At 42.4% G+C, this 202,159-nt stretch overlaps 4 protein-coding genes and 1 pseudogene across 11 annotated transcripts; 3 read left to right on the forward strand and 2 right to left on the reverse strand.

Annotated features, from left to right (window-relative positions):
- Positions 1-48,033: 48,033 nt before the first annotated feature.
- Positions 48,034-158,531, reverse strand: LOC117441803 (protein NLRC3-like). Of its 5 annotated transcripts, none has more exons than XM_071202276.1 (20): positions 158,482-158,531; positions 88,595-88,744; positions 81,218-81,279; positions 79,278-81,069; positions 77,695-77,868; positions 74,175-74,348; positions 73,038-73,211; positions 72,042-72,215; positions 67,032-67,205; positions 66,446-66,619; positions 60,046-60,219; positions 59,471-59,644; positions 57,515-57,555; positions 57,343-57,383; positions 57,218-57,264; positions 56,606-56,823; positions 55,398-55,657; positions 50,408-50,521; positions 50,170-50,311; positions 48,034-49,681 (listed from the first exon to the last, which is right to left on the reverse strand). In XM_071202276.1, the coding sequence occupies exons 1-20, from the start codon at positions 158,526-158,528 to the stop codon at positions 49,293-49,295; spliced, it is 4,695 nt and encodes a 1,564-aa protein (XP_071058377.1). In that variant the 5' UTR covers positions 158,529-158,531; the 3' UTR covers positions 48,034-49,292. The 5 variants fall into 5 exon arrangements, with proteins under 5 accessions (XP_071058377.1, XP_071058376.1, XP_033933705.1 ...); XM_071202275.1 differs by having other exon boundaries at positions 79,278-81,072; XM_034077814.2 differs by lacking the exon at positions 158,482-158,531 and adding an exon at positions 92,823-92,857 and having other exon boundaries at positions 79,278-81,072.
- LOC117441804 (cytochrome c oxidase subunit 5A, mitochondrial-like) lies at positions 99,813-101,644 on the forward strand. The gene is given in 3 exon segments (XM_034077816.2): positions 99,813-99,874; positions 99,876-99,927; positions 101,489-101,644. Coding segments are annotated over 3 exon segments (228 nt in total). The 3' UTR covers positions 101,603-101,644.
- LOC139433322 (protein NLRC3-like) lies at positions 104,445-144,832 on the reverse strand. Of its 4 annotated transcripts, XM_071202282.1 has the most exons (16): positions 144,704-144,832; positions 144,182-144,286; positions 142,204-142,308; positions 139,839-139,943; positions 137,480-137,584; positions 135,701-135,762; positions 133,762-135,559; positions 133,040-133,213; positions 130,907-131,080; positions 128,173-128,346; positions 127,588-127,761; positions 126,596-126,769; positions 122,260-122,433; positions 121,675-121,848; positions 114,094-114,134; positions 107,834-107,924 (listed from the first exon to the last, which is right to left on the reverse strand). In XM_071202282.1, exons 2-16 carry the CDS (start codon positions 144,217-144,219, stop codon positions 107,917-107,919), a joined length of 3,480 nt encoding a protein of 1,159 aa, XP_071058383.1. In that variant the 5' UTR covers positions 144,220-144,286; positions 144,704-144,832; the 3' UTR covers positions 107,834-107,916. The 4 variants fall into 4 exon arrangements, with proteins under 4 accessions (XP_071058381.1, XP_071058380.1, XP_071058382.1 ...); XM_071202280.1 differs by lacking the exon at positions 114,094-114,134 and having other exon boundaries at positions 104,445-107,924; positions 133,762-135,556; XM_071202279.1 differs by lacking the exon at positions 114,094-114,134 and having other exon boundaries at positions 104,445-107,924.
- A 1,832-nt stretch (positions 158,532-160,363) lies between the features above and the next one.
- On the forward strand, positions 160,364-167,714 carry LOC117441801 (protein FAM219B-like; annotated as a pseudogene).
- A 12,426-nt stretch (positions 167,715-180,140) lies between these two features.
- Positions 180,141-200,089, forward strand: fam219b (family with sequence similarity 219 member B). The gene is made up of 6 exons (XM_034077817.2): positions 180,141-180,301; positions 183,725-183,833; positions 185,972-186,065; positions 187,395-187,472; positions 196,488-196,539; positions 197,769-200,089. The coding sequence occupies exons 1-6, from the start codon at positions 180,239-180,241 to the stop codon at positions 197,919-197,921; spliced, it is 549 nt and encodes a 182-aa protein (XP_033933708.1). The 5' UTR covers positions 180,141-180,238; the 3' UTR covers positions 197,922-200,089.
- The last annotated feature ends 2,070 nt before the right edge of the window (positions 200,090-202,159 follow it).

The following is a 202,159-nucleotide window of genomic DNA, read 5'->3' on the forward strand; positions in this document are numbered from 1 at the left end:
CAGAGACGTTGATGCTGTCAGTGAGGAGGATCTGTTCTCAGCTGTGTGCGTCACTCTCTAGTGTCCCCTGGTCTGTTCAAAGCTGTGTGCGTCACTCTCTAGTGTCCCCTGGTCTGTTCTCAGCTGTGTGCGTCACTCTCTAGTGTCCCCTGGTCTGTTCTCAGCTGTGTGCGTCACTCTCTAGTGTCCCCTGGTCTGTTCTCAGCTGTGTGCGTCACTCTTTAGTGTCCCCTGGTCTGTTCTCAGCTGTGTGCGTCACTCTTTAGTGTCCCCTGGTCTGTTCTCAGCTGTGTGCGTCACTCTTTAGTGTCCCCTGGTCTGTTCTCAGCTGTGTGCGTCACTCTTTAGTGTCCCCTGGTCTCCCAGCTGTGTGCGTCACTCTTTAGTGTCCCCTGGTCTGTTCTCAGCTGTGTGCGTCACTCTCTAGTGTCCCCTGGTCTGTTCTCAGCTGTGTGCGTCACTCTTTAGTGTCCCCTGGTCTGTTCTGAGCTGTGTGCGTCACTCTTTAGTGTCCCCTGGTCTGTTCTCAGCTGTGTGCGTCACTCTTTAGTGTCCCCTGGTCTGTTCTCAGCTGTGTGCATCACTCTCTAGTGTCCCCTGGTCTGTTCTCAGCTGTGTGCGTCACTCTTTAGTGTCCCCTGGTCTGTTCTCAGCTGTGTGCATCACTCTCTAGTGTCCCCTGGTCTGTTCTCAGCTGTGTGCGTCACTCTTTAGTGTCCCCTGGTCTGTTCTCAGCTGTGTGCGTCACTCTTTAGTGTCCCCTGGTCTGTTCTCAGCTGTGTGCGTCACTCTTTAGTGTCCCCTGGTCTCCCAGCTGTGTGCGTCACTCTTTAGTGTCCCCTGGTCTCCCAGCTGTGTGCGTCACTCTTTAGTGTCCCCTGGTCTGTTCTCAGCTGTGTGCGTCACTCTTTAGTGTCCCCTGGTCTCCCAGCTGTGTGCGTCACTCTTTAGTGTCCCCTGGTCTCCCAGCTGTGTGCGTCACTCTTTAGTGTCCCCTGGTCTGTACTCAGCTGTGTGCGTCACTCTTTAGTGTCCCCTGGTGTGTTCTCAGCTGTGTGCGTCACTCTTTAGTGTCCCCTGGTCTGTTCTCAGCTGTGTGCGTCACTCTTTAGTGTCCCCTGGTCTGTTCTCAGCTGTGTGCATCACTCTCTAGTGTCCCCTGGTCTGTTCTCAGCTGTGTGCGTCACTCTCTAGTGTCCCCTGGTCTGTTCTCAGCTGTGTGCGTCACTCTCTAGTGTCCCCTGGTCTGTTCAAAGCTGTGTGCGTCACTCTTTAGTGTCCCCTGGTCTGTTCTCAGCTGTGTGCGTCACTCTCTAGTGTCCCCTGGTCTGTTCTCAGCTGTGTGCGTCACTCTTTAGTGTCCCCTGGTCTGTTCTCAGCTGTGTGCGTCACTCTTTAGTGTCCCCCTGGTCTGTTCTCAGCTGTGTGCGTCACTCTTTAGTGTCCCCCTGGTCTCCCAGCTGTGTGCGTCACTCTTTAGTGTCCCCTGGTCTCCCAGCTGTGTGCGTCACTCTTTAGTGTCCCCTGGTCTGTTCTCAGCTGTGTGCGTCACTCTTTAGTGTCCCCTGGTCTCCCAGCTGTGTGCGTCACTCTTTAGTGTCCCCTGGTCTGTACTCAGCTGTGTGCGTCACTCTTTAGTGTCCCCTGGTCTGTTCTCAGCTGTGTGCGTCACTCTTTAGTGTCCCCTGGTCTGTTCTCAGCTGTGTGCGTCACTCTTTAGTGTCCCCTGGTCTGTTCTCAGCTGTGTGCGTCACTCTTTAGTGTCCCCTGGTCTGTTCTCAGCTGTGTGCGTCACTCTTTAGTGTCCCCTGGTCTGTACTCAGCTGTGTGCGTCACTCTCTAGTGTCCCCTGGTCTGTTCTCAGCTGTGTGCGTCACTCTCTAGTGTCCCCTGGTCTGTTCTCAGCTGTGTGCGTCACTCTTTAGTGTCCCCTGGTCTGTACTCAGCTGTGTGCGTCACTCTTTAGTGTCCCCTGGTCTGTTCTCAGCTGTGTGCGTCACTCTTTAGTGTCCCCTGGTCTGTTCTCAGCTGTGTGCGTCACTCTCTAGTGTCCCCTGGTCTGTTCTCAGCTGTGTGCGTCACTCTCTAGTGTCCCCTGGTCTGTTCTCAGCTGTGTGCGTCACTCTTTAGTGTCCCCTGGTCTGTTCTCAGCTGTGTGCGTCACTCTTTAGTGTCCCCTGGTCTGTTCTCAGCTGTGTGCGTCACTCTCTAGTGTCCCCTGGTCTGTTCTCAGCTGTGTGCGTCACTCTCTAGTGTCCCCTGGTCTGTTCTCAGCTGTGTGCGTCACTCTTTAGTGTCCCCTGGTCTGTTCTCAGCTGTGTGCGTCACTCTTTAGTGTCCCCTGGTCTGTTCTCAGCTGTGTGCGTCACTCTCTAGTGTCCCCTGGTCTGTTCTCAGCTGTGTGCGTCACTCTCTAGTGTCCCCTGAGAGGCTTCTCAATACTCAAATTTCCCCTCCTCGACTCCTCGACTCCTCGGTCCTCCGGTAGTGACCCGGAAATGAATTTCAGCGCGCCATGTTGAAGGACATCTCATTTCTCTAAATGCACACCGAGGACCGAGCATCGAGCGTCGAGGAGGCTCTCTGGAGGAGCTCTAACCGAGGAGACACTGATGGTTCCTCCACGGCTCCTCCGCGGATGCATTTCCGGGAACGGTGGAGGCGTGACGCACGGCCGGACTTATCTCAGCCAATGACAGCTCTGCATGCATCCCCTGGATATTATTTTAGAACCTGCTCTCATCGCAACGCGATGTTTACAGTGAGAACAGCTGTGAGGTCCTGCAGAAAGCAGAGCAGTGTGTAAAATATATCACTCAGTATAACAGGCCTACATTATTCTCTTTATTTGCTTTAGTTTAGTAGATATATACAAACAAAGAGTCGATATTTTTCTAAAACCATTTAGTGCTTCGCATAATAAAATACACAACGGCTGTAGCCTGATTATGCTTTAGGAGCTGTAGGTGTGTGTGGTACAGTGTGTAGGTGTGTGTGTGGTACAGTGTGTAGGTGTGTGTTGTACAGTGCGCAGATGCGGAGGACAGACAGGTCTTAGTTGGTTTGGTGTCCTCTGCTTACTTTTAATACAACTTTTGGCCCGTCATTTCAATTCCCCATTTCAGCGACCAGAGAGAGTGGGGGGGGGGATATATCCAGTCTCTGACTGTGTTACGTTATTATGAGAGTGCTCTCATACTTTAAATTGCATATATTTATATAAATATATTGTGTGTGTGTGTCCGCATCTGTAGCCTGTTATTGTCTCATTATACCGCACTCTCAATGAATTCAAGGTAAATATGTGGGGGAACAATGTTCAGATGATCTAACAGAGATTATAAAATATGACAAAACACTCGACAGCTGATGCAGCTGTTGCCACGTAATAATGAACGGACCTCGCTTTAATATGACCGCTCAGAGGAGAGGAGTTCTCATTTCTTTAAACGTCTGCTGCTTCCCCTCCTCTCTCCTCGGTTCCCCTCCTCGGTCCTCCGCTCGCATCTCCTGTGGGCGGGACTAAGTCTCGAGGAGGGGAGTCGAGGAGGGGAGTCGAGGAGGGGAAATTTGAGTATTGAGAAGCCTCTCTGGTCTGTTCTCAGCTGTGTGCGTCACTCTTTAGTGTCCCCTGGTCTGTTCTCAGCTGTGTGCGTCACTCTCTAGTGTCCCCTGGTCTGTTCTCAGCTGTGTGCGTCACTCTTTAGTGTCCCCTGAGAGGCTTCTCAATACTCAAATTTCCCCTCCTCGACTCCCCTCCTCGACTCCCCTCCTCGAGACTTAGTCCCGCCCACAGGAGATGCGGGCGGAGGACCGAGGAGGGGAACCGGGGAAAGAGGAGGGGAAGCAGCAGACGTTTAAAGAAATGAGAACTCCTCTCCTCTGAGCGGTCATATTAAAGCGACGTCCGTTCATTATTACGTGGCAACAGCTGCATCAGCTGTCGAGTGTTTTGTCATATTTTATAATCTCTGTTAGATCAGCTGAACATTGTTCCCCCACATATTTACTTTGAATTCATTGAGAGTGCGGTATAATGAGACAATAACAGGCTACAGATGCATGCGGTCACACACACACAAATATATTTATATAAATATATGCAATTTAAAGTATGAGAGCACTCTCATAATAACGTAACACAATCAGAGACTGGATATATCCCCCCCCCCCCCCCCCTCTCTCTCTGGTCGCTGAAATGGGGAATTGAAATTACGGGCCAAAAGTTGTATTTGCAAGTATTAAAAGTAAGCAGAGGACACCAAACCAACTGAGACCTGTCTGTCCGCCGCATCTGCGCACACACTGTACCACACACACACCTACACACTGTACAGGACATACCTACACACTGTACCACACACACACACACACACACACACACACACACACACACACACACACACACACCACACACACACACACACACACACACACACACACACACACACACACACACACACACACACACACACACACACACACACACACACACACACACACACACACACACACACACACACACACACACACACACACACACACACACCTACACACTGTACCATACACACCTAAGCTCCTAAAGCATAATCAGGCTACAGCCGTTGTGTATTTTATTATGTGAAGCACTAAATGTTCTTAGAAAAATATCGACTCTTTGTAGATATCTACTAAACTAAAGCAAAGAAAGAGAGTAGGCCTGTTATACTGAGTGATATATATTTTACACACTGCTCTGCTTTCTGCAGGACCTCACAGCTGTTCTCACTGTAAACATCGCGTTGCGATGAGAGCAGTTTCTAAAATAATATCCAGGGGATGCATGCAGAGCTGTCATTGGCTGAGATAAGTCCGGCCGTGCGTCACGCCTCCACCGTTCCCGGAAATGCATCCGCGGAGGAGCCGTGGAGGAACCATCAGTGTATCCTCGGTTATAGCTCCTCCAGAGAGCCTCCTCGACGCTCGATCCTCGGTCCTCGGTGTGCATTTAGAGAAATGAGACGTCCTTCAAAATGGCGCGCTGAAATTCATTTCCGGGTCACTACCGGAGGACCGAGGAGTCGAGGAGTCGAGGAGGGGAAATTTGAGTATTGAGAAGCCTCTCTGGTCTGTTCTCAGCTGTGTGCGTCACTCTCTAGTGTCCCCTGGTCTGTTCTCAGCTGTGTGCGTCACTCTCTAGTGTCCCCTGGTCTGTTCTCAGCTGTGTGCGTCACTCTTTAGTGTCCCCTGGTCTGTTCTCAGCTGTGTGCGTCACTCTCTAGTGTCCCCTGAGAGGCTTCTCAATACTCAAATTTCCCCTCCTCGACTCCCCTCCTCGACTCCCCTCCTCGAGACTTAGTCCCGCCCACAGGAGATGCGAGCGGAGGACCGAGGAGGGGAACCGGGGAGAGAGGAGGGGAAGCAGCAGACGTTTAAAGAAATGAGAACTCCTCTCCTCTGAGCGGTCATATTAAAGCGAGGTCCGTTCATTATTACGTGACAACAGCTGCATCAGCTGTCGAGTGTTTTGTCATATTTTATAATCTCTGTTAGATCAGCTGAACATTGTTCCCCCACATATTTACCTTGAATTCATTGAGAGTGCGGTATAATGAGACAATAACAGGCTACAGATGCGGACACACACACACAAATAGATGTATATAAATCTATGCAATTTAAAGTATGAGAGCACTCTCATAATAGCGTAACACAATCAGAGACTGGATATATCCCCCCCCCCCCTCTCTCTCTCTGGTCGCTGAAATGGGGAATTGAAATTACGGGCCAAAAGTTGTATTTGCAAGTATTAAAAGTAAGCAGAGGACACCAAACCAACTGAGACCTGTCTGTCCGCCGCATCTGCGCACTGTACAACACACACCTACACACTGTACAGGACACACCTACACACTGTACCACACACATCTACGCACTGTACAACACACACCTACACACTGTACCACACACACCTACAGCTCCTAAAGCATAATCAGGCTACAGCCGTTGTGTATTTTATTATGCGAAGCACTAAATGGTTTTAGAAAAATATCGACTCTTTGTTTGTAGATATCTACTAAACTAAAGCAAAGAAAGAGAGTAGGCCTGTTATACTGAGTGATATATTTTACACACTGCTCTGCTTTCTGCAGGACCTCACAGCTGTTCTCACTGTAAACATCGCGTTGCGATGAGAGCAGGTTCTAAAATAATATCCAGGGGATGCATGCAGAGCTGTCATTGGCTGAGATAAGTCCGGCCGTGCGTCACGCCTCCACCGTTCCCGGAAATGCATCCGCGGAGGAGCCGTGGAGGAACCATCAGTGTATCCTCGGTTATAGCTCCTCCAGAGAGCCTCCTCGACGCTCGATGCTCGGTCCTCGATGTGCATTTAGAGAAATGAGACGTCCTTCAAAATGGCACGCTGAAATTCATTTCCGGGTCACTACCGGAGGACCGAGGAGTCGAGGAGTCGAGGAGTCGAGGAGGGGAAATTTGAGTATTGAGAAGCCTCTCTTGTCTGTTCTCAGCTGTGTGCGTCACTCTCTAGTGTCCCCTGGTCTGTTCTCAGCTGTGTGCGTCACTCTTTAGTGTCCCCTGGTCTGTTCTCAGCTGTGTGCGTCACTCTCTAGTGTCCCCTGGTCTGTTCTCAGCTGTGTGCGTCACTCTTTAGCAGAGGTGGGACCAAGTCATTGTTTTGCAAGTCCGAGTCAAGTCTCAAGTCAGGATGGGCAAGTTCAAGTCAAGTCCAAGTCCTAAACGTTGACAAAACAAGTCTTAAACAAGTCATTATGTGCTTTTCATCAAATGTAATGACATCGATCAACAGAATAATACTTAATAATCAAACTGCTCTTTATTAGTCACATTCATAATTTAATAATTAATTTTCTCTCTGCTGGTAAAGCAACGTGTGTTTTTCTAATTTAAGAGGGATCAGTAAGGTAAGGCTACCGTGGCGGTTTGATTCAGAAGGAGTTTAAGTTTAAGAGCCCTGATGTTGAGGTGACAGAATGTTTATTTCCACTGTGTACAACATGTTATAAGGGACCCACAATCTCTCTTTATGCCAGGGATATGCAGCGAGGCGTCTCTTTGGAGAACACCTGCATCTAGATCCCTCTGCAGGTGGTACTTTAACTATGTTTTGATGCTAATACTTTTCTACTTTTACTTGTAACATTTTGAATGCAGGACTTTTTATTGTACAGGGTTCCTGCAGGTTTCGCCAACTCAAATGTAAGACTTTTTAACACTTTTTTAAGACCACTTTGAATAGAATTTAAGACCTATTTCACGGCAATAAAGTATGAAGGAAAATGTATATGAAAAAGAAACAAAGTAAATGTATTCATGTTCAACATAAGAACAGTGACTGAACATAACAGCATAACAGTACAGAACTGTGTTAGCTTGTTAGACAAAACGTGTGTGTGTGTGTGTGTGTGTGTGTGTGTGTGTGTGTGTGTGTGTGTGTGTGTGTGTGTGTGTGTGTGTGTGTGTGTGTGTGTGTGTGTGTGTGTGTGTGTGTGTGTGTGTGTGTGTGTGTGTGTGTGTGTGTGTGTGTGTGGGCTGTGCAATTAATCATATTTTAATCGCAATTACGATGTTGGCCTGCCACAATTACGAAAACAACAGGTTGTGACAGTGCACTACAACATATTTGATCTAATTAATTGTTTAGTAATGTATCATTTATGTAATTAATTTTTGTATTGGTTTTTCAGTTGAATTATACGTTCAGGGTAATCAACAAAGATACTGTTCAAATTATTATTTGTTTTAAAGTTCAATAAATGGATGTTTTTCTCATTTAATAATCATGATATTAATTATTGACCAACATAATCTTGATTATTGCCATAATCGAGCAGCTCTAGTGTGTGTGTGTGTGTGTGTGTGTGTTGTGTGTGTGTGTGTGTGTGTGTGTGTGTGTGTGTGTGTGTGTGTGTGTGTGTGTGTGTGTGTGTGTGTGTGTGTGTGTGTGTGTGTGTGTGTGTGTGTGTGTGTGTGTGTGTGAGAGAGAGTGACAAGAGCTATATTCAGAGCTCTGCTGCCTTGGCTACACTATTTCATCGTTGCTGTTGTATGATTGGTGTTTAGCTACGGTATTTAGCCTCTACAGCACCTCCGCTTTTAGGGTTGACGTAGACCCAAACTTCGCCCGGAGGTCCCCCGGTGTTGTTGCGGGAGCTCCCGCCATGGGAGCCTGCCTGCAGACCTCCACTCTCAGGACAGTTCCGGTGCAGACCTCCACTCTCAGGACACCTCCACTGTAGAGATGGGCGAGTCATGATTCATCCGGATCATTAACCCGGATCCTAGTAATGAGCCGGTGTTCCGGTTTAACTGGTTCCCCGATCAACTGGTTGACAGATGTGGAGGCGTGGCCTTCGACTGAAATACACATTTCGATCGCTTCTTCTGTCGTTTACATACATCTTTTGGTATATTTGGCTGGATAGGAACACTTTGATGCACATTCAGTACCAGTGTGTGAGGTTGTGGTTACGATGGCGATATCCGGACGCGAACAGCGAGGACTACAAAAAGAAAAACGAGTTGACATGGGCATGTCTGTTCAAAACATTGCGAGCTCCAATAAATCATTTAAACCAGCTATTGTTGTCAGACTTATTACTGAATATCGTTCTTAATGTGATACCAAGTCCATCTGAGACCTGTGTACACCTTCAGACAGCCTCCCAGTGAAGCACACGTTGTTTACTCACAGTTTGAAAGCAGCGTGGAGAAGTCTTCAGCTGTGTTAAGCTGTGATCCGCTCGAATAAATCCTTAAAACCAGCTATTGTTGCCCGAATTATCACTGAATATCGTTCCTAATGTGATACCAAGTCCATCTGAGACATGTGTACACCTTCAGACAGCCTCCCAGTGAAGCGTACGTTGTTTACTCAGAGTTTGAAAGCAGCGTGGAGAAGTGTTCAGCTGTGTTAAACTGTGACCCTCTCAGGTAAACTGTGATTCGCTCAGGGGAAATGGGATCCGCCCAGATTAAACTGTGTTACATCTTCTGTGGCTATCTACCAGCGATCATGTTTAATATGAAAGACACACACATACATCCCTTATAAAAACGGCATTCTGCAGCACTCATCCAGATAAGATGTGACTGTTAACTCGTTTTGCAAAGATAGCAGCAGAAATGTCATTGCTGCGTGTGCAGGGATATTTAGACTTGAAAATGCTGATGGGTCATTAATCTTGGTCTCGGCAAACAATATTAGGAATCTTCTATTCCAACTACATAATATTCAGTGTCCATCGACATGAAAATAACAAAAAGGTTCATGCTGGACTCAAACCCGAGTCCCAACAGCGAAAGTCACTCCAGCCCTGCACGTTATGAGTGCGCCACAGATCAACACGATACTTCCCAGAGAATCAAAAATAAAATAACAGTGTTCAAAACACTCACGTCAATTACATTACATGACATTGCATTTACCTGACACGTTTATCTAAAGCGACTTACAATAAGTGCATAAGACCAAGAAGATACAAACTTGAAGAAAACATAATCATAAAGTACATCAGGTTTCATAGAGCCAAAACATTTAAAGTGCTACTCAACTGGCTTTAGATAAGCCATTCCGTTATTAGTATATAAGTGCTTTGTTAATAATTCTAACGTCAATAAATCCTTTACAAACTATTCTTGTTGTCAGTCTTACATTTGTATCATATATCGTTATTAATATGATGTCGAGTCGATTTGATACCCGTATAAACAAGGATATCTGATCTCGGTGGGTCTTAATGAGGCTTGATACAGACCTCAGTCAGTATACTATATTATAATATGTATATTATGGCTTAAAGTGTACATACATTCGCTCACATTATAAATGATGGTCGGGTTGCATTTTTCTGTAACTTTTTAACAAGGTTAATCTAAAATGTTGTAGTGTGGTGGTTCGATATGTCGTGTTGATCCGTGGCGCACTCATAACGTGCAGGGCTGGAGTGACTTTCGCTGTTGGGACTCGGTTTGAGTCCAGCATGAACTTTTTTGTTATTTTCATGTCGATGGACAATGAATATTATGTAGTTGGAATAGAAGATTCCTAATATTGTTTGCCGACCCATCAGCATTTTCAAGTCTAAATATTTCTGCCGCTATCTTTGCAAAACGAGTTAACAGTCACATGTTATCTGGATGAGTGCTGCAGAATGCCGTTTTTATAAGGGATGTATGTGTGTGTCTTTCATATTAAACATGATCGCTGGTAGATAGCCACAGAAGATGTAACACAGTTTAATCTGGGCGGATCCCATTTCCCTGGGCGAATCACAGTTTACCTGAGAGGGTCACAGTTTAACACAGCTGAAGACTTCTCCACGCTGCTTTCAAACTCTGAGTAAACAACGTGTGCTTCACTGGGAGGCTGTCTGAAGGTGTACACAGGTCTCAGATGGACTTGGTATCACATTAAGAACGATATTCAGTAATAAGTCTGACAACAATAGCTGGTTTAAATGATTTATTGGAGCTCGCAATGTTTTGAACAGACATGCCCATGTCAACTCGTTTTTCTTTTTGTAGTCCTCGCTGTTCGCGTCCGGATATCGCCATCGTAACCACAACCTCACACACTGGTACTGAATGTGCATCAAAGTGTTCCTATCCAGCCAAATATACCAAAAGATGTATGTAAACGACAGAAGAAGCGATCGAAATGTGTATTTCAGTCGAAGGCCACGCCTCCACATCTGTCAACCAGTTGATCGGGGAACCAGTTAAACCGGAACACCGGTCGTGACGAGTCTCCCTCTCGATTAACCCGAGTCCTTTGAGTCCTACACCTGATGTGACGTAACAATTAAAACTATAAATTGCGTCACTCTTTACTCTCTTTATAACGTGTACAATCACATTACAACGTTGTTGTATCCAGAGATCCAGCAGACTCGTCGCCATGCACGAATCAACAGCAAATTCAGCCCCTCCTCCGGCTCCCGCGAGAGTCCCGTGAGCCGTGAGTGAGCCGTGAGTGAGCCGTGAGCCGTGAGTCCGCAAATCTCTGAGTCTGCTGCGACTCGTCGAGGGAGCCGTGGGATTCGCGGGAGCCGTGGGACTCGCGGGAGACGTGGGACTCGGAGGAGGGGCTGAGTCTGCTGTAGATTCGTGCATGGGGACGAGTCTGCTGGATCTCTGGATCTGCTGCCTGCTATATGTTACGGCTCTGAGTCCTCGTAGGCTACTGGTCTCTCTCGATCATTGACCTGGATTCACGGATCCCGCGATTTTTCCGGCTCTAAATTAAGTTTCAGTGTAGACTTCTAACAAAATGGTCATGTTGTGCAACAGTCTCCTGTAATAATATCTGCATTTCCAATAAGGATCTTACTTGGAAACTCGTTTATTTTGAACATGGCACACAAAAAGAAACAAATGATAGAAAATTGCAAAACAGTTAGAATATATAAAATGTAATTATACAATTTATTATATTATTATTATTATTAAATGAAAACACAATTGTGCAAAATTAGCTTAAGTACAGGAACATATTAAAATAACTATATACATATAATGCAAAACACTTATTTTTTAAAATGCACACACACACATGTTTTATTAAAGCAAAAGACACTGTGTAGCGGAGGTTAATGTAACGTTAGTTTAATATGCTGGTTAAATGCAACAACTTTTCGGTTTCACCGGTAGGATTTCTACGGTCTTGGTCATGCTGACTCATATGACTCAAATGACTCAAATGACTCGTATGATCCGGATCTCTTCAATGATTGACTCAGAAGACTCCGAGTCCATAAAATGATCCGGATTTGCCATCTCTACTCCACTGTCAGTACAGGAAGTGCATGTTAAGAATTCCAAAATAAAATCACCACTATCAGTACAGTGCCACTTTCCAAACAGGAATGCACGCAAATACAAAATAAAATCGGATCGTGACACTTATTATATACATAGGCCTATATATATATATATATATATATAGACACCTTGTATTGTAGTTACTATCAGTAAAGCCGCAGCGCCACTTTCCGAACAGGAAATGCACGCAAATACAAAATAAAATCGTACTGACACTTATTATATACATAAAGTATATAGATATATATAAAAATAGGGACACCTTGTATTGTTTACTCTCAGTACAGCACCACTTTCCGAACAGGAAATGCACGCTAATACAACATAAAATAGCACTGACACTTATTATCTATATATATATATATATATATATATATTTATTTATATATATAAATACGACATCTTGTATTTTAGTTACACCCGCTAGACAACAGTGGAAGGTTCGAGAAACAACCGTGTTTGCCGGGTGCACCGCGGCGGAGCTGGGGAGGTTCCAGCTGGGAACCTCCACCCCGCTGTGGGACCCGTGGGACCCCTGGACGGTGCGTCTTGGTCACGCTTCATATCGGCCGGCGCGGAGGCCCTCCGACAGTGGGTCGCGTTGGCCATTCGATCAGTGAGAGGAGAAAAATGCAACAAAAATTGTCAAAATCCGTTAATATATGGATGAGTGTGGGGGGGGGGGGGCTGGACACAGGCCGTGGGGGGACACCCGAGACCGGGCAATGTCCCCGGTAGAAACCGGGTGAAATAGCCAAAAAAATAATAAAACCGGGGAAAAGTGAAAAAAAGTGTCCGAAAATAGGCGGGCAGAGTCCCCTGTCAACTCCCGTTACATTCCTCCATGGTGTCATTTGAGCGAAAAACTTTTACGAGAACCAGGCTGGGGGGGTCAAAAGGGCTTGACCAAGGCTGACCCAAAGTGCACGGTGGTCGGACTCATCACCTCCGTGATGAGTCTCCATTGTGATTTGAAAACTTCCATCAAACGAGTCCTTCGGTGGGCGGGACAAAATCGTCACTTCCTGTACTGACAGTGGAGGTGTCCTGGGAGTGGAGGTCTGCACCGGAACTGTCCTGAGAGTGGAGATCTGCAGGCAGGCTCCCATGGCGGGAGCTGCTGTACTAGCTAACGCTACATTAGCTGCTGCTGCACTAGCTAACGCTACATTAGCAAAACAAACGCTAATTTATTTTTGCAAAAGGTGCAGCGGGCTTCAAACACGTTCCCTCCACTGGTTTCAACCAACCACTAAATTAGATGTTTTCCAACCAAATACGGTTGAACTTACACTTCCCCATATTTATGTGTAAGTAGATTCGAAGATAGGCTACATGAGCTGAAGCTTGGTTGCTAGGTTATTAGCTGGGTGTTCTCCAATAAGGGGCCGGGGAAAACAAAGTTAGTGATTACTGGTTCCATGTTGATTTAATTCAATACAAATTGTTGGGGGGAACTGAAAGGCTATTACCGTACTGGTTACTTTGCAGCCCGGACATTTCCTCCAAAACACATTTAGACGCTATCGCAACACAGAAGTACCTTTCAAATCCGATAATTTTTAAGACCTTCTAAATCATATTTAAGACCTTTTTAAGGCCTTAAATTCAGATGATCAAATGTAAGACTTTTTAAGACTTGTTAAGACCCCACGGGAACCCTGATTGTAACCTTTTTTAATTGTCTGAACTTCTCCCACCTCTGACAATAAATCCTGAGTGGTTACCAAAAAAAACTCCTGCTCTGAAGGTTATTTTCATTTTACAAATCCTGCACTCAGCTTTCTCCAATATCACTGAAAAGCAGCCAGATGCTGCTTCTTTTTTCGGTTTTCGCTCATTTCTTGACTTTTTCCGACGCGCTTGCATTTAAATCCGTCTCCCCGTCGCTCTGTGAAGCTGGCCTGTACCACTACACATGCTGTGCCCCCCACCCTTCTTTCACATAATGGTATGATCCTAGTGTGTCCTCGCATATGATTGTCCGCATGGTGGCCCAGCTAAATAAAGACCTGCCCCTGCCTGCAAGGATTCTCAGCAAGAGTAGGAGCGGCTGAAGATTCTGCTCTCCCCGACGGGAGTCTGCTCTTCTAACGGCAGCTCGCGATCGGCGTGCTGGAGACCTCTGAATTAAAGTATCAAGTCACCTCAAATCAGAAGGCTCAAGTCCAAGTCAAGTCCCGAGTCCTTGGTGTTCAAGTCCAAGTCGAGTCGCAAGTGTTTTGTGATGTTGTCAAGTCGGGTCTCAAGTCATCAAATTTGTGACTCGAGTCTGACTCGAGTCCAAGTCATGTGACTCGAGTCCACACCTCTGCTCTTTAGTGTCCCCTGGTCTGTTCTCAGCTATGTGCGTCACTCTTTAGTGTCCCCTGGTCTGCTCTCAGCTGTCAGAGGGCAGCAGGGAGCGGCTGGGGGTTAATCTTTAACTACAATATAAAGTCATATAGAGTTTGAAGTGAGAGCTGCAGCGTCACACTGCTTCGTCAGAGAGCTGGACGCAGAGGACGGATGAAGAAGCAGAGGAGGCACTCCTGATGGAACACACGGTCAGCAACCCTGTCTCCTAAAAATTACGTTCCCACAGAACTAAACTGCATTCTCAATTACGTTTAGCTAGAAACGTATTTACTCCCACGTTACGTTTGTTATGAACGTATCTCAAATACGTTTATTTTCTACATATCTTTGCCATTTATTGTCTTGCTTATAATGATGATAATAGTCATTTATAAATATCATTTTAGAGCACACATTTGAAATCGACAATCGGGCTCGATATATGGTTAAATTAAAATCAGTAGGCGAGGCTGTAATTTCGCCAGCTGTTCCTCTCATGAGCGAGGCAGAACATAATAGTTTTAACATGCCAAAAAGCTGCTGTGTCGTTCATTGCACCTCAAACATTAAAACAAATCCAGAGTTACGTGTTTCTGTACTTCCTCTAAGAAGAAAGGACAGTAACAGAAGAGCTCTGTGGCTTCAGGCTTGATCGCCGTTCAAATGACAGCGTTGGTTTCCCCAAAAGTGGGCGGGGCTGTAAAGTGAAGTAGATTTGACTGTCATCTATTATTCAAAACCATTCTATTTATTCTAACGTATTACATGCCAGTGTTTTATCTTTTTATTTATTTGTTTTTATTTTAAATCGTATAATGTCGGACTTGTTTTGTCGTCTTTGAGGAAAAGAAATGGGGTTTAGAGATTCAAAATACTGAAATCTGTATTTTTTAAAATCTCTTCCTTCTAATTTGTTATTCTTTTCTAAATAACACACTGTTATTTACTCAACAATAGCACACAATTATCCTTGTTTTTATTTATTCGTTTAATTCTATAATCTTGGGCATTTTAGCATGCTTTTTAGCCGTAAATAAAGTCACCAGAAACAGACGGGACATTTCGAGATTTAGGATGGCCCAAGACACTACACTACCCATAATCCCCAGCTATCGTTTGGGACTACAGTCCCGTTGACAAACCCCGTGATGTTGCGCCGAGGTTACGCCGAGCGTCAAGCTCTTTGAAATGGAACGAAACCACGGCAGACTATTCAAAACTGGGCTGCAGTCGGATAGTTTAAAAATCAGCTCCTAAATTCTAACCCTATCGTCTATTCCTTGACCTCTGAGTGAAACGTCACGGGGTTAAGGGATAGTGGATAGGAGAATTCAAAAGGACTTAGGAGAAGAGACTGCGGTACTTTAGAAAATCCGAATGCACTTTCACTATCCGACGTGTTTATGATGCGCCAGCGGACGTCATTGTGTGCGTCTGCTGCTGTGGGGAAACCATGGAAACCACAGTTTTCTATACAGCGGACTACAACATGGATGTTTAATAAGAACGAGGGACTACTGTGAGCTCATCTAGAGACTCTGCACCGTGCTCTGATGCTGCTGCTTTGCTTTATGAACGTGGACAACAGAGAAACATATTCTTCAGGACCAAAGCTGGAATTGAAATAAAAAAGGAAAGTGAAACTTCTGCTCGTTCCCCTCTCCCTCCGGTCCACATTAATACCCATGATCCCAATAGGCCTACGTATGATTGTATGAACTAAAGATCTTAAAATCAATACAGATGTATTTATTATAAACCATCCATCCATCCATCCATCTTCTCCCGCTTATCCGTGGTCGGGTCGCGGGGGTAGCAGTTCCAGCAGAGAGCCCCAAACTTTCTTTTCCCTGGCGACATCAACCAGCTCTGACTGGGGGATCCCAAGGCGCTCCCAGGCCAGCGAAGAGATATAATCCCTCCACCTGGTCCTAGGTCTACCCCTTGGTCTCTTCCCAGCTGGACGTGCCTGGAACACCTCCCTAGGGAGGCGCCCAGGTGGCATCCTAACTAGGTGCCCGAACCACCTCAACTGGCTTCTTTCGACGCGAAGGAGGAGCGGCTCAACTCCGAGTCCCTCCCTGATGACCGAACTTCTCACCTTATCTCTAAGGGAGACACCAGCCACCCGGCGGAGGAAACCCATCTCGGCCGCTTGTATCCGCGATCTCGTTCTTTCGGTCATGACCCATCCTTCATGACCATAGGTGAGGGTAGGAACGAAAATGGCCCGGTAGACAGAGAGCTTTGCCTTCTGACTCAGCTCCCTTTTCGTCACAACGGTGCGGTAAAGCGACTGCAATACCGCTCCCGCTGCTCCGATTCTCCGGCCCATCTCACGCTCCATTGTTCCCTCACTCGAGAACAAGACCCCGAGATACTTGAACTCCTTCACTTGGGGTAAGGACTCATTCCCTACTTGGAGTGGACAGTCCATCGGTTTCCTGCTGAGAACCATGGCCTCAGATTTGGAGGTGCTGATCCTCATCCCAGCCGCTTCACACTCGGTTGCGAACCGATCCAGTGAGTGCTGAAGGTCGCAGACCGATGAAGCCATCAGAACCACATCATCTGCAAAAAGCAGCGGTGCAATCCTTACTCCACCGAACTGCAGACCCCCCCCCCCACGACTACGCCCCGAAATCCGATCCATGTATATTACAAACAGGATTGGTGACAAAGCGCAGCCCTGGCGGAGGCCAACCCTCACCGGAAATGGGTCCGACTTACTGCCGAGGACCCGGACACAGCTCTCGCTTTGGGAGTACAGAGATTGGATGGCCCTGAGTAGAGACCCCCTCACCCCATACTCCCGCAGCACCTCCCACAGTAACTCCCTGGGAACCCGGTCATACGCCTTCTCCAAGTCTACAAAACACATGTAGACCGGATAAGCGTACTCCCAGGCCCCCTCCAGGATCCTTGCGAGAGTAAAAAGCTGATCCGTCGTTCCACGACCAGGACGGAATCCGCATTGTTCCTCCTCAATCTGAGGTTCGACAATCGGCCTGACCCTCCTTTCAAGTACCTTGGAGTAAACTTTCCCGGGGAGGCTGAGTAGTGTGATGCCTCTGTAATTGGCACACACCCTCTGATCCCCCTTTTTGAAAAGGGGGACCACCACCCCGGTCTGCCACTCCTTCGGCACTGTTTCCGACTTCCACGCAACGTTGATGAGACGTGTCAACCATGACAGTCCCTCAACACCCAGAGCCTTCAGCATTTCCGGGCGGATCTCATCCACCCCCGGGGCTTTGCCACTGTGGAGTTGTTTAACGACCTCAGTGACCTCCCACCGGGAGATTGGTGTTGATCCCCCGTCATACTCCAGCTCTGCCTCTAACATAGAGGGCGGAGTTGTCGGGTTCAGGAGTTCCTCAAAGTGTTCCTTCCAACGCCCCAACACTCCATCAGTTGAGGTCAACAACGTCCCATCCTTACTGTACACAGCTTGGATGGTCCCCTGCTTCCCCCTCCTGAGGTGTCGGACAGTTTTCCAGAACAACTTTGGTGCCGCCCGAAAGTCCTTCTCCATGTCTTCTCCGAACTTCTCCCACACCCGCTGCTTTGCCTCGGCCACGGATGAGGCTGCTGCCCTTCGGGCCTGTCGGTACCTTGCAACTGCCTCGGGAGTCCCCCGGGATAACAAATCCCTGAAGGCCTCCTTCTTCAGTCGGACGGCTTCCCTGACCACCGGTGTCCACCAGGAGGTTCGAGGGTTACCGCCCCTTGAGGCACCTAAGACCTTGAGACCACAGCTCCCCACCGCGGCTTCGGCAATAGAGGCTTTGAACACCGACCACTCTGGTTCAATGTCCCCAACCTCCACAGGAATGCCCGAAAAGCTCCGCCGGAGGTGTGAGTTGAAGGCCTCCTGAACTTGGGCCTCCTCCAGACGTTCCCAGTTCACCCGAACTACACGTTTGGGCTTACCAGGTCTATCCAGAGGCTTCCCCCGCCACTCGACCCAACTCACCACCAGATGGTGATCAGTTGACAACTCCGCCCCTCTCTTTACCCGAGTGTCCAAAACATACGGCCTCAGGTCCGATGATACGATAACGAAATCGATCATGGACCTTCTGCCTAGGGTGCTCTGGTACCACGTACACTTATGAGCATCCTTATGTTCGAACATGGTGTTTGTTATGGCCAATCCATGACTAGCACAGAAGTCCAGTAACAAACCACCACTCCGGTTCAGATCAGGGGGGCCGTTCCTCCCAATCACGCCCCTCCAAGTGTCTCCATCATTGCCCACATGTGCGTTGAAGTCTCCCAGCAAGACTAAGGAGTCCCCTTCAGGAGCCCCATACAGGACTCTTTCCAGGGTCTCCAAGAAGGCCGAATACTCTGAACTGCTGTTGGGTGCATAAGCACACACAACAGTCAGAGTTTTCCCCCCCATAACCCGCAGGCGTAGGGAGGCGACCCTCTCGTCCACTGGGGTAAACTCCAACAACGAAGCACCTAACCGGGGGACTTGTGAGTATCCCCACACCCGCCCGGCGCCTCACACCTTGAGCAACTCCGGAGAAGAATAGAGTCCAACCCCTATCCAGAAGTAAGGTTCCAGAGCCGACGCTGTGCGTAGAGGTGAGCCCAACCAGATCCAACTGGTACCGCTCCACCTCCCGCACAAGCTCCGGCTCCTTCCCCCCCAGAGAGGTGACGTTCCACGTCCCCAAAGCCAGCTTCTGCCTCCCGGGTCTGGTCCGTCGAGACCCTCCGCTTTCACTGCCACCCTTCTGGCAGCGCACCCGACCCCATCGATGTTTCCCGTAGGTGGTGGGCCCGCGGGACGGAGAAGCGGAGGTGTTGCCCACGTTGCCTTTTCGGGCTGGGCCCGGCCGGGCTCCGTGGCAAGCCCGGCCACCAGACGCTCGCCGACGAGTCCTCCTTCTGGGCCTGGCTCCAGAAGGGGACCCCGGGCTTCCTCCGGGCCGGGTATCCTCACTTCTTGTTGTTTCTTTCATGAGGTCTTTTGAACCAATCTTAGTCTGGCCCCTTGCCTGAGACCAATTTGCCATGGGAGACCCTACCAGGAACACAAGGTTCCAGACAACACAGCCCCCAGGTTCATCAGGGCACACAAACCTCTCTACCACGGTAAGGTGCTGGTTCTTCAGAGAGGTTTATTATAGGTTTTATTATAAACGTTAGTCCTTAACATCTATCACTGTGTATATCACCATTCAAACATCTTTTAAAAGTTGAACAAACCCCACACAGCTCAGTAAAGACTGTGAAATGTTGACTTTATTTGATAATTTCAGTGAAAACTAACGTTCATATTTCTCTTTTTGATTATAATACTGATGAACGTTCAAAACAAAGCACTTTGGCAACTTACCACCTACGTTTTAAAAAGCTTAATACGCACCGTAACTTTCATGATATCATTTCTCGGTCATAATCGGTTGTTTCCGTGAACGGCCGACTGTTGAGTGACGGCAAATGCTGCGGCTGCAAGGCATTGTGGGGCAGCATTTTCTCCTCTCCTTTCGGTTAGGGAGGTCCAGTGGTTCCTAAGCTAAAGGAGGTTATAAAGGAAGTTTGAAACCTCCTTTCCTATCATTCTCATCATTCTAGAGAATTCGAACAGCACTTATCATGGCTGCCACTGAGGGACTTCCGGGTAATTTCACTCCTTTAGGAAGGTTCCTAAGCTAAATGGACTATTCGACTTCAGCCCTGGACTCGAACGCCCCCCCCAGAACTACACATGCTGGCTATTGTGTTTCGCAACATGTTCTCTATGGCACGTCTCTACTGGGAATTGTAGTTTTAAAAGACGTTTTTCCCAAATGTAGAAGTTGACAGTATTAAACTGTGTACAGCCCTGGAGGTGTAGGCGATAGGAAACACATTGGTGTGTACACATTTAAAACATGTAATTACTAAATGGGTGAAAATCGCTTGTATCCATAATGGGCAGCATTAATATATACCCACACGACAGCTCATTGTTACTTTGTTATTCTACTCCACTACAATTCAGAGGTTAACCTGGTATTTTTACTCCACTACATTTAGTTTAGTTACTTTGCAGATTCTGATTAATGATGTGGAATATAAACAACCCTTAAAGCAGACTTTAGTTACACCTGAATACAATTCAGGGAAGATGATTGTCAAGTGCCAACAATCAGGAGAGATATTTGATAGTTGGTGCTTGAGAAGACTAAACATTTATCTGCAGATCTTTATAAAGTATATTCATTACTCGTTATTCTCTACTAATAGTTCATTAAAAACTGTATAATGGCTATTTTGCATATCCCTTTCAAGATTTCAAGGTTTTCTAAGGTTTATTGATCTTATACACAACTTGGGTCGCAGGTTCCTCAACAGACATCTATCAATATGTGTGTACTGTATACCTCCACCATTAAACTGTCATATTCTGCACATTTATTATTCTATCTACATACATAAGAGTATAATTAATGTGTATAATATCATTTAAAATAAGTGTTTCAACATAGTTAACATTGCAGGAAAGCAATATGTTAGACGTTAAGTACTTTGTCAGGCTTAATATTCATCTGTAGATAGATACCCCCAGAGCTTTTTTCTTGTTTAAAAGAAGACCTTAACCTAAAGTATTTTTTAATGTGTTAATAAAGGTTAATTCGTTTTTCTGTTTTGCACATCCTCCTATTAATATCTTTGTACATCCAGCACTAAACTGTTTTATTGTAGAGATCACTTAGTATCTTCTTGACTTTTTATATTCTATATTTCTATCATTGACCTTCTACTTTCCCCCTATGAAAGTATGTACTCTTAATATTGTTTTGATCAAATAAGATTATGTAACAAAAATAATTCAATAACATGCTTTAACCACTAGGCGGTGCACACAAGGTACACACAGCATACTAATAATAACTTTGTATTATTAGTGTAGACACTTATGTATAACATCTGAAGATGTGTAGTTTTATTCATGTTTTTACATAATTTTACAGGATATTGCTGTACTATTTCTCTTGTTTTACTTCTACACATTAATATCTGATTTGTAAAACATCACAGACAGAAAGGCATAGGCTATCCGTCATTTAATAGTAAGCTATTGAAATTGTGATTCCATAGATGTGTCTCCCATCACCCAAATCCCCTGACTATTCTCTCAACTCAGTATTTAGATTCTTATATTCAAAGAAAATCAGTAATATCTTTAAAAACTACAAGTCCTTTTTATCAGCTGTGCACCGTTATGGTGTAAATATAACCAATATACCAATTGGATCAAATATAAAAGTCAGCCGAATTACTATTGATACTGCAAGGAGACGTATTTTGTGAAAAGAAATTGAAGATGTTGTTTAATTGTTGATATATTTATGATCCACGTCAAGTATTCAGTTTTGGCAGCAGTTCTCCTGTTTGTCTCTCTCTATAAATAAAGAATTACGGCAGATGTGTAATATGTAATGCAGCCGAACCGTGTATTACAATGCCGTTATGTGATGACTTCCAAAGAGAAAAGCAAGCACACTCTGAATTAGGTATTATTTTATTTTTCGTTGTCGGATATCATATCTCCATATCATATCAACACCATATCCCAGCGTGCATTGCGGCTAAAACATCCAATCAACAAGCTTCAAGCTGAGGATCTTGGGTAATCAGTTTAGTGGGTTTGTGGTGTGTATCGCTCAAAATGTCCCGTCTGTTTCCGGTGACTTTATTTACGGCTAAAATGCCCAAGATTATAGAATTAAATGAATAAATAAAAACAAGGATAATTGTGTGTTATTGTTGAGTAAATAACAGTGTGTTATTTAGAAAAGAATAATAAATTAGAAGGAAAAGATTTTAAAAAATACAGATTTCAGTATTTTGAGGCTCTGAGCCCCATTTCTTTTCCTCACAGACGGAAAAAAAGTCCGACATTATACGATTTAAAATAAAAACAAATAAATAAAAGATAAAACACTGGCATGTAATTTACGTTAGAATAAATAGAATGGTTTTGAATAATAGATGAGAGTAAATCTACTTCACTTTACAGCCCCGCCCACTTTTGGGGAAACCAGCGCTGTCATTTGAACGGCGATCAAGCCTGAAGTCACAGAGCTCTTCTGTTACTGTCCTTTCTTCTTAGAGGAAGTACAGAAACACGTAACTCTGGATTTGTTTTAATGTTTGAGGTGCAATAAACGACACAGCAGCTTTTTGGCATGTTAAAACTATTATGTTCTGCCTCGCACATGAGAGCAACAGCTGGCGAAATTACAGCCTCGCCTACTGATTTTAATTTAACCATATATCGAGCCCGATTGTCGATTTCAAAGGTGTGCTCTAAAATGATATTTATAAATAACTAATTATCATTATTATAAGCAAGACAATAAATGGCAAAGATATGTAGAAAATAAACGTATTTAAGTTACATTCATAACTAACGTAACGTGGAAGAAAATATGCTTCGAGAAGATATGTAGAAAATAAACGTATTTGAGATACGTTCATAACTAACGTAACGTGGGAGAAAATACGTTTCTAGCTAAACGTAATTGAGAATGCAGTTTAGTTCTGTGGGAACGTAATTTTTAGGAGACAGGGTTGCGGTCAGAGCAGCAGGAACCTCTTCTTCCACACAGACCTGGTCCTCACAGCTGATGGAGTTCATGAGAAGAAACTGAGTGAGTGGGACTTTGATTCATTCAGTGTCTGATGTGTCAAACAGCTGCTCTGTGTGGGTTCACGTGTTCACCTCCTGTCTTTAGAACGACAGCACTCAGTTTATCTGACAGCTGATGTTAGAAACTACAGCTCACTGTCTTTAAAGTCTGCATGTAGTCTTCTTCTTCTCTCAGTTTTTTGGCGTATTGCAAACAACTTTAAGGTGCATACTGCCACCACCGCCGCAGCAAAAATAAGATTCATCCTAATTTTATAGAAGCGCCGCTTCTGGGACGCGTCTGAGCCGTAACGCGAGGCGTGTGGTGGAATAGCACCCATTGACTAAAGTGGCCGCGATCCTTACGACCGCCGCGGCGCAGCCGTAACCGCGGTGCAGCCGTAACCGTGGTGCAGCCGGACCCGGTGGAAACTGGGGGTTATCCGGGAGTTTATTATACAGATCACAGGTTACTGTTGGCCATAACCACGCCAAAACAATCCACCCTGTCGTATTCTCACTCTCCGTCACGTCTCCCGCTAGCTCTCTCCTAGCTTCCCGCGTCTCTCTCCCCAGGAACCTCCCTCTTCCAGCCCCAACCAACCAGACAACACTCTCCCACCCGAACCCACAGCTACAGGTCACAAGAACCGTCCATCAAAACAGTGGCACGTTCACTGACACTCTGTAAAATGCAAACAAACTCTGAACAACAAACACATTAAGGGAAGGGAAAAAAGTCCAGGTTGTGGGGAACCAGGCAAGGTCCGCGGGTCGTGAGAGGAGGGTTGGGAAGAAGAAAGAACAGTGTCCCCAGCCCCCTGTCTCTCACCACCTGATCCTAGTGGTGTCGCTGTACCCCGATAGGGTGCCAACCTGTCCCGGTGAAGAGCAACTATTCTCCCTCTCCCCTGCAGTTGGACCCTGTAGACGACCTCACTCAGTCTCTCCAGAACCCTGCAGGGCCCTTCGCAGTTGCTGTCCAGCTTTGGGCAGCTGCCCTTATTCCTCTGTGGGTTATACACCCAGACCAACTCGCTTGCACTGAAATGCCGTCCTGTAGCATGCACGTCGTAGTTCCTCTTCTGCCTCGCCCCGGCACTCTGTAGCTGGCGCCTGGCAAAGTCGTGAGCAGTCTTCCTGGCATATTCGAACCCTGGGGGGTCCACAGGAGCGTCGGAGGGCAAGCCCATCTCGCCCGGCGTGCGCATCTCCCTTCCTAACATGAGGAGGGCAGGGGAGCAGGCAGTGGAATCTTGGGTCGCCGACCGGTACGCCATCAGCACGAGGGGGACATGGGCGTCCCGGTCTCTTTGGTGTTTTGCCGTCACTATGGCAAGCTGTTGAGCCAGTGTGCGGTTGAACCTTTCTACGAGGCCATCGCTCTGTGGGTGAAGGGGTGTGGTGCGGGTCTTATGGGATCCCAGTTTTTCGCACATAGCTTTAAACACTCGGGACTCAAAGTTCCGGCCCTAGTCTGTGTGTATGACTTCAGGCGCCCCAAACCTGCTAAACATTCCCTCCACCAAAGCGTCCATAATTGTCTTTGCCTCTTGATCTGGTAGGCTGTATGCCTCAGGCCACTTATGGCGCATTTCCACTGCAGCGGGGTAGACCCGTTTAAGTGTCCCTAAGCGTCCTCGCTCAGGCCTCGGGCTGCCTCGCTGGCCGTCCGAGGCCGTGGCGCATTTCCATTATAGTTTAGGACCTGGGGTAGCAACGCAGTGTAGGCGGGGCGTCGGCTTTTTGGGCGGAGCGACGCTGGGTAAAACTGCAGTGGCGTCATTTTCAATGCGACACAACTCACAAAACCAACAAGTCCTCCAACTCATACGACCAAATGGGTCGATTGTTTAAGCACCAGATTACGACCCATAGCCACGTTTTAAAGTGTAGCACCTCTAGTGGTCGTGTAAGAAACAACATGCTCCCGTTTATTTACAAATAACCCTCTCTGGAAAATCCTAAATTGTAGGATAGTTTGGCCATTAAAACGCTTTATGATTAGATTTCTAGCGAGAAGTATATATTGTACTTTTAGAATCCACGTCCAGTCGATATGTAGGATCTATAGTTTGATAGATATTACGAAGATGATTTGAGATTTCGTCAGGAGAACGTGTGCAAGCTTCCATGTAAAGTTACGGGTTGAAAACAGTATTTCCGGTCTCGCCGTTTTCATAATAAAACCAATGATCAAATGATTTAACAGTGATATCTGCACTACTCATCCACTAAAAAAACATCAGTTTATCCTAGTTAATTATACGACATTAATTGGTTTAAATTGTGTACAATGCTTTTGTGTTTTTCCCATAGGTTTTTCTCTTTCAATTCTGAGAGACACATTTCTTTTTTCAGAGGTTTTGATAGGCTAAAATCACGCCGCAATGCACGTCGGGATATGGTGTTTATGTGATATGAAATCGGAAAACATTAAAAATAATAATAATAATACTTTATTCCGAGTGTTCTTGCTTTTCTCTTTGAAGGTCATCACATAACGGCATTGTAATACACGGTTCGGCTGCATTACATATTACATACCTGCCCTAGATATGTATTTATAGAGCCCTGATCAGAAGACCTTTTGACAAACTGGAAGAGATGCCGCCAAAACTGAATACGTGACGTGAACCATAAATATATCAACAATTAAACAACATCTTCCATTTCTTTTCACACAATACGTCTCCTTGCAGTATCAACACTAATTCGGCTGACTTTTATATTTGATCCAATTAGTAGATAATCTGTATTTACACCATAACGGTGCACAGCTTTTTAAAGATATTACTGATTTTCTGAACTACCTTTCCAACTCCTCATGCAGTTGACTGTTACAGGTCTATACAGGTTCATGGTACAATGCATAAGCTTCACATCGAGAGACTGAAACTGTATTTTCCTTTACCGTTCTGTTTTAAACTCACAATAAAGTGAATAATCATATTATGTACGATATTATTATGTTTTATTAACTAGACCACTGGTCTAAACCGCACCTCCTAGTGGTTAAAGCACGTTATTGAATGTAGTTGTTGAATAAGTTATATTTATTTAGTTATTGATGAAAACATTTAAATATTAAGAGTAGCCTACATACAAAATAGGGGTCAATGATAGAAATATAGAATGGAAAATATCTAGAAGATACTGTAGTGATCTCTACAATAAAACAGTTTAGTGCAGGACGTCCAAAGATATTAACAGGAGGATGTGCAAAACAGACAAACTGATAAGGCTGAATTTTACTCAGGTGTAACTAAAGTCTGATTTAAGGGTTGTTTATATTTCACATCATTAATCAGAATCTGCAAAGTAACAAAAATAAATGTAGTAGAGTAAAAATACCAGGTTAACCTCTGAATTGTAGTGGAGTAGAACAAAGTAGTACATGCTGCTGTAACAAAAACATTTCCCAACTTGGGATCAATAAAGTATATCTTATCTTATCTTAAGATGATCGATGGCTACTGCCATATTTGCAAAATTTGCCTCTGAACCTTGACAAGTGCATGTTTCCGGCTTATCAATGAACAACAGGAGGGGTAGACATAAAACCATCTGTTAAATAAAGCTCTTCTGACCTTAGGTGTCATGTGGGTATATTATTTCACCATTTATTAATTATATGTTTTACAATTGATAACACCACTGTGTTTCGTATCCCCTAAACCTCCAGGGTGTACACGTTTAATACTGCCAACTTCTAATTGTGGGAAATACGAAAACGTCTTATAAAGAGACGTGCCATATATTGCGAAACACACAATAGCCAGCATGTGTAGTTCTGGGGGGGGGGGGGGGGGAAGCTGGAGCCGGGGGCTGGACCCGTCCAATTCCAGTTTTGGAAAGTCTGCCGTGGTTCCATTCCATTTCAAAGAGCTGTTTGACAGCGTAACCTTGTCGCACTGCCACTCCAACATCCAATCACAGGACTTGATGACTAATCACGGGGTTTGTAACGCAAGGCGGATGTTGTAGTCCCAAACGATAGCTGGGGATTCTGGGTAGTGTAGTGTCTTCGGAAACTGTAGTGTCTAAACTCCTAAAAAACTATTTGTTTCTCTGACTCGAAGGTTAAAAACACAAAAGCATTGTACACCATTTAAACCAATCAATATTGTGTAATTAACAAGGATAAACTGATGTTTTTTAGTGGATGAGTAATGCAGATATCACTGTGTAATCATTTGACAGTGAGGGGAATATATCCGGTTTTATTATGAAAACTTCGAGACCGGAAATACTGTTTTCACCCACGCTAACTTTACATGGAAGCTGCCGCATATACACGTTATCCTGGCGAGACCTCAAATCATCTTCGTAATATCTATCAAACTATAGATCCTACACTTCCACTGGACGTGGATTATAAAAGTACAATATACACTTCTCGCTAGAAATCTAATCAAAAAGCATTTTAATGGCCAAACTGTTCTACAATTTAGGATTTTCCAGAGAGGGTTATTTGTAAATAAACGGGAGCATGTTGTTTCTTACACGACCACTAGAGGTGCTACACTTTAAAACGTGGCTATGGGTCGTAATCTGGTGCTTAAACAATCGACCTATTTGGTCGTTTTTTGTAGGAGGACAGGCTGCACAAAACACACACACCAATGGAGGATGTGGAAGCGATCGTTTTCTTGTTTATTGTGAAATCCATGGTGCTGACATGCTGTGCTCTGCATAACGTCTGCGAGAGTCATGGAGAGGACTATGATGATGGGTGGAATGCACCAGCAGCAGAGCCTGGGGTAGCAGTGTCTCAAGGTGTCTTTGATGCGCTACCTGAATACCTACATATGTATTGCATTCCTTGTATTGAACATAAATACATCTTTTTTTTTTCATAGACATGTGTTTGTCAAATTTTTTAAACAAATGTTATCTGAATTGAATATTTAGTAAATATTTGAATTTCAAGCACCAGTAAGTACTGCCCCATAAATAATAATAACATTTGAGGAAATATCAGATCATGAAAAGAAAATCTTTCTGATAAATTAAGCGAATATCAAAGCTAACTATAAACATAAATACTAAAGTGTAAAACACAGCAAAACTATATTCATAAATGCAAGTGTAAAATAGTGTGGACAATTGTAAACTTGGATGGAGACTAAAGTATCCACAACATAAAATAATATATTAAATATAACCTCAATCTTTCTTCTAGACATGTTAAAAGCTTGCTTGAATGGGTTATAGGTTTATTTTGTTCTCTCGTCTTTGAAATATATAAGGAATGTGTTGTTTGAGTCTAGTAGAACGAGGGTATTACAATTGAGCAATTTCTACATGTATGATGTATTTATCATGTATTCTTAATACCATTACAAAATAAACATGTAATAATGTTTTAGAGGAGGACCTCAAGCTAGCAAACTCAATTTCTTGCTTTAAATCTCTTAAAAGTAAGGGGCTTTTTCCTAACTGATGGTGTTTGTTATTGCTTTATAAATTCATGTATGTTTATGATTTTTTTCTGTTGGGTGCCATTCATTATCAACAAGAGATAAGATAAGTCAAAGAAGTACTTTATTGATGGCAGTATAAAAATACAAATGTTGTATCAAAAAGGCATGCCATTAAACAATACAAATAAAACATGTAAAACTGTATTGCAGCCAGCATAAATATACATGGGATTGTAAATATAAAATGAACATTTTAAAGAAAATAAATAAACAAGGAAGTACAAATGTTGCATTTAAAAATTAACTAGATAAAAAATATATAATATGTACAATAACTATTAAGGTTTTTTGAAGTATCAGGGAGGAGACGGGCCAGTCGGCTGCCCAGTCATGGTGCCGTTCCTGCTGGGCCCGATCCTCTCCTCCTCGTTTCCTCTTGCCTGGGTGACAATAAGATAATAATTAGCAATAAGGAAAACACACAGGACAGGTACAGGTCACACAAGGATATAAGAATAACATGTATAAACAGAACAACAGTAAGGTGAACTAAAGAAAGTTCTGGCCCTAGATGTTTACAATGATTGTGAAAGTGAATTACATTATGTCCAGCCTGTTGATAATGAATATAAATATATGTATATGATAGGATGTCACACTCAACTGTACTAGCTGCTTACTAGCTAAGACTTTACTTGCAACGGAGCATTTCCACACAGTGGTATAGCTTATTTTAATTACTGACGATGGATGATCCACGGTTTAAAAAAACAAAACACAATTCCAGTCGTTTTGCCATTTCTATTTCTTACCTAGAACCACACGCTGCGGTGTCGTGATGGCACTCGGTGTTGGTGGTTGAGTCGGTGTCGATTCTTCGGCTGGGGTCCGTTCTGGATTCGATGTGGACGGAACACTGCCATCAACCGTTGTTCGGGAATGTTCCTCCTCACGAGTCCCAATGTAATCATCTAGAACAGCAAAATGACTTGTTAATTCCACAAACTACTGCAGCACAATACTAAATAGCAACAACAACTATAGAAAAGAAAAACTGAACGTAAACAATGGCACATATGGTGTTAGCAAACAACAGCTCTAGCTAAGGCTATCTGCCTAGGCTATCTGCCTTAGCTAGCTATGTAGCTCTTCGGGGCTCCATAAAAGCACGGGTTGTCGAACATTAATGTAAGGATAAAATAGACTTCTTTGTTAGAAGTGAGCGTACCTTGCAGGGACTCCAGTAAAGCCGTTGCCGTTTTCCCTACATCGCAGGAAAGTCCTCGAACATCTGCGTTCGGACATCTGTGCAGAGACATCCTGGAACACTTTCACATTTCGCGTTGTTCCGTCGAGCTCCCGCTGGATTTTATCATCCCCAATGAGATGTAGGAACGTCGTCACCTCCTCGGTCGACCACGGTGTGCTTTTCTTCGACGTTGCCATTTTTGTAGCTCCTCCGTTTACAAAATGCTGCCATCTTGCTTCTTGATATATGTGACGCGAGGGATGATCTCACGCGCGATATTGTGACGATTCTCTCTGACCAATCAGCAGTCGAGTGTTGACGTCACAGCCCTGGCCTGGTCTGATAGAACCACGATTTTATGGGGCCGGAAAAAGAGGGAAAAAGTACCCGCTAGCCGGTACTAGGCTATATGGAAATGCCACCAAAAACTGGCCTGGCCGCTTGAGGACGGTCCAGGACGCTTAAACGGGGCTACCTGCTGCAGTGGAAATGCGCCATTAGTGAAGTAGTCCATGGCTGTGAGGATGTAGCGGTTCCCTTTTTCTGTGCGGGGAAACGGCCCAAGAACGTCGATCCCGATCCTCTCCATTGTGCACCCTACCGGAAACTGCTGGAGCTGGGCATGAGATCTGTCGGTAGGGCCCTTATGTGCAGTGCAGCTGTCACAGCGGCGACAGTAATCTTCCACATCTCGTCTGTGTTGGTCCCAGTAGAATCTCTGTCGCAGGCGGCGGAGAGTCTTAGAGACCCCAAAGTGACCTGGAGTTCCATGCACTGACCGAAGTACCGTCTCCCGCAGGGTCCTCTGCACCACCACCTGCCACCGTGTCTCTCCTGTCCTGCAGCCGGTTCCTTCCACCCCCTCTGCAGCACTCCATCACACAGGCGCAGGGCTTCAAGCATTGACCATAGCCCTTCAGTGGCACGAGAAAACTCAGAGATCTGTTCCCACCGGGGTTTGTGTTGTGCAGCCACCCAACGGTTACTGGCCTGATGTCGACATCCCGCTCCTGATTCTTCCTCCAGTCGGCAGCATCTACAGCTAAAACTCCATGGTCAGTTGATGCCCCCACTGGTCCCACCGCTGCACATATCACCTCCGCCTGTAGACATTCCCTCTCCTGTGTCTCTCTCTTCACGCAGTAGCGGCAGTCATCACTGTAGCGGCGGAAGAGTGCATCAGCGTTGCCGTGCTGCACGCCAGGTCTGTGAATTATAGTGAAGTCATATGCTTGTAACTCTTCAATCGAGTGTGCCAGCTGGCCTTCTGGTTCTTTGAAGGACATGAGCCACTGTAAGGCAGAGTGATCAGTCCGGACTGTGAAGTGGAGGCCCCCTAGGTAGTACTTGAAGTGCCGGATGGCGCTGACCACAGCAAGCAGTTCCCGTCTGGTGACACAGTAGCAGCGTTTAGCTTTGTTAAATGTTCTGCTATAGTAGGCCACTCAGCACGGCTCCTGCTCCACTGTTGCTGGCATCGGTGTCGAGGATGAAGGGAAGGGTGGGGTCAGGGGGGAAGAGGATCGGTGCCCCCACTAGGGCTTCCTGTAGTAAAGCAAATGCTGCCTGACACTCCACTGTCCATGAAAACACCTCTCCTTTCTGTAACAGGCGGAACAGCGGCGCAGCTATGCAGGAGAACCCTTTCACAAACCTCCTGTGGTAGGAGGACATGCCCAGGAAGCTCTTCAGGTCCTGCACAGAGCTGGGGGTGGGCCAGTCCTTCACAGCCTGCACCTTCTCTCCCATGGTGCCGAGCATCTCTGTACATATACACACATATATATATATTACATTACATTACATTTAGCTGACGCTTTTATCCAAAGCGACTTACAATAAGTGCGTTCGACCAACACAATACAAACATGAAGAAAACAGAATCATAAAGTACATCAGGCTTCATAGAGCCAAACATTTCAAGTGCTACTCAACTGGCTTTAGGTAAGCCAGTCCTTTGTTAGTATATAAGTGCTTTGTTAATAGTTCTATCCTCGAAGTGGAGTCGAAAGAGATGAGTTTTCAGTCTGTGCCGGAAGGTGTGTGAGCTTTCTGCTGTCCTGATGTCAATGGGAGCTCATTCCACCATCTTGGAGCCAGGATAGCAAACCCACGTGTTTTTGATGATGGGAACTTGGGTCCCCCTCGCAGCGAGGGTGCAGCGAGTCGTTTGGCTGATGCAGAGCGGAGTGCACGTGCTGGGGTGCACGGTTTAACCATGTCCTGGATGTAGGAAGGGCCAGATCCATTCGCAGCATGGTACGCAAGCACCAGGGTCTTGAAGTGGATTCTAGCAGGTACCGGAAGCCAGTGGAGGGAGCGGAGGAGCGGAGTGGTGTGGGAACATTCAGGAAGGTTGAAGACCAGACGAGCCGCTGTATTCTGGATGAGCTGCAGAGGTCGGAGGGCACATGCAGGTAGACCAGCCAGGAGGGAGTGGCAGTAGTCTAGGCGTGAGGTGACGAGAGCCTGGACCAGAACCTGCGTGGCTTTCTGGGTCAGCTGGGGACGCATCCTCCTGATGTTGTAGAGCGTGTATCTGCAGCAGCGGGTTGTAGCAGCGATATTTGCAGTGAAGGACAGGTTGTTATCTAGGGTCACACCCAGATTCCTTGCAGTCTGAGTCGGGGAAACAACAGAGGGGCCGATGTTGATTGTCAGGTCAAGAGTGGGGCAATCTTTTCCCGGAAGGAAAATCAGTTCAGGTTTGTCAAGGTTGAGCTTGAGGTGATGAGCGGACATCCACTGAGAGATGTCAGCTAGACAAGCAGAGATGCGTGCGACTGTCACTACCCGATCCGTCACCCTGCCCGATCGGTACTGCGCATGTGCGAGATGGTCCGGAAGTCCGGACGGCAACTCAAGATGGACACTTGACACAGTGGCTTTTAGCAAAGCTCAAAAAGAAAACTCGAGAGAGAGAGAGATGAGTTATTGTTAATACAACGTGACTTCACTATTATTTAACAACTCTTTTTATTGGGTTCTTTTATTTGGGGTTCAGTACATTGTCAGAATAAGTGATACATGGATTGAACTTCTGTTAGACAGCTATCATACTGAATACATATTTACTGTGAATGTGTGCAAACATGTATGGCATATGGCTGTCTAACAGAAGTTAAATTCATTTCTCATTTATTCTGACAATGTACTTAACCCCAAATAAAAGAACCCAATAAAAAGAGTTGTTAAATAATAGTGAAGTCACGTTGTAATAAAAATAACTCATCTCTCTCGGTTTTTCTTTTTGAGCTTCACTGTGTCAAGTGTCCATCGTGGGTTGCCGTCCGGAGTTGTCCAATATGGCGGACCATCTCGCAAATGCGCAGTACCGATCGGGCAGGGTGACGGATCGGGTAGTGACAGCGACGACCTGGGTCTCTGAGCGGGGAAAGGACAGAATTAATTGGGTGTCATCAGCGTAGCAGTGGTATGAAAAACCATGCGGGCTAATGACTGATCCAAGCGAGTTTGTGTACAAGGAGATATGTATAAATATATATATTAGTGCTGTCAAAATTATCGCGTTAACGGCGGTAATTAATCTTTTGAATTAATTGCGTTAAAATATTTAACGCATTTAACGCATGTGCAGAATGGCCCGCCCCATACGTGCCACCAGTGACAGCGCCAGGGTATGGCTGGGGTAGGCTACACCCATACCAATAAATGGCTTAGCCCCACCATGAGACATGATGTTAAAGTAAGCAAAATAAAGTCTGCCAACTCGCGCGGAGTAAATTGCACAGACAGCAGTTAGTAAGATTGATTTCAGTAGCCACGGTTTTGAAAACTTTTGTCACGTAGTGATCGTCTTCTCAATAGAACATCTTTGATAACGGCGTGGTGTTGTTGCAGGAAGTCCCGACGCAGAATACTCTTGCTGTAGAACAGGGCAGAGCCATATAATAGTAATAATATGGCTGTAGTACAGGGGTGCACATAACTGGTACGCAGGTTATGTGCGTCATCTGAAATGCGTACCGTCACTTGTGTCACAAAGCGCATTTGCGTACCGACGTACTTGTGAAGCTTTTCCAGAAGGCGGTTAGATCACCGGACGACAGAGTCGGTCTCCGTGTGCACAGACGGGGCTGCTGTTAACGTCGGTCTGTACAACGGAACTGTGCTAAAACTACGCCGACCGACTGCGGAGGGAGACTCCCCCCTTCACTGGAGAACTGCGCTAAAACAGCTGATCACAACGTTCACACTCTGTGGTCGAAGTACTCCACTAGCCCCCCCCCCTCTGTCGACTTTCCTGAAGTACTCCCCCGTTGATAGAAATCAACACGTAATGAATTAAGACCCCACGGTTTGATGATTGATAGGTGTGTGGGTTGTCTTTCATTTTGACATGCAGAAAAATGTTATAATAAACATACATACTGTGTTAAATGGATATATCCGCCTTCTTTCATTTATCTTTCCATTCCCAACAATATACATAAATAAATGGCATATTTTGGACATAGTTCGAATGGTGATTAATCATGATTAATTAATTTTTAAGCTGTGATTAATCTGATTACAAATTTTAATCGTTTGACAGCCCTAATATATATATATAAAAAAAAATATATATATACAGTGCAATAATTCTTTCATGCTAAATGAAGCTCTGTTGCTTGGATATCACTAGATCCTGTTACAGCGTAATATAAAAGCACATAACGATTGATGTGTAAATTAGCATAATGACTAGCTAGCTGCTAACTGCCGCCTCGTTAATATCAAATCCATCATAACAACAATCCATTACCAAGCTGTCATGAACGCACGGTGCTGTTACGTGTGCGCAAATTGACGTGCTTGATTTGAACGAGCATTTTGGGGGGCATGGTTAGAGTTGTGCATGCGCTTTGAGCGCATATACGGGTACCTCTCAGGCATGCCGGGTAATCTGTGACGTTTCGCTCTCCTTGGACCATTTTAGCATCATGCGCCAATGAGCAACTCTCATAGGAATGAATGAGGCCACGCCTCCCACGCTGTATCCAGTTCTTATTATACATCCATCTTTCAAGTCTGCGGGCGTCTTTGTCCCTCGAGATTTCAACGTCTCATGTCGACGAGCCTCCAGAGCAAGTCGGACAAAATGACTAACCATCATGCAACGCACTAGCAAGACGGCGATCGCAATTGCGCAGGTCTGTGTCGGTCTCGCTCGTCTCAAACAAGCCTTAAAACATTGATTAGCTATCTTGGTCAAAGTGTTGATGAACCAATTTGTACCTTTTTGGTTTGATGAGCTTCAGGTCACCTGAGGCCTGTACGACGAAGCAGGATTTTCTCTTAGCGGCTAACTTCAGGGAAAACTTGGGGTTTCCGGTCCTACGACGCTGGTTCTCTTTTTAGCGGGCTAGATCTCCATGGTAACTTATGCTGAGCGGCTAACCTGCTCCGGAGCAGGTTAGGTTGCAGGCTAAGAGATAAAGTCAGTGAAAGCACCGCCTGCTGACCAATCAGAGCTCAGTGTGCGGAGTTTAAAGCGATCAAGTCATATTACAGGAGAAAGGACATTTTAAACTGCTGTTGCATGAAAGACGGTTGAGAGGCTCGTTGCTGCTCACAGCTGCTGCGAGGAGCGAACAGTTTTCCGTGTCGGCGATACAGCGAGAACAAGCTAAACTCATCCTGAGCACACAAACACTCACAGCAGAAGTAAAAACAATAAGTGTGGCTTGATATTGAGTAAGAAAAAGGTTTATAACGCTGTGAGCATGGTTTCTGCGGAGAGCATTTCTCCACCATCCCAACGTAGTAGCCTGAAAAACGTTTACCCATTTAAACAGTTGTGGTAGATACCTTGTTTGTTTTAAACATCATAAATACACAAACAACAATGAATACTTGCAGGTTGTGTACCCGAATCTCCCGCTGGTCCAAACAAAGTAGGAACAGCATCGTTCTTTGAGTTTTTTTTTTTTACTCTGCAGACCGTTTACATGCATAAAAACCTTCATAACGCACAAGGGGACGGGTAATAACCGAAAAAGCATGACATGGGACCTTTAATATTGTTTGTTAGTTCCAGGTTTAATATGTACAATAAGTTCATTTCTATAAGTTTTGCAATAAACATTGAACCAGTCCGGCCCTCGGCTAGTACTGATTTTTAAAATGTTGGCCCACTGTGTATTTGAGTTTGACACCCCTGCTCTAGATGATAGGAAAGGAGATTTGAAACTTCCTTTATAACCTCCTTTAGCTTAGGAAACACTGGATCTTCCTTTACGAATAAATGCTTTAGCTTAGTGTGAGGGATTAATTTGGTCTTTACTCCTAAGTGTCAAAGAATAATTCTCCTTACTCCTAAGATATTTGACCTTTCGGCCAGTTGACGTTTTACGACCAAGCCGAAGTCTGTTATCTGTCTTAAGGAGTGGGAACGGTCAGCTGTGGGTGACCTTACCAGTTTTATGACCGTTCAACTCTCGGTCATAGGAGCCATAGAGTCAGATAAAGTGATTCAGTGCCCCCCAGGTGTTCACAGATGCTTTCCCCAATATGGGGGTTGACTCTGAGTGAAGCTAATTAAAGGTCTGCCAAGATGAGAAGAGATTTAGATTTGACATGGCAACCCACCCGGGCAGTCAGAACCTTTGACTGTGTGCCTTGTGATGTGAATTTCCCCGGCCGATGCTTGTAATAAACTACCAGTGTTTGACATCAGAACTCCTGCTCGTCCTGTGTCTCCTTCATGAGTCGGTGACTCCCAAAGCATTGCTACACAGAAGTTTCCTCCACGCTTAGGAAACACTGGATCTTCCTTTACGAAAGGAGAGGAGAAAATGCTGCCCCACAATGCCTTGCGGCCTGTAGTGGAAATTTGTATTATATCCTTATATGCTTAAACCAAATGCTTCTCATTTCCTGAGATGTGCTGTTTTCTTCTATCTACTCTACTGTGGGTTTATTCCCAAGCGCTTCAAGGCCACAGAGCTGATTTGGCTACTGGGTTGAGACTCACACAAAGTCACACAAGAACTTCCCTACTCTGGGAACCGTTATGCTATCTACAGCTCAAGGACAGGTGTCTAATAACAATATGTGACTGTGTGAAGACAGATTTCTGAACTTCCCACTCTTTCTTGTATATAAGCTTTGCTACCATATTGTATGGTGCACACTCACGCAGACTATTCTATGCTCTGTGAGACCTGTGTCTGTGAGAGAAACTTCTGCTCAGCAATGTTGATGGAAGAAATGGAGGCTGGAGTCCGCTTTATATCAAAACACTGAGTTTAATTGAGAGCCACGGCCGTGAGTGAGTCCAAGGCATTTCCACAACGTGCATTGAGAAATCCCGAGTCAACACTGAGAAATACACAGAAAACACAGGCAATTCTACCAGAGGATCCAGGAGGAGCCTCTGTTTGCGCCCTTTCTAATCATAATTAAATAAAGGATCTTCAGAGACAAAGAAAGTCTGTTTAGAGTCATCTGCCTAGTTGGCCACACTTCCCCCAACAGGAAGGCAGGACCTTTGACCTGTGCCCTGCTCTAAGTTGCAGGCAGACACATGTGAAACACTAAAATGCTCCCCTATACACAGACAACAGGAGAATATTCTCTAACAGATCCACGCTTTTATCAATTTATTGATAACCAATTAACATTAGTCTAAGAATATTTCAGTCACTACTTAAATCAAATAAAACGTCCTCAGAGCTGTGTGGATTTCTCATTACATTAATTACATCAAAAGCAGAATAAGATTGAAACAGTCAATCACAATGGTTGATACAGACAACCATAATAGAAAAATCATCTTTCTTCAGTGTTTGATTTCTTTTGTCAAAAAGGCACAATAATAATACATGCAATACAAAAGTATAATAGTAAAATATATGTTTCAAAAACAAGATCTTTTATCATTTATCACTCAGTTAATCTCATTCATCAAACACAAATTCAAATTCAGCTTACATCTTTAAAGATTTACTTCAAGGCAATTACTTATTAAAACACAATTAGAATGTAGGATTATAAGTAATCCAATTGAGGTATAAATCAGAATCATTAGGGATTCAGTTAAAATTCACAGTTAAGGTATAAATTCACAGCGATGAATCGATCAATCTGTAATCTGTAAAGGTACAGTGTCCTCAATCTTTAACATTACTTTACGTTTACTTCAATACACTTATTCAAGAGTAAGGCACTTTACTACATACATTTTATTCAAATACATTTGTTCTAAAATCTGAAAAGGAGAAGTCATACATTTTATTGTAAACAACCTGAGGAAGGAAAAGTCAAAAACATTTATTCTTTATTCTGAGTGTCAACTCGCTGAAAGGAGGTACCCAAGGTACAGGAACTGCCATGGAGACCCATGGGTCTGGAAGCTCGGCGTCGTACATCAACATTGTGTCATCTACAGTAGAGTACCCCACTAGTCTCTGTGGGGCCTGGAGGGTAGTCTTGGCAACCCTGCGTATGGCTAATTTAACTACAGTGATCAAACAGGTCACTAGGATTAGCACAACCAAGATAAACACTGCAACAGTAACAACAAATGTAACCAACCCCGCTCCCCAGGATCCAAGGGTTCCACTTAAATCCCCAAATGTAAACCCATGAGTTTCATGCAATTCCTTTATCCCATTAGCCGTGTCATGAACCATATCCGTAACTTCAGGTGTAGCGTCAGAGACAAAGGAACAGCACTCCGTACCAATTACTTTACATGCGCCCCCCTGGGCAGCCAAGAGGAGGTCCAGCGCCATGCGATTCTGTAGTGCTACCGTCCTAACTTCCTGCAGTTCTTTATGTTCCGCTAACATCGCCATACTTGATACATTTAGATGATGTTCCACTACTTTGGATAATGCCATGATTTCCTGCTGACTGACATACATGCCGTACCAGGGCAAAAATAGGCTCGCTACCTGTTGTCCTTTTGTAATGGACCTGCTGTTCCTGTGTAGAGAGGGAAGTATCGCTGCAATCTCATTAGCCTCTACCTTACGGATTAAAGGAATTAGGTAGGCTAGATAACAGGTGCCATAAAAAACGTCATATGGTACGCAGCCATAAGCCCGGTCGCCACAAACTAAGTAAACTCTCTGTGGGAGGGGAATTCTGGCTAATTGTACCCTCACTATGGTATTACAGTCGCTGTGTCCCACATCTGGAGAGGTGTGAGATCCTGCTTCATTCTGGAAACAGATGGACACATTCTTCCATTCGTGTACTACAATTGGGGGAACATATACTGAACAGTCACGTGTAGGGGGATTGCCTAGGGGTATTGGTTTCGTACAATCATGTATTTTAACCTCAACGGAGTCCACTGTTCTGGAGCCAAACCAGGGCACAACTGTTACCAAAGCTTCAACCAGCAAAGATGCCAGGTGTGGTTGTTTTGTGCATGTTGGACTTGTGGAATTAACCGAACAATTAGTTTGTACCAGAGCTAACTGGAATCTGTATTCAAAAGCTAGGTTAATGTATTTCTTCACATATATTAGTTTTAAAAACATAAATCGTTTGAAACCGTCAGGCAGGTAATTTTTATTTACTGTCTCAACAATGAGAGAGACCAGACCCTCGTACTGTAACGGTTTATCAGAGTCTGTTGGGTATGAAGGAGTGTAGCAGTCCTCAGCCTCATCGCTAATCCTAGAGTAAATGTCGTTCCAACTAATTAATTTATAGTCCGCTCTTGCAAAAGGAATTGGGCTAAACATAGGAGAATGCATGGATTCTGGCATATTTTGGCACAGCCAACAGTTGCTAATATTATGTTCATGCGCGTAGTCTAACATTAAACTTACTGCAGAATTAGTTTTAGTTCGTTTAAAAGGAGTGATTAAGGCCTTTTTTGAAAAATCTACATCACCTCCTGAGTGTTTAAGTGGAGTGGATAGAACATTTGTTTTTCTATCTGGTCCAGACAGTTTGCAAACAGCAGCACCTGGATTGGGAACCTGGTAATCTGGTTTCCTCACTCTACATGTTACTGTATCCCTTATCATTGCCTTAAACTGTTCTCTAGTGCTACACCACAGTTCTGGGGGCATGTCTTCAATGGTGTCGAGTGCCATTCTCACCCCCTCCGACGCCACTCCGTCCGCACGGTACCGGTCCATTGGATATATCTCCCACGTTGAGTAAACTAAGGAGACATAAGATACAATAATACAGTTAGATGAATCACATATTGAAGCTGGACAGTTAAAAGAAACAGTCTCTGATTTGTGATCAGGGAGGGAGACAATCCTCCTGATTCTTCCTCCTTTTCTTTCTCGTTGTGTCTCTCGCACCATAGTGAATGTCTGTGTGGTGATTGGATACAACCTGTCCTTGTCGCTAGGCACTGATTTGCCCGTTGGTGTAGTTTTGCCCTCAGGGTCTGGGCCCTGAGTGGTCAAGTCGTCTGCGCTCGTAGATAAGAGCACCTTATTTTCTTCCTCAGACGGGCGAGATCCCTCGCCACCTGTCGTTGGGATTTCCACAGCTCCATCTGGAGCCAAGGACACTGGGTGTCCTTGGCCAGGTACAGAAGACCCAGCATGACGATGATGATGACTGCCTTCACACGCCAACATCCGGTAGAGGGGAGAGATGACATCTTGTAGCGTGAATCCACTCCGGTCTCCCTTGTACCCTCAGCGCTGTTCTGGTCACTATTAACACCTGAAAAGGACCTTTCCACCTGGGAGACAGAGCATCTTTTTCAAGAGATTTGATTAGTACATTATCACCAATCTGAAAGGGGTGGGTGGGCTCCTCTCCCGGCTGGGGGAGCCTGTCAGCCACCTGCCTGTGAAACTTGCTCAACATGTCAGTTAGATATTTGACATAGTTAGTCATGTAATCCTCTGTCCACAAAAGAGTGAGTTTGTGGGGTGTTACTGGGGGGCTAGATCCTGCGAACATTACCCTTCCCATCAATACCTCGTGTGGGCTAAGCCCTGTCGTTGCATTTGGTGAACTTCTGATGGAGCACAGAACTAGCGGCAGCGCGTCTACCCATTTTAGTCCTGTGGTCAACATTGTTTTAGTGAGTTTCTCCTTTATAGTCAAGTTCATTCTCTCAACCTGGCCTGAGCTCTGTGGGTGATAGGGAACATGCAATTGCCATTTGAACCCTAACACTGTAGCTAGACTCTGGGTTATCTTAGAAATGAATGCTGGACCTCTGTCACTGTTAATTCCTGTGGGCACACCAAATCTAGGAATAACATCTTTGAGAAGACACTTTACAACTGTTCTAGCGTCTTCTTTTCTGGTAGGGTGGACTCAGCGTAAAGTGTACAACCTCGTCTTAGCTATAAATCTTTCTCCCTAACATCAGCGCGGGCTTTCATGTCCGCAACATCATTAAAGGAAGGCAAAGAAATGGGTTCTGTGGGTTATGTCGAGGGGCATTGGAGCACCATAGAAGAGGAGGAAACTGCTGCTTGTTTAGCCGCGGTGTCGGCTAACGCATTTCCACGCGAAATGGGTTCATCAGAATTTGTGTGAGCAGCACACTTAACCACTGCTAGCTGTGTAGGGAGCATGATAGCGTCTAATAGCTGTGCTACTAACGCATGATGTTGAATAGGCTTACCGGCCGATGTTAAGAAACCGCGCATTTTCCACAAGACACCAAAGTCATGGCACACACCAAATGCATACCTGGAGTCTGTGAAAATGGTTGCAACTCTATCTTTAGCCAAAATACACGCCCTCAGCAGAGCATACAACTCTGCAGCCTGAGCCGACGTGCCATTTGGCAAGGCCCGGCTTTCTAAAACCTCCCAGTCGTTCACAACAGCATAGCCTGCTAAGTGTACTGTGTCAGACGGCCTGCTCGCAGACCCGTCTGTGTATAGAATCATATCTGAATTAGGGATAGGAGTTTGCAACATATCAGTTCTGGGGGAAGAAGACATGTCAATCGTTGTGACACAGTCATGTGTGATTTCAAAATCTGGAATCGGTACCAGCGTAGCTGGGTTTAGAGGGGGAGAGCGTTTAAGTGTGATGTGTGGGCTTGAAATAATTATTGCTTCATAACCAGAGCGCCTTGCTGCTGTCATATGCTGAGTAGCAGAGGTGTTCAGAATATGCAAAACTGCATGTGGAGCATGTACTACACAGTCACTGGCCAGTACAATGGGAGAGGATTGTTTGATAACAATTGCAACTGCGGCTACTGCTCGCAGACATGAAGGCATACCAAGTACCACAGGGGAGAGTCGAGATGAGTAGTATGCAACAGGCCGGAAATTAGAGCCATGCTTCTGCACCAAGATGCCCGTCGCAAAGCCCCCCTTCTCATGGACGTGCAGGTGAAACGGCTGATGGTAATCAGGGAGCCCCAGGGCCGGAGCTGATGTCAGGGCTCGCTTTAAGTCCTGAAAAGCTGTGTGCATGTCCTCAGACCATTGAACAATGTTAGGAGCAGCCTGCAGAGTGGCAGCACGCAGGACAGAGTCCATAGCAGCGTACTCGTATATCCAGTGTCTGCAATAGTTAGCCATGCCCAAAAAAGACAGCATGTCTTTCTTTGTGCAGGCTGGTGCCACTTTGTTCAAAAGGCAAATCCTTGCTGGCGAGAGGAGTCGGTGTCCATCCCTCAGAATGTGACCCAGGTATGTGACCTCAGTCTGGCAGTACTGCAACTTAGCCAGGGATGCTCTGTGTCCGCATTCAGAAAGTCTTTTCATGAGCAGAATGGAGTCGATGCGACATGCGTCCATGTTGGGAGAAGCTAACAACAGGTCATCTGCGTACTGAAGCAAGGTACTACCTCCTATAAGGACCAAAGTGTCCAGATCTCTCTTAACCGCTGCTGCGTACACAGTAGGCGACTCGAAGTACCCCTGTGGGAGGCGCGTGTATGTGATTTGTTTACCTTTAAAAGTAAATGCAAACAGATACTGGCTGTCTGGATGCAGAGGAACAGAGAAAAATGCTGAACACAAATCGATTACTGTGTAACATTTCGAATCTGACGGTAATGATGCAAGAATTGAATTAGTGTCAGCTGTTGGAATGACAATAGCGTTAATAGCTTGCAAATCTTGGACAAAACGCCACTCATCAGGGCGATTGTGCTTGGGTATGGGCAAGATGGGCGTGTTACATGGACTATTTGTGTATCTTAACACGCCCTGATCGAGCAGAGATTGGATGACTCCTTCAATTCCCAAGATGGCTCTATGGGGTAAATTGTACTGTCTGATAGCTGGCAATCTGGCATTGGCTTTAAGTGTGACTCTGTGTGGAGGGGCTGAACAAACAAACCCCACATGATTTTTGTGTTTAGCCCATAATGTGGCAGGAACCTCAGAAAAATCTGAAGGGGGTCCATATTGTGTGGGTGCAGGTGGCTGTAAATGAAGAAATGTGCTTTGAGGGAGAGAAAGTTGCTCAGAGAGACACAGCATGTAATGTTCTTCAGGGTCACTTCCTGAAGTGACCGCTATTGCGAGGTGAGGAATCGTGTCTGCAGCATAAAGAGCCTGTTGTGTGCTTTTGAGCCTTAGGGGCAATGCGCACCCCTGGGGTCCTAAAAATAGAAATTGTTCACATTCCAACTGATCTGAGCTGTTGCCAAAACCTCTTACTGATAGTGCATAGTCATCTGATGGGTTAAAAGCAGCTGTGCAGTGACAATTCAATACAGGCCGCATAAGGGACATTAAAGAAGCACACACAGGGGAAATGCTAGCAATTTTCTGAATTCCTGTTGTTGAGAAAACAGAAATCATGTTGAACTCTGGAAATGACCAACAATAAAGGTTGTCCTGAGATGATTGAATGAATTGGACAGCTTGATATACTTTGCTGTCAGGAATAGTCAAAAACAATCCGTCTGGAGTGCAATGTATTGTTGCTTGTAATTTACAAAGCAAATCTCTGCATATTAGATTAATAGGACTTCCATCTGAAATAATGAAAGAGTGTTGCACATGTGATCCTTCAATTGAAATATTAGTTTTCTCTGAAACGGGCTCTGACATAGGAATGCCAGAAACTCCCATTGTTGTGACAAAATTATTGGTTGCTTCACACACTTTTTCCTTCGTGCGCACTGCTGATAATGTTGCTCCGCTGTCAATCAAAATGTCTACCGCTTTACCACTGAAATCAACGGGCATAATCGGATCTTCACGCGGGTTATTGGAAAGGCGAATTGTTGCTGCTTGAATGGGGAAATGCTGTGATTTTGACCCTATTTCTTCATCTTGGCACCTCTATCTTCTGTTAAATTGACTTTGCTGACCGTTTTGCCCCTGTTGAGCCTGCCTGTCGTATTGACTGTTCAGGGGCAGTAATGCAGGGTGTTGGCGGGGGGGCTGGGGAAGAGCAGGCAAAGGTTGTGCATCCTGCTGTGCTCCCCAGCGCCGTCCGCATTGTCCTGCCCAGTGGTCTGTTGCCCCACAGACGTGACACGGCGTCAACTTTCTGGGATTTTTATTCTGCTGCTGTCTGCCCTTGTCTTGGTAATTTTGTGATGTCCCCTGATTTTGATACTGCTGTGTGCGGTTTTGTCCCTGGAACTGCTGGGAGTTATCCGCACTCTGATAAGCCTGTGTATTTTGAGGCAACTTTTGCGCAATTCTGGGGGTCAGAAATATCTGATTTCTGTGTAACGCGCGTATTGTTGCGAGGGTTAATTTCCATGTTTTAATTTGCCAATCTGGGGTATTCATCATATACGCCTGAGCTGTCTCAGGGATTACATTATGCAACAAAGTCTGTATGGCGAACAAATCATTGCCCTCTCTTTTAATGCCCGCATTATTATCCCACACTGTCATGAAACGTTGAAGAAATTCTGGGACTGTTTCTGTTGGGTTCTGTACGCAAGCCGTCACCAGCGAAAAATCTGTGTGAGTTTTGGCGCATGCTTTGATTGCAATAGCAGCTACAGTCTGGATCCACATATCACGCGTCTGTGTCGGAGGCCAGTCACCCGCAGCCGTACAGGCAGGGAATTTGAATTCCTCTTTACACGTGGGCCAATCTGCCTTATATGTTAGGATTATCAGCTGTTTAACATCATGAACCAAACAGTTATAAACTGAGCAGACATTAGTCAACCACGACAGATACTCATCTGGGCTTTTAGTCGGACTTGGAGCGTGATTAGTGACATCCATCACCTCAGCGGGTGTCCAAGGCTTATAAACTGGAACATCTCCTATCAGTATTTTCGGTGCTGTCACAACTTCAGCAGAATTATTATCCTGAGATGTTTGCAGTCTTGTGATAATTCTATGAGGGACATAGTCCTTAAAACTGGTGCCGTACGGCGTGTTTGGAGTGTGTAACATTTTCGTTGCGGAGCCAGAGGCCGGCGTGTGTAATGAGCTGCTATCTGGCATTTCCTCTCCACTGTCCGCTGCACTGTGTTCCTGCTGCTCACTTTCTCTATACTGTCCTGCCTGATATGTCAACCTATTTTTATACATTAATAAATCATCATCGGAGTTTCTTGCCCCGGAATTTGAGAGTCCTATCGCGGGAATTATTTGTGTGCAGAGAGATACAGCTTGTTTTTCCTCCAGGAGTCCAGCGTCTGTTAAAATGGAAATTAGCTGAGCTGTGCTGGGAGATTTGCCTTGTCTTTTCAGCCAATCGTACATGACTGATTTCGCAATGGCTGCGATGTCCTTTCCGTGTCTTTCTTTAATTCTGGACATGTTTTCTGATTTAACATCAAAAGCAGCCTCTAGGCTAAGCAAATGACAACTAGCTGCGCATTTAGAAACTCCATCAATCAGAGCTTTGAGCTCAATGGAGCCTCGCTCGGTGCCAACTGACTTTTCATTTTTCCGCTCATTGTAACCTCTTTTTTCTGCAATAGTCATCCAAGCTTCAACGCAGTCCTTCATGTACGTTACATCCCAGGAGCAATTCGCCTCCTGTTCAATTAATTTGAATGCCTGCCACAACACGGCCATGTCAAAAGTGCCCGTTAACGGCAAATCAAACAGAATCTGTCCTTTCTGACTATTCTGTTGTGAGTGCTCACAAAGTAACGATGTGAACGGCATAACTTTGTTCCAATCCAAGCTTCTTCCGTCAATTCCTGACAGCATATTAGGGGAAAAAATGTGCGTGTAATGGCTGTCTGTAATAGGATTTTTTGTAAGTGTCTTGGTGCGTGAATCATTCTTCCTCTTACCAACGGACTCGTTTGTGGAGACAGTATTACCCATGTTTAACGGTTAGTACAATAAAACAAACACTGCAATTAGACAAACAAACATAAAAACTCTCAACAACTCAGTCTGACAAAAACTCTTCCAGCCTATTTTAATCCGAATTAGGGAGACTTTCAGAGGGGGTTTTAATTATGAGAGCCTTCTTTACTCATAATGTTGTGTTCAGCAAACACAGCTAAATTCAGCAATTCATATAACATTCTCATACCACGCATTGACCACTTTCTTTAGTTCAAAAATGGTAATAGTCGCGGAAATAATGCTGTATGTTCCTCTCTCTGCATGCTGCTCTCCACAGGGGGCGGAGAATCAGCACCTCCGCAGAAATGCTGTTGATTTAGGCTTTAATTATCCTCTGAAAACTCCTAAATTCGGCGATTCGTTTAAATACAAATCTTGCGACATTGCTTCTAATTCAGAAAATCCACTTTACTGGTGCACCCTTTAAAAGTTTCTCCGAATAATTGCTGTGTGTAATTGCCTGGTGATTTAATTCCAAGAATCACACACAGAGGAAATCGATGAAATTCGATATTCCGAGGTTATTTATTAGCCCCAAATATTCTCATAGTTTTCATCATGGGCCGTGATTGCTCTTAGACACATGTCCCAGCAACAACCACGGGGAAATTGGCCAGGACAACGTCCCCTTGACACCGATTCCCGAGGTTATGATTAGCCTCCAGATGTAAATGAGTAGAGAAACCCAAAAAAATTGCAGCAGCTCAGTTCTCTCAGGTAATTTTGATACACCGTTGATCCCAAACGCTGGTAAGACAATCTCAAAATAGAATTGTACTTACCAGCCTCTGAAGATCTTTTGGTGTCCTGTTCCGTGACGCCAATCTGTGAGAGAAACTTCTGCTCAGCAATGTTGATGGAAGAAATGGAGGCTGGAGTCCACTTTATATCAAAACACTGAGTTTAATTGAGAGCCACGGCCGTGAGTGAGTCCAAGGCATTTCCACAACGTGCATTGAGAAATCCCGAGTCAACACTGAGAAATACACAGAAAACACAGGCAATTCTACCAGAGGATCCAGGAGGAGCCTCTGTTTGCGCCCTTTCTAATCATAATTAAATAAAGGATCTTCAGAGACAAAGAAAGTCTGTTTAGAGTCATCTGCCTAGTTGGCCACACTTCCCCCAACAGGAAGGCAGGACCTTTGACCTGTGCCCTGCTCTAAGTTGCAGGCAGACACATGTGAAACACTAAAATGCTCCCCTATACACAGACAACAGGAGAATATTCTCTAACAGTGTCTATTTTTATTGTATCTTATGTATTTGAAGCTTCAAATAAATAACCAGAAAGACAACTCTGTCTGATTCACCATTTATTTGTTTTGAACACTTTGACTTGTACTCTCCACAGTGTTGAGTCTTAGATTTCCATAACAGGCCACAGCATTCACCGTCACACAACATTCAGCCGTTCACGGAAACAACCGATTATGACCGAGAAATGATATCATGAAAGTTACGGTGCTTATTAAGCATTTTAAAACATAGGTGGTAAGTTGCCAAAGTGCTTTGTTTTGAACGTTCATCAGTATTATAATCAAAGAGAGAAATATGAACGTTAGTTTTTACTGAAATGATCAAATAAAGTCAACATTTCAGTCTTTACTGAGCTGTGTGGGGTTTGTTCAACTTTTAAAAGATGTTTGAATGGTGATATACACAGTGATAGATGGTAAGGACTAACGTTTATAATAAATACATTTATATTTATTTTAAGATATTTTCATACAATTATTTGTATTAATGTGGACCGGAGGGAGAGGGTGACGAGCATACGTTTTCACTTTTCCAACCTCGTTCATGAAGAATATTTTTCTAGTGGTGGTCTCTTTATAGGGCTTTGCTTCAGTCATACTCATACAGGGCCAGGGGCTGTTACAAAGTCGAGGATGCTTCCTTCGTAGGACATGTCCTTCAGGTCCTTCTGAGGCTACGCAAGAATCCTTCCTAGCATTCGGAGAACGAAGAATGGAACAGGCTAGCAAGTGTGCAGGTGTGCGTCACATATGCAAGGCCCCGCTTTAAAAGGAGCGCGATTTGTTTGAAGTCTCATAACTGATTTGCGAAGATCGAAGATGTACTTGAGTAACTGTATTTTATAAAAGGATCATCTCTCCAGGACAGAACCACTACACTAACATAACACGTTCTCCTTCGGTTTGCAGCTTTGAAAAAGTCCTGGAGGATAAGCAGCCATAACAAAATCATAAAATCACCAATCAATAATAAAATGTGTATTCATATATCATACTTGATGTCTGCAAACCTTTGTTACACATCTTGGTGCACATTGTAGCATAAACCACAAATATAAAGAAAAGAGGCAAAGTCAAAACTAGATTCATTTTAATTATTTATTTTGAGGCTCTGAAGGATCCTTCCTCGACATTGAGAAGCAACCACAGTATAAAAAAGCAATTTAAAATAAGTTTAAAAATAGAACAGCATTTCCTTGTGTGTGTGGTTTAGGCAGGGATTTATAATCAGAACTGGAGACAGCGTGGGAGGCGGGCTCTCGTTCCTATGAGAGCTGCTCATTGGCGCAGGAAGACAAAATGGCCAAACTTTTGAGAGAGCGAAACGTCACAGATTACCCAGCATGCCTGGCTGTCAAAGCAGAAGAACCCGTATGTGCGCTCACAGAGCATGCGCCCCTTAAGCCCCGCCCCCCGAGCTCCCACTCTCGGCTCACTAGAATGAATTATTGCATTTTATTTTTATTTTTTTAAGGACCGAATTATTCTAATCAAGGCTATAAAATAGTTCATACTGGGTAGTTTATTTAGTTAAATAAAAAAAAATCCATCGATTTACAGACGTCTCTTTCTCGATGTTAGTCAATGGGAAAAAGTATTTTTGGGCCGGGTGACGTCACGGACTGATACGGAAGTTGCAGTACCACCGTTTGGACACAACACATTTTGGGCACAGAGTCCGGAGCACTTCCTGGGGGCTTGGGTTTAGGGAGGGCGGCGCCCTATCGCCCCCTATGGGCCAGCCGCCACAGGGTAGAAGTACAAAGTAGCAAAAATATTGAGATACTCAAGTAAAGTACAAGTACTTCAAAATTGTACTTAAGTACAGTACTTGAGTAAATGTACTTAGTTACTGAACACCACTGGGTTTAATTCACTCCCTAAGTATATTATATTTACATTCTCCAGCACAAACAGGTACAAGTTTTTACAGTTTGATAATATAAAACAAATACAACTCCAAATCGCATGCCTAGGTACCAAATGCCCCAAAATCCCAAATCTCACCCAGCAGTCAGTACCAATTGGTAAAATAAGAACAAGCCCTTATTTTTGTCATAACCCGGCTCCTATGCCTGACATAAATGTGAAAGGATGCAATGGATGCTGGTAAATTAAAGTATTGTATGCAATAAAGTAAACATGTACTTGAAAAAAACTCAGGATAACACCAAAGGAAGGCCGATACGGGTAGCTGCTCTCAGGAGGGAGTCCAGGAGAAGAGCGAGAAGGAAAGCGGCCTTCGCTCAGAATCTGTTACCTTCAAGGACAAGGGGAAAAATGTACAGGTGACAAAACAGAGGACTAGACTTCAACTGTCACTCACACTCCACAAGGTTTGCCTCAGCTCAAGTTGAGCTCTTCGTAAAGATACGGGTCCAGCTCACGGAGAGCATTGATCAGAACCCTGCTGGCTGCAGCTCCTTTTCTTCGCACCGCGTCCACCACCTCTCGTGCTCTTTCATTTTGGGGTTTGGCTCTGGACGACGTCATTTCAGATTCGGTGATCACTTCAGACTCAAAGAGTTTATCCAGAAGGTCGTTCAGGACAGTTAGAGTCACTCTTTGAATGAACTTTGTCCGAACTGAGCGCAGCCTCTGGTCTGCTGGGACTCGGCTCTCTGCTGGGACTCGGCTCTCTGCTGGGACTCGGCTCTCTGCTGGGACTCGGCTCTCTGCCGGGACTCTGCTCTCTGCTGGGACATTTCTCTGGGACAATTCATGCCTTGTATCTGGATGATAAACAGGAAATATACTTTTGTTAACGAACAATCACATTAAACAGATCTCTTAAAAATTACTCGACATTCCCTGAGGTGGATTTCTGTTCACTTAAAGTTATATTATGTAACATTTCCTCATTAAAATGTATAAAAACTCCTACACCTGTATTATTTATATTTTGTTGTGTACAAACATTATCACAAATGGTTCAGAGAGATGTGTGATTTTAATCAAGGTAGCAGTACGTTCATCACGGTCTCCTGTAATGGCGGCGTATCCACTTACTGTAAGCATGAGAAGCTGAAGACTACAACTCCCATAATGCCACGCTGTTTCACCACCGCACCACACTAGCTTTTATTATGGTTTTAGAATATAACAGGTTGTGTGTTTAATGTAGTAATGATGCCATGGAGCCTTAATGGAGAATGCTATGAGATGGAGCTTTAGAGTTATCCAGTCTATCACTGGGTCTGAGCTCAGGTGGAGTCTTTACCTTCCAGTGACACGTGACAATACCAGACTACGTGTCCACCCTGGTCCTTGACCTTCAACCCCAATCTCTCTGTGCTCGTCATCAGGGAAACTAGAAATGTCGGGTAGTAGTTTGGTCCAAACCTGGAATCAAATGTTTTACTCTGGAAACCAGAAGCAGAAGTTACATGTTTATCTGGATCTTTCCTGATCGTGAATCCACATGCAGATACATGTGTGTTAATGTATCAGTGACTCACCTCAGGCTGAATGAAGAAGCCCTCAGGTTCACAGTGCACACTGTAACTGTGATCAATGTTCAGCTCACAGTCGGAGGAGATTGGGATGTTCACAGCACATCTGTGTTTAACAACCTTCAGAAACAGGACATTTTGATCAATTTAAAACAACACGTTGACAGACCTGCTCTACAGAGATATTTGAATTACAATCAATTAAGAATAACAGATTGAGGACATATGTGAGTAGATTAATTAAAGTGTATAGGTTACATATCTGTTCTCCACAGTCAGTCACCTACTTCAGCCTCCTCAAACCCTCTCTCCAGATATCTCCATTGACCAATGTACTGACTTTCTGCAATTTTTTCACTCCAAAATTAACACCATTCACCTAGAGCTGGCCTCAGCATGCACCTCCTCAAGTGATCCACCCTGGATGTCTACCACTGGTCCATCACTCATCAGCTCCCTCTCCATCTTCACCCCAGCATCGGAATACACCATCTCAGAGCTCATCCGTAAAGCTAAAACCACCACCTGTCAGCTTGATCCTCTTCCCACCACCCTGGTCAAGGCTTGCCTACCAGCCATATCACCCATGATCACTGACATAATTAACTCCTCCCTCACCTCTGGAATTGTACCCACCTCCCTCAAACTGGCTGCAATCACTCCCATCCTCAAAAAACCCGGTACTGACCCAGCCGATCTAAACCACTACAGGCCCATCTCCAACCTACCCTTCATTTCCAAGACCCTTGAGAGGGTGGTTGCCGCACAGCTTCAGTCCCATCTTGACACAAACAACCTCCATGAACCCTTCCAATCTGGTTTCCGCCAAAAACACAGTACTGAAACAGCCCTGGTTAAAATCACCAACGACCTCCTCCGTGCAGCTGACTCCGGACTTCTCACCATCCTCATCCTCCTTGACCTCAGCGCTGCATTCGATACCATCTCTCACCCACTACTCCTGGACCGCCTGGCTGGCATTGGGATCACTGGTGTTGCACTATCCTGGTTCTCATCATACCTCACTGACAGACAACAGTTTGTACAACTCGGTAATCATAAGTCACAAGAAAGTGCTATTTCACTGGGTGTCCCCCAGGGGTCAGTACTGGGTCCACTCCTATTCATCATATATCTCCTCCCCCTGGGCAAAATCCTCCGTCACCATGAGGTTAATTTTCACTGCTACGCCGATGACACACAGGTCTACATTTCCTCCAAACCCACCACTGCCCTCCCCCCAACCTCCCTCACCACATGCCTTGAGGACATCAGGAGCTGGATGAACAGGAACCTCCTGAAGCTTAACAGTAGCAAAACTGAGGCCCTGCTCATCGGCTCCAAATCCACCCTCACCAATTCACATATCACCCCAGCATCAAACATCATCATCGACGGCTTCCCCATACCATTCTCTGCCCAAGTGAAAAGCCTCGGTGTCATTCTGGACGGCTCCCTCTCATTCGCACCACACATAAAAAACATCACCCGCACCGCTTTCTTTCATCTTCGGAACATCTCCAGACTCCGCTCATCTCTGTCCCAACCCAGCACTGAAATCCTGGTCCACTCATTCGTCACATCCCGGATTGATTACTGCAATGCACTTCTGACTGGCCTTCCCATCAAGCTCCTCAATAGACTGCAAATAATCCAGAACTCTGCTGCCCGGATCATCCCCCGCACCAACTCATCCGACCACATCACCCCCATTCTCACTCAGCTACACTGGCTTCCTGTACGCTACCGTATGGACTACAAAAACATTCTACTCCTATACAAAGCTGTCCATAACCTTGCCCCCATCTACATCTCTGACCTCCTTCAGGAGTACACCCCCCCCCGCACCCTCCGCTCTTCGTCCGTAGGACTTCTCACCGTCCCAAGCTATCGCCTCAAAACCATGGGTGCTCGAGCTTTCAGCTGCTCGGCTCCCAGACTCTGGAACACCCTGCCACGACGCATCCGACAGTCTGATTCCATAACGACATCCCAAACCCAACTCAAAACCCACCTGTTCAAACTGGCATTTTCCCTATAATCTGTACCCTGTGTCCTTCTGTGTCCTTTTGTGTCCTTTGTGTCCTTCTGTGTCCTTTTGTGTCCTTTTGTAGTCAACTTCCAGTTGTTTGTCTTGTCTTACCCTGGCTGATACTTCACTAAATCGACTGTTTTAATTTGTAAGGTATAATTGTAAATGTAAATTGTAAATCTGTAAGGTGTCCTTGGGTGTTTTGAAAGGCGCCCCCCAAAATAAATGTATTATTATTACCCTTTTAAGAGTGCGCTTAAGACCTTCCTTTTTGATAAAGCTTATAGTTAGGGCTGATTAGATTCAGCCCCTAGTTTTGCTGATATAGGCTTAGTTTGTCGGGGGACATCTTACTTCTTCCTTCTCTCTGTCTATACCTGTGTACTCTCATGTTCCGATTAACCCAGCTTCCCCAAATGTCTTTCTTTTTGGTGTCTATATACGCTGGGATCCGGAGTCATGGATGATCCTGCGGTCCTGTGTCCTGGATCGCGAGCGCTGGATCTTGAGTCGTGGCTGTGGTCCTGGATCATCGGTGCTGGATGGATATCCTCGTGGATTCATCTTCCTATTATACACACATGCATTTCCAAACATTTGGACTACCATGTTTCAATTTACACACGGCATCTATTGCACGTCTGTCCGTCCTGGGAGAGGGATCCCTCCTCTGTTGCTCTCCCTGAGGTTTCTCCCATTTTTCCCTTTAAACTGGGTTTTCTTTGGAAGTTTTTCCTTGTACGATGTGAGGGTCTAAGGACAGAGGGTGTTGTATTGTCATACTGATATTCTGTACACACTGTGAAGACCACTGAGACAAATGTAACATTTGTGATATTGGGCTATATAAATAAACATTGATTGATTGATTGATTCAATCTTTCAGTTGTTGAGTGTTTCAACTGTGCCTTTCAGTATTTGCTAACCATCTGATTTACTGTCGATGTTAATTATGTAACATGCCATTCATACATTCATCATCACATTATTGATATAATACTTGTGTTATTCTGTAGTTTATATATTCTTAGCAGTTCATGATTATTTCATTTATAAAGAACCATCCTATTTTGTGTGTGAAGTAAATCAGCCTATGTTCACAGATTAAATTCAGATTTTCAGATGATGAGACTAATCGTGTTATCATCTCTCTCAGTATGGAGCTTGGGGCCACAACTTCTTAACGTTTCTTTTTACGTATTTTAAAGTATTAAGGTAAACTTCGAGTTTGATAACCAGTAGAGTGTGGCACTCCACGTGTGTTGTGTCACGTTTTTAGTTTTGTGTGTCTGGTAGTGGGTGTTTTGCTTTTCTCCTTGTCATGTTTTCATCCCTGTGTATTGTCTGGTCTTTTCCCCTGTGTTTTCCTGGCTGTCGTTAGTTTCCCTGGTGTGTCTAAATTCCTGATTGTTTTAACCTGTCACTCCTTCTGTGTCTCCTGTGCTCTTCTGCGTCAGTCCCGCCCCTGATTGTTCCCACCTGTGTCTAGTTACCCTGTGTTTAAATTCCCCTGTCTCCCAGTGTTCAGTGTCAGTTTGTTTTTGTCTTTTGTCATGTTCAGGTCTATGCGTTTGGTCTATTGCCATGGTAAGGTCTTGTCTCTTGCCACAGTCAGGTCTATGCTATTTTTGTGCTATTGAAAAGTGTAGTTCCTCACCACGTGAGCGATTTTCATTTTGTTCTTATTTTTTTTGTCATCTCAACCTGAGATTCAATAGTGACTTTTTTGTTCATCTTGCCTGCTTTTGGACAAATAAAGTATCTTTCCAATACTTTACCTCTGTCTCCCGGGTCGTGCAATTGCCTTACCTCCTAAGTGTCTGAGTTCTTAACAGAACGAACTGACCATTATGGACCCAGCCGACCCAAGAACACTTCACGCCGCTCTGTCAGCACACGGCGTGAAAGTGTTTCACCATGAGGAACAGCTGGGTATGGCCACCCAGAGAATACAAGAGCTGAGAGGAAGCCAGGCAGAGATTCAGGAAGACATCTCTACACAGCTGCAACTGCTAGAATCCACTTCAAGACACTGGTGCTTGCGTACCATGCTGCGAATGGATCTGGCCCTTCCTACATCCAGGACATGGTTAAACCGTACACCCCAGCACGTGCACTCCGCTCTGCATCAACCAGACGACTCGCTGCACCCTCGCTGAGAGGGGGACCCAAGTTCTCATCAGCAGAAACACGTGGGTTTGCTATCCTGGCTCCAAGATGGTGGAATGAGCTCCCGATTGAAATCAGGACAGCAGAAAGCTTACACACCTTCCGGCGCAGACTGAAAACTCATCTCTTTCAACTCCACTTCGAGCGATAGAACTATTAACAGAGCACTTATATACTAATAAAGGACTGGCTTATCTAAAGCCAGTTGAGTAGCACTTGAAATGTTTGGCTCTACTTATATGATTCTGTTTTCTTCAAGGTTGTATCTTCCTGGTCGAATGTACGTATTGTAAGTCGCTTTGGATAAAAGCGTCAGCTAAATGCAATGTAATGTTTAGGCTATCTTCTCAAATATGTTGATTACTCTCTGTGAAACCAGATAAAAGGTCTAGCAAGAGAGAGGCGCTGCAGAATTGACGTGGCAACTCTCCCGTGAAGTCAGAACCTCCGGCTCTTGGACTTGTGATGTGAATTCTCCGGCCGAAGCTCCTAATAACTATCAGTGTTTGACATCAGAGCTCCAGCTCGCCCTGTGTCTCCTTCCTGAGTCGGTGACTCCCACTGCATTGCTACACAGAAGTTTCCCCCACACCTAGTACTAGACTTCTGGTACTAGGATGGGTAAAAAGCAGAGAACACATTTCACTGTCTGTGCATTTATGTGTGACCATTAAACAGGGTTTCATCCCTCCAATTATATTATATTCTATGCAGTAGGGAGCCTGGGGCCACAACTTCTCTGTGGAAACAGCTGTGGTTTAAAACAAGCGTTTAGGCTGATGGTGAGCACGTTACCTCCTCCTCAAGGACGTTGTTCTGCAGCAGAAATACATCCAGTATTTGTTCCTCTCGGCCCGGGGGTCGTAGGAACAGCAGAATTTTGCCCTTTATTCGCCACTTTAGAAGCCTTTTCAATGTATCGATGATAAGGCCAAAGGAAGAGAGGTGAAGCACCTTCACCACCACGTGAGTGTGTGTGACCTCCAGCGGCTCCAAGATGCTCAGGCCTTCATCAGTGATGTGGACGACAGACAACAGGCCGTCCAGGAGCAGCGCTGTGGAGCAAAGAGCTGGTCATCTGTTGCATTGCTGCTGAAACAGCTTCATCATCTTCAATGTCACACCGCTTTAGCTCAGAGCTAATGTTCATCTAATGTCATTCACTTTGGAGCCTCACTGGGATGTACCAGTTTATATCCTTCACCTTTTATTTGTAATGTTTAATTATTGTTCCGTCCCCCTGTGATCTTTCTGGATGTGAGCATGCGTAATTATTGTCTAATTTACAAGACTGCTGAAATGTTTGTAATGTGCAGCCAGAAGAGCTCAACTGTCTCATGTCTGAGTGGTTCTCTAGATGTGTGAAGAGTTTTCTAAAGCTTTTAGGGCGTAGAAAGTCCAACTTATAAATGTTGTTGTCTGTTGTTTTGTTTTGTACATGCTTCAGCCAGACTGACAATGTAAAGAGCAGAAAGAGCAAGAGATGGATAACAAAGTAATAATTAACTGCTAGCTGAGAGTGAGAGTTAGCGTTGAGTTAGCACTGTTGGCAGCTAAACATGCTGTGGACTGACAGGTCACGGTTGAAATGTCTTTAATATCCAGTGAGGAGACTGCAGAGGGCCCAGAGAAAATCCAACTCAGTATTTAGAGCTGCATTGCATCGTATGCTTCAATAATGATGTCAAGAAACACATCGACTAAATGGATGTTTTAATCATTCCATTCTTCTTCTTTTGGGGACTCAACTATTTTGAATGTAAAGAACAGATTTGGTGTCTGAATGATCTTATCAAGGTTCAAGGTTCTTTATTTAGGCAGCCAGATGAATATTAGGGATGTTGTTTCAACTGTCCAGGTGTTTAACAGATGTTGCTTCAACAGTTCTGGTGGTTAACAGTCTTATTGTCTTTGTTAAACTAGTTAACTTTTGAACAGTGGTGGATGGTATGAGGTGCTAAGCATTATATAAGTGTATTTGTTAACACTGCAGATGTCTTTACCATCCTCTGTCTCGCTGTGTGGCAGGTGGAGCTCGCAGACGGCAGCTTCATCAGAACTCTTCACGTCGAACAGTGGCCCTGCTGCCTGCTTGCCAGCTGATTGGAGGAGGCTCTCATCCCAACTGGCTGCCCTGTACAGAAGCTCCGCCTCCTGAGCCATGACGAACACCAGGCCAGTGGAAGCACACTGGAACACACCTGGACCAGGACACCTGAACCTGTAGACACACAAGAGACAAGTTACTACAACAAGCCTTCACTGGCCTGTGTTCTGACTGACAGGTGTTCATCCAGCTGGAGTCTGACCTGGAGGAGGGTTTGTTGGAAGATCTGAAACACCTGATGACTACAGGAACATCACTGAAGATGTGTCCACATGCATCAGGATGTGTGCAAACACATTTTCATTAAATTAACAAAATGTCTAGTCCAGCGAGGATCTAGACGGTACAAGAAAACAATCCTACACACAGAGGCATTATCTTATTTATGTCTGTTGGAAAGAGATTGGATGCAAAACCTCAAGGTGAAATACATGAAATTAAACACAATTAAATTAATATATATTTGCAATGTGTTAAAAAATAATATTTGGTCATGTTATAGGATTACCTGTATGAAGACTCAGTTGTGTGTTCAGGTGAGAAGGATTCAGGAGCCTGGAACAAACAAAGTTATTTATTTTACTAGAAAAAAAGTTAAGTTCGAGCTTCAACTCTCAACTGCTCCTCTCTCACCTTTCTGTCTGTCTTCACTTCCTGTTCCACATCGGAGTCACCTGATGGAGAGAAGAGGTGACAGAGAAAAATAATAATAAAACAATAATAATTATTGTACTATAAATACCTTTTAAGACCAGATTTATTGTACAATATCTGGATGAATGGAGGGTATGGGTTCAGTACTCACAGTTCTTCTGTATCTTGGCTCTGATTGTCTCTCTATTGATCCTGCAGGGATGAACACAATCCAACAGTTTTAGATCAAGTTAAAATAATAGTTAGTTCTTTGAGTTATTCAGCTTCAGAGTCCTGATTGATCCAATGCTTTACATCACATCATATCTTCTCTGCAAACACTACGACTGACTGCCCACAGCTCTCAGCTGCATTAGAGAATTCACTAGGCATTAGTCCAGGAACATAGAAAAACAAACAGATTACCTTTTTAACTGTAACATCTAGGGATGTAACGATAACAAAAACTCACGGTACGATAATATCGCGATAACAAGTCCACAGTACGGTATTTATCGCGATATTGAATAATAAAGGGTAGAAAAAAAATTCAAATTTTTTTTTCAATAAAAAGGTTTTTTACTCGGAAAATGTTTCTTTATTAAATAATAAATCTGATTTGTACAGCATTTTAGTAGGATAGCAGTATTTTAAAGTGTCGAAAACAAAGTGACAGTAACAGACTGGAACAAGAAAACCAGTGTTTTTGTACCTACTAGTACTACCAAACAAAGTAGGCATTTTCTTTGTGCCACTGCATCTCACAAATAAACAAGGACATTTAATAATCAGACCCTGCAATAAAATAAATCAAGTTTCACTTTAGTTTTTCAAGTAACTCAACTCAAACTCACGAGTCACTCACTCAGCATCATCAGACAGGTTTTTAGGAATATGAGAATGTCCACATTTCCAGGTATTTATAAGCTGGGATGTTTGGGCATTTACAATCCTCTGCTCTGGAAACAACTCTCGCGCTTGGTACCGATGTTGCTGGGACAGCAGTGGTCGCGTTAACCGAATATTTTATTTAACAATGAAGGAAAAATCTGAAAGCAGTCTGTCATTTTGACAGATTAGAACAAACTCGGAACAGCGCCAACGTTTCCCCGCAGCGAGGCTCTGGTGTTATGCCGTGCTATGCATGCCCTCCAAAAGGAAATGATATAGTTTCCAAACCGTACTTTGCCGTACAGATCAATACATGTCTGGGAGGTTTTGCTTTACGCTGTGCGCGCTCCCCCGAGGTGCATGCACACACGGCATAACACTGCCCCCCCCTGTTGACAGTTCACGAGCATGCTCTCTCTCTCTCTGTTCAGACCCGACGGGTAATAAGGGATTATGACGGACATTTTACGATCCTGTCTGTCAAAATGACGGACAGCGAAAAAGTCTAACGCCACCTCAGTGGGACGGAGAGATATGCTTTGGCCATGGGTGATAGCAGTGGGTCAAACTGTGCATTGTCTCTCCACCACTTAAAAAACAATACAGTTTTTGCCAAGAAGGTGAGGCTTATTGACAGAGATATAAATATACTGTTGGTACTTGTCAATGTCTCTAGGTATGTACATGTAGCCCTGTAAATACGATGTCCTTTTGTGTTCTGTTGTTTTATGTTCATGTTGTAACCTACTTGCTGCCATGTTGGACAGGTCTCTCTTGAAAAAGAGATCGATGATCTCAATGGGACCACCTGGTTGAATAAAGGTTTAAAACAAAAAAAAGTGTTTACAAAAAATAATATTTTTTTTAAAAATCGCGGTAGATTTTGTCAGTGTCACGACGGTATTGGGACGTTTATTTACCGCAATACCGCGATATTCAGTATATCGTTACATCCCTAGTAACATCCCATATGTCTGGTAACAAGTCGCACTGACTAACATGGGGCTTTAAATTGTCAGCTTGCATTATATTGTTCTTGGGAGAATGCAAGAAAATAAACATCAGATGAACAAAAGGAGAAACTGCAGACAAATGGTAACCTCCATGATTTGTTGTGCTAAGCTAGGCTACGCCTGGAAGGTGGAACTGGAGAGATTCCCCAGTGAGAGCAACACATCCACCTCCCTGTGTTTAATACAGTGCTGCTGAACCAGCAGAGAGTCGACCCCTTACTCACTTGAGAGTCTCCAGTCTGCAGTCTGGACTCTCCAGAAGATCTCTCAGCAGCTCCACTCCTGAATCCTGCAGATCGTTCTCACTCAGGTCCAGAACTCTCAGATGGGAGAGGTTGGAATTCAGAGCAGAGGCCAGGACAGAACAGCTGATCTCTGACAACCTGCAGCGCATCAGTCTGAATAAAGAACACATGATCACATGGTCAGTTTAAACTATTCAGTCAGTATAAGCATCTTTTAGCTTCATAACAATGTTGGAAGCAAATACTGAATATATGTTTTGTGTTTGATTGGAAATACTTGTACTCATGTGTCTTTTATATAATGTAGTAAAATAAAACTTTATGGAGGTTCAGTGTGAATTATGCAGAGTATAATTCTTATTGTAATATTTACATTTAAAGATGAACATTGCTCTGCCACAGTCAATTAACTAAACCACAGAAGAAGAAAACATACTTTAGCATCAAGATACTCAGTGAGGATCAGGATAATATCAGCCTGATGTCTGAAGCTCAGAGTCAACACAACTCTCACATATTAATCTCAGCACAGAAGTTAAAGATGGAGAACTGACCTGAGAGTCTCCAGTCTGCAGTCTGGACTCTCCAGAAGATCTCTCAGCAGCTCCACTCCTGAATCCTGCAGATCGTTCTCACTCAGGTCCAGAACTTTCAGGTGGGAGGGGTTGGACTTCAGAGCTGAGGCCAGAGCAGAACAGCTGATCTCTGACAACCTGCAGCTCCTCAGACTGAATAAAGAAAACATGATGTCACTTTTGAAAAACAAAGTTTCAGCTTAAAATATTCAAGGTTCAATAATCTGTGTATAGCTGGAGAAGTAGAGAATGTAGGAGTTTATAAAGTGGACATCCTGACAGGTTAAAAACTGTAAGATACAGAACGAGAAAAGAGCTCTCATTAATATGAAAGACAACGTGCTTCACCTTCAATAAAAAGTGGAGACTTCACATCTGAACCTCTGCTCCATCTACACTAACTCATGATGTGCAGCCAGACTAATAACAACCCACTGAAACTGATTCAACTCAAGATCACACAGTTTACAAATATGACAAATATGTCGGGATGAATTTAGAAGGGGTAAAGGGCTAAAGACATAATTTTTTCACAGGGGGCCTCTAAATAGGGCCCAGATCAGGAATCTGAAGTATGTAAACTGTAACCCACCCAGAACTTTTTTCAATAAAATGTCAAACTTTCTCACAAAATGCTGTCTGGAGCTTAGCATCTGACAGGCTTGTGTTGGCAGAGGGGAAGAAAATTAAAAAAATTGAAAAAATGTGGTTGGCGCTCCGAAACTTTGAGAGTGTGTTGTTGCACTTGTGTGGAACCCGCTTGCAACATTTGGGGACCCTGCGACCTCGGACAAGGTCAAAACCGAGGTCAGAGGTCACATTCGCAATGCCGACAGTACCCTCGACGGCGCAAAGGAAGGTCCGACCGCTTTGAGCTTGATGTCATTTTAACCGTCTCGGAGAGCAGATGCAGATGGATGCCTCTGGTGCGACTAAATGTCAAAGGTTACGGCTTAAAATGTAACAAAACCTTCCGTTAAGGCCTTTTGAGAAGCCGCAGTGCTCCATGAGTGTTTAAAGTACTTTGAAAAGGGCTAAAGAGATAATTGTTTCACAGGGGGCCTCTAGATAGGGCCCAGATCAGGAATATGAAATATGGGAAGCCTAGCCCACGCAGAACCTTTTTTCAATCAAATGCCATCATGCATTACTGCCATTGACGTCTGACTGCCCTAGCTCCGCCCCCTGATGTCCTAGAGACTCACGGAGGGTACCATTGGATGCGGGATACGTTCACATGGGGGCTAGCCACTGAGCCCGAACCGATCAGAGGTTGTTATCAAAAGATACGAATTAGTAGCACTTTTAGACAAATTAGCTTTTCATTGGAATAATATTGATATAAAATCAAGCATTTGAGTGACGCAATTGATATTCACAGCAAATGTTCCCCGCTATATGTAGTACACTGGTGTAGAATTTCAGGGATCCAGCTGCTACCGTTCGCTCCTATAAGATATTTGTAATTAAAAAAAACGTGAAATCCTAAAAGAGATATAAAGAGATAATTTTTTCACAGGGCCCAAAAAGGGCCTAAATAGGGCCCAGATCAGGGATCTGAAGTATGGGAACCCTAGAACACCCAGAACTTTTTTTCAATCAAATGGCAAACTTTCTCACAAAATCCTGATTTACTCGTAGAGTCAGACAGGGTTTTGCTGGAGAAGAATGAGCAAATTGAAAAAAATTCAAAAAATGTGCTTGGCGCTCCGAGCCTTTGAGAGTGTGTTGTGGCACTTGTGTGGAACCCGCTTGCAAAATGTGGGGACCCTGCGACCGTGTACACAGTACTAAGAGCCATTTCATTTTATTCCCCTCCCCCACCACCAAGGCTGTCAGATTCTAAGCAGTGCAGTTGTAAGGGGAGTTGTCAGGGACTCTACCCGCCTTACGGGACACTATTTTCGGATACTTTTTTCCATTTTCACCCCTTTTCTATGGATCTCAAAAAAAGTTAACTCAGACTTTATTAAATAATTTTTTTATATATGACTTATTTTTTAAATATAGTGGGGATAGTGGAATTAACTAGTACCCAGTACTGGGAGGGAACCAGGCTACCGTTATCTCTGCCATCTCCTCCCTGTGTGTGTGTGTGTGTGTGTGTGTGTGTGTGTTGCTGCATGTAGCAGCTGTGTGTGTGTATAAACTGCCCCTCGCCCTCGCAAGCAGGCTGGGGAGAGAGAGAAGAGGATTCTCAATACTCAAATTCTCCCTCCTCGACTCCTCGGTCCTCCGGTAGTGACTCGGAAATTAATTTCAGCGCGCCATTTTGAAGGACGTCTCATTTCTCTAAATGCACACCGAGGACCGAGGACCGAGGATCGAGCGTTGAGGAGGCTCTCTGGAGGAGCTATAACCGAGGATAAACTGATGGTTCCTCCACGGCTCCTCCGCGGATGCATTTCCGGGAACGGTGGAGGCGTGACGCACGGCCGGACTTATCTCAGCCAATGACAGCTCTGCATGCATCCCCTGGATATTATATTAGAAACTGCTTTCATCGTGACGCGATGTTTACAGTGAGAACAGCTGTGAGGTCCTGCAGAAAGCAGAGCAGTGTGTAAAATATATCACTCAGTATAACAGGCCTACATTATTCTCTTTATTTGCTTTAGTAGATATCTACAAACAAAGAGTCGATATTTTTCTAAAACCATTTAGTGCTTCACATAATAAAATACACAACGGCTGTAGCCTGATTATGCTTTAGGAGCTGTAGGTGTGTGTGGTACAGTGTGTAGGTGTGTGTTGTACAGTGTGTAGGTGTGTGTGGTGCAGTGTGTGCGCAGATGCGGCGGACAGACAGGTCTCAGTTGGTTTGGTGTCCTCTGCTTACTTTTAATACTTGCAAATACAACTTTTGGCCCATAATTTTAATTCCCCATTTCAGCGACCAGAGAGAGGGGGGGGGGGATATATCCAGTCTCTGATTGTGTTACGTTATTATGAGAGTGCTCTCATACTTTAAATTGCATATATTTATATAAATATATCTGTGTGTCCGCATCTGTAGCCTGTTATTGTCTCATTATACCGCACTCTCAATGAATTCAAAGTAAATATGTGGGGGAACAATGTTCAGATGATCTAACAGAGATTATAAAATATGACAAAACACTCGACAGCTGATGCAGCTGTTTCCACGTAATAATGAACGGACGTCACTTTAATATGACCGCTCAGAGGAGAGGAGTTCTCATTCCTTTAAACGTCTGCTGCTTCCCCTCCTCTCTCCTCGGTCCTCCGCTCGCATCTCCTGTGGGCGGGACTAAGTCTCGAGGAGGGGAGTCGAGGAGGAGAAATTTAAGAATTGAGAAGCCTCTAGAGAGACAGAGAGAGACAGACAGACAGACAGACAGACACACACACAGACATACACAGACTGACTTTGATTGCAGATATAGCAATATTTGAATTAAAAAAAAAGTGCACCACAATATATATATAGTATAACATATTATAATATATGATAATATCTATAATATATATTATTGTTGAATAATACATGTTATATTATATAATAATTATTCTATTTTGACTACCAGTTTCGGGTGGGTTACGAACCCGGACCTACCTACCGGACTCAATGCCCCACAAGTGGCGCTGAGAGCTTATGGAGAATAAGTGTGCTTTATAGATTCGTCAATAAAGTAACGAGACATTTAGCTTTGTTTTCCACCAGTAAAATGTACAAACGACACATCAATTCACATCTACAGATGATAACGAAGCGAATGGACGTACTGCCAGATTCATAGTGTGTATAAATCGAGACGTGAGATCTCTCTCCCCTGCTCTCTCCGTTTCTCAACAGTGACATCACTTTCAGCTTCACTTTAACAATTTCAATGAGCAAAATACATTTCCCTGTGTTTTCCACCATCAAAATTGACAAACGATGCCTCAAATGACATCTACAGATCAAGACGAAGCGAATGGAAGTACTCCATAGACTCCTAGCATGTTTAGTTTTTCTGTTTGAGCACTATTTACATTTCTGGTTAGCCCAGAAATGTGAGAGATCTCACGTCTCAATTTACACACACTAGGAGTCTGCGAGTAATTCCATTCGCTTCGTCTTCATCTGTAGATGTGATTTGATGTGTCGTTTGTACATTTTGATGGTGGAAAACACAGGTAAATGTGCCGTTCAGAATGTTTATAATAGACTATACAGCTATAAGCTTGAGGCGATCCAGGTCGCTACACGGGTGACACGGGTTCGAAACTCCTGTCAGACTCTCCATATTATATAGCAGAACAAATACATTTATACAAAAACATTTAAGAAACATTATACGAACAATCTTATAATTAATAAAAACATTATACACATTAATTTCATCATATTAATCATATATCACACAATGGTGTGATGTGAAAAGCCATTGCTACGTTTTAAAACTTGTAAACATGCGAGGAGTCTGAAAGTGGTTTCATTAGCTTCATATTGATTTGTAGATGTCATTTGATGTGTTTTGTCAATTTTGATCGCCAAAACAATAGAGAAATGTCTTTTTCCTTTATAGTGGAGTCTATATGTGATACTTTTGTTCAATACGCTTTTAGCGCCACTTGTGGGGCAATGGAATGAGACTCGCTCCTTGATGTGAGAGAGCTGGGTACGAATCCCGTATGGGTGCATATTTAATAGTTATAAAAACTATTATTATTATTATTATTATTTTGGAATTATTAATAATATTGAGAAGTGGGCTTCCATATTGAGATGTGGGAGTCCTGAAGTGGGAACCCCCCAGGCAAGTGGGCTTCCATATTGAGATGTGGGATCTACACAAGTTATAAAAACTATTATTATTATTTTGGAATTATTAATAATATTGAGAAGTGGGCTTCCATATTCTCAATAACTTATTGAGTGTACAGCAGGACCATATGCAAGCCCACTTACTGCATATACCAAAGCCAGTTCATGCTAAGTTATTGAGTGTACAGCAGGACCATATGCAAACCCACTTACTCCATATATCAAAGCCAGTTCATGCTAAGTTATTGAGTGTACAGCAGGACCATGTTGACCACCGAATGTTTGTGGAGAACCTGGTGCTAAATCACTTGCAGACGACCTGATTCTGGGTCGGGGTTTCGTACGTAGCAGAGCAGCTCCTTCGCTGCGATCTATTGAAAGTCAGCCCTTGATCCAAGCTTTTGTCGGCCGTGGGCCCCACCAACCCCGCACACACCTCAGGGTGCCTGGGGTAGCACACGCGCAGAGAGTCACCAGCAGAAGCACAGGTGTGCAGAAGCAGCAGCGGGAGCAGGGAGGCACTCTCTGTGGTGCTGAACCCCGGTTCAGCACCACGGAGAGCATGAGGCATGCTTAGTTATTGAGTGTACAGCAGGACCATATGCAAGCCCACTTACTCCATATATCAAAGCCAGTTCATGCTAAGTTAAGGAGTGTACAGCAGGACCATATGCAAGTCCGCTTACTCCATATATCAAAGCCAGTTCATGCTAAGTTAAGGAGTGTACAGCAGGACCATATGCAAGCCCACTTACTCCATATATCAAAGCCAGTTCATGCTAAGTTAAGGAGTGTACAGCAGGACCATATGCAAGTCCGCTTACTCCATATATCAAAGCCAGTTCATGCTAAGTTAAGGAGTGTACAGCAGGACCATATGCAAGCCCACTTACTCCATATATCAAAGCCAGTTCATGCTAAGTTATTGAGTGTACAGCAGGACCATATGCTAGCCCACTTACTCCATATATCGGACACGGAATTCAGAGACTGAGCGTTAGCTTTGTGGTTTTTTTGAAAAAAAAAAAAAAGATCAGTTAGCTGAGTTTCTTCCCGTTACATGGATATAAAACATTCATAGTTTATTGAATATTAAGATGCCCTCAGACGCTGTTTCCTGCAGATGACGCGTTTTGCCTCCCAGTATCGGGGGTGCGGTGTAGAACAGGTTAAACTGTTTATTATATAATTTATAAAATGAACCTAATAGAGAATATAAAATGAACTCCAGGTGTTTCAATGTTCAGAGTGAATTATGAAGTGTAGGATTTTCTTGTTATATTTTAATTTAAAGCTCAACATTAGTCTGCCACAGTCAACACATTTCCTGTAGAATCCCATATGTCTGGTAACAAGTTGCACTGACTAACATGTGGCTTTGCATTGTCAGCTTGAATTATATTGTTCTTGGGAGAATGAAAGAAAAGAAACATAAGATGAACAAAATGAGAAACTGCAGAAAAATTGTAACATCCATGATTTGTTGTGCTAAGCTCGGCTACGCCTGGAAGGTGGAACTGGAGAGATTCCCCAGTGAGAGGAACACCTCCATCTCCCTGTGTTTAAAACAATACTGCTGAACCAGCAGAGAGTCGACCCCTTACTGACCTGAGAGTCTCCAGTCTGCAGTCTGGACTCTCCAGAAGATCTCTCAGCAGCTCCACTCCTGAATCCTGCAGATCGTTCTCACTCAGGTTCAGAAGTCTCAGATGAGAAGGGTTTGACTTCAGAGCTGAGATCAGAGCAGAACAGCTGATCTCTGACAACCTGCAGCGCTTCAGACTGAATAAAGAACACATGATCACATGGTCAGTTTAAACTATTCAGTCAGTATAAGCATCTTTTAGCTTTATAAAAATGTTGGAAAAAGCAAATACTGAATATATTTGTTTGTGTTTGATTGGAAATACTTATTAATTGTACTCATGTGTCTTTTATATAATGTAGTAAAATAAAACTTTATGGAGGTTCAGTGTGAATTATGCAGAGTATAATTCTTATTGTAATATTTACATTTAAAGCTTAATATTACTCTGCCACTGTCAGGAAAAGAAACCACTGAAGAAGAAAACAGACTTCAGCATCAAGATACTCAGGGAGGATCAGGATAATATCAGCCTGATGTCTGCAGCTCAGAGTCAACACAACTCTCACATATTAATCTCAGCACAGAAGTTAAAGATGGAGAACTGACCTGAGAGTCTTCAGTCTGCAGTCTGGACTCTCCAGAAGATCTCTCAGCAGCTCCACTCCTGAATCCTGCAGATCGTTGTAACTCAGGTTCAGAACTCTCAGATGGGAGGGGGCGGACTTCAGAGCGGAGATCAGAGCAGAACAGCTGATCTCTGACAAACTGCAGTTCCTCAGTCTGAATAAAAAAAACATGATGTAAGTTTAGAAAAACTAAATTTCAGCTTAAAATATTCAAGGTTCAATAATCTGGTTATAGCTGGAGAAGTAGAGAATGTAGGAGTTTGTAACGTGGACATCCTGACAGGTTAAAAACTGTAAGATACAGAAAGAGAAAAGAGCTCTCATTAATATGAAAGACAACGTGCTTCACCTTCAATAAAAAGTGTATATATTTAGCACATGTTAACATATATGCTACCTTTAACCTTTGTGTGCTGTTTGGGTCTGTGGAACCTGTTTTCAGTGTTTACTAAAATAAAATGTATTCAATTTAATTACCCTCTAGGGGGGTCCGGGGGCATGCACCCCAGGAAGATTTTTTTTAAATGTTGAAGTTAATGCGAGACACCCCAGGTGAATAGGGTACTTTTTTTAACTTAAAGGTATAAGCTAGACATTTCTCCAGTTAATTACTTACAATAAGGCAATTGTCTTTTGTATTGCAAGTTTTCTGAAATAGCATGTTTAAATATGCAAATTAACCATTATCTCATTAAATATGCACATATTTTAACACATTTCAGGAATCTAAATCTGAACTTTGGATATAGCCAGATTCAAAATTCTTGTTTCATTTTGTAGTCATATTAGTATCTAAGGCTTTTACAGAAGGGATATTGATTTTTATCACTCCATAAATCAAAAAATACTGTCAACAGCCCTAAAATATCCATTTTCGCCATGTTTTTAGGTATACAATGTTGTATAATTCAGGCTATGAATGATATATGAACAAACCCTTCAGTAAAAGCCTTCATAATATTAATAGGAATATAACTGGAAGGTTTGGTGTCTCTACGTGCTACTGAAGTTGAAATTTCGAACTCAAGAGTAGGAGAGAAAACTCATTTTGAGAAAACGACCTTTACAGCTTGCGCATCGACGCACACCATTAAGGTATTTCATGTTCGGGGTAATTTTTTTTTGTATAACCTTGCTTCGTGCAAGTGACAATTGTTGTCGTCTTCTCTGTGAACGTTTTTTTCGCCGTTCTTTTGGCATTTTGAGATTTCAATTTCTAGCTGAAAGCTAACCAGGAAGTGTTTTAGCACACCACGTGACGCATCTGAACGAATCACGTTGTCAGAAATTGACACCAGCCAATGAGATTTCGTTTCTTGGTTTAAGACCCCTTTGTGCTTTCACGATTGGTTGCTGATACTAAGGAAATGACCATATTTGGATCCGATGAGATTGTGCAGGAGAGACACAGCTTTCCAGCGATACCTCTGTTGACATGGTGCACACAGCGGTCGCGATACTTTATGTTACGTTAGAATGCTAACTTTTGGTGAATTTAGGAGAAATCTACAGACGCAAATAGACAAACTATAGTAAAATAAACACTTAAATGTGTATGTTGTACGTTTTCCTTCCAAAAGCCTGAAAGAAAACATGTTATGGAATCAAAATAGCACAACATCTCAAAATTGACCAGTACTTGAAAAACGATGTTTTTGCCTGCCGTGTCTCGCCTTAAATGCATCAATCTGGTGCACTTTGAGCTAGGGCTGCGCAATTAATCGTATTTTAATCGCAATTACGATTTTGGCTTGAAACGATTATGAAAACAACATAATCGAAATAAAACGATTAAAACATTTTTAAATAGGTGTTTCAGTTGAATTATACTTAAAGTTCAGGGTAATCAACTGTTAAAGATATACTTTTCAAATTATTTTCTTCAATAAATTGATGTTTTCAAAGTTAATCGTTTTTAATAATCGTGATATCAATTATTGACCCAAATAATCGAGATTATGATTTTTGCCATAATCGAGCAACCCTACTTTGAGCACAACATGGATTTATGGATACAGCTCTCAACACTCAGATGAAAGGGAGCTGTATACTTTTCAATAATCCAAACATCTTTAGAATATGATCACAACAAATCATATAAACTTGTTTATTCTTATCTTATGTTACCTAGTTAGCATTCTTTATTTATGCATATGTGACTAATCCCTCCCCTTTTAAACCTTTTACTGTCCTATAGTACACATTGGAATGATTTCTTACTTTATTTTTTACAACTTTATTAAATAGATAAAGGTGTGCTCTCTCTCTTGCTCTCTCACTCTCTCTCTCTCTCTCTCTCTCGCTCCACATTGCTTTTCTTCAAGACTGCAACGCTGTTGTGTGTGTCTGTGAGAGCATTTCACGTGTGTATGAGAGATTTTTACCAGTGGCGAGCCTGTCGCTGAGGGCCTAAGATATTCTACAAAATAATATATAAAAACATTAAAACAAATTATATTTTTCTTTATATAATTTTTTTTAATATGTTTTTAGTAATATTTGTCATTAGTTTTACCAAAAATAACTCGATTTAATTGTATTTAAAATAACATTTCTAAAGAAATAAATCCTTTGAATCTGCCTATTCAGTTTCTGTTTGAATGTGAAGGGTTAAATGAAAGAAGCTCGTCTCTGCGAGGTGAAGACAGGAGCTGATTGGACGTCCAGCTATGAATTCACAGAGGGCCAGTGACTGAACGAGAGAGTAATGTCAAATGACAGTACAATTGACCAATCATATCTTCCCTCTAAATGGGTGGGCTTTATTATCGCGGACTTTATGACAAGTTCCGCCCGCTGTGAAACGTTTCTTGTTTCCATAGCAACAACAACTGTCATCAGCGTAAACTCGCCTTCAAAATAAAAGCATGCCAAATTACACTTAAGACATACAACTGCAACGAAAGTAACAAACACAATGCAATATCCTTTTACATTTCAAAGAACGCAAATTGGGTTATTTACAGGTGTAAATGTGTGGTAGAGGGTCGCTTTCATTGATGCGTTTTGCACCCCGGGCCATTGTTTTTATATTCCACAAGTGTGAAAAAAAAGAGAAAAAAAAATATTTTTTTTATTTTTAATTAAAAAAAATAAAATTATTATATATTATTATACCCACCTATCACATCTCTTTGAGAAACTCTGATCTACACTAACTCATGATGTGCAGCCAGACTAATAACCCACTGAAACGGATTCAACTCAAGATCACAGTTTACAAATATGACAAATATGTCGGGATGAATTTAGAAGAAATTTGATAAAGAATAAATAGAGAATATTTATTTTAAGAATAGTGGAGACATAGCTCAAAGCATCTTCAGTTTAAACTATTCAGTTAGTATGAGAATCATGTAGCTTCATACAAATGTGAGAAACAGCTAAAACTGAACATATTTGTTAGTGTTTGATAGTTTTAATATAAATATTTAATTACTGTATTCATGTTTTTATAATGTCATTTATTTAAATAAAAAAAAAAAACCTGATGGAGAATATAAGATACATTTGAGGTTTTTAGGAGGTTCAGAGTGAATTATGCAGAGTTTGATTCTTCCTTAAAGGGATAGTGGAAATCCGCAAATTTTGGGTTTAACTTATGTATTTTTATTAAAAATAAGCATAATAAACAATTTTTTTTTATTTCATGCGCCTAGTTTCATTTTATTTTCAATTTTACTGCTCCCGACCACGCCCTCTCAATGAAACGAAATACTTCGGGAATCTTCGGGTGATGACGAAAACAAAGGAAGACGGGCACAAACATTGGACGAGGCACGAATATTTTTATTATGTTTTCTGGCTGATTTAATGCATCATTAGCCTGTACCATTGTGTACAACGCCATTTATTGCCTGTCGATTAGGCGACCGGAGGCCTCGTCATCCGATAATCCGGTACACAGTGTCGAATGTGTACACTACAGTCATCATATAGACATGATAGACTAACAGTACTGTGAGTACAGCCTACACTTGACAGGCAGCCTGGCTAGCCTAGGATTAGGACCATACTACGTCAAAAGACCGATTGGCTCTAGCTGTATATCATGCTAGTATACAATTCATTTAAATGTATTCATGTAATTAATGCCCATAAGGCTGTTACATATACAATAATAAATGTGACAAGATAATTTATGTGAACCTGACCCTGGTATGTTATGAAATGTACCCAACATGCAGTCATCCTCGGGCATAGCCATAGGCCTACAGTGCATGCATGCCAACTTTTGCAATATATAATATAGCGCCTAGCGTGAGCTATGCTTGGGGACCTACCAGTCAAGATTATTTGTGCGTAGGGGTGCATCATCTGGCGCCTGGTCCTGGTCATCCTCGCCATTGCCCATGCCGTGAACTAACTCCATCTCCTCGGGCTCGAACAAATAAGGACGTAATGGTCCATCGTCTGGCTCAATATTCTCACCATCGTCGCTTACTGAACCGGATTTAGATTCAGTTCCTAAAACTACATTTTCGCAGGAAAGCCGAGAGGATGTTTCTGACTCGCTATCATCACTGGATACCTCGTACAATCCTTCTTCTTTGTCTGGTATATTTGCCCTTCCAGGTTCATTCTGCATAGACGCCATGGTTTGTTATCGTTTCGTCTTCCTCAGTTTTCCTCACTTCCGGTTTGGCTGAATCGATCATTTCGTTTCTAAAAAAGTTCGGGGAAGCTGCAATAAAGTGCTTCTAACATGCGTAAGGCAATTATTATATTTTTTTAATCAGGTGTGATTGTTTTGGTACGTAATTATGCTTGTATATAAGTTAAAACAAAACTATTTGTGGTTCAATTTCCACTATCCCTTTAATATTGCTCTGCCACTGTCAGGGAAAGTAACCACAGAAGAAGAAAACATACTTCAGCATCAAGATACTCAGTGAGGATCAGGATAATATCAGCCTGATGTCTGCAGCTCAGAGTCAACACAACTCTCACATATTAATCTCAGCACAGAAGTAAAAGATGGGGAACTGACTTGAGAGTCTCCAGTCTGCAGTCTGGACTCTCCAGAAAATCTCTCAGCAGCTCCACTCCTGAATCCTGCAGATCGTTCTGACCCAGGTCCAGATCTCTCAGATGGGAGGGGTTGTACTTCAGAGCTGAGATCAGAGCAGAACAGCTGATCTCTGACAAACTGCAGGCAATCAGTCTGAATAAAGAAAACATGATGTAAGTTTAGAAAAACAAAGTTTCATCTTAACATATTCAAGGTTCAATAATCTGTTTATAGCTGGAGAAGTAGAGAATGTAGGAGTTTATAACGTGGACATCCTGACAGGTTAAAAACTGTAAGATACAGAAAGAGAAAAGAGCTCTCATTAATATGAAAGACAACGTGCTTCACCTTCAATAAAAAGTGGAGACTTCACATCTGAACCTCTGCTCCATCTACACCAACTCATGATGTGCAGCCAGACTAATAACAACCCACTGAAACTGATTAAACTCAAGATCACACAGTTTACAAATATGACAAATATGTCGGGATGAATTTAGAAGAAATCTGATAAAGAATAAATAGAGAATATTTATTTTAAGAATAGTGGAGCCATACATCCAAAGCATCTTCAGTTTAAACTACTCAGTCAGTATGAGCATCATGTAGCTTCATACAAATGTGAGAAACAGCTAAAACTGAACATATTTGTTAGTGTTTGATAGTTTTAATATAAATATTTAAGTATTGTATTTATGTGTTTATAAAGTCATTTATTTAAAAAACAAACATGATGGAGAATATAAGATGAATTTGAGGTTTTTAGGAAGTTCAGAGTGAATTATGCAGAGTTTGATTGTCGCTTAACATTGCTCTGCCACTGTCAGGGAAAGAAACCACAGAAGAAGAAAACAGACTTTAGCATCAAGATACTCAGAGAGGATCAGGATAATATCAGCCTGATGTCTGAAGCTCAGAGTTAACACAACTCTCACATATTAATCTCAGCACAGAAGTTAAAGATGGAGAACTGACCTGAGTGCCTCCAGTTTGCAGTCTGGACTCTCCAGAAGATCTCTCAGCAGCTCCACTCCTGAATCCTGCAGAGCGTTGAGACTCAGGTCCAGATCTCTCAGATGGGAGGGGTTGGACTTCAGAGTTGAGACCAGAGCAGAACAGCTGATCTCTGACAAACTGCAGTCTCTCAGTCTGAATAAAGAAAACATGATGTAACTTTAGAAAAACAAAGTCTCTGCTTAAAATATTCAAGGTTCAATAATCTGGTTATAGCTGGAGAAGTAGAGAATGTAGGAGTTTATAAAGTGGACATCCTGACAGGTTAAAAACTGTAAGATACAGAAAGAGAAAATAGCTCTCATTAATATGAAAGACAACGTGCTTCACCTTCAATAAAAAGTGGAGACTTCACATCTGAACCTCTGCTCCATCTACACCAACTCATGATGTGCAGCCAGACTAATAAAAACCCACTGAAACTGATTCAACTCAAGATCACACAGTTTACAAATATGACAAATATGTCAGGATGAATTTAGAAGAAATCTGATAAAGAATAAATAGAGAATATTTATTTCAGAAATAGTGGAGCCATACATCCAAAGCATCTTCAGTTTAAACTACTCAGTCAGTATGAGCATCATGTAGCTTCATACAAATGTTTAAGAAAAAGCAAAACCTGAACATATTTGTTAGTGTTTGATAGTTTTGATAGAAATATGTATTAACTGTATTAAACTGTTTATTATATCATTTATAAAAGAAACCTGATAGAGAATATAAAATGAACTCCAGGTGTTTAAATGTTCAGAGTGAATTATGAAGTGTAGGATTTTCTTGTTATACTTTAATTTAAAGCCCAACATCAGTCTGCCACAGTCAACACATTTCCTGTAGAATCCCATATGTCTGGTAACATGTGGCTTTGCATTGTCAGCTTACATTATATTGTTCTTGGGAGAATGCAAGAAAAGAAACATAAGATGAACAAAAGGAGAAACTACAGACAAATGGTAACATCCATGATTTGTTGTGCTAAGCTAGGCTACGCCTGGAAGGTGTAACTGGAGAGATTCCCCAGTGAGAGGAACACATCCACCTCCCTGTGTTTAATACAGTACTGCTGAACCAGCAGAGAGTCGACCCCTTACTGACCCGAGAGTCTCCAGTCTGCAGTCTGGACTCTCCAGAAGATCTCTCAGCAGCTCCACTCCTGAATCCTGCAGCGTGTTGAGACTCAGGTCCAGATCTCTCAGATGGGAGGGGTTGGACTTCAGAGCTGAGATCAGAGCAGAACAGCTGATCTCTGACAACCCGCAGCGCTCCAGTCTGAATAAAGAAAACACGATGTAACTTTAGAAAGCAATGTTCCTAGAAAGGGCGCTAAAGTCATTTCTGGCCCCGCCTACTTTCATTAGAGCGAAGTGGAAAATAATAGTGTCTTCATGTCTTTAAGCTGCTGAGTCATATACTGCACCTCGAACAACAAATACATCCAGAGATACAGTTTCTCTACTTCCTCTACAGAAAAAAGGACAGTAAAGAAACTCAGAAATCTCAGTTTGAGTGTAAACCTGCTGCAGACCCACCGGACATCCATCCCATAATTATTCAGAGTAAAACCAAAGCTGTCTGTGCCGTCTGACGCTCTATTTGACACCATTTTCATATTTTTGGAGGAATTATACAGTTTTTGACGAACAGAAATATGGCTTTCTGGCATCACTTTAACAATTTACAGGGGAAATCAGCATGTTGGTATGCGGGCGCACGCTGACAGTAAGAGGGCGCAGCGCCCCTGTTACCCGGTTTAGACTAAACCCTGTTACCCTGGTAAGGTTTAATAATCGGTTCAGAGCTCAAAATGGTTTTGATGTCAGCAATGATGTGGAAAATCCCTCTCCCACTCCGACCTCCCTCTACCTGCTCCCTCCTCCTGCTCACCTGTGGCAAATCCTTTCCCCCATGAACAAAGAAGCTGGCTGGCCTCATGCAACTCCCGACAACCAATTGTTTGTCTGAGTAAATAATCAGTACGTGTTCCTTTCCTTTGTATTGTATGTTCATAGCAGCTCAAGTAGTTTACCTCCCTATTTTCTGTACCGTTTGGATTTGGTTGCTTTATTTCTACATAATGACATCCACTTAAACACAGACAGTGGCAAAACTTCAGTTTTAGTATTATTAGATCTCAGTGCTGCGTTTGACACTGTTGACCACAGCATATTACTAGACCGACTGGAAAACTGGGTGGGACTTTCGGAAACAGTTCTATATTGGTTTTAATCCTACTTAAAGGATAGAAACAACTTTGTTTCTATAAGTAAATACACATCTGAGTTGACAAATATGACATGTGGGGTTCCTCAAGGCTCCATCTTGGGGCCTCTTCTCTTTAACATCTACATGCTACCACTGGCTCAGATAATGAAGAACAACAAAATAAGTTACCATAGCTATGCAGATGACACACAAATGTACGTAACAATTTCACCAGGAGACTATGCTCCAATTCAAACACTGAGTAAGTGCATTGAACAAATCAATGACTGGATGTGTCAGAACTTTCTCCAATTAAACAAAGATAAAACTGAGGCAATGGTTTTTGGAGCCAAGGCAGAACGTATAAAAGTTAGCACTGAGCTTCAGCCTGCAATGTTCAAAACAACAGATAAAGCCAGAAATCTAGGTGTAGTCATGGACTCTGACCTGAGTTTCAACAGTCACATTAAAACAGTTACTAAATCAGCCTACTATCACCTAAAGAATATATCTAGGATTAAAAGACTAATGTCACAGCAGGATTTGGAAAAACGTGTCCATGCCTTTATCTTCAGTAGACTCGACTACTGCAATGGTGTCTTCACAGGTCTCACTAAAAAATCTATTAGAAAGCTGCAGCTGATTCAGAACGCCGCTGCTCGAGTCCTCACTAACACTAAGAAAGTGGATCACATCACTCCAGTTCTGAAGTCTTTACACTGGCTTCCTGTGTGTCAAAGAATAGATTTCAAAATATTGCTGCTGGTTTATAAAGCACTGAATGGTTTTGGCCCAAAATACATTTCTGACCTCCTGCTAAATTATGAACCATCCAGATCTCTCAGGTCTTCAGAGACTGAAGTCTCTGTCCCCAGAGTCAGAACTAAACATGGTAAAGCAGTGTTCAGCTATTATGCTCCAAATATCTGGAACAAACTCCCAGAAACCTGCAGGTCCGCTGCAACTCTGACTACTTTTAAATCCAGGCTGAAGACTTTTCTTTTTGTCGCTGCTTTTAATTGAACTATTCATATCTTAAACTGCACTGTAACTTTTATCCATGTACTTTTTCTTTTAATGTTTAATTGAACTATTCATATTTCAGACTGCACTGTAACTTTTATCCATGTATTTTTCCTTTTAATGTTTATTTTATTAGCTTTTCTTTTTTAATGCTTAATGTCTTTCATTTTTTGTAAAGCACTTTGAATTGCCTTGTGTTGAAAAGTGCTATATAAATAAACTTGCCTTGCCTTGCCTTACATTACATATAATAATGTAGCAAGATAACTGCTTTGCTGGAATATCATTTGAAATATGAATGTTAAGTTTGAACTAACTAAGATGTGTTTTACTTTCCAACCAGATCAACAATTAAGACAAACAAGAATCAACAAATTACAATAAAAACAATGATCTGGAAATCCTGCCTCCATGTGCTCATCTTTAAATCCACTGCGTTGACTGTTTAATCCTTGAAGCAACCACCCTCACCACCCTCCATATTCTTCAAAGGATGTAGATTCAAAATACTTGATAAGCTCAAACTCTCTGCAGCAGTTTTTCTCAGCAACATATTTGACCTCATTCATTTCCCTCACAGCTCATCAGTACTGAAAGTGTTATAGCAGAATGTTTAATACAGCGTATTTCTGGTATATTCATTAATGTCACATGGTAAGCTACTGTATATGATGTGTGTTACGAAGTTGGGTCAAACAGAATTAGAGAGACAATGGTTGTTCTGAATTATCAATAGATGTATTCATTTTAAGTGAGCTGACATCAAGGCTAGAGGAAGTTCAGAGAAGGCCTTAGGCTATAAAAACAGTTAACCTTTGTTAGTTGACTACTCCTAAAGGACGTCATGAGATAAGTAAACTTTCGACATCTTGACAAGTATAGCATTCAGAGGCAGAACATGTGATATCGTGTGTTAGCTAATGTAAGGAAATGTGTGTGCGTCATGTCAGGAGTCCTTTATATGTCTCTGTAAAGTTCTACTGGGTGGGAGCATAGCTGTAGGACTGCTTGAGAGCAGAGGTAATGTTTTCCTCGTTATTATTGATTGTTGTACAACGAAATAATAATTGATCAACTATACCTGTGTTTGTGTTTTATTGATTCCTCTCAGTTTCATTATTTCCTGTTGCCACAACAACAGCATCTTCACTGACTCATGGAGCACAGTGAGAGTGACGGCTGAAAGGATATCTCAGATGAGAGCGGTTGGACTTCAGAGTCACACATTTACTTTCTCTGCTTTTTGTTGGTCTTTAAAATATTCAGCCATTTAGAAAGAAATATAAATAATTTAAATGTCTTTGAACTCTTAGTACTAAACTCTGGAATTAGAAATAATATAAATGATAAATAAATAGAAATCCACATGAACTACAGCCAATGATCTGACCTGAGAGACTCCAGTTTACAGTTTGGACTCTTTAGTCCAGAACTCAGCATCTCCACTCCTGAATCCTGCAGCTTGTTGCCACTCAGGTCCAGCTCTCTCAGATGGGAGGGGTCGGACTTCAGAGCGGAGGCCACGACTTCACAGTCAGAGTCTGACATTCCACGGTTAGGAAATCTGCAATGACACATATATTACAGCATATGCTATTATAAAACAAGGGGAAACATTACATTTACTTCATGCATTTGTTGAAAAAGCATTTTGAATATAATGTTTTGAATAACTCTGATGTTAGTACAATTAATATGTTATTGAGTTTTAAGCATTTTCAGTGTGATCTGATCCCATGTTTGTCACGTCAGACCTACCTTCTGCTGTCAGTGAACAGAAATTAAACAAATCGACAAAGAAGAGATTTACATAATGAAATGTTAATATATTTGGTTGTGCATGACAATGAATGCATAATGTGTTTCTCAAAGCATAGAGAATGTATAATGCACACAAACGTATTGAACAAACCAATACGTTTACATTATTTTCAACAAAACACCATGACAAACATGTTATCTGTGGATCAGCGTTAAAACACAATCTGACCTCTGTTATTGGTGGGATTATGTAGGTCTTGTTTTAAAAGAGTCAACATAAATCAGATATTACTCTGTGTCTAGAGATGTCCCGATCCAATCACGTGATCGGGGATCGGAGCCGATCACATGATTTTCAAAAGATCGGAATCGGGAGAAAAAAATTGGGTATCGGGATTTTTTTTTTTTAATTTTTATAATTTTTTTTTATTTATTTAATGTTACAAAACAAAAATGACCATGTTCACGTCTTAAAGTCATCCTGAGGACTTAGTTTTGGTTTAAAATTACACAACATCATGTATGTGTTGCTTCTTTTGGGCTTGTTTTCAGACCTGGTTGCTTATTTCTCTCAAATCTGGCAACAGAGTGGGCGCAGTGTCTAATAGTAGCAGTAAGCTAACGAGAGGCTACGTTCAGCTGGTGACTCGGGAGTCGGGACAGAGAAAATGTCAGGAGTTTGGAAGTATTATAAAATTGAAAGCGAAGGCAGTGTAACAGCCAGATGCAATGTTTGCAAGGCGGAGGTTCCGCGTGGTGGAAAGAACAGAGCTACGCTCAACACGACCAATCTAATACGCCACCTGAGAAACAAACACCATCAACAACACGACGAGTACACAGCGGCCACTCGGGTAACGGCACTGAAACAACCGACACTTTCAGAGACTTCTAAAAGGAAAGAGAAACTGCCCCAGAACAGTGAAAAGGCCAAACAAATAACAGCCAAGCTAGCTGAATTCATCGCGTTGGATGGCCAGCCGCTATCTGTTACCTTTGTTTTCTCTTAATGCATTGCATAAAGATCGGATCGGGAAAAATCGGTATCGGCAGATTGTCAAAATCAAATGATCGGAATCGGATCGGGAGCAAAAAAAGGTGATCGGGACATCCCTATCTGTGTCTGATTTAACTATTAACAAACTGCAGTCACAGCGAAAACTAAACTTAATATCTACATTAGTTTATAAAGTTAATCACATCTGGACTCACACAGCCTTGCTGCAGTTCCCCAAAGCTGGAATCACTCTCTGTCGTCCCTCCTCTGATGTTTCATACTTCTCGTGGTCCAACTCATCTAGAACCTCCTCTGACATCCGCAGTATGTAGGCCAGAGAAGACAAGTAGATCCCTGATCTGTTCTCTAACTTCAGGAACTCTGTGATCTCCTGATGTACGGAGTGGTCCTTCATCTCAGTCAGACAGTGGAAGATGTTGATGCTCCTGTCAAGAGAGATTTCATCACTGCTCATCTCCTTCAGGTTGTTGATGGCTCTCTGGATGGTTTCCGGACGGTTGTATGTGCGACCCAGCAGGCCTCCTAAGAGTCTCTGGTTGGACTCCAGAGAGAGGCCGTGGAGAAAGCGGACAAACAGGTCCAGGTGGCCATTTTCACTTCTGAGGGATTTCTCCATGGCTCCCTTTAGGAAGACATCCAGGGATGGGTAATCCTGATCACTGCTATACCTGTTGCTATAGTCTCCCTGCAGGAAGTCCTGCAGTACCTCTGTGTTCCTGTTGGTGTAACAGTGCAGCATGTAGACTGCAGCCAGAAACTCCTGAACGCTCAGATGAACAAAGCAGTAGACTGTTTTCTGGAAGATCACACTCTCTCTTTTGAAGATCTCTGTACAAACTCCTGAGTGCACCAAGGCCTCGGTGACACCAAGACCACAGCGCTGCAGGTCTTCTTGGTAGAACATGATGTCTCCTTTCTCCAGATGTTCAAACGCCAGTCTCCCCAGCTTCAGAAGAACCTCCCTGTCAGCCTCCGTCAGCTGCTGTGGACTCGTCTCATGTCCCTCACCATACTTCTGCTTCTTCCTCTTTGTCTGGACCAGCAGGAAGTGTGAGTACATGTCAGTGAGGGTCTTGGGCAGCTGTCCTTTCTGGTCTGTAGTCAACATGTGGTCCAGAACTGCAGCAGTGATCCAGCAGAAGACTGGGATCATGCACATGATGTGGAGGCTCCTGGAGCTCTTGATGTGAGAGATGATTCTGCTGGACCGGTCTTCATCACTCAATCTCCTACTGAAGTACTCCTCCTTCTGGGCGTCAGTGAAGCCTCGTACTTCTGTCACCCTGTCCACACACTCGGGAGGGATCTGATTGGCCGCTGCAGGTCTGGAAGTTATCCAGACGAGAGCCGAGGGAAGCAGCTTCCCCCTGATGAGGTTTGTCAGCAGCATGTTGACTGAGGACTGCTGAGAGACATCAGACACAATCTCATTGTTTCTGAGGTCCAGAGAAAGTCTGCTTTCATCCAGGCCGTCAAAGATGAGCAGCACTTTACAGACAGCCAGCTGCTCTGCTGTGACCTTCTGTAAGGTTGGATGGAAAACATGGAGCAGCCTGAGAAGACTGTACTGCTCACCTTTGATCAGGTTCAGCTCCCTAAAGGAGAGCGGGATCACCAGACTGACATCTTGGTTTCCCAAACCCTCGGCCCAGTCCAGAGTGAACTTCTGCACTGAGAAGGTCTTTCCAACTCCAGCGACTCCGTTGGTCAGGACCGCTCTGATGGGAGTCTGCTGGTCAGGTAAGGCTTTAAAGATGTCCTGGCACTTGATTGGAGTTTCATGGAGGGTCTCTTTCTTGGAAGCTGTCTCCAGCTGCCTCACCTCATGTTGGGTATTAACCTCTTCACTCAGGCCTTGTGTGATGTAGAGCTCAGTGAATATTCTGTTGAGGAGGGTTTCACTTTGACCAGTTCCTTCAGTCACACGTTCACATCTCTTCTTCAGACTGAGCCTATGTTCATCTAAAACCTCCTGCAGACCACTATCTGCTGAAGGAGAAGAAAGCATGTGAGTAATACAAATAAAACAAATAAATAAAAGGGTTCAGAATGAATGTCTTTGCTGTAACAAATAAAGCAGGAAGAATCCTGTTTTCAGACATGAAGACCCCAGCAGACAGATATTTAGACTTACTTCGTACAGTGCTGGTCTCACTTGCTCTCTGCCCTCCAGCTCTTGTTCTGGACCTCTTCCCTCTGTTGAGATGAACACATCCTTTATAGCGCAGGTATATGTACATAATAAAAACATGTTCCTGTCTGGATTCATAACATAATTCAAAGTTGGACACAGCAAGTTCATCATATATAGTAACTCACACGTCATCAAAATTAGGGCTGGGCGATACGGCTTGAAAATAATATTGCAATATTTTTAACCTGTATCGCGATATTTTGAAATCCCGTTCCATACCCAATACACCAGTATGAGGATTGTTAAATTAAGACATTAAGGGATATTCATGATAATTTGCATCTCGTCTTCATCTATTGTACATCGTGGATTGTCATGGCCTGGCTCTTGGCCATAACAAAACGTGTGGGAAGGACAATAATATGTATATAGCAAGGCAGGGGTCGTCACCCCCCCCCCCTTAAAGTCGGTGTCCCCAGGACCACCGGCACACCAACCCCAACCCTGACAAAAACAAAAAACCACCGGACTTAAGGAGAAATACATTGAGGCCTCAAAAAGGTGGTTATGTCATAGCCATAGAATATGTCTGGTCATGTCCTTTTTTACACAAACATGGGAAGGTGTGTCTTATGCCATAGCCAATAGAATATGTCCAGTCCTGTACATCAGTGGCCATCCCCAGTTTTTTTCATTGGTTGGGTATGGAGGAGGTGTTTTTGGAGTTTTCTATCCGTTTTTTTTAGCATAAAGAGACTGGCTTTTTGGAGGGAGCGAGAGAGAGAGGAGGGTTCCCCTGGTATACTCTCTCCCGGTAGGCTCTGTCCCTCAGAGCTGGGTTAATAGCTCTCGGTAAGGTTCTCTCAAACTTGGTAAATATCTCTTGATTTTCTTGGTTGAAAGCTGAGTGAATTTCTTGGTTGAAAGCTGAGTGAATTTCTTGGTTGAATGCTGAGTGAATTTCTTTGTTTGCTGAGTGGAATGATTTGATGGGAGATGTGTCTGTGAGTATTAGTAACCGCCACTTGTGAGGATCTTGCTCCGAATATCTGCGGGAGATAGGTATGTGTTTTTGAATGTTAGTACCCGCCATCTGTGTCGGAAAAAAGGTATGAAATTGATGTGAATTGATTGGCTGAAAATGAAAGTTTGAATGTGCTTTTTATTATCACCGGTCATTTATGAGGAAATGCCTCTAAATTCTGTCGGGAGATTTAGAAATCACAACTGAATTGGGTAGTTGAAATTACAATGTTGGTAATAAATGTAAGACTGTGAATTAAAGTTTCATATTTGAACATGATCACAGCATCATTTAGTTTAGTATGATTATAATGTTGTAAAGAGAGAAGGTAAAAACCATGTATTAGTTTGGACCTATTTTTCTTCAAATAAACTGATCCCACCTTTTGGACTGGGACAACTTAAAAGGCACCTGCGCTCTCCTCTCCTGCTTCAAAGGTAAGACTGCACCCTGCCACACCCACACTTAGGTAGGGTCACACCTCATTACTGATATCAAAATCCTTCGGGATCGCTTCAACAGATTTAAGAGAGTTGTCTGAATTGAAACAGCAGTTAATTGAACCTGGTTCTTCGGGAGTTAATAGAGGTGAGATCTTGCTGACGTTGGTGGATCTGAGCCAAGCAGTACACTTACATAGACTCAATAACTTCGGTCAGGTCAATTAGTAGGTCAGAGTAATTTCCCGGAATAAATTATCAGGACCTCACCGACTCTAAACAACACACATGCATTTCCAAACATATGGACTACCTATGTGTAAATCTTTTCAATTTACACACGGCATCTATTGCACGTCTGTCCGTCCTGGGAGAGGGATCCCTCCTCTGTTCCTCTCTGAGGTTTCTCCCATGTTCCCTTTAAACTGTGGGTTTTCTCCGGAAGTTTTTCCTTGTACGATGTGAGGGTCTAAGGACAGAGGGTGTCGTATTGTCATACTGATATTCTGTACAAACTGTGAAGTCCACTGAGACAAATGTAACATTTGTGATATTGGGCTATATAGGCAAGGCAAGTTTATTTATATAGCACTTTTCAACACAAGGCAATTCAAAGTGCTTTATAAAAAATGAAAGTTATTAAGAAAATGACATTTAAAATCAGTCACTTAAAAGAAAAGATAATAAAAGAAACATTAAAAGAAAAAAAAAATACATGGAAAAAAGTTACAGTGCAGTCTAAGATATGAATAGTTCAATTAAAAGCAGTGACAAAAAGATAAGTCTTCAGTCTGGATTTAATGGTAGTCAGAGTTGCAGCGGACCTGCAGGTTTCTGGGAGTTTGTTCCAGATATTTGGAGCATAATAACTGAACGCTGCTTCTCCATGTTTAGTTCTGACTCTGGGGACAGAAAGCTGACCAGTCCCTAAAGACCTGAGAGATCTGGATGGTTCATCATTTAGCAGGAGGTCAGACATGTATTTTGGGCCTAAACCATTCAGTGCTTTATAAACCAGCAGCAGTATTTTTGAAATCTATTCTTTGACACACAGGAAGCCAGTGTTAAGGCCCTGTCACACTGTCCCGATATTGACACCCGATGGACACACGATAAAGGAAATGTTCAAATTCGGCTGTGATCGTAGCAACATCGGGCCATTCGTGAGGGCATCTAAGCCATCGTATGACCGCCGGTGGAGTTTCTCAGGCTCCGGCAGCAACTTCGTGAGCGGCAACTTCGTAAGGCACTCGTGAGGGCATCTTGTCAAATCGTGTCATCTTCGTGTTATCATCGGTGCATTCGCATTCACTCTGCTGCCGGAGCCTGAGAAACTCCGCCAGCGGTCATACGATGGCTTAAGATGCCCTCACGAATGGCCCGATGTTGCTGCGATCACAGCCGAATGTGAACATTTCCTTTATCGTGTGTCCATCGGGTTGTTTTATTGCACAACAAAATCATGTAAATATATTATGTAAATAACCCAATTCGTGTTCTGTGAAACTAAAAAGGATATAATATATTATTTTGAAGGACAGTTGACAGGAAATTGTTGTTGTTATGGAAACAACATTACGGAGAAAACGTAATATTTTCTACATATAAAGACGGATAAAGTAAAGAACAAAGTCTGAAGATATCAGTACAGTATCATAGTACTGTAACATAATTGTTTTTGGTACTTTCATTGCAGTTGTATGTCTTAAATGTAATGTAAATGTTGCCTTCGTGTGTGGTTCGGGGCCATCTTCGTGCGAAATTCACAATTCCATATTCGTGTGTCCATCGGGTGTCAATTTCGGGGCAGTGTGACAGGGCCTTAAAGACTTCAGAACTGGAGTGATGTGATCCACTTTCTTAGTGTCAGTGAGGACTCGAGCAGCGGCGTTCTGAATCAGCTGCAGCTTTCTAATAGATTTTTTAGTGAGACCTGTGAAGTAGTGTTAATTTCGTTGACTAAAACTATGACGAAATATGTTCGTCAACGACCTTTTTTTCCATGACGAAAGCGAGACGATGACGAGACGGCACCGACGGCAGTAAACAATAACTGTAACAAAATCATCATGCAATATCGTTGACGAAAAGTGAGGAGACGAAAATGTAGTTTACTAAATAAAAACTATGCCAAAATCTCTCTTTACTTTCGTTGACGAAAAAGGAGGAGACGAAATATTATCAAAGATAACGTTACATCTCTGATAGTCAGTTTTTCTCCCAGCAGTTCCATTTCCGGTGCTGCGCAGGGCAGCAGCTGTGTGTCTGTGCTGGGCGCGGCGGTAGATTTGAATTACACCGGGCAGCGGCAAAATAGGAAGACTTGCGTCTAAACTCATGGTCTAACTAACCTTATTCAACAGAAAAGAAAATGGCAACAACAGGGGTTGGGAGCAGTGGTCGCGTTAACCGAATACCCCCCCGTCAGTGCGAGTGATTGATAAATTGTGCACTCGACGGATAATAATGGATTATGACATAAATGTTACGATCCTGTCCGTCAAAATTACTGACAACGAAAAAGTCTAAAGCCACCACTGCTTGGGAGAAAGAAACAACGTGATATTTGGGCCCTTTTTCGCTAAAATGAGGCGGAGAAAAAAAGAGAATGCATTGTTTTATCAGAAGGGAAGCAATGTGGCCATAAAACACAGCTGGTAAAAACACCACAAACCTGACCATAATACTTTCTGCAAAGCTGCTTTCTAATCAACCTGTGTTTTTCATCAAATAAGGACAAGATATAATCTTATTGTGAAATACGTTTGACTAAAATGACAAATTATTGGTTTTGGCTAGACTACTTTGACTGGAATGTTCTATATAATCTGATGACTAAAAAAGACTCAACAGTTTTCATTGACAAAAAGTAGACTAAAATAATTAGTTTTCTTTGACTAAAATAAGACCAAAATGCTCAGACTTTTAGTCGACTAAATCTTGACTAAAATGTTTACTGTTTTAGTCGACTAAAATAAGACTAAAATGCTCAGACTTTTAGTCGACTAAAACTTGACTAAATAAAAACAGGATGAAGGTGACTAAATATGACTAAAACTAAAAAGAACATTTAACACAGGACTAAGACTAAAACTAAATAAAAAAATAGCTGACGAAATTAACACTACTGTGAAGACACCATTGCAGTAGTCGAGTCTACTGAAGATAAAAGCATGGACACGTTTTTCCAAATCCTGCTGTGACATTAGTCTTTTAATCCTAGATATGTTCTTTAGGTGATAGTAGGCTGATTTAGTCATTGTTTTAATGTGACTGTTGAAACTCAGGTCAGAGTCCATGACTACACCTAGATTTCTGGCTTTATCTGTTGTTTTGAACATTGCAGGCTGAAGCTCAGCGCTAACTTTTATACGTTCTGCCTTGGCTCCAAAAACCATTACCTCAGTTTTATCTTTGTTTAATTGGAGAAAGTTCTGACACATCCAGTCATTGATTTGTTCAATGCACTTACTCAGTGTTTGAATTGGAGCATAGTCTCCTGGTGAAATTGTTACGTACATTTGTGTGTCATCTACATAGCTATGGTAACTTATTTTGTTGTTCTTCATTATCTGAGCCAGTGGTAGCATGTAGATGTTAAAGAGAAGAGGCCCCAAGATGGAGCCTTGAGGAACCCCACATGTCATATTTGTCAACTCAGATTAAGATAAGATAAGATCAAATGAACCTTTATTAATCCCGAGGGGAAATTCAGCAACAGGGTAAGCGTGAAAAAACAGGACAGCATAGATTCACACAGATTCACAGATTCATGTGTACTTACCTATAGAAACAAAGTTGTTTCTGTCCTTTAAGTAGGATTCAAACCAATTTAGAACTGTTTCCGAAAGTCCCACCCAGTTTTCCAGTCGGTCTAGTAATATGTTGTGGTCAACAGTGTCAAACGCAGCACTGAGATCTAATAATACTAACACTGAAGTTCTGCCACTGTCTGTATTTAAGTGGATGTCATTGAAGACCTTTACAAGAGCAGTCTCAGTGCTGTGGTTTGGACGAAAGCCTGACTGGAACACATCGAAACAGTTATTTAAATGCAAGAAATTACTCAACTGTTGAAAAACAACTTGTTCAATGATTTTACCTAGAAATGGGAGGTTTGATATGGGCCTGTAATTGTTCATTACTGAAGCATCTAGATTATTATTTTTTTAAGAGCGATTTAATCACTGCAGTTTTCAGGGCCTGTGGAAAAATACCTGAGTGAAGAGATTTGTTTACTATATGAAGTAGATCTGAGGCCATGCAAGGAAAAACATCTTTGAAAAATCCTGTTGGAATAATATCAAGGCAGCAGGAGGAGGATTTCAGAAGTTGAATAATGTCCTCTAGGTTTTTATCATTAATCCGATGGAATTGTGTCATGGTGTTTGAATTGATATTAGGTGGACATAGAGACAAAACATTTGCTGTACCTGATACATAGGCCTGACTGCTTGTCTGATTTTCTGAATTTTGTCAGTGAAGGAGGCAAAATCATTGCACGCCCTGGTGGATAGAAATTCAGAGGCTACTGACACTGGGGGGTTAGTTAGTCTGTCGAAGGTAGCAAACAAGGCACGTGCGTTGTTTGTTTTTTTGTCAGAGAAGAAAGTCTGTCGTGCATTTTTCAATTCCAAATTATAAAGGCCAAGTCTCTCTTTATAGATTTGAAAGTGAACCTGGAGATTTGTTTTTCGCCACCTACGTTCAGCTTTTCGACATTCTCTTTTTTCTGTTCTCACGGTCATGGCCTTTCTCCATGGAGATATTTTCTTCCCAGTCACTTCCTTTACCTTAGTTGGAGCAATGGCATCTATAACATTTTGAATTTTTGAATTAAAATGATCTACTAGCTCATTTACTGAGGTGTTAGCAAGGGCAAGTGTGGAAGAAAAATTCTGAGTAAATATTTCTCTGGTATTTTCAGTTAAATATCGCTTTGTGGTTACCTCTTTTTGAAAAAAAGATTGTGAACAGAAATAGAGCTCTCAAAGAAAACACAGGAATGGTCAGAGAGTGCAACATCAGTCACCACAACCTCAGAGATATTCAGACCCTTTGAGATAATTAAGTCCACAGTGTGCCCCTTGTTGTGCGTGACCAATGTGTATACATAAACATTGGTTGACTGATTGAAGTCATATCTGATTTCAGATGTGGGAAGTAACTAAGTACACTTACTCAAGTACTGTACTTAGATACAATTTTGAGATACTTGTACTTTACTTGAGTATTTCTATTTTATGCTACTTTGTACTTCTATCATTGATACCTCACTCCCATCACTCCTACAGTGAACACTGCTGAGATGATCATTGATGCCTCACTCCCATCACTCCTGGACATCTACCACACACGCAAAGCACTGACCCCACCCATCCCTCCACCTGCCTCTTCACCCTCCTTCCTTCAGGGAGGAGGCTCCGCAGTCTGAGGTCGAGCAGCACCCGACTAAAACACGTTTCTTCCCACCAGGCTGTCAGGAGGCTGAACTCCCTCCCCTCTCCCCCCTCTCCCCTCTACCCGCACTGGACTATAACTCCCACACACACAGAGAATCAAATCCAGCACCAGACACTTTTTCTTTCACACTGCTTTGGACAATCTTGCACTAATGTACATTTCCCAAAGATATTGAAGTGACTGTTATTTTGTATATATTGAATGTTGGGTTTTTATTTAGGTCTTAATGTGTGCATATGTATACATGCGTCTTTTGATTGTGTATATATATACATATTTGCATACATATTTTTATATATATTTCTTTTTATATATTATATATATATATATATACAGGTTTTTATTTATATACAGGATTGCGGGAAACGGTATTTCGATCTCTCTGTACACACAAACTGAAAGATTGACAATAAAGCTGAGTTTGAGTTCACAGGAGAAACAGACTCTTACTTTGTTTCTGAGGGTCCAGGTTGATCACTGAAGTCCATCAATCTGTCTTTAGACCCGTCACTCTTCAGAGACAGACAGCTGGAGACGGAAGATGTGTCCTCATCTTTTGAATCACTCATCTTCTCCAGTCTGACAGATACACCAGTAACACTGCAGACAGACAGACACACACACACACACACACACACACACACACACACACACACACACACACACACACACACACACACACACACACACACACACACACACACACACACACACACACACACACACACCACACACACACACACACACACACACACACACACACACACACACACACACACACACACACACACACACACACACACACACACACACACACACACACACACACACACACACACTTTTAGATTACAATTTAATAAAAACATCATAATGACAAACTTTGGTTTCAATACAACACATAAGTCAGACTTCTCACAGGTTGCTCATGTAACTATCATAGGAGGCTGTGGCTCAGTGAGGGAGTGCTAAATGAAGCTCTGTTGCTTGGATATCACTAGATCCTGTTACAGCGTAATATAAGTAGCCTACATAACGATTGATGTGTAAATTAGCATAATGACTAGCTAGCCGCTAGCTGCTAACTGCCGCCTCGTTAATATCAAATCCATCATAATAACAAATCATTACCATGCTGTCATGAACGCACGGTGCTGTTACGTGTACGCAAATTGACGTGCTTGATGTGAACGAGCATTTTGGTTAAAATTGCGCATGCGCTATGAGCGCACATACGGGTACTTCTCAGGCATGCCGGGTAATCTGTGACGTTTCGCTCTCTCAAAAGTTGGGCCATTTTATCATCATGCGCCAATGAGCAGCTCTCATAGGAATGAATGAGGCCCCGCCTCCCACGCTGTATCCAGGGTTGCGTTCCAATAGTCCATTTAGTTTAGGAACCTTCCTAACCAAGTGAAATGACCCGGAAGTACGTCAGTGGCAGCCATGATAAGTGCTGTTCCAATTCTCTAGATGAAAGGAAAGGAGGTTTCAAACTTCCTTTATAACCTCCTTTAGCTTAGGAACCACTGGACCTCCCTAACCGAAAGGAGAGGAGAAAAAGCTGCCCCACAATGCCTTGCAGCCGCAGCATTTTCCGTCACACAACAGTCAACAAATGATTATGACGGAGAAATTATATCATGGAAGTTACGGTGCTTATTAAGCATTTTAAAACATATGTGGTAACTTGCCAAAGTGCTTTGTTTTGAACGTTCATCAGTATTATAATCAAAGAGAGAAATATGAACGTTAGTTTTTACTGAAATTATCAAATAAAGTCAGCATCACAGTCTTCACTGAGCTGTGTGGGGTTTGTTCAACTTTTAAAAGATGTTTGAATGGTGATATACACAGTGATAGGTGTTAAGGACTAACGTTTATAATAAATACATCTGTATTGATTTAAGATCTTTAGTTCATACAATCATACGTATTGGGATCATTTGTATTAATGTGGACCGGAGGGAGAGGGTGACGAGCATAAGTTTCACTTTCCTTTTTTATTTCAATTCCAACTTTGGTCATGAAGAATATGTTTCTCTGTTGTCCACGTTCATAAAGTAAAGCAGCAGCATCAGAGCACGGTGCAGAGTCTCTAGATGAGTTTACAGTAGTCCCTCGTTCTTATTAAACATCCATGTTGTAGTCTGCTGTATAGAAAACTGTAGTTTCCATAGTTCCCCCACAGCAGCAGACGCACATTTATGACGTCCGCTGGCGCATCATAAACACGTCGGATAGTGAAAGTGCAGTCGGATTCTCTAAAGCACCGCAGTCTCTTCTCCTAAGTCCTTTTGAATTCTCCTATCCACTATCCCTTAACCCCGTGACGTTTCACTCAGAGGTCAAGGAATAGGAGATAGGGTTAGAATTTAGGAGCTGATTTTTGGATTATCGGAACGCAACGCAACCCAGTTCTTATTATACATCCATGCGTGGAGGGCGGGAGTTTATAAACCAAAGAGTAACCGCCCTTACGGGACGCTGTAATAAGTAAAGCGAACGCATCCGCAAGGACACCTGGCCTCCTATTGGTTGAGGGATTTTGACAGGATTGTTGCACAAAAGTTTCGAGCGCGCACAGAATAAATCTGAGAGAAGAAATGTCACGAGTGCACAGAAAACAGCCTGAGTGCAGGAGAAGGTTTTAAACTGGAACACAGGAAATCTGTAAGCAGCCATACAAGCAGGGGCGCCGTAAGGGGGTGAAAAGTTAGGACGATTCTAAGGGCACGTGACTGACAGGGGCCCCAAAAATTGTAGAACATTAAGAAAAAAATGTTAAGTAACCTTTCATCAATCATCAATAATTAACATTAATATAACATTATTGATAATGTACTCACTAAACTTGCGATTAATTTCACTTTTTTTGTTCGAAAAGTTAATTATCCAAAGCATCGAACACCCCCCTCTATTTACATGTAATGGTTTGGTCCTGTCTCCAAACGCTGTGCGGCACCGCATTTTCTAGCAGAGTGAGAGCATGTGAGGCAGGGATGCGAGTACTTACGTGTGTATGATGTCTCAACGACTGACAAAGTCAGGCTTTCAAAAAAGAAAAGAAAGGAGAGAAAGACAAGAGAGTTTTGCTCTGATTTAGCACCACCATCAGGCCTTTTCATTTCCATTTCCGTTTTGTTGTCCATTTACACTTTAATACCCGCTTATTTTGTAGTTGGTATGTAATCTGCTGCTTATGTTATATGTTATAAATGATAATATTGGTGTTAATGTTCACTTTATTTTAATTTAAGAGGTCATGTATATTTAAGTTATACTTATTTTGATTTATGAATGTTCCATTCAAAAATGTTATTAAAAAGGCATGTACACCATAAAAGATGACTATTGAGGTCTATTGTCAGGAATGTTAGTGTTATATCAAATAGTGAATTCTACTGCAGCAGAATGTTGCAGTAGAATTTGCAGTCTGCACAGTGTTATATTTTCACAGCTCAGTGTCAGTAAATATAGTGCAGTTAGTATTGAACTACAAGATAGATGCAAGCCTGTACCTGTAGAGTTATTTAAAGCATAAATGAGTCGATTGGGTTCTGGAGGTGTGGTTACAGCAATTGTGCTTGGTTTGCGTGGCCTATGCCTGGTGGTGGGGCCCAATGTGATATATTTTCATGGGGCCCAAAATCCCTGGCGGGGCCCCTGCATACAAGCGTACAATTTGAGCAGAAGCAGAGCAAATTTAAGTGCAAGCAGGCACTATTTGAGTGCGAGGACAGGGTTTGAGGGAAATAAATCAATAAAGTATGCTCTCAAATTTAAATACCATGCTCTTGAATAAAGATAGGGAATAACCCCCATACAGCGAGAACAAAAATCTGATCATTGAGAAAGAAGCAACAAGAACTGCAAACAAAAAGATATGTTAAAACAAAGAAAAAAAGACTTGTAGTTTACATGATTACACAAATGATTTGTTTGCAACTTATAGTTTTATTTTTTAAATTAAATTTGTTTTGCTTGACTCTGTTGTTTTTTCTCTTAAATTCTTAGTTTTGCTTGATTCTGAGAAAGTGTTGCATTATTAATGACACAAAACGAATCCCATAGCTCATAATATTGTTTGCCGAGACCAACATTAATGATCAAGCAGCATTTTAAAGTCTAAATATCCCTGCACATGTAGCAATGACATTTCTGCTGCTATCTTTGCAAAACGGGGGAGCCTCGCTGCGGAGAAACTGTGGACCTCTCTCGCCTGTCAGCGCAACGTCAATGATGTCGTTCAAACACGTAAAAAAGGAAGGGCGGTGCCGGCCGCCGGCCGCCAGCGAACCGACGGCCGTCAACGGCCCTTAACGACCGGCCGTTCTGTGATTCTGTGTTTGTCGTCACTTCACAAGCAGTGCGCGTTGCTGCTCCAAACTACTTTCAACAAAGGACGTTCACAGCAGTTGATTTGAGCACGCAAAAACGGGGCCGGAGCATCAACACTACAGCCCTTTATCCCCCCATATTTTGAAGGCCGGTCCGTGAAAATATTGTCGGTCCAGGCAGGAAAGGAAAAAGTTAAATACATTTGAAAAAGTCACACTCGACTCTACTTTGCTGAGTTTTGATCAAGTCTGTAAAAAATGTTTTTTGTGACATAGGCCTACAGCATAACAGAGTAATAATAATGTATGTATAATGCAGAGCGGTTTTAACCAACACTCACCCTGTTGCTCCTGCTCTGTCGAAGTGTAAAATGGAGTCTGCTTCATCACTTTCATTTCCGTGTCTGCAGCCTGTTTATCAGCAGAGGAAAAGTACTCAGGCAGGCCCGGTTCTACGGGGGTGCATAAGGGTGCATTGCACCCTCAGTTGAGTCGTTATGCACCCTCATTTGAAAAATGAAAAGTCAATAAAAAAATAAAAAATATTACATATATAATGACAATAATAATAATAATAAAAATAATAATAATAGTAATAATAGTAATAATAGCAAGAGGAAGAAGAAGAAGAAGAAGAAGAAGAAGAAGAAGAAGAAGAAGAAGAAGAAGAAGAAGAAGAAGAAGAAGAAGAAGAAGAAGAAGAAGAAGAAACAGAGCCTGCCCAGGTATATTTAAAAAAGTACCCAACTCGCCGGTACAGTGGGGTAAGGAGCTCATTTTGCAGCTCATGGTTTCAAAACAGCGATTGGCTGGAATATTCATGTAAAAAATATGCCATCTTCTGCTTTGCATGTAGATATTTTGGTTCAAGTAAGTCAGATGCCTTCACCACAACTGGCTACAACAACTGGCGCCATGCTCTTATAGGCTACGTGATAAGGGATTGGGAAGGTATGAATCAAGCAAAGAGCACATAGATCCATAGATCTCTTGATTTTGCTCTCAAAGTGCACCAGATTGATGCTTTTACCTTCAATATTAAAAAAAAAAAATCTTCCCGGGGGAGCATGCCCCCGGACCCCCCTAGAGGAGGTGAGGACCCTCCTAGAGGAGGTGAGGACCCCCCTAGAGGGTGTTAGGTCCACTCCCCACTTATAAAAATATCACTTTACCACTGCACCTTCTCTAATTTCAGATGCACCCTGAGTCATTTTGTTCTGGAACCGGGCCTGTACTCAGGTCTTGTACTTGAGTAAAAGTAAAAGTACTCAGGTCTTGTACTTGAGTAAAAGTAGAAGTACTCAGGTCTTGTAGGCTACTTGAGTAAAAGTAGAAGTACTCAGATCTTGTAGTAAAAGTAGAAGTACTCAGATCTTGTTCTTGCGTAAAAAAAAGTGTAGGAATACTCTGTTACAGTAAGTCCTGCATTCAAAATGTTCCTCAAATAAAAGTAAAAATGTATTGTCATCAAAATAAAGATATGATGTGTTTAATGATTGATCATTAAAGGGTTCTCAAAGCTGGTAAAGGTGCAGCTTGAATGACTTTGTATACTGCAGGGTAGCTTGTGAATTTACTCCAGGTGGAAATAAAGTCTGATTTAACACTTGGTTATATTTCACATCATTCATCCAAATCTGTAAAGTAACTAAAGGTATTAAATACTTGTAGTGGAGTAAAGGTACAAATGCAGGACTTTTACTGCTAACAGAGTATTCCTACACTCTGGTACTTCTACTTTTACTCAAGTACAAGATCTGAGTACTTCTTCCACCTCTGATTGGTTGAAATAATCCTCTTTACAATAGAGAGGCGAAGTCACGCCCATCTACTTCCGGTCCATGGCACCCCGGAAGCGAAAAATTATACATTGAATTCAATGGAGAGAGAAAACGTATCTTTTGATCCCGTTTGAATTGTGCCACGAATGACACATATGATGTTTGTCAATCTTAAACGATCATTTCCATATAAAAAAAGTCACAGTTTGTCGTAAAACTGTTGAGATATAAGACTATGAAAAATACTAGAAATCCCAAATCCCATTCTGGGTCACGTAAGTGATGTCATAGGCAATAATGCTCCAAGACTGGTTGCGACTCGCAATTAAAGCAAAGAAGAAGAAGAATATCTAATAACTGATTTATTCCCTCCAATAAATATAAGAGATTGCTCCAATAAATTCACTTTTACAAGATGCCTGTGTGCTTTGTACCAGGTTGGAATCACAAAAGTGATCATACCACTTGCTCGTTCTATCGCTTCCCGTCTGAGGAAAGGACCAGGAGTCGTTGGACCAAACATATCAGGTGATACACATGTTTTGCATGGAACATAGTCAAGTTAGCTACCTAGCTAGTAGTGAGCACGTTAGTTAGCATCACATTACTTAGCCTTGTCATTTGTATTATCCTTAACATGAAGTAACCCCAAATGTTAAACAGTAAGAGTAGTCATGATGGTAAGTATTTTGTGAAACATTTGAAGAGCAGCCTATCGCCCCCTCCACCAGGTGCTAAGGGGACGGGAGGTATGCTAACGGCACATTAGCATCGGCGATCTTTTCTACTTAATGCTATCTGCTCAAATGGTTAACATTGAACATTAAAAGATCAGGCAGTTCAGGGAGAGTCGAAGGAAGGAAGGCAGGCAGCTTTGCATGACATTCTTCTGGACGTGTTTCATTGTGATGATAGTGAGTCAATCTGTTTGTTGGAAAGACAGTAGTTGAGTGATTACTGAGAGAACATTATTAAAAGAGATAATTATTCAAAGTGTTGTTACTGACCTTTTTCTCTTTTATTTTCTTTACTTCACCTGTAACTGCTGAGACCCGGAGGAACATGCACACTGGACTGACCTGCTCTGGCAACCTGATTTCCACTGTACGTAATAGTATTTGGTTATGGTATATTATTTATATACATCAAAGGCACAATGCACCCCCCAGAGACACACATGTATTGAGTGTGATATTGTGCATAGGTCAAGTGAAATCATCTTTACACACTAGAAAACTGTAGGAGCGGCAACTTGTTTTGAAATTGAATTTTTAATATCCGATAATAAAGTTGATCTGTTTTCTTTATTCTTCTCTCTTCCCAGCTCCATCCATCACCGTGCTCTGTTCCTGCAGGTCCTGCTTGCTAATCAATGCTCATATGTTTTTACACAATTACAAATAAAGTCAATGTATTGTATGACATGAAGTTGTGCTTCATTCGGAGTCAATAATACATTCATTCTGCCTTCAACTGCACAATGATTGTGGACTGCACCGACATCCATGTAGCTGCCCCTCAGTAAGATGAACCAAGCAAAGAGGGTCAACATCATGCCCAAGGACATCCAGCTGCATCCGTGGAGAGAGGGCTTAGACTGACCTGAGACCAGCACACCCAAACACAACGGCTCTTTTAAGAGCCACCTACAGTTTCAAAGAGTTGCAATCCTACGTTATTATAATGATTAAACTGGTTCATGTATCACTTAGTTTACTGAACCGTGATGAAAGAAAGAAATGAGTGAGGTCGTGGTTTACTGAAGTTACAAAGACATTAATATATGAGTAACAGGTCAGTGTAAACACAAGCTTCTGTCAATTATGGATCACTCAAACTATTTATATAAAAATATGTAATAAAGTTCTAAAACAAGTATTCGGTATATTCCTTGATAGCTTTTGGAGAAGGTTGTTTTTAAGTTTACTAAAATCTATCTTTTCAACGGTTTCACTTTATAAAAAGGAACAGGTGAGTAGAGCATCATTGAGTTTCTTATTCTGTCAGTAAATTATCCAAATGAAATGTTTATCATTATTTTATTCAACCCTAAACAAATTGATTGTACCTTTTTAATAATGACCTTACATGGTCGGCAAAGTTAAATTAACTTCAGAAAATCAAATCTGTTGAGAAAAAACTAATAAATGTTTAAAGATAGGAACTTGCCATCCCACTGAAGAACAGTCCGTAGAGATTTAAAGGCGTAGTTGTCCAACGTTTAATTTGGATTCATTTCGCCAACAGGCAACTATTTTCATAAAGAATATATATATTTTTCAAAGTCAACTTTATTGATGAGAGATCAAAAAGACGTTTAAATAAAATTATACAATTTACAGATATGTATACAAATATATATATATATATATCCTATACACCATCATGTATAATGATGGTGTATGATGTAGAAGGGAGTGTGGTAGATAACAAGTAAATATAGAGTTACATACAGATCCATGTTACAGCAAAAGATGGAATAACTAAGAAGCACGCAGTATAATAATAATGACATGCAACAATTAAATAACTGCTCAGCATCTCCACCACAATCCCAATCTGCTGTGTCCTGTTTTCCTCCCCTCTGCATAACACCCCATCACACATACGAAACACAACGCAGAGTCTGAGGGTGTTAAGAGTATGTTTATTTAAATGTCCTCCTCTCTACTGGCCAACACAGGGAGCATATGCTGGGTGTAGAATTGTTCCTGGAGCAGGAGGAGATCTCCATGCCATGCAGGGTCTTTAGGGATGAGGATGATGATCGCCTCCTTCGTGGTCCAGACAACAAAGTAGCAGAGACTCCGGTCTGTGATGTGCAGCTGCCCTTGGACTGGTGCCAGTGTGGGTGATTCTCCTTGAGAATATATGACCCACCCTCCTCACGGAGACAGAAGGATGGTAACTGGACTGCCTCCGCGATGGTCATGTTCATGTCACCAAAATCCTTGAATCTACACACAGCAAATAAACTCAAATGACACAACGAGATGTAAAAGGAGATCACACATACAGTATAGACTATACTGTATAGTCGATATAAAACTGGCCGCTTCAATCTGAAGAGCAACTAAAACAAAACACGGGGGGGTACCTTGTTCTTGTGAACACTAATGTAATCCACAGCATACACAGAGACCACGAAGTTCTTAAGGAGAAAACTAGTTACTGAAACAAAACACGTTAGTGTACCTTGTTAGCTAATGTTAGCTAGCTGACATTAACGTTACACATTGCACTCATATTACTCACCGAAACCTTGTAAAGCTGGTCCCGCTGCTCTCCCCTTTCGTGTATGTACAGCTCTCAACGTGTCCAGACTTGTAGTGATGTTCACCTCGTTTTATACTTTTATTCTCATTCTGAAAGAAACAGGTGAAATTTGCTAACGTGACGGCCATCTTTGTGATGGTGACGCGTATTGTGCGAGACCAAGAGACCTGTAGTTCACTCAGCGGTTTCACACAAAAAAATGTGTAACTTCAGTTTTACGACACATTTTCATTTTTTTGACTTGCAAAATATTCTTTTAAATTGACAAACATCATATGTGTCATTCGTGGCACAATTCAAACGGGATCAAAAGATAACCTTTCTCTCTCCATTGACTTCAATGTATAATTTTACGCTTCCGGGGTCCCATGGAGGCTCCCGGAAAGGGAGGGACTTCGCCTCTCTATAGTCAGTGACTGAGGGTCCCTGAACGCACCACACTCAGAACTACACACAGATATAATTAAAGTCACTGAGGGTCCCTGAACGCACCACACTCTGAACTACACACATATATAATTAGGGTTAGTGAGGGTCCCTGAACGCACCACACTCTGAACTACACACACACACACACACACACACACACACACACACACACACACACACACACACACACACACACACACACACACACACACACAGCTGGGTTACTCAGGGTCCTTGAACGCACCACACTCTGAACTACACAAAGATATAAGCAAAGTTACTGAGGGTCCCTGAACGCACCACACTCTGAACTACACACACATATAGTCAAAGTTACTGAGTGTCCCTGAACGCACCACAATTAGAACTACACACACATATATTCAAAGTTACTGAGGGTCCCTGAACGCACCACACTCTGAACTACACACAGATATATTCAAAGTTACTGAGGGTCCCTGAACGCACCACACTCTGAAAAAGGATCCCTTCAACATTTTTAAATAACTAGGTTGACGGTTCAATACACTCAAGAACCAAAGACACACACCTACGATATGCATAACATATGTATTGTCCCATTTCATGTTTTGTAATGGTTTGAGGCAATATTATGAATGTGTCATTATGCTGCTGTCAAATCCTCGTCTCAGTACGACACCAGTCACCTCTGTGGAAACATTGGTATAACTGCCTTTTTCATTTATATTGAACTGTATGTCTTTTAAAAATGGACCTTGAGTCTCTTCAATAAAGCTGACGAATATCTTCTCCACAAGAAATTGTCTTAATGTATTTTTTATAGGGCTGTCAGTCGATTAAAATATTTAATCGCGATTAATCGCATGATTGTCCATAGTTAATCGCGATTAATCGCAAATTAATCGCACATTTTTTATCTGTTCTAAATGTACCTTAGAGGAATATTTTTCAAGTTTTTAATACTCTTATCAACATATGAGTGGACAAATATGGGTTATGCTAATGTTTATTATCATTTGAACAATGACAAATATTCTCATGAATATTAAACACAACAACCTGGAACCTCTCTCATTCAATACAAATGGTGTGTGTGTGTGTGTGTGTGTGTGTGTGTGTGTGTGTGTGTGTGTGTGTGTGTGTGTGTGTGTGTGTGTGTGTGTGTGTGTGTGTGTGTGTGTGTGTGTGTGTGTGTGTGTGTGATCGTTGGAGCTATGTGCAACTCAAGGCATATGCTCGAACGGGAGCTGCCTGGACGCTGCAATCATGTTGCTGCAATCATGAGTGTGCTGACTTCTCCTCCAATGTCCCGCTGTCTGGCTTCCTGCATAAAGTCAAGTGCTCGGCGCAGTTGTGTGGATAGGGTGCTCCTCTGTTTTCATTTAAACAGCTCCTTATATCCGTTAGCGCAGCTAGCTAGCACCAGATGCTAACAACAACAACAATAGCCGCGTTCACACTGCGGTACGGTAATGCACGTAAGGTCTCTCTCTCGCTCGCTCGCGCCACACAAACACACACCCTCCCGGTCCTCCCGATGGCCAGTCGGTGCCTGCCGGTGAGCGTGGAAGTGTGGTCTGCCACAAGCGGGCGGCAGGAGAGGGGCTGTCAGCAGCATCAGCTTGTAGATGGTATTATAAACTCGATGCGCTCTGAAACTACGGGGCGGCCGAGGACAAAAAATACACATGCGTTAATCGCGTTAAAATAATTAGTGGCGTTAATTTTTTTTTGCGTTAACGCGTTATTAACCCGTTAACTTGACAGCCCTAATTTTTTATTAACCTTAAATTCAGACGACTCTTGCTAATGATTGCTAATTCTTTCAAGTAATACATTTGTTTTTTAAATGAATGTGAAGGCATGAACACCCTGATCGGGTACGACCGGGTGCCCGAGGCTAAGATCGTGGACTCAGCGCTCAGAGCGGAGACTGAACGACTTGGCCAGCGCCATCCGTATCCTGGAGGCCGTTAAGGTGAGATCGCTTATCGAATTGTGGAAGAAATGAGGCCCTATGTCTCCTCCTAACCACTCTTCCTTAAAGGTGGAGTAGGTAAGTTTCAGAAACTGGCTCGAGATCGCTAGAATTTGAAAATACACAACCGGCGAAAATCTGCCACTTCCTCACAGAGCCCCTCCTCTAACACACACGAACGCGCACATGACCAATGAGGGCACGAGATAAGTTTGTGCCCCGATGGAAGGCTGACAGGCAGGTAGGCCATCCAATTGGTTGTACTTTTTACAGTATTACGGCTTCTACAGATGACATTTTTGTATGGATTTTTTGTCAAAGCACTTCAGATATTCATTGCTATCGGGATGTTAAGAGCATTCCATGGAATATAACAAAAAGTGTATCTTGAGCCGGTTTCTGAAACTTACCTACCCCGCCTTTAATGTCCATGAAAATGTTCAAGATTCAAGGCTTTTATTGTCACGTGTACATAGCTACAGTTTAGATATGTCAATGAAAATATGAGGCTCCTCCAACAGCGAAACAGAGTAAAACAGATAAAATAGTGCAAGTTTATTTATATAGCACCATTCGACACAAGGGAATACAATGTGCTTTACAAACATGAAAGACATTAGAAAGATAATGAAACATGAATAAAAGTTAAGATGTGAATAGTTCAATTAAAAGCAGCGGCAAAAAGAAAAGTCTTCAGCCTGGATTTAAAAGTAGTAAAGAGTGCGAGAGAATAGAAATAGTGCAATAATAGTCTTGTTGTTATGGCTGTTCTTTCAAAAGCTCTAACGGTCTGATGGCCTGTGGGATGAAGCTGATCTGGTATAACATAATGATCTGGGATTAAAGGAAATCGTGAAGGAGAATTCGTCGGGACACTGGGAGACGTGATGATGAGACGGAGGGTGTTTTGGATGTGCCTCTGTCGTGGGAAAACTACACGGCGACTAAAAGCGCATCTCGATACTCGAGTCCGTGCATCGCATGTTGTTTCTGGAGGGTTTCATAAATGTGTGAAGCTAATTGGTTGCATGAAAGCCATTTAGTATCATTGTATATAACGGCTTTGAATAAATAATACTCTATAGAATATTTGTACATAAACGTATCTTTCGTAAAGGATGGTCCAGTGTTTCCTTAAGGAGACAACAAGGGAAGCAAGGTGCCCACTGAGAGACTTCGAGGTCAATTCACTCGGTTAGGAACATTTCTGAGTGAAAGATAAATAAAATAGAATAGAAATAGTGCAAGAAGAGTCTATATACAAGTAAATCTGATATATTGGATAAATAATTAGCAAGATGCAAACAGATGAATGTTTATGGATGGTCTTTAAAAAGTGCGGGTGTTTAATAATCTTATGGTGCAATATAACGGATTGAAGTAGAGAATTATCACCGTGGTATTCCCACGTGTTGTGAACGGAAAGACTTGTTGTTTATTTGATTACTAGATGCTAAACCAATCATAAAGGAGGGCTTCAGTCCATATGTGTTGCTGGTCGCTGCAAGCCGTGTTCTCCGTAACAAAATCCTCTTCATTTGGTATTTCCTCCGTCCTTCAGGACAAAGCCGGCCCCCACGAAGAGATCTACCCGTACCTGATCCAGGAGCTGCAGCCCACGCTGTCAGAGCTCGGCATCTCGACTCCAGAACAGCTCGGCATGGACAAGTTGTAGACCCTCCAGGTGACGATGCTCTCGATACAACATGTGTTTCTACATCAGGGGTCTCCAAGCCTCAGCAAGTAATACAAGTAGAATGGAATACGGCCCACAAATAAAACGTGTGCTCGGCTTATATTGTACTTCTTAAATATATATGTATAAATATATTATATATAATATATTTGTCCGGCTCACCATCCTCCACCACGGGGGGCTTTCTTCTCACCATCTGTGAGGACACCCTGGTTTTCCCCAGCTCCTGGGAGAACGACCTCCGTCCTTCTCTGTCCCCTCACGGTGGACGGGACCCTCTGTGTCCTCTCCACTCTCAGAGGAACTCCAGAGAGCATTCAGTGGCAGACCCCCCCCCCCCCCTCGAACCTTGTGTCTTCTTCAGAGGAGTCCTGCAGCTCGCCGGCAGAAGAAGGCTACAAGATTACTTCTGAAGTCTCCTCTGCGCTGACATGCTTCTTCATTTGAGTTCCTTCTCTTTGCTCCAGGCCTTTCTCCTTCTCTGCTCACTGAAGAAATAAGTCAAACTGCGTGTTTATCTTTGGCAGCCAGGCGCATGAACACACACACACACACACACACACACACACACACACACACACACACACACACACACACACACACACACACACACACACACACACACACACACACACACACACACACACACACACACACACACACACACACACACACACACACACACACACACACACACACACACTGTATATAAATGCATATAGTGTCGATGAACCCGTTTGTACCTTTTGGTTTGATGAGCTTCAGGTCCAGGACTTGCTTTGCTTCTACTTCTGTACTCGGTACATTTCTACGCTGAAGGATTTTAATTCTGCCAACGCATTGGTGGCTAAATATATTTGACTAAATTATCCATAATTACTCAAGACATATTGCGTATGATATATCCCTGTTCTTTGGACACAATATACAAAAGAAACAAGACTTTAAATCCATATTTATTCTATAAGAACTGCAGTGAGTGCATATTTGAGTTTGGTTGTATTTGTTAACACAACTAAAGTACACACATTTGAGTTATTGTTGTAGATTCACATTTACACAAACCAAGTATAAAGTCCAGTCGTTGTTCTAATCAGTATTTACATATAAGGGCTTTGTTACTGTTTAACCTTTTATACACTGCAATAAAACAACACAATGCTTTGCTTCTGAACATGAAATGGAAACCTTGCAGACAGGTGTCTGCTCGTCTCTTCACCACCAGGTGGCGACAGGAGCCCGGACATCTTTTTCTTTCTCATAAGCAATAAGCTGTACTGTATTAATGAACATTTTCATTTGTGTGGAAATACTGTAGGCTAACACATTTAATATAAAAAACAAGATACTTTTCTTAATTATTGTGAGTCTTCTATTTATGATGTATTTCAAAATAAAACTTCTAATATAATCTTTTTAGCATTTTTTTCCATTTATCAGCTTAACTTTCTCCTTGTTTTGGAGATGCTACGTTTGTAAGGGAAACTTCTGTGCAGCAGCGATGCAGTGGCAGTCACCGACTCAGGAAGGAGACACGGTCGAGCAGGAGCTTTGATGTCAAACACTGATGGTTTATTTGGAGCTTCGGCCGGAGGATTCACATCACAAGTCACAGCAGCCACGATCTGACTGCACGGGAGAGTTGCCACGTCAATTCTCAAGAGCTCTACCCCAGACCTGTGTGTTTAGCCAGTTCCCAGTTCCGAGATAAATAACAAGATAAATCATAACACCTCTGTCAGCTGACGCCAGCAGGCAGGAGCAGGGAGACAGAACACTGAGAGCACAGCAGCCAAGGCTACGAAGTGCGTGTGCTCAGTCAGGACAGAACTGATACACTGGGTCAAAGGTATGGGCCTTGGAAAATATTCCCCAACAAAGTTAACATTGTTTTCTTTCTCATTGTAATGACTCCAGAGATGGGAAAAGTACTCAGATCTTGTACTTCAGCAGAAGTACTCAGATCCTTTACTAGAGTAAAAGCAGAAGTACTCAGATCCTTTACTAGAGTAAAAGTAGAAGTACTCAGATCCTTTACTAGAGTAAAAGTAGAAGTACTCAGATCCTTTACTAGAGTAAAAGCAGAAGTACTCAGATCCTTTACTAGAGTAAAAGCAGAAGTACCAGAGTGTAGGAATACTCTGTTACAATAATTCAAAATGTTCCATGAGCACGAGTGTATGGTGTTCCACGTTGTCCATTAGTTGGAACAGGATTTTGGAACGATGACCTCTAAAGTGTTCCCCAGGCTGAAGAGGCCTAATGAGCACATGTACAAATGCTCACCTGACCAATGTATTGCGTGGGTTGTTTGATGTTGCTACTGATTAATGTTATTTTTAAAACACATCAAAATCAAATGTTTGACAATAAACGAATGTTTTCAAGAATCTGATGTGTACTTTATTTCCTGAAGTGTTAATGATTCACCCTAAAAGTGTTTGTTTGGTGAACATCAGCTAAAGAGCACTGACAGTGTGAACAATGACCATGGAGTACATGTTCTCTCAGTGTTGAATAATCAGCTCTGCAGTGACACTAAAAGACTGACTAAGAGTACATTTTAGGTTTACACTGCATGTGTTGGAAAGCACTCAAACAGTGTCAACAAAGTACCAGTTATAGTGTACATGTTGACTCCCAAAGTGTTCAAATCTAACTTTATTTGGAGTTTATATTTTACACTTTTGACAGTATCCATAATTACTCGTGACATATTGCATAGTTATGATATACCCCTGTTCTTTGGACACAATATACACAAGAACACCAAACTCTTGGACCTATATACACCCCGAACCTGGTGCTAAATAAATGTACATTTCAAGTTTAAATGCATTTTTATTGAATGTGAGTTTTACAAGTGATTTCCATTTAGGAGCAGTTGGGTTAAACACGATCACAAAGGGTTTAATACACGGAGAAATGTAGGAGAATTATAACCGATGAGTGAGGGGGTTCTTATAGAATGGAAACCAGCTCACGGGGTACACGAGACAAAAAAGGTTGGGAACTGTTGTAGTAAATGTATCATTAAGTCTAATTTAATTATAATTAAATACATTCTTTCATTGGTTTTAACCCAGTTTCAGTTTGATGTAAGCTACGGCTATCACTCCCACGCTTCTTCCCACAGACTGGCTTCCTTTTGTTATCATTCAACAGACCGAAGGTGCCACTGTGACCATTGTGAGGAACATTAATATCACTTAACCCCTGTCTAGCCACGAATATTCAACACCCTGTAACGTAGAATTTCATTGGCTGTTCACCCTCCCATCTTTTGCTCTTTCTTCCTGTATAAAGTCATTCTGTGTAACCTGGTCAGATGCTTGTGCTACATCAGTGGAACAGGTTATCTGGCCTTTCCAGCTGGAAATAGGATTGATTCTGTTAAATACTATAACTCTTTATTAAATAACACAACTTTGGTTTAAGCTTGAGTATTTGTTATTTTCTGACCAGAAGGTGATTAAGTGTGGAATTCCCACTACAGGAACCACGGCTTTAATAGACAAGGTGGTGGTGGGCAGCTCCATGGGGATGCTGCGGATATTCTCTCCAACGTCAACAAGACCAGCTGGAGGTCCAGCTGACGCCCTGCTGCTGGAGGTCCAGCTTAAAAACACCATCATCCAGGTGGAAGTGGGCACGTTTGTCTCGTAAGTAGACTGAAACTGGAGAAGGCCATCAAAGGGTTAACATAGATTGCCTTATGGTGGAATATAGGTTAATATACTGTATATGTCAGTGATGTATGGAGAGAGTCTACTGGTAAAATGTAAGTAAATGATGTGCTTACTATGGGGTGCTCTCCATGGAGGAGGGAAAAGGACATATATAAAAACAATAACAAAATGAAATGATTAATTACGGATATAGGAAACTAATTATAGAATAATTGTTGGTATAGATAAATGTACAGATTATAAGATTTTTTGTGAATAGCATCTTCTAGTATTTCTGTAATGTTATGTTGAAGGTGCTCTTCCGAGAGTTTCCTCAATAGAGTGCAGCAGTGACGCGTCCTAAAACCCGGAAGTAAACTCCTTCCGGTTCCCTCGACAAAACAGCAATGCAATCTCTCCATAGGGTTTTGGAAAATAGCTGGAAATCAGGTCTGTGGTTGAAACACATTGAAGAGACGGATCACGTTTTGTTCAGCCGGATAATCTCCACATGTCTATCCTACTTTTATCATTTTCTAATCATAAATCTAGTCGCAAGAAGCAAAATGCTAACGTTATGCTATAAAGGAACTACAGCAGGGTCGTTGCTTCAACGTCACGCCGACTCAAGATCCATATTCAAAACTACAGATTCTAAATGGTACGGGTTGAAGCGTTTGTTTGAACACTTTGCAGGAGGCAGGGACTTGCTTTGAAGCAGAACAGAAACTAACTTAGAGGAGTGTTTACGTGTTCGGCGTAATGACGTCCTCCACGACTTCTGTATTCCTATTCAGCCACTTGGTAACAACCATCGTTTTTCAGACACGTCAACTCTTCAGAAATCACCAGTGCGGTCACTGCTGATGGATTTAATGTCGTAGAACAAAACGTGATCCGTCTCTTCAATGCGTCTCACCTTATTTCGAGCTATTTTCCAAAATCCTGTGGAGAAATTGCATTGGTTTTTATCGAGGGAACCGGAAGTGGTCAAATCCTAACTTACTTCCGGGTTTTAGGACGCGTCTCTGTGGCACTCTATTAATAATACAGGATACTTGTATAGCGCTTTTCTAGAAACTCAAAGACGCTTGAGGCTAGTAACCTTCAAATAGCACAGCAACAATGGATCACTGAAGGACAAAGAAGAGGAGGATGAGAGAGGAAGAACCCGTGTGTTTCAACCGTCCCAAGTAACAAACATTAAAACAGGATATCAAACATTAAAGGTCACATGTCATGGCCATTTCTACTGATCATAATTCCATTGTTGAGGTCCACTAGAATAGATTTATACTGTGCAACTTTCCAAACTCACATTGGTTCCTCACAGCATCTCTGTAAAGTATGTGTATTCACTCTCTCCACTAAACGGCTCATTGCAGCTCTTGCCCCCCCCCTCCCTGTGAGCCCAGTGTGCTCCGATTGGTCGGGACCAGTCAGGACGTTGTGAATCGCACTGCGCTCCGTGGAGGTGTGGTTTCCTTGTTTAGCGATACACAGCGAAACACAGCCAAACTCACCCTGAGCACACACAAAGTCACAGCCGAAGTAAAAACAATAAGTGTGGCTTGATATTGAGTGAAAAAGGTTGATAGACGCTGTGAGAATGGGTCTGCAGAGAGAATTTCACCGCGATCCCAACTGTCTGTCATCAGCCTGCAGCCAGGGAGGAGAGATCAGCTGAGCTGCCTGCACTGAGTGTGTGAGGAAGTCCGTGGATTGGTCAATTTGGACCAATCAGTGGGGGCTTAACGTAACGGCTCCGCGGACGTAACGTAACGGCTCCACGGATTGGTCCATTTCGTTCCGGGGACCACATGACATCATGATGTCCCCGGAAGAATCAAATGGACAGTGACGTATCTCCAACGAGGCGTTTTGGGGAGGTATTTTCTGTGTTAGAGTTTTACTCCCTACAGGGTGTACTTTGAGGGTTTTGACTCTGCACACCATTTACATGCATAAAAACCTTCATAACACAAAAGGGGACGGGTACTAACCGGAAAAGCATGACATGTGACCTTTAAGGTAAAACAGGAAATCAAACATTATTCACAATTGTAAATGTATTGTCTCTGCCCAGGTGTTGGAGTTGGGTATTTGTTGTTGTCAGTCCCCTCAGGATTGAAAGCTTCATGCTGTCTCCGTCCTTATAGTCAGGTGTCAGCAAACACGATCAGCGAAATGTATGTAGGTATAAAAACATGAAAAAACCAACAAAAAATTCCTCTAAAACTAGATACATTAAAAACATGTGATAATAACAATAATATCATTCAGTGCTATTGCAGCACACTTTGTCTACAACAGCCTGCGAGACACTGACAAACCTCATGTTTCTTTCTTTGGTTTTGATTTTTGGAATATCTTCCTGCTGCTAGAAATGTTACTCACTGCAGTTTATTTAGACTAGGTTTATGAGAAAACAACATGTTAGAGCATGACTTAGTCTAGTGTAAGGTATTACCGGGAACATGGGTGAGAAATGGTGTGGATGAATGCAGTCGGGGTGATTAACGCAAAACAGTCTGACTGTTTTGAGGGACAGAAATGGAAGGAAACGAACCAAATGCAGGATTACAGGGCCGAATGCTATCTGTTGAGATGGTTGACAATATTCCCTCATGGACCTGGAAGATAAACAGGGAAAATACTCTTGTTATACAACCAACAATCACTTTAAACAGAGATCTCTTAGAAAAATACTAATAAAGTTACACAAAAGTTCAGTGTGATGTTCACAGAGATATTTATATTCTTCAACTTTCCCAGTGGTGGGTTTATTTATTTAAAATATATAATGTAACATTTCCTTATTCAAATGCCTCAAACGATTATCCTATGGTATTTAAACATTCTTTTTGAGTTGTGTTCATCCAATACCTGTTCTTTCACACAAGTGAAAAGCTACCATCAGGCTATAAAGGAACTATATCACAGTCACATGGTTTAACATCACAGCCAATGAGGAGATGAGTTTCTCCGTGATCAGCGTGATGACGTTATTATGAATTTAGCCACTCGTTAGAACCGCCTGTTTAAAGACACTCTTTGAGCTATATATTGCTTTACATTATTTAATAGATAAACATGTATTTCTTGCTGTTTTTGTGTATTATTTAGTGACGTTATGGAAGTGAGTTAAAGTAGTTTTTATGCCTTTATTTTGAAGGCATGTTTGGGCACTGGGTGATTAGAGCACCTGGTGTAATTGTATATATTGGAGACAGAGGCTGTTTCTCAATCGCGAGGATGCTTGCTTGGTAGCACATGTCTTCCGAGTCACTTGCTTCAGAAGCGAGGCAAGAATCCTTCCTGGCATTCGGAAAACGAAGAGTGGAACAGGCTAGCAAGTGTGCAGGTGGGTGTCAAACCTCCTTCAGACTATCGCTCCTGATATTCTACCGTTTCTCACCCATTTCATCAACACTTCTCTAACTTCTGGTCACATTCCAAACAGTCTCAAGGAGGCAAGAGTAAACCCTCTCCTAAAGAAACCCACTCTCAACCCGTCAGATGTTATAAACTACAGGCCTGTCTCTCTCCTCCCGTTCCTGTCTAAAACACTTGAACGCGCTGTCTTTAAACAACTCTCCTGTTATCTCCATCAGAACAACTTTCTGGATCCGCACCAGTCTGGTTTCAAGGCAGGTCACTCCACAGAAACTGCCCTCCTTGCTGTCACTGAGGAACTGCACACGGCTAAAGCAGCCTCCCTCTCCTCTGTCATCATTCTTTTGGACCTGTCTGCTGCATTCGACACAGTGAACCATCAGATCCTCCTTCACACTCTCCAAGAACTTGGAGTTTCAGGCTCTGCACTTTCCCTCCTCACCTCATACCTCAAAGACCGCACCGACAGGGTTATTTGGAGAGGGTCCGAGTCCGACCCTTGTCAATTAACTACAGGGGTCCCTCAGGGCTCTGTTCTTGGTCCCCTCCTCTTCTCCTTGTACACAAACTCGCTCGGATCAGTCATTAGCCTGCATGGTTTTTCATACCACTGCTACGCTGACGACACCCAATTAATTCTGTCCTTTCCCCGCTCAGAGACCCAGGTCGTCGCACGCATCTCTGCTTGTCTAGCTGACATCTCTCAGTGGATGTCTGATCATCACCTCAAGCTCAACCTTGACAAGACTGAACTGCTTTTCCTTCCGGGAAAAGATTGTCCCACTCTTGACCTAACAATCAACATTGGCACCTCCGTTGTTTCCCCGACTCAGACTGCAAGGAATCTGGGCGTGATCCTAGATAACAACCTGTCCTTCACTGCAAACATCGCTGCTACAACCCGCTGCTGCAGATACACGCTTTACAACATCAGGAGGATGCGTCCCCAGCTGACCCAGAAAGCGACGCAGGTTCTGGTCCAGGCTCTCCTCATCTCACGCCTAGACTACTGCAACTCCCTCCTGGCTGGTCTACCTGCATGTGCCATCCGACCTCTGCAGCTCATCCAGAATGCAGCTGCTCGTCTGGTCTTCAACCTTCCTAAATGTTCCCACACCACGCCGCTCCTCCGCTCCCTCCACTGGCTTCCGGTAACTGCTAGAATTCACTTCAAGACACTGGTACTTGCGTACCATGCTGCGAATGGATCTGGCCCTTCCTACATCCAGGACATGGTTAAACCGTACACCCCAGCACGTGCACTCCGCTCTGCATCAACCAAACGGCTCGCTGCACCATCGCTGCGAAGGGGACCCAAGTTCCCATCAGCAACAACACATGGGTTTGCTATCCTGGCTCCAAAATGGTGGAATGAGCTCCCCATTGACATCAGGACGGCAGAAAGCTTACACACCTTCCGGCGCAGACTGAAAACTCATCTCTTTCGACTCCACTTCGAGCGATAGAACTATTAACAAAGCACTTATATACTAATAAAGGGTTGGCTTATCTAAAGCCAGTTGAGTAGCACTTGAAATGTTTTTGCTCTATGAAACCTGATGTACTTATATGATTCTGTTTTCTTCAAGTTTGTATTTTGTTGGTCGAACGCACTTATTGTAAGTCGCTTTGGATAAAAGCGTCAGCTAAATGCAATGTAATGTAATGTAATGAGAGGCCCCGCCTTACATTTTCTGCCACAGATTTGGGGAAATTGGTCCGTGCGCAAAGCATTGTGGGGATTTTAAGGACGCGAAGTCTACCCATGTGCAGGCTCGAAATTACCCCCAAACCAAGGACGCGGCCTCGGTGGAATTCCAAGTATGCTGGAGATTGGAACAGTCCTTCGGCGGCACTCGATGACGTAGCATCCTTGAAATATTGGCTTGGAAGCCAGAGATTGAGAAACGGCCAGAGCACTAGTAGGCACATGTTTTTTAACCAGGAAAACCACAAAAAAGGGCTGAAGGAAAGGAATCGATATGAAAGCTGTTCGTTGTGCTTTTGTATATGATATTGGACCATAGAAATAAATGCACAAACGGAGATTCTTGTCTGGACTTGGATCATTGCCGTGCGTAAGATTCTTTAGCGACTGTGTTATTTTAAGTTAATGATCCGTTTTATTTCTATATGATTTCTGCCGCTACAGTCTCAAAATTCAGAAGTGTGGTATTTATTAGATATAAGTATGTCTAAAGTTAAAATGTCTTAAAATGTTGTTAATCACATTATTTCAGGCGTCAAACCAAATACACATTTGACTTTAAAGTGCTCCTATCATGCTATTTCTATAGGCATATATTATGGGTCTCAGATATATACAAATATATCACTTGTATAACACTCTGCCCCTCCATATGAGGTCGGCCCAGACACTAGGGCAGGGGTACTCAAATACAAATCTTAAAGGTCCAAAATAAATGTTTCAATAAGACAAAGGTCCGTTTATTACGGTCATTCAAACTTTTAAACAATTGCAACAAGATTCTTAACACAAGGTTGCAAAAACAAAAATAATCTGTATGCAGCAGTTTTCATTGTTATTGTGTCTGTGCTTGACCCCTCAGAGTCGCAGTGTAAGAGCTGCACAGTTATGAATAAAGGCAGCTGCACTCTTTTTCATTCAGCATTCCCATTATTGCTTTATAAATGTCTTGCCCCCTTGTGTGTCCACTGAGGTTCGTCAGGCCCAACACATCTTCAACAAACTCCCCCTTTGCCTCATCATAAAAACTCACAAACACCAGCAACTGAGCATTGTCAGCGGTGTCAGTGGACTCATCCACAGCTAAGGAAATGCACTGTGCATTTTTTATTCCATCACAAAGCTGATTAATCAAATCACCAGCCAGTATGTATGTTCTTCTGGTTGCTGTGGAATCTGAGAGGGGGATTTGCTTGATTTGACCTGTTATTTACTCTTTTTGCTTGCCTTCAACATGGTCTCCATCACTTCAGTCATTCATTCTTTTATACTTCAGTTATTATCCAGTGGAAAGTCCTTACCTACTGGCCTAGTTAAATCAAAGTGGTTACTTTTTTTTGGCTGGGCAGTGTAGTTTTACACACCGTCTTATTTGACTTTCTCAGGACTTAAAACTGTTTTTTGGGGGCAGACCCCCTCAAAGAAAAAAATATATTTACACACGTAAGGTCATCATCTTAATAGTTTTGTAAGCTCATACGTGAGCAGAGCATCAAGTTAACGTGTATTACAGCTGAATGCGGCGATTACCATTTTTTTCAGCAAAACGCCTCACAAACGTATTAAGATCAACAGCTTTAGTGCGTTTTGATTCAATGCTGAGTACAGCCAAACTGACAGTCTCTTCTCTGTCAGTGTAGACCCCAAATACCTCATTCCTTCAGTGCTTGGGTCCGAATGCTTCTCGTTTTGCACCGTCCCGTTCAAATGAAATCGCCGCCAATCATATCTCCACCCTCGCGCCAGGACCGGGGGAGGGGTTACATGACGTGCATCTTGTGCTGCATTCACTTGCACTCGGACATTAGAGACTTTCTCTCATAAATGTCCGATGAGCGCTGTTTGCAGTCTATGGACATAGCGGATCATTTTTGACTCGTTGCGTTGTGGCGATGTCTCGCAGATAACACAGATAATACATATGAAAAGTATAATTTGCTCAGAGTCCAGAGACAGTTGTGGTTCGGTCCGGATCCGGACCGGAGTCCGTACTTTGAGGATGCCTGCACTAGGGGTTTTTAAATCTACACTAAAGACACACTTCTTCTCTCTGGCCTTCTAGTCAGAGCGGAGCACGACACCTGACTATTCCCTGTGTTTTTGTTTTTTATATTTCTGTTGTCAATAATTGTCTTTTATTGTGATTCTAGTAATGTGTTTTTATTACATGTAGAGCACTTTGGCTCGACCAAAATCGCTTTTAAATGTGCTATATAAATAAAACTTGATTTGTTTTTGATTTGATATAAAAACATGTCTATGAAGGGTTTTGTTCAAACAGATCATGCATTTTAGACATCCCTCATATCCCTCTATTCCAGCCCTGTTAGAGAAACAAGGATTTTGGGTCCTTAGCTTAAAAAAAAAAAGAGGAGGAGGAGGAGGCGGCGGAGCTAATGCCTACTCAGAATTCTACCGGAGATAAAGTTAAATCCTGCCGTGATTAAACGCCATCCTGTTATAAATCACATCAAGGATTGTTTCTGAAACAGTATGGAGCTCAAATGCTTTTTCTCTCTCAGGTTTATCACAAGGTGAGTTCCTTTCTTTATTTCCTGCTTTTTAAACACATGTGCTCTCGAGTACAGGTTAGCTCTGAGTGTTAGCGATGCTTGCTAATGTAAACAAAGACCATATTACGTCCAAAACATGTCAGGCATTGTTTCTGATAGCAACTTTCTGTGGGTCCACCATCCGAAATTACGTAATATCGGCAGCAAATCTGTATCAGCTCGTTGTACCTGCGTTTTTAAAAGAGTTGGGTACGGAAGAAAAGAGAAAGGGTTTTATTTTCGGACACTGCGTGAGTCTCCTGGCATACTGGGGACACATATTTATGTATAAAAGACATCAAAAAGTGCATTTTGCACTATAGGTCCCCTTTAAGACAAAGGAAGAGGAAGTGCAGAAATGCTCAGTCATTTCAGGGTTTTAGGATTTGTTCCTGTGGTCGCTCGCTGCCATCAGTGTGTGCCATCATTCGATTCAATCACTATATTTATTTCCACTTTTCAAGGGTTGTTTGTGGGACAGTATCAGACCTAAACGCAGTTCTTGAGCAAAACATTTACATCTGTTAAACTGTCAGTGGAAACAAATGTTTTAAGTTTTATCGGTTTATTTTAACAATGTGATCGCATGATTCCTTCAGGTATTATTGCAGATCTGATGTAAGCTAGCTAGCTAACCTTGTCCTTTCAGATATACTGACAAAACACTTATATAAAAATATGAAACAGACTTATATATATATATATAATGTTGACAAACTGTTTTATATCTTTATAATATCGACACTTTTTAGTGCCCGCGTTTCAGTTTTGTTTTAAGCTTCTTGCAGCATTTTCTTTTTACAGCGTTTCCTTAATGTAGGGCTTTTAGTGAACGCTGCGCATGTTTCTTCAAGTTGGTAAATATTTTCTAAATGCTGTGCATGTGTTATCAAGTTGAAGATGTTTCTTCATTTGCATGTGTTTTGGCAAATTTGTGTTTTTATATTGCATTGTATTTTAAGCTTCAGCGCCTTTCGCCTAATGTAAGTGTTTTTGGGCCGTTGTAGCAGGTTAGTCCCCGTTAGCCACTGTTAGACATAAACATGAGGCACAGATTTCATCAAGTGGTACATAAATATATATTACCTAAGATTTTATTGCATGTAAGATAGTTTGATGAATGGAGGGTATGGGTTCGGTACTCACAGTTCTTCTGTATCTTGGCTCTGATTGTCTCTCCATTGATCCTGCAGGAATGAACACAATCCAACAGTTTTAGATCAAGTTAAAATAATAGTTTGTTCTTTGAGTTAAGGGGAGTTAAGATTTTTTTTTTTTTATTTAAAAGAAAAAATCTCAGTACACCGTCGCCGTGATAAGTATGTTTAATTAATTGTGTTAATATGCCTAGATTGCCTACTCTCAAAGTCATGTACACATCAGTACACCAAGCCCACCGTTACGAACCTTGGTATTAAAATGGACCGTGAACTCAAACTTGAGAGTCAGATTAAGTCGGTGGTAAAAACGAGCTTTTATCACCTGAGGCAGCTAGCGAAAGTAAAACCTTTTCTCTCCAGACAGCAGTTTGAGACAGTAATCCATGCCTTTGTCACCACCCGGCTGGACTACTGTAACTCTCTCTACATGGGGGTCAGTGGGTCCTCGCTCGCACGACTGCAGCGGGTGCAAAATGCTGCAGCAAGGCTCTTAACTGGCACACGGAAGTTTCACCACATTTCCCCTGTTTTAGCTTCTCTCCACTGGCTGCCAATTTATTTTAGGATCCATTTTAAAATTCTTTTATTTACTTTTAAATCCCTAAATGGCATGACCCCACCATACCTTACTGAGCTGATACAGCACTACACGCCGAACCGCCCTCTCAGGTCAGCAGACCAACTGCTCCTGAATGTGCCTAAAACAAGGTCAAAGCTCAGAGGGGACCGTTGCTTCTCTGTAGCGGCTCCCAAACTGTGGAACGCTCTGCCCCTGGAGATCAGACAGGCCTCCACACTGCCTGCTTTTAAATCGCTTCTTAAAACCCACCTCTTCTCCTTAGCGTTTTAACATTTGGCGTTTCAACATCTTTTAGAGTGTTGCTTTTTTGCATTTAAATAGTTTTTTGTTTTTACTTGTACTTGTTTTATGGTGTGTGAGCTGAGCTGTGTTTTATCTATTTGCCTGTACAGCACTTTGGTCTGGAGGTTTAAAGTGCTTTATAAATAAAGTTGTATTGTATTGTATGTATTATATTATTGAGTCAATAATATAATACATTAACCGTGCTTTACCTGAACCTCATCATGACACAAGAGAGGACGGCAGGATTGTAATTTCCCGTGTTCAGTGAATGCAACAGAGGCAAGGCACCAGACCAACCAGAGAGTTGAATGGAAATACAAATCTGTCTTATTGGCTGACAGGTACCTATCCTGTGAGCTGTGACAATGTTTAAAATAAACTGTCAGTCGGACTCAGAGTTTTTGAAGATGGACATAAGAAAACATTTTCTTAAAAAAGACGACAATTCTCAAGTGGTGGCTCACACAACAACCCCAGAGCCACCATTTGAGCCAGGTAAACAAGGTATGTAAATGTAAGTAAACTTCCAAGTTATGCGAACATGTAAGCAAAGCATAAATTACAGCTATGTTGACGTTACTTTGAATCGCGGGGGGAAGCACTATAGTGCCGGCTTGGACAATTCTCTCATAGGGATATAGCAGCACCGTCCAAATACTGGCGCCAAGGGATGGTCCACTGAATTTGCAGTCCCGTCGCCACCATATTTGTGCCGGACACAACATATGCGTGTGGTGCATGTTATTGGACCCTAGGTGGCGGTCTTCTAATAGGGTTGTACTTGTACTGCATGGGGGGGTGGCAGAAAGTCAATATGAGAGCCCACTTACCACATATTAAACAAATATTAACGTACTGTGTACTTATACTTATGGGGCGGGTGGGGAAACTCAATATGGGGTCCCACTTACCAAATATTTATAATGATGTGGGGGGGGTGTCCGACAACTCAATATGGGGTTCCACTTACGAATAGTTGTAATGTTGTGGGGGGTGTCCGACAACTCAATATGGGATCCCACTTACCAAATATTTGTAATGTTGTGGGGGGGTGTCCGTCAACTCAATATGGGGTTGACGTAAATATTTTTACCATGTACTTATACTTATGGGGGGGAGGGGTGTCTGGGAATCTGAAGTATGGAAACTTAAACCCACCCATAATTTTTTTTTCAATAACATTTTAAATTTCTCACATAATCCTGATTTACGTGAATAGTCTGAGAGGCTAGTGCTGGAGAAGAATGAGCAAATTGAAAAAAATTCCAAAAATGTGCTTGGCGCTCCGAGCCTTTGAGAGTGTGTTGTTGCACTTGTGTGGAACCCGCTTGCAAAATTTGGGGACTCTGCGACCTCGGACAAGGTCAAAACCGAGGTCAGAGGTCACATTTGCAATGCCGACAGTACCCTCGGCGGCGCAAAGGAAGTTCCGAACGGCTTCGAGCTTGCTCTCATTAGAACCGGCTCAAAGAGTACATGCAGATTGATGCCTCAGCTGCTCCTAATGTCAAAGGTTACAGCTTGAAATGTAACAAAGCTCCAAAGGTCAAAGGTCACGCTTTCATGCCGTACGGTGCCCTTTACAGCACAAGGGAAGGTCCGACCGCCTTGAGCTTGATGTCATTTTAACCGTCTCGGAGAGCAGATGCAAATGGAGGCCTCTGGTGCAACTAAATGTTAAAGGTTACAGCTTAAAATGTACCAAAACCTTCCGTTAAGGCCTTTTGAGAAGCCGCAGTGCTCCGTGAGTGTTTAAAGTACTTTGAAAAGGGCTAAAGAGATAATTTTTTCACAGGGGGCCTCTAAATAGGGCCCAGATCAGGGAACTGAAATATGGGAACCCTAGCCCACCCAGAACTGTTTTTCAATCAAATGCCATCATGCATTACTGCCATTGACGTCTGACTGCCCTAGCTCCACCCCCTGAGGTCCTAGAGACTCACGGAGAGTACCATTGGATGAGGGATACGTTCAAATGTGGGCTATCCACTGAGCCCGAACCGATCAGAGTTTGTTATCAAAAGATACGAATTAGTAGCACTTTTAGACAAATTAGCTTTTCATTGGAATAATATTGATATAAAATCAAGCATTTGAGTGACGCAATTGATATTCACAGCAAATGTTCCCCGCTATATGTAGTACACTGGTGTAGAATTTCAGGGATCCAGCTGCTACCGTTCGCTCCTATAAGATATTTTTAATTAAAAAAACATGAAATCCTAAAAGAGATATAAATAGATAATTTTTTCACAGGGCCCAAAAAGGGCCTAAATAGGGCCCAGATCAGGGATCTGAAGTATGGGAACCCTAGAACACCCAGAACTTTTTTTCAATCAAATGGCAAACTTTCTCACAAAATCCTGATTTACTCGTAGAGTCAGACAGGGTTTTGCTGGAGAAGAATGAGCAAATTGAAAAAAAATCAAAAAATGTGCTTGGCGCTCCGAGCCTTTGAGAGTGTGTTGTTGCACTTGTGTGGAATCCGCTTGCAAAATGTGGGGACCCTGCGACCGTGTAAACAGTACTAAGAGCCATTTCATTGTATTCCCCTCCCCCACCACCAAGGCTGTCAGATTCTAAGCAGTGCAGTTGCAGTGATATAAGCGTTGCTCATTGGTGCGGATGGTCGCGAGTTCGAATCCATGTTATGGCATGCATGCAACATTTTTTATATTTAGTCAAGAGATAATTATATGTGGAAAGTTGTCTTCTCAGACTCTCCATATTTGAAGTTGATTATTGTATAGTTAGTGTTATAGTATTTTAGGGTAGTTAGTATAATAGGTTTATTCATTTTGTAACTATTACATGTAAAACACACGGTGTTCACATGCTGCCAGTACTTCCATTCGCTTCGTCTTGGTCTGTAGATGTGATTTGATGTGTCGTTTATCCATTTTGATGGCGGAAAATATATGAAAATGTCCCGTTGATATACATACTGAGAAATATATCCGTATATAGTAGACTTTTTTCCCTGTAATCTCTAATTGGCCCTGTGTTGTATTGAGATAAGCGTTAGTCTTTGCTCTGGGGGACCCGGGTACGATACCCGCCTCAGACCTTTTAATGGAAATGTGAAAATTATTTAAAATTAGTTGAATTGAGAGAGGGATACTTTTAAGTTAATTATTATAGGTTTAGTTATTATGGAATTATTAAATATAAAACAATTGTGTTGAATTAAGAGAGGGATAATGGGTTACATTATAATTTATGTCAGGGTGAACAGTGAATGTGTGAAATACTAATATTATGCTAACCGCTAGTCGCTAAGCTAACGGCAGCCATTTCAATGTATTTTTCCATTGAAAATGCTAACCGCTAGCAGCAAAGCTAGCATCACAGCCACTGGTCCGTTTGTGGATACTTTGCACACGTTTTTCACACGCTAGAAGTATGTGAGTACTTCGGTTAGCTTAGTCTTGATCTGTAGATGTCATTCGATGCATCGTTTGTCCATTTTGATGGTGTAAAAGACTACTGTCTGCACGAAATCGGAAACCGGAAGTCGGTTTTTGAAAGGACTCAGAAGAAAAACGGCTGCCTCACTTCATGGAGGAATGTCTCCCCGCTCCATGTGCACTCTGGCCCCGGTACATATGTTGCCTGGAGACCCCCCAGTATGGTTCTTCAAAAACTTTAAGTTTTTGAACTGGTCTCTGGAGGAATGTGAGGAAAGTGGAGTTGTCAGGGGACTCTACCCGCATATGAGGCACTATTTTCGGATACATTTCATCCATTTTCACCCCTTCCTCTGGTTCTTCCAAAAGTTAACATACTTTTTCTGACTCTGGAGGAATGTAAGGGGAGTTGTCAGGGACTCTACCCGCCTTACGGGACACTATTTTCGGATACTTTTTCCATTTTCACCCCTTTTCTATGGATCTCAAAAAAGTTAACTCAGACTTTATTAAATTATTTTTTTATATGACTTATTTTTTAAATATAGTATATTATAATCATATATATAATATATATTATAATATCTATAATAATAATTCTATTTTGACTACCAGTCAGTTCGGGTGGGTTTCGAACCCGGGACCTACCAGACCTATCTCAATGCCCCACAAGTGGCGCTGAGAGCTTATGGAGAATAAGTGTGCTTTATAGATTCGTCAATAGAGTAACGAGACATTTAGCTTTGTTGTCCACCAGTAAAATGTACAAACGACACATCAATTCACATCTACAGATGAAAACGAAGCGAATGGACGTACTTCCAGACTCACAGTGTGTATAAATCGAGACGTGAGATCTCTCTCCCCTGCTCTCTCCGTTTCTCAACAGTGACGTCACTTTCAGCTTCACTTTAACAATTTCAATGAGCAAAATACATTTCCCTTTGTTTTCCACCATCAAAATGGTCAAACGATGCCTCAAATGACATCTACAGATCAAGACGAAGCGAATGGAAGTACTCCATAGACTCCTAGCATGTCTAGTTTTTCTGTTTGAGCACTATTTACATTTTTGGTTAGCCCAGAAATGTGAGAGATCTCACGTCTCAATTTCCTCACACTAGGAGTCTGTGAGTAATTCCATTCGCTTCGTCTTCATCTGTAGATGTGATTTGATGTGTCGTTTGTACATTTTGATGGTGTAAAACACAGGTAAATGTGCCGTTCAGAATGTTTATAATAGACTATACTATATCAGCTTGAGGCGATCCAGGTCGCTACACGGGTGACACGGGTTCGAAACTCCTGTCAGACTCTCCATATCATATAGCAGAACAAATACATTTATACAAAAACATTTAAGAAACATTATAAGAACAATCATTGGGAACATTTAAAAACATTATACACATTAATTTCATCATATTAATCATATTAATCATATATCACACAATGGTGTGATGTGAAAAGCCATTGCTACGTTTTAAAACTTGTAAACACGCATTCAGGAGTCTGAAAGTGGTTTCATTAGCTTCGTATTGATTTGTAGATGTGATTTGATGTGTTTTTTTGTCAATTTTGATCGCCAAAACGATAGAGAAATGTCTTTTTACTTTATAGTGGAGTCTATATATGATACTTTTGTTCAATAAGCTTTTAGCGCCACTTGTGGGGCAATGGAATGAGACTCGCTCCTGTGCATATTTAATAGTTATAACAATTATTATGATTATTATTTTGGAATTATTAATAATATTGAGAAGTGGGCTTCCATATTGAGATGTGGGAGTCCTGAAGTGGGAACCCCCCAGGCAAGTGGGCTTCCATATTGAGATGTGGGATCTACAAGTTATAAAAACTATTATTATTATTTTGGAATTATTAATAATATTGAGAAGTGGGCCTTTTAGTGTACAGCAGGACCATATGAAAGCCCACTTACTCCATATATCGGACATCGCCACCTGGTGGTCCGAGGCGGAACAGTGTTCGGCAAAGGAATATAGGGCATAAATACGGTAATGGGCGCCTAAAATCGGGTCGAGGGGTTGAGGTTGCGACCCTCGGTAGCGCCGGGACCCCGGCGAGACCTCGCGGGGTCCGCAGATTTTACAAACGTGGAGGGGCGTGTGTAAAATGGGAGTTAGCGGAGGCTCCGGCTGCAAGTGTCCGGCAGCTCCATAATATGGCCCTTTCGGACATCCCAAGAGATCAGTCCAGTAAGCTAAACCGTTAGAAAGTAGCTATAGCTAGCCAGATATATTAAATAAACACTTTGTCATACAATCTAAATGTAATGTTTTTTAGCGTTACCTGGTGATTTCAAAGAAATCTCTCTGGGAAATGTTTACTTACTGTTCGACATGAAGCTAGAAGCTACCTTACAGTACACAGTTGATCCGGAGTCCTGTCAGTTAAAGTGTTTCATAGTTAGCTTAGCTAAGCATCAACCTAGCACTGAAATATATGGATGTTATGTGACAATATTTCTGAGAAAAAGTCAGCTGAAATGGTGGCATAGTTGCCACTGCTTTACGTGTCAACAGCATGTTTGAACGTATTTGCAGCAGTAAATGTGGCTGTTTGGCCACTGACGTTGCCATAACAACACCTGAATTTAAATATGCAACCTCTTTTTGTGACAGATTTTTGCAAGAAATTATAATTCTTCTGATTGATATTTCTATTGACAGCTAGTTTCTATGTGAACATTATGAGATGGACAGCCAGAGAGAATACATGAAAAACAGTTATGAAATACTATATGACAAAACAAGAATACAGTTTAAGTGATTTGTAAAATATCCATAAAGAAAAATCTGTTTACAGTTCTGTTTCATATGGTTGTTGAGAGATGTATCCATAGATCTCTTAAGTTTGCTCTCAAAGTGCACCAGATTGATGCTTTTAACTTCAATATTCAAAAAAGAAATCTTCCCGGGGGAGCATGCCCCCGGACCCCCCTAGAGGAGGTGAGGACCCCCCCTAGAGGAGGTTAGGTCCACAGTGTTTACATGCTTATTTATACAATATGTGTGCTTATGCTAACATCATAAGACAAAAGTTGGTTCCATGTTGTGTGTAGTGAGAACGTGTGTGTAGTGAGAACGCGTGAGGGGGGCCCCCAAGCCAAAGCTCGCTTAGGGCCCCTAAAAGTCTAGGGCCGGCCCTGGTGCTAAGCTAGGCTACGCCTGGAAGGTGGAACTGGAGTGATTCCCCAGTGAAAGGAACACCTCCACCTCCCTGTGTTTAATACAATACTGCTGAACCAGCAGAGAGTCGACCCCTTACTGACCCGAGAGTCTCCAGTCTGCAGTTTGGACTCTCCAGAAGATCTCTCAGCTGCTCCACTCCTGAATCCTGCAGATCGTTCTCACTCAGGTTCAGAAGTCTCAGATGGGAGGGGTTGGACTTCAGAGCTGAGATCAGAGCAGAACAGCTGATCTCTGACAACCTGCAGTGTCTCAGTCTGAATAAAGAACACATGATCACATGGTCAGTTTAAACTATTCAGTCGGTATAAGCATCTTTTAGCTTCATTATAATGTTTGAAGAAGCAAATACTGAATATATGTTTTGTGTTTGATTGGAAATACTTATTAATTGTACTCATTTGTCTTTTATATAATGTAGTAAAATAAAACTTGATGGAGGTTCAGTGTGAATTATGCAGAGTATTATTCTTATTGTAATATTTACATTTAAAGCTGAATATTGCTCTGCTACTGTCAGGGAAATAAACCACAGAAGAAGAAAACATACTTTAGCATCAAGATACTCAGAGAGGATCAGAATAATATCAGCCTGATGTCTGCAGCTCAGAGTCAACACAACTCTCACATATTAATCTCAGCACAGAAGTTAAAGATGGAGAACTGACCTGAGATCCTCCAGTCTGCAGTCTGGACTCTCCAGAAGATCTCTCAGCAGCTCCACTCCTGAATCCTGGAGATCGTTGTTATTCAGGTTCAGATATCTCAGAAGGGAGGGGTTGGACTTCAGAGCTGAGATCAGAGCAGAACAGCTGATCTCTGACAAACTGCAGTTCCTCAGTCTGAATAAAGAAAACATGATGTCACTTTAGAAAAACAAAGTTTCAGCTTAACATATTCAAGGTTCAATAATTTGGTTATAGCTGGAGAAGTAGAGAATGTAGGAGTTTATAAAGTGGACATCCTGACAGGTTAAAAACTGTAAGATACAGAAAGAGAAAAGAGCTCTCATTAATATGAAAGACAACGTGCTTCACCTTCAATAAAAAGTGGAGACTTCACATCTGAACCTCTGCTCCATCTACACTAACTCATGATGTGCAGCCAGACTAATAACAACCCACTGAAACTGATTCAACTCAAGATCACACAGTTTACAAATATGACAAATATGTCGGGATGAATTTAGAAGAAATGTGATAAAGAATAAATACAAAATATTTATTTCAGAAATAGTGGAGCCATACATCCAAAGCATCTTCAGTTTAAACTACTACAGCTACAACTGAAAATATTTATTAGTGTTTGATAGTTTTAATATAAATATTTAGTTATTGTATTCATGTGTTAATAATGTCCATCCATCCATCTTCTCCCGCTTATCCGTGGTCGGGTCGCGGGGGTAGCAGTTCCAGCAGAGAGCCCCAAACTTTCTTTTCCCTGGCGACATCAACCAGCTCTGACTGGGGGATCCCAAGGCGCTCCCAGGCCAGCGAAGAGATATAATCCCTCCACCTGGTCCTAGGTCTACCCCTTGGTCTCTTCCCAGCTGGACGTGCCTGGAACACCTCCCTAGGGAGGCGCCCAGGTGGCATCCTAACTAGGTGCCCGAACCACCTCAACTGGCTCCTTTCGACGCGAAGGAGGAGCGGCTCAACTCCGAGCGGCTCAACTCCGAGTCCCTCCCTGATGACCGAACTTCTCACCTTATCCCTAAGGGAGACACCAGCCACCCTGCGGAGAAAACCCATCTCGGCCGCTTGTATCCGCGATCTCGTTCTTTCGGTCATGACCCATCCTTCATGACCATAGGTGAGGGTAGGAACGAAAATGGCCCGGTAGACAGAGAGCTTTGCCTTCTGGCTCAGCTCCCTTTTCGTCACAACGGTGCGGTAAAGTGACTGCAGTACCGCTCCCGCTGCTCCGATTCTCCGGCCCATCTCACGCTCCATTGTTCCCTCACTCAAGAACAAGACCCCGAGATACTTGAACTCCTTCACTTGGGGTAAGGACTCATTCCCTACTTGGAGTGGACAGTCCATCGGTTTCCTGCTGAGAACCATGGCCTCAGATTTGGAGGTACTGATCCTCATCCCAGCCGCTTCACACTCGGTTGCGAACCGATCCAGTGAGTGCTGAAGGTCGCAGACCGATGAAGCCATCAGAACCACATCATCTGCAAAAAGCAGTGGTGCAATCCTTAGTCCACCGAACTGCAGACCCCCTCCCCCACGACTACGCCTCGAAATCCGATCCATGTATATTACAAACAGGATTGGTGACAAAGCGCAGCCCTGGCGGAGGCCAACCCTCACCGGAAATGGGTCCGACTTACTGCCGAGGACCCGGACACAGCTCTCGCTTTGGGAGTACAGAGATTGGATGGCCCTGAGTAGAGACCCCCTCACCCCATACTCCCGAAGCACCTCCCACAGTAACTCCCTGGGAACTCGGTCATACGCCTTCTCCAAGTCTACAAAACACATGTAGACCGGATAAGCGTACTCCCAGGCCCCCTCCAGGATCCTTGCGAGAGTAAACAGCTGATCCGTCGTTCCACGACCAGGACGGAATCCGCATTGTTCCTCCTCAATCTGAGGTTCGACAATCGGCCTGACCCTCCCTTCGAGTACCTTGGAGTAAACTTTCCCGGGGAGGCTGAGTAGTGTGATGCCTCTGTAATTGGCACACACCCTCTGATCCCCCTTTTTAAAAAGGGGAACCACCACCCCGGTCTGCCACTCCTTCGGTACCTTTTCCGACTTCCATGCAACGTTGATGAGACGTGTCAACCATGACAGTCCCTCAACACCCAGAGCCTTCAGCATTTCCGGGCGGATCTCATCCACCCCCGGGGCTTTGCCACTGTGGAGTTGTTTGACGACCTCAGTGACCTCCCACCGGGAGATTGGTGTTGATCCCCCGTCATACTCCAGCTCTGCCTCTAACATAGAGGGCGGAGTTGTCGGGTTCAGGAGTTCCTCAAAGTGTTCCTTCCAACGCCCTAACACTCCATCAGTTGAGGTCAACAACGTCCCATCCTTACTGTACACAGCTTGGATTGTTCCCTGCTTCCCCCTCCTGAGGTGTCGGACAGTTTTCCAGAACAACTTTGGTGCCGCCCGAAAGTCCTTCTCCGAACTTCTCCCACACCCGCTGCTTTGCCTCGGCCACGGTTGAGGCTGCTGCCCTTCGGGCCTGTCGGTACCTTGCAACTGCCTCGGGAGTCCCACGGGATAACAAATCCCTGAAGGCCTCCTTCTTCAGTCGGACGGCTTCCCTGACCACCGGTGTCCACCAGGAGGTTCTAGGGTTACCGCCCCTTGAGGCACCTAGGACCTTGAGACCACAGCTCTCCGCCGCGGCTTCGGCAATAGAGGCTTTGAACACCAACCACTCTGGTTCAATGTCCCCAACCTCCACAGGAATGCCCGAAAAGCTCCGCCGGAGGTGCGAGTTGAAGGCCTCCTGAACTTGGGCCTCCTCCAGACGTTCCCAGTTCACCCGAACTACACGTTTGGGCTTACCAGGTCTATCCAGAGGCTTCCCCCGCCACTCGACCCAACTCACCACCAGATGGTGATCAACTCCGCCCCTCTCTTTACCCGAGTGTCCAAAACATACGGCCTCAGGTCCGATGATACGATAACGAAATCGATCATGGACCTTCTGCCTAGGGTGCTCTGGTACCACGTACACTTATGAGCATCCTTATGTTCGAACATGGTGTTTGTTATGGCCAATCCATGACTAGCACAGAAGTCCAGTAACAAACCACCACTCCGGTTCAGATCAGGGGGGCCGTTCCTCCCAATCACGCCCCTCCAAGTGTCTCCATCATTGCCCACATGTGCGTTGAAGTCTCCCAGCAAGATTAAAGAGTCCCCTTCAGGAGCCCCATACAGGACTCTTACCAGGGTCTCCAAGAAGGCTGTATACTCTGAACTGCTGTTGGGTGCATAAGCACACACAACAGTCAGAGTTTCCCCCCCCATAACCCGCAGGCGTAGGGAGGCGACCCTCTCGTCCACTGGGGTAAACTCCAACAACGAAGCACCTAACCGGGGACTTGTGAGTATCCCCACACCCGCCCGGCGCCTCACACCTTGAGCAACTCCGGAGAAGAATAGAGTCCAACCCCTATCCAGAAGTAAGGTTCCAGAGCCGACGCTGTGCGTAGAGGTGAGCCCAACCAGATCCAACTGGTAACGCTCCACCTCCCGCACAAGCTCCGGCTCCTTCCCCCCCAGAGAGGTGACGTTCCACGTCCCCAAAGCCAGCTTCTGTCGCCCGGGTCTGGTCCGTCGAGACCCTCCGCTTTCACTGCCACCCTTCTGGCAGCGCACCCGACCCCATCGTTGTTTCCCGTAGGTGGTGGGCCCGCGGGACGGAGAAGCGGAGGTGTTGCCCACGTTGCCTTTTCGGGCGGGGCCCGGCCGGGCTCCGTGGCAAGCCCGGCCACCAGACGCTCGCTGACGAGTCCTCCTTCTGGGCCTGGCTCCAGAAAGGGACCCCGGGCTTCCTCCGGGCTTCCTCCAGGCCGGGTATCCTCACTTCTTGGTTTTTCTTTCATGAGGTCTTTTGAACCAATCTTAGTCTGGCCCCTTGCCTGAGACCAATTTGCCATGGGAGACCCTACCAGGAACACAAGGTTCCAGACAACACAGCCCCCAGGTTCATCAGGGCACACAAACCTCTCTACCACGGTAAGGTGCTGGTTCTTCAGAGAGGCGTTAATAATGTCATTTATTTAAAATAAACATGATGGAAAATCTAAGATGAATTTGAGGTTTTTAGGAAGTTCAGAGTGAATTATGCAGTTAGATTTTTACTTAAAATTGCTCTGCCACTGTCAGGGAAAGAAACCACAGAAGAAGAAAACATACTTCAGCATCAAGATACTCAGTGAGGATCAGGATAATATCAGCCTGATGTCTGCAGCTCAGAGTCAACACAACTCTCACATATTAATCTCAGCACAGAAGTTAAAGATGGAGAACTCACATGAGAGTCTCCAGTCTGCAGTCTGGACTCTCCAGAAGATCTCTCAGCAGCTCCACTCCTGAATCCTGGAGATCGTTGCTACTCAGGTTCAGACCTCTCAGATGGGAGGGGTTGGACTTCAGAGCTGAGACCAGAGCAGAACAGCTGATCTCTGACAAACTGCAGCCCCACAGTCTGAATAAAGAAAACATGATGTAACTTTAGAGAAACTACATTTCAGCTTAAAATATTCAAGGTTCAATAATCTGGTTATAGCTGGAGAAGTAGAGAATGTAGGAGTTTATAAAGTGGACATCCTGACGGGTTAAAAACTGTAAGATACAGAAAGAGAAAAGAGCTCTCATTAATATGAAAGACAACGTGCTTCACCTTCAATAAAAAGTGGAGACTTCACATCTGAACCTCTGCTCCATCTACACTAACTCATGACGTGCAGCCAGACTAATAACAACCCACTGAAACTGATTAAACTCAAGATCACACAGTTTACAAATATGACAAATATGTCGGGATGAATTTAGAAGAAATGTGATAAAGAATAAATAGAGAATATTTATTTTAAGAATAGTGGAGCCATACATCCAAAGCATCTTCAGTTTAAACTACTCAGTCAGTATGAGCATCATGTAGCTTCATACAAATGTGAGAAACAGCTCAAACTGAACATATTTGTTAGTGTTTGATAGTTTTAATATAAATATTTAAGTATTGTATTCATGTGTTTATAATGTCATTTATTTAAAAATAAAAACATGATGGAGAATATAAGATGAATTTGAGGTTTTTAGGAGGTTCAGAGTGAATTATGCATAGTTTGATTCTTCCTTAACATTGCTCTGCCAATGTCAGGGAAAGAAACCACAGAAGAAGAAAACAGACTTTAGCATCAAGATACTCAGAGAGGATCAGGATAATATCAGCCTGATGTCTGCAGCTCAGAGTCAACACAACTCTCACATATTAATCTCAGCACAGAAGTAACAAGAACTGACTCGAGAGTCTCCAGTCTGCAGTCTGGACTCTCCAGAAGATCTCTCAGCAGCTCCACTCCTGAATCCTGCAGATCGTTGTCACTCAGGTCCAGAAGTCTCAGATGGGAGGGGTTGGACTTCAGAGCTGAGATCAGAGCAGAACAGCTGATCTCTGACAAACTGCAGCCAGTCAGTCTGAATAAAGAACACATGATCACATGGTCAGTTTAAACTATTCAGTCAGTATAAGCATCTTTTAGCTTCATTATAATGTTTGAAGAAGCAAATACTGAAGATATGTTTTGTGTTTGATTGGAAATACTTATTAATTGTACTCATTTGTCTTTTATATAATGTAGTAAAATAAAACTTGATGGAGGTTCAGTGTGAATTATGCAGAGTATAATTCTTATTGTAATATTTACATTTAAAGCTGAATATTACTCTGCTACTGTCAGGGAAAGAAACCACTGAAGAAGAAAACAGACTTCAGCATCAAGATACTCCGGGAGGATCAGTGTGATATCAGCCTGATGTCTGCAGCTCAGAGTCAACACAACTCTCACATATTAATCTCAGCACAGAAGTCAAATATGGAGAACTGACGTGAGAGTCTCCAGTCTGCAGTCTGGACTCTCCAGAAGATCTCTCAGCAGCTCCACTCCTGAATCCTGGAGATCGTTGTTATTCAGGTCCAGATCTCTCAGATGGGAGGGGTTGGACTTCAGTGCTGAGATCAGAGCAGAACAGCTGATCTCTGACAAACTGCAGTTCCTCAGTCTGAATAAAGAAAACATGATGTAAGTTTAGAAAAACAAAGTTTCAGCTTAAAATATTCAAGGTTCAATAATCTGGTTATAGCTGGAGAAGTAGAGAATGTAGGAGTTTATAAAGTGGACATCCTGACAGGTTAAAAACTGTAAGATACAGAAAGAGAAAAGAGCTCTCATTAATATGAAAGACAACGTGCTTCACCTTCAATAAAAAGTGGAGACTTCACATCTGAACCTCTGCTCCATCTACACTAACTTATGATGTGCAGCCAGACTAATAACAACCCACTGAAACGGATTCAACCCAAGATCACACAGTTTACAAATATGACAAATACGTCAGGATGAATTTAGAATAAATGTGATAAAAAATAAATAGAAAGTATTTATTTCATAAATAGTGGAGCCATACATCCAAAGCATCTTCAGTTTAAACTACTCAGTCAGTCTGGGCATCATGTAGCTTCATACAAATGTGAGAAACAGCTAAAACTGAACATATTTGTTAGTGTTGGATAGTTTTAATTTAAATATCTAATTATTGTATTCATGTGTTTATAATGTAAATTATATATTTTTTAAAACATGATAAAGAATATAAGATGCATTTTAGGGTGTCCTTTTTTTTCACGACACTGGGGATCTTAATATTTAAGAACCTATTAATGTGTTATACCAGATTAGAACACATCATAGCACAGAGACAGCTCTGGTCCTATCTATCTGAACGCTCTCAGTTTGTACGTGTTAACGATGAATCTTCCACGCAAACCAAAGTTAGCCATGGAGTGCCACAGGGCTCAGTGCTCGGACCTATTTTGTTCACATTATATATGCTTCCGTTAGGCAATATTATAAGGAATCATTCTGTAAACTTTCATTGTTATGCGGATGATACTCAACTATATTTATCAATCAAGCCTGATGAAATTAATCATCTAAATAAAATTCAAGACTGCCTTAAGGACTTAAAAAACGTGGATCACCTTAAACTTTTTGATGTTAAACACGACCAAAACTGAAGTTATTGTACTTGGCCCGAAGAATCTACGAAATAAATTATCTAAAGATATACTAACTATGGATGGCATTAATTTGGCCTCCAGTGAGACTGTAAGGAATCTTGGTGTTATATTTGATCAGGATTTATCCTTTAACGCCCACATAAAATCAATTTCAAGGATCGCCTACTTCCATCTACGTAACATTGCAAAAATCAGGCACATCTTGCCTCAAAACGATGCAGAGAAACTAGTCCATGCATTTGTTACTTCTAGGCTGGATTATTGTAACTCCTTATTATCAGGGAGTACCAAGAAGTCAGTCAAGTCGCTTCAGCTGATTCAAAATGCTGCGGCTCGTGTACTAACCAGAGTTAGGAAAAGGGACCACATTACTCCTGTTCTGGCTCCCTATAGAACACAGGATAGAATTTAAAATTCTTCTTCTCGCCTAAAAAGCCCTTAATGAGCAGGCGCCATCTTACCTTAAATAACTCATTATACCCTACTGTCCTACTAGGGCATAGCGTTCCAAGAATGCAGGGTTGTTGGTTGTTCCTAGAATCTCTAAAAGTACAATGGGAGCCAGAGCCTTTTCTTATCAAGCTCCACATTTGTGGAATCAGCTTCCAGTTTGTGTTCGGGCGGCAGACACCCTATCCGTTTTTTAGGAGTGCGCTTAAGACCTTCCTTTTTGATAAAGCTTATAGTTAGGGCTGATTAGATTCAGCCCCTAGTTTTGCTGATATAGGCTTAGTTTGTCGGGGGACATCTTACTTCTTCCTTCTCTCTGTCTATACCTGTGTACTCTCATGTTCCGATTAACCCAGCTTCCCCAAATGTCCTTCTTTTTGGTGTCTATATATGCCGGGATCCGGAGTCATGGATCATCCTGCGGTCCTGTGTCCTGGATCGCGAGCGCTGGATCTTGAGTCGTGGCTGTGGTCCTGGATCATAGGTCCTGGATGGATATCCTCGTGGATTCATCTTCCTATTATACACACATGCATTTCCAAACATTTGGTCTACCTATGTTGCAAATGTATTATCTTTTCAATTTACACACGGCATCTATTGCACGTCTGTCCGTCCTGGGAGAGGGATCTCTCCTTTGTTGCTCTCCCTGAGGTTTCTCCCATTTTTCCCTTTAAACTGTGGGTTTTCTTCGCAAGATTTTCCTTGTACGATGTGAGGGTCTAAGGACAGAGGGTGTCGTATTGTCATACTGATATTCTGTACACACTGTGAAGACCACTGAGACAAATGTAACATTTGTGATATTGGGCTATATAAATAAACATTGATTGATTGATTGATTGAAATCCTGCATTAACTTTTTTAATTGTAATTTTTATGCAAGGTTAAGCATACATCTGGTAAAAAAGAACCCTGCAGGTTGCTCTTTAACATTCCACAATGAACTCAACTACAGAAGAAGAAAAATAGACTTTAGCATCGAGATACTCAGGGAGGATCAGGATAATATCAGCGTGATGTCTGCAGCTCAGAGTCAACACAACTCTCACATATTAATCTCAGCACAGAAGTTAAAGATGGAGAACAGACCTGAGATCCTTCAGTCTGCAGTCTGGACTCTCCAGAAGATCTCTCAGCAGCTCCACTCCTGAATCCTGCAGATCGTTGTAACTCAGGTCCAGAACTCTCAGATGGGAGGGGTTGGACTTCAGAGCTGAGACCAGAGCAGAACAGCTGATCTCTGACAACCTGCAGCGCCTCAGACTGAATAAACAACACGATGTAACTTTAGAAAACAATGTTCCTGTTTGAAAAAACTTGAGCAGGGGATTTTTATAGAAAGGACGCTAACGTCATTTCCGGCCCCGCCCGCTTTCATTAGAGCGAAGGTTTTAGGCTTTCTGGCATCACTTTACAGCGCCCCTGTTACCCGGTTTAGACTAAACCCTGTTACCCTGGTAAGGTTTAATAATCGGTTCAGAGCTCAAAATGGTTTTAATGTCAGCAATGATGTGGAAAATCCCTCTCCCACTCCGACCTCCCTCTACCTGCTCCCTCCTCCTGCTCACCTGTGACAAATCCTTTCCCCCATGAACAAAGAAGCTGGCTGGCCTCATGCAACTCCTGAGAACCAATTGTTTGTCTGATTAAATAATCAGTACGTGTTCCTTTCCTTTGTATTGTATGTTCATAGCAGCTTGAGTAGTTTACCTCCATATGTTCATCTGAATCATAATAAGAAAGGCAATATGGAGCCACTACAATGGTGAATATATGGAAAAAATAAATGATATTCAAGGATATACACTCGTATGGACAATGTTTCTGCTTCAGGAACACACGTCCGAACTTAGTTCTCCCGTTCCCATCCCTCAGTGGCTTATGGATAAGGTTAAAAAGCCACTACACATATAATAATATAAAAAGATAAGTGCTTCGCTGGAATATAATTTGAAGTATAAATGTTATGTTATGTCTCCCTCCTCTGTTGCTCTCCCTGAGGTTTCTCCCATTTTCTCCTTTAAACTGTGGGGTTTCTCTGGAAGTTTTTCCATGTAAACCTGCAGGTCCGCTGCAACTCTGACTACTTTTAAATCCAGGCTGAAGACTTTTCTTTTTGTCGCTGCTTTTAATTGAACTATTCATATCTTAGACTGCACTGTAACTTTTATCCATGTATTTTTTCTTTTAATGTTTATTTTATTAGCTTTTCTTTTTAATGACTGATTTTAAATGCCATTTTCTTAATGTCTTTCATTTTTGTAAAGCACTTTGAATTGCTTTGTGTTGAAAAGTGCTATATAAATAAACTTGCCTTGCCTTGCCTTGTACGATGTGAGGGTCTAAGGACAGAGGGTGTCGTATTGTCATACTGATATTCTGTACAAACCTTGAAGTCCACTGAGACAAATGTAACATTTGTGATATTGGGCTATATAAATAAACATTGATTGATTGATTGATGTTTGAACTAATTCAAACAAACAAACAAGAATAAAAAAAGTACATTAAATTGCTTCCCCCTTTCCGTATGTTGTGCTTCCCCCGGGTTTTTGGATCTTTTCTCTGTGTGTTTGTGTGAGTGTGGAACACGTGTGACCGGGGTTTTGCGGGATCCCTCCACTCCGTTGACCCTCTCTCCCACTGGTAAGCCTCAGCCCCCTTGTTAGTTTTCCCTTTTGGATATAGCCCTGTGTGACTGTTTTTAAATTTTATTTTTACTATTGTACAAAAATAAAATGTTCTATTTTTGATAATTGAAACACGTCTCTTGTTCCATGAGTAACCCAACCTGTGTGTCCTAGTGATTTAAAACGTTATATTTCCCTGGGTGAAATTCCCGGGGTGGCGTTGTCGGACTTAGTGGTTTAACCAAACTACTGTTAAATCAATAAATGTATTCTGCGGCCGCTGCCACATCACCAACATATTTGACCTCATTCATCTCCCTCACAGCTCATCAGTACTGACAGCATCTTCACTGACTCATGGAGCACAGTGAGAGTGAAGGCTGAAAAGATATCTCAGATGAGAGCGGTTGGACTTCAGAGTCACACATTTACTTTCTCTGCTTTTTGTTATTCTTTAAATTATTCAGGCATTTAGAAAGAAATATAAAATAATTGAAATGTCTTTGAACTCTTAGTACTAAACTCTGGAATTAGAAATAATATAAATGATAAATACATAGAAATCCACATGTACTACAGCCAGTGATCTGACCTGAGAGACTCCAGTTTACAGTTTGGACTCTTTAGTCCAGAACTCAGGATCTCCACTCCTGAATCCTGTAGCTTGTTGACTCTCAGGTCCAGCTCTCTCAGGTGGGAGGGGTCGGACTTCAGAGCGGAGGCCACGACTTCACAGTCAGAGTCTGAGATTAAACGGTTAGGAAATCTGCAATGACACATATATTACAGCATATGCTATTATAAAACAAGGGCAAACATTACATTTACTTCATGCATTTGTTGAAAAAGCATTTTCAATTTAACGTTTTGAATAAATCTGATGTTAGTACAATTAATATTTTATTGAATTTTCAGTGTGATCTGATCCCATGTTTGTCACGTCAGACCTACCTTCTGCTGTCAGTGAACAGAAATTAAACAAATCGACAAGATAAGAGATTTACATAATGAAATGTTAATATATTTGGATGTGCATGACAATGAATGCATAATGTGTTTCTTAAAGCATAGAGAATGTATAATGCACACAAACATATTGAACAAACCAATAGGTTTACATTATTTTCAACAAAACCCGCAAAAAAAGTCCTTTTTAAAAATTAAGAAAAGAAAAAACTGAAATATTTTTAATTATTAGAATAATTACATTTTGCTGTCACAGTATTTGAAACAGCAACAAGTTGTATAGTGTTTATTCGAAAACTAAACTTAACATCTACATAAGTATATAAAGTTAATCACATCTGGACTCACACAGCCTTGCTGCAGTTCCCCAAAGCTGGAAGCACTCTCCGTCGTCCCTCCTCTGATGTTTCGTACTTCTCGTGGTCCAACTCTTCCAGAACCTCCTCTGACAACTGCAGCATGTAGGCCAGAGCAGAGCAGTAGCTCCCAGAGAGTTTCTCTGATCTGTTCAGTAAATCTGTGATCTCCTGATGGACTGAGTGGTCCTTCATCTCTGTCAGACAGTGGAAGATGTTGAGGCTCCTGTCAAGAGAGATTTCATCACTGCTCATCTTCTTCAGGTTGTTGATGGCTCTCTGGATGGTTTCTGGACGGTTGTCTGTGCGACCCAGCAGGCCTCCTAAGAGTCTCTGGTTGGACTCCAGAGAGAGGCCGTGGAGAAAGCGGACAAACAGGTCCAAGTGGCCATTTTCACTTCTGAGGGATTTCTCCATGGCTCCCTTTAGGAAGACATCCAGGGATGGGTAATCCTGATCACTGCTAAACATGTTGTTATTGTCTCCCTGCAGGAAGTCCTGCAGTACCTCTGTGTTCCTGTTGGTGTAACAGTGCAGCATGTAGACTGCAGCCAGGAACTCCTGAACGCTCAGATGAACAAAGCAGTAGACTGTTTTCTGGAAGATCACACTCTCTCTTTTGAAGATCTCTGTACAAACTCCCGAGTGCACCAAGGCCTCGGTGACACCAAGACCACAGCGCTGCAGGTCTTCTTGGTAGAACATGATGTCTCCTTTCTCCAGATGTTCAAACGCCAGCCTCCCCAGCTTCAGAAGAACCTCCCTGTCAGCCTCCGTCAGCTGCTGTGGACTCGTCGCATGTCCCTCACCATACTTCTGCTTCTTCCTCTTTGTCTGGACCAGCAGGAAGTGTGAGTACATGTCAGTGAGGGTCTTGGGCAGCTGTCCTCTCTGGTCTGTAGTCAACATGTGGTCCAGAACTGCAGCAGTGATCCAGCAGAAGACTGGGATCATGCACATGATGTGGAGGCTCCTGGAGCTCTTGATGTGAGAGATGATTCTGCTGGACCGGTCTTCATCACTCAATCTCCTCCTGAAGTACTCCTCCTTCTGGGCGTCAGTGAAGCCTCGTACTTCTGTCACCCTGTCCACACACTCAGGAGGGATCTGATTGGCCGCTGCAGGTCTGGAAGTTATCCAGACGAGAGCCGAGGGAAGCAGCTTCCCCCTGATGAGGTTTGTCAGCAGCACGTTGACTGAGGACTGCTGAGAGACCTCAGACACAACCTCATTGTTTCTGAAGTCCAGAGAAAGTCTGCTTTCATCCAGGCCGTCAAAGATGAACAGCACTTTGCAGACAGCCAGCTGCTCTGCTGTGACCTTCTGTAAGGTTGGATGGAAAACATGGAGCAGCCTGAGAAGACTGTACTGCTCACCTTTGATCAGGTTCAGCTCCCTGAAGGAGAGCGGGATCACCAGACTGACATCTTGGTTTCCCAAACCCTCGGCCCAGTCTAGAGTGAACTTCTGCACTGAGAAGGTCTTTCCAACTCCAGCGACTCCGTTGGTCAGGACCGCTCTGATGGGAGTCTGCTGGTCAGGTGAGGCTTTAAAGATGTCCTGGCACTTGATTGGAGTTTCATGGAGGGTCTCTTTCTTGGAAGCTGTCTCCAGCTGCCTCACCTCATGTTGGGTATTAACCTCTTCACTCAGGCCTTGTGTGATGTAGAGCTCAGTGAATATTCTGTTGAGGAGGGTTTCACTTTGACCAGTTCCTTCAGTCACACGTTCACATCTCTTCTTCAGACTGAGCCTATGTTCATCTAAAACCTCCTGCAGACCACTATCTGCTGAAGGAGAAGGAAGCATGTGAGTAATACAAAACAAATAAATAAAAGGGTTCAGAATGAATGTCTTTGCTGTAACAAATAAAGCAGGAAGAATCCTGTTTTCAGACATGAAGACCCCAGCAGACAGATATTTAGACTTACTTCGTACAGTGCTGGTCTCACTTGCTCTCTGCACTCCAGCTCTTGTTCCGGACCTCTTCCCTCTGTTGAGATGAACACATCCTTTATAGCGCAGGTATATGTACATAATAAAAACATCTTCCTGTCTGGATTCATAACATAATTCAAAGTTGGACACAGCAAGTTCATCATATATAGCAACTCACACTTCATCAAAATTAGGGCTGGGCGATACGGCCTGAAAATAATATTGCACTATTTTTTAACCTGTATCGCGATATACAATATAAATTGCGGTATTTTGAAATCCCGTTCAATACCCAATACACCAGTGTGAGGATTGTTAAATTAAGACATTAAGGGCTATTCATGATAATTTGCATCTTGTCTTCATCTATTGTACATCGTGTACACCAAACACAGTAGCCACACAAATGCTCGCTCAGTCTGGTCCACAAAACCCTGCTCCTCCTCGGGAATAATGCTGAACCAGGCGAGCTCTGAGGTAAAGACGGGTGAGGGTCTTTCCGGACGCAGACCCGTGCACTGAGGACAGCCATAAACTGTAAAGGACAGCCCGCTAGGGGAAGCAGCGAGGTCTCTTGTTTGTACCATACAGAGTCTATGGTTCATACACATAAATGAAAAACACTGATTTAATATGAGGTACTGTAAAGATCTGGCGGCTGATGTTTTCCTTTACTGATTCAACGTCAGCACGTCAGCGACGACAGAAGCAGAATCTCAACGCTGACAGGTTTGTGCGTCAGAGTCACACAAATATCTCGATCAAGTTGACATTTTCAAGTTGCAGCTATACGCGGGTAGTGGATCGCCGGAGCTGTTAGATTAACATTAACATGCTTATTAAGTGCAATGCCTTGCTGCCTGTAGCACCATCCTTGATGGAGCATATGTGTGGGACCTGTATTTTACAGGAAAGGAGTGAGCAGAGGGTAGATTCTTGTTCTGTTTTCTGGGACTATCTTCCTCACCATGCTGAACACCCTCTCAGACTTTCAGTTGCGCGCGCTACTAAAGAGACGCGCTACCATGGAAACCAAACAATGGTGTAGCTTTATTAAAGTCCGAGTGGAAACAGTCGTGAGTAAATCTGATTTTGTCAGAAATCGGGAGAAATGCGGGAGAAATAAAGGCTACAAACGGAAATATGACCCCGGGAGGAAACCGGGAGAGGGCAATGAAATCGGGAGTTTCCCACGAAAATTGGGAGGGTTGGCAAGTATGAGTATAGGCGAATCCACCCGCAAATAGGGTGGGAAGACATTTTCTTTTCAAAATGTTGTCTCAATCCTCGGCTCTGTGTGCGTGTGGCATAGCACATTTTGTGTGAGGGAGTGAGACAGAGAGAGGGCACTAGTCACAGGGCTTGTTGTTAGCATCCCTAGACTGTATATCCAGGGTTTCACATAACTTTTTTAGTGACTTACTCAGATGAGTACCAGGAGACAGCGTTTGGTACTCACCCCACACGTAGCCTGGTTTTAATAAGCGCAGTCTTATCCTCACTATCCTTAACACTTTACTTTGTTTCTTTAGTATACTCCTCTGTCTTTTACTGCATTTCTTGACTATATTCCTCTGTAGTTGACTTTGTTTCTTTACTGTGTTCTTCTCTCTGAGTGTTTAGATGGTTTACATCAGTCTCAGTGGGTCTCAAACGTATTGGACACCATTAACAACACCCTGCCCACCAAGTTCTTACACTAGTTTAGATGATCAGATAACATAAACACTGAATCCTCTTCAGGTCAGTTCACAGGAGAAACAGACTCTCACTTTGTTTCTGAGGGTCCAGGTTGATCCCTGAAGTTCAGAGGTCTGTCTTTAGACTGGTCACTCTTCAGAGACAGGCAGCTGGGGACTGGAGACTCTGCTCTCCGTCTGCAGAGACAGAAAATGTTTTACACATCATTGGTTTTTGAAAAGAGCAGTTTAACCTGATTGAATATGTTTGGACTTGCTCTGAACTTTCTGTTTTTGAGTCATGCTTGTAGGTTTCAGGCTTTACAATTAATTTATGAGGATCAATAGTTTGACATGTTTGTGTTTTATTCACTTAACTTAAAGTGGACCTATCATGCTATATTTGAAATATATATTGTATGGCCATACCTATATAAAAAATGACTGAAGTTTTTTTTTCAAAATACCAAACAGATCCTGCATTTTAGCCATGCCTCATTTCGCTCTATTTGCTCTTTTCCAGCCTTGTTTTTGCAAGGGCCGAATCTGTGACTTAGCTTTAATGCAAATGAGCTGCAGCTGACCATGACCCTCTGCAGGAGAGGGGAGCGTGCTCTGAGGCCCCGGCCACACGAGGATGAAAACGGTCGTTTGCGTTACTGTTTAGTGTCATATAGACCGTTCGGCCACACGAGGACGACCGAATACGGCACTAAACGACTGCGGAAACGATAACGGGTCCCAAGGTGGATAGAACGGCATACACAACGCTCTGGGGGGGTCCAACGGCTCCGTGTGTACGCCCTATACGATCATTTTCTGATAATGATGAGGCAATAGCCCCGCCTCTCCCCACCTCTGCTGTTCACAGCCTCACCCCCGCGTCAAAGTAAACTGCACACTGAATTCAGATTATTTATCTTTCTCTCGATATGGACATACACGCGAGTGAAGTCTAATCTGACAGGACAGAGACACCTCTCAAACTACCTAAACTAGTTATAAATATGTTTATTTTTGCTGTCGGCCGGGTCACTCATTACTGGATCAGCTGCTGCATGAGACAGACACTGGCGCTGTCCGAAGAGAGGGAGGAAAAAGAGAGGCTCCCTGTATTTTATTATTATATTATATAGAGTCGTTTTTCATTTGTTTTAAAGCTCAATAAATAACAAAGAATACCTTTGACCGGCACTTTTATAATTTTGTCCGGAAGATTTAAACTTTAATACACGTTGACTGGCGAAAAACTCTGTCCGGTTCCCTCGGCCCCCACCGCGGAGAATAAACAGAAGGGCAACCATGACAATCATGCTTCTTCACTGCTTTTGTGGAGGAAGTTACAGTGCCACGTACAGGCTCCTGCATATGTACTGCAGCTTCTCCAGCGGTTGGAGCTAAACGGAGCGGTCTCGTGTGGGCAGACACTATCCGGATAACTATTGCGTGTGGACGGAAGCTTTTTTGCGATTGCGTTTGCGTTAATCCTATGCGTTTAGCCGTTTTCGTCCTCGTGTGGCCGGGGCCTGAGATCAGCTGCTGGGCTCTCAGAAGAGGGGGAGGAAAAGAGAGGCTCCGTCCTCTGTGTTTTATTCTTATATTATTACATAGAGTCATTATTCATTTGTTTTAAAGCCCAATAAATAACAAAGAAGACATCTGACCGGCACTTTTCTAATTTTGTCAGGAAGATTTAAACTTTAACGAACATGTTGACCGGCGATAAAAAATCTAACTGAAACTCTTCCGCACGGTCCCCTCGTCCCTTGGAAGAGGCGGAGAGGTGGGTGTTTGTCATCTGCTGGTGGACTACTGGAGAGAATTACAGCAGCGGGAGCAAACGCTTGCCTCGGGGAGGGAGAAAAAAACCACAGCGGAGAATAAACAGAAGGGCAACCATGCACTTCGTCTTCTTCGCTGCTTTTGTGGCAGACTACAGCGCCACTTACAGGCCTGGCATATGTACTACAATCTCTCCAGCGCTTTCGAGCGGTCTCGTGTGAACGGACACGTCTCGTGTGAACGGAAACTATTCCGGGCTGACGTCGGGTCGGATGGAATCTGTATCCGCTCGTTGTTGCCCCGTTTTTAAAAGATTTGGGCACGGAGGAACAGAGAGAGGGTTGTATTTTCTGACACTTGGTGAGTTCCCTGGAACACTGTACTCTTCTGTCCTTTACTGTGTTTCTTTAGTGTACTCTTCTCTCTGGGTGTTTAGATAGTTTACATCAGTGATCTCATACGTATTGGACACCAAGTTCTTACTCTTGTTATTTTCTATCTGAAGAAAATCTATTCAAAAAGATGTTTCTGCCCACGCCACCAGGGTTTAACTTTCTTCTTCTTTGTTTCTGTACTGCACTCAATAATTAGGAAACAACAGTTTAGATGATCAGATAACATAAACACTGAATCCTCTTCAGGTCAGTTCACAGGAGAAACAGACTCTCACTTTGTTTCTGAAGGTCCAGGTTGATCCCTGAAGTCCATAAATCTGTCTATAGACTGGTCACTCTTCAGAGACAGGCAGCTGGGGACTGGAGACTCTGCTCTCCGTCTGCAGAGACAGAACATTTTTTACACACATCATTGGTTTTGAAAAGAGCAGTTTAACCTGATTAAAGATTTTTGGACTTGCTCTGACCTTTCTGTTTTTGAGTCATGCTTGTAGGTTTCAGGCTTTACAATTAATTTATGAGGATCAATAGTTTTACACGTTTGTATTTTATTCACTTAACTTAAAGTGGACCTATCATGCTATATTTGAAATATATATTGTATGGCCATACCTATATAAAAAATGACTGAAGTTTTTTTTTCAAAATACCAAACAGATCCTGCATTTTAGCCATGCCTCATTTCGCTCTATTTGCTCTTTTCCAGCCTTGTTTTTGCAAGGGCCGAATCTGTGACTTAGCTTTAATGCAAATGAGCTGCAGCTGACCATGACCCTCTGCAGGAGAGGGGAGCGTGCTCTGAGGCCCCGGCCACACGAGGATGAAAACGGTCGTTTGCGTTACTGTTTAGTGTCATATAGACCGTTCGGCCACACGAGGACGACCGAATACGGCACTAAACGACTGCGGAAACGATAACGGGTCCCAAGGTGGATAGAACGGCATACACAACGCTCTGGGGGGGTCCAACGGCTCCGTGTGTACGCCCTATACGATCATTTTCTGATAATGATGAGGCAATAGCCCCGCCTCTCCCCACCTCTGCTGTTCACAGCCTCACCCCCGCGTCAAAGTAAACTGCACACTGAATTCAGATTATTTATCTTTCTCTCGATATGGACATACACGCGAGTGAAGTCTAATCTGACAGGACAGAGACACCTCTCAAACTACCTAAACTAGTTATAAATATGTTTATTTTGCTGTCGGCCGGGTCACTCATTACTGGATCAGCTGCTGCATGAGACAGACACTGGCGCTGTCCGAAGAGAGGGAGGAAAAAGAGAGGCTCCCTGTATTTTATTATTATATTATATAGAGTCGTTTTTCATTTGTTTTAAAGCTCAATAAATAACAAAGAATACCTTTGACCGGCACTTTTATAATTTTGTCCGGAAGATTTAAACTTTAATACACGTTGACTGGCGAAAAAACTCTTGTCCGGTTCCCTCGGCCCCCACCGCGGAGAATAAACAGAAGGGCAACCATGACAATCATGCTTCTTCACTGCTTTTGTGGAGGAAGTTACAGCGGCCACGTACCAGGCTCCTGCATATGTACTGCAGCTTCTCCAGCGGTTGGAGCTAACGGAGCGGTCTCGTGTGGGCAGACACTATCCGGATAACTATTGCGTGTGGACGGAAGCTTTTTTGCGATTGCGTTTGCGTTAATCCTATGCGTTTAGCCGTTTTCGTCCTCGTGTGGCCGGGGCCCTGAGATCAGCTGCTGGGCTCTCAGAAGAGGGGGAGGAAAAGAGAGGCTCCGTCCTCTGTGTTTTATTCTTATATTATTACATAGAGTCATTATTCATTTGTTTTAAAGCCCAATAAATAACAAAGAAGACATCTGACCGGCACTTTTCTAATTTTGTCAGGAAGATTTAAACTTTAACAGAACATGTTGACCGGCGATAACAAATATAACTGAAACTCTGCCGCACGGTCCCCCTCGTCCCTTGGAAGAGGCGGAGAGGTGGGTGTTTGTCATCTGCTGGTGGACTACTGGAGAGAATTACAGCAGCGGGAGCAAACGCTTGCCTCGGGGAGGGAGAAAAAAACCACAGCGGAGAATAAACAGAAGGGCAACCATGCACTTCGTCTTCTTCGCTGCTTTTGTGGCAGACTACAGCGCCACTTACAGGCCTGGCATATGTACTACAATCTCTCCAGCGCTTTCGAGCGGTCTCGTGTGAACGGACACGTCTCGTGTGAACGGAAACTATTCCGGGCTGACGTCGGGTCGGATGGAATCTGTATCCGCTCGTTGTTGCCCCGTTTTTTAAAAGATTTGGGCACGGAGGAACAGAGAGAGGGTTGTATTTCTGACACTTGGTGAGTTCCCTGGAACACTGTACTCTTCTGTCCTTTACTGTGTGTTCTTTAGTGTACTCTTCTCTCTGGGTGTTTAGATAGTTTACATCAGTGATCTCATACGTATTGGACACCAAGTTCTTACTCTTGTTATTTTCTATCTGAAGAAAATCTATTCAAAAAGATGTTTCTGCCACGCCACCAGGGTTTAACTTTCTTCTTCTTTGTTTCTGTACTGCACTCAATAATTAGTAAACAACAGTTTAGATGATCAGATAACATAAACACTGAATCCTCTTCAGGTCAGTTCACAGGAGAAACAGACTCTCACTTTGTTTCTGAAGGTCCAGGTTGATCCCTGAAGTCCATAAATCTGTCTATAGACTGGTCACTCTTCAGAGACAGACAGCTGGGGACTGGAGACTCTGCTCTCCGTCTGCAGAGACAGAACATTTTTTACACACATCATTGGTTTTGAAAAGAGCAGTTTAACCTGATTAAAGATTTTTGGACTTGCTCTGACCTTTCTGTTTTTGACTCATGCTTGTAGGTTTCAGTCTTTACAATTAATTTGTGAGGATCAATAGTTTTACACGTTTGTATTTTATTCACTTAACTTAAAGTGGACCTATCATGCTATATTTGAAATATATATTGTAGGGCCATACCTATATAAAAAATGTCTGTGAAGTTTTTTTTTCAAAATACCAAACAGATCCTGCATTTTAGCCATGCCTCATTTCGCTCTATTTGCTCTTTTCCAGCCTTGTTTTTGCAAGGGCCGAATCTGTGACTTAGCTTTAATGCAAATGAGCTGCAGCTGACCATGACCCTCTGCAGGAGAGGGGAGCGTGCTCTGAGGCCCCGGCCACACGAGGATGAAAACGGTCGTTTGCGTTACTGTTTAGTGTCATATAGACCGTTCGGCCACACCAGGACGACCGAATATGGCACTAAATGACTGCGGAAACGATAACGGGTCCTAAGGTGGATAGAACGGCATAAACAACGCTCTGGGGGGGGTCCAACGGCTCCGTGTGTACGCCCTATACGATCATTTTCTGATAATGATGAGGCAATAGCCCCGCCTCTCCCCACCTCTGCTGCTCACCCCCGCGTCAAAGTAAACTGCACACTGAATTCAGATTATTTATCTTTCTCTCGATATGGACATAACGCGAGTGAAGTCTAATCTGACAGGACAGAGACACCTCTCAAACTACTAGTTATAAATATGTTTATTTTTACTGTCGGCCGGGTCACTCATTACTGGATCAGCTGCTGCATGAGACAGACACTGACGCTGTCCGAAGAGAGGGAGGAAAAAGAGAGGCTCCGTGTATTTTATTATTATATTATATAGAGTCGTTATTCATTTGTTTTAAAGCTCAATAAATAACAAAGAAGACATTTGACCGGCACTTTTATAATTTTGTCAGGAAGATTTAAACTTTAACGGACATGTTGACCGGCGATAAAAAATCTAACTGAAACTCTTCCGCACGGTCCCCTCGTCCCTTGGAAGAGGCGGAGAGGTGGGTGTTTGTCATCTGCTGGTGGACTACTGGAGAGAATTACAGCAGCGGGAGCAAACGCTTGCCTCGGGGAGGGGAGAAAAAAACCACAGCGAGAATAACAGAAGGGCAACCATGGCAACCATGCACTTCGTCTTCTTCGCTGCTTTTGTGGCAGACTACAGCGCCACTTAACGGCCTGGCATATGTACTACAATCTCTCCAGCGCTTTCGAGCGGTCTCGTGTGAACTGACACGTCTCGTGTGAACGGACTATTCCGGGCTGACGTCGGGTCGGATGGAATCTGTATCCGCTCGTTGTTGCCCCGTTTTTAAAAGATTTGGGCACGGAGGAAAAGAGAGAGGATTGTATTTTCTGACACTTGGTGAGTTCCCTGGAACAGTGTACTCTTCAGTTGTTTACTGTGTGTCTTTAGAGTACTCTTCAGTTCTTTACTGAGTGTCTTTAGAGCACTCTTCAGTTCTTTACTGTGTTTCTTTAGAGCACTCTTCTGTCCTTTACTGTGTGTCTTTACTGTACTCTTCTCTCTGGGTGTTTAGATAGTTTACATCAGTGATCTCATACGTATTGGACACCAAGTTCTTACTCTTGTTATTTTCTATCTGAAGAAAATCTATTCAAAAAGATGTTTCTGCCCACGCCACGAGGGTTTAACTTTCTTCTTCTTTGTTTCTGTACTGCGCTCAATAATGAGGAAATAACAGTTTGGATGATCAGATAACATAAACACTGAATCCTCTTCAGGTCAGTTCACAGGAGAAACAGACTCTCACTTTGTTTCTGAAGGTCCAGGTTGATCCCTGAAGTCCATAAATCTGTCTATAGACTGGTCACTCTTCAGAGACAGACAGCTGGGGACTGGAGACTCTGCTCTCCGTCTGCAGAGACAGAAAATGTTTTACACACATCATCGATTTTGAAAAGAGCAGTTTAACCTGATTAAAGATGTTTGGACTTGTTCTGAACTTTCTGTTTTTGAGTCATGCTTGTAGGTTTCAGGCTTTACAATTCATTTGTGAGGATCAATAGTTTTACACGTTAGTATTTTATTCACTTAACACAAAGTGCTACATTCCGAGTGTCAGAATGATTTCACTATAGTAGTTTATGTTCTGTCGCTGATGAAGCCAAGGAACAAAGGAAGAGGATCTTCTTTACTTTTCTCTACTGTGTTTCTTTAGTGTACTTTACTCCGTCCTTTACTGTACTCCCTTCACTCTTGTGCCAGGCTCAAACCACCATGCAAAACGTATCAAGAGAGTTCAGGTCAGTTTGAAGGAGAAACAGACTCTTACTTCCGGTCTGAGGGCTGTGGTAGATTACTGAATGCTGGAGGTAAGCCAATAGACCTGTCACTCTTCAGAGACAGACAGCTGGAGACGGAAGATGTGTCCTCCTCCTCATCTTTTTGAATCACTCATCTTCTCCAGTCCTGACAGATACACCAGTACACACTGCAGACACACACACACACCACACACACACACACCACACACACACCACACACACACACACAACACAACACACAACACACACACACACACCACACACACACACACATCACACACACACCACACACACAATTTGACATCATCATTTAATAAAAACATCATAATGACAAACTTTGGTTTCAATACAACACATAAGTCAGACTTCTCACAGGTTGCTCATGTAACTATCATAGGAGGCTGTGGCTCAGTGAGGTAGTGCGCTGAACTTCTGATTTCTGCAGTCAGCATGACATGGGTTTGCCCACATCCTGTCACTTTGGATAAAATCAGAGAGGGCAAGAGTACACAGGATATCCATCATTTTTGCCCTTTGACGTTTATGACCAACCCTGACGTCTGTTATCTCCCTTAAGGAAAGGGGCTGCTTCAGCCATATGTTGTTTTTCCCAGTTTGTGACCGGGCAACTCTCGGTCACAAATGGTTTATGGTTGTGAGAACGCTGGAACACTTCCTTCTCTGTGTTTGTGGACTCCAAGGTGTGTGATCTTCGAGGCCATAGGGGTCAGACGCAAGTGATTCAGTGTTTCCAGATGTTTAGGCTATCTCCTCAACTATGTTGATTACTCTCTGTGAACCAGTTAAAAGGTCTAGCAAGAGAGAGGCACTTCAGAATTGACGTGGCAACTCTCCCGTGCAGTCAGAACCTCTGGCTGTGTGAGTTGTGATGTGAATCCTCCGGCCGATACTCCTAAATAAGCCATCAGTGTTTGACATCAAAGCTCCTGCTCATCCCTTGTCTCCTTCATGAGTCGGTGACTCCCACTGCATTGTTACACAGACATTTCTCCCACACACACATCCTTTACTCAAGTAGAAGTACAGATACTCGTGTTTAAAAATACTCTGGTGAAAGTAGAAGTACTGACTAAACTTCTTTACTCATAGGCCGCAAGGTGAACCTCGAAAAGTCCTCTAGAAAAGAAATCCCGCTCCACAGAAGTGGAACTACACAATCTTTAGTTCATAAAAAAGAACGAGTCATGCTTATCCACCAAAAAAAAGTTTGTCGCTAAAATTCCTGCCAATTGTTCTAGGCACGTAATTATTGGCTGAACTAGTCCCTTCAAAACGTAATAATATCTTGGTCCAAAGTAGTGCCACGGTTCGTCACGTGATCGTGCTACACCAATTGGGTAGCTGCATATTGTCAACAGAAGTGAAAGATGGCCGCCTACATGGTTGCGCTAAACCAGACCAAATGGATTCTAAACAGTGCTGTATGCTTGTTTTATGTCATGTTTTGTCATATGTCTTAATACATCACTAAGTCCGAGGTATTTGCGTTATATACGCGGTATTTGTGAGAGGTTTTACTATCTGGGAACAGAGTTGACCATCGAATCAACATTGACTAGCAGCGTTTATCAGCCAACTCCAGCTACAAACAATTTCCCCACGGGAATTAATAAAGTATATCAAGCTCTTTTCTGTTCTTTTGGTTTTAGCGCCTGGCCGACATGCTCACACATCACTCAGAGATACGTTTGTTTTTGGTACCTTTATTTCCAAGTTATCGTATCTTACCAGACGAGGTTGAAACAGTGTTCGTCCTTTAAATAAACAAATAGTCTCTTCTCTGCATGCAATGCAGCGGTCAAAAAACCGTGTGGCTTCACACCAAACTAGAACACAGAGTATAATCAGCAGGACTCTTTTAACCAGCTGAGGCAATCACAGCACCAATCAGCCGCTCCGCCCAGCCGTGGCTGCGGATCACGATCACCTGACACCAATCAATTATACTCCATTACATGTCCTTATTCTGTTTTGTACTGTTTTCTACGTCATACCTTTTTATATTTGCAATAAATCTCGTTTTTATGGTTCATCAGTGTTGTTTTCATTTGTGGAGGGATGAATGAGTAAATAAATGAATCAATGGACATTGGTATAAGTAAGGCAAGGCAAGTTTATTTATATAGCACTTTTCAACACAAGGCAATTCAAAGTGCTTTACAAAAAATGAAAGACATTAAGAAAATGGCATTTAAAATCAGTCATTAAAAAGAAAAGCTAATAAAATAAACATTAAAAGAAAAAATACATGGATAAAAGTTACAGTGCAGTCTAAGATATGAATAGTTCAATTAAAAGCAGCGACAAAAAGAAAAGTCTTCAGCCTGGAAGTACTGCATTTTATTGATCTAAATTACTTCTTGGACGCAGCTATGTATGAAATCAAGTCATTTTAAGAGTGCATTTAACGTGTACAGGGTAACAACAGACAGACAAAAAGTCCTCAGTCTAATGGAATAATCCACGAGCTCAGCCAATGAACCTAGCGATGCGTACATAGTAGTCCAGGAATGATAGTTTGATAAATTTGAGTTTGATATACTTTATTAATTCCCGTGGGGAAATTGTTTGTAGCTGGAGTTTGCTGATAAACGCTGCTAGTCAATGTTGATTCGATGGTCAACTCTGTTCCCAGATAGTAAAACCTCTCACAAATACCGCGTATATAACGCAAATACCTCGGACTTAGTGATGTATTAAGACATATGACAAACATGACATAAAACAAGCATACTGAACTGTTTAGAATCCATTTGGTCTGGTTTAGCGCAACCATGTAGGCGGCCATCTTTCACTTCTGTTGACAATATGCAGCTACCCAATTGGTGTAGCACGATCACGTGACGAACCGTGGCACTACTTTGGACCAAGATATTATTACGCTTTGAAGGGACTAGTTCAGCCAATAATTACGTGCCTAGAAGAATTGGCAGGAATTTTAGCGACAAACTTTTTTTTGGTGGATAAGCATGACTCGTTCTTTTTTATGAACTAAAGATTGTGTAGTTCCACTTCTGTGGAGCGGGATTTCTTTTCTAGAGGACTTTTCGAGGTTCACCTTGCGGCCTATTTCAGCGATCCAGAGAGAGGGGGGGATATATCCAGTCTCTGATTGTGTTACGTTATTATGAGAGTGCTCTCATACTTTAAATTGCATATATTTATATAAATATATTTGTGTGTGTGTGACCGCATGCATCTGTAGCCTGTTATTGTCTCATTATACCGCACTCTCAATGAATTCAAAGTAAATATGTGGGGGAACAATGTTCAGCTGATCTAACAGAGATTATAAAATATGACAAAACACTCGACAGCTGATGCAGCTGTTGCCACGTAATAATGAACGGACCTCGCTTTAATATGACCGCTCAGAGGAGAGGAGTTCTCATTTCTTTAAACGTCTGCTGCTTCCCCTCCTCTCTCCTCGGTTCCCCTCCTCGGTCCTCCGCTCGCATCTCCTGTGGGCTAAAGAGGCTTCTCAATACTCAAATTTCCCCTCCTCAACTCCTCGACTCCTCGGTCCTCCGGGGGTGACCCGGAAATGAATTTCAGCGCGCCATGTTGAAGGACATCTCATTTCTCTAAATGCACACCGAGGACCGAGCATCGAGCGTCGAGGAGGCTCTCTGGAGGAGCTCTAACCGAGGATACACTGATGGTTCCTCCACGGCTCCTCCGCGGATGCATTTCCGGGAACGGTGGAGGCGTGACGCATGGCCGGACTTATCTCAGCCAATCACAGCTCTGCATGCATCCCCTGGATATTATTTTAGAAACTGCTCTCATCGCAACGCGATGTTTACAGTGAGAACAGCTGTGAGGCCCGTGCAGAAAGCAGAGCAGTGTGTAAAATATATATCACTCAGTATAACAGACCAGGGTGCAAACTGGAGGGGAGCAGGGGGAGCTATAGCTCCCCTAGTGGTGACATGAGCTCCCCTGGGAACATGGTTTGTGAAATTTGGGGGGAGCTCTCTAAAATACTGATATGATGACCAAATAAATTTGGGCATGTTTTTTTTTTCAAAGGTGTAAAATAAGTGAAATAAAGTTATATTTAGAGTTTATGATTCATGAAAAAAGTGTCGCCTGCTTGCACGCTGCCCGCAGCTCCACTATGGGCATAGATACGTCTCATAATTATTTGTGTGAACATAAAAATAATTTGTGTGTAAATATGTGATTTGTAAATGTAAAACAACATCCACAAATGCATTTAAAAGATTTGCAAACTCACAAATACATTTGCAAGTGTAAAACGGATCTGCAAATACGCTAAATATGTTCACAAATTAAAAAAAGATCTGTGAATATCTCTTTAACATTTACAACTTTCGATCAGGCATTTCTGAATCCATTTTGTATTTGTGGACCAAAAATGCGCTCGCGGATCTCAACTCTCTGTTCACGGATCTCAACTCTCTGTTCACGGATCTCAAATCTCTGTTCGCGGATCGTCTTTTTACACACACGGAATTTTGAGACATATTTTCCGCCGGTCTCGGCTAAAATCTACTCGTGTCACTCGGTTATTTTCGGAAACCACGTGATGGCCCGCTGATGACTACATTTCCGCATGATTTCAAAGTAAGAGCATGATGGTTTGTTTAATGCTCTGTTTTTGTATTATAATGAACAGCGGAACGTTAGATGCATTCTTCATCACCATCACCGTCATCATCATGTTATAGTGATACAGTTAGTTTGTGTTATTGGTTCAATATATCTCGAGCACCTTCGTTGATGTTGAAGTGCAGGCTATACGCCACTTCCGGGTCCCGGGGGAGCAGCTGGCAGCGAAGCAGCCCAGATAAAACTCTTTCTTCATTGTTTGTTGTGTATTCAGTCAAGCGGGGTCAAAGTTACAAAGCACTTCACATCTTATTAATCGCCCTAATTTTACTTTACCAGTGCAGTAATAAAGTAATCTGTAGAAAAGCACCGTATTTAGGTCAGCCTTCATATAAGGCTACATTACATGTTATAATATTCATCGTGTCCTTTCTACTGATATATTCCTGTCTATTGCTTTCATTTGTATTTAATGTTATTGTGTTTATACTTGTTTCCACACATTTCACAATTTGGGATGAATGAAGTATCTATATATGATATCCATCTATCTATATCTGTCTGTCTATCCGTCTATCTGTCTGCCTATACCTACCTACGTACCTACCTACCAACTAGTTGTTTTGGTTGGAAAGGTTTAGTCATTGTATTGCTCTTTACCAGCACCTGCAGAGTACAGGACTTTACTTTGTAAATATTATATCAATCCATTGGTTTCTAGCATATATCATTTGCAAGTGTTTAAAACAAATGGGATACTGATTTCATAAATAGAAAGACATTCATGATTGTCATATTTTATTATGTAGGATACCGGACTGGAATTAGTCTTACTTTTTACTCCACTTCATTTATGCAACAACTTTATTTCATTTTATGATTAGATTGTTTTGCTTGTATCATCCTTTGCAAATGCATAGTCACACTGCTGGGAACAGGGCTGCTTCTCTGAGAGACGTAGATAACCACTTATGAGAATATAATGCATTGGTGTATATTAAACTAGCCAACAGTATACAAAGCACTACAAAAGTGTTGTCAATATTAACCATAAACATTTACATTAGTGAAATGACACATCAATCCATGTTTATTTTTATTTTATTTTTCACATACACAGCCTTCATAGTAAGGCTACATTAAATGTTATAATATTCATCGTGTCCTTTCCACTGATATATTCCTGTCTATTGCTTTCATTTGTATTTAATGTTATTGTGTTTATACTTGTTTCCACACATTTCACAATTTGGGATGAATGAAGTATCTATATAACCCCTTGCCCTTATTCCTCCGAGCTTAGCACTTTCTACTTTTGTTGTTATTTTTGTTTTACTTGCTCGTAAGCGCTTTGAGCACCAGGAAAAGCGCTTTATAAATGTAATGTATTATTATTATTATTATTATTATATATGATATCCATCTATATATCCATATATCTATCTATCGATCTATCTATCTATCTATCTATCTATCTATCCATCTATCGATCTATCTATCTGTACCTGCAGAGTACAGGACTTACATATTGTACATATTATATCAATCCTATAATATTTGTTTCTAACATTTAAAGTGCTTAAAACAAATGTGGGATATTCATTTGATAAAAGAAATTAACGATTGTCATATTTTATTATGGAGGATACAGAACTGGACTGTAGTCAAGCAAACGTACTTAATAACACATTCCACATACTTGTTCTTTGCGTCAGTGTTTCAATGTTATATTTTATAACCATATACATTATTAAAACAATTAAAATACATGCCCTACCGTTGATTGTGCACACTTTAGCCTGAAATGAATCTCCCACTGCCAGGCCCACGCACAGTCAATATAAGTAATTATATTAATGCATAGGAATGTAGTGATACTTCTTTATTCTTCTTTTGTATACAATTATAACGGTACATAACAGCGGAAGAAAAGTATACATATTTTTAAAAACGGTTTTGTTTTTTGTGACAGATTACAGATCCCCATTGACTGGGAGGCCAGTGGTCATCTGCGTGAGGAACACTGGGAATAGTTGTTCCTGTCACCCGGAGTCCTCTGAGTGATCAACAGATGGAACACCTTCATGCTAATATTGACCCAATGTTACCATCAGATTCATTTGGAAAGGACATCTACTTGAACACATTACAGTTGGTTCTCTTTACGACTGGAAATTAAGAGCAATGGATCCATGGACTACCAGCAGACACAGTATTCAGATACTTGACTGAAGTAAAAGTCTTGCCTTTATAGTCTTACTTAAGTAAAGGTATGTAAGTACTAGCCAAATGGACTTACATTTGAAGTACTCATTATGCTTTAAAAGGTTCTCTGTATGTGTTAACACTTTTGATTATATAGCTGCATTAATGTGTGATGTGAAAAATAAAATAAAAATAAACATGGATTGATGTGTCATTTCACTAATGTAAATGTTTACGGTTAATATTGACAAAACTTTTGTAGTGCTTTGTATACTGTTGGCTAGTTTAATATACACCAATGCATTATATTCTCATAAGTGGTTATCTACGTCTCTCAGAGAAGCAGCCCTGTTCCCAGCAGTGTGACTATGCATTTGCAAAGGATGATACAAGCAAAACAATCTAATCATAAAATGAAATAAAGTTGTTGCATAAATGAAGTGGAGTAAAAAGTAAGACTAATTCCAGTCCGGTATCCTACATAATAAAATATGACAATCATGAATGTCTTTCTTTTTATGAAATCAGTATCCCACATTTGTTTTAAACACTTGCAAATGATATATGCTAGAAACCAATGGATTGATATCATATTTACAAAGTAAAGTCCTGTACTCTGCAGGTGCTGGTAAAGAGCAATACAATGACTAAACCTTTCCAACCAAAACAACTAGTTGGTAGGTAGGTACGTAGGTAGGTATAGGCAGACAGATAGACGGATAGACAGACAGATATAGATAGATGGATATCATATATAGATACTTCATTCATCCCAAATTGTGAAATGTGTGGAAACAAGTATAAACACAATAACATTAAATACAAATGAAAGCAATAGACAGGAATATATCAGTAGAAAGGACACGATGAATATTATAACATGTAATGTAGCCTTATATGAAGGCTGACCTAAATACGGTGCTTTTCTACAGATTACTTTATTACTGCACTGGTAAAGTAAAATTAGGCCGATTAATAAGATGTGCAGTGCTTTGTAACTTTGACCCGCCGCTTGACTGAATACACAACAAACAATGAAGAAAGAGTTTTATCTGGGCTGCTTCGCTGCCAGCTGCTCCCCCCCGGGACCCGAAAGTGGCGTATCGCCTGCACTTCAACATCAACGAAGGTGCTCGAGATATGCTGTATTGAACCAATAACACAAACTAACTGTATCACTATGTTACGTGCCGTAGTGTGTGTGTGTGGTCGTGTGTGTGTGTGTTTTCCTCTCTCTCCCTCTGATTGTCCCCAGGTGCAGCCTCTCCCCAGGTGCTCCTAATTAGCAATCACGGCTTCCATATAGGACCGGAGGAGGACGGCAGTGAGGCCCTTCTTCTCGTCTGGCTGCATGTGTGCAGCCTGTCTCTGTGTGAGACCCAGCCTAGTTGTGGGCTGTTTATTGTACGCTGGTGTTGTGGTTCGGCTGGTGAGCCGCCTTAATATGTTCTTATTAAAACCTCACTTAAACTTTCAGCATTGAGTTTCCTCTCCTTTTTCTCTCGTCCAGCTATCTTTTGTGTCGCTACTTCCCTTGGTACCCCTAGATCTACAAGGGAACGTAACATGGGGGCTCGTCCAATCTTTGAGACAAAGAGTGAGTATGTGGTTGTTGGTTAGTGTTGATATTGTGTGTGGTGAGCAGTAGTGTATATAGGTGTAGGATTGGCTGTGAAGTGTCTTCCTGTTGAACAGCTTCCTCAGTTTAGACAGGGGAGTGTCTAGCTGGACTGAATCAGTCCTTCCTTCAGGCACTCATTTTTTATTTTGCCTTTTTTATTTTCGGGGTAATCCTGGGTGGGGATTCATTCCCTGATTCATTCCGCTGATGGTTGCCTTTAAAGTCGCCTCGAGCCCGGCACGCTCCAGAAGATAGTTGGGTAAAGTTTGGTAGGCAGGATCTGGGGAAGTTTGTAAATAAATAAATAATAATATTTGTAAGTAGCCGTTGCTATGGGGTCTAAATTAGATGCCAGGGTAAAAGTGCGTATGGCTCGTCTCCAGTGTGAGAGGGAGGAGTGTGAGCGAGAGTTTCAGCTCAGGAGGGAGCTGGAGATCAGGAAGCAGGAGCTGGAGATCAGGAAGCATGAGCTGGAGATCAGGAAGCATGAGCTGGAGATCAGGAAGCATGAGCTGGAGAGCAGGAAGCAGGAGCTGGAGAGCAGGAAGTTGGAGGCAGACTGCTGTCCGGATGCGTCAGCTAGAGCTCCAAGCAGCTGTGGTGGGTGATTCTGCCGTTACACCTTCAGGTTCTGCTGCTGCTTTTGATGCTGGTAGCAACATTCAGCTGGTCCCTGTCTTTCTGGAGTCGGAAGTGGAGATGTTCTTTAGTGCATTTGAGCGCATTGCTGCTGCTCTGCTCTGGCCAGAAGACGTGTGGGCCATACTTGTACAGTGCAAGCTAGTCGGCAAGGCTCAAGCGGCTTGCTCTTCTCTTTCTGTCGAGGATAGTTTGGAGCATGACAAGGTGAAAGGTGCTATTCTCAGGGCATATGAGCTTGTGCCCGAGGCCTACAGGCAGGGTTTTCGCGGCATGAAGAAAGCTGCTGGCCAAACATACGTGGACTTCGCGAGGGAGAAGAAAGTCCTCTTTGACAGGTGGTGTAGAGCGTGTAAAGCGGATGACATCGCTTCAGTATGTGAGCTGATGCTGGTAGAGGAGTTCAAAAACTGTGTACCGGAGCGTACGGTAGTCTACCTGAATGAGCAGAGAGTGACTACCCTTCAGCAGGCTGCCACTCTGGCAGACGAGAGTGCGCTGATACACAAGAGCGGTGTTTTCCAGCGGGACCCTCCTCAGCGGGACCCTCCTCAGCGGGACCCTCCTCAGCGGGACCCTCCTCAGCGGGACCCTCCTCAGCGGGATCCTCCTCAGCGGGGCACTTATCGGAGAGCTCCTGATAATGATGTTCCCTGTGCCAGTGTTCCAGTGTTAGGTCCCAGGATAGACAGAGCGTGTTACTTTTGTTTTGACCCAGGTCACATGATAGCAGACTGTGCAGCTTGGAAGAGGAAGCAGGCCACCACTATGGCGGATGAGGAAGGGCTTGAGCTTTTGGCTCAGAGCGATTCTCCTCATCGTTTTGGTTTCCGGAAAGCTCGTAACAGGCGTGCCACACAGGCTCATTCTGCTTCTCTTCCAGGACCCAAGAAAAAGAGTGTGTTTCTTTTGTCTTGATCCTGGTCATCTCGAGGCAGAGTGTGTAGCTCGGAAGGAGCAGGTGGCAGCTGCTCTGGAAAAGCCAAAAGCCCGGCACCCGGTTGCGATGCGACAGAGTGGTGAGGTGCAGTTGAGTTCTGCATCCGTCTGTGACGGTGCTGTGGGTGTTTGCGTCTCTGAAGCGGTGGGTGTGGACCTGGCTCAGAGCGATGGGGATCTGTGTTCAGTGAGTGGTGTGTGTGTTGTGTGTTTTCCATGTGTTGCTCCGGTGTTGGCTGCTGGTGAGCAGTATAAGGTGTGTTTTATGGGGGGAAGTGTTACGTGCCGTAGTGTGTGTGGTCGTGTGTGTGTGTGTGTGTGTGTTTTCCTCTCTCTCCCTCTGATTGTCCCCAGGTGCAGCCTCTCCCCAGGTGCTCCTAATTAGCAATCACGGCTTCCATATAGGACCGGAGGAGGACGGCAGTGAGGCCCTTCTTCTCGTCTGGCTGCATGTGTGCAGCCTGTCTCTGTGTGAGACCCAGCCTAGTTGTGGGCTGTTTATTGTACGCTGGTGTTGTGGTTCGGCTGGTGAGCCGCCTTAATATGTTCTGATTAAAACCTCACTTAAACTTTCAGCATTGAGTTTCCTCTCCTTTTTCTCTCGTCCAGCTATCTTTTGTGTCGCTACTTCCCTTGGTACCCCTAGATCTACAAGGGAACGTAACACACTATAACATGATGATGAGGGTGATGGTGATGAAGAATGCATCTAACGTTCCGCTGTTCATTATAATACAAAAACAGAGCATTAAACAAACCATCATGCTCTTACTTTGAAATCATGCGGAAATGTAGTCATCAGCGGGCCATCACGTGGTTTCCGAAAATAACCGAGTGACACGAGTAGATTTGAGCCGAGACCGGCGGAAAATATGTCTCAAAATTCCGTGTGTGTAAAAAGACGATCCGCGAACAGAGATTTGAGATCCGTGAACAGAGAGTTGAGATCCGCGAGCGCATTTTTGGTCCACAAATACAAAATGGATTCAGAAATGCCTGATCGAAAGTTGTAAATGTTAAAGAGATATTCACAGATCTTTTTTTAATTTGTGAACATATTTAGCGTATTTGCAGATCCGTTTTGCACTTGCAAATGTATTTGTGAGTTTGCAAATCTTTTAAATGCATTTGTGGATGTTGTTTTACATTTACAAATCACATATTTACACACAAATTATTTTTATGTTCACACAAATAATTATGAGACATATCTATGCCCATACTCCACCCACTACCCACTCACTCACAAGCTCGTTTAGTTAGCACTGCATGTTTACCAGGTGTTGCTGCTGCTGACATATCGAAAAGAAAAAAAAAACTTACTTTGGGCAATTTCTTTAAAAAGACGGCCAAACAACCTGATCAAGAAGACCAACCGAATGTAGCTGGTGGTAGCACATCGTGCGTTGTGACTGCTACAACAGAACCGAGAGAGGAGGGAGCTAACGTCAGTGCTAGTGCTAACTTGACAGCTAACGTTAACTTGGGGGCTGAAGAGACACAAGAAGACGAGCCGTTGTGTAGTGTGTGTGGCGTCGCGTCTCTCCAGGCAGTGAGAGGGTTGTGTTGTGCTATAGCTGTATTATTAATAATATTAATATTGTTCATGGTTGGTGCCGCTGGCTGCTCTTATCGCGTGTGTTCGGCTCTGTGTAGGCTACAGCCATAATAGGCTATAGCCCATGTGAAACAATGTAGCCTGTTTGAGTCATTTTAAGTTGATTTAATTAAACAGTCAAACGTTACATTGGTGGTCCGTGGATTATTTATTATCAAGTTGATTGAAGTTTTCTAAGAACATTTAGTGCTTCACATAATAAAATACACAACGGCTGTAGCCTGATTATGCTTTAGGAGCTGTCGGTGTGTGTGGTACAGTGTGTAGGTGCGTGTTGTGTAGGTGTGTGTTGTACAGTGCGCAGATGCGGTGGACAGACAGGTCTCAGTTGGTTTGGTGTCCTCTGCTTACTTTTAATACTTGCAAATACAACTTTTGGCCCGTAATTTCAATTCCCCATTTCAGCGACCAGAGAGAGGGGGGGGGGGATATATCCAGTCTCTGATTGTGTTACGCTATTATGAGTGTGCTCTCATACTTTAAATTGCATATATTTATATAAATATATTTGTGTGTGTGTGTCCGCATCTGTAGCCTGTTATTGTCTCATTATACCGCACTCTCAATGAATTCAAGGTAAATATGTGGGGGAACAATGTTCAGCTGATCTAACAGAGATTATAAAATATGACAAAACACTCGACAGCTGATGCAGCTGTTGCCACGTAATAATGAACGGACCTCGCTTTAATATGACCGCTCAGAGGAGAGGAGTTCTCATTTCTTTAAACGTCTGCTGCTTCCCCTCCTCTCTCCTCGGTTCCCCTCCTCGGTCCTCCGCCCGCATCTCCTGTGGGCGGGACTAAGTCTCGAGGAGGGGAGTCGAGGAGGGGACATTTAAGAATTGAGAAGCCTCTTAAGTCTCGAGGAGGGGAGTCGAGGAGGGGACACTTAAGAATTGAGAAGCCTCTATAACATTGGTCTCTATCTGCAGCCGGAGAAGAAACGAGTGCTCAGGGACCGTCTGCAAAGTGCAACTCCAAAAAAAGAGAATACAATAATATTCAATAACGTTACTATTATACAGTACATTTCTACCAAACTCACTACACACATCAATAGTCTCCTGGTGGCCAGACTACAGCAGAGAGTTTGGAAGAATATGGTTTGGAATAATTTTGGGGAAGATTTATAGTGTAAAATCTTCAATAAATATGGTATAATCTTCAATAACGTCACTATTATACAGTATATTTCTACCAAACTCACTACACACGTCTGACCACCAGGAGACTACTGATGTGTGTAGTGACTTTGGTTGAAATATACTGTATAATAGTAACGCTATTGAAGATTATATTTATTGAAGATTTTATATTATAAATCATCCCCAAAATTATTCCGAACCACATTCTTCCAAACTCTCTGCTGTAGTCTGACCACCAGGAGACTATTGATGTGTGTAGTGAGTTTGGTAGAAATATACTGTATAATAGTGAAGTGATTGAATATTATTGTATTTTATTTTTTCGGAGTTGCACTTTGCAGACGGTCCCTGAGCACTTGTTTCTTCTCCGGCTGCGGATAGAGACCAATGTAATGTGTCCAGCTCGGAGGACAATGTTACATTTGTCTCAGTGGACTTCACAGTTTGTACAGAATATCAGTATGACAATACGACACCCTCTGTCCTTAGACCCTCTGTCCTTAGACCCTCACATCGTACAAGGAAAAACTTCCGAAGAAAACCCAGTTTAAAGGGAAAATGGGAGAAACCTCAGGGAGAGCAACAGAGGAGGGATTTATTGATCGGTGAAATCCGAATCTGCCAATATCGTTCTAACTTTACTCAACTGTCTGAGTTCTGGTGCCGACAGGAAAGAGATATTCCGGCTGTCTGTGATCTGGTGTTTGTCGTCACTTCACAAGCAGTGCGCGTTGCTACTCGAAAGTTAAACTACTTTCAACAAAGGACGTTCACAGCAGTTGATTTGAGCACGCAAAAACGGAGCCGGAGCATCAGCACGACAGCCCTTTATCCCCCCATACTTTGAAGGGCGGACCGTGAAAAAGATCGTCGGTCCAGGAAATGAAAAAGTTAAATACATTTGAAAAAGTCACACTCAACTCTACGTTGCTGATTTTGTATCACGTCAGTAAACATTGTAATAACGTATTATTAACCCAGCAGAGCCTGGTTTTAACCATAGGTTTTAACCAACACTCACCTTGTTGCTCCTGCTCTGTCGAAGTGTAAAATGGAGTCTGGTTTCATCACTTTCGATGACCCTCCTTGTCTGCAGCTCCCCCCTCTGTTTATCAGCAGAGCGGGGAGAAACACTCAGGTCTTGTACTTGAGTAAAAGTAGAAGTACTCTTGTACTTATGTTTATTAAGGATCCCCATTAGCTTTTGCTCTTGACAAAAGCTACTCTTCATGGGGTCCGACACTTAAAATAATACAGCAACATTCAAGACATAATTCCTGACATCATTAACAACATTACCAATATCATCAACAATTTCCAACATCATCAACCATCTCATCCACTTTCAATATCAATCTCAGCCAAGGATAAGTGCACAAGACACCCACCAGTACAAAGCATGAGATCAAATTAAATTACATTACATTTAATTTAATTAGGGTTCACAGTTCACAATGGTACGTGGTCATTAGTAGATGCCATGGCCCTTCAATCTCTTCTTGAAAGAGGCTCTGGACTCTATGTCAGCGAGGTAGTGTGGCAATGAGTTCCATTCCTTTATAGATATAAGACACAGAAGATTTCAGAAGATGTGTCCTGGTTTAGGTGCCCGTAGATGGCCTGATGTAGCTTGGTCCTGGGTTTAGGTGCCCGTAGATGGCCTGATGTAGCTTGGTCCTGGGTTTAGGTGCCCGTAGATGGCCTGATGTAGCTTGGTCCTGGGTTTAGGTGCCCGTAGATGGCCTGATGTAGCTTGGTCCTGGGTTTAGGTGCCCGTAGATGGCCTGATGTAGCTTGGTCCTGGGTTTAGGTGCCCGTAGATGGCCTGATGTAGCTTGGTCCTGGGTTTAGGTGCCCGTAGATGGCCTGATGTAGCTTGGTCCTGGGTTTAGGTGCCCGTAGATGGCCTGATGTAGCTTGTCTAGTCCTATGGTCATGCTCGTCTCTTGTGTAAACTATTTGATCATAAAAATACAGTGGTCTTTTGCTAAATTGGATTTTTTTTTAGAAAAGTGGTAACACGAGATTGCAGACGTTTCCCCTCCGGAAGCATAACTCCAGTATGAGTGCGCTTCGAACAGTGGAGAGCTAGTCTGACAGCCTTGTTTTGAGCTATTTGTAATTTCTGTAAATGTGTTTTTGCTGCTGATGACCATGTGACCGGACAGTACTCAAGATGTGACAAAACCAGAGGCTGAATGACTTGTTTCAAAGTGGTTGGTGTTATATACTTTGTACAGTTTCTCGTCACAGATATGCTCCTTCCCATTTTAGTTATGATACTGTACTTGAGTAAAAGTAGAAGTACTCAGGTCTTGTACTTGAGTAAAAGTAGAAGTACTCAGGTCTTGTACTTGAGTAAAAGTAGAAGTACCAGAGTGTAGGAATACTCTGTTACAGTAAAAGTCCTGCATTCAAAATGTTCCTCAAATAAAAGTAGAAATGTATTATCATCAAAATAAAGATATGATGTGTTTAATGATTGATCATTAAAGTGTTCTCAAAGCTGGTAAAGGTGCAGCTTGAATGACTTTGTAGACTGCAGGGTAGCTTGTGGATTTACTCCAGGTGGAACTAAAGTCTGATTTAACACTTGATTATATTTCAAATCATTCATCCAAATCTGTAAAGTAACTAAAGGTATTACATACTTGTCGTGGAGTAAAAGTACAAATGCAGGACTTTTACTTCTAACAGTGTATTCCTACACTCTGGTACTTCTACTTTTACTCAATTACAAGATCTGAGTACTTCTACTTTTACTCAAGTACAAGATCTGAGTACTTCTTCCACCTCTGATTGGTTGAAATAATCCTCCTTACAATTCCATGCTACGTCAGTTATTCTCATGTTTTATTTTGAAAAACGTCTCCCGGAAGTAGTATGGAACCTTTTCACTAATGCATTCGCTTACAGAAGTGCATCCCTGTTCCCGAGGAGAAGAACAACAAAGTCCCACCATGGCTGTTTTGTGGAATACATTGTGACAACTACCGACAAGATGATGAACGACATCATAGAGGAACCGGAGAAGGACACCCTGCTGGAGCCGCAAGTCTTCCCGGTAATGTCTGCTAAAGATAGCCCGGCTAACGCTAACTTGTAAATAGAAACTGGGAGGCTAGTTGAAGACGGTTTTTATGAATGGAAGTAGTGGCCAAATGGCGGTACTACAACTCCAAGGTTGTCACTGGTATAAAAACAGCTATATTACAGCAGCAAACTGAAGTATAATAATTAATAAAGCACAATGAATAATGAAATCCGGGCAAGTTATGTGGAACAATGACACAAAGGCTAAAGTTCATAATAAACGCAGACTGCGCATGCGCCATGGGCTCACATCTGTGTACTTTCTGAACCGACAGTCGCTCTATTTTTGGCTTCAAGCGCCACTGAGCAACTGTCATAGGAATGAACGCCTCTCTCTCTTTATTCATCCATAGGCTAGCTGCTAGCTGGTTAGCTTAGCATGTGATTTTGACAGTTGTTTATATTAGTCGCGTTTACAAAATGAAGTGTTTCTCTTTCTCGTATTACAATGCTAAGATTGAGTTTGATTGACATTAAGTGATATTATATAGTTGATCCATAAGTTATACTTTCTTATTCCATAAACAGAACTGCTGGGGACATCTGGAGGAGTTTTCACTTTTTTAGAGACAGTTATGGAGTAACTTCTGTATAAGTGGAATAACTACTTAGATATCTAACTTAAGTAAAAGTAGCTTAATAAAAAAAAAAAATCTATGTTACAAGTAAAAGTCATGAATTAAAAAAGTATTGCCTCAAAAGTACTTATTGTGTGTTATGTCCCATTTTAAAGTTATATACATGAATGTGTAATCATCCCAGCTTGTACAGGTACTGATTTTAATTTGTTTAAGCTTTAGTTATGGCAGCTGGTAAAAGAAGAGATATTTTTAAACGATACACATACAGTCTTTGTTAGAGCCATTTTTACTTTAAAGGTGGGGTAGGTAAGTTTCAGAAACCGGCTCGAGATACACTTTTTGTTATATTCCATGGAATGCTCTTAACATCCCGATAGCAATGAATATCTGAAGTGCTTTGACAAAAAATCCATAAAAAAATGTCATCTGTAGAAGCCGTAATACTGTAAAAAGTACACCGGCTAAACGGATTGGATGGCCTACCTGCCTGTCAGCCTTCCATCGGGGCACAAACTTATCTCGTGCCCTCATTGGTCATGTGCGCGTTCGTGTGTGTTGGAGGAGGGGCTCTGTGAGGAAGGGGCAGATTTTCTTTGGTTGTGTATTTTCAAATTCTAGCGATCTCGAGCCGGTTTCTCAAACTTACCTACCCCACCTTTAAGGTCATTATGGTTTGAATGTTTGGCTTATTAATATAAGGCTTTAGATTCAAATAACTATTTATCTTTTGTGAATTACATAAGGGTTTAAAAGATGAACATGTAGATGATTAATAAGTTGATTGAAGTCTCTCTTTTTGCTGTGAACTGTGCGCTATCAAGGAGAATTAGACGGGGATCGATTCATCACATTATATCATGTCGAATTTGATTTATAAAACGGCTACTTCTTTAATCTGATTGGTTCTTAGCCAGTAAAAGCTACAACCTTTAAAACTCTTACATTACGTCTGTTACGAAACTAACAAAGATTAAAGGGGACCTATCATGCAAAATGCACTTTTATACGTCTTTTATACATGAACATGTGTCCCCGGTATTCCAGGGAACTCACCAAGTGTCAGAAAACACAACCCTCTCTTTTCCTCCATACCCAAATCTCTAAAAACGGGGCTGCAACGGATCTGATACAGATTGATCCAGATTTGAACATTTCTCTGACGTCAGGACGGAGGAGCTCCGCCTATATGGCCAACTCTCCACCTATCAGGGGAATGAGAGGTTGCCATGGTAACAGCATGGTAACATGACCAGCTGCAGCGCATTCCAAGACAGGGGTAGAGGAGAGCAAAATGAGGCATGGCTAAAATGCATGATCTGTTTGGTATTTTGAAAAAGAAAACGTATAAATATACCTTATATAGGTATGGCCCTACAATATATTATTCAAATATAGCATGATAGGTCCACTTTAAGATGGAAACATTTAAGGTTAACTTGGACCTCCGGGTGGCCTTACTATGGAGGAGTGGATTGAGGAGTGCCTATCTCCAGAAAGCACCTAAATGACGACCTGCAGAGCTACGTGAAGAGCAGGTAGACCAACTCGAAAAGTACCACCATTCAAAAGCTTTCTGATGCGGGTCTTGAAACAAAGCAGAGAAATTATGACCGTTAGTGGCCACAGGTGCGTCCGTTACGAAACTAACTAACTAACAAAGCTTAAGATGGAAACAACTTCGACCTCCGGGTACTTGCTTACTATGGAGGAGTGGTCGCGTCGGGCCGAACAACGCCCCTTAGCTGTGATATAATGACCATAAACCACGGCCTGTCGTGAGCTGTTGCTAGATTAATAATATACATTCACAAAGTAACCTAAGTAGAAAGTACATTATTTGCCTCTGGATTATATTTTAGGAGAAGAACAGAGTAGCAGGAAATGTAAATACTGAAGTACTTGTACCTCATAATTGTATTGGTGGGAATGCACTTTGATTCCACCGCTGACACTGGAGACACACTTTCGCTGATTTAATACATAAAGGTGGAAATATATTAATAATATATTTTAAACGCATTGGAATTATAGTTTTTAAGACTTTTAAGGAACCCCTAAACACTTCATTCCCTTGTCCTTTGACACGTGATGTCCTTTATTTATTATATAATTGTCTTTTTTCGTTATTTTAAAGCATTTTCAAACACCAGCTAAAGACGCATCTTTTTAGATTAGCTTTTTATTAGCAACCGCCCACTTTAAATGTTCTTTTAGTCTTTATTATTCACCTACCTTTATATTGTTTTACCGATATGCTCACTTTGTTTTATGGGGTTTTATATATTTTATATTGTTGCATCGACTCAGTCGTCTTGTGTCTTATGTTCCATTTGTGTCCACTTGACTGTCTCCTCCATGATTTCCTGTTTGTGTTCTTATCTTGTTCTGTTGCCTATTAGCTTTTATTTTATTTATTTTTAATTTAGTTATTTTTTTTATTATTAGCTTTTTTTTTTTTTTTTAATAAATCGTACGGTGTCCTTGGGTGTCATGAAAGGCGCCTAAAAATAGAATGTATTATTATTATTATTATTAATTATTATTATTATTATCTCTTGGAGAGAAACCATTATTTACTATCATACCTTTAACCTCCTTGTGTCTATGAACCTGATCAAATGTTATATTTTGCTGCATGTACCTTTAAAGTTCTTAACAAATAATCTGAGGGGAATTTCTTGTTGTTGTTTTTTTAACTTGTCATTTTGTAAAAAGCACGTATGAAAAGTGCTATCTAAATAATGCTTTATTATTATGATTATTTAGATGCCAAACATATATTAATGTACAGATTGCTCTGAATTCCTCCGTCCTCAGGGACCCAGTAATGGCACCAGACCTAAAACATCTGACGGAGGCATCCGGCCGGTGGAGAAAAGAGGACCGTACATCATGTCCAGAGCTCCAGCAATACACCTCAAACTACGTGAGCAGCATTTCTTCACCCGTCATTACAAAGTCTATTAACTATTATACAACGCCTGTGTGTTGGTCTGATTATAATGGTTGTTATTGCGGGGGAAACTATGACACTCAAAGTGCATTGTAACATGTGAGGTGAGAGACGAACAGCTTTTACCTGATACATCATCAAATATTTACCCGGCAACATCACACACTTCAATCAAATCATCCCTTGTCAATGTGTACAGTTTACCACCAACTTCTCGCTTCAAGTCTTCCAGCGCTGAGGAGTCAAGCTCTTTTCCTGTGGACATTGTCAGTGTAATGTAGAACCTTCGCTTTGCAGATGAGACGGCGTAAGTCTCCTGGCACCCCGTGGGCGACCTCAGATTGCATTCAAGTCCCTCTCCGTATTGAACCATTGGTTGTAATGAACATGAGTTGAATGATGATCGGGACGTCTATCTGGTGCCTCCAAATCAAATAATCTGCAGATACCTTTCTGGATTCATGTTTGTCAGAAAATAGTGACAATATTAACTTTAACATGACATGATAGTGAGACAAGACGCTGAAAAATGCATTTTACACGACTTCTGCACGAAGAATTCCTCCACTGGTTAATCGATTATCAAAGTTTCCGTTGATTAATTTTCTCTCGGTGCACGAATCGATTAGTCGACGTTTCGCTGCAGCTTTTGAGCAGATCGCTGCCTTCATTCGTCCTATAATGGACCCTAATATGTAGATTATAGGTCTCTGCACTTTGTCCCGCTGACTCACTGGTGATCCTTCAGCCAATATTTATTTATCTGCACATTCCTGAGAAACAGGGAGGGTTTCCATCCCAGTCTGAATCTGTCATGTGACATTGGAGGAACACATGACTCTTTACTCTCTGTTTAAGATATAATCACACTCACTTTATCTGGTGCACTTCTGTCAGACTATCAACGTTCAGCATCTTTTTTATTAACTACATACCTTTTGTAAACCACAACATCGTTAGTCTGAAAGAAGAAATGGAAAGTTTATTGATTTGTTTTGGGCTAGTATATTGGCAGTTTTAACCAGAAATGTGTTGCTGATTGTCACTATCATGACTGGTTTAGTGACCATTGGATAAAGAGAGCTCAAGATATAAATCATTATCTCTACTGTGGACAATTGTTTTGAATTAAAGAAGCATTTCCAGTTCTGTTTCATCTTGGTGGTTGAGATGTTTCCATATATCTCCTAATGTTGCTCTCAAAGTGCACCAGATTGATGCTTTTAACTTCAACATTAAAAAAAAAATCTTCCCGGGAGAGCATGCCCCCCGGACCCCCCTAGAGAAGGTGAGGTCCACCACCCACTTAAAGCTTGTCCCAATGGATAGGAAACTAAATGCATTTGCACACATCTTGTGTCCATATCTTTTCTGTTTGGTGCACATGCATGCATACGCGAGTCATGGTAAGATCTGAGGTCAATCATTTGTACGGCCCTCGGAGGATTTTGAAAAAATTGAAATGGCCCGAAAAAGTTTCCCCCACCCATGCCTTAAGGACTACAAATATGGCCTCTTTCAGGTTAAAAGTGCCACTTATGATCCTGAAAAATGTCAGAATTGGATTCAAGATCCTCAATAACCCCCAAAACACTCCTACAGTGTCCCAAATCTGCCAAGCCATTTTTTAACTACTGTCCTCATTCTGTGCTAATTAATGCAACTTATGCTAATTTTATAATTGATAACCTCAAACTGATTTTCTTTCTTCAAATAAATAAGCAATCTGTCCAATCCAAATGATCCAGAGTCCCCTAAAAACTGCAAAATCGACCCAAAATCAGCCCCTAAGGACTAGACATTTCTTTCTGGTTAAAACGGCCCTTTATGAATCCTGAAAATGTCAGAAATAGATTCAACATCCTCAACGACCCCCCAAGACCACTCAAAAATTGTCAAATTCCTGCGAAGCCATTTTTCTAACCATCGTCCACATAGGCTTTGCTAATTAACGCAACTCATGCTAATCGTTCAAATTGCCCAACATATGCAATTTAGCATCCGGCGGTTTTCTATGTGCTGGAAACCCGTACTTTGCATTTCTATCTTAAAAAAATTGGGGTACTCAACATTTCTGGGTTCACAACAGGACTCGAAAAAGCGTCTGTTTTATTTCCACAGAGAAACACAGGGAGATGGCGAGGAAAGCCCTGAAGAAGAAAGCTCTTTCTCCAGGACCCCCTGTGGCGCATCAGCCCCGACAAGGAGCCAAGAGGTGAGGAGATGTTTGGGGATTACGTTACATTTCAATTTAGCTGACACTTTTATCCAAAGCAATTTACAATAAGTGCTAACCAGATTAAAAGCTACTGCATTAGCATCACTTCAATCCAAAGCTTTCCTAAGTGGTACAGAAGTTAAAGGGGACCTATTATGCAAAATTCATAAATGTCTTTTATACATAAACATGTGTCCCCGGTGGTGTCAGGGAACTCACAAAGTGTCAGAAAAACAAAACCCTCTCTCTTTTCCTCCACATCTCAAAAAATAAAAAAAATGTTGATGTTGATCCAGAATGTTGGCTACTATTAGGTCATTTGCGAAATGTGGCACGTCCCAACCTATCGTCTCCGGCACACGTGACACGTCCCAACCTATCGTCTCCATATACAGTCGCAGCTGTGTGTCTGTGTATTCAGCAGCATGTCCTGCTGGAGGCTTAGAGTAAAGTTGTTATATATATAATACATATAATGGCACTGTTCTAAGCGGTAAACACTTAAGAAGAACATGTCAAGCTATGTGCTGTATCAGAAAACAATGCGCGGCATGTTTTGGGAGTAATATGCTCTGTGTTTACATTAGCAAGCAAGCTAAACATCAGAGCTAACCATGGAGCTAAAAGCTGTAGGCTACTAGAGAGACTATGTGTGGCGTAATGTCCTTGGTGGTAAACCCTGCGAAGAGAACGGTTTGAGCGCCATACTGTTTCAGAATAAGGCTGGAAGTGGTTGGGCACATAATAGAGCATTAATCACTGCAGCGTTTAGCTGAGTTTCTCGTCTCCCGGAGAAACTCTCCAGCAGGAGAAGCTGCGTGACGCTACAAAGGGGCGTGGCTAGCAGCAGTTACAAAGGGGCATGGCTAGCAGCAGCTACACAGGGCGTGGCTAGCAGCAGTTACAAAGGGGCGTGGCTAGCAGCAGTTACACAGGGCGTGGCTAGCAGCAGTTACAAAGGGGCGTGGCTAGCAGCAGCTACACAGGGCGTGGCTAGCAGCAGCTACAAAGGGGCGTGGCTAGCAGCAGCCGTTTAAAGAAGAATCAGTCTGTTTGAACAGGGCTGTAATAGAGGGGTATGGAGGCATGGCTACAATGATAATCAAGTTTACACATCGCATAAATCAGCACAACCTCAGGCAATGTTATATGTTACACATTAAAGACTTCATTTGTTGGGATTGTTGCCAGAAGTGATTAGAAGCTTCTAACTTCTTCTGTTCATGAGTCTGCTTTGAAGATGACGTGATATTTGGGACCGTGGGTCTAATGGGTTAATGATGTTTGTTTTGCACGATTTTTAAAACATTTTCTGGTTTCTTCTTCCAGGACGGTGAAGTATAACAAGGGCTACGCTGCTCGAGCAACATGCTGAGGACAGTTTAGTGGCTCTGGACTCAGACAGGTGAGGTTCACGGGTTCAATTCCTACTGAAGGCAGTCACCTGAACCCGAGAGGGCAAAGTACACATCCTTTCCTCAAGTAGAAGTACAGATACTCATGTTAAAGATACTCTGGTACAAGTAGAAGTACTGACTAAACTTCATTACTCAAGCAAAAGTAAAGAATTATGGGCTTTGAAGTGTAGTTAAAGGGGACCTATCATGCAAATGCCACTTTTGTGATGTCTTTTATACATACACATGTGTCCCCGGGTGTGTCGGGGAAACTCACGCAGCTTCAGAAAATACACCCTCTCTCTTTTCCTCCGTACCCACATCTCTAAAACGGGGCTACAACGGAGCTGATCCAGATTTCCATCCGCTGTGACGCCATGGACCCACAGAAAGTTGCTATCAGAAACAATGCCTGACGTGTTTTGGAAGTAATCTCGTGTTTGTTTACATTAGCAAGCCTCGCTAACAACTCAGAGCTAACCTGTACTGGAGAGCGTTCAGGAAATTAAAAAAATAACTCAACTTGTGATAACCTGAGAGAGAAAAAGCGTTTGAGCTCCATACTGTTTCAGAAATAATCCTTGACGTGGTTTGAACAGGATGGCGTTTTATCACAGCAGAATTTAACTTTATCTCCGGTAGAATTCTAATCAGGCATTAGCTCCGCCTCCTCTTCTTTCTTTTTTTCAAGCTAAGGACCCGAAATCTGCGTTTCTCTAACAGGGCTTCAAAAGAGGGGTATGAGCAGTATGAGGCATGGCATGTTGGTATTTTTGAAAAAAAACTTCACAGACATGTTTTATATAGGTATGGCCCTACAATATATGTTTCAAATATAGCATGATAGGTCCACTTTAAATAAAAAGTACCATAACTTGCAAGCTGCTTTAAAGAGTACCTGACCTCCCTTTATATTAATAGAACAATAATGTCATTGTTAGCTAATGAATGTTTCCATGCTGAACGACGGCAACATGACAACGTTTCCATTGGTCCCTCTTCTTTAGAGAAGACCAGGAAGTGATGGATACACGGATCGTGTTCCAACCAATAGGCACGCAGTGACTCTAAAGAATAATGACCACGCACCAACACACATTCAGACTAAAGGAACCAGCTGTTTGGAAATGAGAGAAGTAGAAAGTACAGGTATTTGTGTTCAACATGTAAGAAGTAGAAAGTACAGGTATTTGAGTTCAACATGTAAGAAGTAGAAAGTACAGGTATTTGTGTTCAACATGTAAGAAGTAGAAAGTACAGGTATTTGTGTTCAACATGTAAGAAGTAGGGTTGCCAGAAACTGACCATGATCAAAATCGATTATTCGGCAGCCCTGGCGAATAATAATCGATTATTCGACCCCCCCCCCCCCCCGTGGGAGAAAAAAAAAACTCAGACAAAAGGAATTCCGTTGTTTTCTTTACTGGAACATGTTTAACAGTACAAACAACAAACAAGCATGTCATCACAACGACGTGGCCTTGAAGTGAAGTTGGTAATGGCCGGCTGTGCTGCGTCTTTCTCTGTAACCTCTTTGGCGTGCTTCGCACTCAAATGCGAACGCATTGTTGAGGTTGAGTTGTGATAGACCAACGTCTTTTCGCAGAGCTTGCATTTAACTTCCTTTGGACTTGTATGTTCGAAGTAGTTCCACGAGGAGGAACTCTTTTTACCTGCCGCTTTGTTCCATCTTAGTCGCACGTGTGAGAGGGGGGGCGGGGTCGGTGTGTAGCGTGCTGCAGCAGCAGTCCTGCTCTGCACACAGGCTTCCTCCAAGTTTACAGTAAAACAAACGGGTGGTGTGACCATGGCCATTTACAATTATTATACTATTACTATTATTAGCATATATATATTTATATATATATATTTTGGTTGAAACTAAGCAGAAAAAAAAAAAAAACATAATAATAATAATTAAAAAAAAAATATATATATTATATAAATAAAATCGATTTTTAAAAATAATATTCGATTATGGAGACTGTAACGAATAATCAAATAATCGCTGGCATCCCTAGTAAGAAGTAGAAAGTACAGGTATTTGTGTTCAACATGTAAGAAGTAGAAAGTACAGGGTATTTGTGTTTCAACATGTAAGAAGTAGAAAGTTCAGGTATTTGAGTTCAACATGTAAGAAGTAGAAAGTACAGGTGTTTTGTGTTCAACATGTAAGAAGTAGAAAGTTCAGGTATTGGTGTTCAACATGTAGAAGTAGAAAGTACAGGTATTTGAGTTCAACATGTAAGAAGTAGAAAGTACAGTATTTTGAGTTCAACATGTGAGAAGTAGAAGTACAGGTATTTGTGTTCAAGATGTAAGAAGTAGAAAGTACAGTATTTGAGTTCAACATGTGAGAAGTAGAAAAGTACAGGTATTTGTGTTCAAGATGTAAGAAGTAGAAAGTACAGTTATTTGTGTTCAACATGTGAGAAGTAGAAAGTTCAGGTATTTGTGTTCAACAAGTAGAAGTAGAAAGTACAGTGATTTGTGTTTCAACATGTGAGAAGTAGAAAGTTCAGGTATTTGAGTTCAACAGTGAGAAGTAGAAGTTCAGGTATTTGAGTTCAACATGTGAGAAGTAGAAAGTTCAGGTATTTGTGTTTCAAGATGTAAGAAGTAGAAAGTACAGGTGATGAAGTAAAAGTAAAAAGTCGTCACAAAAATAAGTGGCGTAAAGTACTGATACCTGAGACATGTACTTAAGTACAGTACTGAAGTATTTGTACTCCACTACTTCCCACCTCTTGCTGAACCCTGAACAACTCACTGATCCTACTTAGCGTTTTACATCTGGTCCATAGAACATGTCACCTTGGGAATTTACTAGAATATTTAGCATTTGTCCAGCTCTACGTCCCTTAGTAGAGATACAGTTGATAGTTTTCATGCACAGAATATTCAATGTTTGCCCTTATATATAAAAAAAAAAGACTATCTCTAATAGCTCTTTTCATGACTAATGGAAGTAAATATTATTCTAAAACTCCTGTTGACATGCAGACATGCAAATAGACTTTTGTTTTAAAGTTTTCAGACAGGTTCAACCAGCTTTGGTGTTGCAATATGGGCACATATCCAAAACTCTATAAAGTCTAAGTCAGGGATGGGCAACTTTGATGGTGGTGGGGGCCAAATAATGTATGTACTGGCCACCATGGGGCCACAGATTCAATTGGAACACACAAAAACACAAATTCCACGTATTGTATGTATTATTAACACATATACTAAGTTTGAAATTTTCATTGATATGTTTCTATCTTTAAGGGAATATCCTCTAATAAGCTCACAAAACAAACATCAGTTCACAGAAATGTTATTTTAATTTTTACAGTGGCATGTTTGTATTGAACAGGTTATTTAACAGTGGAATACAACTTTTAAACTATTGGAAAGTGTACATTAAGATTAAACAGTAACATGACATAAACATGAAGTCAGACCCCCCCCCCCCCCCCTCTCATCCACAGCAGAAAGCTTGCGCTCACAGCTGCTCAGCCCAGCCGCACACCTGGGGCCTCTGGAAGTGGCGGGCGCGAATAAACCCTGCTCTAACATGACATAACATGAACACTAACCCAGACATTAGTTGTCTAACTGGAAATGTAAGAGACTTGTAGCCTGTCTCTGCTGACGCACAATAAGGGGAATGTCAACATCGATGCCAGTGCATCCAAGCTGCATCAGATGAAACAGCGTTTTCGTCTGACAGTCTGTTTCTCTCTTTTGATTTGATGTTGCTTCATCATGGAGAAGTTGCTCTCACATATGTATGTGCTCCCGAACATGCTGGCCTGTTTAAGCGCAAAATCTCTCAAGAGAGGGAAGCGGGTCTCGGGCAACAAGTCCTCCAAAACGACACTCCCCTCTCATTCCGTTTCATTTGGAAAAATAAGTCACCTTGTAGTTCGGCACAGTTCCATTTGTAGTTCAGGTGGCTGGTCATTCACAACCGCTGAGATGGGGTCAGTGAAACGCTGGATTGTGCCTCGCATGTCCGTGGAAATCCTGAAAGCGATTGTTGAATTGATCCTGCAACATTTTAAGGGCTTCTCTGTAGCGGTGGATCGTCATCTCACATTCGGCCAATTCGGGGATGTCATTGCGCAGCTCTCCACATGCGGGAAGTGTGTCAAATTCGGGGGATCGGACGCAAGGTTATCTCTGAACAGGCTGAGTTTCATCTGAAAACTATTCACATGACCAAAAGGTCGGACACGGTCTGATCTTTGCCTTGCAACCGGACATTCAAGCAATTGAGATGTCCACTTATATCAGTGAGAAAGGCCATGTCACAGAGAAAGTGTGGATCCCCTCAATGTGTCACAGTACGCACTTGTATACGCACTTGTAAGGCTGTTCTCCAAAAACACGGGAATTCGAGCCGCAGTGCGTAAAACCTCTCCAGGCATTTACCACGGCTCATCCACCTGATGTCTGTGTGCAGCATCCACCTCCTCTAGAAAGGCTGTGAATTTCCGATGATTTAGAGACCTGTTCCCCCCCCCCCGAATCAGATTGGTAACTTTTGTTACCACATCCATGACATGTGTGAAGTTCAGATTCTTTGCACAGAGGGCCTCCTGGTGTATGATGCAGTGCAGTATCGGGCAATCCACACCACTTTGACGGAGAAGTCCAGCGAAGCCAGTGCGCCTTCCTTGCATTGATGGAGCCCCATCAGTAACAACGGCAGATAGCTTGTCAAATCCACCATATTCGCTGACAACACCCTTCACTGCCTCGAAAATGTCCGATCCCTTTGTTGTGCCGTGCAGTGGTACAAGTTTTAATAGTTCCTCGTGTACATCAAATGACGCATTTATTGATCTTGCGTACACCAGTAGCTGGCTAACATCGGTAACGTCTGTACTCTCATCTAACGCTAACGAAAAGTATGAACAGTCAGACATGATTTGTTTCAGCTTTCCCTCCACATGACTTTGAATGTCAAAAATCCTGCGAGTCACTGTGCGTCGGGAGAGGGACACAGTTTCAAAATGTTTAGCCATTTTCTCATTTCCAAAGGCGTTAGCCATCTCAATCGCGCATGTTTTCACCAACTCTCCTTCTGAAGTGGCTTCTTTGCTTTGGCAAGCTGGAGTGAGACAGCATATGATGCTTTCAGACTTGATTCTTGGACACTTGTGACCTGGGTGAAAAAGCACTGTTGTTTTTGTACTTTCCCTTTCAGGTCCGCTAGGATCGCTGCTCTGGCAGCCCCGGTGTACCTGTCATATTTGTCCTTGTGCACAGTGTTGTAGTGGCGGCTCAAGTTGCTTACTTTCATGACAGCAACGGTCTGCAAACATATTAAACATTGTGGTTTACCCCTGAATTCAGTGAAAAGATACTCGTTCTCCCACTTTTCTTGGAAAACACGATTTTCCTCAAATATCTTTCTCTTGCTCATGCTGACATCCACATAGGGCCGTGTTCATATGTTACCCGCTCTATCGAAATCAGTCGGAAGTCGCAACGGCTGATTTCAAAATAAAAGTGGATTTGTGTAAAAAAACTAGTTTTTCGGGGTTCGTTACAGTTTGTTTTCATCTGATTTCAAATAAATACAGTCTTGACTTTTAGAATATTAAACTCGTTTTGCCAAATTCAAATTCATGATAAATACAACTTTGAAGCTTGTAACGGCATAATTACAAGCGGAGAACGGAGTAATTTAACGTCACAGCAGGCATAACAACAGCCGGTGTTTCTTGTGAGTTTCTCCCGGGAAACAAACACAATACACACAAACACGTCACAGATTATTTCGCGGTATTTGGCTGCCGAACGAAATCACATATCAGTAATATAAGTTAAAAAAAATATATATATTTTTTTAATTAAAAAATATATAATTTTTTTTTTTAATTACCTTGTTTTCTAAATTGATCCGGGGCCGCAAATGGCGACCCGCGGACCGCCATTTGCCCATCCCTGGTCTAAGTGTTTAGAGTAGGTGGGTTTTCATTGGACCGTCTTTTGGTCTTCCATCTCTAGGCAAGGCAAGGCAAGTTTATTTATTTATTATTTCAGAGTCCATGACTACACCTAGATTTCTGGCTTTATCTGTTGTTTTGAACATTGCAGACTGAAGCTCAGCGCTAACTTTTATACGTTCTGCCTTGGCTCCAAAAACCATTACCTCAGTTTTTATCTTTGTTTAATTGGAGAAAGTTCTGACACATCCAGTCATTGATTTGTTCAATGCACTCACTCAGTGTTTGAATTGGAGCATAGTCTCCTGGTGAAATTGTTACGTAAATGTGTGTGTCATCCGCATAGCTATGGTAACTTATTTTGTTGTTCTTCATTATCTGAGCCAGTGGTAGCATGTAGAAGAGAAGAGGCCCCAAGATGGAGCCTTGAGGAACCCCACATGTCATATTTGTCAACTCAGATGTGTATTTTTTACCTATAGAAACAAAGTTGTTTCTGTCCTTTAAGTAGGATTCAAACCCATTTAGAACTGTTTCCGAAAGTCTCACCCAGTTTTCCAGTCAGTCTAGTAATATGCTGTGGTCAACAGTGTCAAACGCAGCACTGAGATCTAATAATACTAACACTGAAGTTCTGCCACTGTCTGTGTTTAAGTGGATCTCATTGAAGACCTTTACAAGAGCAGTCTCAGTGCTGTGGTTTGGACGAAAGCCTGACTGGAACACATCGAAACAGCTATTTAAATGCAAGAAATTACTCAACTGTTGAAAAACAACTTTTTCAATGATTTTACCTAGAAATGGGAGGTTTGATATGGGCCTGTAATTGTTCATTACTGAAGCATCTAGATTATTCTAGATGCTTTATAGCGGTTTAATGACTGCAGTTTTCAGGGCCTGTGGAAAAATACTTCCATGACACAATTCATGAGAATTGTGTCATGGTGTTTGAATTGATTTTAAGTGGACACAGTACCTGATGCAGAGGCACTGACTGCTTGTCTGATTTTCTGAATGTTGTCAGTGAAAAAGGCAAAATCCTTGCATGCCCTGGTGGATAGAAATTCAGAGGCTACTGACACTGGGGGGTTAGTTAGTCTGTCGACGGTAGCAAACAAGGCACGTCCGTTGTTTTTGTTTTTGGTAATGATGTCAGAGAAGAACGATTGTCGTGCGTTTTTCAATTCCAAATTATAAAGGCCAAGTCTCTCTTTATAGATTTCAAAGTGAACCTGGAGATTTTTTTTCGCCACCTGCGTTCAGCTTTTCGACATTCTCTATTTTCTGTTTTACAGTCATGGCCTTTCTCCGTGGAGATATTTTCTTCCCAGACACTTCCTTTACCTTAGTTGGAGCAATGGCATCTATAACATTTTTAATTTTTGAATTAAAATGATCTACTAGCTCATTTACTGAGATGTTAGCAGGGGCAAGTGTGGAAAATTTCTGAGTAAACATTTCCCTAGTATTTTCAGTTAAACATCGCTTTGTGGTTACCTCTTTTGAACATTTGTGTGAACAGAAATAGAGCTCTCAAAGAAAACACAGGAATGGTCAGAGAGTGCAAATCAGTCACCACAACCTTAGATATATTCAGACCCTTTGAGATAATTAAGTCCAGAGTGTGCCCCTTATTGTGCGTGGGCTCCGTCACATGCTGAGTCAGTCCATAGCTATCAAGAACACAAACCAGTTCTTTAGCCCCTCTGTCCTGGGGGTTGTCAACATGGATGTTAAAATCACCAACAATGACTAGACGGTCAAAGTCAATACACACTATAGACAGCAGTTCAGTAAAGTCATCAAAAAAGCTTGCACAGTATTTGGGTGGTCTATAGATATTTAGGAACAGAGCTCGAGAGGAGCATTTCAGCTGAAGGGCCACATATTCAAAAGAATCAAAGTTCCCATACGATGTCTTCCTGCATTGAAGGGAATCATTGAACAGAATAGCAACTCCACCTCCTTTCTTATGCATTCTTTCCTGACTATAAAACTAAAGTTGGGAGGGGTTGATTCGATAAGAACAGCTGCACTGTTATTTTGTTCAATCCAAGTTTCTGTTAAAAACATGAAATCGAGATTGTGCTCAGTGATAAAATCATTGATTAAAAATGTTTTTCCTGCCAGAGGAAAAGAAAAAAAAAACTTACTTTGGGCAATTTCTTTAAAAAGACGGCCAAACAACCTGATCAAGAAGACCAACCGAATGTAGCTGGTGGTAGCACATCGTGCGTTGTGACTGCTACAACAGAACCGAGAGAGGAGGGAGCTAACGTCAGTGCTAGTGCTAACTTGACAGCTAACGTTAACTTGGGGGCTGAAGAGACACAAGAAGACGAGCCGTTGTGTAGTGTGTGTGGCGTCGCGTCTCTCAGGCAGTGAGAGGGTTGTGTTGTGCTATAGCTGTATTATTAATAATATTAATATTGTTCATGGTTGGTGCCGCTGGCTGCTCTTATCGCGTGTGTTCGGCTCTGTGTAGGCTACAGCCATAATAGGCTATAGCCCATGTGAAACAATGTAGCCTGTTTGAGTCATTTTAAGTTGATTTAATTAAACAGTCAAACGTTACATTGGTGGTCCGTGGATTATTTATTATCAAGTTGATTGAAGTTTTCTAAGAACATTTAGTGCTTCACATAATAAAATACACAACGGCTGTAGCCTGATTATGCTTTAGGAGCTGTCGGTGTGTGTGGTACAGTGTGTAGGTGTGTAGTTGTGTAGGTGTGTTTGTACAGTGCGCAGATGCGGTGGACAGACAGGTCTCAGTTGGTTTGGTGTCCTCTGCTTACTTTTAATACTTGCAAATACAACTTTTGGCCCGTAATTTCAATTCCCCATTTCAGCGACCAGAGAGAGGGGGGGGGGGATATATCCAGTCTCTGATTGTGTACGCTATTATGAGTGTGCTCTCATACTTTAAATTGCATATATTTATATAAATATATTTGTGTGTGTGTGTCCGCATCTGTAGCCTGTTATTGTCTCATTATACCGCACTCTCAATGAATTCAAGGTAAATATGTGGGGGAACAATGTTCAGCTGATCTAACAGAGATTATAAAATATGACAAAACACTCGACAGCTGATGCAGCTGTTGCCACGTAATAATGAACGGACCTCGCTTTAATATGACCGCTCAGAGGAGAGGAGTTCTCATTTCTTTAAACGTCTGCTGCTTCCCCTCCTCTCTCCTCGGTTCCCCTCCTCGGTCCTCCGCCCGCATCTCCTGTGGGCGGGACTAAGTCTCGAGGAGGGGAGTCGAGGAGGGGACATTTAAGAATTGAGAAGCCTCTTAAGTCTCGAGGAGGGGAGTCGAGGAGGGGACACTTAAGAATTGAGAAGCCTCTATAAACATTGGTCTCTATCTGCAGCCGGAGAAGAAACGAGTGCTCAGGGACCGTCTGCAAAGTGCAACTCCAAAAAAGAGAATACAATAATATTCAATAACGTTACTATTATTACAGTACATTTCTACCAAACTCACTACACACATCAATAGTCTCCTGGTGGCCAGACTACAGCAGAGAGTTTGGAAGAATATGGTTTGGAATAATTTTGGCGAAGATTTATAGTGTAAAATCTTCAATAAATATGGTATAATCTTCAATAGCGTCACTATTATACAGTATATTTCTACCAAACTCTCTGCTGTAGTCCAACCACCAGGAGACTATTGATGTGTGTAGTGAGTTTGGTAGAAATATACTGTATAATAGTAACGCTATTGAAGATTATATTTATTGAAGATTTTATATTATAAATCATCCCCAAAATTATTCCGAACCACATTCTTCCAAACTCTCTGCTGTAGTCTGACCACCAGGAGACTATTGATGTGTGTAGTGAGTTTGGTAGAAATATACTGTATAATAGTGAAGTGATTGAATATTATTGTATTTTATTTTTTCGGAGTTGCACTTTGCAGACGGTCCCTGAGCACTTGTTTCTTCTCCGGCTGCGGATAGAGACCAATGTAATGTGTCCAGCTCGGAGGACAATGTTACATTTGTCTCAGTGGACTTCACAGTTTGTACAGAATATCAGTATGACAATACGACACCCTCTGTCCTTAGACCCTCTGTCCTTAGACCCTCACATCGTACAAGGAAAAACTTCCGAAGAAAACCCAGTTTAAAGGGAAAATGGGAGAAACCTCAGGGAGAGCAACAGAGGAGGGATTTATTGATCGGTGAAATCCGAATCTGCCAATATCGTTCTAACTTTACTCAACTGTCTGAGTTCTGGTGCCGACAGGAAAGAGATATTCCGGCTGTCTGTGATCTGGTGTTTGTCGTCACTTCACAAGCAGTGCGCGTTGCTACTCGAAAGTTAAACTACTTTCAACAAAGGACGTTCACAGCAGTTGATTTGAGCACGCAAAAACGGAGCCGGAGCATCAGCACGACAGCCCTTTATCCCCCCATACTTTGAAGGGCGGACCGTGAAAAAGATCGTCGGTCCAGGAAATGAAAAAGTTAAATACATTTGAAAAAGTCACACTCAACTCTACGTTGCTGATTTTGTATCACGTCAGTAAACATTGTAATAACGTATTATTAACCCAGCAGAGCCTGGTTTTAACCATAGGTTTTAACCAACACTCACCTTGTTGCTCCTGCTCTGTCGAAGTGTAAAATGGAGTCTGGTTTCATCACTTTCGATGACCCTCCTTGTCTGCAGCTCCCCCCTCTGTTTATCAGCAGAGCGGGGAGAAACACTCAGGTCTTGTACTTGAGTAAAAGTAGAAGTACTCTTGTACTTATGTTTATTAAGGATCCCCATTAGCTTTTGCTCTTGACAAAAGCTACTCTTCATGGGGTCCGACACTTAAAATAATACAGCAACATTCAAGACATAATTCCTGACATCATTAACAACATTACCAATATCATCAACAATTTCCAACATCATCAACCATCTCATCCACTTTCAATATCAATCTCAGCCAAGGATAAGTGCACAAGACACCCACCAGTACAAAGCATGAGATCAAATTAAATTACATTACATTTAATTTAATTAGGGTTCACAGTTCACAATGGTACGTGGTCATTAGTAGATGCCATGGCCCTTCAATCTCTTCTTGAAAGAGGCTCTGGACTCTATGTCAGCGAGGTAGTGTGGCAATGAGTTCCATTCCTTTATAGATATAAGACACAGAAGATTTCAGAAGATGTGTCCTGGTTTAGGTGCCCGTAGATGGCCTGATGTAGCTTGGTCCTGGGTTTAGGTGCCCGTAGATGGCCTGATGTAGCTTGGTCCTGGGTTTAGGTGCCCGTAGATGGCCTGATGTAGCTTGGTCCTGGGTTTAGGTGCCCGTAGATGGCCTGATGTAGCTTGGTCCTGGGTTTAGGTGCCCGTAGATGGCCTGATGTAGCTTGGTCCTGGGTTTAGGTGCCCGTAGATGGCCTGATGTAGCTTGGTCCTGGGTTTAGGTGCCCGTAGATGGCCTGATGTAGCTTGGTCCTGGGTTTAGGTGCCCGTAGATGGCCTGATGTAGCTTGTCTAGTCCTATGGTCATGCTCGTCTCTTGTGTAAACTATTTGATCATAAAAATACAGTGGTCTTTTGCTAAATTGGATTTTTTTTTAGAAAAGTGGTAACACGAGATTGCAGACGTTTCCCCTCCGGAAGCATAACTCCAGTATGAGTGCGCTTCGAACAGTGGAGAGCTAGTCTGACAGCCTTGTTTTGAGCTATTTGTAATTTCTGTAAATGTGTTTTTGCTGCTGATGACCATGTGACCGGACAGTACTCAAGATGTGACAAAACCAGAGGCTGAATGACTTGTTTCAAAGTGGTTGGTGTTATATACTTTGTACAGTTTCTCGTCACAGATATGCTCCTTCCCATTTTAGTTATGATACTGTACTTGAGTAAAAGTAGAAGTACTCAGGTCTTGTACTTGAGTAAAAGTAGAAGTACTCAGGTCTTGTACTTGAGTAAAAGTAGAAGTACCAGAGTGTAGGAATACTCTGTTACAGTAAAAGTCCTGCATTCAAAATGTTCCTCAAATAAAAGTAGAAATGTATTATCATCAAAATAAAGATATGATGTGTTTAATGATTGATCATTAAAGTGTTCTCAAAGCTGGTAAAGGTGCAGCTTGAATGACTTTGTAGACTGCAGGGTAGCTTGTGGATTTACTCCAGGTGGAACTAAAGTCTGATTTAACACTTGATTATATTTCAAATCATTCATCCAAATCTGTAAAGTAACTAAAGGTATTACATACTGTCGTGGAGTAAAAGTACAAATGCAGGACTTTTACTTCTAACAGTGTATTCCTACACTCTGGTACTTCTACTTTTACTCAATTACAAGATCTGAGTACTTCTACTTTTACTCAAGTACAAGATCTGAGTACTTCTTCCACCTCTGATTGGTTGAAATAATCCTCCTTACAATTCCATGCTACGTCAGTTATTCTCATGTTTTATTTTGAAAAACGTCTCCCGGAAGTAGTATGGAACCTTTTCACTAATGCATTCGCTTACAGAAGTGCATCCCTGTTCCCGAGGAGAAGAACAACAAAGTCCCACCATGGCTGTTTTGTGGAATACATTGTGACAACTACCGACAAGATGATGAACGACATCATAGAGGAACCGGAGAAGGACACCCTGCTGGAGCCGCAAGTCTTCCCGGTAATGTCTGCTAAAGATAGCCCGGCTAACGCTAACTTGTAAATAGAAACTGGGAGGCTAGTTGAAGACGGTTTTTATGAATGGAAGTAGTGGCCAAATGGCGGTACTACAACTCCAAGGTTGTCACTGGTATAAAAACAGCTATATTACAGCAGCAAACTGAAGTATAATAATTAATAAAGCACAATGAATAATGAAATCCGGGCAAGTTATGTGGAACAATGACACAAAGGCTAAAGTTCATAATAAACGCAGACTGCGCATGCGCCATGGGCTCACATCTGTGTACTTTCTGAACCGACAGTCGCTCTATTTTGGCTTCAAGCGCCACTGAGCAACTGTCATAGGAATGAACGCCTCTCTCTCTTTATTCATCCATAGGCTAGCTGCTAGCTGGTTAGCTTAGCATGTGATTTTGACAGTTGTTTATATTAGTCGCGTTTACAAAATGAAGTGTTTCTCTTTCTCGTATTACAATGCTAAGATTGAGTTTGATTGACATTAAGTGATATTATATAGTTGATCCATAAGTTATACTTTCTTATTCCATAAACAGAACTGCTGGGGACATCTGGAGGAGTTTTCACTTTTTTAGAGACAGTTATGGAGTAACTTCTGTATAAGTGGAATAACTACTTAGATATCTAACTTAAGTAAAAGTAGCTTAATAAAAAAAAAAATCTATGTTACAAGTAAAAGTCATGAATTAAAAAAGTATTGCCTCAAAAGTACTTATTGTGTGTTATGTCCCATTTTAAAGTTATATACATGAATGTGTAATCATCCAGCTTGTACAGGTACTGATTTTAATTTGTTTAAGCTTTAGTTATGGCAGCTGGTAAAAGAAGAGATATTTTTAAACGATACACATACAGTCTTTGTTAGAGCCATTTTTACTTTAAAGGTGGGGTAGGTAAGTTTCAGAAACCGGCTCGAGATACACTTTTTGTTATATTCCATGGAATGCTCTTAACATCCCGATAGCAATGAATATCTGAAGTGCTTTGACAAAAAATCCATAAAAAAATGTCATCTGTAGAAGCCGTAATACTGTAAAAAGTACACCGGCTAAACGGATTGGATGGCCTACCTGCCTGTCAGCCTTCCATCGGGGCACAAACTTATCTCGTGCCCTCATTGGTCATGTGCGCGTTCGTGTGTGTTGGAGGAGGGGCTCTGTGAGGAAGGGGGCAGATTTTCTTTGGTTGTGTATTTTCAAATTCTAGCGATCTCGAGCCGGTTTCTCAAACTTACCTACCCCACCTTTAAGGTCATTATGGTTTGAATGTTTGGCTTATTAATATAAGGCTTTAGATTCAAATAACTATTTATCTTTTGTGAATTACATAAGGGTTTAAAAGATGAACATGTAGATGATTAATAAGTTGATTGAAGTCTCTCTTTTTGCTGTGAACTGTGCGCTATCAAGGAGAATTAGACGGGGATCGATTCATCACATTATATCATGTCGAATTTGATTTATAAAACGGCTACTTCTTTAATCTGATTGGTTCTTAGCCAGTAAAAGCTACAACCTTTAAAACTCTTACATTACGTCTGTTACGAAACTAACAAAGATTAAAGGGGACCTATCATGCAAAATGCACTTTTATACGTCTTTTATACATGAACATGTGTCCCCGGTATTCCAGGGAACTCACCAGTGTCAGAAAACACAACCCTCTCTTTCCTCCATACCCAAATCTCTAAAAACGGGGCTGCAACGGATCTGATACAGATTGATCCAGATTTGAACATTTCTCTGACGTCAGGACGGAGGAGCTCCGCCTATATGGCCAACTCTCCACCTATCAGGGGAATGAGAGGTTGCCATGGTAACAGCATGGTAACATGACCAGCTGCAGCGCATTCCAAGACAGGGGTAGAGGAGAGCAAAATGAGGCATGGCTAAAATGCATGATCTGTTTGGTATTTTGAAAAAGAAAACGTATAAATATACCTTATATAGGTATGGCCCTACAATATATTATTCAAATATAGCATGATAGGTCCACTTTAAGATGGAAACATTTAAGGTTAACTTGGACCTCCGGGTGGCCTTACTATGGAGGAGTGGATTGAGGAGTGCCTATCTCCAGAAAGCACCTAAATGACGACCTGCAGAGCTACGTGAAGAGCAGGTAGACCAACTCGAAAAGTACCACCATTCAAAAGCTTTCTGATGCGGGTCTTGAAACAAAGCAGAGAAATTATGACCGTTAGTGGCCACAGGTGCGTCCGTTACGAAACTAACTAACTAACAAAGCTTAAGATGGAAACAACTTCGACCTCCGGGTACTTGCTTACTATGGAGGAGTGGTCGCGTCGGGCCGAACAACGCCCCTTAGCTGTGATATAATGACCATAAACCACGGCCTGTCGTGAGCTGTTGCTAGATTAATAATATACATTCACAAAGTAACCTAAGTAGAAAGTACATTATTTGCCTCTGGATTATATTTTAGGAGAAGAACAGAGTAGCAGGAAATGTAAATACTGAAGTACTTGTACCTCATAATTGTATTGGTGGGAATGCACTTTGATTCCACCGCTGACACTGGAGACACACTTTCGCTGATTTAATACATAAAGGTGGAAATATATTAATAATATATTTTAAACGCATTGGAATTATAGTTTTTAAGACTTTTAAGGAACCCCTAAACACTTCATTCCCTTGTCCTTTGACACGTGATGTCCTTTATTTATTATATAATTGTCTTTTTTCGTTATTTTAAAGCATTTCAAACACCAGCTAAAGACGCATCTTTTTAGATTAGCTTTTTATTAGCAACCGCCCACTTTAAATGTTCTTTTAGTCTTTATTATTCACCTACCTTTATATTGTTTTACCGATATGCTCACTTTGTTTTATGGGGTTTTATATATTTTATATTGTTGCATCGACTCAGTCGTCTTGTGTCTTATGTTCCATTTGTGTCCACTTGACTGTCTCCTCCATGATTTCCTGTTTGTGTTCTTATCTTGTTCTGTTGCCTATTAGCTTTTATTTTATTTATTTTTAATTTAGTTATTTTTTTTATTATTAGCTTTTTTTTTTTTTTTTAATAAATCGTACGGTGTCCTTGGGTGTCATGAAAGGCGCCTAAAAATAGAATGTATTATTATTATTATTATTAATTATTATTATTATTATCTCTTGGAGAGAAACCATTATTTACTATCATACCTTTAACCTCCTTGTGTCTATGAACCTGATCAAATGTTATATTTTGCTGCATGTACCTTTAAAGTTCTTAACAAATAATCTGAGGGGGAATTTCTTGTTGTTGTTTTTTTAACTTGTCATTTTGTAAAAAGCACGTATGAAAAGTGCTATCTAAATAATGCTTTATTATTATGATTATTTAGATGCCAAACATATATTAATGTACAGATTGCTCTGAATTCCTCCGTCCTCAGGGACCCAGTAATGGCACCAGACCTAAAACATCTGACGGAGGCATCCGGCCGGTGGAGAAAAGAGGACCGTACATCATGTCCAGAGCTCCAGCAATACACCTCAAACTACGTGAGCAGCATTTCTTCACCCGTCATTACAAAGTCTATTAACTATTATACAACGCCTGTGTGTTGGTCTGATTATAATGGTTGTTATTGCGGGGGAAACTATGACACTCAAAGTGCATTGTAACATGTGAGGTGAGAGACGAACAGCTTTTACCTGATACATCATCAAATATTTACCCGGCAACATCACACACTTCAATCAAATCATCCCTTGTCAATGTGTACAGTTTACCACCAACTTCTCGCTTCAAGTCTTCCAGCGCTGAGGAGTCAAGCTCTTTTCCTGTGGACATTGTCAGTGTAATGTAGAACCTTCGCTTTGCAGATGAGACGGCGTAAGTCTCCTGGCACCCGTGGGCGACCTCAGATTGCATTCAAGTCCCTCTCCGTATTGAACCATTGGTTGTAATGAACATGAGTTGAATGATGATCGGGACGTCTATCTGGTGCCTCCAAATCAAATAATCTGCAGATACCTTTCTGGATTCATGTTTGTCAGAAAATAGTGACAATATTAACTTTAACATGACATGATAGTGAGACAAGACGCTGAAAAATGCATTTTACACGACTTCTGCACGAAGAATTCCTCCACTGGTTAATCGATTATCAAAGTTTCCGTTGATTAATTTTCTCTCGGTGCACGAATCGATTAGTCGACGTTTCGCTGCAGCTTTTGAGCAGATCGCTGCCTTCATTCGTCCTATAATGGACCCTAATATGTAGATTATAGGTCTCTGCACTTTGTCCCGCTGACTCACTGGTGATCCTTCAGCCAATATTTATTTATCTGCACATTCCTGAGAAACAGGGAGGGTTTCCATCCCAGTCTGAATCTGTCATGTGACATTGGAGGAACACATGACTCTTTACTCTCTGTTTAAGATATAATCACACTCACTTTATCTGGTGCACTTCTGTCAGACTATCAACGTTCAGCATCTTTTTTATTAACTACATACCTTTTTGTAAACCACAACATCGTTAGTCTGAAAGAAGAAATGGAAAGTTTATTGATTTGTTTTGGGCTAGTATATTGCAGTTTTAACCAGAAATGTGTTGCTGATTGTCACTATCATGACTGGTTTAGTGACCATTGGATAAAGAGAGCTCAAGATATAAATCATTATCTCTACTGTGGACAATTTGTTTTGAATTAAAGAAGCATTTCCAGTTCTGTTTCATCTGGGTGTTGAGATGTTTCCATATATCTCCTAATGTTGCTCTCAAAGTGCACCAGATTGATGCTTTTAACTTCAACATTTAAAAAAAAAATCTTCCCGGGAGAGCATGCCCCCGGACCCCCCTAGAGAAGGTGAGGTCCACCACCCACTTAAAGCTTGTCCACATGGATAGGAAACTAAATGCATTTGCACACATCTTGTGTCCATATCTTTCTGTTTTGGTGCACATGCATGCATACGCGAGTCATGGTAAGATCTGAGGTCAATCATTTGTACGGCCCTCGGAGGATTTTGAAAAAATTGAAATGGCCCGAAAAAAGTTCCCCACCCCTGCCTTAAGGACTACAAATATGGCCTCTTTCAGGTTAAAAGTGCCACTTATGATCCTGAAAATGTCAGAATTGGATTCAAGATCCTCAATAACCCCCCAAAACACTCCTACATTGTCCAAATCTGCCAAGCCATTTTTTAACTACTGTCCTCATTCGGTGCTAATTAATGCAACTTATGCTAATTTTATAATTGATAACCTCAACTGATTTTTCTTTCTTCAAATAAATAAGCAATCTGTCCAATCCAAATGATCCAGAGTCCCCTAAAACTGCAAAATCGACCCCAAAATCAGCCCCTAAGGACTAGACATTTTCTTTCTGGTTAAAACGGCCCTTTATGATCCTGAAAATGTCAGAAATAGATTCAACATCCTCAACGACCCCCAAGACCACTCAAAAATTGTCAAATTCTGCGAAGCCATTTTCTAACCATCGTCCACATAGGCTTTGCTAATTAACGCAACTCATGCTAATCGTTCAAATTGCCCAACATATGCAATTTAGCATCCGGCGGTTTTCTATGTGCTGGAAACCCGTACTTTGCATTTCTATCTTAAAAAATGGGGTACTCAACATTTCTGGGTTCACAACAGGACTCAAAAGCGTCTGTTTATTTTCCACAGAGAAACACAGGGAGATGGCGAGGAAAGCCCTGAAGAAGAAAGCTCTTTCTCCAGGACCCCCTGTGGCGCATCAGCCCCGACAAGGAGCCAAGAGGTGAGGAGATGTTTGGGGATTACGTTACATTTCATTTAGCTGACACTTTTATCCAAAGCAATTTACAATAAGTGCTAACCAGATTAAAAGCTACTGCATTAGCATCACTTCAATCCAAATGCTTTCCTAAGTGGTACAGAAGTTAAAGGGGACCTATTATGCAAAATTCATAAATGTCTTTTATACATAAACATGTGTCCCCGGTGTGTCAGGGAACTCACAAAGTGTCAGAAAACAAAACCCTCTCTCTTTTCCTCCACATCTCAAAAAATAAAAAAATGTTGATGTTGATCCAGAATGTTGGCTACTATTAGGTCATTTGCGAAATGTGGCACGTCCCAACCTATCGTCTCCGGCACACGTGACACGTCCCAACCTATCGTCTCCATATACAGTCGCAGCTGTGTGTCTGTGTATTCAGCAGCATGTCTGCTGGAGGCTTAGAGTAAAGTTGTTATATATATAATACATATAATGGCACTGTTCTAGCGGTAAACACTTAAGAAAGAACATGTCAAGCTATGTGCTGTATCAGAAACAATGCGCGGCATGTTTTGGGAGTAATATGCTCTGTGTTTACATTAGCAAGCAAGCTAACACTCAGAGCTAACCATGGAGCTAACGCTGTAGGCTACTAGAGAGACTATGTGTGGCGTAATGTCCTTGTGGTAAACCCTGCGAGAGAGAACGTTTTGAGCGCCATACTGTTTCAGAAATAATGCTGGAAGTGGTTGGGCACATAATAGAGCATTTAATCACTGCAGCGTTTAGCTGAGTTTCTCCCGGTAGAAAACTCTCCAGCAGGAGAAAGCTGCGTGACGCTACAAAGGGGCGTGGCTAGCAGCAGTTACAAAGGGGCATGGCTAGCAGCAGCTACACAGGGGCGTGGCTAGCAGCAGTTACAAAGGGGCGTGGCTAGCAGCAGTTACACAGGGGCGTGGCTAGCAGCAGTTACAAAGGGGCGTGGCTAGCAGCAGCTACACAGGGGCGTGGCTAGCAGCAGCTACAAAGGGGCGTGGCTAGCAGCAGCCGTTTAAAGAAGAATCAGTCTGTTTGAACAGGGCTGTAATAGAGGGGTATGAGGCATGGCTACAATGATAATCAAGTTTTACACATCGCATAAATCAGCACAACCTCAGGCAATGTTATATGTTACACATTAAAGACTTCATTTGTTGGGATTGTGCCAGAAGTGATTAGAAGCTTCTAACTTCTTCTGTTCATGAGTCATGCTTTGAAGATGACGTGATATTTGGGACCGTGGGTCTAATGGGTTAATGATGTTTGTTTTGCACGATTTTTAAAACATTTTCTGGTTTCTTCTTCCAGGACGGTGAAGTATAACAAGGGCTACGCTGCTCTGAGTCAACATGCTGAGGACAGTTTAGTGGCTCTGGACTCAGACAGGTGAGGTTCACAGGGTTCAATTCCTACTGAAGGCAGTCACCTGAACCCAGAGAGGGCAAAGTACACATCCTTTCCTCAAGTAGAAGTACAGATACTCATGTTTAAAGATACTCTGGTAAAAGTAGAAGTACTGACTAAACTTCATTACTCAAGCAAAAGTAAAGAAGTATGGGCTTTGAAGTGTAGTTAAAGGGGACCTATCATGCAAAATGCACTTTGTGATGTCTTTTATACATACACATGTGTCCCCGGTGTGTCGGGGAACTCACGCAGCTTCAGAAAATACAACCCTCTCTCTTTTCCTCCGTACCCACATCTCTAAAAACGGGGCTACAACGGAGCTGATCCAGATTTCCATCCGCTGTGACGCCATGGACCCACAGAAAGTTGCTATCAGAAACAATGCCTGACGTGTTTTGGAAGTAATCTCGTGTTTGTTTACATTAGCAAGCCTCGCTAACACTCAGAGCTAACCTGTACTGGAGAGCGTTCAGGAAATTAAAAAAATAACTCAACTTGTGATAAACCTGAGAGAGAAAAAGCGTTTGAGCTCCATACTGTTTCAGAAATAATCCTTGACGTGGTTTGAACAGGATGGCGTTTTATCACAGCAGAATTTAACTTTATCTCCGGTAGAATTCTAATCAGGCATTAGCTCCGCCTCCTCTTCTTTCTTTTTTTTCAAGCTAAGGACCCGAAATCTGCGTTTCTCTAACAGGGCTTCAAAAGAGGGGTATGAGCAGTATGAGGCATGGCATGTTTGGTATTTTGAAAAAAAAACTTCACAGACATGTTTTATATAGGTATGGCCCTACAATATATGTTTCAAATATAGCATGATAGGTCCACTTTAAATAAAAAGTACCCATAACTTGCAGCTGCTTTAAAGAGTACCTGACCTCCCTTTATATTAATAGAACAATAATGTCATTGTTAGCTAATGAATGTTTCCATGCTGAACGACGGCAACATGACAACGTTTCCATTGGTCCCTCTTCTTTAGAGAAGACCAGGAAGTGATGGATACACGGATCGTGTTCCAACCAATAGGCACGCAGTGACTCTAAAGAATAATGACCACGCACCAACACACATTCAGACTAAAGGAACCAGCTGTTTGGAAATGAGAGAAGTAGAAAGTACAGGTATTTGTGTTCAACATGTAAGAAGTAGAAAGTACAGGTATTTGAGTTCAACATGTAAGAAGTAGAAAGTACAGGTATTTGTGTTCAACATGTAAGAAGTAGAAAGTACAGGTATTTGTGTTCAACATGTAAGAAGTAGGGTTGCCAGAAACTGACCATGATCAAAATCGATTATTCGGCAGCCCTGGCGAATAATAATCGATTATTCGACCCCCCCCCCCCCCCGTGGGAGAAAAAAAAAACTCAGACAAAAGGAATTCCGTTGTTTTCTTTACTGGAACATGTTTAACAGTACAAACAACAAACAAGCATGTCATCACAACGACGTGGCCTTGAAGTGAAGTTGGTAATGGCCGGCTGTGCTGCGTCTTTCTCTGTAACCTCTTTGGCGTGCTTCGCACTCAAATGCGAACGCATTGTTGAGGTTGAGTTGTGATAGACCAACGTCTTTTCGCAGAGCTTGCATTTAACTTCCTTTGGACTTGTATGTTCGAAGTAGTTCCACGAGGAGGAACTCTTTTTACCTGCCGCTTTGTTCATCTTTAGTCGCACGTGTGAGAGGGGGGGCGGGGTCGGTGTGTAGCGTGCTGCAGCAGCAGTCTGCTCTGCACACAGGCTTCCTCCAAGTTTACAGTAAAACAAACGGGTGGTGTGACCAATGGCCATTTACAATTATTAATACTATTACTATTATTAGCATATATATATTTATATATATATTTTGGTTGAAACTAAGCCAGAAAAAAAAAAAAACATAAATAATAATAATTAAAAAAAAATATATATATATATATATAAATAAAATCGATTTTTAAAAATAATATTCGATTATGGAGACTGTAACGAATAATCAAATAATCGCTGGCATCCCTAGTAAGAAGTAGAAAGTACAGGTATTTGTGTTCAACATGTAAGAAGTAGAAAGTACAGGTATTTGTGTTCAACATGTAAGAAGTAGAAAGTTCAGGTATTTGAGTTCAACATGTAAGAAGTAGAAAGTACAGGTGTTTGTGTTCAACATGTAAGAAGTAGAAAGTTCAGGTATTTGTGTTCAACATGTAAGAAGTAGAAAGTACAGGTATTTGAGTTCAACATGTAAGAAGTAGAAAGTACAGGTATTTGAGTTCAACATGTGAGAAGTAGAAAGTACAGGTATTTGTGTTCAAGATGTAAGAAGTAGAAAGTACAGGTATTTGAGTTCAACATGTGAGAAGTAGAAAGTACAGGTATTTGTGTTCAAGATGTAAGAAGTAGAAAGTACAGGTATTTGTGTTCAACATGTGAGAAGTAGAAAGTTCAGGTATTTGTGTTCAACAAGTAAGAAGTAGAAAGTACAGGTATTTGTGTTCAACATGTGAGAAGTAGAAAGTTCAGGTATTTGAGTTCAACATGTGAGAAGTAGAAAGTTCAGGTATTTGAGTTCAACATGTGAGAAGTAGAAAGTTCAGGTATTTGTGTTCAAGATGTAAGAAGTAGAAAGTACAGGTGATGAAGTAAAAGTAAAAAGTCGTCACAAAAATAAGTGGAGTAAAGTACTGATACCTGAGACATGTACTTAAGTACAGTACTGAAGTATTTGTACTCCACTACTTCCCACCTCTTGCTGAACCCTGAACAACTCACTGATCTACTTAGCGTTTTACATCTGGTCCATAGAACATGTCACCTTGGAATTTACTAGAATATTTAGCATTTGTCCAGCTCTAGCGTCCCTTAGTAGAGATACAGTTGATAGTTTTCATGCACAGAATATTCAATGTTTGCCCTTATATATAAAAAAAAAAGACTATCTCTAATAGCTCTTTTCATGACTAATGGAAGTAAATATTATTCTAAAACTCCTGTTGACATGCAGACATGCAAATAGACTTTTGTTTTAAAGTTTTCAGACAGGTTCAACCAGCTTTGGTGTTGCAATATGGGCACATATCCAAAACTCTATAAAGTCTAAGTCAGGGATGGGCAACTTTGATGGTGGTGGGGGCCAAATAATGTATGTACTGGCCACCATGGGGCCACAGATTCAATTGGAACACACAAAAACACAAATTCCACGTATTGTATGTAATTATTAACACATATACTAAGTTTGAAATTTTCATTGATATGTTTCTATCTTTAAGGGAATATCCTCTAATAAGCTCACAAAACAAACATCAGTTCACAGAAATGTTATTTAATTTTTACAAGTGGCATGTTTGTATTGAACAGGTTATTTAACAGTGGAATACAACTTTTAAACTATTGGAAAGTGTACATTAAGATTAAACAGTAACATGACATAAACATGAAGTCAGACCCCCCCCCCCCCCCCCTCTCATCCACAGCAGAAAGCTGCGCTCACAGCTGCTCAGCCCAGCCGCACACCTGGGGCCTCTGGAAGTGGCGGGCGCGAATAAACCCTGCTCTAACATGACATAAACATGAACACTAACCCAGACATTAGTTGTCTAACTGGAATGTAAGAGACTTGTAGCCTGTCTCTGCTGACGCACAATAAGGGGAATGTCAACATCGATGCCAGTGCATCCAAGCTGCATCAGATGAAACAGCGTTTCGTCTGACAGTCTGTTTCTCTCTTTTGATTTGATGTGCTTCATCATGGAGAAGTTGCTCTCACATATGTATGTGCTCCCGAACATGCTGGCCTGTTTAAGCGCAAAATCTCTCAAGAGAGGGAAGCGGGTCTCGGGCAACAGTCTCCAAAACGACACTCCCCTCTCATTCCGTTTCATTTGGAAAAATAAGTCACCTTGTAGTTCGCACAGTTCCATTTGTAGTTCAGGTGGCTGGTCATTCACAACCGCTGAGATGGGGTCAGTGAAACGCTGGATTGTGCCTCGCATGTCGTGGAAATCCTGAAAGCGATTGTTGAATTGATCCTGCAACATTTTAAGGGCTTCTCTGTAGCGGTGGATCGTCATCTCACATTCGGCCAATTCGGGGATGTCATTGCGCAGCTCTCCACATGCGGGGAAGTGTGTCAAATTCGGGGGATCTGACGCAAGGTTATCTCTGAACAGGCTGAGTTTCATCTGAAAACTATTCACATGACCAAAAAGGTCGGACACGGTCTGATCTTTGCCTTGCAACCGGACATTCAAGCAATTGAGATGTCCACTTATATCAGTGAGAAAGGCCATGTCACAGAGAAAGTGTGGATCCCTCAATGTGTCACAGTACGCACTTGTATACGCACTTGTAAGGCTGTTCTCCAAAAACACGGGAATTTCGAGCCGCAGTGCGTAAAACCTCTCCAGGCATTTACCACGGCTCATCCACCTGATGTCTGTGTGCAGCATCCACCTCCTCTAGAAAGGCTGTGAATTTCCGATGATTTAGAGACCTGTTCCCCCCCCCGAATCAGATTGGTAACTTTTGTTACCACATCCATGACATGTGTGAAGTTCAGATTCTTTGCACAGAGGGCCTCCTGGTGTATGATGCAGTGCAGTATCGGGCAATCCACACCACTTTCACGGAGAAGTCCAGCGAAGCCAGTGCGCCTTCCTTGCATTGATGGAGCCCCATCAGTAACAACGGCAGATAGCTTGTCAAATCCACCATATTCGCTGACAACACCCTTCACTGCCTCGAAAATGTCCGATCCCTTTGTTGTGCCGTGCAGTGGTACAAGTTTTAATAGTTCCTCGTGTACATCAAATGACGCATTTATTGATCTTGCGTACACCAGTAGCTGGCTAACATCGGTAACGTCTGTACTCTCATCTAACGCTAACGAAAAGTATGAACAGTCAGACATGATTTGTTTCAGCTTTCCCTCCACATGACTTTGAATGTCAAAAATCCTGCGAGTCACTGTGCGTCGGGAGAGGGACACAGTTTCAAAATGTTTAGCCATTTTCTCATTTCCAAAGGCGTTAGCCATCTCAATCGCGCATGTTTTCACCAACTCTCCTTCTGATAGTGGCTTCTTTGCTTTGGCAAGCTGGAGTGAGACAGCATATGATGCTTTCAGACTTGATTCTTGGACACTTGTGACCTGGGTGAAAAAGCACTGTTGTTTTTTAACTTTCCCTTTCAGGTCCGCTCGGTTCGCTGCTCTGGCAGCCCCGGTGTACCTGTCATATTTGTCCTTGTGCACAGTGTTGTAGTGGCGGCTCAAGTTGCTTACTTTCATGACAGCAACGGTCTGCAAACATATTAAACATTGTGGTTTACCCCTGAATTCAGTGAAAAGATACTCGTTCTCCCACTTTTCTTGGAAAACACGATTTTCCTCAAATATCTTTCTCTTGCTCATGCTGACATCCACATAGGGCCGTGTTCATATGTTACCCGCTCTATCGAAATCAGTCGGAAGTCGCAACGGCTGATTTCAAAATAAAAGTGGATTTGTGTAAAAAAACTAGTTTTTCGGGGTTCGTTACAGTTTGTTTTCATCTGATTTCAAATAAATACAGTCTTGACTTTTAGAATATTAAACTCGTTTTGCCAAATTCAAATTCATGATAAATACAACTTTGAAGCTTGTAACGGCATAATTACAAGCGGAGAACGGAGTAATTTAACGTCACAGCAGGCATAACAACAGCCGGTGTTTCTTGTGAGTTTCTCCCGGGAAACAAACACAATACACACAAACACGTCACAGATTATTTCGCGGTATTTGGCTGCCGAACGAAATCACATATCAGTAATATAAGTTAAAAAAAATATATTATTATTTTTTTTAATTAAAAAAATATATAATTTTTTTTTTTAAATTACCTTGTTTTCTAAATTGATCCGGGGCCGCAAATGGCGACCCGCGGACCGCCATTTGCCCATCCCTGGTCTAAGTGTTTAGAGTAGGTGGGTTTTCATTGGACCGTCTTTTGGTCTTCCATCTCTAGGCAAGGCAAGGCAAGTTTATTTATTTATTATTTCAGAGTCCATGACTACACCTAGATTTCTGGCTTTATCTGTTGTTTTGAACATTGCAGACTGAAGCTCAGCGCTAACTTTTATACGTTCTGCCTTGGCTCCAAAAACCATTACCTCAGTTTTATCTTTGTTTAATTGGAGAAAGTTCTGACACATCCAGTCATTGATTTGTTCAATGCACTCACTCAGTGTTTGAATTGGAGCATAGTCTCCTGGTGAAATTGTTACGTAAATGTGTGTGTCATCCGCATAGCTATGGTAACTTATTTTGTTGTTCTTCATTATCTGAGCCAGTGGTAGCATGTAGAAGAGAAGAGGCCCCAAGATGGAGCCTTGAGGAACCCCACATGTCATATTTGTCAACTCAGATGTGTATTTTTTACCTATAGAAACAAAGTTGTTTCTGTCCTTTAAGTAGGATTCAAACCCATTTAGAACTGTTTCCGAAAGTCTCACCCAGTTTTCCAGTCAGTCTAGTAATATGCTGTGGTCAACAGTGTCAAACGCAGCACTGAGATCTAATAATACTAACACTGAAGTTCTGCCACTGTCTGTGTTTAAGTGGATCTCATTGAAGACCTTTACAAGAGCAGTCTCAGTGCTGTGGTTTGGACGAAAGCCTGACTGGAACACATCGAAACAGCTATTTAAATGCAAGAAATTACTCAACTGTTGAAAAACAACTTTTTCAATGATTTTACCTAGAAATGGGAGGTTTGATATGGGCCTGTAATTGTTCATTACTGAAGCATCTAGATTATTCTAGATGCTTTATAGCGGTTTAATGACTGCAGTTTTCAGGGCCTGTGGAAAAATACTTCCATGACACAATTCATGAGAATTGTGTCATGGTGTTTGAATTGATTTTAAGTGGACACAGTACCTGATGCAGAGGCACTGACTGCTTGTCTGATTTTCTGAATGTTGTCAGTGAAAAAGGCAAAATCCTTGCATGCCCTGGTGGATAGAAATTCAGAGGCTACTGACACTGGGGGGTTAGTTAGTCTGTCGACGGTAGCAAACAAGGCACGTCCGTTGTTTTTGTTTTTGGTAATGATGTCAGAGAAGAACGATTGTCGTGCGTTTTTCAATTCCAAATTATAAAGGCCAAGTCTCTCTTTATAGATTTCAAAGTGAACCTGGAGATTTGTTTTTCGCCACCTGCGTTCAGCTTTTCGACATTCTCTATTTTCTGTTTTTACAGTCATGGCCTTTCTCCGTGGAGATATTTTCTTCCCAGACACTTCCTTTACCTTAGTTGGAGCAATGGCATCTATAACATTTTTAATTTTTGAATTAAAATGATCTACTAGCTCATTTACTGAGATGTTAGCAGGGGCAAGTGTGGAAAATTTCTGAGTAAACATTTCCCTAGTATTTTCAGTTAAACATCGCTTTGTGGTTACCTCTTTTTGAACATTTGTGTGAACAGAAATAGAGCTCTCAAAGAAAACACAGGAATGGTCAGAGAGTGCAACATCAGTCACCACAACCTTAGATATATTCAGACCCTTTGAGATAATTAAGTCCAGAGTGTGCCCCTTATTGTGCGTGGGCTCCGTCACATGCTGAGTCAGTCCATAGCTATCAAGAACACAAACCAGTTCTTTAGCCCCTCTGTCCTGGGGGTTGTCAACATGGATGTTAAAATCACCAACAATGACTAGACGGTCAAAGTCAATACACACTATAGACAGCAGTTCAGTAAAGTCATCAAAAAAGCTTGCACAGTATTTGGGTGGTCTATAGATATTTAGGAACAGAGCTCGAGAGGAGCATTTCAGCTGAAGGGCCACATATTCAAAAGAATCAAAGTTCCCATACGATGTCTTCCTGCATTGAAGGGAATCATTGAACAGAATAGCAACTCCACCTCCTTTCTTATGCATTCTTTCCTGACTCATAAAACTAAAGTTGGGAGGGGTTGATTCGATAAGAACAGCTGCACTGTTATTTTGTTCAATCCAAGTTTCTGTTAAAAACATGAAATCGAGATTGTGCTCAGTGATAAAATCATTGATTAAAAATGTTTTTCCTGCCAGAGACCTGACATTTAATAAAGCTAGTTTAAGTTCGTTAAACACACTATCAGTCATGTTTTTTGTAACAAGCTGTGGCTGACATGGAATCACTGCTAAATTAGATAAACTCACACAAACGTTTGAGCGCTTCCTGTTTCTAAGCTGATTCACCGCTCTTAATCTATTACCTATCAACACAGATACAGGCAGGCAGGGCCCCGGCATGTCCTGGAAAGAGTTGAGAGTGCCATACGCCCTTGAGCCTGGACCCAGCACATATCAGTTTGCAGCATTTTGTACACACACATCCCTATCAGGCTTTGAAGGGGAGGGAGGACCCACCACCCTGCTCCTCTCATCATAGGAGAGCAGGGTGAGGGCGACACTGTAGGAAGGGGGGTTTGGAAATCTGCTTCCATCTTCCTTGTATTGTTTTGGTTTGGATGATTGTGGTAGGCATGGTGATGAAGCCGGGGGAGATGGTGCGCATCTCTGCTTCGGTGATTTCGGTGGGCGTCGTTGAGGGGCGGGGGTAAAGGACATGCTGCCAACCCTGCGTGTCGCCTTCATGCGGTCATCGAACTCCAGTACCATGCAAAGAGCTGGCTGTAAACAGGCGACTCCAAATTGCATTTTGCACTCAAAGGATACTCCTTAAATGTTTTTCTAAACAAACATAAAGACTTTCTTGGTCTTTTTGGGCTGGTAGAGGAATCCTAAAGGATTAGAAATCACCTTAACTCACATTTATTCCACATGTTTGAGAGTCTTTCCATAGATTTCTAATTCCTTTTTTTTGACGCCCTCCTGTATTTGATTTTTTATTTAATATATATAATCCTTGAGTTATTAAGACTGTAAGGTGCTTTTTTTGTTTACATTACAATGTCATATTGGAATAATTTGAAGTATATCAGTGTGTTTGAAGACAGACTTAAAGAACTTCCTGCTTCTCTCCACAGTGACGAGGAGATAGATTTTGAGCAGTACTCTTCGGGATACTCTTCAGCCGAGGTGAGTTCTCCTTCAGATGTTTTCACATATTTCCCTCACGATGCAGTCGAACTGGCCAAGTGACTATAAGTGTGTTTTTCTTTTCATGCAAATACATTCAAAGATGGGCTTCATTTCTAAGTTTGTCATTTTTAGCGGCAGTGCTTACATTTAAATGACCCATAGGCGCTTTCACACCAGAGTACTTTCCCCCCCGAACTAGGCCGATAGGGGTGGAGATTTGGTTTCACGCCAAAAAAGATCTGGAACTAGTCCCTAGTTCGCGCGAACCTTTTCACCCCCAGATAGTCCCTGCTCGAGAGGGGGTACCTTCCTGAGGAGGAAACGGTTCGTGGGTGTGTCGGCCACACTAACCATTTCTGATCGGCTGGCGAATTGAAGAAGAAGAAGAAGAAGAAGAAGAAGAAGAAGAAGAAGAAGAAGAAGAAGAAGAAGAAGAAGAAGAAGAAGAAGAAGAAGAAGAAGAAGAAGAAGAAGAAGAAGAAGAAGAAGAAGAAGAAGAAGAAGAAGAAGAAGAAGAAGAAGAAGAAGAAGAAGAAGAAGAAGAAGAAGAAGCAGACTTAGACTTAGACTTAGACTTAGACTTAGACTTAGACTTAGACTTAGACTTAGACTTAGACTTAGACTTAGACTTAGACTTATCTCCCCCCCCCCCCCCAGGACAGTTCGAGGAACTAAAGAGTTCGGGGGGAACAAGTACCGGCTAAGTACTTGGTCTGAAAGCGGCTCATGAATCCTTGTGACAAGATCTAATGTACGTTAGAGGGTCTGGATCATGCGTCTCCTCAGTGACCTTCAATATATGTCCTATTGTTGTTGCATGAGGAGCTGCTGTGATGCTAGTTCAATTCCCCACTTGATCCGACAGTAGAGTGTTATTGTTGGGAAAATAGTGAATGTCCTCTTCCAGCATGAGAGTAGCATGATAACAAAGGTATCAACTGCAGCTGTGAACGTGACAGGAAGTGTGATGACCTAGAAGAGCATCAGGACTGTTTGAGGCAGATGATAGCTATGTGATGAACATGATGACTCAGCCTCTATGGAGAGAGACATCAAGCATGCTCGTTTCTGACGTGGAGCTAATCTGAAGTAAACATTGAATACTGCTTTCTGTTCCTCCATCTTGTGACTGTGTGACTCCCTCTCTTGGATATCAGCATGTGAAGGACACTGCTCAGGAACTAGTTGATGCTCTGTATGTGATGCTACTTCCATTCTTCCTGCAGGTGCACCCTGATCTGAGCCGGCAGCTGCTCCAGGACGGATATCGCCTCGATGAGATCCCCGATGACGAGGACCTGGACCTGATCCCGCCCAAAAAGATTGGTTCTTCTGTGTGTTGCTGCTCCTCCGAGAGTCCGTCCTGCTGCATTCAATGAGGTGGGACTCGGGACTCAAACCCATGGATGTTGTTAGGAAAATGCTGAATGTACTCTTCCCATATCAGAGTCAGATGTTTAATAAGAAGTGGATTCAGCGTTGGAGGCCTCGTTCTTTCCTTTGAGAGATGCTCGTTGGCGCAAACAGACAAAAGCCTGAGATTCTCGAGAGCAAAACGTCACAAATTACCCAAGATTCAAGGATTCAAGGCTTTTATTTTTCATTTGTACAGAGCTACAGTGTAGTTATGTCAATGAAGATCTTAGGTCACAGGCTCCTCCAACAGTGCAACACAATACAACAGATCAAATGGTGCAAGTACCGTACTTTTCGGACTATAAAGCGCACCTGCATATAAGTCGCAGCAGCTACATTGTCCGTCTGTCTTGCTCTCGTTCTGTCTCTCGGTTCCACTTTTACTTTGGCGCGCGACCTGTCTCACTCTTTTCCGGCCTCCAGCTTTTCCTGCTGGAGCCCGCCGCTTAGAGGTGGCGGGCGCGGACCGGTCATAGAGCCCATAGTGTTAAAGGTGGTTAATTGTACCTGTAAAATCCATAGATTTAGGAGGTTCCCTAGTGGCCGTTAGCTGGACACAAAAAATGGTGAAAAAAGTCGCGGCTTATAGTCCGAAAAGTACGGTAAATACAAATAAAATAGAATAGAAATAGTGCCCGTATTTGCGCTTATAGATTATGCAGAGTTGAGTTTTCCCTTAAGCCCCGCCCCCGAGAGAGAAAATAAATCTGGATTCAGCTTTTCGTGCACTTTTACACCTCTTAGGACCTAATGATTCCAATAAGGGCTGTAAAATAGTTCATACAGTTTAAAAAAAATCCTCCCCTACTTTACAGACGTCTCTTTCCCCATGTTAGTCAGTGGGAAAAAGTATTTCTGGGCCCAGTGACGTCACGGACCGAAACGGAAGTTGTAGTACCGCCGTTTGGCCACTACGAATATTTTATTTTTTCCGAATAACCTGCTGCCTCAGGACTTCAGCTCTGAAGCTGGACTCCTCCAACGTTGGGACGAAAGAACAAGCCTTACTCACTGTGATCATCCCTTTTTTTAACCTTTTCTTTTTATAGAACTTTATTGAAATGCTTACTATGCCACTGCACTAAAGTGTGGCATGTTATTCCATCATGTGGGATATGTTCTAGTTTACTCAGAGGACGAGATGTCTTTTTTCCGCCCCGATGAACAGGTCTGTAAAGGAGAAGCTCACCTCGAAAAATGGTTATTTGTATATCAAGAACTCGCCATGTGTGACCTTGAATTCTTAAAGGGGACCCTGTTCTGCTGTTTGGGGGGTTTCCCTTTCTTGTAATAATAATAATAATTCATTACATTTTTGTTAGAGCGCTTTTCAAGGCACTCAAAGCGCTTTAAAGTTACACATTACACATATTAGACATTTAACAGTTACTGTGGACAATACCCACAGGAGCAAATTATTATTAATATTATTATCATTGTAGTGTGTTCTATATAGGTTTTGGTGCATGTAAATGGTCTGCAGAGGCTACAATCCATTGGACTCTTTTGTTTACTTCCTGAACATGGTGACATCACTATGTAACACTCGTGTTCCTATTGGCTAGCGCTCCAACACATTGTGCGTGATAGGCTAAAGGGGCGGGACATCTCTAAGTGGTTGACCAATCACAACAGAGCCGGCCAGCTAACCAATCAGAGCAGACTGGGCTCTGGTTTCAGACAGAGGGTGAAAAGAGGTGCTGCAGCACAGGCAGTATGAGAACAATAAAGAGCTTTTAGAACATTAAAGCATGGAGACACTACATACTGATATACACCTGAACATCAGCAGGAGAGGAATCTTTAAAGTAGAGACACTACATACTGATATCCACCTGAACATCAGCAGGAGAGGACTCTTTAAAGTAGAGACTCTACATACTGATATACACCTGAACATCAGCAGGAGAGGACTCTTTAAAGTAGAGACTCTACATACTGATATACACCTGAACATCAGCAGGAGAGGACTCTTTAAAGTAGAGACTCTACATACTGATATACACCTGAACATCAGCGGGAGAGGACTCTTTAAAGTAGAGACTCTACATACTGATATACACCTGAACATCAGCAGGAGAGGACTCTTTAAAGTAGAGACACTACATACTGATATACACCTGAACATCAGCAGGAGAGGACTCTTTAAAGTAGAGACACTACATACTGATATACACCTGAACATCAGCAGGAGAGGACTCTTTAAAGTAGAGACACTACATACTGATATACACCTGAACATCAGCAGGACAGGACTCTTTAAAGTAGAGACACTACATACTGATATACACCTGAACATCAGCAGGACAGGACTCTTTAAAGTAGAGACACTACATACTGATATACACCTGAACATCAGCCTGATAGGGCCCCTTTAATAAAAGCAAAACTGTATGAAAACAGCTGTTCACCAACTCTGCCTCATAACTTATGCTGTATAATCCAAGTCTCATTCATCCAGTTGCACGCTCACTACTTCACAGGAAGACTGATTAGAGCTCAAGTGTTATGACGAGGCAGATTTGAGTGAAATTGCATTTGTTTTAGGAAGTAGTGAGCTACTCCAAGTGTTCTTCATGAGTTCAAGGGCCCCACAGGGTGAGTCACTGATAATCAAATGATTGCATTGTGTTTGAATGTTTCTCATGAACCGCTATATGAAGGCGACCGCGTGACATCCCCCGCCTGCTGTTGCATTAGCAATGCGTACACAAATACATCAAACTGTTACTCTATAATGATATGGACGCTATGTGGGGAGAAAAGGACACCTAATCAAACAAAAACCACAACTTAAATGTGCTTTTTAACAATCGGCAGAGCACGAAACTCCAACGGGATGAATGGGGATCGAGAGAAGACACTTCTGTATCACAACATGTCTCACAACGTGATATATGTCGAATTGAAGCTTGATACAGGATTATTACAACATATACTTGGAGAGAAAAGCTAAATGAGCTCTTACCAAATGTTACATTAATATATACGCCATAAAATGTGGAGTTACTGAAGCGCTGTGATGGATGGACCAATGATATCTGATTTATAATCGCTGTATCGTAGGAAACTAAAACTCTCCATGTATTAATAAGAAGCCGATCGGAAGCTGAATATACTTCTTCTTCTTCCATATAAGTCATGATATCCATGCATCTCTGGAAACATGGAGAATCCACTCCACATGGTTCTTACATCTCAATCTCTACATGTATGGCATTAACTCCGGTGTCTGTCGGATGTCGACGCGGAGAAATGTAGTCAATGGTTTATAGAATACAAAATAAAATGTGGATTTACTCAAACACACGCCCAGAGAAACGGATTCTGCTTCAGTGGTCTCTTCATGTTTTCCAGAGCTGTGTGTACGCAGAAGAGTTACTCACGACAACTGCATTGATAGATAATAAAAAGCTGATCGGAAGCTCAATACACGTATACAGATTCCCATATATGTCATCTTATTACACGTGTGGTTTTTTATTTAAATTCCCCTTTTTATTTTGAACAAATTGGGTTTGATGGGATTAAAACAATTGATTGAATTGTTTTATTATAACTATCGTTCATTGGAAAGGAAACACTGGATTGTGTTTAGACATGGACGTGTTTCGAGATTAAAGTCCCCTATTTTTTCTTTATAAAAAATAGGTTTGTTTTATTATTACACTTGATTGTGTTTAAACATGTCTATGCTAAGACATAGACATGTTTTAAGACATGTTTAAAGGTCCCATGTCATGCCCGTCCCCTTGTGTGTTATGAAGGTTTTTCTGCATGTAGACGGTCTGCAGAGTCACAAACCCTCAAAGTACACCTGTAGCGAGTACAACTCTAACACCGACAGACCTGTCTGCTGCCCCAGAACGCCTCGTTGGAGATTTCCTTTTTCAAAATGCTTGTTCCGGGAACCAAGTGACGTAACGACGACCCCTCCACGGATTGGTCAAAATGGACCAATCCGTGGAGCCGTTACGTTAAGACTTCCTCACACACACACACTCAATCTTTTCTCAGCTGCAGCTCCGCCGATTTCTCCTCCCTGAGACGGCGGGACGCGGCGAGGCTGTGCGTCGGTGTGTGAGCACATACACAAACTCCCAGCCAGGCTGCGGGTGTGTGTATGTGTGTGTGTGTGTGTGTGTTCGGGCTGTGTCTCGCTGTCCCGCAGACGGCCACTGGGCTCACGGGGGGGGGGGGG

This window comes from Pseudochaenichthys georgianus, unplaced genomic scaffold (assembly GCF_902827115.2).
Source record: "Pseudochaenichthys georgianus unplaced genomic scaffold, fPseGeo1.2 scaffold_200_arrow_ctg1, whole genome shotgun sequence".
NCBI lineage: Eukaryota > Metazoa > Chordata > Actinopteri > Perciformes > Channichthyidae > Pseudochaenichthys > Pseudochaenichthys georgianus.

Bases quoted from the DNA above. Each gene is read 5' to 3' on its own strand.
- LOC117441803 (XM_071202275.1), bottom strand. From the start codon at position 158,528: ATGAAACCAGACTCCATTTTACACTTCGACAGAGCAGGAGCAACAAG. The intron at 74,349-77,694 runs GTCAGATCATTG...TTCTTTATTCAG, and splicing joins TGTAAACTGGAGTCTCTCAG to ACTGGAGCGCTGCGGGTTGT. The intron at 73,212-74,174 runs GTCAGTAAGGGG...TTCTTTATTCAG, and splicing joins TGCAGACTGGAGACTCTCGG to ACTGAGAGACTGCAGTTTGT.
- fam219b (XM_034077817.2), top strand. From the start codon at position 180,239: ATGATGAACGACATCATAGAGGAACCGGAGAAGGACACCCTGCTGGAG. The intron at 180,302-183,724 runs GTAATGTCTGCT...CTCCGTCCTCAG, and splicing joins TGGAGCCGCAAGTCTTCCCG to GGACCCAGTAATGGCACCAG. The intron at 196,540-197,768 runs GTGAGTTCTCCT...TTCTTCCTGCAG, and splicing joins CGGGATACTCTTCAGCCGAG to GTGCACCCTGATCTGAGCCG.
- LOC139433322 (XM_071202279.1), bottom strand. From the start codon at position 144,219: ATGGACTTCAGGGATCAACCTGGACCTTCAGAAACAAA. The intron at 137,585-139,838 runs GTGAGAGTCTGT...CTGTCTCTGCAG, and splicing joins CCTGGACCTTCAGAAACAAA to ACGGAGAGCAGAGTCTCCAG. The intron at 128,347-130,906 runs GTCTGTTCTCCA...TTCTTTATTCAG, and splicing joins TGCAGACTGAAGGATCTCAG to ACTGAGGAACTGCAGTTTGT.